Here is a 259,053-nt window from a genome sequence, read left to right on the forward strand (position 1 = left end):
GCTCGCCGCTCTCGGCAGCTCTGGGAGCAGGCTGCGCGCTGGTCCCTCCTCGCCCGGGGCCAGCTGGCAGCTTTCCTAACCCCCCGCCCCCCGGGACCTCCTGACAGGCTCTACTTACTCTTGCGCCGTGTTTTTCTCGGTCGCCGCGAAGCCTGTTCTTTGTAGCCGGGCAGCACCGAGTTCTTCCCCCCGCTCGAGGTTAATTATCTGCTTGCAATCGACCTGCGACCTCCCACGCCCTCGGAGCGCAGGGCAGTACTGCAGCTTTAACAGGGGCAGTAGGGGCGGGAGGAGAGTAGTGTGCAGCCGGCTCCTTACTGTTGCCCGCCGACCCCTCGCCATTGCCCGCCATGGGGAGCCTTCGCTTCCTTCTTGCCGCAGCTCTCGCCGTCCTCCTGCTGGCCCCCGCCGCCCCCTCGGCCCACCGCAAGCTCTTGGTGTTCTTGCTCGATGGCTTTCGCTTCGACTACATCGACGACAGCGAGCTGGAGGGTCTGCCGGGCTTTCGGGACATCGTGAACATGGGGGTGAAGGTGGATTACATGACTCCAGACTTCCCCAGCCTTTCCTACCCAAATTACTACACACTGATGACGGGTGAGTTCTTGTGTTTCTGTGCCGCGATGCTCTGCAGAGCTGTCAGCACCCAGCGCCAAAAGTGGAGGGCAGCTGCCCGTGACGTCTTCTTCTAAAGATGATGTAAAAATAACACAACTTGTGCTTTTAGCTGGGAATTTAAAACTGTGGCATTACAGTTCAGTATTGCTTTCTTAAAAACTGCTTTGAACTTGGACGTGCTGCTTGGAGATGATTTTTGAAGTTTCCCTTTGTTTTCTCACTGTGCTACCCAGTCCTTGTGTCCTGCCACCAGCTTGGCCATCCAGGGCACTCTGGTTGGAAGCCCTGAGGGGGTTACTGCATATAGAACAGAAAAACAAGTGGGAAATGTGCAGAAGATGAATACGGAGCCTGCTCAAGGCCTTTCCAGTTAATAAGAAGACTTGTAAACTGAGGGTGTATAAGATGCAAACTTATTTTTAGTCAGCAGGTTTGTGTTGGCAAGTTCAGTATTAAATTTCTTCTCAAATTTAAACTTTCTACTTTGATAGCTCCCTGTCTTAACTTTGTCCTAAGTCTTCATATCTGTAATAATATGAAATAGCCAAATACAAGAATATTGAGGGGTTTTACTTTTGCTCCCCTTAAGTTTTCTGATTGCTAGCTTTCATTATACTGTTTGGCTTTTAATCTATGTGGAACAATGATGATTACAGTGATACTAGGAAGGTCCAGAGAGTACAGCTGGGTCATTACCATCAGAGACCACACCCTGGAAATAACAGCTAAGTTATAAAAACCCAAACCAAACATATAGATATAGATATATAGATAGATATAGATATAACAAACAAGACCATCCCATCTAGTGAGGAGGAGTGGGAAAAAATCTCTCCTAGGGTATGTAGCATCTTCTGCTGTCCTCAGAACAATACAGTGTCCATTGGCTTGCTGGGAAAGCAAAGAGATGCCATTGTAAGACAAAAATCTGGCATCTGTTGTACTCAGCTTGTTATGAAACAGCTTAACTCTTTCCTCCCTCTCAAAAGAAATGCCTTTCTCTTGCTCATCTCTGAACAGAAAAGAGTACAAGACCACCATAAGTTTTTTTGCATGACTTGGTGCAAATGCATGAGTGCAAAGCAAATGTCATGACTGAAAACAGAGGTGTTTAATCACTCCAGACCGTATTCTTTATGTGTGCAAACTGGATTAATGCTTCATGCCTGCAAACCCCCTTTGGATGGTGGTATTAAAGAGCAGGAAACTGCTTTTGCTCCTTACCATATTTAATCATCATTCCTATTAACTGCATATACTTTGAGTGAAGTCTATAATTGGTCTTTTGAGGAGTTTTGAAAACATCCCATTTTTCACTCACACAGGAGTTTTGTTTAGGATGATGAAATGTCACTTCTGCACTCATCACAATTTTTAGGGTACCAGATTTCAGGTCGGAGTAATGAGACAATCTATGAGACCAAACTCAACTCTTCTTGCAAGATTCCTGGCCTTCATTATGAGGATCTCAAGCCAATTACAGCTAAAATGCAAACATCAATTCAGCTTCATATCATGAGTCACAGCAGTCTTCAACAAGTCAAGAACAAACTAAGAACAAAGTTTAGGTGCTAAACACATCCAAGGGAAGATCCAACACTGCACTTCAGCCCTTTGGGTGTTAGTTTACCCCATGACAGCAGGGTAAATCCTGCACCTGTGTTGATCTTGCTACCAATGCCATGGTTGTAGTCTCCATGGAAAAGAGGTGCTACATTTTAGGCAGTGGTGGGATTAGGAGTCTGGATCATCCAGAAGACATTAGCATTACCTGTGTTCAGTCTGTGCATGTTCAATTTGGAAAGCTGGGACAGCTTTTGGGAAAAAATATGGCATGGCAGTGTGACAGAAGCATCACACTTTAGCAACCTGCTAGGAACAAGCAAGCTACTGTCTGTGTCTCCATCATTGCTGTATGGGCATGGGAAAGCTTGCATCACATCTCACCATCCATGTACCTCCACTGTATCCTAAGGCACCATCACCACTGGGATGAGTCAGTCCTCTCAAGTCTGAACTTGCTTCCTCCTGTCCAGAGCTGCAGACAGAGGTTATGGAGGTCAGGAGCATCTGCCTTGCTGCTTCTCAGTGCAGGTGTTAATCTGTATCCATCAACCCTGCCAGAAGGTAGCTGTCCTCTGCAGCAAGCAACTAACAAGCAGTAGCACATAGTGCAGCTGCCTGGTTATCTGCAGGATCTTTTCAAGAAGGCAGCCTAACTGAATTAATATTTACGAGAAATAGCAAGTTTACTGAGGTTTTCAAAGCTATGCTCCAATAGGCAGAACCTTAACTGATTGCTATAGGTGAGTGGTTTAGATCACTTAAGTACTTACTGCCAGGTATTAGCAAAAGTGATTTTAATGTGAACTTCTAAAAGTGTGACTTAAAGCTCTGTAGCAATGTTAATTCTATTATTTGCTACGTGGAAGAAGCATACAAAGGAAAATTAAGTTCGAACAGAGCTAGAATCTCAAATCTTGAGAAGTGTCCCTGCTCAGTGCAAGAGTCATCTGGTAGGCAGACAAGTTGTAATTCAGGGAGCACTCAAATTATGCTCATCCAATGATCTGTTGTGGATAAAAGGCCTCATTGCCTAAAGAGGCATCTCAGTTCAAGGGGAGATCACTGCCATGCAGTTGCACTGCTTAGCTGGGAGATCTCAAAGGAGGCTCACTTAGACAAAGTGCTTGGGGTGTAGTCAAATAGGGAAGGTATGTATGAGACCCCTCGTGCTCAAAACTTTCTTTGCTCCTTGATTCTTGGAGGAGCCACCCTACTATTCATATGTAATAGCATGATCAGTGTTCTAAACTCATGCCCACTGGGTCATTCTGATTATTTGTGGGTTGGCTAGAGGAGTCCTTGGTCTGGTTATGGCTCAGTTCTTTATCTCTCCTGAAGCCTATCTGAAAATGCTGCAAGTTTGGTTAAGGGGGTCAAGTGCATCTGTCACACTGATAATCAAGACCCATGGATCTAAACCAAACTAATGAAATGTATGCAAATGTGAAGCATACCCCATTTTGCTGAGACTCAGTGGTAGGCAAAGCACAGACACAGTGGAGGAATAGGGCCCAGCCCAGGTAACCTAGAAGGTAAATTTTGGTAGGGAAGCAGTAGGAGGGAAATTACTTGCCCGAGGTCCTGCATTGCTGCAGGGTGATGATGGTAGAGCTTTCGACAGCAGAGCCACCTCTTGCTTAAATCTGCTACTGCTGTTAGCCTATGAGAAAATATTTGCTGGAGCTTCCCAGACTGACACAGAGAGCCTCAGCCCAAAGCCTGGGGCCTGCCTTGATTGTTTGTGGTTGGTTGGTTTGTTTGTTTTCTCCTTTCTCCCCATCTGTAGCAATTATGGGAAAGAAAAAATAGAAACAAGAGGAATGTGAATGGTTTTCTTCATGTAAAGTCATGGAGTGACTCAGAATATGGGGAAAACCTCTCATCTCCCTGAAAGCCAAGGCACCAAATCACAACCTTTGACCCCAGGACATCCCCCTGCTGCACCCACCATGTGGTATTGGGTCACATTGCTCTCCTCCAGTTCCCCTCACTCAGCAGTGGTAACACCCACTGTAAAGACACTGAGTGTTGCAGCTGCACACTGCAGAGTCTTCCACCAGGGATGGGCTAGGGTGGCCCTCACAGCTCAACAGGATGGCAATGCACTGCTCTGAATTAGCTGGAAGACGATGCTACTTGCATGAAGCGGCACCAAACACTATCCAAGTCATTACTGGAGGAAAGGGATCTCATTGACACTCAACTGGAAAAGTTTTGTTATAAAAGTCTGCTGGTGTGCAAGGTAGCTCAAAGCTGTAACATTTTAAACCACCACTCTTTGAAAAGCAGTCTGCTCTAACAACTTCATTTGTGCCACTTTTCTCAATTTCAGCTTCCACAGTGGTGTAAAGACTGGTTCTTGAGTGGTTGGTTTGTTTTCTGAGTTGCTAGGCTGAATCTTCTCTTGTCCTAGCTGTCCCTGTTCTGGTTAGGATATTTCAGTTGTTGACCTGAAAGGTGTGACCTAAAGTCACTGTTGCTGCTGACACATGTGATTGAGCTCTGTGGGACTCAACGTGGGCTTGGCAAGCAGAGGGAAGAATGAATCCAAGTATGTATCCCCAAAGGCTCACTGCATCACACCTCATGCTGCTTGTTTTGCAAAGAAAGCAGTTAAGGCCACAAGCCACTTTGAGGTTTTTATCCTGTGGGGTGTTTTTAACTTTTCCTTTTGTGATGAATGGGCAGCACAAGAAAATTTCTAAGTTTCTTGGGAGAGTTGTTGTATTAAAAAAAATAGAAGCAAGCAAGGAGGGATGTGCCAGGCTGCAGAGACTCCCCCTCAAAGCCACCTCCACTCTCTGCCAAAAAGCCCCTTACAATTACCATCCTTTCTTTATATAGCTACATCATCTACATATGCATGCTTATGTTTAATAGAAGGCAGGGATATGATAATGAGCTCTAGCAAATTCCTGGGCTGCTTTGAGCATGTGTCTTCCTTGTGGTAGGGGTCCTTCTGAGTGGGTCATAGATGAAGTAGGAGAGGTCTTTCTCATGTGTCCTTTGAACGACTCATCTTCTCACACAGGCACAGCTGCTCAGGACTTATCTAAGGTAAACATTCCGCAGTCTCGAGAAAGTTGGCATTTATTTATCATCTCAGGCTCTCCTTCAAACCAAAACAGTCCAAACATTTTACCCTCTGTTCTCAAAACAAGTCAACTGTCCTACCACCCTGAATATTGTATTTTGTAATGCAAATCACAAACCACTATTGCATTTATAACACCTTTTCCCTGCTATGACCTAGCTCTGCAAGGAGCTCTCATGCCAAGCAAGCATGAGTTATTGCTTCAGAGCCCCTTCTGCCACATCTCTCATGGAAAATCTGCTCATGCTGAGGGGTTTAGGTCTCCCTCACCTGCCAACCTGCAGGTGTTGGGAGTGTGCTGCAGGGACACCCTGCATCTCAGCTACCCTGAAGCCCTCCCAGCTCAGAGCATGGAGGGGCCCTTCATGTTTCCAGCCCCAGCCAGCATAAACACCAGCGTATGGTATCCCATCTGATCTGGAAGCCCAGGAAGGATTTATTTTCCAAGATCCTAACAACAAATGAGGTCTTTTCTGGCAGGTCCTCCACAAGTGCCTGCAGCCAGGTCAGCTGTGCAGCCCTATGTCCAAAAGTTGTATTTCTCTTGGCCTCAGTGGAAGCTGGGAGAGACTCTGCTCACAGAGGTGGGTGGGGAGCTGCTGGCAAGGTGCACCCATGTCCCTCTTTGGGCAGAACCTGAACCTAAATACTTGGCAGAGAGGCTGAGAGGTCCCATGAAGCTTGTGGGATGGAGAAGAATGTTGAACAGTGGATGTTTCAGTTTTGTGTACCTAGGGTGAGTGTTGTGGTCTCTGCAGGACTGTCCCATGGTTGCCATAACTCAGTGATGGCATGTTTGGGGCTTCTCTAAAATACAGGGGTGGTGCATGATGTCTTCATAGCCACTGCAGTTTAGCCCTGCATGTGCCATTGCCTTCCCTGCATAGCAGGAGGAAGAGTGGCAACATGGCACATGTCCCAGGGGTGGGTGGCAGCCAAGGTCTGCTCTGCCAGACTGAAAGTTTCGCTTATGTTCTGTGTTTCTCCTGCCCTTCCCTCACTTCTCACCCTCAACGCTGGCACACTTGACTGCTGAGGAGAGGTATTGGTGGATGCTGCTGCGGTCCAATGCGTACCTGTGCTGGGCTTGGCACGGGTACAAGGGACCACCCACACTCCTGTGCCCCAGTGTATGCTGCAACCCATTCATTCCATGTTTTCTAGGAGCAAATGGAGTCCTCTGAAGTCTGACTGATATGCATGTGTACATTTATTGTTGGCTGTGAGAGACCTCCTGGTTTACAGCACAGCACCTCCACTCTGCTTCTGCTTGGTACCCAGAGGAAGCCTCACCTGGTGATGGCTCTAGCAGATGCCTCTCTTCTGCTTCCTGGTTACCAGTATTCAGACTCCAGCCTGGTCCAGGAAAGGATGCTTAAAATTTATGTTTAGCAAATAAGCAAGTCTTTAACTAGATAAACAGTACCTGTGTATTGTCTGAGGCATCAAACTGGAAGGATAGGAGTACAACAGGGAAACTTATAGGTACACATGAATGGAAACTCTCCCAGCTTCACTGTCCCAGCTAGGAAAAAAAAAGAAAGAAAAAAAAACCCAGCCAGGACACAAAGAACATGATGAGTGACAAGGGAATATGATTTTTGATTCTTGCTCCTCTTTCAGCCACCACATATGCCAGCAACAGCAAAGATTGGAAGGATTCTGTTTATGACATACAATTTTGAACTCAATGTTCCTTTCTTTTCTTGAATTCTGTAGCTTTTCAGTTCTAAAATTCTGTGTTGAGAAGCAAAAGAGAAGAACAAAGTCTATGCTAATAGTGTTAACTGGCAGGGAAGGGGTAGTCTCCTAGCAAGGACAGGCTGGGGAAGAGAGTGGGAACGTGGAGAGTTTTTAATTTTCACATTCTTTGTCGTGCTTTGTTCATTTGCTGCTTCCAGAAAGGCTGCAGTGCCAAGATTTTTCTCTTTCACACATACACAAAATGCTGTAAAAATCTGTGTGTGCTTTCTACCAGTTAAAAAAATGAAAATACTTTTGAAGTGGGGAACAGAAAGTTTTCTCTAGCACAAATGCTGCAAACTGAAGCACAATTTTTTCCTTCTTACTAGCTGACAAGTAGTGACACCAGAAGGTTGTATCCTCTCTAGTGGTGCGGGAGGCACCTTTGCCCATTGTTTTGTTCAGCCCTTTTGCAGTGCTTAGTTCTGCAGTGCCCTTGAGCTGTACCCAGCTGTAGGTGGCAAGGGGTCCCAGTGTGGTCCTTCAGCTCAATGCTGCTACTCATTTCAGGACACCAGCTGACAGCTTGGAGCACCTGCTTTCCAGGGACATGGTCTGCCTTCCTGCACAAGCAAGCATCTGTAAAGCCTAAGCAGGATGCTTAGGAAGCAATTTTCATGCATCCCAGCCCTGCCCCATTATGAAAGCATTGAGTGAAGACTTTCACACTCTTATTAAGTGAATCTTCTTCAGGAAAAATAAAAATAAATTGCTGTATACAGCAGAGACTTTTCTGTGCCTTTGGATGTGATCCTACTTGGATTGCAAATCATGATCTGTCTGGTATTTGAGGTCATAGAAATTTGGAAAGACTTTGCCAGCAAGATCTTCTGGGAACACAAATTTTCTGTGCATGCATTGCAGGTACACTTTTGCTTGGGACCACGTTGCCCAGAGCAGCAATCTCTCTCTGATGTCTCATGAGCCCTGGTCTTTGCCAGGTCCCTTAAGATGTAGCACACATGTTTTGTTTTTTTTCCCCCTGAAGTCTTTCTTTTCAAAGCAGGGCAGATGAGACCCAGCAGGTGAAGAGCAGAGCAGGGCATATATCAAAGCAGGCAGAGTTGGCCCTTCAGGATGTTCTGCTTACAGCAGGCTGCATTCAGTCTTTGGTGATAGTCTTTGGAGTGGGAATGTGGTGCTGGCGACTTTGAAGCCTTTCTGTCTTCCTCTGCAAGAGCAGAGCTTTTCCCTCAGCAAGTCATCTGGCAGGTATCCAGGGGAGTTGGAAGTGGGCTGAAGAGCTGATGAATGAGCAGGTCTGGGTCAGCGTTTAGATGGCTCTTCAAACATGGGAATAGCAGAGGAAAGATACTGTGGGGAGGGAAGGAAGGGGAGAGAGGAAACCGTGTGTTTCATGTGGGCTCTTAAAACCTACCTATGTTATGTGTATGCAGGTGTGTCTGTGGAATAACTCAGCTATTCCTTAGCTTACATAGCCCTGCAGCAGCCTATACTTGTATCTACCCTCCTGACTCGTGTCACAAAGTGGTGACGTCGTGGTGGGATGTGGGAAGAAAGGCCTCCCCATAGTGGGAAAGAATGCACACAGTATTACATAGTGCAGTACATTTAGCTAAATGTGTGTGCTTACATTTGTCATCAAGCAGATACCGTGTGGGCAGGTCACAGAACCTTCACTGCATTGGCTAATAAACACACCACGGGTTCTCTGATAAGCCTGGTTTGCTCAGTGCAGAGATGTTTTACCTCTGCTTTGTTGCCTGATGCACCAGACATGGCATTGCACATCTGCCACACGCTTCCTGTCTTTCAAAAAAAGATTGAGTGTCTCAGAAGGGCATTTTCTCTTGCAGACAGGTACGGATGGTCCCTGAATGATACATCATGCCTACTGGTGATCCTACATGCTATCTCTGCAGCCAGTGAAAGACCACAAAGGAAAGGTCATTCCTGTAGCAAATACTACAGGAGCACACACTGGTTGCATGTATGCAATTCAGGGTGCAGAGTGTTACTGTGCTGTTGGGGTGTGTGGCCAAGCCATTGTGTGTTTCATTGGTGGTTTTTCTTTTTTCATTTTTTTTCTCTCCAGTCTTTAACGTTGCTTTGCATTGATTTATTTGAGTACTGATATAAGCACCTGGAAATGTGGGAATGTGCTTTAGACAAAGCCAGTGCTGCAAGAAGTGTAGTGTCCAAGAAAGTTGTGGCACACAGACCTGCAAATGCTTTTGCTGGCTCTTTTCCAGATGGATACAGCAGTTATCATCTTCCTGGGAACTATGCCCTCTTTCTTTTCCTCTGTTGCTTGAGGAAGGGGGGGGGTGCTTTTTACTACAATTGCAGTGAGTTTAAATAATGACTTCTGTATGCTGAAATTGCTTTTTGCCTAGGTTCTACTTTTGAAATTCCTAAGATAACATTTGATTACACAGGAAAGCTGCAGTAATGGAAGCAATGAGAAATTCAGTGTGTTATGGTAACTGCCTAACACCATGTTGCTATTTTGATAATCATTAAAAAGGAGATTACCAAAGGTCATTTTCTCAGACTTAAGAAAATAAGCTACAAGAAGGGATGTAAATAACTGGGACTGTACAGGTATCACAGTATCACAGTATCACTTAGGTTGGAAAGGACCTCGAGGATCATCGAGTCCAACCTGACACCACAGACCCCATGACTAGACCATGGCACCAAGTGCCACGTCCAATCTCCCCTTGAACGCCTCCAGGGTCGATGACTCAACCACCTCCCTGGGCAACCCGTTCCAATGCCGAATGACTCGCTAGGTGAAGAACTTCCTCCTCACCTCGAGTCTGAACCTCCCCTGGCGCAGCTTGAGACTGTGTCCCCTTGTTCTGGTGCTGGTTGCCTGGGAGAAGAGGCCAACTCCCTCCTGGCTACAACCACCCTTCAGGTAGTTGTAGAGGGCAATAAGGTCACCCCTGAGCCTCCTCTTCTCCAGGCTAAACAATCCCAGCTCCCTCAGCCTCTCCTCATAGGGCTTGTGTTCAAGGCCTCTCACCAGCCTTGTTGCCCTTCTCTGGACACGCTCAAGTGTCTCAATGTCCTTCTTAAACTGAGGAGCCCAGAACTGGACACAGTACTCAAGGTGCGGCCTAACCAGAGCAGAGTACAGGGGCACTATGACCTCCCTGCTCCTGCTGGCCACACCATTCCTAATGCAGGCCAGAATGCTATTGGCCCTCCTGGCCACCTGAGCACACTGCTGGCTCATATTCAGGTGGCTGTCAATCAGCACACCCAGGTCCCTCTCTGTCTGGGAGCTCTCCAGCCACTCCGACCCCAGCCTGTAGCTCTGCATGGGGTTGCCGTAGCCAAAGTGCAGCACTCAGCACTTGGACTTGTTGAATGCCATCCTGTTGGACTCTGCCCATCTGTCCAGTCGGTCGAGGTCCCTCTGCAGAGCCTTTCTACCCTCTAATTGACTAACATCTGCCCCTAACTTTGTGTCATCTGCAAACTTGCTGATGACTGACTCTACCCCTTCATCCAGATCATCAACGAATATGTTGAAGAGTACAGGGCCCAGCACTGATCCCTGGGGGACACCACTGGTGACTGGCCTCCAGCTGGATGTGGCACCGTTCATGACCACTCTCTGGGTCCGGCCCTCCAGCCAGTTCCCAACCCAGCACAGAGTGTAGTGGTCCAATCCACAGGCTGACAGCTTAGTCAGCAGTTTGCTGTGGGGGACGGTGTCAAAGGCCTTGCTGAAGTCTAGGTAGACCACATCCACAGGCCTCCCCACATCCACCAGGCGGGTCACCTGATCATAGAAGGAGATCAGGTTGTAGAGGCAGGACCTGCCCTTCCTAAATCCATGTTGGCTGGACCTGAGCCCTTGGCCATCCTTCAGGTGCGCAGTTATTGCTGCCAGGATAATCTGCTCCATCACTTTCCCTGGCACTGAGGTCAGGCTGACTGGCCTGTAGTTTCCAGGTTCCTCCATCCGACCCTTCTTGTGGATGGGGACCACGTTGGCCAGTTTCCAGTCATCTGGGACCTCACCAGTGAGCCAGGACTGGAGGAAAATGATGGAGAGTGGCCTAGCTAGCACATCCGCCAGCTCTCTCAGCACCCTAGGATGGATCCCATCTGGTCCCATGGACTTGTGGATATCCAAGTGGCTCAGCAGGTCCCGAACTAACTCCTCATGGATTTCCAGGGTATTACTCTGCTCCCCGACCCCAACGCCCAGCTCCGGAGACCACTTGTCCTGAACTCCTGCCTTGCTGTTAAACATTGAGACAAAGAAGGTGTTCAGGACCTCAGCTTTATCCTCATCCTCAGTAACTGTGTTCCCCTCCAGGTCCACTAGGGAGTGCAGGTTCTTCCTGCCCTTCTTCTTATTGTTAATATATTTATAAAAATGCTTTTTATTATCTTTGACTGAGGTGGCCAGCTTCAGTTCCAGCTGGGCCTTTGCCTCCCTAATTTTATTCCTACATAATCTAACAGCTTCCTTGAACATACCTCGAGAAGCCTTCCCCTCCTTCCAAAGGTGATACAGCCTCCTCTTCCCCCTTAAATCCTCCAGGAGCTGCTTGCTCATCCAGGCTGGTCGCCTTCCCCGCCGGCTTGCCTTCCGGCACGTGGGAACCGCCAATTCCTGTGCCTTCAAGAGCTCCTGTTTGAAGTAGGTCCAACCCTCCTGAACCCCTTGGTTCATGAGGGCTGGTACCCAGGGGACTTTGCAGACAAGTTTTTTAAATAGGCTGAAGTTCGCCCTTCGGAAGTCCAAGGTGGAGGTTCTGTTGGTGCTCCTCCCAATCTCCCTGCATATTGAAAACTTCACTATCTCGTGGTCACTGCACCCTAGGCAGCCTCCCACGATCACATCTCCCACCAGCCCTTCCCTATTGGAGAACAGCAGGTCAAGCAGAGCCTGTCCCCTGGTAGGCTTGCTTAACAGCTGTGTCAGGAAGCAGTCCTCCATTCGCTCCAGGAATCTTCTGGACTGCCTCCTCCCTGCTGAATTAAGTTCCCAGCAGATATCTGGGAGGTTGAAGTCACCAACAAGGACAAGATCAGATGATCTTGAGACAGCCTCCAGTTGCTTGTAGAACAAAAAGAAATTTGAGAAGTGATCTTGATTCTGCATATGAATGTCTTTTAGGGGCAGAAACACCAGCTAGTGTAGGGCTGTTTAATTGGTGAGCAAGGCACAGAATAGCCATGACTGAAGATTAACAAAGGTAAAAAAAAAAATACTAAAATTAGATATGAGGCATATTTTTTTGAGTAGTGTTTACTGGGATGAACAAACCCAGGAAGAGATTGTCTCCTAAGGAGGTTCAAGGTCTTTCTGGGTCATTTCAGGCAAGCAGAAATTAAGGGCTCTAGGCAGCATTAAATGGTCCTGTCTTTTGGCCTGTCTGTTCATCTTATCTTCCCTTCTGTCCCTGGGAACCAGGGATATCTGCAAAGAAAATGGATCCCTTATAGTTTTCTAGATCTCTTTTTCAATATAAAAAGAATGAGTTGGAGTTCATAGAAGAATGAACTTGTCTCACGTGGAGATCAGAAGAATACCATTCTCTGTATCACTGTACATAGTTAATTAAACCTCCCAACAACACTACAAAGAACCTTCTCCATTCTGTTCCTTGAGGAGGTGGGCACACTGATAGTAGACCTTAAATCCTATGTGGAGCTTACACTAGTAGCAGTTAGAGCTCATTGTTTCACACTGTGCATCCTACAAACAGGTGACTTAACAGGTTCAGCACCAACCTCTGTTTTCCAGGCTGGCACCAGTGGCCTGCCTGCAGTTTAGCAGGTTGATGTATGCTCAGGAGTTTTCCTGGTTTTAACTCAGATGGAAGCTGAGTCCCAGCAGTCCAGTTATAACAGAGGGCTTTTCTCATTCCCCCACCCCTCCGTGGGTGGGTGAAGAGGAAAGAAGCCTGGAAAGCAAAATGATAGTTGAGGTAGGGACAATTTACTGTTGTAGGTGTATCAGATTACACAAAGGGAAAACAAACAGGACAGGAGAAGAGGTAGCAGCGTACACAGCAGACGAAACCGCTGCCACTGTGAGCAGACCAAAACTGAAACAAAAAGGATAAACCCCAGGCTGAAACTGGGGAAGGAGGGAATGTTTTGCATCATTGAAATACTTCTCAGCAGGGAAGGAGAGTTCAAAATCCATTCCAAGATCACTTCTACCTAAATTATAGAGAGTCCTCTTCTGATCACCATGCTCAATCTCACAATAACCAAAGCCTGTTATCTGGATCCTTGCAATATTGTGACTCGCCAGACAACAATGACAGTGTGACACACATGCACCACTTAGTACTTTTTAAGATATGGAAATTGTGAACTCCCAGTACAACTTAATCTTCAATTTATCTTTTCCCATTTTTATTCATTCACCTGCAGATTAACACTTAAAATGCAGAATCTTCTCTTCTGGCAATGACAAGAAGTGAGAGCCATCTCTTGGTTATTGCATACTAGTTTCTTGTAATATAAAGAAGGGCCCAAGGGTCCCCAAGATGCAGTAAGAGGACTGAAAATGTCTGAGGAAATGATTGTTGCCTCTACAACCCAGCACGAATTGTGTTTGTAAAAACAATCAAAAAAGCTAGCAGGAACAATAAGGTAAAATTAGTAAAATAAAGACTAAACCAAACTGCCACCACTGTGGTGTCTGTGTGTGGACTGGGCACAGGATGTTGAGCAGGCCACAGGGTGTAAGATTCACTTCTTCTGGCTTCAGCTATTTGAAGCCTGTCTGACTGAAGCTGAGTGAATGATGTGATCTTTCTCTGCAATCAACAGAAAGCAATATGCCTCTCCAGAGGAGAACTCCTCCTAGATACTTTAGATACTTAGGATGGCATGAATTGCTTTCTGGAGGGGCCTCTTCTCCATTGACTCTGAAGGGAACACAAGTAACTGACAAGATTCAGTAACTAGATGGCTGAACTGGGAGAGGAATGGAGAGCTGCCTAGAGGATCTCATTAAAAGGTAACAGTCAGGAAGATCATAGGAGCAGTTGCAAGGTAAGAGGTCCCAGAGTTCAAGTCAAGGTTTTTCAGCTGATTTGCTGGATGTTGCAGTGGTAGCAGTGGTGCTGCTGGTGTAATTTTGTTTGTTTGTTTTCTCTGCTTCTGAAGGTCGCCACTGTGAGGTTCACCAGATGATTGGAAACTACATGTGGGATGAAAAGACAAATGTGTCTTTTGATATCGGAGTGAATAAAGAAAGCCTGCTGCCTCTCTGGTGGAATGGATCAGAGCCTTTGTGGGTTACAATGATGAAAATGAAAAAGAATGTTTCCATGTACTACTGGCCAGGTTAGTATGTCAAAAACTGCTACCCTCTTAATAGTGTGTCTTTGCATCTAACCACTCCATATACTGTAGGATGGCTTTTTGATACAATTATGAAATACATACAAGAATTATGAGTACATTACTAGCCACTCATAGAAGTGAATTATGTTTTCTTAGGCCATGACAATTTGCATATGCTTAGAAAGGAAAACACTGAAGTGTCACTGCAGGGAGCGGGGTGCTGGCTTGCAGAGCATCCTCTCCTCCACCAACTGCTTGGCGCTTGTGCCTACCTGCAGCTTCTGCTGCACTCAATGTTTGCACCATGAATGGTTCTTAGTCACTTATCAATGTTAAACTGTAACCATCGTCCCCAAATTCTTGTTTGGTTTTAACTTGGAAATTAATAGCTGAGAGTCGAAGATCTGGTTTATGGGTACAGCAAAATTCAGCTGAAAGCAAAGCATCTTTTGGTGAGCACTGTTGTCCTCCGTCTTTAACTGTGCTGAGGTCCCAGTTGCTCAGAGTCTGAGCTATTCATTTGGAGGGGCTTGGTCTTTGGCAGATATTGAACCACTGAAACTGTTAGCAACATATAATAATGTGTCTTTGTTAGCAAATAGGAGTAGACCCTTAGGCTGTCCATTTAGGGACCCACATGGAAATAAATGTTCCAGCTGTGCAGCCAGACAAAATCCCTTGTAAGGTACTCAGTTTCTCAGTCTTCTGACCTTTTAACTCTGCTACCTGAACAGTATGCAGATATCATCCTACGTATAGCTGCAGACTAGAGGACCACATGATAGCAAAACTATACTGAATACAGCCAGTGTCAGTGACAGCTGACTCATGCCATGGGCTCCCAGCCAGCTCATCTGCATCCCAACACACATATGCCTGGCCATGAAATGTGGCTAATGGCATCCCAGAAAAAAGGCCACAGTTCTCAGGAAAGGGAAGAAAGAGTGAACCAAGATGAAAAAATATTGAAAAGCCATCCAGAGTATTTCTACAGTACTGAAGGGAGAAGAGATCTGGAGGTGACAGAATTCAAGGGACTGGCATTTCAGTTTAGATATAATGGTTTGGATCAGCCCTCCAGAAAAAAGCCACCTTCTTACTGGAGATCACCCAAGTGACCTGAGAGCAATAGTAGGATAGAGAAAATACAGAAGAATATTGAAAGTCTTCTAAAGATTTGCAAAAAACCCTCCCACACCTGTTTCTATAGACTATTAATTTTTAACTACTAATGTAACTGCATTGCATAGGTATAGTTATTTATTGAATAGATGTAATAGAGAGATACTGCAATCCAAAAGAACAAATTCACTTTCCATTAAATGCCTTTGGCCTTCACCTAGCCCTTTCCTGTTGCCCTTTGAGTGTTGTCCCCCAGGAAGAAGACACATGAGGGCTGTCCATGTCTCCCTGCATACATACTTATACCCTTCATGCTTACCTACTTCCAGTGGAGTATTGCAAGGAGCAATAGAGCCTCCCTATTCCCAGTGCCTATGCTGCCAAGTTGATACATTCACTCTCCTGGGAAACAGAGAGGGAATATTTTGCATGGATCTGGCATTTTAGCTGTGGACTGTGATGTGTACATCTGTCTGTCATTAATTATTTATCTGTGACAGACAACCTTTGGCAAAGTTGTCAGTGCCTCAGTTCAGCAAACGCTTAAGCACATGCTTATTTTAAGGGTGGTCATGGTCTCAAAGGACACATTGGCCATACAGGGTCAGGGACAGGGCAGGAAATGGGGTGAAACGAGGAACTACTGAACTAAAACACAGGGCAGTTGTAACTCCAGATGTAACTGAAGTAAACAGAAGTCTCCCCAAATGCAATAATAATTATCCCATTTTCCCCTATGTGATCTTTTAAAACAGTTTTCTAGTTCCACAGAATGGTTATCATCCTTTCTTAAACATCTAGTCCTGTTGTTTTAAAGCTTTAATGCTTAACAAGGCATTTGACTGGGGAGTGATATCAAACAAAATTAAATTAAAAATGAGGATTTAATAACCAAGGTGGATAGAGGTCACACAGGCATTTGAACTGCATAGGATCCACTAGTAGTGATTAACATTCCAGCCTGAGGATACACTGCTGCTTAGTAATGGAATCTTCAAATCTGGTAAGGATCCAAACGGGAAAAATGGGAAAACACTTCATAGGAGCAGCAACATACAGCCAAATTCTCACACCTTGTTCTAGAAGGTGCTATTTCATCTCTAGCCAGTGATGAAGACAAACAGGACCGATCCAACTTAGTAGAAAAGCATTGTGAATATCAGAGAGCTGATTCCCAGGGTTGACTTACACCAGTGCCATTTTCTCCTCAGAGCCAGTTCTAAGTTTACTGAAGTCTGAACCGAAAATCTGCCACTTCATATTGTTCCTTATGTCCCTCTCTCATGCATAGTCAATGCTTAAAGGGAGAAATTCCAGACCCCAGCAAACAGGGACACAAAGCAGGAGGACTGTCAGATGGGAACACATCCATCACAGCTTAATCTGTGAGCCAACAAGTACAGCAAAAGCAATTCATGATCATCTGGACTTTCTTGCTTCTACAAGTGGTGTCATCAAAATGCCACCATGTCAAGGGTCCCAACCACTGCTTCTGCCAAAATATATGCACGTAGCATGAAAGGACATTTTACTTCTTTCTTCACTATGTTTATTAAGCAGTTTCTGCTCTTCAGGGCATTCCTGGGGAAAATGTCATATACTCTCTGACTGATTGCTGACTAAAACACAACAGCTGACACCACACGTAAGGTGAATTGCACAACCTTATGTCTAGGTTGCCTGTCTGAAACACTGCTGCTGCAGTGAATGCAGAAGCCTCAGGGGAGTGTGAAAGCATCTTGTTGGTACCATCAAAGCCAAAGCTTTCCAGTGCTCCTTATGCTCAGCCCAGAGGGCAATGTCACCCCCGACCCTTAAACTCCTTCATTTTCTGGCAGCTGATACAACTGCTTCAGCTGAAGTGCAGTGACATCTTTTCTAAACACTGAAATGAGAGAAGGGGGCAGGGCAGGATACTCTAAACCAAACTTCTTCCTATCTAAACACATTTAGCAGGCCATGGAGCTAATCTGGAAACTTTTCAAAACCTTCTGTTATGACATGAAGTGTCCAACTGTTAAATCAGTGTTTAGAAATGCAATTTAAAGTTGGCAGGGGTTCAGGTCTCCATGTCAGATAGACAAAGAGGAACCTATATATCACTGTGAAAGAAGTCCTTATTCCTGCTCCAGGAGTTCAAGTTTTTAAATAAAGGTTTAGTGTCATGCAAAACTGTTCAGAGAGATATCCATCAGTACATCTTAACAAGTACAGCCCATCTATTTATAGTTTAACACAGAAAAGTCTTAACATTCCCTTTGTCTGCCTCCAAGTCAGATGGAGAGAGAAACACTGAAGTATCTCCATACAGAAAGTAGAGAATTAAGTCTCATAAATTTGAGGCAACAGGGGAAGAATGAAAAGTGAGCACACGTTCTCACAATTGTTTTCACACTCCCATAATAATGGCTAGAGGTTCAAAACTGTGTAAAAGTGGTGTTTACAGAAAATCAAATGTTGACTACACTTTCTGCCTATTATTGCAAATAATTAACTATTACAAACAATCAAAATAGATGGGGTCCCTTGAAACAAACAAAGGATGTAGAGACCTGGGAGATGCTACCATGGACCATAGGGTGAAATCTATCATGTGTGCTAGGGCTCTTCAGCTTTCAGAAAGGGTAATACCTCCATCTGATTTATCTGACTGTTGGCCACTTAGTGAAGATTTTTTTGAAATTTGCTGAGCTTAACTATTTCAACTTTTCTAACCTCTCATGGTACTCCTGAGAAATCACACTTGGAAGTCCCCTAGCTTAGCCTGTGTCCCAGTACTGCATCTCTGTGATGTAAGCTCATGCTGGCTGAGATGCAAGACACTGACAGATTCTCTTTACTGAGTGTCCAGGTTAGCAAGCCACTGTAAAGCCCCTCAGAAAGTAGCTCAGCTTGCTCTAGTGCCCTCTCTGTGTTTATACCCCCTGTGCTACTTTTTTACCCTGCAAGACGCAAATCAACTTATGACAGTCCTTGATGCCTGTTTCTTTAATCGCAAAGGAGAAGCAAAGGGACCCACACGCTGGCAGACTGAGGCTGTGGCTCAGAGCTGGGTTTGTGACTTGACTGTATTCCTGCAGACAGACACAAGTTTGCAAAAGATGCCTTTTGTTGCTTGGGGGTTTTCAGTCGGTTGGTTGGGTTGGGGTTTTTTGGTTGGTTGGTTCCTTTGTTTCTTTGTGTTGATTGTTGTGGTGATGGTGGTGTTTAGTTGGTTGGTGTTGTGGGGTCTTTTTGTTTGTTGAGGGTTTGGGGATGTGTTTTTTAGGGTGGTTTTTGTTGTTGTGGTGGTTTTGTTTGTTTGTTTGGTAGGGGTTTTGTTGTTGGGTTGGTTTGGTTTTCCCCAGGAGTACATCAGAAAATGCCTAACTGTGATGGGAGGACTCTGGGGCTCTTGAAAGATAATTTGCATGAATTCAGCATTTTGGAAAGCACACTTCTTTTAGATATTCTTATTAATTGGCATAGGAACCAGAGAGCAAAAGGGCAAAAAATCCCACAAAACCAAGGCTTTGTGTGTTCAGGGCCATGTTCTCCTGTAGGATTTGTTGCCATAAATTTCTGGTCCACAAAACAGACTGTATTTTGCAAGGCTGTATGTTACCAAGAAAGTTAATTGATTTATATTGTTTTAATAAGACCTCCTGGGAAACAGATTTAATAGTGGAATGCTACTATCACATAATAAAATAAGTTTATAGAGGATATTACCCCATAAGATACAGCATGTCTTCTAGATGGAAAGTATTTGCTGAACTTCCAGGGAACGATATCTAAATCTGTTATGTTTGAAGCCTAGAAATGAGGCTATGTGGCCACAGTCGTTAAAATGAAAACAAGCTAGTGGTTTAGGTGGAAACTGTCTGCCATAAAGGAATCAAGAGTTTTACTGGGGGAAGGTCACACAGAAACCTTCCTTTTAGAGAGGGAAATAAAAAGACCTAATGTATGACTTGCTACAGGCACTTGTCAAACCAACCACTTTCCCCTTTTCATTTTCCAACCACAAACTTTCCTGCAGGGAAGGTGTAAGGTAAGTAATGTCACAGGGAATTTACAAACCTGAACTTGAACACACACGGTGTGGGGTCCATGGTCAAGGTGAAACAGCAGAGCTCACCTTGCTTTTTGCTTGTAGGTTGTGAGGTCGAAATTCTTGGCGTCAGACCAAGTTATTGCCGTGAGTACTTCAGTGTCCCGACAGACAAAAACTTTCTGGATGCCATCAACGATGCTCTCGAGTCTTTGGGGTATGTCAGTAGATTTCTGCAGTGTGGGGTTTCCTTTCCCAAGGATGAGTATTTGGGTTTACTATCAGCCCTCCTCTAGAGAAACTGTGAGAACTGGCTCCCAGTTAGGAAGGTAGGGAACAAAGACTGCTTTATGGCACTGTCACAGAGACATGACCATAACAGGGATGGGCACTTATGCTACGACCAGAGGGAAAGATGTTCTTGCCTTTTCATGTGGATGGTGCCACACAGAAGATACATTCTAACTTACTATTTTAAATGTGCTGTTTCAAACAATTTCAGGATTAGTCTGTGACTGTGTGTTCACTGACATATAAGAGCAGACTTTGAAATGGTTGGATTTAGAGAGTGCCCCAGGAAATGTGGAAATTATGAATTTTGTGGGGAAGGAGAGAAGAGAGGGGAGGCAGAGAGTTGGATGAGACCTACAATGATCATCTATCCTGAATGATGGGAATATATCTTTCAACCAGCTTCTAGGAAAATCATACACTCCACCTCCAGCTTTCTAGTTCCACCATGTCTCATACAAATGTTAACAAGGGACAACTCCGTGTACCTTGTAAAATCAGAGAAGACTGCACTGCCACATGCAGGGCTGGTGCCTTACCTGAGCTATAACTAAGCTTCCTCTTAAAACCTTGTTCGATCCAATCCTAGGAACTTCTAATTTGCTACTTGCAAACTGCCATAGTGATTTGCATCTGGAGAGTTTCATATTCAAATGCTGAGTGTTGCTCCTCCTTGAAATGAAGGCTCCAAAATGATTAAAGGGTTGCTGGAGATATTGCTCCCAGTTGCACACTGGGTCCTGCTGCACAGATGCTCACAGATCAGTGTTGTGTACATCACAGGGCTGAGAAAGAAACTATATCCAAACAGATGAGACATTTGATCCTGAAATGATTTAGCTTATATTTTAAGAAGGTTATCTGCATGTGACATGAGGCATACATATGTGCCATAGGAGGCTTTCTGAAGCTTCTGCAGCACTTTTAGTTCAGTGAATAAAGGAGTGGAAAACTGAATACAGACACCAGCTGTGACTTCTTGTGAAAACACAGAATTACCAGTGAGAAGATTTTTGGTTGGATATTATTTGGGGATGGGTCAGGATATGCTTGAAGCTCCCTATCTGGTTTCTATGAAGCAAGGTTGCTCAGGATGCGTTGCAGCTTTGTAATTGTGAACATGATTAAAAAAGCAAGGCACAAACTGTTAAAGCTTCAAGCTGCACTTTTGGGAGCTGGAGCCTACTGAAAAAGTTTCAATAGCTAATTCAGCCCAAGTCACCGGGCTCTTTGCTGTTGCCTTCAGTGGAAGAAAAGGACAGGGACACAAGTGTTGGTGGGGCAGCGCACAGAAGGTGAAAGCTGCTGATCTCAGAAAAAGTCTAGGGGTTAACTGGAGTTTGGACACTGGAATGTCCTGACCCATCTTAACCTCAGGAGGGTTGAGGGAGTTTTGTAACTGCATCCTACAGTAGTGGGAGTACCTAACTCATCAGGGAGCCACTGAGGTCCCCATGCAACCAAAGAAAGCCATTCTTCAGGAATACTCTCCAGTCTCTTCAAACAGATGCTTTGCAATCATTATATAGAAAATATTCAAAACTAAATCATGCACTGATTTTTGGCAAGTAAAACTAAAACTTCCCTTATGTCTTTTCCACAACTATAATGTAAGGGCTAATGTCATCTACCTACCTTGCTGGACAGGGGTTGTGAAGTTTGCACAGTACTTACAAAGTGCATTGATAAAACAATAAATCCCTTTTTGACATTGCCATCGATGCAGTCCAGCTTTCCTCAGCAAGTCTTCCATAGCCATTTCTTCTGAAAGTTACTGGTGATGGGAGAAGACAGGACTAGTACACAGTTAGAAAGACAGATTACTACTCCCATGCAAGGCACAGTCAGAGAAATCCAGTTTTCTTAGGAAAAAAGGCAAAACATGGAGACAAAGTCAAACTTGAGCTTACAGGCTCTAGATGTGGTGTGCCCAGTCCTGTAAACTCCTAAGCATGCTGCATAACTGAGGTTTGTCCCATTGAAGTCATGTACAAAGTTAAATGTTCATCCTGACAGCACTGAGCCTTCACTGAGAAATCTGACCATAGCTTAAGAAAGACCGTTTGTTTTATGCAGTAAATCTCTTTCTTAGCTTCTATCTTGATCAAAACGATCGTTTAGTTACAGGTAAGAAGACAGGAAACAGTCTAAGCAGCTAATTAATACAGGCATTGCAGCAGCAGAACGCTGTTTCCATGGGTTAATTGAGCATCCGTGTGAGAGAAATTACAAGGTTAAATTTTAGACATTAATTGATGTATAATACAGATGGAAAGTGATGCTTAAAATTAATCTGGGGGAGGGAAGAGCTGCTTTATTTGAATGATTCTAAAATCATGAAGAGTGAGAAAGAACACTGCTCTGCAGGGATAGCTGTGGAGAAACTCCCATTACAGCAAAGACCTTCAGCTTTCTACAGGACTGCTTCTGGGAGGCCTTCAGCAAATTTCCAAAGGAAAATGACAGACTCGCAGTCAGTCAGTCTGTCCCTCACCTCTGATTTTTTCTCTTCTCTCTCATTCATGGCACCAGACTACTGAGGTGTCTTTAACTAAAGAAGCTGGACCTGTCAGGACATCACACAGTCTTTTTGTAGAGATCTTGATCCGAATGAGAGCATGTATTATGGATACAATACCCTGTCCTAATTAAGTACAGTAGAAAAAAGCTGGGTCTGAATGTCAGTGATTATAGATTTGTGATTTTACCCACACAACTTCTCTCAGGGAGCTTGTCAGAGAACTGTGCAGTGGTCATAAAAATGTATAATTAAGCACTGATGTATGTATGGTCCTCACCAATTAGGCTGAAGATATTCAGTGCAGAACTGTATGATCAGCTAAACTTAGGCAACTAGGAGATTAGTTTCTTTTTGTCATATTCCTGAATAAAATCCCCATCTAAAACCTCACCCCAGTTCCTACCACTCACGATTTGGCAAGGTCATGGAAGAGCCTGTTCTAAGTTGATCTTGGAGGTTTGGAAGACCTCACACAGGAAAAAGCCAGGAGTGACAAACTTTTATTAAAGCACATTTGACTGATAATTCCCACAATCCTTTTAATAAGAGCGTTTAGCACAGAAATCAGTATTTCTTCTGGGCCATTCTTTGTCATAAAAGGGAAAGCCACCTTCCTAATTCAAAGAAGTAGCAGAAGGCTACCATCTCAAGCCTGGGTTTGCACATGGCATTCTCTACCTGGCACCTCTCAAGCAAACCCAAGTGACCGAGGGGATGAATAACAAGCCCAGCTATGCAGCAGTGGGCAGGAAAGCCCAGGCTGAAAGCAGAAAATGCCCCTCTGGGGTTTCGTGGTGATGACAACAGTAATGGCAGCAGTCAGGAGGGGAAGGCGCCTGGGTGGTCCTCATGTGCACCAGCCTCTTACTCCCTCCTTTCCTCCCCCCTCCAGCAATGGCAGTGCCGAGATGGCTGCAGTGTACTATGAGCGCATTGATGTAGAAGGCCACCACTATGGCCCTTCGTCCCAGCAGCGGAAGAACGCTCTGAAGGAGGTGGACAAAGCCTTGAGCAAAATGATCACTCTCATCAAGGTGAGCGGTGTCCAAAACCCCAGCTCCTGGGTGCATTTGGAAAAGGCTTTTCAAACTGCTCTTTGTGGCACTGCAGAGAGCCTTGTTTAATGCCTGCTAATGGGATGTGTTGGCTGTAAACTTTTATTTCCAAGAAACAGAGGCTACCAAGGTCACATGGAAGTCAAGGCACCATTCCCCCGCTTCTTATTTTGGTCAATGTCATTATAATCCTCCTTGTGGATTATTACACTGCCCCAGGAAGCTGTAAACCATCATACATGTTGCTCTCTTTATAACTCAAGTTACTGGCTGGGCATTATAGTAGGTGAACAAATGAAAACTGCTTGCTTCCTAAGGTTTGTGGAGTCAGATGATTAACATTTACAGCCTTTTAACTTACAGCATTTTACAGCCTATGGCACCATTCAGGACTCTCTACTTTTAACTCTGTTTTAAAAAGCATAAACTAAATGATTTTGCATTAAGAAAAGGAGTATACCAAGCTCTTGGGTAAATGTCAGTTCTATGAATATTTATAACAATGACAAATGCACAATGGAGGTTTTTATGTTTCAGTGGGGAGAGGAACATGTATATCCAATTTCACTTAATTATAAAAGCTCTAATGCAAAGTGCTTGTGTTTGGGAGGGGAAGAGAGAAACACTCCTGACACAGGTTGCACCATGACAAAGTTGCTCTTCCCCAGACATTCTGGCCTACTGATGAAGAACAGTTGGATAAAATCCTATCTAAGACCAACTGTGACAACTGTTTTGTAAGACTGGTCATTTAGCAGGGGGGTGGATTTATTTTGGAGAATCTGTCTTTGGTGCTAACCTCTCAGATTCTTCTAGAGCAGCAAGTGAGTGGATGTCCAGCATTAGTGGTGGTGGCAAATATGTTGCAGGGCATTTGCACCCATGACTTCTTCTGAACAACTTCCACTAATCAATAGAGGTGAAACAGGGATTAATATTTTCCAGACAACGTGAAGCTCTTACCCTGCTGTAACAGCTGTCACGCACTTACTTCACAGAACAAGGGCCTTCAGGATGATCTCAATGTCCTCCTCTTCTCTGATCATGGGATGACAGACATTTCTTGGGATAACAAAGTGATTGAGCTGAAAAAATACATCAATATGAGTGATACCATACAAATGAAGGACAGAGGTCCTGTTGTCAGCCTCTGGCCAGCTCCAGAGAAGCATGCAGAGGTAAGCACAGCTTATTTGTATTTACTTTGCTTTGTGTTTCTTTGGTTTTTATGACCAATGTCTCTTTTCTTTCTTTGTAATACCCAAATCCCAGCCTCAGACATGTGTAAAAATCAGCCTGAGGCTCTTATCAGGAGTCAGACTTGGATCATGTGACACTCTTGTGAGTCTGATTTCTGAAGGAAAGTCACAGCAGGCAAATTTAAAAGTATGAACTTCCACTGTTTCTGGCACAGACACACACTTTCAAATCCCACCACTGTGTTTCTGATAAAGAGCTGAGACATTTTAGCTCAAAATCCACTTTTAGGATTTTCTATATATTAGTTAATTTATTGACACTCTAGCTGGGATTTTCAAATTGTCGGGAGCAGGCATTTATATGGCAGTAAACTCCCTCAGAGTTTGAGGAATTAAATCCACTAGATTAGGATTACAGAAGAATAGCATTTTTTTAAACAAAATGCTCCTTTGAAGAATTGCGATGAAGCAGCATGTTGGATTGAATCAACCATAAAAGCCCAAGGCTACAACCACAGCATTTTGAGGGACAAATTAAAACAATACAGGGGGAAAAAAAAAATAGAAACCACTTGAAAAGAATGAAAATGAAGCATCTGTAACTAATAGACTATTACCCTGTGACATAACCAGAAACCAATGCTGTCCTCAGAAAATAGATGAGATGATGTACAAAATGTGCAGTCCGCGGTCCAGAGGAGTAATTTTGTTTTCTGTGTTTTACCCAGTTCCAGTATATTGTAGCTTGTGCCATTTTTAAATTAGGGAATATTTGCTACTTTCTGCACCTAAACAGGCTCTCCAGGAACTGTGCACCTGTGATTTGCAAGCATTTAAAATTAGTGCCCGAATTAAAAGTTGTCTTAAGAGGCATGTTTAGGCAATTCACTCAGAGTCCTTGCAGGGAATCACAGCATGTGTAGATGCTCTCATTGGGCTTAACTCAGAGATGCCTATTTTTATAGGCTAAACCTCCAAGAAAGGGCAAGTGTAAGTTGTGACTTCAAGAAAACATGGTGCTTCATCTGACAAAACTCTTCAGCACTCTTCTTCTCTCTCATTAAACAATCTAATACCTCTAAGGAAATTAGGATCTCAGGTAGTGATAGGACTAGGGGGAATGGAATGAAGCTGGAGGTGGGGAGATTCAGGCTGGACGTGAGGAGGAAGTTCTTCACCATTAGAGTGGTGAAGCCCTGGAATGGGTTGTCCAGGGAGGTGGTTGAGGCCCTGTCCCTGGAGGTGTTTAAGCCCAGGCTGGATGAGGCTCTGGCCAGCCTGATCTAGTGTGGGGTGTCCCTGCCCATGGCAGGGGGGTTGGAACTAGATGATCCTTGTGGTCCCTTCCAACCCTGACTGATACTATGATACTATGATAAAATGAAGTATAATGCCTCACACTATGGTTTTGTTTACTTCCTTTCTTTTTAGGACTTCTTACTGGACTTCTTTTTTAAGCAAAATAAACTTGATTTTGTGTGTTCCCAATAGCCATATAATTCTATTCTTAAGTCACTTCAAAGAGTTTAGGAAGTAGATCGTATCAAAACATAGTGGTTATCACCTTTAGATCTATCCCATTTTGACACATGGGAAGTATTGGTGAAGCACCAGAACCCCTCTGTAGTCCATGTCATGGTGGGAGGGTCTGACTGAGTCACTTCATGACACCCTGGTGCCATCCTTATGCTGACTGTGTATCAGTGCAAATCTCTTGCATACACAGACACACAAGGGGGGCTTAGCTAAAAGGCTAGTGAAGGACCTCTCATTCTTTGCAGAATCAAGCTGTTTCTTTCTGGAGATTATTTACAGCTAAGCAGAGGAGTGAGACACATCCTGGGGACTCCAATAACCACCTTCTTTATGGCACATGAACATCTTCTTTAGGCATTTAAAACATTTTTAGGAACAATTTGAGTTTAACCACATTTGTGTGATTATACTCCATTGTTTTGTTAATGCTGGTGGGCCAAACATCCATACAGTATAATTGAGATTAATAAACCACTTGTATGGCATTGTGCGGCTTCAAAGCCACAGGCAATGGCTGATTAATCTCACAGCATCCCATTGAAACAGATAACTAAACACTATCGATCCTTTTGATAGGAATTGACTGGTTTACTGTGAGAAACAGAGGTGAAGTGACAAAAATTGCTCACTCAAGTGTACAAGGAGGGACTGAGTGGCAGAGGCCAAAGACAGGATCCCTTTTCTGCATCTACACCTGGTCCACTTAGCTCACTGTCTCCTGAGCTGGTTTGGTTTCTGCTGGTCTGCCTCTGTAGGCTGATAGACTCACATGCACACATTTGTGAGGGCCTGTATTACAAATACATGTAACACCTGAATTCATGCAGTCCTGTGTTTTTAAGAACCAAGATTTCAGAGCCTCCTAAACCACATAAGCAGGTTTTTCACAGCCATCATCTCTGGACCAGCAAAATCGCCGTTTGAACACGTTGATGATTAGTTGTTGAAAAGGACTAGCTAAATTATAAATGTAGGTGTTCCCATAGGTGCAAATATGCTCTTTACAGGCATATTGTGTCCTAACATTTCTTTTCTTTGCAGATATATAGAAAACTGAAAGCTGTGGAACACATGGAAGTTTATAACACACAGGATATCCCAAATAGGTTTTTCTACAAAAAAGGAAAATTTGTGTCTCCTTTAACTCTTGTGGCTGAGGAAGGATGGTTCATAGTAGAGGTAAAGTACAGAAGCAAAATACTTAGACATGAATGTGAAAAGATGCAATATATGAAAACAGCAAGAAAAATGTACAGTTCTGTGCTAGGCAATGAGTTAAAGTGTTACATCATTTACTTGGGCTGACTACAAAACTAATGTTAAATATTTCTGTGTGCTTAGAAGTGCCTAAAGTCACAGCAGCTGTGCTGAAGGCAGAGTTAACTAGTGCAGACTTCTTTTTTTTCAGTGTAATCATAAACCAGGAGTATTTCCCAGTATTTCCCATTCCAGTTCTGTTTCTTTACTTCTCCTTGCCCATCTAGCCTCATCTCAGATGCAAAAAGAATTTTGACATTTCAATACCTTATTATTCTTCCATTCAGCAGAATTTTATGGCAACTTTTCCTTCTGCTTGGCTTCCTGCCCACCAGGCTCTGTCCTAAAAATGCCCTCGAAAGGGTCAGACAGAGAGTTTGACCCTCAGAGATACTCAGTGGACACACTGAAATCTGAGAGCTTGTTAAGAAGTGAATTGATTAGACTTGCACATGAAAAGATTTTTCATACCAACTTATTTTGTTTCTAAGAATTATTATCATTGCTGCTGTTGATTAATTTGCACTTGTACTGCAGCTCAGAGGGTGAGGCAACTTATCTATCTCAGTGAGTAAACTGAGGAGCAGTATCATAGAATCATGTAATGGTCTGGCTTGCAAGGGACTTCCAAAGGTCATTTAGTCCAACCCCTTCTGCAGTAAGCAGGGACATCCTCAGCTAGATCAGGTTGTCCAGAGCCCTGTTGAGCCTCAAGGGATTTGCCCAAAACCACACATAAAGACAGTAAGTTCGTGGCAAAACCAAGGAATCCTCTTTTTGTTTTGTTTAGGTTGTTTGATTGTTTTTTGTGGGGTTAGTTTGTTTGTTTGTTTGGGGGTTTTTGTTTGGTTGGTTTGGGGTTGGGTTTGGTTTGGGGTTTGTGTATGTGTGGGTTTTGTTTGTTGTTTTGTTGTTGGTTTGGGGTTTTTTTTCCCAGTGGCCTGGCATAATCATTACCATGCAGATTATAGTAACTCAGCTGAGCATCATCTTTCGTGACCCTCAGAGCTATTGCTCACCAGGCCCTGCTTAACAGTCCACACCACCACATTTCTCACTAGCCAGCCTGATGTTAGGATAATAATTTCTACAGCTGAATAAAAATGCATCTCTAAAAAAAGACCTGATTGCTTTTAAGTATGGGTGGGTGAGCACCACATTTCTGATTAAGACAAAAAATAGCAGAAAGCCAGAGTTAAGATTCAGACACATAAAGTAGGAATCTGACACATTTTTGCCAAAGTGATTAAAAAAAAAAATACAATCAAGCTCTTCTGCACAGAAATTCAACACAGAATCTTTTCACATATTCTATTAAAAAAAGGCACTTAAGAAAAAAAAATCATTGAAACTCTGACAAACCTTAATAATAGTGCAGCAAACACTGCTGCTATGGTAATTATTTCTGTCTCTCTGCCCATTCCTTCCCATTGTTTCTGAGTTTCAAGAATGTCCTCTCATTAGTGCTGTCAGATTTTCCTTCTCTTTGGTACATTTTCATTAACTGTGAATGGGCTGTGAAAATGAAAGTTTCCTGTCATGTTTTAAAAGCAATAATTGATCCTTCTATTATACTTCCTGCCTAAACCACTGAAGAGAGAACGTTCAGCTCTTCCCTGTCATGGTCCTGGGGTGTTTTAACTCTCTGTCAGCTAGTGGATAGCTATAAACTGTTTGAAAAAAGGGTTTGATTTTTTTATGTGTGGTTTAGTTTGGCTGTTTTTTTCTGTGGGTTTTGTTTGTTAGAGAGAGAGACAGAGGCAATGTATCTGAAAAGTTGGGTGGGGGGGTGTTGTTGTTTTGTTTTGTTTGTTATTCCCATCAAGGAGCACAGGAACAAAAGCCTCCCCATATTTCAGTTAAACCAGGATGAGGAGGGATTTCAAGCACCTCACAGCACCACAGATACAACTTGACCAGCAGGCACTAACTGCACTCTGCTTTTGTCACCAAGAGCAGGGACAAGCTGCCCTTCTGGGAGAATGGGACAGGGTGGAAGGAAGCCTGGCAGAATGGCTGGCATGGCTATGACAACGAGCTCATGGACATGAGAGGCTTCTTCCTCGCGTATGGGCCAGGTACGGTGCTATGCCTAATGTCCCATTCCCCCTGCAGCCCCTGCCCCAGCATCTCTGCAGCCCCTGGCACTTCAGGACCTTGATGTGGCACTCTGTGACACCCAGAAAGAACATATAGATGGCAGGATTTCCTCATTATGGCTCCATGCCAGGAAGGTTTCTAGCTCTGTATTTGTATTACATAGCTGGAGAAACAGGGCAGAAGGTGTGACATCCCAGTGCAATAACTCTATCCCTTTGCCCTAAATTTTGGCCTAAATTTTAAATTCTATTTGAATCACATGAATTTTCCTTTTATTGGTGGATCTGAACTCAGCTTCTTTGGGAAGGTTGCAGCATACCTTGCCTGTCTGTCTGCAGGGTGATGCAAAATCCCTGGTTTCCACTTCATCAGGCCCTTTAAACACCGCTGGACACAAGGCTGCAACTGCAGACAGGAGCAAAAGCAAAGCAGAATGTGTAATACAGTTACTGCAGGCTATTAAATCTACCAAAAAACCCACAGTAAAGTAGCTCCTGTACCTAATTTTAATGATTTTTTTTCAATTGAAAATGAAAAAAAAAAAAATGGACTAGAAGTAAAAATAGTTAATTTTAAACTTTTTTAATGTTTTTGCTGAGCTATGTTGTAAATTGTACAGCGTGCCACATCCCATCCTGCTGGTTAGGTCCTGGGAAAGGCAAAGAAGTCCTTGCCCCACAGTGCCCTGTGTTTCAGGAGCTGAGCCCCAAGCCACACCATACCAACTCCTCTCTTTCTCCTGTTTTCCCTGCAGATTTCCGATCCAACTTCCGAGCGCCTCCCATCAGATCTGTGGATGTTTACAACATCATGTGCAGCCTGGCAGGAGTGCAGCCGCTGCCCAACAATGGCTCCTGGTCCAGGGTGGAGTGCATGCTCCGAAACACAGCTCCCTTGGCACCGCTCCTCACAGGCAGCAGCTGTGCCCTGGCACTAGCTCTGCTCTCCCTCCTGGCTGAGCAGATCTCCTTGCTGTGATCTTGAACAATGTCAGTCAGTGTCACCAGCAGCTCCATCCTGCTCTTTTTTTTTTTAAGTTCTTAATTTGAATAATAGAATCATTTATAGAGTGCATTCCCCCCACTCCTCTGTCATGCTCCACCAGGCATGAATCTGACCCATTCTGCATTTACAGCAGTTACAATATGAAACCAAGTTTTGTGCTGCTTCAGGCCTGGCCAGGAAAGCCACTTTCCTACACTTTCACAGCACTGGCAATGAAAGCAGAATCCTGGCCAGCTATCTGCAACATTTTTTGGTTGGTACACTTGGAGATCTCTGAGCATCAAATGCATCTTACCCTGGCATCTTTAACTGAGAGACTTACCCTGGCTCCCAGTGCTGAGAAACTCGGAGTTTGAGACAGACCTCTGCGCATTTAGCTGGGTTCTTTCTGATTCACTCTTGCCTCTGCAGCTCCATCACCAGCGGAGCCCCACTTTCTCCTTACAGTTCCAGCCAAGCCCCATTCCTCGAAGAGCTGAGTCCTTAACTGAGCAATCATAATGCTGAGAGAGTAGACCAGCAGGAGAGCAGTGAGAGCATCCTACTTCTTGCAGCCTTCCTTCATCTGGCCTTGCATGCCTCCATGAGCAGGATTTCCTCACGTTCTACTGCAGTCAGGGGAGGGCTGGGGTAGGGGAGATTGATAAAAATCCTCCACTTCAAAACGAGGAGGAAAGTGAAAAGGCATCTGTACAGGAGAAAGTAGGATGAGGAAGCCTGGCATTTAACAGCCTCTGATTTTCCTGCTGAAGATAATATCATCTGCCCAGGTCTGGAGTTTTCACGTGCATTTGAATTTCTGAAGGGTTTTCAGCACTTAATGCTTTTCTACCTGCTCTTGCTCTCTACACCTCTGCCCAGTGAGCAGCACATTCCCCTTTATTTTGCAACAGGGAGAGAGGACTACACTGATGGATCTCCCATCCTTATGGTTAATCCTTGCTAGTATTTCCACCACAGAGTATCAAGCCAAAACAAAACTGTACTGGTAAAGCCAACAGCAGGAGAGGATAGGGCTGTTGTGGGAGGTGCCTTCGGGAGTGCTCAGCACTTCTTCTGATATACCTCTGAGCTAGGAGTTTTCAGTGACAAACTGCCTTTGGAAGGATTTAAGTCCCTCCCCCATGCACAAATAAGCCTCTAGGACTTAGTATTCACGTGCATACAGAGTCAAGCATGATCCAGGTATGTGCATTCAACAGTGAATGATTACACTGTGGTAAAACCCCCAAACAAACGCCAAATTAAACCTGACAAAAGACTTCTGTAATAGCAATAAAGATTTATGTAACGTGTTTTTAAAGCTCAAGTGAACCATCAAATCAATTGGGAAAAAAGGGAGAAAATCAGTCTTTGTTATTAGACTGTTGAGTATAAAAGGCAATTTAGTGCTTTCGAAGCATTTGCAGTAGCTGTAAAACAAGCACCTATTGTTCAGTGTTGCCCGTAGCTCTTTAATGGACCAGGCTCGATGAATCCACTGGAGCACATTTGTAAAGCAAAAAAAATTATCAGTATACAAGATCACCAAATGACTGAATTACCAAGTTTGGTTTGAAAATCAACGGGATAGATACAGTTCAATGCCTGCTAAACCCTCCACAGCCTGAAGGTTTAACTCTTAAAGTGAACACAACCAAAGAAGAGTATAAGGTATAAGGGTATATTCACATTCTCAGTTACACAAGTGGAAACCAGGTCCGTTGAGTTGTTCCAGGGATGTGCCATCGTGCATGAAACCAGCAGTGATCCTTGTGAGTACTTTGTGTAATTCATTTATATCAGCATCCACACACAAGTACTGCAGAGTAAATCTTCAAATTGCAGTATGATGTTTTACCTTAATAGAAGCATTGTGTGTACAGCAATACACCTCAAAAGACTATAAAAGGGAACTTGGACAGCAGACCTACTTCAGGAAGCTCATTTGCTTCTGAACTACAGCTGTGGGTTTTTTTTTGTTTTGGGGTTGTTGTGGGTTTTTTGAGAAGTGAATCTTTCTTCCTCAGAAATGTTGTACCTCTGAATCAGCTCACATCTCGTTCAAAAATCGTGTCTTGACTCTTGCCTTCTTTTTCCTGTGATACTATGCAATGAAGGTGGGTGTATTTAAAAACCTATTTCTGAACTATGTTTTTATACAATGACTGATTGTGAGTGAGTGAATAATTCTAAGAATGTGTCAGAAGATTTTAAAAAAGGCATCTTCTTGTAAATACTGTTAAGATTTAAGGGAAAAAAAAGAGACAAAAAAAACAGCCCACCACCTCTCTAATACCTTGCCTTTCTTGTTTGATTGATGCATCAAAGTGTGATAAACAGTGTTTGAAGCTTGTGCTGATTAATCATCAGAAAGATGAATGATAACATTGTTTGGAAATGGCAAAGTTGTCAGCATGTAAATTAGGGACATTAAATACTTCACACGAGATGCTGTAGCTTGTGTAGGCAGTCAGTTTTTTTCTCTACAGGTATTTCAGCTTTGAACTGGCACACGTAATTCACAGCAGCAAATGGACATGACCAACCTGTGTGCTCTTGAGCCCTGGATGCTCTCTCTAGGCTTACTTCTCCAAGCCCACTGTGTTGCCATCACATCAGCTGCTTGCACAGAAGCCAGATGTGTTATCACTGGTACCAGGGTTCTCTTGGTTCAGGCTTTCCAGAGCCCTCATGGTACACCCCACTTCCCAGCACAGGATGGTGTAAATGGCAATGAGACCTCAAGAAACACCACCAAGTGCCTCAAGGACATGGGGCTCTACTGCTTTAAGCTCCACAAGCTGAACAATGTTCATGGAAGAGACTGATTTAATAGAAATAAGTCTCCAAACATACTGACAGATTCACAGATTGCATCAAGTTGGGAGGGACCCTCAAAGGTCATCTTGTCCAACCCCCCTGCAGTCAGCAGGGACACCTCCAACTGGATCAGGCTGCCCAGGGCTACATCAAATCTGATCTTGAATGTCTCCAGGGATGGGGCCTCAACCACATCCCTGTGCAACCTGTTCCACCACTCTCATTGTGAAGAATTTCCTCTTTGTGTCCAACCTACATCTAGCCTGCTTCAGTTTAAAACCATTGCCCCTACAAGCCCTACAATTGTCACTACAAGCCCTTCTAAACAGTCCTTCCCCAGCCTTCCTGTAGGTGGCCGTCAAATAATGAAGGTCAGCTATCGGATCTCCCCAGAACCTTCTCTTTTCCAGAGTGCAGCCCCAACTCTCTCTGCCTGTCCTCATAGGAAACATGCTTCAGCCCTCTGATCATCTTCATGGCCTCCTCCGGACCTGCTCCAGCAGGTCCATGCCTCTCTTGTGTTGAGGACCTCAGAGCTGGACACAGTACTCCAGGTGAGGTCTCCCCAGAGCAGCACAGACTGGCAGAATCACCCTTCTCCATCTGCTGGCCATTCTTCTCCCTCTCCCAAAAGCTGTGTGTGACTACTTTGTCAGAAGAAAGGGATCCCACAGCAGAGGCAGTATTTGGGCAAGGCTATAGATTCTGCACAAAGGTCAGGCTGAAGACCACCAGGACCTTCTTGACTTCCATGTTGCTGGACTGGAGGTGTAGCAGAAGGACCTACACTGTTCTTGCCACATTCTCAGGAGAACTGATCTTGTTTTCCTTCCTTAACTGAGCACAGGGCTAGGGAGGGGATGCTGGTAGAGAAGCAGTGCTGATATACAAATGAGTAATTTATAGCGGAACTCCCTTTGAACTGACAGCACCGCTAAGGTCTGCCCAGTGATGCTCCTCTCATGTCCCATCAGCATGTGTCCTGCAAACAGGAGGGTGCTGAGGGACTGCCTGCACAAGGACAGCACAAGAATCACTCTCAGTCACCTGAGATAGCCATTTCCCACCTAAATAAGCTGAGCCTTTTTCAATGAGCTTGGCACAGCCAGACAGGGCTCTGCAGATGAGACATCCAGCACCCCTTGGGATGCAGCTCACATTCCCCTCAGACTGTAGCCTCACAAGGATGCTTCCCATTGGCCTGGGCACTGCCCAGAGCCCTCCACAGGTACTGAGACATCACAACTAAGATTTGTGGTGCTGGCCACTTTCCTTGTCTCCTAACTGCTCAGTAGATGTCAAAACATCTGTCAGATATTAAACGCCACACCTCAGGGGGAGACGCAGGCAGAATGTACTCTGGGCACTTGGAAGTGAAAGGTTTTGGAAAAGCTCCAGGTAACATTCCCCCTCCTCCTTTTCCCTGTGAGGCTGTGGCAGAGAGGGCAGGCAGCTACAAACCCAACAGGAATTTCTTAAGAAAACAGCCTAATGAAGGGAAAAGTTTGAACCTCTTCATTTTAGCATAACGAGTCTTTAATATCTGTTTCAAAACACAATTTCACCTAGATGGAAGAATGTTTTTCATGTAGGTACTGAACAACATTTTTGTTAAAGGCAAGTTTTTGCAGAGTACTCAAAAATAAGAACATTTCAGAATTATGTTTGACTGGACACTAGTTCTCAAGCTTCATACAGATGTTTATGGCTGTATAGATTATTCTCATACAATTTCAAGTAGATGCAAACTGGTGTAACGTTATCCTGAACCTGACAAGTCTGTTTCCACTCTACCAGCCTGGCAGCTCCTCCAGTACAACGACACCAAGCCACACCTTCACACTGCAAGGCTGCCTTTTCCCCACTGTTTCTACTGGTTTCCTGGCGGGCTGGGACGTGTCACCCACTGGAGGTTCTAGATAAACTTCAAGGTGGAAGGCATTCAGCAGCAGCACCATTGAAATAACAGTATTTGCACCACCAGCGTGAGTTTCGCACAGGACCACTTGCCCAGGTCGTTCTTTCCGGTCTCGTTTGGCCGATTCCCACCTGCAGCAGCGAGGGGGCGCCCCACAGGGGCTGCCTCCTCAGCGCGCAGGGCCTCGGTGGGCAGTCGGCACGAGCCCCGCCGCCACGCGGCCGCCACCGCGGGGCGACTCCGGGCCGGCAGCGCCGCCTGCCGGACGGCGGGTGCCACACAGCATGAGGGCCGGAGTTCTAAGCGGCCCCCTCCGCCGCTTCCGGGGGGAGACCGCAGTCCACGGGCGAGAGCCGTGCTGGCTGGACTAGGCGCGGTTGGGGTGGAAGAAACTGGTGAATTTTAGGAGGGAGAGTTATAGCGAGCAAAGTCACGATTAGAACTTTTCTTTCATTCCGTTTCTCAATGCAGTTGTTTCAGTTTCTTCTGTTACCCTTTACGGCTGAGTCCTCGCTCCGCACCACTAATGCCCCTCCACAAACCTGCTGCTTTCGTGTAATCTCCTGAGTGAGCCTACGGAGATTTCTGCCCTGCTTCCTGCTCTTAACGAGCCTTGACAGGAGTTAGCTGGATAGACTCCAAATACGAAGGATTTGGGCTGCATCTGGAGCTGCTTTTGTTGTTACTAAAGCGTGATCCCACTAGTGGGAAACAAAACACGTATGCAGAAGAGGCGAGCAAAAGGATGAGCAATGAGACTCCTTGTCCTGTTCTCACAGCTTTGCTTTCAGTTGCATGTAGCACCGCTTGGTTAGGCAGCCCCAGCTCAGGAGGACTCTCAGCCTTCATCATCTCAGGGGACTTCGATTAAAGCAATAAAAGACAGCAAGGAAACGCTAAGAAGGTTGGAGGAGTGTGGGCTCATGTGAGGAGGATGTGGAACCTATTCCCATGACAGCACAGGTCAGGGCTTAGATGAGCTCTGCGGAGCTTGTTTCATTCCTCCCCTGGACACAGTAAATTAGTTATTTTAATATCAGGATTGTAGCAGCCTTCATGAGCAAGGGGCATCAACATGTGCACAGGAGCTGCCCCTGTGTCCTGTGCTGCGGTGTGGCAGGCAGCCAGCCCCCAGCGTCAGCATCCTCTGCTGGGACTGAGTGGGCACCTCCCTCACGACTGATTTTCTGTGATTGCAGGAGTGGGCATTGATGGCTCCTGAGCAGCCTTCTGCTGTTCTCGAAGAGTTGATAATAAGTGAAAACATTACTCAGCATTTATATATATCGCTTGATGAATATTAATTAAGCCTTAAAACTGGCTGCAGACACTAGCATTGCTTCTTTGCTAAATAGAAAAAGGGAGGACAGGGCATTACCAGCTGTTGTAAAGGCTGCAGAGTGCAGGCAGGGCTTGTGGGGGATCAGCTGCAATCCCTGCTGAATGCCTGGCTCACCTGCCTCTCACACTGGCTGCCTCCATGCCAGTGCTCCTGGCCATGAAAATGTATATAACCGAACCACATGTCCATAACAGGCAGTTTTAGCCTTTCTACAGTGCTACTCATCCTATGGCATTAAAACAAGCAGTGCACTGGCAAACACTGCTTTCTGCTCCCCTCTTCAGGTCTCACTGGCAAGATTATATTTAATATCTATGATGTGGGGAGCTTTCCAGCAAAGGATTCTGGTTTATGCATAAATAGCAAAATGCAGCCTGTAAGGGCCCAACAATTAATCATACGTTTGAAGAAACAGTCATAGAGGCTGAATTTTAAATGCTTGCTTCTTCAGTTTGGACAGTGACAAATTAAGACCCATTACAAAAGCAGGTGTGACTCTTGAAGAAGGCCTCTGAGGGCAATTAAAAATGGGAAATCAGCTGGTAAGTGTGCAGATGTGACAGCTAGAGCAGCTTAAGGAATGAATACAAAGGAGGTTGGAGGAATTAATGTTGTAAGAGCTGAGGCAAATGAAGCAGCACTTTCTCTCCAAAGGGGGTTGCTCTGTGGTGGGTGAAGAGCCTTGTCATATGGGATGGGAACAGCTGGGACAGCCACATGTCCCCTCTGCCCTGGAGAGCTGCCCTACACCTGCCACAGACAAGCTTCAGATGAAGCCTCCATGAAAGGACCCTACAAAGTGCGGCAGCTGCTACCCTCCTGCACATCCCACAGCTTCACCAGTGGTGAGCTCTGTTTAGTGGTCTGGAGCCAATGGCCTGGGCACCTCCAAAAATACCTGCAGAACCTCTTGAACGAAAAGGCAAGGTGCTGAGATCAAGGGAGGATTTTCCCAAATCAGCTCCAATAAGAGCCAGATCTGCTCCAGTCCAAGAGGCAATATTCTGACAGGTTTCAAACACAGTGCTCCATCAGTCCCCATCAGTTTACTGTTGACTGTTCTGAATCAGTCAAGAAAACAGTTCTTCTTCCCATTGAAAACACAAAAAGTAATGTAACTACATGGCAAATTCTGAAGTGTTTGCAGTGTGGCGCCAGGATTGCCATTTAGAAAGTGTTAGCAGATGTATAAATAGTTCCATGAGAATGAACTATGAATCAGTACAAGCTAGAGCTCCTTATCCTAGTGGTGGGAAAGTATACCACCATGACTCTTAGCACAATTTCTCTGTGCTGTTCCTCTCATGCACTCCTATTCTGCCTCTCTCCACACATTCAGTGGGTGTGAGGCATCCCTGGAACAGCATTTTGTAGAAATTACTGTCTACCAAAGTGCAGGCTGGAGGACTGGTCCCATTTGCCTCATCAAAGTCTGTTCCTCCAGAGCAATTTGTTGATAAGTTGATTCAAATGTCTTTCCCTCTGTGAATTATATGGACTATTTCCAGGGAAAGCTGTTGGCATAGATTTCTGTAGATGACTTGTTTGGTTTTTTCTCCCCTCCTTGTTCATATGAAAGGATTGCTTGCACTAACATTAAGTTTTGGCATACAATAATCCTTCCAGAAAGCTGAGCACAACCACTTTTCATTTGAGACTGCTGATAGCATGGCAGAATGGACAAGGTTTTTACCAGTTTCAAACTCTACAAGGAAAAAATCTCTATTGAAGAGCTGTTCAGCCCCTTGCCTGTCTTTGTGAAGCTATTTAAGCCATTTATTTCTTGATAAAAAACCCTTGCTTTCACTGGCCCTATTTCCAGCACTGTGTTGATAAAGCATGGGAAATTTTCTATGTACAGTTCTCTTACTGTGTTTACCTCCCCACTAGCCTTGCTGTTTGTCACCACTGTGGGTAGTGGCAGCCCTAACAATGCTATCCTAGCCAGCATGCCAAACAATACAGCAGGTGGGCAGTGTCACAGTAGGAAATAGCTAGTCAGAGTGCCCCTGTGCTTGGGCATAAGTAGTCATTATAGCATAGTGATCCTGCTTGGCCTAACAGCTTCCATGTAAGAAACTGCATCTTAAAAGTGAGTAATTTCTCTTATAAGGAGCTTGGTATTCAGGGCCTTGGCCAGAGAGGAGGGCCCCAGCAGGCCTGTAACAACGTGGCTTCAAAAAGCTGTCCTTGCCAAAAATCCTGCAAGAGTGGGAAAATGAGGCAACCAGAGAGAGCCATGAACACAGCCTGAGGCTGCCCTGAGCATCTGAACAGCAGCTGCAGTACAGAGAATTTCTCAGCCAGTGCTTTTCTTCTGTTTGATGGGACAGGAATGGACTAGTTCAGAGCCAGTGGTAGGTAACCAAAGACTAAGACCATCGAATCATAGAATGGTCTGAGTTGGAAGGGACCTCCAAAGGTCATCCGGCCCAACCCCCTCTGCAGTCAGCAGGGGCATCCTCAACTAGATCAGGCTGACCAGAGCCCTGTTGAGCCCCACTTTGATTATCTACAAGGATGGGGCCCAAACCACCTCCCTGAGCAACTGTTCCAGTGTTCCACCACCTTCCTAGTAAAGAACCATCACCATCAACCTGCTCCTAATATCCAGTCTAAGTCTGCTCTTCTCTAGTTTGAAGCCATTGTCTCTCATCCTGTCACTGCAGGCTTTTGTAAACAGCCTCTCTCCATCCTTCTTGTAGAGTCTTACATAATGATGGGAGACTGTTCTGCATCCCTCTTCCAGTTCCCTATGACGAACACACCTAGAAACACAGATGCCTCTGAGTGACATTTTAAAAGGTTTCATGTACTAGTATGGTAAATAGAGCCAGTGTCAAAACTTCTTTGCCTCTGAGAAGGGGCATAAAGAGAAGCAATTGCTCATTGCTTATGCGCCTTCCTCATATAATCTGTTGTTTCTGGAGACAGCTGCCACTTGCAAACATCTGGGATGCATCTCAGACCTTGTCTTGCTAGAGAGGGGAGGTGGTGGGGTTTTTTTTTTGGACAAAAAAGAAGCTTGGAGGCACTCTGCAGCCTTTGCAAGGGAACAAACAGCAAGTTATTGCATGCACAACAGGAATGGAGAGAAAGAAGAGAGATTTTATTCCAAGACAAAAATGGGAGCCTTTGGAATGAGCAAAACTTTCATGAGCAGAAACCTCCTGTGCACTTGGGGAAGGGGAAGGCTGATGGGTTGAGACAAGCATTTTAAGAGGCTGCTTGAGTAGAAGAGAATACTGCCAGGAGTGCCAAACCTCTTGCCAGTTTGTTAAGTTGTGCCTACTTCCTTCCTAGAAGGTGAAGGACAGCAAATTTTCATTCATGCCAGGAGTTAACCAGGAGCAAGGAGAGCCATTGCACTTGGGCAGCAGAGAGGATGAACACTCACGGCACTGCTGCCAGGAAGGCCCTGCCAGAATTCCTCTCCATCCTTTCCTGCAGGGCTTCTTCCAGGATCCCACTCTGCCTACAAATGGGGCACCTCCAGGGGACCCAGCCCTGACTACCCTCAGCAGCTGCACTGTGAGCCGGCTCCTGGCTGGGCATTGTTCAGGGACACCACATCCTTACAGCAAACCACAAACAGATGCCAGAATATTCCAGTATCAGCTGAAGTCCATTAGGCACATGCAGCTCCCTGCCTCAGCTGGCTTTAGGGAGCCCAGGATCCTTCAACTTCTGTGTAATCCAAAACTTTTTTCTTCTGTCTGGAGCTGACAGTTTTCTTCCCTAACTTCTGCTCCCAACAGTGACTCCTCTGCTAGTGAAGTACACCCCCATGTTCTTCTGCCTTGTTTTCTTTTGTTTTAGTGAAATCTCTGGAGTTTTAAAACCATGCTGCTTGGATTCCTTCATTCTCTTTCTGGGGAAAAGCATCTTTTCCCCTCAAATTGCAAAGACTCCAGCCTGGAGGAAATCTTGGCAGAAGGTGGTTGCCTGCTGACCTATCTATGTTCATGGAGACCCACACCAGGGTTGTACCACTATCTGCATTAGCCATGGCACAAGGCAGTTGTCATGAGACTCTGAATTCACATGCTACATGTCAGTATAGTACAGAGATGATTTTCTTACTTTTTACCAAAAAATAAATAAATGCCCACAGCCTTCTTTTTAGCCTGACATGTAGGACTAACTCCATCACCCTGCTTTGTCTTGAGACTGAATCTGGTAGTCTTAACTGGCTGGACCTGAAGATAAGTAAGCCCTTCTACTAATCCAGTGTCCAAAAGGCAGCTTCTTCCTCAGCAACATCCTAAGCAGCTCATTTTTAGAAAGACAAACAGTTCTGAAATCTGCAGAGGTCCAAAAATTTGAAGGCAACAGTCTTTTATTAGTTCCTGATTCAAGGAAAGTTGACTCTTCTCCAGGTGAGTGTTTTAAACACAGAGAAAGAGCTTTTCACAACTGGTTGTCATTCTGTAAACCTTTAGTTTTCTAGGACATGTTGGTTTGTTGGTTTGTTTTTTTCCTTCTGTCTTCAAAAATAAATGGATTTCTCATCTTGTATTTTTTCTGCATGAGCTGTGATTTGGCAAGACTGTTACCTGCTGCCTAACAGCAAAGCATGAGAAATACTGTCTCTCCAAACTGGTGTATAGGTAATAAAATGGTCATAGGCAGGAAAAGGGTCTGCCTTTAAGGAGGAACAACAAATACATTGACTGCCTTAGCTCTGAGGACTCCTGAGTTTCTTCATCATGAATGTATAATAAATCTTCAAGGTCTGCTGGTGACTACTTACAAACAAAACTTTATGGTTGGAAGACAAAATTACTTTCTTCAGAAGTAAGTGGGGAAGAGAAGATAGGATGTAACACCAGCACTGCCTGTACTGCTGTGGAGGGCTCCTGGGGGGCTGCCAGCCTGCCAGGTGCTGAAGCTAAATGACAGCACAGCAATGACAAAACTGAAGAGCTTTTGGGGTTTCCTCTCCTACTGTGTGTTCTGGCCATGTCCTTCCTCTCTGCAGGACAAGATAGGTGGCCTGGGATCTGACTGGGGTCCCTCTGTGGCCTTTGAACCTTTGTTCTTTGGTCTGGGCACAGGGCTGCTGTCATGCATTTGCACCATGATGGACAAAGTCGCCCCTGCCCCTCTCCTCTTCATACAGCCTCCCCTGACTGAGGTGTCTGCTGAAGATTTTGTCTGAGGTACCTGGCTCAACCCGAAGTTTCAGGCAAGGCACCTCTGCACTGCTTTAGAAGACAAAAAAAAAAGCACCATCTAGGTTTACAAAAGGAGGGAGGGGAAGTGGTTACTGTTTTACTGAGCTTTGCCAAGGCCATGACTTAGGCAAGCATTACAGCTGGCCCAGCTACAAGCATCTGAAAACCATCACCAGCTTGTGTCCAGCAGAAGCATGTTCAACTGCAGCAGCGGGTGCTAAACAGGACTTCTCTGGCAGGTTCACTCTGGGCTCAAGTCAGAGGCAAGCACTAAACTGGACATAAAATAGTTTCTCCTCCCACCACCTCCCAATGCTGGGGGTGAGCTGTGTGGGGCCCCACAGCTCAGCAGGGAGGTTAATGACACCGGTGGTTTGGTTCAAGGTGACTGGGTTGGGCTGGGCAACTGGCTGCAAGGAGCAGCAGTGTGGAAGGAGAGGGACCTCACTGCACAGGCAGGGGCAGCATTCACCTACCACAGCCAGAGAGGCAAATGCCCTTCTCTGCTATCCCCGTCTCAGTCACTGCCCACAGTCCTAAGGTATACCCAGCTCTGAGGTTTGCAATTCTGAGTCCTCAAGTTTGCAGCCCTAATGGGCTGCTCCTGGCCAATGGTACATGTGTAGTGGTGTGACCATGGGAGACTACAGCTATGTAGGGATGGCAGACTCTAGGTACGTGGGCCATGGGATGTGGTTTGCATTCAAATCCCTCAAGGCACAAGCTGAGCTGCAAAATTAATTCTCTAGGTCCTCAAACCCAGGTGACAGGACTCAAAAGGGCTGCATTTCTCTGGCTATGCTCCTGATATGCATCCTCTAGAGCAGAAGTTTCATCAGCAAGAGGTGCAGCTCATCTGCACTGAGATAGCTCTGCAATAGGAACTGTAGCACAGAGAGTGTGGGCAACTAGGAGAGCCCTTGCTGGAGCATGGTCCTTCCCAGAGCTGGTGCACCCTTTCAATTCTGCATGAGGAAAGCCTGCACACATGGAGAGGCCATTGGCTCCTGCTTGTTTTCTTAGTTTTGGTGCCAACTCTGAATGCATTGACAGCTGCTACTTCTGCAGCACCCTGTCAGACCAACCCTCTTTGACACTTACTAGACAAGTAGTTTGATTTTACCAGCAACAAATACAGGGACAAGAGGAGAGAGATATAAAAACATCAAAACAAAAGGCTCCTGGTTTCCCTAAACAAGCAAGCAAGTGAACAGGGTACATGACCATTCCAGTGTATGCAGACATGCTGGTAGATTTATCTACTGGCAATGTAGGGTTGGGTTTTCTGTACTTACTAGGGCAATAGAGAAGAAAAAAGATGTAAGAAAAAAGTACTTGGGTGGGATTTCCCATTCCCAGTCCCCATTCATCACTTCTATGACAGTTGGGATAAAAATACTTTGTTGAACATAAGGACCTAAAGGCATAGAAGGAAGTTGCTTACAAATGCTAGCTCAGCCATCTCAGCACAAGTATGCTGGTGGCTCTGGAAATCCCAGCATCTTTGACTCTGCTGCAAAACCTGCCTCCCTTCACGCACCAGCTGTGAACAGCAGTGTTGGAACAGTAGGCTCCCTCGGTTTAGGAATGGTTTAGTCAGATGAGGCCATTTTCCACATAGATGTTCTGAGAAGCACAGCTGGGCATTTTAAGAATTGCTTTTCTAAGCATTTACCTGGGGCCTTGCTCGGTGCCCTGAGACAAACGTGATGTGGGGTTTTTTTAGGATTGTTTGAGGTTTTGAGTCTCCTCTTTGAGCCCTCAAAACACAGAGATGCTGGGCAGAAAAGCATATAATCAAAATAGGAGCTTCTGTCATCAGGAGGAAGAGAACAGAAGGGACTAAATTCAGGGGCATACTTATACTGCTAAACTTTTTTAAAACCACAAACCTGCACAGCATGGCTTGAAGGCAAGTGCTGTCATGAGTGTCTGTCCTGAAGGAGCTGATGACCTTTTCTTCACTGAGGTCTTCCTGATGAGTGGGAAAGAACAAAAGAGAAAGTAGGGGAAATAGGTTGTAGGATTAGGATGACATTTTGGGAGGAGAAAGGAAGAAAAGGGGCAGAAGATATCTTATGTCAAGTAATGTGTAGAAAAAAACCCTAACTTGAAGGAGGATAAATGTCAAAAAGGAGCAGAAGAGGAGAGGATTCAGAAAGATGGGGGGGGGAAGAACAGAAGCAGTGCATGATAGAAAATAAGTTGGGAGGAGAAAGATGCAAGGGAAGTCTGGAGAGAGGGAAAAGCTTTCAAAAATGTTATCTCATAGGTGTATGATATCTGTGGATAACAGAGATGGAGATCTGCTCTTCTGACTCATTGCTCTTGGCAGAAAGACTCAATCCAATAGCAAGAGAATACTCCTCAGCCCAGCAGTGGCCCTACATGTTTTGAGTATGTTAGTTGGCCTTGCTTCACCAAAAAGATGTCACTTGCTTAAGAACTTCAGCTTACCTGTCAGCAGAATAAGTACAAAGAGAATTCAAGCAAGGTTCCTAAGCAAGTTTTACAGTGCAAGGTGTGATGGGTTTGGACAACAGTATTTTCCTCTAGATAACAATCAGCCCAATCTGTTGCCCAAAGTACAAGCCTACTGGTGTAGGACAGAAACTGAAGCAAAGCTCTCTGTGAGGGAGAAATGGTAACTGCAGTCTTCTCTGGCAATACTGAAAAGGGATGGAAATTCTGACTCTCAGCACCACCCAAAACTGGCTTTACCTGTGCAAAACACTAGGTCAGAGCCAACACAAAGGCCTAACCAAACACTGCCTGGCTTTGCTGTTTTGGTTCCCCCCTCCCCGTCCCCCCTGTAACTCAGGATGCACCATTTCAAGGAGATGGATTACAAAGGGAGATGAATGAGCCAGCAAAGACTGCAAATAGCATGGTCGCAGGCGACAAGCCAAGCTGCTTCTGACAGCATCTACTTTGAACAGATGCTGCTTTGCTTTTTATGTTGTAATAGCCAAACTTGGCAAACAGCTGTTCTTAGGTAAAACTCTGACAAAGCTCTCTGAAGACTGAACCTCCTCAAAACTTTCTTCCAGGTGGTGACAGAAGGCAGGAAAATGGCACCTTCGTGTTGCCCACGCAGGGCTTTCCAGTTTACACTGCTGTCGTGGTGTAGAAAAAAAATGGAATTTTTTTTTTGAAGTATGTGAAAATATCCCTCCCTGCTGGGGATCTTTCTCTTGGGTGTGTGCACCATGACCTCTTTTGTCTGATGAGGACAGAGAGGAGTGAAAAAGAAGAACCTTACACATGCTGCTTTTGGCATCAGGACACCCTAATGGACTTCCCATCTTCTGGACTGCAGGTGCATCTCAGCTGGGCATTCAGGCATTCACTCCCCCTGCACCCATCACTTTCACGTTCAGTCCAAACAGGGGATGATTCATAACTGGTAAATGTTATCCCTTGTACTCATACATGAATGGCTCAGAACCCTTTTTACCCTTTTTTTAAAGCATATGTGAACACACCAAGTTGTTAGGAGATTTTTCTGAGATTTCTTGCTTGCTGTGGAAGATTTCCTAGGCAAGGGAAACAGCACATAAAATGGAAATGTAAGCATTTCCTCTAAACCCCACCCTCTATGGGTGCAAAGAATCCACTTAAAACATATAACCAAATGTTATTTAATATCTTAAAAAGTAACACAATCCAAAATGGATATTTCACACAACACTACATAAACAACATGAACACAATATTACCATATGGAGGGACTTTCAAATATAGACTTACAAAAATCCCTGTCCTTTTTTTTTCTTTTTTCCCTTTAAATTATTATACTAAGCATGACAAGTAATCATCATTTACAATATGGTACACTGACACGATAAAAACCATGTTACAAATGTGCTGTTATAAATCAGTAACGTTAGGGAAGACATTTCATGAACTGCAATTATTTCATATGAAATACTATACAATATAAACAGAACATCCATCTTGGATGACCTTTACAGCAACCAGAGACCAAGTACTTTATTTATTTTTTTTTTTCAGTGCAAACACATTTATACAAGGCAGTCTTGGCTGCAAAACTCCCTTCTAACATACAGTAAGTCCCACTTGCATTTATTAACTCATTTAAACCTAATGCAACAGCCACATTCAGTCACTCACAGAAAATTACCTGCAGGATTACGATCCCTTTAAACTTAAGTCTCCTCCACATATAAAAGTAACATCCGTGCCAATTACTCCAAGGGCCCTTTCATACTTCTGGGTGGGAATCCTTTGGGTGTCTCTAACCACTATACAACACGAGGGCAGCGCACTGCGTGGAAAATCGCCCTTCCAAGGTGGGAAACACACGGTGGCTGTTGGAGCACCCTGGATGGGCAGCTCTGCAGCTCACTGGGGGTTCAACCCAGGCTGCCCCTCCAGAGCCAGGTGTGCGCATGGACTTGTGCTCCTTCTCTGCATTTAGCATCTTGGGGCAGGGGCGGGGGAGGAACACGGAAACCCTCAGCTCGATACTGAGCTTCAATGGAGTTAACGACCCATTCCCATCTCCATCAGATCCACGGGAGATCAGGGGAGTTACGCCAGACTTGCATCTGCGTAACTGAAACCAAGGTTTAGAACGCCACGATAAAAGAAGCGTGACAGTCCCATTTTCTTCTAGCACCAATGTGGCATTTGGTGGCTCCACTGCATGTTTCTCATGCAGCAACGATGCACTTTACGTATGCTGGGGGGAATTTTTTAGATATATACTTTTTTAAAAAGAATTTTGTAAAAAATAGAACTTTTCTCTCTAATACTGTACAGTTTTCTCCCAAAGAGCAAAGAGAATTGTAAACTGTGGGTGCGACACCAGATAGATTAGGAGTGCTACTTGCTTTCTCAGCACAACACTCTGCGTTGGGGAAAGCTCTGTGAAATGTTTTGGAAAAACAAATTTTTAATTGAAGTAACCATTTCTAAAACCACTGCCCGCAGCACTCTTATAACTGGAGACTTGGTTGGTTTTGGCACTGCTAATCCAGGAGTCTCTGCAGGACTGCAAAGCAGTTTCGCTCTTACTGAATGCACCAAAAGAGTAACTTCACAGAGTATAAATATGGAACATTTTGGATAAGTACTAAAATTATTCCAGTAACTTTAAGAAAGTAACCGGTTAATAATCCGGTCCGTAGACTCTTAGCCTTTGCTTTTCCCAAGGTGCCTGGGCATAAAGCAGGGTCAGCAAACTCTGCCTACCTCCTAGGCTCCCGAGGCTTAGCTGGTACAACTGCTTTGAGGGCCTCAGGCAAAAAGGCATGATTTAAGTGTAAAGTATTATCCATATTTGTGATGGCCTCTGAATACTGGTGTGCTTGTTCTCTCTCCTAAAAATGACTACTACTGGCAAGCACTTAGGCCACAGTTTTCATTAAAATATTTGTTTTCCAATACATTTTAAAGTTGAGTGAATGTTGTTTCGCATATAACAGACATTTTACAATGGTGCAAGAAGTCAAATGGCTAACGATGGATAGTTAAAAACGGCAAAATTGGCTCAAGCGCTGAGTGCGGGTGAGTTTGTATCAGGATAATGGTACTAGGTTTGCTGAAAGAGGGGTTTGTAAATCTGGATTTGTATATAAATGTGATCTGCTTAGGTTCAACTGCCACTTTCCTCCTTTGGTTTTTTTGAAAAATCTTTCTTTCTTCCCTCTTGAAAGATGGCTTGTTGCAGCTGGCTACTTTTCAAAAGCCAGTGTTGTTTTTCTTGGAAACCTGCCCATGTTCTTTGAACAATAGGCACACACCTCGAGTAGGGACCCTAATACTGCTCCCACTGAAGTTAATTAAAGGCTGTTGGTAATTTCCATAGGAGCAAATGTTTCAGATGCACACAACCTAGAGAACAGAGTGCATGTCATTAAAGGAAGAGCTGTTTTAGCACCCTTGCCAGTTCAGAGAAACCATGACCCGATATGTTGACAAAATGGAGGCAGAACAGGGCCCAAAATATTTGAAGGCTGCCAAGAAAATACCCAGAGTGTCTTCTGTTAAACCCCCAATTGTCAATTGTATTTCACAGAAGGCAGATGTTCCTAATTTGCTAAATTACAAATACATTTTCAAGTTCTACCAGGCAGAAATTTTAGCAGTAACTGGGGACAGGATGGAAGGTTTGAGCCTCCCCTTCACTTTTATCCTAATTATGCAGCCTTGTCAAGGTCTAAGTGACTCATCTGAAAGCCAGATTTTTAATATTGTAAAAGGAAATTGTGGCAATGGAAACACGATGACTTCATACGCAAGCATTGACACAAAAGAGAATGCCATGACCTAATGCTTCAAAGTTTTTAACCTTGCTTTGTACAATACACTTTTCACGTTGCTGCATTTCATCAAATTCATGGAGGTAGTTATATGTGTAAAAAAAATTACCATAAAAGTAACATGTTGTATTATAATAATACATATTAAGTGTGCAAAATGCCGACAGATTTGTGTTGACCCTTTACAGTTGAACACAACACAGATTCAACCTAATCTAACTCTGTAAACCTTTAAAGTCATACATTAGAAGAACGAAAGACAAGCAACCATGTAATACAAGGCTATGATTTCATCAAAGGATTAGGGTGACATAAAGCACTCAGGCTCCACTCTTGTGGTTTTGTTACCAGAACCTCAAGATGGATTTTCTTTATATTCCATTGTTGATTTTAAAAGGAAAAAAAAAATTAAAATAAAATTCAAGATTAGAACGTTTCTACTTGAAACTTCTGTTTACATTCCATATTCCAAGAGTCACATTAATATTGGTACAATGCCATGTCAACATTAATATGACATTTATGTTGCCTGCTGGTCTCTGGGAACTTTAGGAACTAACATAGGACACAGTTTATAGGTAGGTACTACTGCATTTCATCAGAATTATGTCTCCTGTACAACCGGCTGCCTGCATAAATTCTGACTAGTTTATGACAAACAAGTGTTTTCCTCAAAGGTGAAACTCGCTGTTCACCACTCACATTTTAATACTGCTGTTAGTACTGTCAGATCATCACTGTAAATATTTTTTTTATCGTTTTGACTCTTTTATTTACTGAAGTGATACATACTACTGGTGTCAGAGTTCATCTCAGAAACAACATCACAGTCGGCCACTGCATAGTATATGACATTTCCCCACAAAAACTCTGACTCTAGAGTTCGCATGGAATAAGTACGGCTGGAGTTACATACTGAATAATAAGAGGCGTCATGCAAAGCATTATATGGTAATTAGAGTACATCTTGGAAGGTATGATAAGGCAGAAGGCTAAAGGCCAAGTGACTTTGATAACCAACCAAAAGCACAATAATTTCCTTTATATGCACTGAAAGGTCTTATTGCTCCTACGAAACGGGAATCATACACCAAAACCAAAGAAACCAGACCTGTGCATCGACTGGCTGTTGTTGACAGAACTGGAAACTGATTGTGTCCAGAGCTAGAAAGCTGTTGGTAAGTACATAAACTATATCCAACTGTGTAACATAAGGCTGAATCTTCAGTAAAAACTTCTGATGACGACAGAGAACATGAGTGAAGTTCAAATGACTTTGTGTACAGAGTAATACAGGTCACCAGAACCTGATGAAAATACTGGGTTTTAATATGTACAATTGGTTTTCAGACCTGTGTACTACAAAAGCTAGACAACATAAACATCCTTTTCCTATGCAAGTTTGGGCTGTTGAACATTTTCTTATGTTTGTTGTTCTTCCACCAATTCATCCATTTGATCAAAAAAAAAATAAAAATAAAAAAGAGAGAGAAGTTAAATTTGAAGTCATTTTGTTGCACTACCAGGTTGCACGAGTAACAGAGCAGAATGTGACTTTATTCCTAAAAATTACTCTTGGACTTTAACTATCCTTAGAAGTTACTCTGCAGTAATTAGCATGGTACTAATTGCTTTAGAGTAACAGTTTAGGGGAGAGCAATTAGGATATACCATACCTACAGAATTCAGGTTTCTACTGCCAACCATGTGGACACATTTAATTTCTAGAAATTAGACATGTCTGTAAAATGCTAAATTGCAAAGAACATCCACTGAATAAAAAGGCCAGAAGTTTATAGTTCTCTAAATTTTGTTCTCTGATAATCACTACAATGTATGCTATTTTTAATAGCCTAATTTAGGCACTCTATTTAATAAGCTACATAAAATAGATTTATGTCCTTCCACTAGAAAGAAATCAGTTCTTCAGGCCATACTTGTCATTTATATCATAAAGAATATTTTTGTTCTAAGAAATTAGTTATCCTGATTCATATATTAATGGCAAGTTGCAATACCAGAAGTGACACAAGAATTAGATTATCTTTTTAAAATACTTTATAACTGAAGACATTTGTTATATTTCGTGTCACTCCACATTGTGGCTCCATGACAGTTATAACTCTCCCTTCCCTCCCCACTCCCCCCTCTACTGAAGGCCCACCTCCTCATTTTTGACTATGGAAGGTCAAGTAGCAAGTCTCAGTAAGTAAATGTCTCTCATACTTTTGAAACACAAAAGGAGAAGCCATCTCCCTTCCCACCCTCCATACTTAATAAAAACCCAAACCAAAACAAGCCCCACACCTTTTTACTTGCCGATACAGGTATTTGCAAACTTGTGTCACAAAAACGCACAGTGAAAATAACTGATTAGGATTAATAATTCACAGATAGAGCTGAGGTCATCACTTGTCATGTTTGGCATTGTTTTCCTCATCGTGGTTCCTGGCTGGTTATTTTCAGCAGTGGCTCAGTTTTTGAAGTAAGAAACAATCAACTCTGCAGCAGAGTTTAGCCTCTGACCAGGGGCATCACATATCTGTGGCATTTTTTGTTTAAATGAAATTGGCAACTGCATGGACATTGAAAATGCAGATTACACTTACAGTGTCTAGACTTTTATCTATGTGCTCAGTTACAATTAAGTGAAGCAAAAAGTGTACATATTATCCCTACTGCTATTTCTGTTGCTACAGAGCCGCAAATGTGAAAAGCAATACCTTGAAATAAAGATATCTCTGTTGCCCCTAGTCTACATAGCAGCACAGTTTAAGTAAACACTAAAACTGTGGTTGAGATGCTCTCTTAATTTTTCCCCAAAGATGTAAACATCAGTCCCAGTGTCGTAAACTTTGCTATACAGGATGAGACAGAAGATCTGAGGCAGGATGACTATCAGACACTAGTGACAGAAGCTTGCAGGCAGTTAGCAGGTTTCTGCAGTTTCTCAGCTTCACTTGTTGGTGGGTCTGCAGTGGCTCGGAAGGTGAATGTTGGGCCTGCGCCACCATGTGCAGGGCTCAGAGCAGGGTTCTGACGTCTGTTGCTTTCAACAATACTTGAAGTGTTGGATGCCAGGCTCTCGCGAGTACTAGAATGGAAAAGAAATATATATACACACTCATATATGACATGCCTATATATCCATTGCCCAGAAAGGAAAGGAGAATAGAGTGTTTTATAATAGGCTTCCTGTGTTTGTATGGAATGTCACATCAATGAACCATCTCATTTTGATGGTACACATATGTTCCTCCAAAATGGGTTCCAGAGGTACTCAGCAGTCACCATATTGTAACAAAGGTATAGCACTAAGCAGAGCTGAAGCTGCCACACAGACTGTAAACTGAACCCATATCAAGCATCTGGATTTTTCACTCGGGGAAATAGCTTCCATCTTGCACGTGGAACATATTAATTTTCTTTCCTGAATGGTGCATTTTTGCACAAACTAGCTTCATCAAATCAGATAAGTGACCAGGGAAAGCTGGGAGAGCAATCATGTAACAGAGTTTCCTCTGTCATCTCCTCTTCTACCTATGTCTTTGTGCACAAAATAGTAACTAAAAATGCTACTTTACATTAAACCTACAATGCTTCTAAACACAACACTTCAATTTTGCTTTGCAGCTAAGATAACTGCAACTTACAAGATTCTGAGAAATCTTAACTGCCTGGTCTGTGATTATGCTCTGAACAAGAACCAGTGCTGCTATTTCATTCCTAAAATGGACAACGCTCCTGTAAGTTCCAACATACTGTTTAGCCATGGGAGTGACAGGATACTTCGCATTTTTAAAGACTAAGCCTTTCAGTGATACATTATGAACACAGAAGAGCCTGTATTTGTGTCTGTTCAGCTTTTAAAAACTCAACCAAGGTATGCTAAAGCTGGTTTTACCACTACTACTCTGTCTCTTCTCTTTCTGCTCTCAGTTTTTGATCTCCCGTGTAGAGACATTTGGTTTTCAAACAGCCAGGTGGCCCCCAGTTCTCTATATTTCACTTTGCAAAATGACATCATAATTTGCTATGGAGATGTTCACAGAGTACATTTAGAGGACTGAATTGGTTTGTGGAGTAAGCACTAAAAAGAAAGATACTAATGACAGAGCTTCATAGTCAGTTTAAAGTCCACCTAAATTTACCTGCTACTGAAAAGTGGCAGCTCTTGCCTGCCTTTTGTGGACCTGACCCTGCCACATGTTCCTGCTGTTTCCCTGATGCTGAGCCTTGCAGCCAGCCAGAACAGGGCCACTCTCAGTTAAGTACTAGCCCTAAGAAGGGGAACAAAAAAAAAAAAGAGAAAGAAAAAAAAGGGAAAAACAAAAGGAAAAAAAAGGTTAGTGCTAACACCAGGGGAAGAGTAGGACTCTGGATGTGGCAGAGCAGACATGCCAGTGCATGGCACAAGGGAGGAAAGAAACACCTTGTTCAGTTGTAGGGCAGATTTAAATCATCTTAAATTGACTGAATCTGGAAAACCTTTGATGCTTTTTGGGAAAACTTCCACAGGTCTTTTAAATGGATCAGAAAGGTACTGATCACGTTCTGCCAGCTATCATTATTGTCAGTGGTTCCAAATGCACAGAGTAAAAGATCTCTGCAAGCTGCAGTGATGTATGGTGCATTTCTCTTACTTATTTTTTGATTCTGCTTCCTCTGCCTTTTAATTAAAACAGATGCAATCTTCCTTTATTTGGTTAAGACTATTTAGTATTTTATCATTCTTTATGGGATGGCCAATTCTGGATCTTCAAACATTTCCTATTCTGGTTATTACAAACTAACCATTACAACACGTTTACACAAAGATTGTTGTGAGAGTTTGGCATGCAGAGTGCCAAAATGAGCTTTCTTCAGGTGACGAAAGAGCAGCAGAATTATATAAGCTCAAAAAATTAAGGAATTAAATTGACAGCTGGCATTTGCTATATACAACTTGCATAAAAGCAATGAACAAAATACTGTAAAGCTTCTTTCCCCAGTAGTGATAAACTGCTCACACAATGACTTTTGAAGTCAAATGACCATTGCAAATCTCTGTAAACTACATCCTTTTTTCCATCCCCCACATCTCTTCTTTTTCCAATTTGTCATGCTTTAAAAATACAGTCTTCTTCCACAGTTTGGAACTGGTAATTTTGATTTCCTAAGCAACATTGTACACTTCAGTTTAAATGAAAAGATATGACCACACCTTGGAAGTCAACAATTACACCATCAGTGGAGGCTAGCTAGGGAACATCACCACATGCATGTCCTGTTCTTAATACTCTTCCCTAGGCATCTGCTAATGGATGCTGTCAGATCTGGATGAATCTAGGTGATGGATGCTGGATAGCTTCTTTTGTATTTCCTGGATAAAGGGCTGTGGAATGTATTTTTTCTTCTAAGGAAATAACAGCATGGCAATTCTAGCCAAAGGCCTGAATTCACCCTCATCTCAATTTATTTCTATAGACCTATACCAAGGAGTGACCAAAACTCAGCAAAATCATTCAATTTAATCATCTTCATGCAATGCTCATGAAAAAGCCCCTGAAATAGCTGGACTACATGCTGGTCTTACAAAACAACCCTACAGAACCTAGGTTTAAATTTCACTTTATGTGACCTTGCCAAAAAAAACCAAACAAACAAAACAATGACATTTGTTAATAAGTAAACAGTGAAAAAAAAGAGAGATGTGTGGAACACAATCATTATTAAAAGCTGCTTATCTGTTTCCCTTTTGATCTAAACAAAGTGGTATAGCAGCACTAAATTCAGTATGCTCACCACATTCTGTTCTCTTGCTAGCTGAGATTAAGATCCACAAGAACTTTAGTTTTTGTGTAAATAATTAGGGAAGGAAATGTCTGCCTTTGCATTAACCAGAAACACAAGCCTGATATTTGGCCAGCATACAGCATACATTTGGCTAGCAGTAGGCTAAAAGCAGATTTTTATTCGGTTGACTGACACCCTGTCCTGGAAATGAAATGCACTCTGGAGTAGGGCAAGCTTAGCAAGAAGCAAACACCACTGCATACTCCCCCACAAAAACTGACTGCAAATACAGCAAGAAGAGGTTACATTTAAGAACCCCAACAATACAAATACCCTCATACAACAGCTGGATGCGAGAAAGATGTCAAGCATCTGCAGAACAATCAAGAACAGGAACAAACTCAAGACCTTAAGTTTCTTTCTTGAGCTGGACTCAGTGTAAGTGGTACAATTTACTCCAATTATTTTTCAAATATTTTACTCAGAAAAATTATACATATGTTAAAAAGTCTGCTCTAGTCTGATGATCACTGCATGCTTCAGCAGGCCCAGTAATTACTGTCTTGTCATTAACATCAAGTGGGAGTAGCCATCAAATATGAAGGAAGTTATTGCAGTGACATGACTAACTGAAAATGAAGTTTAGTCCTGTGCAGAAGCAGTAAATCCTCCCCAGGTCTGAGAGCTTTTGCTATAGATTTTTTAAAAAATGTATTTCTGAGGAATAAAAACAGCCCCCTCATTTTCTTTCACTTAAAACATATCCAGACTTCGAGGTTTTGTTTTTAAAACATAGACAACAAGTAATTTAAACTGAAATTAGACACCGTAAAAGAACTACTACAGTAAATAATTTCTGTGCTCTTAGAGTTACTGCTCTGAACTCTGATGGGTTGCCATCCCTAGCAAACAAAACCAGTGAAGTTCCATTCCAGCAGGGACTTAGGACTGTTGAAGGCCAGACAGAGAATAAAGAAGGCTCAAGTGAAGGATTCTTAACCTGGAAATGAGCTTGTGAAATCTCCAGGATATAGAACATATCAGCAACTCTCTCCTCCCTAGACCTATAAGACTCCTAGCACCCTGAGACTTCCATGATGTCTGAGCTCCCTGCAATGGAAATGACTTACCAGCACCACCACATGCAAACATCTGGAATCTTTTCCCAAGTATCTTAGACAAAGTGCCCCCCCCCCCCCCGCTGATGCAGCACTGGGTCACCTCTGAAGTTTAAATATGCTGAGCACTTTCAGTCTCATGGGGGGAGCAGCTGCTCCAGTCCCACCAGTTTGCAATGGTGATAGATACACTTCCAAATCTTTTGAAGAAAACAAACAAAATAGCCCAAACCCAAAGTAATAGCCATGCTTTAGTTTTGCTTTGTTGCTTTGATTTTTTTTGGTTATGCCACCTAGTCATGTCTAGTCTTCTGACTAGTCCTGTTGATTATATCTAAGAGGGAAAAGGAAGGGGAGAATATGCAGGAGCTCATCCCTTCTATTCTAAGTGCAAACACAAGTTTAATACAGGGGGGGAAAAAATTACACAGGGAGGTTTTCAGCAAACAGAAGATGAACTAATACAGAGTCAATGCTGCAAATGGTCATTGGTATGGTAGGAAAGCCACACACCTCAATAGCAGATTGCAGTTGTAGAAAACACTGTCTGAAAATGTGTGCAACGGCTTAAAATAGCCCTATATTCTGTCACTAGTACCACACACATATAACTATAAATGGAACTTTCTAGTCTGTAAAGCTGCAATGAATGTGACAGTCCTACCGTGGAGAGTTGAACCCGCTGTCCACAGTAATGCTGCTGCTGTCCATGCTGTCCAGGCGGGCTGAGTGGGTGGCTCTCTGGTTGTTGCTATTTTCTGTTTCCTTTGGGGTGAGAAGAGTAAGATTCTTCTCAAACTTTCGCTGCAGATCCCTCTCCTTTTCTCTCTCTAGAAGCCACTGCATTGTACCAACATCATCCCTGTTCTTTTCTTCCTCAGCATTTTTGTTGTTCCCTTCCTCCGAGTCGTCATCATCAGATACGTTGTAGTAGTCGAAGGAGGCCTCCTGGTTGCCAGCTGTCTCTTGCTGTCTCTGTGAAACAGGCGTGACTTGTGTGACTGAGGTTACTATCGCTTGTTCAAGTTTCTCACATCTGACTGGCAATGTGTCAGAGGGGGTCTTTTGATGAGGCTTTAGCAGGGGTGTGCTAGACTTATGATAACTATTCACAGAAAGGGTGTTGTGCAGAGGTTTAAAGAGTGTATCCTTGCTAAATATTTCTTTCCTTTTATCAAGGCTGCTTGATTCAGCACTATGGTGTTGAACCAGCCGCCCATTTGCAATCACCTCTGAAGTTTGGCCAGCAACTGCTGTACCACTACTTGGGCCCTTTGGGGACTCGTCTTTGTGCACCCCAGGATCCCTAGCAATATGTTGAGACTGTCTTTCTGCAGGAGTAATTTTTTTGAGCCCATCTGTTCCTGTCAGCGTATCATGGTCCTCTTTATTCTTACCCAGTGGTGAAGGAGCAGTAAGCACAGTCTCACTGGATGTGTTGCACTGAAAATAGTCATCAACTGCAGATTTTGTAGTGCAGGAGTTGAGCTCACTGTATGGTGGCAAATTCTCTGTAGGCTTGCTTTGTTCCAATAGGCTACAAGAACTAGGGGTTTCTACACTGCCACTAGCTATTTCAGGGATGCAAGTCTCTTTGTAGCTTGCAGAGGAAATCAGAGCCCTTTGATGACTAAGTGACTGAGATGGCCTTAAGGTACTATCATCAATGAAGGTTTGGCTAGTTGTTTGGTCGTCTGGGCTGCAGCCTTCACCTATATCTTCAGGTGTGCCTAAAGTAGCTGAGCCCAGAGGTCCCTTGGAGTTATCCATGGATCTAGACCTTTCCTTAGCCTTACTTGACCGCTCATTCCTTGATCTTCTATCCTGTGTATGGCTGTGGCTCCGATGGACCTTGGAGTGAGAGCTTCCCCTGGAAGGTTCAGGGAAAGGCATTTCAGTTCTTCTTTTGGCCAGCTCACCAGATACATCCCACTCTGGTGTCATGGGAAAATGAGATTCAATCATGCTAGGATTGCTGTGCATTATAAAATTATCTCCCTTGTGTTCTATTATAAAACAGCCTTCCCGTGGGGATCGAGTCAAGGGATCATAGAACTCATACTCCCTTTCAGCAGGTATGTCCAAATGAGAGCCATCTGATGGGTCTCCTTTGGACACCCGGGTCTTGCTGTGTGACCTCGATTTCCCATGAGATTTTCTGTGATTCCTGCTCTTTTTACTTCGTCCACTGTGGTGAGCTGAAGATCCTGCTTTGCTTCGTTGAGCTTTTTCTTCTTCAAGTTTCTTCATTAGTGCAGTGTGCCTCATGACATTTTCCACAGTCAAATCTGGGTTAATGCGCCTGATAATCTCCATTTCTACCTCTCTAGGTATAGTGGTGGGGGTGTCCTCATCCCTTAGTGGCCACTCCTCTGGAGGAAACTGGGCAGAGAAGTTTGCCAACTGTTTTGTCTTGTCCTTCTTAAAACTTAATCGGAATAATTTGAGTCCAAATTTCTTAGACTGCTTTTCTACATCCTTAGGCTTTGTGAGTGTCTCTGCTTTGTAAGAAAAATTGACAGTACTTTTACTTTTCTCAGTAGGTGGGACCTGACACAATGAAGGAGGACAGTAAGAGTCTTTACAGTCTTTTGCTGATTTCCTCTGTAGGGTAGATGCATGCATGCTGTGCATGTCTTCTCTGCAACAATGGCAGGAGTCGCAGTGGTTTTTGGGTAGTGTTCGGTCCCTGACGCATCCCGAGGTGGAAGGAGTTATAGTTCCTTGTTGTGGAGAGGTACATTGAGACCTGTCAGGTATCCTCTCATCCAAATGGTACCATTTGCTGTTAGTTCTTATGAGAGATGGTGTTATAAAGTAAGTCTGCGGGGTTACAATGAAATAGCCATCCGGAGTTGGGTATATTTTCCTCTCCCGTACAAGCATATTCAAGGTATGTCGAAGGATTTCTGGACTGGGTGTTGGAACTCCTAGAAATGACAGCAAACACATATCATGGAGTGCATAAAAACCACAAGGGACTTTCTGGATTCCTCCCTCCCCACCAAAAATCTGTTTTACCAATATGCAAGCTGGAATATGCTGAACAAACAACTCCAGTGAAGCACTTTGTTAGGCATTCTCTTGTCTGTTTGTTTTTCCACTTAGCTTCTACACTTCAGACCTATCAATTATTAATTAAATAGAAAGAAGGCCATTAATGGAGTGTTAAGGTAAAAAAAAAAAAGAAAAACCAAACAGGAGGTAACTTCTAGTCATTTCCATTGTGCAGGTGACATTAAGCTAAAAGATGAAATTACTGGAAATCCAAGGGTGTCAGGGGAAACGTTTCAGTTCTACTCTTCTTCAATTCTCAAGCTCTACTCTATTTCAATTCACCAGAGCTCGCCATTACAATGCCCGGTCACATATAAAACAGTGTTTATTTGTTACTTTGGATGCTTAAATTATTTTTACACAGAAAAATACTACACAGAAAAACCCCACAACGTTGCCCCACACTACCTTTTTATTACAAACTTGATAGAACTCACCTGCTCCCCCATTAAAACATTTCAACTACATCACAGCTGCTCCAAAAAAAGACACACCTTGAATGACACAGTTCCTCTTACCTAAACAGACTTTTACACTATGCTGGAAGTTACAGATCTAGCTCCTAAAAATCTGCTTCTCTGAGTTCCCTGTCTTCATTATGAAATATGAAGGACACTATCTTAATCATGTATCACACACTGATAGAGGGGCAAGTATAACAACCCTGCAGCAATGCCACACCAGCCACATGGTAGACTTGGCATTGTAAGCCTTGTCCTTCCCACTACCAGTCCTCTTGCTGGGTTCAGTGGCAGAGAACAATATTGTGTAAGATTAAATACTATGTTAATATGCTGTGCATAGGAGTAAGTTCCAGCTGGAGCCAAGGAAACAAGAAATGTAGTTTACAACTAGTTAAAAAAAAAACCCCAACCAAACAAAAAAACCCACACAAACACTGGTTTATGGTGCATAAGAAAAAAAATCCTTCAAAATGTTCAGTGTAAAATAGCTGTCTTCAATCAATACATTTTGTTCAACTAAAACACACTTCTGTTTTAACTTAATGCTGGGCCCTGACCTGGTTTACATTGCGAGAGTGACAGAAATTTTTTTCAGAAGTTTTGATAGTCTATTCTGACCTAAAAATGTATTATTTATTCTGGGTCTTCATTAAAATACAAAAATAAAAGAAATCAGAGAGTAACTTAGGTTGGACCTCATGAAATCATCTGGTCAAGACCCCTACTCATAGCCAGGCCAACTAAGATTAGGTTGGTAAGGGCCTTGTTGAGCCAAACTGACTGTCTTCAAGATAAAAATTCAGTGGAATCATGCATGTAAATACATTTCAAGTATGTGTCTTTTGCAAAAATGCTTCATGGAAAAAAAATCTCAGGCAGGTGTACCTGCCACAAACACAGTATCTTCAGTAGCAATAAAGTCACATGGAATGCTACACAGGAGATGCACCATGGTAATGCCAAGATGAGAACCAAACCATGACAGGTAGGAAAGGTGGAATGGGCTGCCCAGGGAGGTGGAGGAGCCACCATCACTGGAGGTGTTTAGGAAGAGACTGGATGGGGTGCTTGGTGCCATGGTTTAGTTGACTAGATAGTGTTGGATGATAGGTTGGACTCAATGATCTCAAAGGTCTTTTCCAACCTGGTTAATTGTATTCTATTCTACAATGTCTGGTCACCAACTCCTCTCCCACACGTCAAAGCCTGGAGCCTGCAATTCACTGACCTCCTTTTGTTAGCAAACATGAGGATGACAACAAGAGCTCTGACACTATGGCCAACACCTCATCATAAAATAAGCAATGAGAAGTAGAGAAGTTGTACTAATTCCTTAACTCACCCTCTTCTGTGCTACAGGGTTGCAGACAACATAGTAAATATTCTTACATCTGGCTTTGAATGTTGTTTGAATTTAGGGACATGACCATACTGCTTACATCCAATCATATCTGTAACTAACAATCTTACAATGGAAGAGCAAAGGGTTAGGAATAACATGGACGCAGTTACAGAGAATGCACCAGGGCAAGTAAATATATTTCATGCCCGTGAGTTGAAAGATTGGGGCTGATCCAGACACAGGAATGAAGAGGCAAAAAATGGATGTAATTTGAGAAAATAAATTAGGCTGAAAACTGGAAAGAATATGCAAATAAAATGGAGAATCAGGAACATTTCTCCTCTTTTCATGTGAGTGTCCACAATTCATGTGATAATCCTTGAGAGAGTAAGACCTCTAGAACTGCTGGATGAGCAAACATGGCAGAAATAGTAACGGATGGCAAAACCTAAAATCCAAAGAGCCAGGGGAAAAAAAGATTTACCCATCCCTAGTCCTATCTCTCTGGACTGAAGTAAACAACATGCTGAATTTCCACTGGATTGTGAGGCAGTAGCAACCCAAGAGCAGGCTGCTTTCTGCATAAGCTTTCAGTAAAGCAGAGCAACATAGAGTGATTTCAATTCCCATAACAACCAGCAGTCATCTAACCTCTTCTTTCCTGTGATGGAGCTGCTATGCCTACATGAGTAACATTGCCCCTTTTAAATTATACCTTGCATCACCACAAAAAGTGGATGACCCCAAAGTCAACCTCATGTTCTCTATCCTGTGGTGAAAATGCACTCCAGGGTCCAATCCTGGTCCAACTGAGATACAGTTGCTGTGCAGGAGCCAAGCTCTTCCTGCTTCTATATAACTAGCTTGGCTGATCCACTGCATGTTTCAAGAGCTCACATGTAAATACCTCAACAAGTACCTGCCTTTGTCTGTGAGAATTTGGTTCTTCATCCTTACTTTACTTAAAAGACTTTTCTTAATAGACTGTTTCAAAAATGTTGGATAAAAATAGGAGAGAGGAAAGCAACTCTCCTGGGAGTTTGAGCTGGAGACTATCACTTTTATCACTTTCAGCATACAGTACATCCCTATGGTTCCCTAAGCCAGCAGTGACAATGGCAGATGCAGATCTTTGGAGTTCAGCATCGCCCTAACGCTGCCTATGGGTTTTTTTCAGATCTCTTTCGGATACTTAGGAAAAACAGAAATAGACCCAAACTTGAATTAGACTTTCCTGCATTGTGAGAAGGAGCACGACATTACTCTGACTCCCATTGTTGCTAATTTTAATACAGATTTCCTAGCTCTGTCAAAAGTTTTCTGTTTATAGCAACCTGCCCACATCATGTCTATACATAACCGACCCTGCTACATTCAGAAGCCTCCTTATGGTCTCCCTTCCTCCATTAAACAGCATCAAGAGGAAAAAAACCTAGTAGTCTAGAGACTCTAGCATATAAAATATGACATGACAGCAGTGGTGTTATTTAAGATTATGTAGTAGTTTAATAATTCAAAAGCAGAAACTGTCTGGACACTGAATCATCAGACATGTACATTTTCTGCATCTCAAGAGAGTCTGCTTTGCCATCCACGGAGCTTCCAGACAGAAGATTATGTCTTGTTTGCTGCTCACAAAGAACACTGACCTAGGGTGAACTCAGCTAATGTAAGACACTTACTTTAAGTGCTACATATACATTTCCCTTATTTAAAGGGTGAACAGTTATGAAGGTGAACATCAGAGGAATTTGCCAGCTTTCAGAAAAACATTCACTTCAAAAGCAACCTAGTCCACTACACATGGATTTTCTACACTGAGATTCTGAACACCTCAAAACAATTTTAATAAATACATGAACAAAATTGAACAAAACAATAGTTTGAGAATTAAAAAATTCTTACTAAAGGAAGCACAGACAAAGGCATGATGCTTTGCTCAGACAGGTTCATACAGATAAGAGGGTCTGGCTGCCAAACACAGGAACAGAGGTTACAGTCTTAGCTCCTTATACTGGATTTCAAAGATTTACATTTAATGTGTGGGATTTAAACCATGGTCAATAAATTATAAAGTAGGGCTGTACAAACATCTCATTGTTTTAATTCTAAGTTAGAATAATGGGAGCATGTGCAGCAGAGGCCCTCTTCCTTTTTATAAAAACCTGACAAATAACAAAAGCCACAAATAAGATATGCATTATCATTACAAACTTTCTCAATAAATTCATGAAAAATACATCTGAAGTAGTATTTAAATGGTGTTAAATCTGCTAAAATTATTTTCTCCTGAGCTGATGCTAAGGCTTAACAAGGGATAAAAGAAATACTCTGATTGGCTCATGGAATACTAGTTAAGGATATGGAGTGGTTGCTATGTGATGTTATAAATAATTAGCATACCTTATTTCAGATAGAGCCATGGCCCAGATTTATGCCTGCACAATGGCTCAGCAAACTAGAGGGCTAGACTGCAAGTGTAAGATCTTGCACTGAGGCAAGAGGCTTATTATTCTTAGGCAGTTTGAGAATAGCATCTGGGGTCTTAGGAAATTTATACACACTATGAAACGCAGTGAAGCATCTGTTCATTAAAATACAAACAATACAGGCAGACAAATGCTGCTACAGGGTGAGATACAGAAAGGTTATGTGACAATGACAGATACATTTACACTGGTAAATGGTGTCTCAGTTTCTCTTTCCTAATTCTATGCTGAACCTATCAGAATATGGGAGGACATCAGATATTTTAAAATATCCACAAAGAATACAAGGGCTCAAAGAGCCACAACTGCAAACCCCACTTGGATGTGCTCCTGGGTGACCTACTCTAGGTGATCCTGCTCTGGCTTGGGGGGTTGGACTAGATGACTTTTTGAGCTCCCTTCCAACCCCTGAAGTTCTGTGTGACCTGTGTAATTTATGAGAGAGTTTGGGCAAACAAGTGGAAAAAATATCACTCAGCACAAGAAGAGGCTGTGTTTATTGGAAAAGACAACATTTTGGAGTAATCTTGTAATCATCCTGAGATAACACCTATGTTATGTCTGGGAGAGAAAGGTATTTCTCTAGAGAGGGGAATAAAGTTGGACAAAGGGTAGATTTTTTTCTTTTTTTTTCTCCCAAATAATTTTCCTTGTGTTTTGTGAAGGTAGAAAAACAAGGCTCTCGTGTTTTTAATCTCAGACTTGAGAAATGCATATGTTCATGGCTAGTGGGAAAAAAAAAAAAAGAGGCAGCAAGAGACTGTTTGCTAACTTGCCTCAGGCTTCTTCTGAGCAGAGTCTACAAAATAATCCAGCCTGTTGAATTATTTTTGATGTATGGTTCTGTCTAGCAAGAACAGTGCAACACACCAAGTGTGTTACAGATAATCAGGCTCCCAGGAAACCAGTAAGTTATCATTTCCAGCATGCAATGATGTTTCCTTAAAAATATTGATACAAGCACTGGGAAAATACTTGCAATCTATGGAACTCTTCTAGTACCTAGGTATGTAGAACATTACTTGGAAAAATAGAATCCAAAATACATTAAACTGGAATTATAATTGTGAACTCTGCCTTCTTTGCATTCTATCCCTTATAACTTTTATCTGTGCTTTCAAAATCAGCCAAGCATACTGAAAAACCCCAAACCAATAAAACCCACCACAAATTCAGACAGAAAGCCAGTATTTATGAAATGTACTCATGGTAATTTTCCCCAAAGTGCAATTATTAAATGTCAAAGAGAACTGTTTGTGTCAAACACAGCTCCCAATCCAGAACTGTATTTTAAAATACCAGAATTTATTATCAGATAAGCAAAATCCATGTAAGACTCAAGTAACTCTTGCTTTGAGATGTAAACAAAAAAATTCAAGACATGAAAACCTGGCTACAGTTAGGCTGCCTAGATGAGGTAGATGCATCAGTAGTTTTCCCACTGAAGCAATTTTAATTAGCTACTTTTTACAGCTGTAAAAGAGGCACAATAGAGTTTCTCAGTTTAGAGAAATGTAAATCCAGGCACAGAACAGTGTGCTCTCTTGAGCAGTAAACCTCTGCACAATGCTTTTACATCACTGTTCTAGATGCCTCTACAAGATGATGTTTTCATGATTTACCAACTCCAGATACAGACTTCCAGCAGGGAAGTGTATGCAAGACACATTCTTAACCCAGGTTTCCTTTTTTGATATTACAGTGTATTTAATACAAGACACATTGTCATTTTCCTGTTTAATAAATCTTACCAATTGCTGTCAAGAATATCTTAACAGCATTTACGAATTCGTAAGTGTATAGCTCTCTAAACCTTTCAGTCAGAGATAGTTGCCAATTAAAATAAATAAATACAAGAATTAAAAGATGTTTTAAGCAAGGGCAGTAGAGAAGTAAAAGCCAGAACTGTGTCTAAGAATGCTCTGAAAATCCTTGGAAACCAGGTTGACAACCTCCTTTCAGTTTAAATAAAATCCCTCCCTGAAGCAGGTGCATCATTGCCACTGGACTCTTATCACTTGCATCAGGTCACACCAATTTTGAGAGCCTGTCCTAGATGGAGAAAGACATGCACTATATGGGAAACATGCTCTTTAAGAGAGAATGCTTTACACAGAGTGGTTGTATCTATGGAGATTGGACAGTGACACATGAACTGATGCCAACAGAGCTCTTAAAAGCTATCTCACAACTGGCTTGAAAGTCACAAGCTGGAATAAGCCTGCTCTGTCTATGACACAAGCTTCGTCCTCTGTAACCACTGAAGTTGTGCTAAACTCTTCTGACTATGATAATAAAGAAGGTTATTTTCCAAGAAAAAAAACACAAGCAAGTTATTCTGATATTAGTCTGAAAAAAAGAAACAATTAAACAAAGTTTGCTGTTTGGTACCTCAAGTAATTTTTTTATATTTACAGAAAGTCAGGAATTAAACCTGCAAAAAGCATCAAGTGTGAATAGCTCTGGTCAAAGAGAGTTCAATTTTCTGTATATTTAAGAATAAAGAAAAGGTTAGAATTCTAAAGCCTCCTTCTGCTTTTGTGTAGCAGGTTGGGATTCATCAATAATCCCATCCAGAAAAGTAAAGAAAAACAGACTGCCTTCTTTAAAGGAAGCCAAAAGAGATAAGCAACCTGTTGGGTAGGGAATAGGGATTCTTTAACTGCCCTTTTACAGACATGCACCCATCTCACCAATGATTTATTCATGTCCAGTTACCTGGGAAGCAGGTTGTTAGGTGCTCCATTAGTGCTTCTTGGGTCACTTGCTTTCGGGCAGAGTTCATTGCTGAGATGGCCAGGCAAAGGATTTCCCCAAGTGGAATAAACTGTGACTGACTGATGGGAGACATGCTGATGGGTGATACATCACCTATAAAAAGACAACAGATGTGCAGTGAGGCATTTTGTTTAAAAAATCTGCTCATAGAACAAGAATGTAGAGATACAATTGGAGGAGATGCATACGGCTCCGTAGCGTTCGTACTCAGCTGGGGATAAAACTCTTACAATGGAGAATCATCCAACAGCTTATTTCAAAACTTACACACAGTAAACTCTGGGAAGTTGGAGATGAACACTATGAAGATACAGTTCTTCAAAGGAGGCAATAGATAAATTACCACTTACAGTTACAAAACCTTGTGCCTGATTAACTTAACCAGGTAACTGCACAAACAATATGTATTTGTCTGGACATAAAAGGGGAGATTTCACTTCCCTTTCAATGGCTACTGGTGTGGATGATGCACCATTTCCACTTGATAGAATATTTTTTTCTTAGTAGTGACAAAAATCAGGAAAAAAAAAATGTTGCTCAGTTAACAAATAACATTTTCACTCATCTGATAAAGTGCAGATCACCTTTTAGAGGCACAAAAAGCATCAAACATCTGAAGACTGATACCCTGAATACGTATTTCCTGGATCTACACATCAAATGCCTTTGTATAGACTACATATTTTCAGAAGTTTTAATGGTCTAGGATGACCTGAAAACTAACTTTGCTGTAACTTTTCACGTTGTCTTTAAACATAATTAACCCATATTTAAAAGTCAATTCAAAATGAAAGTTATAGGAGGAAGTACAATTTGATAATACTTGCATGACTATACAAATGCACACATACATCTTATATAAATACAGAAAGGCTTTCAGATTCTGCTCTGTACCTCCCCTTGAAGTCGTGGTAACCATTCCCCAGTGATCTCAGAGGGAAAACAGCAAGCTAGACTTCCTTTGCCAGCATAAGAAGAGTAACACAGAGTAACAAACACAACAAAGGATGTTTGACTACAAATGCTTTCCTGACCACAGGTCAGTCAGTGGCCAAGTATTAATTTTTACCTAAATGCCTTTGAAATCTCAGGGAAAATCACCCTATTTCTGCTATGACGGAGCAATACCTTGCGATCAAACCACTTTGAACTTTTCTCCACAATTCAGAGGATCTCATATTTACCCTATTAATTCTATATTCCTATTAATATACTAAACAGCACCAGTACTTTGTAAAACTGATTATTAAAGTGTATTTAATCTTGCATTATACTCAGCACTTTGGGAAAAATAATAAAATAAAAAGGAAAGATTTGTTGGGAGTAGCGAATTGCGTAACTGCTTCAGTGAGACTTACAAGCAGTATTTTTCAACACATCAGCAGTGCAATCTGTTGTACAACAGTGATATGCATTACCCAAGACATGACAGTGGTTTAAAATACACATTTGTGTTATGCTGTGTCCTGCCTGCTTCTCCTTAATCAGGCCTGACCAGAGCAGTGCCACAATCCCAACACAGGAGCATTCCTCCAGCTTCAACACAGTGCACCCCATGGTTGTCATCATTTTTACTTGACCACAGAATGATGATCTTGAAATACAACCTTTTCTGGGTGTTTTTTTATTCATATACACCTGAAAGGTTCCTGCCACATGCTTTACAGTCAGTGGCAAAAAAAGTTACAGGAAACATGAGGGATATACCTGCACATGACTAGGAAGCAAACACTATTTGTCTCCTCATCATTTGAGAATGGATGAAGAATATCACAGTTATAAAATTACTATTCACTAAAAACTGTAACTGCTGCCAGCTGAAAGTTTCTCATAGATGAAGTCTTTGTATTTAGCCAGACATGTAACTACTGTAAGTTCAGTTCAGTGCCATGTCAAATAGACTGGCATACAATGCCCTGAGTTGAGTTTTAACCTTATCAGGTTTACTGGGGACTCAAATAGGCTCCCTGGGTAGCTTTAAGGGCATCCAGGTGATGGACCATAACTTCCTGAATTGTTTCATCTGGACCATCAAAAATCTGCAATTCCTTAAACCAAAGCACCACAGCAAGAGCATCCCTGTGCCTACTCTCAGCCATGCACTCACACTGTTGCCTCCTCAGGCACGACAGGACAGTGGGAAGAAGGCTTCTTTCTTTCCCTTGCAAGTGGTACACTCAAAGCTACCCAGGATGATAGTTTTAGGATGTGAGAAGTGGGCCTCAATACCACAGCCAGCTTCCTGAAGTGGGGAAGGAACTCAAGCAAGGGTATACAAGAAGCATAGCAAGTGCTGCTAATTTGTGGAAGTTTGCTCTGCAGCCTCTCAGCTGCCCGCAAAAAAGGATGCTTGGACAAGAACTCAAACCAGTTACTCCAGAGCAGCCCATCCCTATCCCCTCACCACCAATAGCCTGCAAAGATCCACCTGTGGGATTAACAAATCCTGACTGGGAATAATGTAAAACTGGCTAAATTAAGAAATAATAAAGTTCTCCAGTATTTTAGTAATCTTGCACTTTGCACAATCTTTCCTTTCAAAGAAAGCCTCTGGCATTGCTTTTCTACGTTAGTGTGCAGAAAACATTGACTGCACATTTGAGCCCTGCCATCTGGGCTCTCATCAAAAGGAACAAACCAAGAGTTTCCTCTGAAATATTTACTATATTTCATGTAACTCATCAATGTATAAGATTCAGTATCAGTTCCTTAATGTTAACATAATCTCTAGCAAAGCATGCTGCAGTTAGTATGCCAGGGTAACAAACATCCCACTTGCAAATATTTGGGAGGTTAGCAACCATTTCATTAACTATAAAGAGGATTACAACTGTCCATAAAATCGTAGACAGTTTTGAATGCAACAGAAATGTACAACAAATATTGGTTTAAGTGAGAATCTTTGTTTCTGTTTTGTAAGGGACTATCAGCAGTTACGCCTTATTCTTTTCCACTGAACGCTCCTCGACCTTCCTTATTAGGAGAAGGGAACTATCGTTTCACCTCTATTGTGGCAGAATTACCTCCACAGCTGGTTGTCCATAACTGTCTGTTGGAGATCATCACTGGCACTTGGTTTAAAATGGCTAACACACATGTGTAAAACTTTCAGGAACTCTAGTGATAGAAAGCAAACCCCTCTCAACTCAGGGAGGCTCTAATTTGCCCAGTTTTAACTATCAGGTGGCTCTGGGAAATTAAAAGCACTCAGCACTCTGGACAAACATCTTTGATGCACAACAACAGAAAGTATCTTCTGTCTATGACTTAATTCAATATATTAACATGAAGTACATGCATACTGTTTAGCCTGTTGAACAGAAGGTTTACTACAGTATCACAGTATAACTTAGGTTGGAAAGGACCTCGAGGATCATCAAGTCCAACCTATCAACACAGACCCCATGACTAGACCATGGCACCAAGTGCCACGTCCAAGCTCCTCTTGAACACCTCCAGGGATGGCAACTCAACCACCTCCCTGGGCAACCCGTTCCAATGACGGATGACTCGCTTGGTGAAAAACTTCCTCCTCACCTCGAGTCTAAACTTCCCCTGACGCAGCTTGAGACTGTGTCCCCTTGTTCTGGTGCTGGTTGCCTGGGAGAAGAGAACAAACCCTTCCCGGCCACAACCACCTTTCAGGTAGTTGTAGAGGGCAATGAGGTCACCCCTGAGCCTCCTCTTCTCCAGACTAAACAATCCCAGCTCCCTCAGCCTCTCCTCACAGGGCTTGTGCTCAAGGCCTCTCACCAGCCTTGTTGCCCTTCTCTGGACACGTTCAAGTGTTTTGATGTCCTTCTTAAACTGAGGGGCCCAGAACTGGACACAGTACTCAAGGTGCGGCCTAACCAAAGCAGAGTACAGGGGCACAATGACTTCCCTGCTCCTGCTGGCCACACCATTCCTAATGCAAGCCAGGATGCCATTGGCCCTCTTGGCCACCTGGGCACACTGCTGGCTCATATTCAGGTGGCTGTCGATCAGCACCCCCAGGTCCCTCTCTGTTTGGGAGCTCTCCAGCCACTCCGACCCCAGCCTGTAGCTCTGCATGGGATTGCCGTAGCCAAAGTGCAGCACTCGGCACTTGGACTTGTTGAACGCCATCTCATTGGACTCTGCCCATCTGTCCAGTCGGTCAAGGTCCCTCTGCAACTTATTCAGGAAAGATCTGCTTTAAAAAAAAATTAAAATCAAATATGCTTTTCCTAATTTTTTTTTAAAGGCCACATCACTTATATAAAACACCTAGCATATGGTTCCTGTTAGCTCTGACTGATGCTTGTCTCAAGGAGCTTTCATTGAAATCAAATTGCTATCCTTGACTTTCACATTTATGTTTCAAATTAAATGAAAACTGGAGCTCAGAATGCAGTTGTCATCATCTAATGGTACATTTTGCATAAACATTTGATATATATGCTTATATATAAATTGTATCAGTTTAACTCTGTTTCTGCAGTGTCTTTTCAAACTTTTCTCTAAAAAACTTCACAAAAAGTAAGTTTTCTAGACTTCAAGTGGCACCTAATTGTCAAAAACATCTATGCATGTAACAATCAACAAATGGGATTTCTCCTCATTGATGCCTTGGGGACTTGTGGCAGTGCCCTGTGGAAAAAAAAATAATTATTGTTACTTGCAACAAAAGATTATGTAGCACACAAAAGAAACATTCAGCTCAGAGCTGCAATGGAAATTCACACATCTTCAACCAACACCAGTAAGAACCCTTCCTGTGCCAAGTTATCTAGTATCTCTGTTCTCTGAAACTCTGGGAGAAAATGGGGTAGACTACATTCTGCACCATGTACCAGCAATTAAACTATCAACTACATACAGATGACTGAATTTTTTGTAATGATTCTGCTGCTGGAAGAAGTAACCTGGATGTCAAACTCCCTGTCTCATAAAGATTGTTTGAAACATCACCTCTTGACTTATAAATGAAAGCAATCCGATACAACCATCGTGAAGGAAAATCAAAGAAATTACACTGCAAAAATCACACTATAGTGCAATTTATCTACAGTATGTCCCTAAAACAGGAAAGAACCCCTCTGATTTCACTCTCCATCATATAAAATATAGGAAGGCAAAGCCCTATTTCTCTTCTCCGTCTCTCAACACTTTTTTAATCTTTTGTTTCCTACAGATCAAGACAAAGTTTAAACACAGTTTTTAGCCTGGTTTCCACAGGAAATGAGGCTTGCACAGTCACAGTCTGTGCACATGGATGTGACAGCGAGAATGAGCCTCACTAGACAACCCAGACTCTAAAACAGAGTGTTTGCTATGCATGCCCCATCTGCACAGACCTTCAAGCTTAGCCATCTCACACTAGATGGGACAGAATCCAGACAAAAAAGCACTTGTCAAAGTAAATTTGGCTTCATTGCTTTAGCTGCTTACAGAACTATGTTATTAATCAGAAAACATCAAATTAGACTACAGTAACTTCATGGCACCTCGTGATTATAGCAGTGGTTACAACAGAAATCCCCTACAAAACGATTTCTTGCTAACAGCCTGTTCTGGTCAACACTATTCTATGATCGCACTCTGGAAAGAACTACAGAAAGGTCCTTTTCAAACAAAAGGTAGCTAACAAAGCCAAAATTAGTAGTAATGTGCAAAAAGAGAGCTCTTCAGGCTAGAATATTCTAACTACTTTCCAGGAATACAGTGAAAGTCTTTTCTAGAAAAAAAAATCAAAATTTCAGATTTACATAGAAAAAAACCCAAACACATATGCTGAAGAAGTTATGTCTGGCCTGAATTACACATTATCCCAGTTTTCCCCCAAACTCTAAAGTGATTGAATCCCTCAGCTTACAGAATACTTACATAAATGTAGCAAATAAAACCCTTCTTATGTGAACTCACAACAATGATTATGTAATTGCCATTTTAAGACAGACATTTCCATCTGATTAAACAACAGGAGGGAACAGAAAGAATACGTAGATTTTGGTGGTATTACTCAAATTATTCTGAAATATGCCTTGGATCTGCACTAACACACTAAAACAGGAAAGAACACATTTTAACAGCAAAATATGTAAAGAAGCAAATTAGAAGGTGTGTTGCTTGCACTGTTCTCAGCCATAGCTACATCTTCTTAAATCACTTTACCTGGAGTATTTTATGAAGAAAGCTGCAGGTTGCATTTACTACAGTTACATATGTCAGAGGACTGATAATATTAAGGAAAAAAAAACCCCAAAACATTGAAGATTTCTCCATTTATTCCTGTTCAAAAGCAGCTTAAACAAGGGCTCAACAAATGCAGTAACATATATTCACTAACCAACAGGCTCCTTCTGCACCGCTGAAACGCACACACCCCAAAACATACCTTCCCTTGCAGGCACAGATCATGAACGTTTCAAGAATGTGACCTGGCAATGTGGCTTCAATTCTAACCAGCCTGAAGAAAACAAAGCAACCAACCTTATGATAAACACTTGCCTCTAAATAAAGCTCTAGTCCCTTGCCAGTTACTAACTTCAACTATGTAAACTGATCTTTCTAATCACTCAGATCAAGCTAAAACCATGATCTCAAAGTGGCACTAACTTTCAGAAACAGGTGTCAAATTGCCTGCAGTCAGTAGTCTTGTCTTACATGCATCCATCCTGTGCATTTCCTGTCATTTAAACGTCCTTTTCTTTGTTCATGTCCTGTGGCCTACTGCATCTTGATCCAAAGTGATAACCCAGCACATGTTACAACTATCATCATAGAAGTTTCTGCTGGAGCACGGAACTTTCCCAGAGGATTCAGTTGAGAAAATTTTGGTGGTACTGCTTACCCTGGGAAGGAGGAGGGTGGGACTGTGTTTTTTAATATATTGTGTGCTTCAGAATGTGTTTCCTCAAGCAATGTTTTTCAAATGTATTTTTTAAATAAATTTCCATGTCTATACTTCTGGCACACAATATGTTAAAAAAGGGGGACTTACCTGAACCCCTATGGTCTGGTTCCATGCTCCAGTACAGTATCCAGAGTAGCTGTGATGTAAAAACAATGTGCATATTGGGGCTTTATATCACTGTGGAAGCTGGCTGGCTGCAGCATAGACAGTACCACAGGACCTGAAAGAAGAAAAACAAAGCATGCTTTTAGGCAGTAATATGCTGAACACATACCTCTTAAATCAGAGAATAAGGGCTTTCAGAAAAGAAAAAATAATGCAGTATCTATGCAGGTCCACTGAAAGCAATGCTATTTCACACAATTCTCACATAAGCATGAGAAACAAATGCTTACGGAATGATAGGGGAGGTGGAAGCAGAGAATCTAAAAGGGACTACAAATATAACTCCCACACAGTGTTTTGAAAACATCTCTCTCCTTTTGCCCTATTTCCATGGAATGGCTGGAATCACAGTCTGACACCACCCCCTATTCTCAAGGCACTCACAGTCTTCGCAAAGCACCTCTCCACTGCAGTGCCTCAGGATTCTGCAGTGTCACTCCTCTTCTCCCTGGCTCTCTGCAAAGTGAAGTCATAGGAATGGATCAGCCAACCTGACTTCTCACTACCCTGCCCAGAATCCTTTGTGAACTGAAATGAGTCATCGCTCTGAAAAAATCCACCGCGCAACATTCCAGGTTTCTCCCTACGTCTGTGCTGGCTTCTTTGTCTTTGAAATGAAGTGCCTCTGCTTTTGGAACAGTGCCCAGCTGCACAGTAGAGGATAACAAGCCAGCCTCCTCATTAAGTGGACAAGAAAGCTATTTACATGCATTAGCAAAGACAAGTTAAAGCTTTAACTCTTTAGTTAAGACAAAAAATTTACCCCGATGTAATACACGAATCCTCACTACATAAACCCACAAATGCACAGCAATATTTGCATACACACAGTTACATGGAGCAGTATTTTCTTAAATTATTCATTATTTAACATGACACTTACCAGTTTCTACGCTACTGATTAAAAAGAAAGATTTACTCTCCTTTGTCAGTCCTGAAGAATGCTGCAGACCTGCATGTAACAAACAGCTTTGCTGCACACTGGATCAAAGTTAAGCTGCTGCAAACTGTTTATCAAAAGCAGTGGACAAGTTCTTGCAAGCTCATTTTCGGTCGTCCCATGCACCATTTGGACTCACAACAAAGTGAGCCCTGAAACCATGCCAGACAGAAAATGTCCAACTGCTCCAAGTGCCAAGAGCCAGCAGAGCTGCTTCAGCTTCTGCTGCTACTGACAAAGGAGGTAATGCTCAGAACGAGGTCACTATGTCAGGATCTCACTCCCAGTGCTAGATTTTCCTTTGCCTGGTGAGCATATGCTAAGCTAAAGCATCAGGAAAACATAGAAGAGGCAGAAATAGTGTGATGAGAGACAAGGTACTACTGTTTAGTAGAAATACTTTTTAGTTGCTTGGAGATTTTCCTTTAAGAAAAGGAAACAAGTAAAATTGCTTCAAAAGAACTATCTCTAATTGTGACCTAATCATTAAAAATAGGAGATTGATATACAGAAACAGAGGGGCAAAAAAAATGAGCGTTGCCATGAGGCACATCTTTAAAGGTTCCTGTATCCGAAGTACTCTGAAATAGTTTGAGGGATAGTAGGCACATAATCCATAAAATCCTGAAATACAGCACTTTGGGACTCACCTGTGCTGTGCTGGAACAAGGAGTTCTCTTCTAAATGAACAGACCAGGTGTTCAGGACTGAATGAAATACGAAGGTCATCACCTCCTTATGCTGTCTTACCCTGGCAGGTCTATGTGAGCGCTTTAAGAGGACAAGAGCTGGGTTACACAATTTACAAACACCACTTTTGTTTCACAGGTCCATGGTGATAGTTATGTAGCAAAGCTGTATTTTAAACAGGCTAATTCACAAGTGTAAAGTAAGCTGGGTGCTTTGCTACACGTACAACTACAAAGTAGCCAAGATTTCAACATTAAAAGTTGGACGACTTCTATACACACAGTTCATCAATTTCTGTGTTAACTGAAAGGCCTCATTCCAGGAAATTTTCCTACAACTTTACAGGAGTTTTGCTTTCCCTGGGGTTGCAGGATCAGCTGCAAAACCTCTAATGAATCCAGCTTGGCCTTTACAATGTTTGGGTCCCCCAGGATCATCCCGCAGAAATTCTGGTTGTTTGTCTGCTAAGCCCACTTTACAGCAACAAGACTCATTCCAAGGTGAAAAAATTCCCTGGGCTTAAAAGAAAATTACAACAGGCATCTAGTGAAAGAAAAAGCAAGAGCTCTAATCTGCGTTTTCTTTACACCAGACAACATTCATATAAAGCTAAACAGCTGCTTGTGTGTGCAGCACTCTTTTCACAAGTATCACAAGTTCTTGCAGCAGCAGTCACACTACTGTCACAAAGTTAAAATACTGGTGCAAAAAAAGAGGAAGGTAATATCACAACCCAAATATCCTTTTGTCTTAATAGATTTCTCTAGCACTTGAACTCAAATTATATTCTCAGGACTGGCTTGACTACTCTCAACAAACTAATACTACTGGAAGCTCTTTGAGTGAGACAATTCATCTTGCATGTGTGGTGCCCTCAAAGACACCCAGAGAGCACTGGGCATACACATGAATCTTGTGTGTACACACACCTAGGCATGCCCTTACTCAAATTCATCAGCTCACAGCACCATTACACAGCGCTTTGGTCGGTATTATGAATAGCAAGAAGCGTCTGACACTTCAAGCATGGCAGAGAGCAAAAGTGAAGGGAGAGACTAACAGTGGGGAAAACGTAAATGAGAATGTTTAGAAGAGCTGAAGCTGATGGATAAACCAGTGCTGCCAACAACACTGATGTTACTGCAGCATAACTGCACAGGAGGAAGGCCTGGCCAAAATAGCACATGCATTTCCCCATCACCTACTTCTGTTCCTCAATCCCACATCTCCCCCTCAGCACATGACAGTAGCTGGTACAGAAACAAAAGGTGCCTTATTGACAGTGTATGGCACAAATACACTGTATAATTTTCTCTGTACAATTCCATGCATACCCATGCATCCATACGGAATACATAGTAGCCTGAGATCCATCTCCATCATACACTGAGAAAGCAGATGATGTAAAGATCCCATTTTCTTCCTTTGCACAGGCACTGTGTTGGAGTTGAACACAGACTCCTTTGTCAAACTCTGCATTCACTTGCATACATCCCTGAGCCCTCCCAAGCCAGAGCCTGGGATTTCCTTCCTTCGCCACAGGCCTCTCACCACAGGAAAAATCAAAAGCAGAAAAGCAATATGCTCAAATGGAAGGCAAAAAGAACAAAAATATTAAAAAAAAAGAACACTGCCAAAAGATGCCAAGAAGGTTATCAAGAGTGTGAGAAAATTCAGACTAGGCTGTACCAATTGGAGTCCAGACACAGAGCCTATGGTCATCTAGTATCATGATTATATCTACAAGAACCAACTTCACAACACAGGAAGCACCCAAACCCCAACTGGGAACCCTGTGGCCCCAGAAAAAAAACAGACTAAGAAACATCAATAAGATATATAGTTACATTTCTTCAGGAAATCTCTTCATACCAAAAATTCTGACATACTAGTACTATACTAACTACAACTTACTTGCACTATGCCACTAAATTTCATTTAGCTTACCTGAACAAATCTTCTGGTTCTTTAAGAAATCACTTAAGAAAACACAAGAGGGAACATGATCAGGGTATTAAATTCAGCAATATCCCAATAAGTAGGTCCATCTGGTTTTGTGCTAAGGTTATGTAGGTTATCCACCGCTTAGACCCCAAATGTACCTGCAGACAAAATACCTCCCCATCCTTTGGATCTCATTCCACGGGCTCTAAGAAAAACATACCCTTTCAGAGTTCTTGCAATGTCTGCCCCTCCTGTCCCTTTAATCTTTCTAGGGGACTCTTCTACATTTACTGATAACTTGCATCATTTTTCTTTAAAAAGTGACGACCAGAATTCTGCACCATATTCTAGTGCTCCAGCTAACCTCCCACCTATATCAGGTACAAGGAAATTGAAATGTCCTATTTTTAGTAGAAATTTGCTTTTCTTCCCAGCTGTACTACATTGGTGATTCACTGTCACCCCACAACTGAACAAATGGTTCAAGACAGCTTTTTCTGCTGCCTGCAACTGATGAGTTTGAAGTAAGTACACTGAAGTTTCACACCCATTATACTTCAACAGTTCGCCCTGTGGATATGATTAAGAACCTCTGACCCTGCAATTCTTCTTATTTATTATCTACTTTTTAAGAAGCTCCACTTTACCATTTCCTAAAAAGTCACAAAAAATAGAATTAGAAACACCCCCCCATATCATATTTCATAATACAACAGGCAGTAAACAGCATCAGAATGAACCCATCAAGCCTTAATATGGAAAAGGGAAGGAAAAAAAAAATGTAAAAAAAAAAAAATCAATCCATAAAACTCCCACCCCAAAAAGCCCAGTAGGAAAAACAACTGTCCTATCAGAATTCAACTAAAAGGCTTCTTTAAATTATAATTCACTTAAAAATATGTGGCAATTTAAACCACACAGAGGAGCCCTCTAACAGATTTTATAGCTAGGACAAGGGATGAGAGGGAAGAAGGTTTGAGGGGGGTTTTATGCATAGAAACCTGTTAGTATTAGTTTAATCAATGTTAAATCTATATTGTCATTGACCACACCACCACCACAACCACTCAAAATCAAAGCCTGACTCTTTTCTGGCAAGAAACAGTAAACACAAGGAAAGACAGAAGCGCTAGGGGAATTTGGCAAGAGAGAGTGAGCATGTGAGAAACAAAACCCCTAACCGAACTAACAATGGTAAACCTGTATGTTTTCTTTTAGGGTGGAAATTTTATAAAGACAGTGAAAAACTTTCCTTTACAAATGCTGCTGAAAGCATAGAATATGGCTGCTGAAACGTAACAATCAAACCTGTCTTAGCCACATGTTCTTCTTCACTATCCTCTTCAGCTTAGCCAGAACACATTTTCAGTGTGGCTGAGGATGCTGCAGCAAATATTCAGCAGGAGCCTAGTCAGCAGCTAAAATGCTTGAAAGGTTGAGGGATGATTAGTGATACAACCCAATGACACAGTGCAACCTCTCATTGACTGCTGTAACCATGGAAGGATTTTCATCCCCAAAAAATGATACTGCGGTGGTTACAGCTTTTCAAACAAATAGTGATGACTGGCAGATAACTTCAAGTTAAAATAAGAACCTGCAACACTGAACACAAGTCCCATGGTACTGCAGCAGCCTCTAACAGCCCAGTTTTTCCTGGCTAGGAGAGAAGTGATGAAAAGGCCAGGTATGGAATCAATTAAAATAGTGCCAAAGTGGTTTTAAAAAGAAAAGGTTAGACACTCCAAAGACACAGCAGTTGAGAGTTTACAGGGTCACTTTCTTCCCTGTGGTAGAAAGCAGTGTTCACTATGGCTAGAGTACATTTAAGATGTACTTTAGTGCTTATGAAATCAAAATATTTTGCACCCTAATAGAAAAAATAGCTATACTAGGATGTTGTGCCCCTATGCTCTACATGTGTGGGGTAGATGCAGTGGCTCCTGCTTCCCACAGTGGCTCAAAATACTTTCAAATTGTGTTCTTTGGTCTCCTGTGTGGGGATCAGCTGTAAAGATGGGAACTCTGCAAATGGCATTGCACAAAAGCTCAGCAAATTGCCGAATATGCTTCATCTCTCCTGTTGGTCAAGCATCATAGAGGAAGTTGGAAAACCGACTGCATACATTGCCACTAGCATCAACTGCATCTTAAGTGGAAATGCCCTTGTTCCACACAGAGTTCTTCTGAGATCCTCAAGGACTGGCAGATTTTAATTTTCTTCTCCCAATTAGTACAACTAGCAGTAAATGCAGCAATCAGAACCTATCTCCCTCAAAAAATGACAGTACCTGGAACCAGGTTAAACAACTCACTAGATTAAATGTTTCTTCCTGTCCACTTCACATGTTTTTTTGCCTCTTATTGAGCACTTGTTTTACTACAGGAAAAAGTAACCCAAAACCTACCACAGGCTTATTACTACCATAATAGTAACATATTCCTACCTCATGCTTTTTCCAATGAAATTTCAGGACTCTCAAAATCTCCCTGTATGAGAGCCATAAGACTGAAGGTGGTATCCAAAACACAGATGAGATTGTGAGTTTTACAGAGAGAGCTGTCTGACATGACCTCATATATGTCTCCTAATTTACCAGTCCTATGCTTAGACTTTCAATTACTATCCCCCCACTCATCTGACATATTCATCACTGACTCCAGCAACATGCAGAACATGCTCAAAAAAATTATGAAATCTAACATACTAGATTCTTTTCAGTGTTCACTATATTGCCATAACTTATGTTGCTGATGTCACTATTTTACAGAATTGCTCAGCTGTTTTTCTCAGCTGCTGCTAGTGCCTTCTGAAGTCCTCAGCAGTCCTAATGAACCTGAACAACTGTGATCTGACAGATAGGATTACCATACATTATCCATTCCACCCTTAAGATTTTCTACTACAGCTATTAATCCCTAAATATTTGGTATAGATCCCTGCTTTACAGAACACTGATAACCCTTCCCAGGGACCAGAACTGGCTGTTCTTTGCTTTTTTGTGTTCTGTTCTCTAAATTGAGCTTCACAAGACTTCTCTTGGACTTTCAGCAAGCATTCATAAAGTATGAAAGCACGGAAGAGTCCTTGTGCTCCCCAAGTGTCACTGTGACCCACTTTTCTGAAAGATGAGAGCACATAAAAATAGCTGTGTCTTTGCCCTCTTGTGCAGTATAGACAGACCTAAACTAGGATGGCAAGACTGTATTCCTCAGGAGCTGCAATGATCTCAACTTACATCGAACTAAACCAAACAGCAAGCAAGAGGAGAGATTTGGGTAAATTTATCGAACAAAGTTGGCAAGTAACCATTGGACACAAACAGGAAATAACCCATAAAAAATTTCCAAGATCAAAGCATAGCAAATGTGTAAATCCAAGCTCTGAATGACTACATTCTATGCCATAGCAACACATTTTCTTAAAATACATTAAAAAAACCCAACCAAAAAAGTCATTCCTTATCTTGTCATTTCTTATTCTGGACCATAAGAAAAAAAGGTTTATAGTTACTGCCATAGTCTTTCAACAAACTACCCCCACAGGCAGCACTTTAACGCACCCAGACCTTAGGGGCCCTAGGGCTCATGACTCCTATTTAGAAGGGTAAAAAGTGTTTCTGTCAGAGACAGAGCTTGAGAAGGTTCTCAGCTTCAAAAGCATCTCTGATCATCAGTAAATGCTGCAATGAACATGGCAAAGTGAATGGTGCATGCCCCTCTCCTCACCTGGTCACCTCCCTTTGGAAGTCTGGAACTGCTGCGCACACCAGCCCTTGGAAATGCCTATGGGGATGCAAGCATCTCTAAAAGCAGCTTTTCTGAAACCTCTTATTGTTACTTCTGCCTGTTTGGTAGCTGCAAATTTTAGTCTTGGAGAGCTGATACAGAGGCTATTTAAAGAGGCTATAAAGACTGAATTAGCAGCATCAGGAGACTGGAGAGAAAAATCAATAAACAGTATAAGTAAGTAAAAACACGGGAAAGGTTAAAAGTGTGAGAAAACAGATTATTTTTGATTCCTGAAGCAGACAATGCAGCATATGTGATGTTTATAATGAAAAAAAAAAGACTTGTTAAAAAAAATCCAAATGCTTAGCGAGGCTAAACGGAAGCAGGAATAATATCCAAAGGGTAAGGAATAAAATTAGTACCTCCAGCTGTAGGAAGGCTGGGAAAATACAAGTCTACAGGATTGCTGGAATAAGCTAAAGTGGAAACTGCTGAATGTATCACTGAAGACGGACGTGAACAAAAGGACAGTTGTTTTGTGAAGCCAAATCTGCATGTGCTCTGCATCCACTGGGTGCTCGCCTTTGTTTTGTTTTCCAAGCCGACCTTCACCCCATGCCACACAAAGGATTCAATGAAAGCCTCCGTTCAAAGTCTCCATTAAAAGCCCGAGAGAACAAATGTATCTGGCACTGCAGCCCAAAGCCAGAGCCCAGGACCAATGACCTGACAGAGAGAGCACCCCAATCAGCTCAGACTTGAGCCAGAGTGCCTGGCTCTGGCAGAGGGAACCTCTATCCTACAGTGACTTTGAATGAGCCCTCAGTGTTTGGAATGGGCAGAATATCCAAAAATAAACATTCAGCTTGCTCTCCCAAAGGGTGCCTCTGAAGCTTCAATGACAGATCAAAGCTAGGGGAAAGTTGGGAGCTTACAGGAGAGCAAAGAAAGTTGAGATAAAAATGAGTAGTACAAATGCTAGTAAGACATGCATGTAACATCACTCCACTGAGGCAGCATGGTAATGGTTTGGGTGGTTTGAACTGAAACATACGAAAGCAGTTAAGCATGTCATCACCAATAATTCATTAGAAGGGTTCTGCTGCTTTATGGGAAGCTCTTCAAAACACACATGCACATGTAGTTTTATAGAAAGGTGTAATCCACAAGAACTTGAAAATGTAAGGTTGCTCAAAGCACATCCTACATACCATGCATGGTCTTCAAAGCCTCTGCATAAGGCATGTTGTTTGTTGTTGTTGTTGTTGTTTTCCCTTTATAGTGCAACATTTAAATTCTGGTACTACATTTAATTGAAATATTAAACCACAGATTTGTTCCATAGCATCCAGTTTGGTACACTAGATTTGAACACAATTTGGGAAACAGCTGTTTAATAGGGATAAGATGGACGCTGACCTCAGGACTTTGGTCTAAATGATTTATTTACTGACAGAATTATATTGGTATAACTATACCTATGTAAATCCCCATTTATTCTGTAATACGAGTTTTGGTGGTTTATTTTAAACCTGATTTATATAACTTCCATAAGTTTTATCAATGGGGCCATTTGTACATGCAGAAACCTGCTAAATTCCTATGTACAACCTTTCATCTTACATATAAAAAGTGAAAATTAAAAATGGAATAATCAATAGTAAAAGTAGAATTCTAATTTTATCAGAGGCAAGAATGGTTGGGGATTTTTTTGCTGTTCAATCATATGCTAATGTATGAAAAAAAAAAGTGTTTAAAAAAAGTAATTAGCCTTTTCTCTTGCTAATATTTTTTCCTAGGTTCTGATAGCTTCAATCTTGAAGAGTAGATAATCATTGACATTTAGAGTTGCAAGTACTATTTTCCTAAAAACTTCCTGTTGCTGTCAAAGGCAGAGATGTTCAAGGAGCCAAATTTGGTTCCTATTGCCATATGTTGTTTCTAATAGTCACAGCTTGAGTTTCAAAACTGATGTAGATTTGCACTTCCCTTTATCTCTGTTGAGTGCTGCTATATTCTCAGTACTTTTGAAAATCAGGACAGTCACTTAGAAGACTAATTTTAGGCACTCATTTCTGGAACCGAGCATAAAAGTTCAGACTGTAACAAGGAAAGAATCCATGCATACAAGATGCTTGGGAATATCTGAAAGTCTCGAACAATAACGCCTGAAGTTACACATCTCTTTCATACTTCCATTTATAAATAAGAACCTAAAAGTCTACTTCAGGGCACAAAAGGTTTACATATGATTTACATGTCTTGCTCCTGAAAAACTTTTTTTGATTGAAGTTTTGATGTAATTAGTGTTTGCAATAAAAGTTTAGGTTTGCAAAATGATACTGAGATGAAGACGACAGGGATATAGCATAAGGATTTCTTGGCTTTATAGAAAGTAATTCTGGTATTCAGTCAGATGGATGCAAAAGCATTGCCTAACTTCTCAGTGACATGTTCTTCATGATAACTTCTTTCAAGGGCAGGAATAACCTTGCCAAGCCTAATCAACACAAATTTTCGCCTCAAATGCAGTCTCTGACATCACCTACACAGACAGATATTATGCATGTCTGCTTGCCAGATACTGCTGTTTAGGAGGTGCCTGCAGAACACCAAAAGCAGATAAACTGTTCCTCAGGCCTCCAGAGTGAGAAATCTCCAACTATGGCTTTCACCAACAGTGAAATCACAGTGCTGGCTTTGTGATATCACGGCATTCTCCATAGTAACAGTCTATGAAGTCACAAACAAAGGATTATCACTTTGTAAAAGGATTAAGGGAACTAAGAAGCTGGTCTGTCAGGAAGATGAGTTTTACTTCAAAGAAAGGGAATCAGAAGAATGCTGAAAATAAGTGGCTTGTAAATTGTCTTTGTCTGGCATGCACTCTTTTCCCAGTAGTAACAAAAAAACCAAACCAAACCAAAAAACAACAACAACAAAAAAAAGAGTACTGGTTTCTTTGACAGCTCCCAAGTAGAAGAGTGAACTACAGGCTGCCTCTTGAGCTATTGCATGGGAGATGAATCCTGAAACAATTTACTTATCTTTTGACTCCTCAGTCATTTGGTTTTGCAAATGTAGACAGCAGTCAGGCCACCTTCCTGAAATTTGTCTGCTGGTTAGTTTATTCACAGGTGTTCAAAGCTGCCAGCAACTTTCAGAAAGTGGAGAGGGAAAACAAACACACACACAAATCCAAGCCCAACCAAAAACCCCAAATGAGCAAGTATTGCCTTAGCCTATCTTCTGCTTAGGCAAGGAATACAAGAACATTTATTATTTAGGGAGAACATTCCCTGATAAAAAAATGTACCCACAGTAACCTTTATGGCAAACACAGTATTTGTAGTAATAATTTTATTACACTTGGTAGTTCACTTTTTTTCCAAAAATATCTTGTTTACTCCCCAGTGAGTATCCTGTTTAAAAATTCTGTAAAATAAGGAATTCCTGACACTGTTTGAAACAATTCCAAAAGCTTTATCTGCCCACTTCCCCAGCATGAGGCAAATCAAGAATAGCAAAAAAATTGCCTGACAAACGTTTCCTGGCTTCCATGCAACTGTCCAGAGCACAAATTAAAAGTTCATTTGATTTCAGCTTTTAGACGAAGTTACATCGAAGGAAGGGGAAAAGGACTGATAACACCAGGTGAGAACAGGCTACGTTACTCACAGAAATCCTATGCCCCCTGTATGCTTGCACACAAAAACGTTTTTCCCATAGTTTTAAAGTAATTGCTTACTTTTCTAGATACCTAGCAACTCAGGCTGACTGCATGCATATAGATTCATCTCACATGTGCAACAGGTCCAACACGAGGTGTACTATGCATGCATAATTAATGCCAGGGACTGTCCCAGGCTTTCAGATTAAGATCTCCACATCCTAAACCAGCCTGGTTTGTAATTTGCAACCATAAAGCAGCCGTACCGTGAGAGAGCATCTTGCACCTTCTGGAAAATTTTGAGGAAGGGCCTGCTTACACCTTACTGGAGCTGGAAGGAGAAACTTCCAGCATTATGAGCACTGACACCAACATCAATTTCCATTCTAGGACTGGAAGGAAACAGTAGACAACTTTGCAGTAGCTGATCAATACTTCATCTAGAGTCTCACCTGCCTGTTTGGAAAATTCAGATCTTTATTTTGCAGTTGGAAAACGGCTGAAACCACAAATAAATAGCATAGACCGAAGTTTCAAACCACTTTAAATATGCATTGAGATTTTGTAACCTATTTGAAAACGTTATTTGTTTCTTTGGCCTCCAGCACCAGCAATAAAGAATCTGATTTACTCACTTTGCTACTAACCTCCACAGCTTTCTAGGTCTGTAAACCAGGGCCGAATTCAGCCGGGCCGTAAGGCTGCTGCCTTCAAAGGCACTGGGCTCGGCCCGTCTCTCCAGACCTCGCTGCAGAAAAGAAGGGGCCTCTACCAGAACGGCAATTCTCCAGCGGCCCGCTACAGCACAACGGATGCTCAACCGCCCACACACCCCGCGCTAATCCCGAATACAAAGGGCAAGGCACAATCCACGCTTCCCTAGAGGGAAAGCAGTCCCGCCGGTACGACCGGCCCGCCCGGGTCCGCCCACCCGCCGCACCGAGAAACACTCGTGCGCCAACCAGAGGGGGCGAGCAGCGCAGTCACCCACCGCCCCACGCTGCCGCGGCTTTACTGTGCAGCAAAGCGGGGAATCGCCTGGAACGGGGGGGAAAGGCTGCGTTGCCCGCCCCGGCGCGGCGGCTCCGAGCGACGCGGTCCCTCACCAGAGACGCCTCCCGGCGGAGCTGAGGCGCGGCCGCCCCGCCCGCCGCCGTCCCGGCATGCCCCGCGGGAGGGCACGGCAGCCTGTCGCCACGGCAACACGTGGCGGCAACGTGAGGGGCCTGGCCCCAGCAGCTCCCTTCCACGTCTTGAAACGTTTCAGGACCCCCAAACCGAGAAGACGAGCAATATCTACCTAGTTCGAAGATGTGACCTTACCCGCACCTTTGCGCTACACGGTTTCACATTTTCAACCAAAAGCGACGGCTACCCACGCGACCACCATTTTGGGTGCACGAGTAGCTCCCACAGGACACGCATGCCTGTGTGCTGTGGCTGCCTCACCAGCCTCCCGGGCTCCAGACAGGTGGAGCTCAGAAACAAACACAAAAAGTCTTCTGTTGATGGTTTTCTCTATGCTTGGAGTTGTGGGATTTCCTTGTGTTTTCACTTGGGGTTAGAAATTTTACATGGTAAAGCAGATTACCATCCCATTGCTGTATCAGCACTCAGTACTTGTAAGAAATTTTCCCACCTGAAGCAAGGTGCAGTGGGGGCTTGGTACTCCAAAACAAAGCAGTAAAGGCACAAAATCCCCTTTGCTTTCCCAAGGGCAGCAGCATGACAGGACATGTGCAGCTGATGTCTGCAGTAAATCTGAAGAGTTAACCACAACCAAATCCACTCCCTTCTGCAAAAGTCTAAATCCTTCAAGTATTTCATGCAAATTCTTAATGCAGCTTCGTAACTGATCCAAGGTTTTTAAAGTTCAAGAAAGTAAAACAAAAGACCACATCAAAATACTCCCAAAATATTCTGCTGAGGGAGAATCTACACTTGTACAGAAACTTGGGTCAATTGTCCACCTGTTTTAAAAATACAACCATGAAGGAAATGCTTTTGCACAAGAAGGGTAGGAAGACCTGCTACCTCTCTATCTTGGATGGATGCAGGAAGATCTATGGCCCACACACGCTTTGTAAAAGTAGTGACCACACATACTGAAAACCAAACCTGCAGACCAAATGAGAAAGCCAAAAGAAAACATATTCTCCATCTCTCTTGGCTCTGCTCATAAAATGATGTCTGACTAGATAGTCTTTTAATAAATAAATAAATAAATAAATAAAATCAAAAGCAACCTGGAGCATTAATGTACAAAGGCAAATCACAGGGTAATAAAAGCTGCCCACTGTAGATCCTGAGGATGAATTTGGACTTTGCTGTTCAGGTGTGTAAACAGCCATCTTGATTTTTAGGGCTGGTGTGTCTCATGGCCCATGGGCGTGAGAAACATATACAGCCTAATCACACCATGGACATTTAGGAGAAAGCTAAAGCAGCATTTGTGTCACTAACTCAGTGTCTGGGATGCAGCTGATGCAAGCCCTTGTAAGACATGGAAGGTCTGCAGAATGCTGTGGTCAAGAATCAGCATCATGACCTCATCCTCCTCTATCATTCAGGCACAAGGGAAGCTGCAATGAGACTAGCAGCAAATTAACCACTGATTCAGTCTTAATTTCAATGTTCTTCCCCTTATGAGATCACTTTTAAAAATTACTTAAGGAAGCTGCACAAATGCTTTTTATTCCACACTTGGACATGCAACCCATTACTGGAGCTGCCTGACTTGAAAGAAATGGAAACTTTCTGCTTGAGAAGTGAAAAAAAAAAATATCAAGAAGGTAATGCAGAGGAGTAAATTTTGAAAGGCAAATATCACTCTAAGCAAGATTGAGAACTGCTGCATGGTGACACAAGTGCTAGGATCTCCTTCACCCTCTAACTACACACTGGAAATGCACATAAGATCACTGACACAACCCTTTCATACAGAACAAACAGCTGAAAGTGAAAACAAACAAACCCCAAACAATGACAATAACAACAAAACCAGCAGGCAATTCCAGTGTAACCTCTGGCATACAGGAAACCCCAGGCTAAGGTTCATCACAGAAGCTGCAAGCCGAGGCAGTGCCAAGGGTTTCAAATAGGACTACCACCATGTTGTATCCAAAACATTTAGTTGCCTGCACATCAATTTCTAATAGCATTGCTTTAGTTTCTGCTGTTTGACAGCAATCTTTGAGACTTTTCAATGCTGGCAACTATCTCTTCTTGAATGCTACTGAAACCCATCACTTCCTTTTCAAGTCAGGTATGAGGAAATGGTTCTTTACTGGGTGACATCAGTAGCGTCTGGTATTTTAGAGTATCTGGAAGAAGACCAGCCCTGCCCCAAGGAGTTCACAACCTAGTTCAGAGCCAGCATGGTTTCAGATACAATCTATGAGGCTATGGAAGCATAAGATCACATCCTTCTTGTGATCTTCAGCTTTACATACTTATCAATTACATTTTAAAGGTTTCTTTGAAAAGGAAAAAAATCTGAAAGAAAACTCAATGTTAAAAAGTGCTCATAGTGATTTTACCAGTTTTGGTATTTGGCTTTGGGGTGAACCATGTACCTTTAATTACTTAATATTCATGATTTTCCTCAAGTAAAGGAGAAAGAACCTGGCAAACAACCAGGGAGGACAAGATGACTGACAATGGCTTACAGCTAAACTAGCAACTGCTCAACCCATAGAAGTGCCGCAATTACTAGCTCAAAAATTATGAGCTTACAATCCAAAGCCATCATTTCTATTAGCATCTCTTGTTTGTATTTAAAGAAATAAGGAAATATCTGGTGCTTACATACTTCTGCAGTATCTGAAAACAAGTTTCCTTAGCTTTCTCTACATAGTTTCTGTCAACTGAAGGCCTGGAATGATCTAAGTACTATACCTCTACTTACGGGATTTGCCCCGATACTGAAATTCAGGATTTTTGTTGGAACCTTAGAGAAGTTTTTCTCTTTTCTCCTTCACAGCTAAAAAGGAAAGAACATAGCAAAGATTAAACTAGGCTATGCACTCAACTTGTTTAACTTTCCACCTGTCAGATGTGGGTTCATAAATGTCAACCTGAACTGAACTAACAGATTATCATCAAGAAAATGAATTATAGCAAGAACCAAATTTGAGGCCCCGCACTGACCAGTAAGAACTCCAGGAGGTGATCTTCAAAACAGCACACCTTGATTCTTCTAGTCACCCAGAAAAGATCCAGGACAGGTCTAGCACACCTAATATCTAGAGGCTAATTGCCAGGATTCCCTAAATGGCACCAGGAAATTTGCTTTCATTCAAAAGCAAGGAGTGGCCAAGAAAGCTACCCGACACATTTGTAGTGCATTCAGTGCTGTGACTGTAACTGATGGAAATATGCCTGGCTCAGTCTCATGCTACCCATGTCAGGTAACTCCCTGACCATTCAAAAAAATCCCCAGTTTGTGTTGAACACTGGGGTGCAGCAATTACACTGCTTATGTTAATAGGGTTGACTAGGTCAGAGTTAGCTCTGGCCTGCCTATACAAAATCATGCTTACAAAGTCATGCTTACAGCCCTTGGTACTTAGCAAATCCTAGACATATGTGTGGACCTTTTAGAATTTTTTTTTCTTTTTAAGTATCTGGCAAACTTTACTGGATAGTTTATGCAAAATTATCTTCCCCATAGCAGAAATCTTCCATTTACAACAGAGAAATCAGGCTAAAGAGGCATAAAACCCATACTGCTCTTGATACACTCATGTCAGATGCATACATTAGAAATTACATGCCCTTTTCTGTGCTTAAAACCTTACAAGCAAATCAAGTGCTTTTAATAGGCAAAAGACCTAAGTTAGCAGTAGAACCAGAACCAAACTCTTTTCATCAGCTCTGGAGAAGCCAAGCTGAGCTTCATGCTCAAAATCAGTTCACAGCACTCCATCAGAACAGTTGAGAGAGCCACAAAAAGTATCAAAATCATTCCAGCCTGAACTATAGCAGAAAACTAAGCCTGGATTCATACAGAAAATGCTGTTAACTGGATGTCATCACTGCCATTTCAGATGGCATGAGGAATCCATCACCATGCTGGTGGTATTTAGTTGTACTTCTCTTTTGTTCATAGGAAACTGAAAGCCCTTACACAAATAAGTCATCATTAAAGCATCCATAGACACCTAAGTGCACAACATAGCCAAACAAACTGAAGGCTAATCATTGCTCTCCTCACCTAACCCAGTACAGCCAGCATCTATGGCTGACTCTTACCCATGAATCATTTTAACATGAGCCTGCAGTGTGCCCAGGCAGCCAAGAGGGCCAATGGCATCCTGGCCTGCATCAAGAACAGTGTGGCCAGCAGGAGCAGGGAGGTCATTCTGCCCCTGTACACTGCACTGGTTAGGCCACACCTCGAGTACTGTGTCCAGTTCTGGGCCCCTCAGTTTAGGAAGGATGTTGACTTGCTGGAACGAGTCCAGAGAAGAGCAACAAAGTTGGTGAGGGGTTTGGAACACAAGCCCTATGAGGAGAGACTGAGGGAGCTGGGGCTGCTTAGCCTGGAGAAGAGGAGACTCAGGGGTGACCTTATCACTCTCTACAACTACCTGAAGGGAGGTTGTAGACAGGCTGATGATGGTCTCTTCTCCCAGGCACCCAGTACCAGAACAAGAGGACACAGTCTCAGGCTGCGCCAGGGGAGGTTCAGGTTGGATGTCAGGAAGAAGTTCTATACAGAAAGAGTGATTGCGCTATGGAATGGGTTGCCCGGGGAGGTGGTGGAGTCGCCGTCATTGAAGGTGTTCAGAAGGAGACTTGATGGGGTGCTTGGTGCCATGGGTTAGCTGTTTGGGTGGGTTGGATTGGTTGATGGGTTGGACACGATGATCTTGAAGGTCTCTTCCAACCTGGTTTGGTTTATTCTAATAAAGGTTTATTTTAGAGAGCTAACCCAGCAGAAAGCTAGTTCTGCCAAAAAAAAATAAATATCTTTGAGTATTTTATGCCAAATCCTGACTATTAGGACAGAGGAGCCACTGTCTTACAGCAAAGTAGGATGCAGTTGCCAAACAGGCAACACAGGTATGGAGAAACAGGGCCTCTTGGTCTGGGGACCACAAGTTACATGTAAGAACTGTTTCAGTTATCATGAAACTGAATACAGCAACTCACTACAAAAATGACTGACACTATCACCACAGTGACAGCAAATCCACGTGACAGCTGCATTTTTCAAAGAGTTTATGAAATGCTGCCTGTTTTAATGGCATCTGGATTCAGGTCTATCAGCACCGGTTCTATCAATAAAGGGCAATTTTTGCAAAAGTAAGAATAGTCCGTCACATCTGACAGACCATCAAGACTTCATCAGAGTAAGGACACATAGCTGGAGTAAACAGGAATATAAGCAGCAAGCTCACATTGCAAGAATGTGTTTTACAATTATGCCGCTCTGACAGAGGCAGTAAGTACCCATTTTCATTAGCAGTATCACGGGCCTGTTGAAAATCACCACCAGCAGCAACTGAGTTTCCCAAAGAACACAGTCTGTTAGACATCAGATACCAACCACTCCAGTGGAAAATAACATGCAGGAGAAGATGGGTAGAACACTGCATTGCTCCACCCATTGCTAGAGTATCTCCCCAAAACACAGGTGACAGTCAAAGAATGGCTTCACATGGACGACATCCTACTTTGTAGAATACAATTCTGCTAATTTTAAAATGTATCACAAAGCCATACATCGACTGTGAAATACTAATTTTGGGGAGAGGGAGAAATATTTTGACAAACATCATTCTCTCCCTTCAAATTAGTTTGTTTAAACATTTTTAGACATTACCTAATACCTTTCAGAACAATCGATTTGAAACAATACTGTCTGATCCTGCTGGAATTAAGTATTTCATCTGATCTGAAAATAGTGGCTTTAGGATTTTCTTCCACATGAAATTTGCCTACTTTGGAGCTCTGTTTCATTCATTCTGCCCCTGTACTCAGCACAGGTTAGGCCACACCTTGAGTACTGTGTCTAGTTCTGGGCCTCTCAGTTTAGGAAAGATGTTGACTTGTTGCCCTTCTCTGGACACATTCCAGCAAAACTGGTGAGGGGTTTGGAGCACAAGCCCTATGAGGAGAGGCTGAGGGAGCTGGGATTGCTTAGCCTGGAGAAGAGGAGGCTCAGGGCAGACCATATTGCTGTCTACAACTACCTGAAGGGAGGTTGTAGACAGGTGGGGGCTGGTCTCTTCTCCCAGGCAACCAGCACCAGTACAAGAAGACACAGTCTCAAGCTGCACCAGGGGAGGTTTGGACTAGATGTTAGGAAGAAGTTCTCCACAGAAAGAGTGATTGGCCATTGGAGTGGGCTGCCCAGGGAGGTGGCAGAGTCACCATCACTGGAGGTGTTTAGGAAGAGACTGGATGGGGTGCTTGGTGCCATGGTTTAGTTGATTAGATAGTGTTGGATGATAGGTTGGACTCGATATCAAAGGTCTCTCCAACCTGGTTAATTCTATTCTAAATCAGAAAACAATTTCCTTAGAATCCAAAAACCTCTGCAATATAGAGCTGCTGTCCACTAGTCCACCACATGTAAGCCTCACGTTTTACAACACGAGTTTCAACATATGTCCTTACAAGAATATCTGGTATTGTGTACTTCCGCATCTGAAGCTTGAGAAACTTACACACTAGTTTCAAATGAAAACTTTCATTCAGTCTTAGCAGGATTGGAGCTTGAAGTGGTTTTGCCTTTTTCTGCATTTTTTTTAACCTATCTTGTGAATGCAACACTTGATTGATTTGCATGTCTTCACAGATATGTATGTACAACTCGGAACAGGAAAGTAGCAACACCATCATGTAAGCCTCAACACCTGCACCACACTGACTGAAGCAGAGAAGACTGCCTGTTGTTTCTCTTTCTTCTTCCAAGTCTAACCTCCCAGCCTTAAAAACTCTTTACTTCTCTGCCAGTAATAGAAAGTATGCTGACTCTAGCTGATTTGCAATTTCCACTGTAACTGGAGAGGCAGGTCTTGAAGGAATAAAAACTGAAAACAAATAAATTATATAAACACCAAACAAACAAACTACACCAAAACCCAGTGACAACAAGTAGTATTTTTACAATTTTTATAATGACATTTGCCCCAAGTGCCCATTTGTGTGGAAAATGTTTAAATTGTTCCATTTAAAAGTCTGCAGTCCTAAGGGAGCTTTTAGTTATATACAAAACATTTTCATGCAGATTGAGGGCATTAAGCATTTCATGCATGCAAAGAGAAGAAGGAAAATAAGAGAGCTTGAAGAAATATGTCAAAAAGAAAACAGGAAGCAGGCATGTAAGTCTGAAACAGAAATTTTGTCCATCACACTCACAGAGAAAACAAACTGAAAAGAAAACAAAAGGAAAGAGGTGATAAATTACAAAACAGATTATCTTCAAAGACTTAGTCAGCACTTAACGTAAATTACTATCACAATAATAGTTCTCATCTAAAACATAAACCTTAAAAACCCATCTCATTTTGCAGCACAGGAGGTTAACACCCTTTATGCTAAATTATGCATTTAGGCAGAACAGACATGACAGGATCCAGGACAGTCAGCACTGATGGAGACACCTGGCATCACCCAGAAAATAACATTGCTTCAGAAAATAGAAAATTCAGACAAACTGAGATCCAGATTGCTACTCGTGACAGTGGAACAGCAGCACAGCCTTTTAACAGGAACAACAGGGGCAAAAACCTGGTTTTAAAATGGATCTTGAGCCATTTGTGAAAAGGTTTAACAGTCACCTGCAGCAGTAGCAAAGAGAGAGAATTCAAAGACCTATCTGAATCTGTCTTCAGATTTAGGCCTCTACCAAAGGCAGCTGTGGGAACTGTTATAGCTGGGAAAGCATCTGAATACCTGGAAGACAGGCTACAAAGGAGCAAGCATTAAGACAAACCCCTGCAGGGCAGCAGGACTGCTTTTGAAATGTTTGGTTTTAATTTCAAATCTTGATTCTGAAGTGATAAAGACAAGCCCCAAGCAAAGGAACCTGAATGCTGATGCTGTCTACAGCATGATTTCATCCTTCCCACCATGTAGAGTTGCTTATTAGCTCAGAAGGGTACCATCAAGCTTAGCAGTCCAGGCTTGCTGCTGGAAGACTCTGGGGCTAGTAGAGGTTTCAGGTCATCTGGGGACCTGGTACCGGGCTGTGGATTAAGCAATTTAAGATTGAGTGAGGTAGGAGTCTCAGACAATCTGCTTCTGGAAATAATATGTGGAGCACCTAACCAAGCATTTCTGTATGAAGGGACTGTCAGTCCTCAGTTTCTTCCTACTTAGGTAGATCAGAGAGGGCAACCTTTCGGTAAGTGAACAAATCATACTAAGAAAATATTCTGTGCCACCAATTTCTAATGCATACAAAAATGCTACGGAAAAATGAATTGTGGTTGCTGCATGCAAAAGCACCAGTATTGTTTTAAAGATCTGCTGTGGTCTTGCCTTAAAGCTGATCAACACTCAAAGCCCATGAAAAACTGGTGTTTTCTCATTGCTAGTGCACATATTGAATAGCAATAATGAATAACCATTGTGAAAACAAGATCTAATTGGTGGGCAGGTTCTTGAAACATAGGAAAAACATTCAGGCATTTGTCTGACATCTCTATGTTCTTAAGTGTGACCTCTGTGGTCAAGAATATAGATTATTTGCAATTCTTTCTATCATCTCTTATTGGAGCCCAGATCCTGAATAGCATCATTTAATATTAACTATCTATTACCAAGATGCAAATAAGAAAGTTCTGTGATGTTATTATTGCCTCTCACAAAGACAAGCACCTAACATCAGCAGTTTTAAATGGAAATTTAATGATGCAGAGAGTGCCGTAAATCAAGGTAGACATACCACTAGGCATGTCCCCACGCCTCTCTTGTACTGGATGCATCGTTCTTGTTAGTCAGGGCTACTCATTACTCAGCTATTAGCTAAAAAACCCCAAGATGTCCATTATGAAGTACTTCTTGGAAGTGCAGTAAATGAAGACAAGGCTAAATTTCAAGAGGCAAAAAATGTATTTTAGTTAGAAACTTCTCCCTAAACTTCTACTCTAGTTAACTGGGTCTCACACCTTTGTAGAGAGATGCCTCAAAAATCCAGGCAGATGCTGAGCATATGTAAAGAAGAAAAACAAATTAGATCTTTCAGGAGTATCATGGATGAAGCCATGTAGCCTCTTCAGATGAGAATCTCTCATTTTGGGAGTTAATTTTGTTCTGCCTTCTATTACAAACCCAAAAGATGCACACAGAACCGTATGGATGGAAGTGATTTAAAATGCGTTTCCAATTAAGATTGAATGAGAAGCATCCTGGGGAGTGATTCACACGAACTATTTCCCTTTGTTAAACCCGTTATCCTGATTCTCTGCCTGCTATCTCCTTACCCCCCATAAAAGAAAAAAAAATAACCAACACACACAAACAATAAAACAACCAAATAAAACCCAAACAAGAATAAAACAGAAAAAAAAACAAAAGACAGAGAACATTTTAAATGTTTGATGTGACAAATGCCAGACTCCAAAACACCTAAATGTCCTTGAACAAATGCACTTAAACTCTCATTCCCGTACCTTACCTCTTCAAACAGACCTCCTGAATTCATTCAAATGCAAGCAGCACTTTAAATGTACAAACACAGAAAGAGCTTTCTAGGTCCTCCTAAGAACATAACGAATCACAAAGTTAACTTTTTGCTTTAAAGATGAGTCTCAGTTGTTGCTCAGTGATTTTGCTTTCAGCATCACCCTGTCCCAATCCTGGCTTGTTCTGTTCCAGAACACACACAGAGATCAGAAAGACTTTGCCTAAGATCCAGAAAGAAGATAAAAAGTATGGGTGATTAGAAGCGTACTCTATCCCACCTGAAAGGATGAGGTGGAGGGCTGATGGTGAGGGGGGAGAGCAAAAGAGCACACATGATATAATGAGAAAGGAGAAATGCTCTTCCAGGATGAGAAATGCGATAGAAGATGAAATCAAGAAAACAGACAGATAGATTAAAAAAACAAAACAAAACAAAACAGAGGAGAGACAGATCTAAAGAGTTATGAAGGGGGGGAAAAAAGGAACAAAACTGGCAGATTTTCAGTTCCTGGAGGAAAAAAAAGTCTGCAGCATTAGGGAAATTGAAATTGATGTTGGTTTTTGTGGGTTTTTTTGTTGTCCCCCCCCCCAATTTAAGCTGGAAGAAAAAAAGAAACCCAAAAGTTTTAAGGAGAATGTGAGATAAATACTTATCCTGATGGGGTTCTCAGTAGATGCTGCCACCATCCATTATGAAGCCTTATCTTAAAGGGCTTCAATATTTTTCCTCTAAAAAAAAGCCCCAAACTGAACAAGTCTAAGATCAGGGGAGACCTATAAGCAAGCAAACAACATAAGCACAGTGGTGCCACTGGCTACCCAGACCAAACAGACAAGCTCTTTACTTGACCATAGGAAATGAAGGGATGGCCCTGTGGGGATAATGTGAAAATCACAGCAAGCCCTAGGCTGGCCCGCGCCACTAGAGGCTGACCATCCCGAACACATTTTCCAAGCATCTACTCAGATATAGGCCAGGGCTGCTGGCCTGGGAGATGGCAGGACTGGAAGCAGGGCAGAATCCAGAGCCTCCAAATGCTGCTCATCACGGTCCCATCATGGGGCACTTTGGCACAGACAAAGGATTTCTACCCAGGTTACTGCAGAATACCTTCCAGCCAGCAGCACCTTCACTTCATCCCTATGACCTGCTTTCCAAAATCAATTTCCAAGACTCTTGTTTTGAGTTGGACTTTTTTTTTGGTGGTTTGGTTTTTCAGGCTGTTTTTCTTTCTTTCTTGGTTCACTCTTCATTCTCAGGATGTAATTAAGGTTCAAAGTGAAGAAAGAAGGGGAACCAGCTCTGTGTCAGCAATTAGCTCAACATCCTGTTAATATCTACCCATAATCTCTCCCAGTCCAGGCATGTATTACCTGAGAACTCTTCATTAAGAAGAAGCTCAAGACAGTTTATGAGACCCCTGGTAGATTAATTTTCCAGTGGTTGCCTCCATGGGTTACCAATCTCCATTTCTTGTTATCTATTTAGTTACAAAGGAAACAAAGAACATCTTCTGTGAATACATAACCAAGTATCATGAACTCTATCCTCATACCAGGGCCTGTACCTACCACAAGGAACATAAGCTCAGTTAGAAATGAGAAGCCTTGTCTTCCCATGAACTATGACATCCACTGTTTTACTTATTTAAAGCACAACAAAACTGAATATAAACTAGGATGACCTCAAAAGTTGTTCACTTTTTTCCTTCTAGTTCTTTTGCTTGTTAAGAAACTGGGTTAGTTTCACAGTTTATGAGTGTGGTGCTCAGAAAAGAAAGAAAAGATCAGCAAGTTAAAGTCATAGCTTTTAAGGAGTTCTTAAAGTTCCCTAAAATTCTGTAAAACAAGTATCACTTACATCCCCATCACTTATCACAGTGGTCCACACTGAATGTGTGCCACAACAGCATATCCATTTTCCTTACAGTACTGCTCAGCCAAGTCACACTGACGTGTGAGAATATTGCACCCCGTTTTTTTCCCTTTCCCCAGCCTCAGTGATGATAGTCAGCAGGTCTGTAACCCAGCTTTGGCTTCAACATCCCCCAGGCAAACACTACTGAGTGTAGCCTTGTGGACATCATAGAGGACTTCACTAGCCACTGTGGTAAGACAGTTCTAGCTGTTCTGATAACCACAATGATTTGGAGACAGGCCAGCAATTCCTGATTTTGCCTTCTGCTTTCCTAATGCCTTAGGAGAACAGAGTTTAACACCACACCACTAGAGGGAGGTGACCAAAATGCTACAAAAACCCAAACTACATCTTCAATGCAGACAGGACTATTCATTTAAAAATGGATAGTCTCTGTCTCACCAACAGTTTTTTCTCCATTTATATACATATTCCCTAATACACACACACACACAGAGGTTCCCATCACCAGATAGTGGCAGAATGATAGAATGTGGAATGTTACGCATCACTCCTATCTCTTTTTTTTTGCTTGACAGTATTTTTTATACAGAAATCAATTCAGCTTATGCATCATTTATGTAGGTTGTTTTTAACTCAGCTGTTCTGCACATAACTACAAGGATAGGAAAGGAAATGGCCATGCTACAAAAGAGAATAAAAGCTCCCGAAGGATGATTTATTCCACACTCCCCAAATTCCAAAGTGAGGTCTCTCTTGCAAGCTGTAGTTCATAATCTGCAAATTCTTCTTGCTGCATTGTTGTTTCACTAACAGAATTTATTTGCAGTATAAAATATAGAATATTTTAACCTGTGTATATTCTACATCTCCATCTCTTGCATCTTACTCCTCTTTGAGTACATTGTTGAGAGCCTAGGGCTTCAAGGCAATTATAATCCTATTATTTTTTCTGCCCAGAACAACAGGTGCCCCCTCACAACAGAAATAAATAATTAAAAGAAGAATAAATCAGCATTTTCTCTTCAGCTGCACACTAGGCATGCAAAGTTTGATGAAGTCTCTGTGCTTGCAGAGCCAACACTTGACTTTTCAGTCATAAGTAGGTGATTGTCAACAGAAAGGCAGAGTTGAGTTGGGTTGGGTTAGGATAGAGAGGAAGGGTCAAATCCAAGACTTACCCAGCAGAGGTCAGGCTAAACCAAAATTTCACTGCCATTATGGGTCCTAAGAAACTGTCTCCTTAGGTCCTTCTCACTGTTAGCCCTCAGAATCAACTACCAAGCATTTCTGAAATGTGTATCTATGAGTTACTGTAAGAATTTATTTAGAAGGCTGAAGTTGGTCAAAATACTCTTGAAAAAGACTTGAGACAAAAGTATCTGATACTAAATATTTGAAGACTTCAATATTATTGCTGGGGAAAAATGATTAAATGAGATAATTATAAAACATCAGAAAAACATTGTACTTAATCTCCAAGAGTATTTCAACTGATTTTTGCTTGTAAAAATGTGTATTTGTATGAGGGATATTGCAAAGGGTCTTGGAGTTTAGGAGTCAATTGTGCACAGGACCAAAACAAGAGCATCACGTATGTGATTCAACCTGTAGCACAAAAAAGCTGAAGATAGAAAACACTTAAAACAAAGCTCATGGAGATAAAACAAAGAGATAGTCTGTTCATACATATCACAAAGATTCTATAGAGGCCCCCATACCCTTCACTTAAAAGCATAAAAACACAACAAAAAACTAACAAAGCAGATGCAGACAGTGATCAGTACACTGCATTGGAATAAACAACTGGTACAGAACAAAAGGAGCACAGGTAAGTTTTTAAAAGTGCAGAATCAAATAGATCTGTGTATTTGTGATACATATATATACTTACATGCAAGCATGCAGTACTCAAACTTTTCTTCTACAGGTGAAAAAGACACTAGCACAGCTAAGATTTTTCTTATGACAGCTAATACTAGAGTATTGCAGACAAAGCTAATTACTCCCTCCTGACCAGTGTTTAAATCAAGGAGTTCGACATATCATCCAACATGAAGTACAGCAAGCTGCACTACTGCATTTCACTGGGGAAGATGTCAGAGCTGCTATGCAGTCACTTGACCTTAGGTATGTAAGGAAGTTAAAGCTCCTTAAGTTTGACTTAGGCAGAGTTGGTTGTGGGCAGGGGGTTGTTTCATTGATGATTAAAATGTCTAAATTTACAACTAAAGGCACTTTTCTTGTTGCAGCACTAACATCTAGCACCGCAGGTTACACTGCAGTCTCATCCCATTGCTGACCACCAGAGAATGTCAAGCCTGGTGAAAGAAACATTCAATATTCTCTGAGCTTCCCTCCCTTGCACTGGCTGCTCTGTGATCTCAGGGTCTGATTACAGCTGTCTTCTTGAAGCTCCACACCATGCAGAAGTCTTATCCAGGAACATATCTTCTTTCCCCGCACCCCTCCCCCTAGCAGTCACCCTGCTTAGGGTTTGTGCACTGATGTCTGAAGAGATCCCTCTAGAATGCTATCCAGTCTCTGCACTGAGGATAGTTTTTCTCTGGGCATATCACAGGCTTAAAGGGCTGCCCTTCCACTCCTCCAGCTCCATAATAAGGGTATGTGTGCAGTCTAAATGTTCTCAGTGACTACATTTAAAGCACAACTAGATCTGGCTTGCAACCTACCTGTATGAATATTTACACTTTGACGGAGGGCTGCTTTCAAGTCTTAGCTGTGCAGAAAGTTGAAAAGAAAACTAACCACTTCAAGGGAAATGTATCATGGAACACAAAGTTCCAAAATCCCTGCTGCATTATGGTAGGGCACACAAATAGTTGTATCCACATAACACACGCACAAACCTTTCAGCTCTGAGTAAGAAACAAAAACACCATCATGTAAAAGATACTGCAGGGATGCCAGAAATAGCTCTTTTCTAAACAGAACCCACACTGTACACAGCTTCTTTAGCATGCCACTCTTGCAAGGACAGAAATGACTACGTGTGAAATCCTAGACAAGTAACTCACAAACTGTTGTATTTATTAATCTAGTGAGTTTCAATTGAGGATGAAATGAAACACAAAGTGCACCGTGGAATGACTAGCAAATACTCCTGTTAGCCTTCAAATACCTCTTCTGCAAAGCAAGAATCTACTACAGCGGCTGCAAATACTGAAGTAGTCTTCCTTATAAGATGAAAACCTCGTAAGATGAAAACTACTGGAGCTTGGCATGAAGTCAAAAGGGAGACAATTCATGACATTAAAAACAAGACAGACACCACCACTGCTCCTCCAGACACAGCCCTTTCATTTGGGCATCCAGCAGACAATTTTGTTCCTGCCTGCTATGCCAGCCTCTCTTGTTCCATCTCCTGGCTCGTCATTAATCGTTCTTTAGTGCGGCAATTCATGCAAGGCAAACCTTGGAAGGAGAAGGATACTGGGATACTTATCCTTCATTTTTTAAGCGCTTTCTTCTACCAGTGAAATTGGAAGTGGTAAAGTCAAATGGTATCATAAGATGGTATTTCTGACTGCTGAAAGATATCTGAGACCTTGTGGTAGACAGAAAAAGAATATGAAGATGCAGAATGGGTTGGGATTTTAACTACCTAGTTGCCACTAAATATTTATCACTTCATATACATAGTTCAGTTGAATTTCTTCAATGGAAGAGAAACACTTTTCAAAACCAAATTTAAACATGTTGTACAAGCAACATTCTGTTCTGCAATGATGAGCGCTAATACCCCAGCTCAGCCCTGTTTGTTCTTTGCCAACCACGGAGCTGCCTTCTTATTTTATGCTCTTCCAGTGTAGAATTCATTGCACTGCTGCTATCACCACTTTGTCATTTTCTTCAATGCTCTTTTTGACAGCTCGTATTAAAAACTAGCCAAAATGTAAGTTTGGTTTAGACAGGGAAATTACCTCACTTGTATAAAGGCAATCACTAAGTCTGCCTCAGTAAACTGAATTTACAATAATAAAATAATAAGAACCATTCACATGGGCACATTTGAGAGCTAGTGCTAGCTATGAGATGCAGCCCTGGCTAACTCTTAGCACAGGTCTACCTTCAGGTGGCAATACGCACAGGACTTGAGAACACATAATTTTACCTTCTGGTTTGTTTATTCTTGATAATGTCACTATGTACTTTCTTGGGTTATTCCATCAACTGGACACAAAACTGCACAAAAAAATGAGAACAATGATTCAGAAGTATTATGTAATCAACAAAACCAGTATTTTTGCAGTTAAATTAAGAAATGGCATAAACCAGGCCTAGGTTAACAAAATACACATCTACGTAAGACAAAATGACTAAAAAGAGTAGTCCCTGAATTGGAGGCACTGTGTATTTTAGCATGGGCTTCAAGCTTTTGCTTACGGCCACTGTGATTTGTGTGTTCCATTCCCCAAATAAATTAACAGAATTTACTTGAGTTTAAAAAGCATTGTTTGTGCACAAGCATTCAACTCCACTTGAGAGGAACGGCTTGGATTTATGAGGAAGAGGCTGCAATACAAACACCTGAGAGCTCTTCCAAGCTGAATTTTCCTCATTTACGTGTTCCATCAGACACCAGCTTGTACAGGCTACTGGGATGGCTGGTAACAGGGTCTGGAATCCAAGACCTGCATACTCCCACTGAAAAAATGTATCAGTTCTCATGCTAAACTTCTGATACATGTCATGCAACAGTCAACATCAATCAACATTGTGTCTCAAATTTGCAAATTGATATGCCTGTATCCTGTGTCTGGTACCATCACCTCGGATGCATTAGTAAGAGCAGTTCAGTTACTGAAAAGTGCAGAATTTGGGCCTTAATGCTATCAACTTATGCATAATTTGAAAATAATATGAAAATTCAACAATCAAATCTATGCAGAGCTCTTGTTATTTTTCCTAACACATCTTTAGGGTTGGATAATGATGATACGAGTTTTGTGCATATTCGGGATTTTCTCCTTTGTTTTGCTGGCAGGACCAGAGAAGTCCCAGGGCTGAGACTAGTGTAGAGGGAGCATTCCCAAGGACTGTACAATAGAGCAGTGTTTCCTAAAGTAGGTTATGTGAATGACAAGTAGAAAGGCACAAGAGGGAGGGGTAACTGTGGAAAATATGGATGATGTCATCCCTAGGATGAGTAGATCTTTAAAAATATATGGCAGAGATTTATTTTCCTAATGAGTTCTATGCTTCAAAAGTTGGAGAAAATGCAGTCCTATCCCAATGTTTCTTTGCTTAACTGAATCCTTCTAAACAACTGGTTTGGAAATGTGGACAACCCGGTTATAAATGGCCATGTGCTTGGCCTTTGTCTTGAGCCTATGCCCAGATGACCCATTTTGCACATTTCAACCAAGAATAAAGTGACCTCATTTTCAAAAGTGCTGAGCACCAGCTGTTCCTATTGTGTTCACAAGCTACACTATAAGTTCCTGTTTTCAAATTCTTGACCTCAAAAGAATTTTGAGGCAGCAGGGTGATTATATGTTCTTCCACTTACCATATGCCAATTTATTTTAGTTCAAACCTAAAAGTCTGACTAAACTACTTTTAAATCCTGAATGCTTTGAATTAGCACAAGTACTCTTGCCACTGCAACATTTAAGTGCAGTATGTGAGACATTTTTTCTTTGCACAGAATGACTTGATTGAAGGTCAGAGTATTTCACCCTTAACCTTTAGTTTTTGTTTTCTTTTCCTTTTTACTAATGAATGGCTTAAGAATGTGGGGAAGGTAGCATCCCAGATAATTTAACACCCAAGTTTAGATTTCCGGGATGAAGTTTCTTTGCTACCTGCCATATAAACTTAGGTCAATGAATTCAAGATCATTTTACAACAGTTGTCAGCTAGTGACTTTTACACAACAAGCATACATTTATCTCCAAATAGTTTTAAACTGTTACTTCAACATACCACTGTCATCTCTGAAGCCAAAATATCACATTGCTCATGCAAAAAAATTAAACACGATTATATCTCAACACCTCCCCAAACCGTGACGCTTCAGATCAGCAAAGCCAACAAAAACCAAAACAACCTACCCACAAATAACAAAATGAGCCATGTCCATGATCAGTGCACAATATTTCCTTCAGATCATTAAATTAAGCTGGTTTTTAATAAAAAGGCAGCAATAAAAACTCAAAATGTATCTGATTTGCTATGACTTTTTGTTGCATCTGTACTGAGAAGATGCTGCATTAAGCTTGGCCTGAGTGCACTTACAGATCCCAGAACAATATCTGCACTAGGCATGAGTGAAGTACCACTACTTTTGAGTGCAAGTAAACATTTCCTTATAGAGACAAAACATATACACCCCCTAGCAAGGAAAAATCCAAACACATAAATATTATCTCTCCAATTACAGTACTTTAATATTCACAGTAAGTGAGCCCGAAGAGCAATTGCTTGTGTCCCACAATCCAATAGGTCTTGATATCTTGCTTCTGTTCACTACTCAGAACTCTGTTTTGATTCCTCTGCAAAAGAAAACTTGGTCTTGCTTCCCGAAACCTTCAAAGCCTTGTACTGTAAGCTCTGCCTACATGATATGAGAGCAGAAAGCAAAGCTGTGGGAAGGGATCTTTCCTGAAAGTAAGGTCATTGTTTGGGGGCAGAGAGCCCAGCAGACCTAAGGGTGAAATAAAGGCAGGAGTGTCTCAGGGTAAAGGCCAGGAGCAAAAATGTCTTGCACAGACTCGCATCTGAGAGAACCAGAGGTATAGCACATGTGCTGATAACATAGAATCAGTGGCTTAATCTGATTTTGAAATATTCTCCTCATACTTGCTGATATTTTATAGGTCAAACTCCCTACAAACATCACACAAAACTATCTGAAAGCTGCTGACGAAGTGCAGAGGAATCAGGAAAAGCCTTATTTTGGAAACAACCTGGAATAGAGCCATTCACTGTCAGGACATCCACAGTCCTGAGATGTCTGAAGGTGTTTCAGAGGATACCTTGAGATAGCAATAAAGGAAACAAATAAAAACATAGTCTGTTTCTCTTGATGACACAAAACTATAACTTATTTCCTTGGTATGAAGATTTGCAAATGATATTTGGAGAAAAAAAAAATTACTATAAATTCTGAAAAAAACTATCTTGTATATCCCTTGATACGTTTGTACCTTTGGCTTCAGGGCTCCTGAGCTATTTCTCTAGTGCCATTTGTCTGGCTGTTCCTCTAAGCACCGCAATTCAGCTTCTACCAGACTCAACTGCCCTTGGTAAAACTGATGCTAAGCCATTTCTCTCAAGAGCCAAAGGCATATCAAAATTTCTAAAATGTTGTATTAGACTGGAGGTCCACTTGACCAACGCCTGTAGAGGCAAGGCAAGAAAGGTATTCAAGTATCACAACATGGAAAATGGCAAAGTACTGCCAACTATGGAAGGCCCCACCGAGAAACTACCAACTAGCACTTAAAATACCACCACGCTGATGTGTTCCCAGTCTCTTTGGCTACAAAGAAGTACCTGCTTCTGCGGCTTCACTGGTTCCAATACAGAATAAAATTACCTCTTCCCAACTGCAATGTGGGGAATGAAATGGAAGAGTGAAGAGGCTGAAAAGAAAGGGAAAGGCAAAAAAAAAACCAACAACATTAGCCTCTGATTACTGAAGATGAGAAGCACAGGAAGTTCAGGAGTGCTAGATCTGAAATAAAAAAGAAATCACTTCAAAGCACGTGTGTTTACGACCAACGCCACAAAAAAAGACATCTCCACTGATGTCATGCTGCTGATGCTTTGAGAACCACTAGAAAGCACATCCCACCTTTGACCTCCAAAGTCTTACCAAGGTTTGCTTTAGTGGTGAGCCACAGACCATTTCCTTATGTCATATGAAAATCTGGCTGTTCTTGTTCGATGAACTATCCTAATAAAAGCTATAAATCCAATATTAATTTGCTGCCTAATGTTATCCCTCCATGTAAACTACAGCTGCAATCACAACGCAGACATCACCGCAAAAAAGATGAGAGTCTTCTACCATCACAAAAACGAGGACAAGCACCGTAAGATCTCAATTTTAGTGGTTCACACTACAAGAAAAATCTCTCTTCCATTTTGAACTATACAAGAAACATGAACTCACTGAATGCAAGCTACAAAAGCAGGTTATGCCTCCTGTTTTTCACAGGACAAAACCAAAACGATGAACCCATGTGTACTAAGAAAGATCTGAGCATAACTATGATTTCTGGATCTCTAGAAAAAAAGTCATGTCTTGATATATTCTTACTGCTGTTCTGAGATGGTTCCAGGCAGCTCTTACAAGTGTACAACACAGCAGGAGCCACAACACATCCAATATACATTAGTACACAGTATTCCCAACATTCATGAACACTTGGTCACACAGGTTTGGTGACAGGCCATCCAACTCCCATCATTTTGCTCCTGACCATGGAAATAGCAACCTCACTTTAATAGCTGTGAAAGAGGGTAATGTAGGATTTACTCTCTCATATCATAAGTATTTTTATACAAAAGACTTTTAAAAACCAAGTTGAGCTGCAAATGCTAAGGAGCATCCACAAACATCAGCTCTTTGCAATTAAACTCATTAGACTTTGGCCTTTTCCTTCTGACTACATGAGTTTTGTGTCTTCAAAGATAAAATGTAGTCAGGCAAAAAAAATACTCCAAATGCTCACACATAAACCCAAGCTGTTTAGCATATTTCATTAACATACTAACTTCAAAAATACTGAGCAATTTCAACCTGCAAGCCACTTGGCTTTAGCTAGAGATACGTGCCTGAGATAAGGATAAGAGAGGTACAACTGTTCCATGTAATACCCTAGCATGCTTTATATAAACATTTACTAACACTGCACTTCATGTACTCCATTTCAGAGTTGTGAAATACTGCTGAATGTTCCAACTTTATTTGTGACCCATTCCTTTAACATTCACACATCCAGGGCTCCCCTGGCTGCAGAATTAAATACATTCTCCTAGACCATACATAGAAAGGAGCACTTATGCTTTGAGGCAGAGTACAGCCTACAGGTTTCTAGCAGTTAACCGTCTTACTCCTCTCCACTGCTGAAAAGGCAGGGGAAAATCTAAGAAGAATTTGCTAGTGAAGAGCCCTGAAACTGAGATTAACAAGACAAACCTTTTGCACTTAATAACATGCTCTGAGTTTAACCACAGTTTTTCTATGATCTAACTACTAAGTAAATTAAATACTTTGACATTAGGGCCCCCATATATTTCTAACCAACCTGTTTGTAGACACTGGGGGTGGGGGAGTGGAGGTGGAACTGGTTTCATGGTGGAACATGTGGTGCGACACCGTGGTCTCTCTTAGCCCTGCACTGTCAATTCTTCCACGTATTAACTCTTGGACATTATCAAGCAAATTTGACAGAGGAAGAACAGTCTCAAAGGTCATATATCCCCACAAGTTTTGGTGACCCACCACAAGGTGTACTGAGGAAAGACTGAAGCCAAAGCTCACCCATACAAAGATACATCAGAGTACCCACAAGAGAGAGAAGTTCTATGAAAGAAAACAATGGGAAAACCCAGCTCACATAAACTTCCTGGCTTTCTTTGCCAGTCATGAATAACCACTGGGGAAAGGCCTGTATCCTCCACTCAGAGAAATCTCCTGTTGAAAACTTGAGTTTTATGCCTGTTTACTCTTGCTTCACTTAAGTATCAGTCTCTGGCCCACTTCTCTGTCCTTCAAACTACTGGTAAAACCAAAGGGAGGGACTGCCATATTGCAAGGACAGCAAGGTGCAGCTCAGGATCAACAGAGGGAAAAGTAAACTCTCTGTTGTCACACCATAGCACATTTCAGCAAGGCATGACATCTTACCACAAAACAGGGCACTTTGCCCAAATTTTAGGATTGTGCATAAGTAATACTCAGTAATAACCACTTTAGGTTCCAGTTCTTCCCCTTCCCTTACCTACAACGTTTTGACATGAAAGTGTCTCAGGGTCGTCTTTGTGTGTACATGCAAGATCTATCTCCCCTTTTGTTGCTCATGCAGGCAGGGGTTCACCAGCTTACACGATGTGGAAGACCACACTGAAACCAATGCAGTCACAGTAGTAACACTTAATTTCAATGATGCTATTTCAAAGACATGGTGTTACTCAATGTGAGCATGGATATCTCCCTTGAAATCAAGCCATTAGGAATAAACCAACACCACTAATGAATGGAGGACTAGAGCATGCCAGTTTTCAAACTGCAAATGATCCTTGGTCTTCCCTGACCACCACCAAGTGAATTCCAATTCTGTCCAGAGAAACTATTCTACTTCTGCCAGCAATAGACTCAAAGGTCTTACTTTTGCTCTCACATTACAATAAACTAGCAATAACTCACTTAAAAATCAATAGCATTGCGCTGGTATACAAAGAAGAATCTGACCCCATGGTCTCTCAATAATCCTACAATTACAGAAGCCAAATTAAATATTTAACATTTGACCTTTGCTGATGCTTCTAGATTAGCTTATACAGCTTAAAAGCACGGACTTTTTTCAAGAGTTCACAAAATAAAGGTTTTAGATCCTGTGAGGAACCCTTGATGTGTTCTTATTTTGTGCTAGAATTTAAAATGCTGAATTGTTTAACATGTAACTTCAGACTCTAAAATCATCTACTTTGGAGTTACCCTGATAAGCACACACTAGATCGACTGTGGACCAAATAAAAAAATCAGTCTCCTGTGATAAACTTGATGCTACAGCAGTGGTTAACAACACTTCTACAGACCAAAGAAGGGCCATTCAAAGACTGCTGGGAGAGAATTCCTACTGCTTTTTTTAACTGAAGTCTATTACTAAAATGCCATCACTATTTTATCATTTTTACTGTTTTAATCCTATGCTTTCTACCATTTGCAGTTTTTTCCCAATGCTTATATTTTAGTCTTGCCAGGAAACATATCTGCAACATCAACTACCAACAGCAGGCACATCTAAATTAAACACCTGTGGAAATACATAAAGCATAAACAAAATACACTCATAGGTATATAATACAGTCTCCTCAAACACAACATATGAAATTAATGTGCTCTAATGCTATATTAAGTAAAATATTAAAATTTGAGGAGAAGGATGGAGCTTAAGAGAGGGCAGTTTTAAAAAGAATGTAAGTATAGGGTTAAATGATACATAACCTGTATCAATATATTATGCCACTCAGCACAAATTGTTATTTAGCGCACCCACAGCAAAAAGATGTGTAAAAAGATATGCAGCTGTCTCCTTCCACACTTGCACAACACTCCTGAAATCCATCTCAGAAAACATTTCTGTGACGCTGGTTTACCAATTAATGCGGCTTGGGGACATGAGTTTGATGGCAGCTCCACAGAGAGATTACGGTGATGAGACAGGTATTCATCTCCACACTCCATCCCCATTTTCAAAGGCAGCCTATTTTCTCAGCACATGGATGGGGTCAGTTAAGGCCCAGATGTAAATCCACACGTGTGGATTTTGAAATCTCCACAGCCCAATTTAGCAGCCTTCAGACATGTTGATGTTTGGCTCCTACAAAAAACAGCACTTTCACTGAGACACCCCATGTGTCACAAGCTCAGGAAGCCAATTGGGAAAATTATGGCCTTCAGCTATTAGCTGAACAATTACCTCTCAAACAAGATTAATCTTATGAGCCTCCAAAATAAAGAAACAGGATACCCTCAAAACATGAAACATTAGATCTACTTCTGCAGTATTTTCTCAGGACAACTCTGTCTTGAAACAGCAGTTCTGCCTTGTTAATAAGCAGAAGACTTGGAAATTACTTACATTTTGGCACCAGATCCTGCTTGCAATATGAATCAGGAGTTGACATTTTTGAATGTCAAGAATTGATATAACAAGAAACTCCTGCTTAATGCAAGCCTTTCATCTAGGCATGTGTCACCTTCAAGATGAGATGGCTCATGATGCCCAGATTTCTGAGAGGAAGGAAAGGGAGGAACTAAGGGAATAAAACTAAGTGAAAGAAGGAGTAAGTGGAATTACAGAAATAATTTTAAAATGTTTCTTTCTTGCCTTTAGAAAAGAATGTGGGATGACATGAATACTATTAATATCCTTAAGAACTGATCTGCACTGCCTTTCCACTACCAAAAATACTAGGAGCCTCAGAATCTTCTTCACATGAGCATATATTGCTCATTAGTGAGAAATGCTGCAAAGGAGGACAGGATGAGACCTGATGCAAATTTAGCACTGATAATGCACACACAGGTACCACAGAGTGTACCTGTGAGAGAAACCTACTGAGAATTGTTAAATAAACCATACTGCCAGAACCAGCTGGAGCTGGGGAAGTCCCACATGCACTTGTTTTCTTCTTCCATTGCCCTGGGCACCAGTTTGTGGTCACAGCCAGACACAGCAGAATGGGCAAGACAGACCTGGGTCTTAACTGGCACAATCACTCTTAGCTTCTCACTTGTGGTAGAAAAAAAAAGAAAATTTTTCCACACTCCTTTCAGCCTGGAAAACTATCACCCAAAACTGTCATGGCATAGCAGTGTATACTAGAGCAGGTTTTAGATTACTTTTTTATTCCTTGCTGGGCCACCATTACAAAACAGCCCTCCCAACATTACGCACACGAGCACACACATGCACCCACTTAGGACTGCAAAACACAGGTTAAATGCTGTGATTTGAAAAAGTGAGTTTGAAGCAGACTTGCTACTGGAAATAAAAAGATAATTCCTGAGGGCAGCTGCACCACCACGTAATTTTACCACATCTAGTATTGACAGAGCTTAGTTTAATAACAAACCATGAGTAAAATCCAACATCATCAGCTTTCTCATTGCTCAAAACGCACCATCTTGTTCAACTGCTCCATTAACTAGTGAATGAATGTCAGTAACACAGGCAGGTAAAGCTTTTTTCCTCAATGTTTTTAACTTAACCTTTTCATGACTTAAATGCAAGCTACAGCGAAACACTTCATTTTACTTTAGTACATTTCTGGAAGATGTGAAAAATGGAAGACTTTTAGGATAAACAAAGGACAACCATTAAAAATTACATGCACTGTACTGCTGCATGCTTATGGCTCTATTTGGAACAATCAGCACTAAAATGAAAAATGAATGAGATTATCATCTGATAGGCAGAAAAAAAGTTGTATCAGTTACTAGCCTTTGGAATGAGCTCAGAGACACGCAAGTGAAGGAGCAATACTCGTGATTTAAATCCAGCAAGTTAAAATTACTTAAATCATAGCATCATGGAATGGCTTAGGCTGGAAGAGACCTTAGAGATCATCTAATGCAACCTCTCTGCCATGGGCAGGGATGCCTCTTAAGCAGACCAGGTCACTTAAGGCCCCATCCAACCTGGCCCTGAACATCTCCAACCGACACCTAAGAGTGAGCTGGGTAAGCGTACTTCTCGTGGCCAGGATTCAAGAACACAGAGCTGAGCAGCAGCTCTGCCCACAACTCCTCTTTTTGTTCTCTTCTGTCACATGCACCCTTATTTCTGGCAGCCTGCCCCAGTTTCTCTAACTGGCCAGTCTGTGGCCCTTACTCAAAGGCAGTCTTCAATTAAAAGTGAGCATTACACAGCAGTTACTGCTGTGCCCTCCCCAGCCTTTCTAAATCTCTGATGTAGACAAAGAAAACATGTAATAGAGACAGGTACCTCTATCATTCAGGGAAATAGTGCCCCTGGGAGTTAAAGTTTCTTACCTGAACAGTCCAACAAAAACTTGTGCACTTTTCCCACAACAGGACAGAGCTTGACCCTTGAGGATCTAGCATGCATTCTCATGTATAACTATTAGCACACATGCACAGAGCAGAGGTTTGCAACATATAATTTAATGAACTCATACAAACTATGCTCTACTGTGCAGCACAGAGCAATACAGCAGACCACATATCTGATGAAAAGCCACTGCACATGGCTCTAAAATAAACAATACCTTACAGAGCTGTTTCACCCTCTTGTGAAAAGCAGTAAAGAAGGTAGGTTTTAAAACGAGGCTTCCAAAAGATGCTTTAGTATATACGCAGTTACAGAGGAATACTTCTGCAATTAAAGTAATGATACAGACTGACCCTAAGGAAAGTGCCTCGTGATTTTAGAAAAAAACAAAACAAACAAACAAAACCAATCACCCAAACAAAAAAAACCTGCAAAATATTTGGGTATAGAGGCTGTATCTCTGCCCAGAGAAATTCTAATATAGAATCACAGAATCAATTGGAAAAGACCTCAAAGATCATCAAGTTCAACCTGTCACCACAGACCTCATGACTCAACCATGGCACCAAATGCCATGTCCAATCCCCTCTTGAACACCTCCAGGGACGGTGCTGGTTACATGAATACCTAAAAAGGTATTCCAAAACTAGGGGGATGGGGGAGGGGGAGAAAGAAAGAAAACCATTTTTTGCTTCTGTTTGACACTTGTCCCATACATAAGCCATAAAGATTTTCACTGAATCCTGGTCTCTAGTACTTTCAATGCAATGATCCTATTGACTATGTATATATACACACCACTCCTCATAACTTCCTGAAGAATTCATGATTTCCATCACAAACCAATGTAACACAACTGCAAAATATTTGTATCTAAAGGGCAAGAAAGTAGCTACATCCATACACAACGAAAGCAGAGACTAAAGGCCTAGGAACGCAATACAAACTTGTAAATACTCCCCAAAGTTGGATTTCCTTTGTTCATAATTTTGGACTAGACTAGTGCAAAGGAAGGGAGTCAGCACGTGGACTAACAGCAGCAAGCCACTTGTGATACACCTCTGTGTCAGCAAACTTGCCCTGAAGTTAACAGTAGAGGCTGAGGAACTACTTGGGCTATAGGTGAACTTTCCATGGCCAGTGGTATACACCCTTTCTGTCTCAAAAGAGAAGCGCTGCAGATACGCCCAGTTTACGCATGGGGGTTGCAACTGTTTCAAACTTAATGCGAAAGCAAATAAACCTTTTCTTCTGAATTTTTTGTTCCTTCTATTCACCCAGCCAGCCTTGGGGCATTTACACCTAAAAGCACAAAAATCTTAAGAAAACCTTGGAAAAAATATTTCCGTTTCATGTTGTTTCAAAAAATATTTAGAGTACGGCTTATGTGTAGTAAAACAAGGTCACTGTATGATCCAAGAATGTAAATTCTCAGAAGGGCAGGAAAATAAGGAATGGTACTTTGGTCTAAAACACAGAGAATATTTAAGAGGCAAAGTTAAGCACCACAATGAAATTTAGTACATCATCTTTACTGGCTGATAAGATAAACGGTCCAATTTATGGCATTTAAAATGTTATCACACATGGTCAGAAGTTCATCTTCTGAAACTAGGTCACAGGTCATCAACAGGAAATTCATAGGAAATTATGGAGGAAATTAAAAGAACACAAATGGGCAAGAAAACTAGTTTATATAATCTAGGTTCTCCAGCACAGCTTCCTGTGTTTTGATGAACTCAGCTTTCGTACTGAACTTTCGTTTTTCCAGGCCACATTAATTATTTCTGAATTGTCTATTATATACTTTGGGTCTCAAAATGCTGAGGTCAAATTCACTACAAAGGGGTTGGGTTTTTTTTTCTTTAACAATGCAGTTGGAAAAGAAAATAATAGCTGGAAAAGGTGTTCGGACATCACTAAATGTACATTTTTACTCATTAGTAAAACACTTCAAGCACAGGTGGAGTGTGTGTCCTCAGTGTGGCATGTATATCCATGAAGCAATACCCAGACAAAAGAAGATAACATCCCAGACAAACTGTAGCTGCATTATCCATCATGCTTGGAAACACAGTAATTAGTGTCCAGGAGTCTGTTCTACTCTAATGTTAGATATACTTCTAAAAATAAAACCTCTGGTCAGTCAGGCATAGGGAAAAGCGAAGACTACAGTTCATCCAGAGTACCTGGACAAATCTTGTAAAGAAAAACTGTTAAACGGAAGAAGTTGCTGCCCAATCATTCTGGCTGAAAGCTAATGCATACAAGTAGCTGCCTAGTCACCAATACCTCTAATGGATCACAGAGAAACTAAGGTATAACTTCTGATGACAGATAGAAAATGGAAGACTCGTAAAATTCCTCTGCTGTCTCCTTGCTACCTTCACCACATAAAAAGACCTAGTATAAATACAATCACATTTTCAATTCTTTTTTTTTTTTCACAATATCCAAAATCCACGTGCAATAAGTAGGCCATTCCTACCCTCAAGAAGCAAAGGTCTACGCTTAAGTCCATAAATTAAAAGCAGCTCCTCAAATAATTTTTTCATTCTTCCTTTTTTGTCTTCTTTCCACACCTTATCAGATCCAATAAAATGCCTGAGATGTGTTTTTTCAACGCCACAACCTGAAATTTCTAACAGCACATTTGCAGCTATCTTCTGCAGATAGCACCTCCCACTGAAGTAATGAGAACCACCCCTGTATTTTAAAATTACAGGAATCAGAGCGTCTACAATTTGATGAAAAACAGAACCATTTTTGGGTTGTGAGGAGCTGGTTCACGTGGTAGAAGCAACATAATACTGAATAACAATCACTTCACATCATTTACTGCTAGTATTATAAGCAGGCCTTCTTTGTCAGCTTGCAGGAAAATTCTTACAAACAGCGGCATCCAAAGGTTGAACCAAATGCAGGATTTCATCTTGCAGAATGAGGACTGCTCTGTTTACACACAATACACCTATTACTGGATGTTCATTCTTACCCACCATTATCAATTCACGGCTTGCATTGAGATAGGAGCTTTTCTGTAACAACACGCAGGGAATACAATTTTGTTCTGTGGCAATATATACAGACTACAATTTTATTCTGTTCCTACTGAGCAGGATACAATCGAAGTGTCGGGAACTATAGAAGCAGGTAAAATTCCCAGGAAAACAAACATGACCACTGACAACATGGCAATACCTCCCTCACCTCCTGACTTTCAAACCCCGTGATTTTGATCTCTTTGGGAAAAAATTAGGGAAAGTTGCTATTCTTTTTATAATTAATTCAAGCCAGTTGAAAATAATTTTTTGTTTTGTTTTGGTTACCTTTTGCAGACTGTTCAGAAGCTGCCAACAGAGCCCAGGACTCTATCCAAAATACACTTCTCTACCAATTCCACCATTCTGTATGCCCAAATACACTTCCTGTAAAGCCAGGCCCTTCCCCCACACACCCTCCACAGTCTATTTGAGCAAGACAGTTCCAGCACCTATTTGTTATCCACGAGTGAGACACAAAACAGCATCAGTAAATCAGCAAACTCGATATATGCACTGAAAAAGAAAGCAAATAGCTATAAACAACTTTCATAATCCCATCATAGCTACAGGCAGTCACTTGGGAGCAACAAGTTGGCCTGGGAGAGCTGTGTACCTCAAATATACAAGCATCTTGCCTAGGAGTACTCTGGTTGCCAGTGGCCTTGATATCAAAAAGTACCTGAAGGACAAGAAGCATACAGTAATTTCCTGAAACTTTTAGAAAAGCTTTCAGTCCTCATTTCTGCATCCTGTCCTCATATTTAACCTACCTACTACTCCTTTTCCTTGTTTTGTGGTGAAAATTAAACCAAACAGTTAGGCAGTACTGCATGAAGTACTTCTTAAAAAGAAATATCTCACTTCTGATGTATTTCTGGCCACAGATTTACATGTACTCAACCAAAACCATTAAATATCCAGTTTGGATAATTTAAAGGTAGCTTTATAATTTGGGATAGTATAATGTATCATGCTTTTCAAGGAAAATTAAACCACAATTAATACTGCATTATTTAATAATTCTTAGGCAAGCTCTAAAAGCTGACAATTTTTTATCATGCCTTTAATACAGTAAAACTGGCCTCTTCCAACCAGGCAAAAGCATGCTCAGGAGGAATTGAGTAAATTTATCTGAAGATTCTTTTCAGGCCTGCTGTACTTGAATCACAGCCCAAAGTTTAGGTGATAGGATGCTGATTCAGTTTTAATGATAGTCACAGAGATATTCTACAACCTGCTAAAGCAGCTTCTCAGAACATAGAAAGGAAACTACTTTTGAGGACTTCTACAATGTACTTAAAATATCAACTTTCTAGTCTTCATACTTGATTGTACTTGCACCTCTTTAAACTGTGCAATAATGTTACAAAGATGGTAGTTTACATTGGGATGAACTCTCCTGCATACAAATGAAGGTCTACTGTTGTTCACAAGTGACCAGGTCACTGGACTAATCCAAGGTGATCTGCAAAATCCTCACACTTCAGCCTTCTCCAAGTAATGCATTTAGCAAAGATGTGGATGCTATTCAATTCCAAAATGGCAAGATATTTAACACCCTTCAGGTTTATCAAATGTTGCTAACAAAGAGCAGAATTTCTACATCTGTGAAAGAGCTATTTGTGATGAATCAGTACTGCGTTTGTTCTGAACTCTTGTCTATTCTTGAAAGAAGAGCTTCCTGTTATTGTCAGTAGGTTATCATCATGTCTAGCGTGCATGGAACAAATTACTTCAATCACAGGACTACTGGAAAACACACTGAGAAATTAATTCAAATTTAGACTGACAGCTCTGTCCAAATGCCAATGAGAAGACACTCTCTGGTGACCTGATCCTGGAGCACCTCCGTGCTTGGCCAAAGGTCCAAGCAAACCCACAGAGAGAACACAGAGACTGAATCCTAGCAGCGACAGAGGCTGAGGGAGGAAAAACAACCTGAAACCTAGCCCTCTGGGGATGAGTGCTTTAACCTGAGATAGAAACCTGAACGCATCTAGGTAAGATAGCCACAGACAGACTCTGTTTCTTTCTTATATTCATTCCTCTTTGATTTTACTTTTAATGTCATGAACAAAAAAGCTACTCTAGATCCCCTTGCTCATAGGTCACGGCAGCCAGGAAGAACAAAAGGTACTCAATTGCAGTTCGGTCAAATAAATGCATGGATACACAGGACACTGTCCACAGCTTGGTCTAAAAGTGAAGTCAAGGATATGCAGAAAATATCTTAGTATCTGGTAGAAAAGGGCTCGGCATTGAGACAGTGGCATAATTCACAGGCACAGTGCTGTACATGAATCAACACTGCACAGGCAACTGGGGGAGTGAAAAACAGGGTTCTACAGAAAAAGGAGAGGGAAGATTTTCTGTTACATATTTTCAGGCAGGAAACCAGAGGGGGGAAAAAATGAATTAGAAAGGGCAAAAATGACTGGTCCATGAACTTGGATCAAGTTTGTTCAAGTTAGACTCGCTTAGACCTCTTCCTCTGATTAGGATGTGCTGAAAGCTCCTATTTCTCTGTCAAAGTTAGTAGATGTTTCGAAGGCCAAAAGGGATTGGGAAGCTCAACAAGCCCAGAAACAATTTCCCAAAAAATAAAGCAAGCATAGGCCCTGAAGTAAATGAATGAAGTGACCCACTTGGGGTTCATCATATCAGCAAAGGCTGAAGCAAAGGAGATGGAGCAGGAGCCGAGAGGCAAAGCTAGCCCTGCCAGTCAGTGACACCTACAGGCTCTCAGATTTTTCTATTGCAGTAATGGGTCTGTGAGGACAGCCTAAAACTACTCAGAATTCAAGGAGATAACAATCGCATCACTGTTAAACAGATGAAGTAGAAGGTGTTTCTTAATACCACACTCAGAGAAAAAGAAGGTGATGCAATACTGATTATTCCATTAAATATTAATTACAATACGGCTACTTTCAAGTTAGAACATATTTCTTTAAGTAACTGAATAAAGGACAGAAAAACTGAATGAGCTCCAAGGCTTATGTATCTATCACTTCTCAATTACACTAAACTGAGTTCTTTAGATCATGGATAATTATTTCCAAATATTACTTTTTATTAGATGTTCAAGCTTAAAAAAACATAAAATTCTCAGTATGCTCACATTTGCTTAAATGACTCACAAGTTTCTTCTTAGTGTTCAAGGAGGCTGCAGAGGCAGTCCTAGAGCTTCCATCAAACATCCTTGGAACAGAGAATGAGGATATTTTCCCTCCCTTCCAATATTAATTTGCACACAGATACCATCAGTTGGATTGCAGTGTCACCTACTTCTCTTCTTTCCCTTCTGTTCAACTTGGTAATGAGACTCCAGTAATAGCAGGGCAACACTGAGATGGAATGTTACCCTTCATCTTTGCAGCACCAAAACCAAAAGAAAATTTTATAGCAATAAAATAATTGTGAACATTTTAGAAGATAATCTTCAAATAAGTGTGCTTTGGAATCAGTTTTTTGCTCTTGTATAAAACTCTTCAGACATTCCTTCGTGTTACCTGTGCTAGACTGTTACCCTACACCACACAATCTCAAGCTGACACATTATGTCCAACACCAAGATCTTCAATTAAAGTAGACCAAGGAAGTCTATAGAAGAAATTACTCCTTTCCAGAGCACTACTCAGTTCTGCTAACATGTAATGGCTGGGTCAACCACAGAGTGAAGTTCCTCTCTCCACTAAAACAAAACCCAGGATTTGCCTTTCTTATTTAGGAGGAGAAATAGGCAGGGAGGGAAAGGCAAGAAGATTCCAGCATTTCAGAAGCTATATATGTTATGTGACTGTTTGAAGCCCTCCGAAATTTCAGTAAGTTTTATCCTGTTTGGCAGTTTCATACAAATTCTTTATTTTTCCTTCATTAAAGCAGCAATCTATCAAAAATTTCAATCGTATTTCCCCCTTTTCAGTAAGGCATATACATTTTATTGGATTCAAACTTTTCAACATCTCTTTTTACACAAGGTCAAAGCTCTATATTGTTGTCATTTTCTTTTTTAGTGTTTTTTCACCAAGTCAGTCCTCCACTGGGAAATTAATATTCCACATGAACAATGAACTCCTTGCATGGCCTTTGAACCTAGTGGTTGCTAGGAGGCCTAAAGAAACCTTGGAGTACAGCCAATTTAATAGCACGTATCAAGAGATTATTCAGCAGTAAAAATGTGTGATTTTCAAAATTACCTGCTTTTTTCACTCCCCACTTCCATCTCCCTTCATCTGTCAAACAATTCTTGAATTTCAGGTGAGTTACATCTGTATCAATTTCCAACAATTATGGGCAGCTTGTTCCCCAATGTTGCTTCTAATCAATAAAATATCAAACCAGTCCTTACTCAGTTTTACTGAAAAGGCTGCTTAAGATTGGGTGTGCTTTATACCAAGCCTGGCATGATGTCTGTACTTGTACTGCAAACATGGTTCTGCTTAGAGACTCTATTTTCCCCAAATAAAACACCTCACCATTGACTGCAACACCATTACTCAGTATTTCTGTACTGAAGGAATATATATATACACAATTCTCCATGCCCCACATTCAGCCATGCTCGAATATTAACATGTCAAGCTTTTTAGCAAATTACTGAAGGCTGTTTGACTGTCTTGCTTTTTCATATACTCTAAGCAGAGTAATTGAGGCAAAACTCCAAGGTTTCTTTCCCACCCTTCACCCCCATCCTAAACAATGCAGCATTTAATTAAAAGAGAACCACAACAATGCTAATGGTGATGAGGTTAAATGGTTGGATAAACAGAATTCAGCCCTTCCAAAAGCCCAAGTGCTTCGGGATGCTTTCTCCCCTATAACTTTCCGGGTGACAAAGACTGTATTTGTATTCCTGATCCTCACAACTTTTATGCCAGAGGACTTCCTATAGATTTCCTGTGAGGAAGGAGAGCTTCCTTCAAATAATGAGAATGTTTATATACAGTAGCCATTCCTCCCAAAACTAACATTTAGAAAGGCAATGAACAACGATCCTTTAAAAATAAATGTGAATAGAAACTATCCATCAAGAGAGAACTATCCATCAAGAGAGAACAATTGTATTTCCAGCTAAAAGCCTACAAGTTGTTGTTTAATTAAAACAAACAAACAACAAAACAAAAACCATCCAAAAACATTTGCTGATTTTAATTTTCAATGCATTCTCCCTCCTACGACTTTAGCAAATTACTCAAACTAAACATATCATTTGTCCTTCTTCAGCTGTTGCAATTGAAATCAATGCACTGTATTTTCATAAACAAGGAATTCTGCAGGTCTGGAGATTACTTTAAAGCATTCATAGCAGATTACAGATCTGTACCTCCCACCGTGGAGGGTATCTGCCAAAAAAATGCAGGGTGACACCTCTAATTCTGCAGATTGCTGGTGTTTGACTGTCTGGTTGGATTGTACCAATCTTGCCAAGATAAAGCTTCTGCAGAGCCAGACTGCTTCCCCAAAGAATTAAAAACAAGCAAAAAACCACACCGCATGGCACAAAATGCTCACGTGAGCTCTTCTAAATATGGGCTTCCACACTGAAAGAAAGGCCTTAAAGTACCAACTTCAACAAAACCAACACAGTGTATCTTGCAGTGGGAATATCAGGGTATTTACATAGAACAACAAAAATCTTCACAGTATGGACAGCTTCGACTTTCCAGCTGCTTTCAGGTCCTGCAGCACCAATGAAACAAAACAACCCCTCCACCACCATTCTCCTCTTCTTCAGCTGTCCAAGCATAAATTATCCTTGTCATTTCCTCTCAATGTGTGGCTTCCCAGGACAGGGAAGAATCAAAGTGGCTATTGCCAGAACAGCATGATATTCTTACACAGGCAGATTTTTCAGTAAAATGCACATTATATCCCTTGTGCTCTGGCGTTAAAGAAAGAACAGTCACAAGACATTTTTAAAATACGAGAAACCAATCCTGACTAAAAGAGGTATTAGAGCCAGGCATAGGAAAGTGAGCATAGAACAGACAACCACAATCTTTGGCTCAACCTTTGCATCAGAAATGGTGGGGGGGGACAGGGCACAGGGCTGGAAACATTTTCAGTAATGCATAATAAATACCTTCACCTTCTCCCTCTCCCTGCTTTTTCTCTTTTAAAGGAAATCTGCCAACTCAACCTAAATTGAGCCTCAGAGGGAAAACGTGCCTTCATGATAAATTGGAATTTGCCATCATAGTAATGAAATGTTATGTCTGATCATCACAATAAGCAAGCAGCTGAACAACAAAGGAGGTTTCCAGGATTTTCTGCCCCCAGTCCCCTCCTTATCAGCATTTTCCCAAGTCTTCTTTCAGGTGTTTATGAAATATCTGAATTCCAAGGCCATTAAAATACATTTCATGATGGAGCAGCTTTCATTAACGGTACTGAAGCTTTCCAAAATTGCACCAGCACTCGGTGGAGGCCAAGCCTCTCCCCAGTGCCTGGCTTCCCCTGCGCTGTTTTTTGTTTTGTTTTGCACTCTCCCGTGTTGGTGCAGTGTCTGTTATTTCCCTATGGCCTCCCTTTAAAAGCCATCAACAAACGAACATACCTGCACGTGTATGTTCTACCACACACCCAGGTCTGGTCTCCTTCTACACCTCAAATAACAAATGCAAATGTGTTTACAGTCATTTTCACCAAAGCCTGCTTTGCCATTGCGGAAACATGCAGCTGAAACCCGAAGAGCCTGTAACTAGGCAAGAGCGTTCGCAGTCACAGGTGACCCTTTTCCTTTCCAAAATGGAAAAACACGAAAGCCCACTGAGTTAACTGCAGTAAACTGCATTTAAAGAGGAATGTGCGGGGCAGCTGTAGATATCCAGCACATGCTTTTAAGAACAGAAGGAGCAAAGGGCTCCACGCTCTGCGCATTCAGTCATTTTTAACTGCCTTTCCACGACAGAGAGACGCGACTGTCTCTCTCATATATTGATTTCACTCGACTAATAGATTTTAAACACCATATTGCGAGGACCCTGCTATGAATCTTGCAGAGGTACAAAATGGTGGATGTATGCCTTTTTTTTTTTTTTTCGTTATTCATAACAACTTAGGCTCCAGGTCGCAGGCTCCCTTCAGTACCCACCAACACAGCCTTCTCGGCCAGACACACATTCCGCAGCAGTCTCGCAATAAAGCTCTCCCGTACACGCCAAATTATGTTACAAACCTGATGTCATGTAGCCCCGTGATGCCTGGGAAATAAACGCTGGTGGGAAGTGTTTGTGCAGCCGGTAGTCCTTCTCGCTGCGGGACCTCATGCGGTCTGAGGCCCGGTCAGAGAAGTCGGAGCTAGGCCAGGCCCGCCGCAAGGTCGTACTCCGCGTCTTCTTCATCCTGAGGATGCCCGAGCCTAATCCTCCCGCCGCAGCATGGGTCAGGCCTCGCAGCTCGCTGGATGCGCGCTGCTGGGCATCAGCCTAGCACGGGTACCGCCGGGGCACAGCCTGCGCGCATCTCGCCGCTACCTCTTCTAGGCAGCCAGCCGCAGGTTCCGTCCTTTTTTTTTTTTTTTCCCCTCGAATGATCCAATTTTACACACGTCCCACAATGCATTACACTTCATTTGCAATCGGTCCGGCTTACAGCTCCCAGACTCGCGTGGAGGAAAGGCACGTTATGTGATTTCTCAGGCAAAAAACCGAGGGGGATTGGGGGGGAGGGAAGGGGGGAAGGGGACGAGAGATGTGCAGCGTGGGAGCAAGGGGGGTCCCGAACAATGGCCCGATTCAGCCCGGCCGTGCTTAGCCAACTGTGAGGCGAGACACAAAAGGCCCAAACAAACGATGAAAACCCCGCGCCGCCGGCTGCGACCCCGATCGCGGCGCGCCCGGCGCTAGGGAGGCGGTGGCAGCTCCCGGCCCGGCGGGAGGAGCAGCTGGAGGAGGAGGGAGAGGAGGAGGAGAAAGCAAGGGGAGGGAGGGCCTGCAGGCGCCTCTCACGCCGCGGGACCGGCGGAAGCAGCCGCAACGCGCCCCCCTTCCCCCCGCCGCCGCCCCCCTCAAGCCTGCAGTGCACGAGCAGCCAGCAGCGGCCCGCGGTCCCCGTCAACGTCGCATCTCGCCATGGCCGACCCGTGCCCGCCTGTCTCTGGGGCCGGACCACCGCCGGCTCTGCGCTAGGGGCGGCCGGCGCGGGGGGCGAGGCCACCGGAGAGACCGCTGGCCACACCGCCCGCCTGCCCGGCCCGCCCGCCGCCCCCCCTCCGCCCCGCCGCGCCTCGAGCAGCTGCTGCTGGAGCGCCAGGCGCCGCGCCGCCGCCCGGGCTCATGCTAGTCCAGGCGCGGCCTGCGCGTACTGCCGGGCTCCGCGCTCCCCTGTGCGGGGCTCCGGCCGCTTCGCAGGCACCCGCGTACAATGCCTCGTGTCCCACGGGGGATCCCGGCTCCCGCTCCGCCTCTTTTCTGTCCGTCCTTCCTTCCTGTCCGGCGGTGACTCTTGTAGGAGAGCGCTAGGGCCGGCCCGGGGGTCGCCGAGTGTAGCGTCGAGCACTCGGCACCGTCGGGCTCCGGGTACCGCCGGCGGCAGCCAGTGAGGACAGGGCAGCGCCACGTACCGCCCCGAGCGGCGGCGAAGGGCGACAGGATGCGACGACCACGGCGGCGAGGCGCGCTGGGCTCGCACTCCCGCGTCCTTCGCGCACCACTCCTGCCCCAGGGCGAACGGGTACAGCAGAGGGAAGGGGGCTGGGAGCCTTTTGTATCAGCGGGGCACCCCTGCGTCGAGCCGGCTGGGTTCACCTACGTGTCCTTCCTCAGCGGCATCTTCTTTCCCTCTCTGCGCCCAAAGAGCTGCTGCTGCTGCTCCAGGAGGGCCTGGTCAGTCACACCATCACCTTCAAAAACCTGGACTTCACAAGGATATCCAGGACACCTGGCTGCCTTTAACTTCCTGGTAGGGTGGGGGTTGCCCCCCACCCCAATGGTACAGACACCTGTGCCCATGTTGCCATCTTTGGCTGGGCCAGGCCATCAGGGAACCAGGGCTTTAAAAACTCCAGTTAACCAAAACGGTGTGAAGAGACATTTATGAGTACACTTGACATCAGGTGGTGCCATCTTCATCAGTGGAAACAACTGCAATGCAGGGATTTGAAAATGTTGCCAGTAAATTACTTACATTTTTATAATTGGTTAACTTTTCTTACAGTGGGTTGTGTCACACTTTTAAGAGCATGGAGAGTAAGAGGACTGTAATTTTGTCAATAGTAGTGAACCAGTAAAAGGATGACCATCAGCGAAATAATTGAACATGAATGCCAACAGACCGTGAGACATCCCTTTGCTGCCTTGCTACATAGCTTTGGGTTAATCAGTACCCACCTCAGCTTACCTGGCTCTACTGCTGTGGGCAGAACACATACCAAAGAAGGATTCAAGACTTTATACGCAGACATCCCTTTCACATAAGGTAAAATTGTGAATGAAACCCAGCAAAACTGCTGAAATTTACATGCTGTGGGGACCTTTCTCAGCCTCATCTCTTTAAAACACCCTAAAAAGCCATTAAGCATGACATTTCCATTGACACTTTGTATACTGACAGCAACAGCAAAAAGTAAGATGAGCAAAAAAACACAAGCCTAGAGCTCCACTAATATATTTTCCATTATGCAACTTACTCATCTAGCAATTTACTCATAAACCTACGCAAAGCTTATAATAGAGCATGTTTTCACCCTCAGACTAGAAAAAACGTATGGAGGACTTCTAGAATTGTTCAACTTTCCATCAGAAAAGCTCGGGGGTAGATTGGATATAGCACTACCTAGCCAAGTCAAACCTAAACCTATTTTACCTAATGTAAAGCAAATCAAATTCTATCCAGAAGTGTAAATTCTTACTCCACTGTCTGAAAGTTGAATGAACTATGTATTTGCAGCTTCCAAGAAGTAGCTGAGAATAGCTGGGCAGCTAACTTCAATCTATAGCTGAACTAAACTCAGTCTTTCTCCTAGTCTAGACATTGCCCTAGACATCAATCTGTTCCATTAAAAAAAGACATGAGACAAGAGACAAATAGGAATAAGCAATGAGGAGGAAAAATGAGGTCAAGAAGTAGAAAGACAGAACAAAGCGGAAAGGGGGGAAACAAGACCACAGTGAACCTTACATTGGCTTTCTGCATTGTTTCCAACGGAAAGTATTTGAGTTTAGGTTCAGAGCTATTCTAACAAGTATCAAATAAAAAACCAGGGGATGCTGGGATAGCTCTGCAACTATCAGATAAAGCACAGATACCCCAATTCTTTTTGAGCAATTGCTGTGCGCTAATGAACCACTAACAGTGCAGAGACGACTTTCAAGTAGTTTTGATTGATTTAATTTGTACACTTGCAGGAACTGCCATGAGAGTAATACAGTACATACAATTAACAGATGACACCGTCTGCTTCTTGATTGTTGGGATCAGACTGGCTCATAGTTTTGAGCACAAATACCAGGATCGATTTTCACTGTGTGATAATTTCAACTGAATAAAAATTTGCTCCTACAGCTACAAAAAAGTTACTTTCATATTAAAATGGGACTGGGGCAGGGAGAGAATGAGAGGAGTAAGCAGTCCATCTAGCAAGGTCAACTTTCCCTTCACAAATGTGGGAAGATTTGTTTAAAAAGTAGTTTTGGAGGCCTCCTCTCAGTACTGAGACATTACTCCTGTGGTCAGCTAGAAGTCCTTGTATTCAGTCTTCTCATAGTTATCTTGTTTGGTTTCTGCTCAAAAGTTTTCCAATATGGTATCTGAAAGAGTGCTTCTCTTTGAAAAGAGGAATTCTGAGCAAGTTTCCTCCTGCTTTTGCAGTGTCTGAAGTCAAGTGTTGTTACTGGGATGAATGAAATATATAATTAAACCCCAGGTTTAAGCCTTGGCTGTTTTCTTTGGAAAAACAGCTAGAACCGTGAGTGCAATTTATTTTTTGCTTCAGTGGCTAAACTGAAAGAAAATAATTTTCTTCATATAAACTGGAAGCCAAAATTTGAGAGCTTAAAAAGGAAACCCACAACATTTCATTCTGAGACATTTTAAATTACTTTTGTTTGTGGGTGGGGGGGTGTTAAATGAAAGACAATACATATCTGGATTCATACAGCTGTATTAAAGCAGGGTAGGGAAAGAAGAGTTACAGCTACAAATGGCTGTCCTCCTTGGTGAACAGTACAGCAGCCTTATGAACACAGTCTGACGTAAATAAAAATATGCTGTTTAGTGTGTGTAATCCAACAGTTCTGACAGGGAGGATCAATTTTCTTTGTCTGAAACCACTGGGAAATGTTGCTTCAATTTACAAATTTTTTTGCCTACCTGTTAGTCACTGGTAAAGTTTTGCCTAATTGTTAAGAAGTATGGAATGCTTTTTCAAAGCAGAAATTGAACTGATGGGAATCTGATCACTTACTGTCATAATGAAGAAGAAAAGGAGATGGGGTTTGCTGTCTTCTTTTATATTCACACCCAGCTCTTTTTCTCTTTTCTTTTTTTCCCCTCCCAGTAAGGCAAAGCATTGATTCAGAAGCTTTTTGCTGAGAATCAGATAAGGCATTTATTTATATCATTTGGTATTTACAGTCCAACATGTACCATCTCTTGAATTACTCAAGGGAGAGGTGAGGCTTGGATGAACAGACCATAGAGGTCCTGGGGAAAAAGTCTGAACTCAACCAAAAATGGACATCCTGCTTCCCTCTTAACCTAAGAATTCCTTATCAGGAATAGGCAACACAATAGTAGCCAATTCAAAGGCACTGATTTAACATGAATTTCAAAAAAGAAGCTTAGGTACATGTAAGATATTGCAAAGAATTATTACGTGTTCAAATCTTCAATCACAACCCTGCTTTGGTCCAAATTCATAGGCAACCTGAGGGCTTCTGGAGAAGCAATTCAAAATCCTAGCTTCTGAAAACCTTTTAAAAATGAGAAAACAAATATTACTAAAGATATCCATTGCCTTTGATCTTCATAAACATTCACTTATTTGTTACTGTGCAGGTCTGTTCCAATTTTATAGATGGAAAACAGCAAAAGACATAACTGACCCAGAAAAGTGTAGAAAATCAGTGGCAAATACAGTTAAAATTCAAGGGTCCCAGCTTCAATTTCACAGGCTGTTTTTCTCAATTGAAGAATAGCAATTATGTAGCAGAGTACAATTTGATGAGCTGTGTATATATACATATATGTATGTATATATAAAATATAATGTTACTTATGTGTATTGTGTATATTTTATATATATGCACATGTGTGCTTGTGCACCTGTGCATATATGGTAATTGCTCTCATGCAGCACAGTGTTTCAAGTTTCAGTTAGGGCTACTTCAGTTTTCCTCCCCATGACAAACAAGTTTCCATAGGGAAGAGTGGCAGATTCAGTTGCGGAGTGGGCTGGTTTTAGCACCTCAAGCTTGACTAGCATGAGGTTTTCAAATGAAATAAACATGCAATCCAAATGCTAAAATAAAAATGGCAAAATAATAGGACATGCAAGGAGGAAAGCAGTTCCCCTCCCCCCTTTACTAAGACAAGGTACAACTCCATAGCAATTGTCTCTCAAGTTACATATTCAAAGCTTGGGTTCTCCCTTACCCTGTCACTACCTTGCTTGTTGTCATACAACATAGTCAACAGGCGGCCTTGCAGTAAAGAAATTGAAAGGGCTTCATTTTATTACTGTCAGCTGAGCTGGTGTCTGACAAGCACCCAACACTACCAGGAGAACCAACACTGTCAAGGTGCCAAATGCTTGGCACACAGCCTTGTGGCCTCACTCTCTGCAGGTCTATAAGGGTCCTTTCGTGGCCCCCAGCTTCAGAAGCAAAGGCTACAAATTATGTTGGCGATACTGGGGCACAGGAGAGACTTTGCCCCAATGAAGGCCATAGTCACTGGCAGCCAGGTAAAACAAGGAGCAGAGGGTAATTTTGTGGCATATGAACACAAACACAGCAAATTCTGCAAGTTTTTGAGAGGTGGAGGTAGGATGCTGTGAGATGCTGAAAAGGAAATGCAGGGCTTATGAAAGTGGACAAGGGAGAGCAGAAAGGAATAAATTGATAGAAATGGGAGGGAGAAGGTAGAGAGGGAGAGAAGGGGTAACCCACAGTACAAACAGTTGAAAAGCAGTAAAACAGAGGAGGGAGAAGGAAAGTTGAGTGTGAGAAGGGGTAGAAAAATGGTAATTAAGAACCTGGCAAAACCACCGAACTTGGGTATTATCTCACAGGCCCTGACAATATATAGCTTTACCAGGTCTACAGCTCTGCTTTCTTGCTGAGAAAATATTTGCATTTCTAACATTGATAAATCCATGAAGGAAGTTGACCACTGGATAAACTCACCATCTTCATGCATGGATTCTTGCATCTCTGTATTAACAAGTGTGTGGAACTTAGACCCTAGAAAAGACTGGTTTGTGAAATCTCTTACTGGTTAAGGAGATCTGGCAACAGACTGCAAACTGCCCTTGGTTGCAGAAAGCTCTAGTTTTCTCTTCCAGGTCTTTGTAATTAGATATAGTGGCAAGAATAAACCAGAAAACTCAGGATGCAGCACATGCTCTTTCACAGCAGCCCTCCAACTTTTGACACTATTAATTTGTCACCCCTCACTAGTACTTCTTGTTACTCAAATATGCAAGAAGCCAAGAATTTATAATTTATCCTTGTGGTCCAGGTCACAAAATAAGGAAGCATCTCTTGATGGATTTATTGGCATGGAAAAACTTGGCATTAGAGAAACTCTATCAAAAAGTGAAAGGAAAAAATCTCGAGGGCAAAGATGTAAATGAAAAACCTTCCAAATAAAAGGAAAATGAGCTTATCACAAGCAAGTCTTCACTCTTAACTCTGGAATGATATCAAGTTGTGTTATACTATGGTAGAAATACTGGCTTAACTACAGCTCCTCCTAAACTAGTTTTGGATCATATTTCTCTCACTGTTATGCTTGGGGAATGTGTGATGACAGGAATGCAGTACTGCTGCTGCACACATGCCCTAGCTCACCAATTCATTTTTCTGTGTGCTGGCTTATGCACTGTGGTATTTATTTTAACTTCCATGACTTTTAGGAAAAGCCTACCTCTGTTACAAGAAGAAAGGCTCCCCTGTTTTTTTCCTTTGCATGCCAGGCCTTCTGATTGCATTTGTGCTTCCTCTGCACAGGAGACAATTGATACAAAAGCATTTTAAATCTGGATACCCAAGACTACCTAAAAATGTACCAGCATACTAAAAGGATCACACAGGCTGCAGTGCACAGCCTTTGCTCTGATGCATGCTTTTTCTCTCCTGCTACCACCAACTCAAAGCCAGTTAGTTAAAATGGATGGAAGCTGGGCTTTTAACACCTTGGTGTACAAAACTAACTAGAGAGGGAGGCAAGCCATGAGTCCTGCACAGCTTTTCACAGAGGCAAGCATTTATTAAACCTCTCACATACTACAGAATTCAAAAACTTGGGAAAAGTGGAGCTACAGCAGCTCAATTCATTCACTGGCTACTCTTCCAAAGGATATAGTAGTACGAGATGTGCCAAAAATGTTGGCTTCAAATTTCTTATTTTCCATTGGTATCACATATCATTAGTATCCTGGTATTTAAGTAACATACTGATATATGGGGGCCAGCTGTACTGTAAGTTAGAAAGACAGCCTACTCTTCTGCTTTGGGAGTTGGAAAATAGAGAGTGAGAAGTAAGTAGCCAATGTAGATCCACCAGCAGCAAAAGCCATTGTGGGTGCTTCTGAAGAATAATTCACATATCTCTGCATCTCTTCCTGTTCCTCCATTGAGCCTATGTTTCTGGTTTATGCTGGTGTAACACCTCACAAGACTGCAAAGATGGCACCAACTATGAGCAGGCCTTGGGGTCTGGTGAAGCTCCTGGGTGCTACAGCCACACAAACAATAAGCAGATTCTTCATGTCAGGTAGGTACCTCTAACAGAAAAATCCACCAAGGAAGAAAAGAAAGTCCTTGGCTATAGCAAGTGGGCATTTTTTTGTATGTTGCATGGCATTATTATTTATTAGTTTTAGTAGTAGTATTTATTAGTTTTAAACTCTAAATTCTTGTCTAGAATAATTACTCACAATACACAAGACCAAAGAAAGCACTGCAGGCATGTCTGCAAACAGGACAATGAACATATTTGATGGGCAGTCCTAAAAACCAAAGCGGCATACCAAGGGAGCTAAACCCCAGCAGCTGCTATAACTCCACAGAGCATTTGCTGAACGACACAGTACTAAGCACTCTCTCAAAATTCTTGCTTATACAGCTGTACAATATAGTGAGTATATTTTATAGATGTATATATATATACATATATATAGCATTTATAACAGGCAGAGATCTCAACCTTAGAAATATTGGGAGGCCTGAAAATAGCCTACTCCACCCTTTGAAAACAACCTCCTGTCATGAATTTACTTCCATATGTGCAAGAAGCTCTGTGTTACACAGGCTTTCAAAATAGTGGTTCAGCACTGAAAATGTATGCTTCCCACCCATCAGTTTGAAGAGAATGCAAGCAAGAGACAAAACCAGGAGTGAAAAAACCCACTGATTCATCACCTCACAGAACAGTAATTTAATTGCTTCTTGGCTATTTTATTACAGTCTTAGATTAAGAAGTTGTCTCATTGGCATCTACTAGTATTTGGGCAAGAAAAAAACTCTAGAGGAGTTGGAAACAGAGCCAGAATTTATGCAACTCAATACATGCCCGACCCAAAGGAAAATCAATGCAAAACTATCAGCCTGCATGTTCTCTGTACCAGGTTGCAGTGTTGCTGAGTCAGTTGGTTCTCATGAAGGAGGTACTTTATAGTCATGCTTTTCAGTAGGACCCTGGAGCTTCTCTTTTCTCTCCTGATGCTACAGTAGTGCCTGTCAGAAGGAAGATCCCACTCCTGGGAAAGCTACCCTGATTATTCCTTGTTGCCACAGCTGGCTGCCACCTTTTGCTTGGATTTCAAAGTTCTGACACTACCCAGAGACAATTTCCCATGGACCTGCTCAGATGAAAGTTTATGCAGGCACCACTTACTCTTGCCCCTCTGCAGAGGGGCTGTTCTGAGCATTTCTCCTGAGTGCAGGGATTTTCGTATTCTAGTAAAACACCACAAAAATAAAACATGTTATAAGAGTGGGTCTCAAAGTTCTCCCATGACTTTGTAAGAAAGTTAAACAAAATAATTTTTGTCTTACTAAGTGATGCCCTACATAACAGCACAATCCATTAAAGCAAATATATACAAAAATGTAATAGAGCTCCCTGTGGTTGATACATCTTTCTATATTACTGGGTGGCTGTTGATTGCTTTGTTATTAATTAATTTGAATACAAGGAGGGACTTAAATCCAGCAGTGCACTGTTGCCTTCTACATATTCCGAAGGTCAGCGTAAGACCTTTAATTCCTCAGTGGAGCTATGCAGAAGGTGGCAACACCCAAAGCCTCACCTTAGTGAAATGATTCTAACAGAGCACTTGAGTGTCACACTGGGTATAAGAGCAGTCTCTGGTGTGAATTTTGTAACCTACAACTTTCCTACCAGAGTCAAAGCTGAGAACAAGTGAAACATGTAGAGAGGCTAGAAGAAAAATGTCCTTTATTACAAAGGATTGTAATTGCAATAGCCAAATGGAAATAATGAAATTAAGAAAACTAAACTACAATCAAATTAGAAAAATAAAGAAAATATCTCCTCTCCAATTCAGAAGAGCATACTCCTCAACTTCCACCATAAAAGCCTACTAACATCCTTTAAAGTAAGTGAAGAGCACTGGCATAGGATAAGACTTCTTTCAAAGTGTTTTTCATGTCATAATGAATTTTTGCAAGGCACAGAGAACCACTTATACTTAATATTTCTGGAAATCTAAAAAGGATCTTTTTCAAAAGAAGCAAACATCTTAAGTGAAACAATTTACATGAAAGTGAATTTCCAACCATTAGAATTCTATCTGAAAAAAATCATGTACAAAATGAAAAGCCAGAATAAGTCTTTAGTCTTCATTAAAACTGATGACTATTGAGCTGAACTCAATATCTACACAAGCCAACTGTGGCAAATCTTATTAGTTATGGTGCTCATCTCAAACTCTTGAAAAGAGTCCTCACATTTCTGTACATAAAAATTCCTAGTGCTCTTCACCCCCAGCTATTCCAGGAATTAACAATTATTCAGGACAAACATTTCTCGAGTTTTAACACAAAGTAAAAACAACTCCATATGCAAGTGCTGAGCAACTTGCCTTTGATCTTTTTCTTGATGGGGAAGATGTTTGAAAACCTTTCCATCTTTCAGACAGCGTAAGGTAGATTGGGCAATCTGCCTTCACAACTGGCAGATTTCAGATTTGTCAGAGCATGAGGCTAGTATCAAGTTGTTTTTGTCTCCCTTCCTCTCCAAGGATGGATCTTACTACTACTCTAGCTGATGGAACCACAACAAAGTAAACACAGACATCCAGGACTGTAGCAATAATAGACTATATGAGAAGGAATTTAAATGCTCTTAATTGTCCAAGGAGCACTTGCTTTTATTGCCCACATCTCTGTGTCATTGCTGTAGTACATAAAACCCACAAACTCTATGGATTTCTACCCACCACATAGTAATTACTGAAATAACAAATAAATGGAAAAAAGTATTTCCAAAGCCTTATGCTATTACTGAGCTGCCAATGAAAAAACTCTCAGTAACACCCCTTAAGTCCATCCTCCCGCACTCTTAATCTGAACACAAAAGGTTGAGTTTAAGCACTCAGCCCTTCCACCCCGAGATTAAAACCACCTGCAGTTTTCAGCTTCAGTCCAGTGATGACAATACTTTAAATCCTTGGCTACTGGCTTCATGAAGACACAGCCTACAGACAGTCCCACAAAGTTCTTTGAAATGTTAAATAAAAAGCAGGAGGAGGTCATGAAGGAAATATTCCTTATGAAAGGAATGGATATCATATGCAGTCTTTTCAAATACATTTCTCAGTTGCTTTGCTTTCAGCCACCATACTCCCAATCCTGCATAGTCTGAAGCTTTTGAAATAAAATTCAGGAATGAAACGAAACACACAAATTAGTGCTGTAAATGGCTGCCAATGTATGCATGCATTACCTTTTAGCTCTCATAAATCTCTCCAATGTATATTGTACTTCTTATCTAGAAAGACTAATTATATACCTAATAAACAGTCCTACAGCAATTATCAAAACCCCAGCCACTCAAAAGTAATATAGAGGTTTTATTGCATAATCTCCTGTAGCATCTGCCCAATTCTTTCAGCGTGGTTCCCTGCTGCACTGGAAATCCAGCTATCTTTCTGCCAAGAGCCTGCCAGTGAATACAAAAGGAACTAGCAGTGTGAGACCTGTTTTATACCCTCTTAGCCCATACACTAACAAGCCTTTTCTACACTGCACTTTTTCTCAACAGATGCAGAGTTACACAGGAGGATGAGATTTTCAAGATAAGTGAAAAAAAAAAAAAAAAGTTTAGCATACCATGTTTGCCAAGAAATATTGTCACCTTAACTTTGAGAGGGCTGCTTGCAGGGCAGGGCAGCAGGCAAAAACAACAGTGTTCTGCCACTGACACAGAAGTGATGAGCCATCTGGTTGAAAACTGTTGCTTGCTGGTCAAGTTCTTCTATTCACTTGCATTCCCCAGGATGTAAACAGGGCTGTAGGAGTTTTACTTCTGACCCCTGCCCCACGCTGAACACTCAGTGAATCTCCTTCCTCACTTGGGTAGCTTAAACTCAATGAAAAAAAATAGTTTTACATTCACTTTGAAGAACTTGTGTTTGGTTTGCTCATCTTGTAAGGTCTCATAAGCACAGTTCATACTAGCTTCTGGCTAGATGCTCCACCACACACCCACAGAAACAACCCTGTCCAGATTGTGCAGTTGAAAAGAAATGCAACCAGTTGCCACAGTGATGTCTGCAGTCTGAAGAGTCTGACTTCAGTCTCATGAAAAGTACCAGGAGTTAAACCAACTCTTTAATTAGATGGAGTGGTTAATAGAAGCAAGTGCTCCAGACAGCAGCAAATGCATGGTTATATCACTGGTGATCCTGAAGAACCAGGCTTCTGCAGTTTGAAGTTATTCAAGCTGTTTAATGTTGGGTTATTTGCAAGCTAGTTTAGCCCAACCCACAGAAACTGCCATTACTGCGCGTGTTTGACAAACTGCTGTCCTCTGCTTCTAGATATATCATTTCAGTACCTTCACAGGAGGCATATCCTGTTCACAGAAATATTTCAGCTACAGAAAAGGACTGAAAGGTTACAGCAAGCTCAAGGAACATCACATGCTTTTGACAAGGTGGCACAGAGTGGGATGAAAGGCAAAAGAGGGTAAACAGAAGAATTATTGTTCCTTGATGATTAAACAAGCACAGAAACTATGATTACAGATCACAGACATCTTTTATAACATACCAAACCAGCACACAGAAGAACATGGCTCAATTACTCAGTTTCACAGGCAGTATTGGCTCTCCACAGTTAGAAAGATGAGGGTCTTCTGAAACAGAAGCCCTACCCTGACTCACTGCTTTAGGCCAGGGAAGTACAACAGAGTGCAGGGACTGCTGGACATAGCCTGGCAGATAAATATTTTCCTCATATTTAGTCATGGCAGGATGCAATGGTACATAGAGATGTCTGTTTGTTAGACTTCTTAGCCCTATAAAACAAGCAAGAACAAAATCCAGGTAATTGTAACCTGCTCCTAGACGTCACCAAATTGTGCAGCTTAAAAAGTGTCCCTAGAGGAACCCTCATAGTTTATCATTAGAGGGGATCAGGTCCACAGAATTTCCCAGGAGTCAGAGGCAATGATTCACAGACACAGTTCAGGCTTGCCTTAACTCACACTGCATGCAATATCAACTACAGTCAGCCAGCCTGGTTTGTACCACAGAAGAAAAATCAGTAAGAAACAAAACTACTAGCACCCTCTGTCCTCAATTGAACGCAGAAGAGTGCTAATGATTCACTACTAATATTTTTTAAAATCACATATTTCCTGTCAAATTTAATGAGACATATACCATTAACATTATAAAAGTATGATTTTTTATTTTCATAACTGTATTGTATCAACAACTCATTTAAATACTTAGTTCTACTTCTTGTTTCAGTGTAAGCAGAGACATTTCCAACACATTTTTATGCTTTGCTAAAACAAACAAACAAACCACCAAATAAAAAAGAACACTGATCTTTGAGCACATGTCTGCAACAACACAGATTCTTCTTTCAGCAAATTGAGGTGTTGAGCATGCTACTTCAAAAGTGGTAAGATCTTGATTCAGAGGGTATCTGAACAGATTCCTATTTTATCTCTAGCACTTCAGAAAGCTGCATTCTCCCTGATTGCTACGCCTTGAAAATCAGCGCAAAGATTGATTTCAGAACAAACAGACCAAGAGAAGACACGGATAGAAACGTAAATTTCACCAGATCCATCTTCTGATAACAATATTCCACCACCCCTGGAATAATTAGGTAGGAAACCATGGAAAAAAATAATAAAAATCAGTGGTGAAAACCAATAATATTTTTTTTAAATGGTCAGACTGTCTTTGCCCTCTCAAAGAAAACAAAGCCGAAACATTTCTACCACACACCTTTAATGGAAAGACCTGCACAAATGCTTTTCAAAACAGAATGCATAGTTTTAGAGTCAGTTGTACAGATGTATGCAGCAACATGAAAACACATTACTACAGGTACTGCAAGCAGGAACACCTCCCAGGTCGTGGAGGCCAGTTACAGGGTACTGAATGCTCCCAAAGAAACCTAAAATTGTTTACCCATGTGTGAACCTATTCCTGCACAAACTATGGTTCAACATTTACCCAAAAAGGTAATTACTGGGTTTAGATTAAAAATAAATATCCAGTAACAAAACAGTTATTCTGGCAGATTAGGTAAATCATGTTCATAGCTCATGTATGAGTTCATCATGGTTTGACTGACTTCTTTGGAAGTCAACTTTGTCTTGGATATGATGATTTTCATGGTCAGAAACAAAACACAATTGCTCATCGTTCCCAGAGATGACTATGACAACTGAATTATCTGAAGATGGCAAACTGAAGCTCTCTGTGATACATTTTTGTTTCCAAAAAGCAGGCATGGAAAACAATGTCGCAGTTAGAAGCAGATGGCCAGTGAGTTATCACTCTTGGTCTGCTGACTTACGTGGGCTAAAGTTGTTTATTTACTCACATATTTGCAAAAAATAAACTGTCCTTGTGTTAGTGGCAGCTATATTATATATTATGTATGTATTATATACACAGTACACACCACTACCTACACACAACATCAAGGGATCAAGTTATACCCTCAAATTATCATGTGTTCTCCTGTAATGACAAAGTCACAGCTGACACTTCCTGGAGCCAGGGAGTTAAGTGACTGGTGTCTAACACTGCAGCTCAAGAAAGGGCTGAAAGGGGATGGTAAAGTTAGCTACTCTGCTCATTGGCTTGGAGATCTGGATCCTCCAGGGCAGGGAAGTGAGCCTGTAAGTACTTGCACTACCTAGGAACTGCTGCATCTGCCTGTTCACTACCCACACTTGATACAATCTCTGCGCTAACTCTGTATCATGCTCGATGAAGCCACTGTCATATGGTCCTGAAGCAACAGGCACTATTTCTGTGTCATTGAGCCCTGTCATATGAACTATCCTTGAAAGTACAAATTCTTCTTAGATCATCCCACCCTCTCTTAGAATTGTTCTCATTATCTTTTGGGCACAGAAAGAAACCGCAGCCTTTCCAAGCATATAAAATCCAATTATATATAAATACAGTGTTGGGAAAATAATTAAAATACTTCAGCTGACAAGCTAGCTGCTGAAGTTGGGAAAGAAAGGTCAGTGTGTGACCATATAGCCCCCTGAAAATCACCAGAAATTATTTTCTGTCTGTAATTACAGTAATGCTACTGCCTTCAGCTGAAGTTAATCAGCTTTACAATTGTAAAGGCTATTGGTAGCCACCTCTTAGCCCATGTTTTCTGGACAAAGAGCTTTACACCGTTTTCCCACCAGCAAAAGTTTCACTGTGATCTTGTATGGCAAGTAAAGTGAATCAAAGATTAAAAGTAGTCATTGTAATTTTAAGTACTGGCAAGAGTCCTCAAAGTAGAGCAAGACATTTTTGGTAGATTCTCTGAATTGCCACAATTTAAATGTGATGCAGGAGGTGCTTATCAGTGCCCTTACAGACTGGTATATGCTGAAAAGATCCCTGCATGAATCAGCCTGCTACAAATGAAACCTTTTTCACCTTTGCACATCCATAGGTATCTTACTGTGGGGATGAACAAAGCAGCCTCTCTGAATAAACTACTGAGCTCCAAATAACTCCTCTTGCAACAAATATTCTTGCAGTCCCAAGGACTTCAGTGGGACCATGGGCACAGCAGATCCCACAGGAGCAGTCCAGAGACTGGAGTCTGAAAGATGGAAACAGGTAGGTGCAGGAAAGCAGGGCTCTGAGCAGGAATGCTCACAACTGGTGCCAGACAGCCTGATGCTGTACCTGGTTCAGCCTTTGAGCCAGTGTAGAAAAGTCTACTCCCATCCCTCCACCCACTCAGTGGTGTAGGAAGTGTTACACAGACAGACTCATGAACACCATCTGCTTAACTGTATCATTTGACTCCCTCCTTCCATCATTTAATAGTCTAAGATGGTCTCAGAGCACTAACACAATCCTACATTTTCCCTCTCTGTAAGTAATGAAGAAAAAAACAACACACTTTTCATCACCTACGACACTGTTCTTCATTTTCTAACTGAATTTGCTTGCAGTGTTTCTTTAAAGAAATTAGTAATTAATAAACACATGTGTAGGAGCATGATGTTTAACTAGAAGGAACACTTATTTCAATAAAAATTAAAGTCTACAGAGGAAAAGACTTTTTATGGTGGACTCTCTATAGAACTAAAGAATCATTTTGGTTGGAAAAGACCTTTAAAAGTCAACTCAAGTTCACCTATTAACCCAAACCCACCATGGTCATTAAACTGAAAGAACTCTAAATTTTGTACATCAGTGTAAATACAATGAAAATGTCAATTCAGATCATGAAAGAATCCCTTCTTTCTAAACGTGAGAAGTTACTGGCCATCTTTTTCCTATTCACAAACACATTTTTACAAGAAAAGAAAAAAATCCAAGTACTTAGGTTGTTAAATCAGAAGGGCTTATTAATCCCACACAACAGTGTGGCCTATTAATTATATAATATATTATTTACAGGATTTCTTTAGCTTGGAATACAAGTAACTGAAATAACCCCCCAGCATTCTGGGAGATATGGCAGTTAGTTAGACACACAATCTAGTACTTTCCTTTTGTTAAAAGCTGTCCAGTCATTTCACTTGCCTCACCTTTCAGATTGAAGGGGATGTTGGTTTTAACTTTATTTTTCACCAAAGTCCCAGAACTGCAAATGTGGCCACTAGGCTTTCACTGGGCTTCAGCATCCCAGAAAGAAGCAAAGAGAAAATCAGTTCCCAGCAGAGTTCAACTGAGAGTCCTACAGGAGAACGTGCCAGTGCACCACTTGTGCTCCAGAGCACCCTAGGGAGCTTTGCCCAGCACCAGAAAGGGAGCAGCGTGTTTGCATTTTCTACTGCCAACCATGCAACCTAACAAGAGATCAAAAAGATGTTCCTCATGCATACATTATCTGTGGGCAGAGAAGGACATAGGAGCTTTTGAGAAACACAGAAATAAATTACCCCAGTCTTTCATTGATGAACTATCTGTATGATGCCCTCTGACAAAATAATTTACAGGATTTTCTTTTTTCTTGACTTTATGATAAAAGTTTTGTTTGATATGGAGAAAAATGGCATAAGAAAAAAAGAATGTACTTTTAATGTAGCAGTGATTTAAGGTAGGAAGAAGAATGGAGAATGCTCACAGGGCTCATTACCACACAAAAACCTTTCACCTGTAAGAGGAAGCCTCACCAGCCCCAGGCTCATGCTGGGATCAGCTTACATCAGAAAACTTGTTCTGCCCGACCTCAGCTCAATTCCCAGCAGGCATGCCTGCATGCCTCTAGACCATCCCACTACCAGTACTTTCTGCTCAGACCTGGAAAAAAGGAAAAAGCAGAAGGATTTGAAATATTGATGATTACCTGAAACTATATATGCAAAGAGGCAAAAGGGCCAGTTTGAAGCAAGGGGGTTGTTTCTGATTGTCAGAAAACCATGAAACTGTTAAATGAAATGCAGAAGGATGACACAGTTTGACACTTACTGACTATCTGCATGTGGACAGGACTGGCTTGGTTGGGATGATTAAAGAAATGCAGATCAACTCTGGGAGTGTGCACTTCATAGATTCATGGAATGATTTCAGTTGGAAGGGACCTTAAAGATCATCTAGTTCCAATGCCCCCCGCCATGGGCAGGGCTACCTTCCCAGGCTGCTCAAGGCCTCATCAACCTGGCCTTGAACACTTCCATGAAGGGGGCATCCACGGCATCCCTGGGCAACCTCACCACCCTCACTGTAAAGAATTTCTTCCTAATATCTAAATCTACCACTTTGGAGCACTCACCCAATTATGGGCAGACTGGCTGGCCACAGCAAATCTCAGCCAAGAGAAAAGTTATTCCTCCAGTACCTGTCAAAAATACAGTGTGCACCACTCACCAAACGCTAGTGTCTGCTTGCTCCAGAATCCACAGCATCTTGGTACCCCCTAGCATTCCCACACCCTGCTGTGCACCCAGCTCTCTTTGGCAGACAAGCCCTGCTCAGGGAGGGGAACATCCCACCCAGTAGGCTGGTGTGTCTCATTTTCCTGCAGAATCCCTGCATGAGCTGCAGCTGTGATGAGACAGGCTCCCTCCGCTCAGTAAAACCCATCGATGCAGGGCTAGGATTGCACTGCAACTAAATGACAGACTCTCTTCAAAAGACATCAAGCCATGCCTTTGATGCTGGTGGTACTCTGCTGCATAGAGATGCAGGGAGTGATAGACCTGCAGCCACAATTCCCTGCCAGGAGTGGCTGCATTTATGCTAGAAGACAGGACTGGACTTACTGCTGTGCCACAGGACTCTTCCAACGAATGCACATTAATTTAGTCCAGAATTCTACATTTTGGTCATCTGAATAGCAGATAGCATTTGTAACATGCTCAAATACTTTGACTCTCAGGAGAACACATTAGAAAAGGCAACTATTCAAATTACTGTTCTAATATTCTACAAACTGGAGAACTATTAGCAGAACCAACAGAATATAGGAGCTTGGGGGGAGGAAATATATCATAATTGTTCAGTTCATGCCATTTTGGTTATCTATTCAATGACAACAAAAATATATATGAGAAGGTAGCACTTGAAAACGTTGAAGGAAGCACAGTCTAAGTGAAGCTTGAAAGCCATCTGAATAAAAACATCAGAAATCTTCCATGGGCCTGGGTTTATAACTATGATTTATAATGCAGTTTGTCAGGCACCTGAAATCGCTATACATTTATGATTCATTTGCACAGGAACTGCTTTCAACAGCTTCATTTCTAAAATTTGAATTAAAAGACCATTGGGGGGAAGTAAAAAGAAAAAAGGCACTAGCAATCCCCAATATACATCTAACCCAATATTCAGCCTCCTAAAGAGGCTCAGAACTGCACAGCCATGGAAGAATAAGTCAGCATTCATACCTCCCCCAGTCATCAGAGTCATTAAGGTTGAAAGAGACCTCTAAGATCATCAAATCCAACCATCAACCCAACACCACCATGCCCACTAAACCATGTCCCAATGTGCCATGTCTATATGCTTTCTGAACAACTCCAAGGATGGTGACTCCACCACCTCCTGTTCCAATGTCTGATCAGTCTTTTAGTAAAGAAATTTCCCAAATATCCAATCTAAACCTCCCTTGGTGTAACTTAAGGCCATTTCCTCTCATTGTATTGCTAGTTACTTAGGAGAAGGGAGTGACCCACACCTCAAAACAACTTCCTTTCAGGTAGCTGTAGAGGGCAATAAGGGTTCTCCTCAGCCTCCTCTTCTCCAGATTAAATAATGCAAATTCCTTCAGTTGCTCCTCATAAGACTTATTCTCTAGACCCTTCACCAGCTGTGTTGCCCTTCTCTAGACACGCTCCAACAGCTTAATGTCCTTCTTGTAGTGAGGAGTCCAAACCTGAACACAGTATTTGAGGTGCAGCCTCACCAGTGCCAAGTACACACAATCACTTTACTACTCCTGCTGGCCACACTATTCCTGATACAGGCCAGGATGCTGTTGGCCTTCTTGGCCACCTGAGCATGCTGCTGGCTCATGTTTAAGCCCACTGTCAGACAGCACTTCTAGATCTTTCTCTGACAGGAAACTTTCCAGCCACTAGCCCCCATGCATGCACTAGCCCCACTAGCACTGCATGCAAATGTTGGGACCCAAGTGCAGGAACCAGCACTTGACCTCATACAACTGACCTCAGCCCACCAGTCCAGCCTGTCCAAGCCTCTTTCTCTCCCCGTTTTCAGCCCAAGGGATTTGCTGTTCCTGTTGTAATTATTCCATCAAGCTGTCTCCATGGGACCTCTCTGCCAAAGCTTGCCCAGCGTCCAACATTAGCCTGCATAAAATTCTTACTCCCACAGAATTGTCCATCCAGAAGTCCTGCAGGTTACTCCCTCTGGCATAAAAAAAATATATCACCTTCTCTTTATTTTGAGCCCAGACCCTTTCCCTTTAATTTGGGCCATGACAAACAGTACCCAGATGAGCAACAAGTTTAAAGTGTATTGCATGATGTATTATGGCCAGAAGCTGAAGCATTGTGTCACTGCATCTCATGGTTTTGTCATCTTTATGTACTAGCGTGGATTTATACGTTATGGACCTTACCTGATTTGATGTGATAGTGGCTGCTAGGGCACTCCAAGTGGTTTTTGGTGGGGTTTTTTTGAGGATAGCATCATTCTCAATATAGAAAAAATTCAGCAGAGGCATTACTGAATACTGGAATATATAACCAAGGTTGCATGTGCTAACATATGTGATAAAGGCTGACCACAATATGCTCTTTTTTCAGAGAAGGAAGATTTCACTTCCTCATCCCTTACCCTGAAGAATATTTCCACCTCTGATGTGTTGTATTTAAATACAAGGAGCTCTCATTTGAATTTATTTTTGAACCAGGCAAGCTGAATGTACTCAAGATAGGGTAGTGATAAAAACTACTTTTTAGTGTATGCTTATGAAACTTGTAATGAACCATCTCACAGAACTTTTTATATCAGACAGCTTCCAGAAAATTTATTTTCCTGTTAAAACGTGGTTCTGGCATTCTGAAAAATATCCTGCCTGTAGAAATCAAAGTACTTCAGTCTCCAGACTTGCAGTAGTTGCTCTGGGTTGGCAAGTTCTTCAAAGGCTAACCCTGTTTTCCTAGAAGTTCACCTATATCATACTTAAGGGATGAAAGATCTGACTAGGTCTTCCCCAGTTTCATCATGACTGTGGCTAGAAACTTACAAGGAGTCAAAGTGACAAGGATGACTGCAGATGAACTAAGAAAATGAGTATTACATTCAATTATTACTATTTTTTTCAAACCATGCAAAACTGCAGGCAGGCTGCTTTTGGATGGGCCACCTCCCTCGATTTCGTGAATACACAGTGAAAACAATCCGGTAAAGGCACACAAAAAGTATTAGTTAGTAACTGAGACACACAAGAGGTATCCCTAAGACAGCTCTCTGGGTAAAGATACAAAAAGAGATGCGGAATTTCGCCGTACTTCAAAAGCTGAGCACCACATAGCGCCCTCTGCTGCACACATCGGTAATAGGCGAAGCACCTCTGAATGATGACATCATCTGAAATTAAACAATACGGCATGTTGCATGTACGACAAATATTTCCTTAATGATGCTTGTTTTCTAAAAATACGGATAAATCATGCAAATATCTTCGGTACCAGCTTAGAGCAGATGCGGTTTTTTACATTCTCTCTTCCCATCTAGTATCCTGTGTTCTGTCTGAGCAAGCTGTCAACTTGCCTCCCACATCTACATAGTGGGAAATTCATGCTAAGAGTGAGCTGAGACACCGGGGAGCTGGCTGGGGGGAGCATACAGCACCCTCAGCACGAGACTCGATCACAAGACACTCGTGACTGCTCAACAGCCCAATGGGACGTGGGCTACACGCTGCTCGCGCTGCTCATCCTAAATCCAAGTGAACTGGAAGTGCCGACTTCTCCCTACTCCCAGGTAAAAGAAACAAAACAGACAAGCATAAGGGAAGGTCTACACCTCTGAGGTAAATTTCAACTTCCAAATAGATGTGCATTAACAGGCTATAAAAGGTCCTTCACACACAACATGAAAGAGGCAAATGGAGGAACTGCAAGCCTGAAGAGGATTTATTGATTGTCAGGCAGACCCAAAGAGGTCTTCTAACATGGAATACAAACATTTAATCTGATCCTGAAATCTCATCTTGTGCCTTTAAATGGATTAATAGAAATTCCCTTGCAGCAGACTATGAATTCTGAACCACTTCATGAGCTGGGAATATTTTCAAAAAGCAAAGCTTGTGCATTTTAAATAGTTTATTAGCATTCTACTCAAAAATCAAATTCAACAAAGTTGATCAAGATTAAAATCTGTTCAAGGAAGTTAAATATTTTTTTTAAAAAATATATATTTGCATGCTTACATATTGCAGGAAACAGGCATGTCACAGACATGAAAACATAAAGGTATCTTATTTTACATGAGACATGAAACATTCAATATCTCCACACTGTGCCTGGCATAAAAAGGGGTATTCTGGAGAAGAGGGAAGAATTCATACACATATCCTTTGTTCTCTCTTACACAGATTTTGTACAGTGCATATAGCTAATGGCATTGGTGTCCTCACATAAAGTAGCAAGGAAAGGAAAGTACAGGCAGCCAGCTTGCTGCAGCTGGCTTCCCTCCCCCAGAAGACAGCAAAGGAGCCAACCTTCCCATTTCTTTCATTTCTGCCCATAAGCTAAGCTGGCACTGTGCCAGATATCCCAGTTCAAAGTTTTCCCAATTACTTCTCTTAGAATGCTGTAGCATCCAGTATGGTTGGTCTGAAGTAAGAAGAGCATGGCAAGCACTACAATGGAGGAAGGGGAAGGCCTCTCCCATCTCTACCTCTTGCTACAAGTACCCCTTGATGATCCAGAGTGAGATGAACTGCTTGGGGCTCTGCTTCATGGTCATGAGCCATCCCAGCGAGCTCATCCTGCAGCCCTACTGAACACACATTATCTCTCCTGGGCTATGGGAATAACACAACAGTGATGCCAAATATCCATTTAAAGCAGAGCTGAGAAGCATCACACGTTAAGCAACCCTCAAGCATTTGGCAGATTTGCTTAGATCTGTATTGGCTGGTTGAATTCAGCCTGTTCCTGTTTAAAATGAGCTAACTTGCATTTCAAAATCAAGTAAGGCTTCATCTGGGAGTGGTCAGTGGGATAAAACCAACCCAGCAGGATATATACTGACACTCCTGCTTCTTTTCCCTCAGTAGTTCACTTTGTAATGAAACTACCAGGCATCAGCTGAACATTATCTCCATGCTATTAGCCCCAGGGCATTTACCTGAGATGTAAAATAAACCAAATAGTCTTGCATTTGTCATGAGCAAAGTGTATGCACACAGTTGCAGCACCTCACCTAACAACTTGAACCTTTAATCTAGACAAGACCTTGATGCAAGAGCAACCCAAATCAGTCCTCAAGTAGTGTTGCGTGAGCTCCTGCTTGCTACCTGAGAAGGTAATGTAAGGCACCACTTTTAGGTGTGAATGCCTGCATCTTTCCTGTAGTCAATTAAACTTTTTTAATAGATTTTCATTATTAAGTCCATTAAGTTTCATTATTAAGTCCAAGGGACACTGCTATTTTAAAGCTCTATGTTAATTCTTTATATTATCTAGAGCAGAAATAAACTCTCACACAGAATGGTCATGAAGACATGAGAACCCCACGCACCAGAACTATCTTCTTCATCAGGGCACAAGTAGTTTGCAACCATTATTTTTGCACATAGTAACCATAGTCACAAAATAAGTCTTTCCTTACAGAAAAAAAAGGGGAAAAAAAGTTTTAACAAGAAATTTTGCACAATTTCAGGTAAATTATGTTAGTTTCCAGTTCTCCCTGTAAATTCTTAGTAAGACATCCAGTTGTTGAGATGTATGAACACCTGAGGTGATACAATAATGCCACAAGTGTGTTGCCATAGAACATGCTTCCTAGTACAACAGCCCAGATTCAAATGGCTCTCACTGTATTTTCCCCTATAAACCTAATGTGTAGCTAGAATGAAGCAAAAGTCCTGAGGAAAAACATGGGGTGTGCTCTCAGCTATTAAATGACAACATAACACATCCTTCCTTAAAGGGCTTATTTGATCACAGAGAAACTCATCAGGTATGATTTACTACAGAGGTAGTAAGATCTCTACACATACCCAAAAGAATCTCTATCCATCTTCTCTCAGAGGCAAGAGAGTGTCAGAATTTAAGGTAGTACCAGAAATTATACATCTTTCATTTCTTAAGCTGAGAAATTTGCCTTCCGAGCTTTCAACTTCAGGTTTCAACACATAAATTCTTAAGTTAAACAGAGAAAAATAGAAAGGCTGCTAATTACATGCATATGAATAATTTATTTAGAATAAACCATTTATTTAGAATAGACCATTTATTTAGAATAAACCAAACCAGGTTGGAAGAGACCTTCAAGATCATCACGTCCAACCCATCAACCAATCCAACCCACCTAAACAACTAACCCATGGCACCAAGCACCCCATGAAAACCTCCAATGACAGCGACTCCACCACCTCCCCGGGCAGCCCATTCCATAGTGCAATCACTCTTTCTGTATAGAACTTCTTCCTAACATCCAACCTGAACCTCCCCTAGCGCAGCCTGAGACTGTGTCCTCTTGTTCTGGTACTGGTTGCCTGGGAGAAGAGACCATCATCCGCCTGTCTACAACCTCCCTTCAGGTAGTTGTAGAGAGTAATAAGGTCGCCCCTGAGTCTCCTCCTCTCCAGGCTAAGCAATCCCAGCTCCCTCAGCCTCTCCTCATAGGGCTTGTGTTCCAAACCCCTCACCAACTTCATTGCCCTTCTCTGGACACGTTCCAGCAAGTCAACGTCCTTCCTAAACTGAGGGGCCCAGAACTGGACACAGTACTCGAGGTGTGGCCTAACCAGTGCAGTGTACAGGGGCAGAATGACCTCCCTGCTCCTGCTGGCCACACTGTTCCTGATGCAGGCCAGGATGCCATTGGCCCTTTTGGCTGCCTGGGCACACTGCAGGCTCATGTTCAGCTTACCATCGACCAGTACCTCCAGGTCCCTCTCCACCTGGCTGCTCTCCAGCCACTCTGACCCCAGCCTGTATCTCTGCATGGGGTTGTTGTGGCCAATGTGCAGAACCCTCCTGTGCTATATACATACAACCCTAAATATTTGCTTTTTTACATTTTAATGACATTATTCCAGAACACACTGCCCTGATGGACCTCATTCCTGAAGCCTAATCTTGTGCTTCCTCTACCACTGCTGCCACCAAGACTACTTTCTGCCAGGTTTACAAATTTTAGAAGTTATTCTTTTTTTGTTATTTAAGCCAAAACACTACTATTCCATGCAATATACTTGGTAATATATATGCAACTACTACACAATACTCATCAAAAGCTTAAACTGTATCTTCCCCCCTCCAAAAAAAAAAACCCAAACACTTCAGATTAGACAGGTTACATTGCATGTTGCCTGTTGAACTTGATCCTGAGCTTCAGCACATATACTCTCTTCTTGAGCAACCTGAGATGATAGGGAAAGGCAGTGGTTACCCTTAGAGGAAACAGGAACAAGAGAGAGCTGCATCCCCAGCACTAAATGGAGGGCCTGGAGGGTGCTCCTGGGCAACTCCCAGCTGGAAGATGAGTAACTCTTTTATCACCTGGTGCCCTTCAGCAAGGTACTCAGCTGGGTTCTGAGAATCTCTCCTTCATCTCACAATTTTGTAGGCTGCAGCTGCTGCTGCTTTGAAGGCTGTGTGGTCAGACAGAGTACATATTTTCAGGCACACCTAAAGTTTTCTCAAGGTATGTAGGCCATGGTAAGAAGATTTTCACTTTCTAGCTTTCTCTTGGTAAGAGCAGAACTTCCCAAATCAAAGTAATGATGCTGCGTTAAGCCAAAGGCAAGTTAAATGCTGCTGCTAACAAAGCCACTTTTAGAGCTCCTCTCCCCAACACCCTGCTTTCCCTAAAAAAAGAAAAGGATTTAAAAAAAAAAAAAAAAAAAGTTCATGATGCAGTGCATTTGGTGGCCTAAATTTGGGTGTTACAGATTTCCTACTGACGCAAAGAGGTCAGAATTTGAGAAGGTGAGAAGATGACTTAAGCTTCCATAAGAAAAAATCAGCCTGGAACAATTAAGCTGAGAATGGTACCAGAATGATGTCCCAAAAAGCTCATTTCCAAGACAAGTTTCTAACAGGACAAATTTAGCAGTACAGGACAACCAAGAGTAAGTTCTCAGATTTACACCAGGCACACTGAATTCATTTGGACATGCAATAATCTCAGAACCCGCCTGAAAAAATAACTGCTGCTTTTTGCTATGGCGTTCTTAGATCATTTCCTAACCTCCTTATAGAGATGCTAGGAGTAGCATGGTACCATATCCAGTACTATTGACATCTGCCTTGAGAACAGAGAAATGAAAGCTTTGTACATGTGCCTGCAAAACCACTGAGCTCTTCTGAGAAACATCCTTGTCTTTCAGGATGTTACCTGCTTCTCACGCTGATACCTAATTACCTCATAAGTTTCTGACAGACTTAAAACTACTAACTACAATCAGTGTTTTAAACACTTTGATTTTTCCTCAAATGTAAGATGTAAAACACCACACTGTGTTTGGTCCTTCAATAAAACATAAACACTTACTTTTGACCTAAGAGTGCTTGTTCTCCCTCCCACTTTTCTTTGCACCCCTTTCTCCCCCTGCAAGACAAACTCAGGTTAAGTGATTTTTATTTTTTCTTCCTAAGTTTGTTAGCCATCTGCTGGACCTGTAGTAGTGTAAATAAACATGTTAAAAAGTTTCAAACAGAAGAAAGAGAGGCATATAAGTGGTCTTTCACTAACCTTTTGCCAGAGTGGGGAAGCGAAATGGCCTGCAAAGGTCCAGCCAAAGGGGACTAAACTAGGCAGCAAATTTGCTCCTGTCAGCTGGTAAGCAAGCTGGGAAAGCTGGTGGCTGGGAGGGGAGGAGGAGCATACCAGGGCAGATGAGTGGTTAGCTGCTAAATTAGAGAATAAGCAGCTAGGAATTGCAAATAACTGTATGCTGTCTGGGAAGTGAAGGGGAAGAGGAATTTTCTGCCAAACTGCCCTGAACGGTAAAACATCTGCATTTCTCACTCTGTGAGTGTCTCAGCCCCTCCTCCTCCTCCACCAACCTCTCCTGTGTGCCAGCAGAAGGCTTCTCTGCAGCACCTGCAGAGTTTTTCACTGAGAACACCATCTCAGTCAGTAGGAAAGCACAGGGAGCTGGTGTGTGCATGCACACCTGCAAAGGAGTGTGAGAGAGCTGCAGTTGCTCCTGGGCACCACTCACTCCTGCAAACCTTCCTCTGTGGGGATTGCTCTCTGTGCCAGCTTCAAGTCTTTTTATAGTCAAGGTAGTTGCAATGTTGCCAAAATCCTGAGATTGTCAAAGCTGCTTTGATGGCCTAAGAAGGCCTCCAAAAGCCTGGAGCAAGGGAGACAGGATTAGCCCTCCATAATACAACTTCCAAATACTTCTTTGCTGAGGAAAAGTCAACAAATAGAAAACAAACACAACCTCTGACCTACACCATTGCTACTCAGCTTTCTGTTAGAACACATCCCTGATGACTGCAACACTCTAAAACTTATCATTATGAAGCTGTACATGCTTTCATCGTGGATGAATGGCTGTGGGTAAAATCACTTCCAAAAGCAAAACTAGAGACTTTTCACAACCAGAATTTGAGATGTCATTTGAAAAGCCAAAAGGATTCATATTCACACACAATGAATTGAAACATTGCCATTTCTCTTTAGACACCTAGAGCACCAGAAAAACTCAAATTTATTTCCACACCCCATTCAGACCACTTTTTGATGGCAGAAACATTGCACACAGTCTGGGACGCCTTCAGTCTGCAGTATATCTATTCTCCAGATATTAAGGGATACTTTGCTTTCCAGTTCAAACCAAAACATTTAAATGAGTAAAGGGAAGACAAGAATAAAAGGGGGAAAAGGAGGACTAGTTCTATAACATAATTGCATACTTAAAAATAGCATGTTTTCCATGTGTGTCAGATATCAAACAGCTTAATGACAACTGATAACTGGCTGATTTCTGCAATCTGACATCAGCTTCTATTTCCAAGAGAACACAAGCTATTCCTAATACCATGATACAACTCTTCTTAGTTGTGTAGGAAGCTTACATATTTCAACCAGATGGCAGGTATATACTATTTTAACCAAAATCCTGTTTTAAGCACAGCGGTTGATATAATGACAGTGCTTGACAAGCCAACATGCATATGAAAGTAGATAACTACATAATACCATTTAGTACTGCCCTTTAGAAAAACAACATACTTATGAACTGCAACAGATGGGACAGGCAATCAGGCTACATGACCTCATTTACTGGGGGGGGGGGGGAAGTGGTTTGTTTGTTTTCTTCATTAAACTTCTGCCTTTATTTCCAATATACACTTTCTATAACTTGGATGTGAGTTTTCTCATGCATGTTTCAAGCCAAAAAGCCTCTGCTCCCTGAGTCAAGCAGCGACAAGAGCTGTTCGGCTCATTACTGTGTGATTAATCCACACAGCTGCATTAAGACCCAACAGAGGGGAAAAGCCACCTCTAGAATACAGGGTTTACATGATACAAATAACTTGTTAAAGATCTATGTCATTTCATTAGAGCAATGCCTACCGATCAGCAAATAAATTCTTTACACTGGCTTTTCTATTGCAGCAGAAGACATTTTCCTCTTCTGTTTTGCTGCCATCTCTTAAATAACAACAGCAAACAGCAGCTGTGAAATCCAGTTTACATCTCACAGGAGCAAAATAGCTCCAGGTTTTTAACAGGCAGGAATTTAGAGTTGCCTTAGCCCAAACACATTTTCTCTTTTTTTTTTCCCCACCCTGTTAACAAACATCAGCCCTTTTTCAGACCTGACCCACTGCAGCCTCATACTGCTGCCTCTATCACAGGAGATGGTTTTCCCCTCCATACTTACATTACATCTGGGGTCCTCTCTTCAAACCCAAATGAAGAATCAAGAGGAGAAGAAAACTCTGGGTGACCGTGCAGCACAACTGAAACACCCCAGGTGATCACCGCGTCCTCTCCTCTCGTCTCTGTCAGAGAGTTCCATTGTATTCAAAGCTAATTCAAGTGGAGAAGATCCAGTGTCCTACCAGTCAAACATGCTGAACCTTTGGATCTTCTAAAGCCCTACCAAAGCATTTGGGAATAGCTGTCTGTATATTTACTTCTGCCTTTTTTGGGATGTATGTTCATGCAAGCAGGAAGCAAATTCTCTTTATATTTCACATCCATTCACACTGCATTTTGTTCAGGGTGTTGCTAAGAGAAAAAAAAAATCCCAAGCTTATTCAGCTTCACATGGCCAACCACACAATCCTTTATTTTCCCCTGGTTATACTGACTGGATTATTTTCTGACACGCTCCTGATGTGGTGAATGACTTGTCTGAGCAAGCAAGATAATACTTTAGGCAGCAGAATAGAACTTGCAAATGTGTGGGGAGTCCTGGGCTGCGTCCTGCCCAGTGAGGCTTGGATTTCCACCCCTAGCTGAGGCTTCAGGAGGTGCCCATCTCTCTGAAAGATTATACTGATATCTTGGGCACTGTGTGATGTGCTACACTGTCCCCATACTGCAGCCCTGTGGTCCCGAGGGCAAACAGTAAGAATGACTTCTGCTAAGTTCTCAGTCTAGCAATTAACTGTAGTAACAGCTACCACATCACCAACTCAGGGCAGACTACTTCAGCCAGGACAGAGAAGTACAGCTTACCAGGGGAAAAGGATGACAGCCTGGGAGCATGGCAGTCCCAACTCCATCACTTAGATGGCAAAAAGGTCAGGGAAAACACTGTAGTAGATGAAGCTGGGCTGGTTCTCACTCCCCTGATTGGCAGGATGGCTTTGCATACCCCACCAACTACCCCCAAAAGAGGACACATCCACCTTTTCATGACAGTGAACACCAAGTGTTTCAGGCTTATGGGATCTTATACTGCCTCCTAAATAGAAAAAAAGAGTCTCAGGAATATCTGTAGAGTGAGAGAATGACAGCATACATTTACCTGTGACTACTCTGAGTGCCATGTAATAATAAACAGCAAATTACCAAGTGCATTCTTGGAACAGTTTTCCCAGCAGGCCTTTGCTATCCAGGTCCCTGGAGGCTTTCTAAGACCCACCTGGATCAAGCCCTGATCAACCTCATCTTATCTCATAGCTAGTTCTGCCGTGAGCAGGAGGTTGGGCCAGAGACCTCCTGATGTCCCTTCCTACCCAGCTTCTCCCAGGATTGTCTTCTGTTTGATCTTCTCACTCAAACTAATGCCCTGCTGACCATTTACTCTCCAGGCCAGCAAGTCCTCATAAGCCCAAGACCCTTGCAAGGATTTTGAGACCAACTCACTGCAAAGGTACAGCAAGGTACCCTCCTCCAGCCATAAAAGTCTCCCAACCAAGGTTCTCCTAATGGTCACTACTGATGAGCTCCTAACACATACAGGGTTAAGAGTCCAGAAATGCAAACATAAACAATGTCTCAGCTATAAAGAAGGATTTTCTAGATTTCTCTTTAAGTTTATACTTTTACTACTTTCTCTGTAAGCTTTTACTGCTCAGTTTATTTCTTTTGCATTAAAAAAGAATCTGTATGGATCAAGCAAGAAAAAAGACACCACATTTTTAATGTGTTGAAGACCTGAAAATGTGTAGCATGTAAAACATCTTAACTGGAATAAGGACTAAATTTTATAAGTGGCAATAATGAAACAATGCTGAGAAGGAGCACACTGACACCTCTTTTCACAGGCTTTTCAGTTAGAATTCCCATTATAGTGATCCAGGTAAAAAGACAATTCTGACTTAAAAAAAGAAAATAAAAAGTTGCTGTAATGAAAGAAAACATTGCTTTTAGTTTGCAGGGAGATCCTGAATCACAGGTATGCCTGAACCACAGAGTACACCCAGCAGCTGGCAGGACAGGTCTGTCAGCTGCACAGCACAGCTTTCTCCAGGCTACTGCCTCATGCAATACTCGAGCACAACCGAGATGCCCAGGGCCACATCCCACCACTCAATGTAGAATGGTTTGATATCTTCTCCTGGGAAAGAGCATGGTGAGACATGCTGGTGAGGTAGGAACAAAAGCTAGTCCTGCTGCAAAGGCATCCCAAAAGCTGCATCATCTCACAATGCCAAGTCAGTCTGGCTTCCTTCCATCTGACACATGCCCACGTACCAATGCAGCTGGTGCATGGCTGTGCAGGGAAGAAAGCCACAATTCTCCTCTAAGGGAAAGCTTGATTCATGGCAAAAGGTATACCAGCCTGGATCTCAGGAGAGGTATCTGCCCATTCTCACTGACATCAAAGCTGTTTAGCTGCCTCCCAGTGCCCAACCCAATAACCTCAGTGGTTTGGGCACAACACACCTGAGAACTGGTGGTTCCACACCAGGCAGAGGAATTTATGGACAGAGTAACATACATCAGATGTTCAAAGTCCCCAGATCCCATTTAAAGTTTCACAGCAGGAGAGAAAAGGGAAAAAGAGAAGACAAATAAATAAAACAAGATAGATGTGTCCACAGAAAACTGACACACAGACAGTAGCCCTGTTATCATTGCTGCAGCTCATTTAAAGACAGTACTTTTCCATGCTGCAGTCACATTTCCAGTTCCTTCACAGACCTACCTAGAGGGACCAAATAATTTGCATCTATCTTTTCTCAACATTCCACATATTATTTGCATTTATCGTGAAAGGGTGGAGAATAATAGTGCTTAGTGCAAGAAATAAATACATTTAAAAAACAAATCAGTCAGTGCTGCCAGTCAGATGCAAAAGTTGACAAAATACAGCCTTTCATTATTTTTTTCATTCCAACCAATGCACAAAAATACACTAAATACAAAAGAGTGCCTCACATAGATTTTTTTTCCAGCTGAATGGAGCTTTGACAGTCAAAAATACTGCATTTTTCACATAATAAAATGTGATTTTCCATCAATTGTACCAGTAATGAAAATGTGGCATACAGCACAATCCCTTGAAAGCCAAGAAGTTGAAGCCAAGGGTGAGGCTGGAAGTTGCAAAACTGGGAGGCCTCATGGGAAGAGAAGTGGGGCATAGAGGAGAAGAAGTCCTTTACCATTCATTTACTTTTCTATCAATGCCCCCCAAAATAAGGCTCCCCCTCCTCCCCTTCCTGCTGTTCAATGGGAAGGGCAGCTAGAGCAAAACCATCCATCTGGTTCCCATCACAGGAAAGACTGCCTAGGCTAGCTCTTGCCAAACCTTGTCATTAGCAATCAGCATGAGAGAGAGCATGAGAAAACACAGCACAGCTAAGACAACAAACCTAATACTTTTAATACACTAATCATAACAGCAGTACTCAATTTTGTTCTTTATAAAAACATCACAGGAGTCAGATGGGTCATCCTGGTAGTCTCATTTTATCATAGAAATTAATGTAACAGGCAACACAAATGTTATTTTCTTCTGCCACAGTATATCCATCAGCACCTATTAGAAGCATCTACAGGAGTGAAATCTGGCAAGGAAGGGTAATTTGATCAAGTGGGTGCAGAACCTTGCTACCCATTAATATACTTTGTCTCCTTTTAGCTACAGCACTACAGACAAGGAATTTAAATCCTGTTGCAGCCACTATAATCCAAGATCTAGTATTTTATGAAAACTTGGGTTATCCAGCTGCCCATGTGCTCTTGCCACTGAAAGTTCAGCTCAACCCTCCCCACCTCCCCTACCCTTAACAGCCAGGCCAGCATTTCCACAAAGAAATTGCCCTTCTTGCATATCATCCTTTAAATTCTATGTTATCCCTCTTTCATTTCAGGTAGCCAGGTGGGAAAAAAAATATCCCAAGCCCACATCCAAGCAGCCTACAGTGACACCCTCTGCAGCTGCTGCCACAGGGAGTGAAAACCTGCAGGGGTATTAGGACCTTGTACTGCTAGATGCTGCATGCAGATGAAAGCAACACTGCCAGTTGGACTTTTCAACCACAACTTTTCCCCTCTCTTGGGAATATAATCACACACACCCCTAATTACTGAATAAGAGTCTGTTAGTTACCTGTCCAATGTAATTAAATGTGACTGGTGTCAACAGTGATCTGCCAGAAGGGAGGGAAGAGGTGGGAAGCTCTAATCCTTTGTTATTCTCCAATCCTGCCTCAAGCCTTAAACCAGACCTTGCAGAAGCTCGTTCTCCTCCCCAGAGTCAACATGGACTCCTTGTTTGGAGCATTTTTCCAGCCACGTATGAGCCACATTTTCCCCTGTCACTTTGACATTGGCTGTCTCTGCTTCACTGGCTCCATCACACCTTACTGGAAGAGCACACAGGAGCAGATGGACACTTTGGGATCTCCAGGAAAGCAATTGGAGATCAGCTCTGCATCACAATGCCTCCCTTGAGCTCCTCACACCCAAGTAACAGCAACAACACAAATGACACCTGCACAGCAGCAGTCAATGCTGCCAAGTTTCTTTTCAGAAACCTCTTCTCTCTCCAGTCCCCTGTAGAGCAGAGGACAGAGATGGGGAATAGGGAAAAAACCTCCACTGGGAAGAATTACCATGTCTCAGCCTAAGGCTGACATGGCTCAAACTCCCTCAGGACTGTCCCTGTGCACATCACTGTCACCTGGCTTGCCCCTCTCAGCTCCCTCCTTTTGTTAGGCTGTTCCCACGCAGATCTAGGAATATCCTGAACAGATGAGCGAATACGAATAACAGCTTTTTCTTCCTCCTTTCAGGAAACTATTTCCCCATTTGTTTCTCTCATCTCCCTGCTGCACTATATAGCTCCAAATGTTAATGACCCATTTAAGAAGGGGAAAACTACTTCTGGGATTGACACCCTGAGCAACTCTACGGGCTGCTCAGAAGTGATCTCATCATTTATACCCTCTTCAGTTGAAGAACATTCCCAGGACCAAAGGAAAGCTCAGCTAGATACAGAAATGGAAAGGGAAGGGAAGTTTTCTTTGCCTCTTTCTCTCCCACATTTTGCTGTGTTTATTACCTTAGTGCTCTGGAAAGTAAACATCACTGGGAGATCATTGCTGAGCTCCAGCCCAAATCTGCTTTGACTTGCTGCCAGATAATCAGTAAGAAACTTTTCAAAATTACTTTTTTCTTCCCCTTTGTGAAATGGACATTCACATCTCAGCCCACTAAACTGAAGCATACACAAGCTTCTGAAGTGTCAGACAGGCATTTCTGCCACAGCTTAGGGTAGGACCACAGGAGAGGGCAAGGAAGCAGTACTGCTGCAGGAACCTGGCCAGCATCAGTCCTTAACCCCGATCTGGCTGTGCTCCTTAACACCTATGTCCTTCATTAGTGCTGTCTTGGCTTGACACTGTATGCTCACCTGCAGGTTGGCTTAACTCCTTCAGGTTGTTTGATGGATCCTGGGGACCATTCCAGGAACAAGGTGCACCACTATGGAACACATGTAGAAACCAGCCACAAGGTACTGCATGTCTGAGAGAACTAAAGAACAGGACAGGATAGAGTATGAGGACAGATAGCTCTGTGAAAAGCCAGAGGTGCAACTTTGAAGAAGAGATATGGTAGAATCAGGCTGACCATTAAAAAAAGGAAAAGGACATAAAAGGATATGGAAGAGCAACCTAGCTGGTGAAGACCAAGCAGACAGGATGGGGGAAGAAACTAGAGTTCTGTTGATGGATGAGAGTTCAATTTCACTCCTAGATCTTCCATCATGAGGATATGGAAAAGGGTGCATCAAAACACTCAGTAGAAATGTATCTTTCTTTAATCCCTTAAAAGTTGTGGGTCAAGAAGACTTTGTCTCACTTTCACCATTCTCATATCTGAAACATTTTCCTGCTGTCTTTCTACTCTGTAAACTTTCACTTTAAAATAGAAGACGACATTGTGTATTGGAAGCCAGTCTTTTGTTTAGACACAGTCGTTCAGACCTAAACAGTGTAAGAGGAAAAAATCAGAGGAGACAGGCAGATGGTGGTGAGCTGTGCAGACAGGCATTGAAGCCCAAGTGTTATTGCAACATGCTGAAGCATGGTTTGCCAGCACTTCCAACTCCTGAGTTTTTACAAGCTTAAAAATGCAAATACAAAGTCTCACTGTGAAGCAGAAAGTTGGGAGCTCAAGTTTCAGTTCAAAACTACGTTCCTAGTGCTGTTAAAATTATAAAAATAATGCATCTATATTGCAAAATAATTTGGGGTGCTTCTAAACTGTTTTGGAAAGGTAAAACAGGGGAAAATCGTATAAAATACGTTTTTCATCACTTGATTGTGTATGTTTGTGTGGAAGCAATTACACGCATGGTATTTTCAAAAAGGTGCTCACCAAGAATTTAATATAGCTTCTGAATGTGAAGCTGTTGGGTTACCCTACATTTGAAAATCAGCTTTGGGCAGTTTTTAAATCCATAGTGCTTGCTATTATATATATTATACACACTATACTTGACAAGATAGTGCCCAGCAACTGTAAACATATATCTAGAAAAAAGGTATATCTCTTCCCTTTCTCTTGAAACTACTGCAAGCCTCAATGGGCCAGATGGATCAGACTGCAAGGAGAAGGCAAGCACCCAGCAACACCTTCCCCAAACATGCTGAGCATCCAGGCTCCGCTCCATGCCCTTCCCAGAGCTCGGTGGCCACCCCAGAATCTCTATGTCAGGGCAGTGGAGCTGTGATGAACTGTTCTCATTAACAGTGAACTTCTTTGTTTTGATGAGGTAAATGAATAACTATGTTTGCAGACTAAGTGGGCTATAAATCACCAAGGCATTTAGCCACTTAGCTTAGCACTGTCAAATACACTTCACAATGGCCAAACATAATCCATATGACAAATGTATGCAGCTGAAGTTTTCAGACCCGCAGTAATTTGTGCCTCAAATTATTAGGGATGAGAACAAAGAAGGGGGGGGGAGGGGGGAGTATTAAAAAAAAAAAAAAAATTAAAAATCAAATAAAATGAGAAAAAAAATGAAAAAAAAGGAATAATGTAAGTACCAGTGTCCTAAAGCGGCACAAACTTCCCACAGAACATGACGAGTAGCAACAGAATAAAACATTAAAAAAATGAGTAGATGAGGCACTTCAGGACACGGTCTGGTGGTCTTGAAAGTGCTAGATAGAAGGTTGGACGTGATTTTAGAGGCTTCTAACTTTAATGATTCTATGATCTAGAGCTGAAAAAGTCGGGGGGGTACTTTTAGCTTGGCGTTCCTGGGACCTTGCATTGCGTGTCAGCCGAAAGCCCAACGCTCACAGAAAATGGTGAAAAACAGGGCACATAGCGAGGCAGAGCCGCAGATCATATTGGTAAAGGGATCTGCCTCGGCCCCCGCCGGGGCGGTACACGCACCAATCGCCGCTGGGTCGGGTCAGCTCAGCTCAGCTCGACTGCCGCGGGGACCGTTCCCACGAAAACAGAGAGATGATCCAGCATGCCTCCCTTTTCGGCTCGGCGGAGACGATTATCAGCCTTAACAAAACGCGGATCTAACGGCGGGACACTTAGTGCTCCGCCTGCCCGGGAGGAGCTGGAGGAGCCCAGGCCACCGCCGCGCCTGGAGGGGCCTCTAGCGGCATCGGCGGCCACTCGCCGCCGGCACCGCCCCCCCCCCCCCGCCCCAACAGCCGCGGATCCACTCTGTTCCAGCTTTCCAAGCAGTGCCGCTTTCAGCCGTCAGCGGCGCCGCAGGCTTTACCCGGGGGCCGAGGATGTACGAGCTACCGATGGCCCTGTCTGAGCTACGCCATCCAGCCGTGTTCGCCCAGCCGGGAACTCGTTCGGAAGGTCTCCACGCACTCCACAGGCCGCCTTCCCAAGTAATCCAGGGCTTGGTGAAAGCACAGCCGCAAAGACAGTCGGTGCTGGCGATGATGCAGCTCAAGCCACGGCTGCCAGCACTGGCCCCAGGACCACCAGTTTTGCTTCCACATCTTTCTCGACGAGGGATTGCTCTCACCCTGCTCCATCCATGGCCCAAGGCATGGACTCTCGCAGAAGCGCCTGGAGAGCCAGCATGCAGCATGCGTCTGTGCCAGCACATAGGACTTATCTTTTACCTCATTTTAATGTTTTTATCAGTTTCTTGTACCGAAATCTGGATTTGCATCACCACTGCAGTCAAGACATGCAATCTATCAATGTTCACCCATCACTTTAGAAAAGGAGAGGGGGATAAAGGCGAGGCTAAAGGCCAGGATGACTTCAGGGCTGTATTTGCTGCATCACAGGTAACCATGGCACACACCCTCCCAGGGCTCCCCCTTGAGGGTGTAATCAGGCAGCAGCGAATCCCTTACGGAATCGTCGGCTGCAATAGAATTTCCCACTAAGCACAAGTTTACCACAATCACAGTGGAGTCGCATTTAGAAGTGGAATACCGAAGGGAATACAATCTCAAGGAATGCGGTATTTTGCACACCTCCAAAGCCTGTGTTTATCGTAATGTCACTAAATAACGTTGTTCAAGTGGGAAGGGACCTTGAGAAGTCTCCAGCCTCCTGCTCAAAGTAGGGCCAACCCTGACTTCACATGAGGTTGAACAGGGCTTGGTTCTACTGGGCCCTGAAAACCTGAGAACAGAGCTCGTAGAGTCTCTTTGGTCAATTTGTCAGTGCTCAATGACCCTCATGGAGATTTTGTAAAAAAGCTGTCAGAAAATCCCATTCCAGTTTGCGACTATTGCCCCTTGAAGCCTGCCTGGCACCATCTTCCAATTAACTTCACCACAGGCAGGGGTAGGTTACTATTAGATCTCCCCCAAAGCTATCTCCTTTCCAGGCTGAACAAGGCCCTGTCCCTCAGCCTCTTCCAGAACACATGCTCAAGGCCTCTGGCCACCAGATAATCCAGTAATTTGATTGTTTTACATGGTATGCTGTTCATATTTTATAGAAATTAACACGAATCATATAATGTGTGAGAAGTCATAGGTGAGAGATTCAGTAGTTCCGTTACAAAACGGCAATAAACTTACTTAGCAGCTGCATTTGTTTAAAGGGGAAACAGACAGCAGAGACCATCTATGGTTTAGAAAAGGGGTAAGCCTCCTTTCAAGGCAGCAGAGGGAACATACCATTTTTTCACATGCCTCACTGTGAAATATGAGTATACTTAACACCTTGAAAACTTAATACCTTCATTACAAGTCATGCTCCAAAATGCTGGTGTGCTTTATACCAAAAGAGTCCTCCAATTCACATAACAAACAGGAGCATAAAGATCATTTGATACAGGTCAATTATTTGTAGCAAGACAGATGCCGTATTAGAAGAATACATGCTGTGGTTCAAAAGACCATGCTCGATGCCCAGCACCTGGGGAAAACTAGAAGAATGACGATTACCTTTCTATAGGTTGATCAGAATGGCAATAATTAAATATTATGAGGCCTGAATAAAAATCCCAGATGAAGGAAACACAGTAGGCATATTTGATCATCTTGGGAGGTTACTCTGTCAGCAGCCCTTCTACTCCCCCACAACCAGATTAACCAATCTGGCTTCTCTGCTGCCCTGCACTGAAATCAGGATTTCCAACTTGCTCCCCAAGCAAGCTGGAAAGATGAGTTGTCACCATTTCAAAGCTGCACCAAGACATGATGAAATCACCGGCAAGGCTCCCATTGACTTCAGGTAAACTCAATTGCACACCACAACAGGCTCCAAAGAAACTTGATGGAGACAAAAAATTAACACCCCTACTATTTTGGATGGGAAAAAAAAAAAAGTGATTTCTTGTTTGTTTTCTTTACATTTCTGCAGACAACATTTGGAAGCTTATCTTCAGCTAGCAGCTTAACGCTTCCCCTACCCCCCCTAGATTACATTTCAAAGCTAAAAGCATCACACTAACTCAGGACAAGGAGATATAAGAACAGCCATCAAGCCCTGCAGGCTGTCCGTGCGTTAGCTGCTGATCTGAAAGACACACGTCTTCTTTCAGCTGCAATCAAATCGCTATTTTTCAAACTAACCGACACAGAAAACGTCTCCATTGCCACTCAGCATGCCAAAGCATACTCAAACTGCTCCAACACGTTATGCTGGAATTAAAACAAAGAATCACTTCTGGTTTGTTTTCTTTCCTTGATAATGTGGTGACTGGTTTAGGATCTTTGGCCAAGAGCAGCTACCATTCCTGAGAGCTAATAAAGTTAACATCAAAAGCAGTTGTGTTCTGGACCAGACCAATGGCAGGGATCAAGTGGAAGCTGCAACTGGGCAGTTCAGTGCACTGTGTCCAGCACTGACATGCTTTTGGGGAAGATGCTACAGACTTGGTACTAACCAGCAGTGAATGAAAACTGTTGATCCATTTCAGGGGGTGAGGGGATGTTGTGTTGCTCATTGAACAAAACAGGCTTCCCCAGGTTTCAAAGCCTGCTTGTTAGCTACTTTCTGCTTGGTGTGTTGTATAGAGATTGACAGCTACGCATATTGGTGGCAGGTCACTGCTAAACTAGTGTTAACCACTGCCTATCTATCTGTGCCTTCTGGCAGAAGTCAGCTAAGCCTAAAGCAAGCGCATGAGAAGGATACTGAAGCTGTGTCCTGGGACCGCAGCAGGGGCGAGCTCCAGTGCTGAGGACCAGCAGAGAGCCATCCTCCTGCTGGCTCTCGCTAAGGTGGTTTCTGCAGCCAAGCACTACACAGGCTGGACAGCAAATACACTTCACTAATCCTCTGCCACCCTTGTAGCTCTACACATCTTGGGGTGCTTTGGGAAAGAGGGTCTGAGGCCTCTGTAAGCAAGAAATAAGGAATTCCATGTCAAGGGCATCAGCAGGGATGGAGTGGGCAAAGATGAGTCCTACCCTGTGTGCAAGAGACTACCAAAAGGCTTTGAGAACAGCCCACTGCACCATAGCAGTCTGGACATGAGTGCCATGGTTCAGTGGAAGGACTTCTGCTGGCTCAAGTACATGCACAGCATGGGAGGTGTCACAGCACCCTGCTGGAGCAGGGACTTAGCTACAAAGGGCTGGCAACCAGGGTGCTAATTTGTGATGCATCTGTAAACACCTTTATTTTTCTGGAGCTACATCAAGGTCTGGAAGCAGAAAAAACAATTTCTCCAAACCAAAACTTGGCACATTGGCTCCACTTGTGATTGTTTAAGAGTCAGCACATTCTCAGGACAGTTAATAGCTCTGTGATTAGTTTAGAAAGTAGGACTCCACAGAAACAAAAGTGAAATAAACAGGAGGACAGCAGTACCACCAAAACACCAAAGTTACAGTTACAGAGGTCAATGGCACACAGCTTTTGCAACGCCACCAAAGCCCAGACACAGAGGATATCATAGGCACAGCTTGAGAGGCAGCTATTTCTCTTGACTTAGCAGCTGTGAGGCTTCACATGGAGACTTTGCCCAGTCTGGCAGACACCTCTTTCAGAAAAAGGCAGGCATCTTTGAGACAGAGTCCAAGAAGCATGCAATGAGAGCCACAAGGTGTTTGAAATATGATTTATAGGTAAAATCTCAGAAAATTGAAATAAGGCTACAGAGTAACAAAACCATCCTGAGAACATGCAGCCTTGAGTGCAGATTATGGTACAAAAAGGACCATCATCAGTTATTCTACTGCACAAAAAAACAAACAAACAAACCCCAAAACCCTGCTCTATGCCTAGCAAGTTTTCAGGGTATTATGAAAACTCTGACTACAGAAAGAGTAAAGTCCTGGCACAGGATTTGTTGGCAGGTTGTGAAATCACCCTCATCAGCGGTTTTGAAGATAAAGATCTATCTTTCTTGGGGGCAAGGAGATGGATTACAAGATATCTCAAAGTCCCTTCTGGTCCTGAATTTCTACAAGTACTCCAGTTCTACTGATACAGCTCTTTCTTGTCATGAGGCTGTGATTATTAGCCTTAAAAACAAACAAACAGTAAAAAACTCCAGAACAACAAAACTTTCTCCTTAATTTAGTTCTGTGATGCCAATTCTTATTTTATCCCTTATTTTTTTTGTTATTTTAGTGAGTCATCAGGCCATACCTCTGTATCAAACCTCCATGAACAGAACTTGTTGCGTTAATACATGTAATGAACACGGTGGATCCCGAAAGCCCTGCCAGCTTTGTAACAAAACACATTGAGTTACTCTATGGCAGCACGTCCTTGAGTCTTGCACAATATCCAGATGCTGTCTTATCAAAAAATAAATAAAGAATTTCACTGAACAGCGGAAAGAAAGTCAGAGGTGAGGGGCAACAGTGGATAACTGAAAGATTTAAAACAAATACGTAATAGCAGATCTGATTCCTGTTTCCAGAGGTAAAGGAATTTCCTGTTTCCAGAACTGGCTATTTAAAGAAAATCCTGACAACACAGAGTTTGGGGCTGTTTTTTTTCTTCTAATAATGCCAAATAAAATAAATTAATAGGGCCAGTGTTCCTGAGCACATTCCTTGGAGAGGAGTGGCTGCTTGTTTGCGAGCCACAAAGATTACCATGTCACTGGGTGCCCTGGCAGCCAGGCTCAGCTGCAGCACCCAGTACTGGAGGAGAAAGAGGAAGAAGAGGAGGGAGAAGGATTAGTAAGCACCTGCTGGCTCTGTATGAGGGAGGGCTCTGCCTCTTCTTTCAGCCCATGTCATAAATGCTGAGGTCAATCCAGACTAACTAGTAGGTACATAGGAAGAGCAAAGAGGCCCTAGAGCCAACTCCAAATCTCAGCTGCTGCAATTACTCCGTGAAATATCCAAAGGCTTTTTTTTTCTTCCTCCAAGCACGAAGCTGGATGCTTTTCATTCCAACTGTTTTTACAGATTAGTCAGTCAAGGAGGGGAAAAAAAAAAAAGAGAAAGGCAGAAATCCTAGATTGCTCACTTGTGCAGTGCTTCTGTCATGGTGTCCTTTTCAGAATTTTTCATCTCTGCTCCAGGGCAGATCAAGCAAGTTAAAAAAAAAAGGTCTGGGGGGAGAAATCTCTTCAGTTAACAATAGCAATTGAATGTATGCAAACTGCTTTAGCAAGGCACTATAGAGACAGAATTGTTTGCTCACTTTCAAAGCAAGTGAAAGGTACAGCACTGTTGGTAACTGCAGGAAAGCTCTGATCTCCTCACTGTATAGTAAAAGGTTTGAAATTGGAAGTATACCTCTGTTGTACACTGTGCTGTTGTGAGCTGGATGCTCACCACTCTGCTCAGCTCACACCTCCACAGACTTGCAGGCAGGAACCCTTCCAGAGTGGTAAAAGGAAAAACACACAATCCACTCTTTCCAGTGATGAAAGCAAAGCAGCCTGTGAACAGCCTTCTTTCTGCTTTCCAGGGGCCTGCTTTATTCTTCCATACTTAAAATGACATGGGGCTCGTAGCTGCACAGTCCTTGGTCAAGGAGCCTTAAGCAAAAGTGTTAGTGCTCTGCAATCATCCTGATGTAGAAGTAGAGCAGAGCTGGAGAGGTTCCACCAGTCTTCATAATGCAAGAGCTTCCTGATGCTCCTCTTATTCCTAGCTCCACGGGAACACAGACTTACCCATCTGCCAGCTGCACAAAGCACATTCACACAGGCACAAATTTGAGGCAAGGGGAAGGGAGCTGGAGAGGATTGCCACAAACCACCCTTCAGCTCCCTTCCATCACTCCCATGATTAAGGGAACTGGGAACATTTGTTATGGGGAAATGTGAAGGGTGTCCAAACACCAACAGGGGAGCAGGAGGCAAAGACAAAAAAGTAGAGGAGAGGGACTAACACTTTCTCTAGCTACTAATTCACATGATACAGGGATACACCTAGTGCTGATTTGGCAATGGTTGCTTTGGAGGGGAGCAATATTCAAAAGGTGTTGCTTCAGATTTTTGCAACACTGAAATTAAACTTTTTTTTCCCCAACTGATATTATCTTGGCTGCGAAATATTTAGGGCATTTGAGTTAAAGACCAGATTTCCTGCCATTTCGCACAGAGAAACATGCTGAATGGAAACACGCCTGCTCACCCCAGCTGCCAAAACCCAAACTGCCAATTGCAAAAACCTTGTCCAGGAAAAATGGACCCTCTTTCCACCTGTTTCCTGGTAGGTAGTGACATCCAGCAGCATCAGGCAAACAGCAGTGTTTAAGGGTTATGATGATAGCACTACCCATACAAATCGGTGTAAAATCTGTACTCCAGATCCTTTCACATGGGGGATGCCTTTACCCCATCACACTCTCACTTGGGTTTTCTGTGCACTAATGAAACCTGTCCTTGGCACTAGCAGTCTGCAAGGGGTGGCCTTCTTGTGGCTGGCATGAAGGAGGGCTCACATGAAGGTCAAAAAAATTGTGGCAACGCTGGCTTGCTAAGCCTGCTCAGAGGTGGCCCATCCATCTAATGATCTACCCCATGCTGCCTAGGCAGCCCCAATTGTGGAAGCTCCTGGGCTGACTTAAAACCCTCTTTCTAACATACTCAGTGGCCCAGTGCTGGACTTTCCAGGCTAAGGAGACTCAGGGCAGTGCGCAAGAACTTTTTGGTGTGGCATTTGATTTTCTTTCTGCAAGTTAAGAGACGTTGCAGGCAGGAGCTCTCACAGGGCTTGGCCAAATTTGAAAGACATTGTGTCCATCCAATCTCAGAGGAGCTGCAAACATTGCATGCATTTCACAGAGGTTATGGTGTTTGCCCTGGTGTTATAGGACTCCCAGCGTGCAACTATGGCAGCATTCCTGGGATCTCAGGGCCTGAAAAGGCAGTGAGCCTGGGACTTGTTCAAACAACTCCAAACTATCAGAGATGCTATAAGGCAAATTTTCACCTCCTCAATCACTCTTTCTATGGAGGAATACCAAGCTGGCTGTAACAGCATCACCAAGAACCCTGTGAGACTTTCCTACCAGAGAAAGACTAAAGCTGCCTCCTGAGAAAGTGTCTCTCAGAAATGGAGTAGACATTGAAATGAGCCTGTGGAATCATGCCCCAAAGTCAGGATAATACATCACAAATAGCAGTAAGTTACTCGGTTACATGAAGCACCAAACCTCCAAGACCTGCAGTCATTAAGGAAGTTTATAAAAGGCAAAATTACTGTGCTGCTTTTGAAACCCGAGCTAAGCAGCACCCTGCAGCTTCTGACCTTCAGAAATTATTGGAAAAGGTGCCAAGCACAGGGGGAAAAAAAAGAAGAAAAAGTAAACACCATTTAAAAAAAAAAAAAATCTATTTTTTAAATAGAAAAACTAGATTTTTTTTTATTTAAACATTTTTAAAACTGGTACATGCCTAGACAGCCTCTACCCCACCATTCTACAGTTCACCGCTTCCCAATATACTTTTCCCATAAGGTAGAGGTGGCTAGCAGGGGCAAGAAAGAAAGGCTCGAGGCCAGCAGTAATGACCCAAGTGACATGACTAACGAGACCAGGAATCAGTAATCCTCCTCCTCCTCATGACCACTGCCAACACAAAGCATTTGCCAAGAAAAATCTGGGGTAGACCACAGCAAGGCATGGAGCTGCCTACCACCCGGGAATGCAGCAACAAGTGCTTCCTGTTCCATTTCCCACTTACTCCACCAGATTGCAACACCTTGCTTCACTGGGAGAAATGTATCCAGAGGAACCAGACATGATGCCTTCTTTTCAGTGTCTAAATAAGAAACAGGAACAAGTTTCCCCACTTCTTGGCCTGTAGACCGTGTCCCACACAATGCAAATGAAGACGTAAGGTATTAAACTGAGGGCTTGCAGAATGGGAGTTTTCAAGTGTGGGATGCTTCAGGGTTTTCCTCCCTTACCATGCACAACTAATGACCTGGATCCTGCATATTTCTGGCCTTCTGCACTGTAATTTAATGCTACAGTGACCTCAGCCTGACTTAGTAAGACAACTTGCACACCAATAAAACGTTTAACTAATATTTAAAAACAAGTTCTGGGTTTTGGTTTTAAACATAACAGAAAACAATAAAAATCATGGTGCCTGGGCTAGGTGCTTGGAAAAGTTACTGCAAAATATTCCAACACCATTCCTGTAAAAACTTTGTTATCATCATGAATTATTTGGTGCATAAACAATTCTCCAAAGCTAGGTATCTGCAGAGCATACATATTAGCAGACTCTAGATTGAAGTTATTCAGGACATTCAAGTAAACAAGCAATTGCTTATGGCAGCAAACCCAAGTACAGTGTTGCTTTCCCCTTATTCTTTCATAGCTAAACCAATGATGTTAGAGGTACTTGATGAGATATCATTTGCTTTTAATAACTTAACATTTCACATAGAAGCTGTGGAGGTCAGTCACCTGGAAGAAGCAATAACAGTGATATGGAGCAGGAGGAAGGAAGATGTCATTTTAATTTCTGCATGTGTAAGCTATCAGCACCATCTCCACACAACAGGAAAGCAAAACGGCAATGAAACTGGAAAAGAAGAAAAGCATGGGGGGAAAGCAAGTAATACTTCAGGTTGGTCACACTAGGCAGGAAAACGGCTAGACTGAAACTAGCAAACAGACATCACAACACTCTGATACTAAGACATTTTTCAGACCACATCAATGATTTTATATTTCACCTACATCAAAGAGAAATCAGAGCTCTCCATTTTATCTGAAGGACATAACTTTGCTGCTGGAAGATACTGTTATTGCCATAAACTGGATAAGCACAATGAAATTAAATGAGAGATGCAAGACAACAGAACAAAAGTATTAAAGAGAGATTTCATTAACTGCTGGATGGCAAAGCACCGTAGGGCTTTCAAAAGTTAAGGGCATTCTGAACAATTTATGCTTAATATTCACTTTACCTAACTGCGCTCTCATATTTATGTCTGTTGAAACCTTTTGGACCACTATCAGCTCCTCAAACTTTTTGTGGAGTAATGTGAGACTCAGCAATTGGAATTCTCCTTGAAGACATTATAAAAAAAATTGTATGACTTGAAAGATCAGCTCCAAATCCCTTAAAATTACCTCAGTCATTGTCTTTTGCTTTTAGGCCTAGCAGACTTAGAGTCAGGAAACTGAGGAATCACTTATAACAACAGGTCTTGCATCTGGAAACTGTCTGCATGCGGTTTCTACAGTGAGACCAGGACATGCCATATACTCCTTAAATCCAAGGCATAAGCCTTTGCCTATAGGCTTGGTACAGTTAGTGTAACACCAGAGCACAATACAATTCTTTGTATTATTGCTTCATATTGCATATTTTTCTGGTTTATTTGCATGAGTTAAGCATTTACTTTTAAATGGTATGACTTAAAATATACAATATGATATCTAATATACATACAACACCTATCCTCATAAGATCACAAATATTACTGTCAGTCCTTCAGGGGTTAGCTTAGTCTGCCCCCAAAATTTCCAAGTTCCTTCCACAGCAGATTCCTCCTGTGCTAAATTTAATCCTGTAAAGAAAACACAAAGCAAGCAAACAAACACACACTAGAAAAACACCAACACAAACAAAACCAAAGCCAAACACACACACACACACACACAAAAAATCCCCACCATGATTTCTGTGTTCACAGAGTGTGTTTTAGGACTGCTCAGTGACTCACTAGGGAAAGATAAATAAGTATTCCCATTCCCTGTGGCCCTGCTCCCATACCACTCTGGGAGATGGAAGATCCAATATGCCTTGACCCAACCCTACACAGCAACTTCTCAGGGCTGACAGACATGTATTTCACCACGTACCTATGACAACAGTTTACATGGATTAGCTGGTTTGACTCACTTTTCTTTTGAAATATTAATAAAGCTTCAAATTACCTGTGAAGCAGCACTGCCTGTGTATTCAGGGTCCCTTCCCAGAAGAGGAAAAATTTGCTTTATTCATGTTCAAAGCATGCTTTCTCCCCTGTTAAGTTTTCACTCCCTTCTCACACTCACCCTTTGAAGTGGACGGCTGGCTAATGCCAGCTCTATTTGCCAGCATTGTAGGTCATGGCCCAGCTAGGCAGGCTAGCACTACTGCCCTGGTGCTGCCTGGACAGACCTGGGAAGACTAGGTTTCCTAACCATGAACATTCCCATGGTCAGACAAATTGAGTACAAGCAATAGGCCAAATAATTAAATAGCTAGCTTTTCATCCATGTGCTCCAAACACATTAAAAGAGGAGTGTATTATTATTGCCATTTGCAGTATGGAGAAACTGAGGCACAGAGAGATGAATTACCCTACTAGATTCACGTAGTAGGTTGAAACAAAGCTTGGGAGTGGACCTGTTAGCACAGGTTTGAACCTAAATAGCAAAGAAAATGAAGTTATTATCTGCATTCCATCATCTGCTGTACCATGTGGTTAGTTGCGGGCATGAGTCCAAGCTAAGCACCCAAACGACTCCTTCAGCCCTAATGGAACAAACAAACCCCAAAACTCACATCCCCGTATTAACCAGACTAATCCTTTAAGCTTTGCCCACATTTCTGCTGACACTGTTATGAGGATCTATGCTGAAAATTTAAGGAGGGATAAACCCAGCAGATGAACACAGTCTCTCAAACTACACAGATCTGATCCCATCTTTCTAAACCTCTCAGCTTCTGAGAGGAGTGTTTTTAATATGATGACAGGCTCTTTCCATGCATAGTACGATGGTGTGCTTTAACAAAACTTTTGCTAAGAGCACCTTGGTTCCTGATTACATCTCCAGCACGTGTCAGGAAGATATTGCACACACTAATTACACTTCAGCAAAATCAGAGGCCTGAGATGTAATAATTTAGTGTCTGCAATACAAGAACTAGCAAGTCTTTTATTATTAAATATTGTACCACTTACCAAATAGAAGAAAATTAAAACCAGATATAAACTGTCTTTATTTCCTTTGAAAACTGCTTTGTTCTGCTGCCCCACTGCTTGAAATGGATGATCTCATGTACACCAAGAAACAGTGAAAAAGAACTAAGGGACAAAGAATAGGAGAGGGAAGCCTTCACCTGGGTGCCAAACAGGATTGCAAATTCTGCCCTCTGCCTTCAGTGACTAGAGTGCCTTCAAGGAGAAGAAGGAAAAAAAGAAAAGGTGGTACTATGATTACTCCAATGAGGCTGAAATCAGACAAGTGTGTTTAAGACAGAGCGAATGCAGCAATGCTGCTTCATGCCTCACACCCAGGAACCTTTCCTTCTCTGTATTTTAACAGTTCAGGCATTTAGCCCAAGAACAGTGGTGACAAAGTTCTCTCTGCATCTAGGGGTACATTGACAAAAGGCTTCTCCAAAAAAGCCTACTTTCTCTTTATGCCCTCCATAAATTCACAGACACTTCTGCAGTTAATTTCCAACTGCATTTTTTTTTATCCTAACAAAGGTCAGTATAAGAATTCAGCCTTACTGTCACACTAGGGATGAGTTCACCAGAATAGTTAATAAATATTTCAGTTCTGAGTAGGATACTGTGCACTGCCTAAGACAGACTGAAATCTAAAAGCACTCATATCTAGAAGAGTGCCTGCTTGCCTTTTCCAGAGAGCTAAAGGAACAACAAAAACAGAGCAGTTATTTTGAGGCTGGTTGTTAACAGCAGCTGGAAGATATTGAAGAAAAGGCACCTCCATGCAAAGGTTAAGGTATTCAAAGGAGACAACCACTAAGGGTATTTCAATATGGTAAAAGGCCTGGCCAACCCATAAAGATGCTGCAGATATGCATGAATGAGTCCTTCCTTGCCAGCTTCATTGGGAAGGAAAACATGGGGGACAATAGACAATACCTGGTTCAGCAGATAGGAAGAACATTAGAGCCCAGAGCAGCTGAAAGAGTTGTGCCAAGAGGTAGCCACAGCAGAGATCCAGCACAGGTGATCCGATGGCTGCACAGGCTAAAGACCTGGGTGAAACAGGGATGCTGTATATGTATGTGTGCGTGCCTGCGTGCCTGCCTCAGGTAAGCCAGCAGGAAGGAGGTCTCAGCAATGACAATGAGAGGTAATTACAGCCTACAAAAGTCTGAGCTCGTAAAGACTGAATCAGATTTCCTCGAAAGTTTGTAGCTGAAGATTGTGCAGGTAGTCTGAATGTGTGAGATGAGCATGAGGCAGAGACTGAAAGACTGCTTGCTACATGCTCAAATAGGACAGGCAAAAATTGGGGAGGAATTAGGAAAGGTGTTTGGGAGGAAGAGTAAGGAGGTGACCAGTAAGCCACACAGAGAGGTGTGGCACAAGAAAGGCAGGGAAAGGCTAAATGGAAAGAGATGAACAAGGGAGAGCAGGCAAGCAATACGGAAATGGTGGCTGAAACCCTGCAGGAAGCTGGTGTACAGCAGGCAATCTCTACCTAATCAGAGAGACAGTAGGTACATGCAGGACAGCCCAGAACAGGGGCAGCAAGAACTGAATCGAGGCGCTGGCAAGATGGCCAGGAAGGTCAAAGAAAATCAGGGGATAAGATGAGATTTGAAAGTAAAGCAGTCAAATATAGATGGTGAAAGGTACTAACCTGACTAAGAAAGGGTCTTGAGATAGAAAAGAGGTGAAAGTCAATCAGGGTTCAGGAAAAAAGATCTCAAGCCTAGGAGAAAGAATATAAGGAAAACAGGGGGGGGGAAGGGACGACACACCCAAAACAAACAAACAAACCAAAAAAACCCACAACTTTTGTATAGCATCAATACCAGAACCCTGAACACAGGTATCTTACAGGCTCAGGAAGACAGGTGTTAATATAGGTGCTTTGTCTTCTGCCTGACCCTGAAATACTTCAAACCATGCACATTTTGCAGGGTACATTTAAACTCTGCTCACCTTCCCACCTCTCCACTGAGGAAAACCACAGACTGCCAAGATCCCTTTTAATTCATTTTTCACTTCCTCATTACACCACAGGGTTGAACCATCACAGTGATGAGATTCAGAGAGAGCCATGTTTTTTTCTATGCACCCTGTAGGGCGCAGTCACGCCAGAACAACGACAATTGTTTCCTACAATTATTATCAGATTTCACACCCTTTCCTCTGGGTTATGAGAAGCAGCACCACCCCCCCACCACCCCTTTCCTCAGCAACAGCTACAGCCAGTTTCCTTCCTCATCAGAGACCAGCATCTTTCTAGGCTTGTCGCTACTGCCCCAGCCCCCTTCTCACTAAAAAAAGAGGTTTCATTTTCTACCAGAAACAACTCAGTCCACAATTTCATTTGAAGCTCAGGTCATGTTAAAATAATTTATATTTTTTAAAAAAATAAATTTAAATCTCATTTACATCATTATTACCTCATTCACAGGAAAACTTTTGATTCTTCTCTAAATGCTTACTAGTTTCTGGCAGAAAGCCACATCTTGCCCATCACAAGTAATCATAAGGTTAGTTGTTTGTCTGAAAATCAAAGGGCACTGTTCTGCATTCCTTCAGCAATGAAGGCTTTGGTTTGCTTCCTTGTCACTTCAGGACACTACAGCTTTTACCACTTCCTCGATGACACTGCCAGTTTTATGAAAGGGTGGTCATTTTACCCCTGCAAGTAAATTTCCATCGTTTCAAGTGTGCTAATTTTTCTCAGATGGGATTTCCCAAACTCTTAAAGCTATTTTGCACTTGATTAGCATCCTCTATCCATAGATCTCCCAAGAAAGTATGAGCATGAAGCCAGAGAGCACCAGCCATTTTCAAGAATTTTCCATCAATGTCCTGTCAAATTCACTCCAAGGGAAACCTGTAACAATAGAAGGGTACAAAAGAGAGACTTCTACTTTAATTCTGTAGATGAAAGAGGTTGAAACAAAGACATTGTTTGTTTTCCTAAGGCCTCAACAGTCAATCATGGCTCACAAGGAAAGCTGTGGATTGTGTAAGATGCTAAACCAAAAATACTTCTAACCAAGCAGGTCACATTTAAATTCCACACACCTTCTCACCTCTCTGTAGTGGAAAACAAATAGTTTTATAGGAGGACAATGCTTTATCTCAGACAGAAACACCGCATACACTGATGGCAGTGATTTGAGTAGAGCTACGCAGATATTTGCACCAAGTGGCAAAAAAAACCCAACCCTATTTCAAATAGCAGTGTAAAATAGGCATTCTGCAAACATAAATCTCCTTTTTCAGTATAAGGGTAGTCTGATAGCTAGCAGACATTTACAGGGACTGTCTTTGCCAGACACTTCCCATCCACATGCCCAAACACATCCTGTCTTGGACCTGGCTCCAGCTTCACCTTCCTGACCCACCTCCTCCAACTCTCTTCAAGGTTACACTCTTTTAATTATAACTCAGATAAAATAGCTGAACGGACAGTAGCAGGCTAATAATGACAACACACCTACATGCCTAATTTCAGACGATTACATCAAGCATTCTTCATCAAGCTGAAACTGCTTCATGACTGTGGGGGGGAAGGAGGAGGGAAGACAGCGGCAAGCTTAGCTGTTAACCAAAAGCTGTGTATTTTGCAGGAGAGAAAGAGGAGGAGGAGGAGGGAGGTCCTGTGTGAGTTGCAAATGAAGTCATGGGAGCAAAATATGGCCGTTTCTTAACTCTCTTTGTCTGTCAGATTTAAAAACCAGCCCAGCTTGACAACAGCACTTAAGCATCCTGCATTCTTCACCAAGATAATTACGCCCATAAGAGCTGAACCTCTGCTCTGCACTGTGTCAAAAGGTAAGGTAAATTTCAAGAAATGGCTTACAGCAAAATGAGTTGGGCTTTGCCAGTCTGCCAGCAAGGCACTTATGTCTTCACTTCCACAAGGCAACTAATAAGCTGGACAGAGAAGCAAGAAAGGGCAAAATCAGGATGCTGCTATAGGCTGATGCAAGTGAAGACACACTTTGCTGGACTGCTGCCCTGTAATTAAAAGAATCCTTACATAAAGCAAACAAAGGCCCTATTTTATAAGTGAATGGAGAGTACCTATGATACCAGCAGAACTACAGGGGGTGTAAAGCCTCCAAAATACTCAGCAGAGCAACCCTCTGCAATGGCAAGGAAAGCCACTGCATTCCACAGTAACACAAGTTACTTCATCTGAGGTTTTTAATGGGGAAGAAAAGTTTGGAGAGAAAAGAAACTGGGAATCTGAAATCCAGTAATAAAACCCAGCTACTCAAGAAAGCACTGCTTGCCTACTCTTCAAATTTTGATCATTAAATGTTCTATATTCAATATCACATTAAACTTACTAATTATTTCTACATCTTCAAGACAGCCTTTTTGAGATTCTGTCAAAGGGCTGAAACCCCAGCCACAACGGGGCACACAGCCACCACCACAGCACAATATACACACATATACATGCAAGACCTAGAGGGTGACTCAGATTGACTTTCCTCTCTGAAACAATGTATATTACAATTGTTCTTTTATTTTTTACTACATCTGTCCAATTCCTTTCTTTTCATTCTCTATTCCCTCTCTTCTCCATAACACTGAGTTAACACCAGACATGTCCATTACAGAGATGCTGTTTCTCTGTCTGTCTGGGCCACCTGAGACATTAGGATTTGCTTCTGAAAGTTTTAAAGTTAAAGGCTTGAGCCCTTGCATGTGGTTATGGCATAAATATTCCATACTATATAACTCCATTTGCTTTTGCAGGTATCAGTGCTGTAAATGCTTTGTCAAAATCTGGGTCTGTGCACTGCCCAGCAGACAAGCATAAGGGAATGGTTATTCCAAAGCACTCTCTGGGATTTAAAGCCGCCTTCTAGAATGTGGTATTTCACCAGGCACGTTGCTGCTGCAGGATGTGGTCTGGCTGAACCACACTAGCAGATGCAAGAAAAGAAACAAGGGGGTGATTTTGAAAGCAGTGTTTAATCACCTTGAAGCCACCTCAGCCAGGTGGCTATTTAGAAATTTCTTCTTTGTCCTCAGCCTGCTACACCAACATCACCAAGCCTTGTTGCTAACACTGTCATCAGCGTATCTTACATGCAAGCAGAAGGGCTAAGGGCACAGTCCCTAACATGCTCGGCTTTCCCTCTCACTACCCCAACAAACTGCCAACATCCTGTATGAGCTGAACCTTACACCTCAAGCTGTGGGAGTGAGTCCATCCTCCAACGCCACCACTCCTGGCATTTTTGCCATGTTAAGCATGTGGGTGTCTCAGATGTTTCTTTTGTTTAGGGCTGGCAAAGCAAAGCAACTCTTGGAAACACTCCATTATAATTTGTGTCAACACAAGGTAAGTAGCAGGAGCAAACTGACCACCTCTTCATTCAGCTCATTACCTCCTGTGAAACCATCTCTTAAACAGACCCGTGCAGAGAATGGTTTCCAACTACTCAAACTATCACATAAGATGGTGTAACAAAGGCCTCTCTCAAGTGAGTATCTTGCTTCTTGGTTACTTATGGAGGGCACAGCTACTGCTGTCCTTTCTACTACTTGTTAGATACAGCCCTGTATGATAAGCCATAATTGGGAAATTTTTATTGGCAGACCCAAACTCAAGGAATGATAAGCAGCAGAGAGAAAACCTACTACGACTGTCTCATGCCAGGTTATTTACCATGCTGAATTATTTCACAGGAACATTAAAAAAAAAAATCCCTAAGCAACAATCAGAAATGAGCAAAAATCCTAAATGAGACCACATTCCATGAGAGTTCATCAGGTATAGTTTCACTTGTTAAATAGTTCCATGTTGTACAGGCAGCACACGTGTGTTTTTTTAATTGAAGGTATTAATGAGCTAGGTAATCTTTTTTACTCATGATATTCAGAAGAGATGACAAAAGAATTTTCCCCACGTGTTATTCCAAATGTTTGTAATTTATGGCCATGCTATAGAAAATATTCACAAGTAGTCACATCCAAGTCATTGTAACTGTTCCTTTGAAGAAACCATTCATCGCCTCTTTAGACATTTGCACACATCAAGACCTCAAACCCACTAATGTGCTGCACTCGGTTCACACCAAGCTCAGCATTTTTAAGTAAAAATACAACTAATTTTTAAAATGATTACTGTAGTAAATATATGTAGGAGAAGGGTTGTAATAGAATAGAACAGAATAGAACAGAACAGATTGGAAGAGACCTTCAAGATCATCGCGTCCAACCTGTCATCCAACACCACCTAATCAACTAAACCATACAACCAAGCATCCTATCAATTCTCCTCCTGAACACCTCCAATGATGGTAACTCCACCACCTCCCCGGGCAGCCCATTCCAAAGGGCAGGCACTCTCTCTGTGTAGAACTTCTTCCTAACCTCCAGCCTAAACCTCCCCTAGCACAGCTTTGGAACAGCTATGTTTTGCCCTTGAGATAGGAATGCACACCTTATCAGTAATTGAGAGAATGAAAGAGGGAAAAGTAGGGGAAGATTTGCTCTTTCTTGAGTTAGAGAAGGCCATGTTTAATCTTTGACTTAGTAGAGAATGTAATCATCTTGTAACTGAGGAGAAGGACTTGGCAGAATTTGGTTGGATGTGTTGAAATATTGTTTTGTTATTTTAACCTATTGTATGTCTTAATTACACGCACGCCAGTAGAAAATAACCAATTAAGATGTGACACACATGCTTTCTGAAAGAGTATATAACTTTGCTGTGTAAGGTAATAAACGACTTTGCCTGGTAACATCTTGGCCTGGAAGCTGTGCTTGTAGTGACTCTAGGGTGATCGAACACCAAAACCATATTACTACAAATGGTGACCCCGATGTGCACCCTGAGCAACTACAGAGCATAACCAATAACAACTACTTGGCTTCACCTGGCTTGCAGAGACGGTGCTCACCGACATCATTAAATGGTTGCCTTGAAGTTGTTGGTCCCTATGGGACTCGCTAGATGCTGTTTTCCACTGGGAAAAGTGGCCAGTGGTGGTCCCCAATTTAGCTTAAATATAGGCATGGAAAGCATGAACGTCCGGACATAAAAACAAATAAAACAAAGAAAGAAAAATGAAAGGCACCTCTGGGGAAAAAAAGAAGAAAGTGAAACAAAAGAAGAGCCACAGGCTGCAGGGCAGAGGTGAGCAGTTGGGGTAATTATAGGGGGGGTGGTGTCTCTCCTTTTGACGAGCACATAATGGGGAATCAGACGTCAAAAGAAGAGAGAGTGAGATTCAGAGTCTTTACTCAGATCTTGGGGGGGGGGAAAAAAAGAGCCCTAACTCTCTTCAACATGTTTTAGTTGTGGACAAAAGGGACATTTTAAGCAAAAAAATATGACTTGGGAGAAGATAACTGTTCTAGAAGACTTTTCAGAAACTCTTTAAGCAACATGAGAAGTCTATCAGTACCTCTGCTTTTCAACAGATGCTCTTTGCAGCTGCTGACCACCACTCCTCTTTTAGTGAAAGAACAGCGTATGATCCAGGGATCTGGCATAAGATCAGAACTAAGTTTTGGGACTATGCTAAGAAGGAGAGTGAGATCAGAGAAATTAGAGCAATGCCTGATGCTGAACCTACCTTGGAGAAGCAAGTGAAAAACACTGATTACCAGAGACTTTTGTGTGCCTTAAGAAATCCTGCTGGAAGCGATATGCAAACAGCTTGCATGCATCAACATCCAGAAACTTTGGCAACAGAGGCTGTCGCAGCTTCTCCCCCAGCCTTTGATGTTTCAAACAGAATGGACAGTAGTATGGAGCAAGAGAGAAGCATATTACTACAAATATCTTTTGTAACAAGCCCTTGACACCAAACCCCCGGGTTTCATGTAGGTCCTTATAACTCTATAATAAGCTCTTGGGAGATCCCTAGGTTTTTCTTTCAGTGACAGGGCAAATTCCACAGACTCGCTTTTCTGCTCCTTGAAGCAAATTATCAGATGAAGAAAACAACATGTCTGTAAAAGTAGAAGGAAGATCGTGTAATAGGCAACATACCAGTGCACTGACCCACTTCAACCCACAATGAGGAATTCAAAAGCAGTATTGCCAGACTGGGATCTTCTGCTCAGTGCAACTTGGGCTTTGGCTCCCTGTCCCCAGTGCCTACTGTCCACTTTCTCATCCAGGTCAGACCATGGATGGCAAACTCTCATTGCTCTGAGACCACAGGCAGGTACTTTCCCTTGGACCTTGGGATTTGGCAACCACCATCACTGCATGAAGCAGCAAGGAAAGCATCGTCTGTGAGCCACCTGTGGCTACAGAAACCAGCTCCAGGTTAGCCAGGCAAGGTCTGGTGGAACACAAAAGTTTTTGTGTATGCTGGATTTTTCTCCTGTGAATGTATGCATTTACTTTAGAACAGAAAAACTACTAGGATTTGGGGAGAAAGGATTTTTTTCGGGGGGTGGGGTTGTCTTCTGTGTCTTTTTGTGTGTGTGTAAGAGAAATCTTTCATATAAAATCCAGAGGATGATAGAAGTTTAAAAATCTGTTTCCTGTAGCTTGCTTGTTTCAAACCTATCTCCTAATAATTTAATTTCATGCTCCCAAATCCTTACATCTACTCATTTTCTCCGCAAGACTCTATTTAGCCAGTTTCCACAACATAACTGCTCCATGATTTGAAGTTTCATAGTTTCATTCAGGGTTGGAAGGGACCACAAGGATCATCTAGTTCCAACCCCCCTACCATGGGCAGGGACACCCCACACTAGATCAGGCTGGACAGAGCCTCATCCAGCCTGCTCTTAAACACCCCCAGGGACGGGGCCTCGACCACGTCCCTGGACAACCCATTCCAGGGTTTCACCACTCTCATGGTGAAGAACCTCCTCCTCACATCCAGCCTGAATCTCCCCACCTCCAGCTTCATTCCATTCCCCCTAGTCCTATCACTACCTGATATCCTGAGAAGTCCTTCCCCAGCCTTCCTGTAGGCCCCCTTCAGATACTGGAAGGCCACAATTAGGTCTCCTCGGAGCCTTCTCTTCTGCAGACTGTACAGCCCCAACTCCTTCAGTCTGTCCTCATAGGAGAGGTGCTCCAGCCCTCTGATCATCCTTGTGGCCCTTCTCTGGACACGTTCCAGCACCTCCACATCCCTCTTGTAATAGGGGCTCCAGAACTGGACACAGTACTCCAGGTGGGGTCTCACCAGGGCTGAGTAGAGGGGGAGGATCACCTCCCTCGACCTGCTAGCCACACTTCTCCTGATGCAGCCCAGGATCTGATTGGCTTTGCGGGCTGCAAGTGCACACTGAGAGCTCTTGTTGAGCTTTTTATCCACCAGCACCCCCAAGTCTCTCTCTTCAGGGCTACTTTCCAGCCAGTCACTGCCCAGCCTGTATTTGTGCCTGGGATTGCCTCGACCCAGATGCAGGACCCTGCACTTGCTCTTATTGAACTTCATGAGGTTGGCTTGTGCCCACCTCTCCAGCCTGTCAAGGTCCCTCTGGATGGCCTCCCTTCCCTCCAGCGTGTCTGCTGCACCACACAGCTTGGTGTCATCAGCAAACTTGCTGAGGGTGCACTCAATGCCACTGTCCATGTCCCCCACAAAGATGTTGAATAAGACAGGTCCCAGGACTGATCCCTGAGGGACTCTGCTTGTCACTGGCCTCCACTGGGACATGGAGCCATTGACAGCCACTCTTTGGGTGCGGCCATCAAGCCAGTTCCTTATCCATCTAGTGGTCCACCCATCAAACCCATGTGTCACCAGTTTGGAGACCAGGATGTGGTGTGGGACAGTGTCGAAGGCTTTGCTCAGGTCCAGGTAAACGACATCAGTTGCTCTCCCCTCATCTATTAATTTTGCTCTCCCCTCATCTATTAATTTTGTCACCTGCTCAGGCTGTTACATTTCCTTGCATATTTTTCCAGTTCTCTGGGATTTTTTTCATGGGCTTTTTGGGTTCTGTTTGCTTGGAATTTTTTGTTTGTTTTGGGGTTTTGGGGGGGGATTTTGATGGGTTTTGCAGTTTGAAGAAACAAACTTCACAAAGTATTCAACATAATATGCACCACAACGGTTAGCCATTGGTATGCTATCATCTTCAGATTTGTTTTCTATTTCTTAAACCATAAGTTTACAGGAAAAAAAAAATAAAATCATACATTAAGTTTGAAAGAAATTGGTAAAACACTAAGTTAAAAAAAAATGAAATCAGAGAGTCAAAGACACTATATTCCTGACATTTTTTCTGCAGTCTCTATTTATCTTTTTGTTATCAACCTGAGTACATTTCTCAAATGTTTTTCTATCCTTTAGACAGAAAATATCTGAGTACTCAGGCTGCCTAAAGAAGGCTGAGCAAAAAGCTTTGGTCCAGTTGTCTTCTCAGCCAGAATAAATACAAAAGAACTGGATAAACTGCAATCTTCAAAAAAACCCCACTCAGCTGCAGCTAAGAAAGTAGTTCCCACCCTTGCATTTAAATATACCTAGCAAACATATTATTAAAAGGAACAAAGACATTTTGATTCTGTTTGTGGAGCATCTGCAGTCTCAGCATTGTCCAGTCATCAGCATGGACTCCTGGTCACAAGTGCCAAGAGCGTGGGGCGCCCAGCACTACCCCTGTAAACAATAACACACACACACACTGACATCCCTCACAAAGATGGGACAGGGAAGGAAGGGAGATTTCATTCAAATGGACTGAGGGAAGGAAACACAAACTGCACCAACAATAATCCTTTTCACACCACATATGTATTTTTCCTCTCCCTGTTTATGATGTACAATAATAAATGTCAGAAGCTTTCAAAGAAACATGATGATGCTTTTAGTTTCAAGAATTCAGGGGCTAACGTTGCAAGATACTTTATTCAGACACTGCTAGCTAGTCAGAAAGAAAGAAAGAAAAAAAAAGATAAGATATATAGGAGTCTACTCTCTGATCAAGTCAGTAAAGCTATCTAATGTTGTCAAAGAATCAATTGTCAAAAGAATCAACTCCTATCTAATAAAGTCAGGCATGCCATTACCAATGTATTAGTCAGACAGGCAGCTCTAGAGTCTGCATTTAGAAAAATCTTGTATATGATTGCCTGGGCTTGCAAATGCCACTATAACATATTTCTAGTGATGCTTTGGGCAGCATATTTTGTATGAGTTATACTATCAGGAAAGATATATAATCTTGCTCAACTGCCAATGAACTTTGCTTACACCCACCCTTCTGAACAGTTCAAACGTAAAGCAGAAAAACTGAAACATATGAGCAGAGAATTGTTTGATTTTATCCCACTGCATCTTCTATAATCTATTCAAAATCAATCACTTACAACACTACAAAGAAAGCTACAGTTTGTCCAGGAGATAATTTAGAAAATACTCACTCCTGCTAGCAACTAAATAACACAAATAACCAAGTCTATCAGCAGCCTTCTTTGCTAGCCAGGAAGAACAGTGAAAACTGTGACACCCCCCACTTTTTACTGATTCCAGGGTGAGTTTGGCTCCTGAACTTACAGGACAGTTGTACCCAACTGTTATTCATGCTATCTTCACAACCATGATGAAAGCTGTAAATTGTTTCTGAAAGGGCACCCTCATTCGCGGAGACTGAGAAAGTGTTTCCTGGCTGGACTCTCAGAAGCTGATCTCTTAGTAATTCAGCAGTAAAACTGGTTTTCTTGGGCAAGAAGAGAGGAAATGGATATTAGAAGAAAGAATAAGGTGAATCACAAAGTCTATGTTTTCATATATCCTTTCTCTCCCATGTTCACCTTAGTTTGAGGCGTCTCTAGTTGTTTCCCTAGAAATACAATCTAACTCTACTGTCACTGAAAAATGGGAATAAAAGTTGGATGTTTTATGTAAGATGGGAAGGGAAGCTCTAGTTACCAAGCTTGCCTCCTTCAGCAACCCACCAGTGTTTAGATAACAGGTTCTAAAAGCACAAGAGTCACCCATCTACTTAGCTCCTTCCTTTAACTTACCCTTTTCTAGATCTGCTACGGTATAGACATCCGAATCTGCTGACCAGCCACACTGAATGGAACCAGTTTTACCCTACAGCAGGACCTGCCGTATTGCAAATTGTAGTAGGTGGGCCAAAAAGCTTACAAACTTTGTATGCTTCCTGTGTTTCTATTGACATCACCACCTATGCAAAAATACATAACTAGAGGCTCGAGAGGTTTTTTTTTTAATCTTTTATTCCGAAGATGAATTCTCTCCAGGTCAATGAAGCAGGTATTTTCATTGCCCAGAGGCTATCCATCAGGCTGCAGAAAGACTGAAATTACAGTGTCAATGTCTCCTCCCCTCTATTCACTAAGACCAACTTCAAGGCCCATAGCCTCCATTAAGTGCTTTCCGTCAAAAGGTTGAGATAAGAATGAAAGGAAGGAGATAAGAAGGAAATGCTCACTAATAAGAGCAGTTTGTGAGTCTAAAGCCAGACTGAAAACTTGATTTAATGAGCTGAGTAAAAAGATTGGAAGTCAACTGCAGACAGAACAGTCACAAAAGAAGTGGGAAAATGAGGTTATGAGAGAAAGAAAGAGCATTTGGTTAATTTATTTTCCCTAACTTCCATTGACCAAGTCATTACAACCTGATTTCTCAGCATTTAAAATTAAATAAAAGGCAGGCTTATCCACCATTTCAAAACATCCACCACAATTGCTTAAAACAGCAATTTCTGACTTTTCTGGCAGAATAAAAATTAAACCATGCTGGCAAAACTCAAATCTTTCCCAAGAGCAAGCAGCATGTTAAGAAGAGATCCTCCTATCAAAAGCTGCTGGCAGCTAAGGGTCTATTGGTCACACAGAGCTGAGGCCAACCAACATTTTGTAGGGACTTCTGTGGGGCTTTTTAAAGAACAAGCACACTGCAACCAAAGACACCATCTGTTTAATCTTGTTCATTGTTGTGCATGCAAAGAGGTATTTAATTTGCCTCAAAAAAGTCAGTGTCCAAACAGAGTGGGTAGAAGCTCCATCCAGACACCACTGTGCGCTCCCAGGTCTCCCATTACACAGAGCAACAGGAGACAGGAGGACCAGGGAAACCTGTTATGCAGGAGCCAAGGTTACAAAAGGACCTGTCCACAGAAAAACACAGAGGAAATGTGGGAACTATTCACAAGACCCACCAGACATGCTGTAAGCTGTTGCTGTTTTCAGTGGGATGTTACAGGTTAAACGATGGAAGAAATATGGCCCAATGTCATGGCTGTGAGCAGGAGATTGTTGAAACAAAGACCTCTGGAAGTCCCTTCCCAGCCAAATGACCTTATGATTCTACAAATATCTGTTTGCAAATTGTAATGCAGAGAGAATAAGGCTACAGGTCCACAGGAATTTATTCTGGTCTCTCTTTTCCTCCTCCCTCACTCCAAGTTATGTTTTTGCCTTTGAGCTGGCACATTGAGGGCTCCTGTGTTGGAGAAAAAGTAAAGCAAAGGCTATATGGTGCTGACTCACACCATTTCAAACCATTGTGGCAGTCCAGATACAGAGGGAAGTTTGGTTCCTGCTGAAAACAATAAGGGGCTAGACTCTTGTAGCCAAACATCTGAAAATAGACCTGTGCCTTCCCCAACAGCAGCAGAACTAGAAAAAGCAAATTAGGGACAACAGTGGTAAAGATTGACTCAAGCACTATCCTAGCTCAAAGCAAACGGTTTCTTGTTTTGCCTTAACAATCTCATGTTTGTAAGGGTCAAAAGCATGCTGCCTACAAAACACGTGATCCAACTTCAAGCAAAATAGCACTGCATGCATTGCAAGAGCTAACTTTTGAAAGCTCAGGTGACCTTCCTGGATCCACCAGGAGAGACAAGATGTCTCTGAGGAACTTGTAGATTGTAGAAGCAGGCAGAGCAGAGCCTACAAAAGAAGAATGATGCCAGAAGCAGCAGGGTGGCACAAAGGCTGGGAAGAAACAGGCTGTTATCAAAACTTCCTCAGGCTGGCATGGTCCTGGCATGAAGCCACCGGTGGACAGGAAGACAAGAACTTGCATACTGGTGCAAGCTTTTAAGCAGAGAGATAGCATTTAGAAAAGGTCAGTCACTGATAAAGGCAAAAGCCACACTTGGTCACACACTAAGTTCACAGAAAAAGAAATTCAAAAGGCAGGAAGCAAAAAGCACAAAAAGGAATTCACTGCAACAGGCCAGTTTGTAAAGGAGGGTTACAGTATCACAGTGCCACAGCATAGACTAGGTAAACCTGAGCTAGCTTTAATCTAGATCTTAAGACAGTTACTGCAGCAGCTGAGGAGTCAGCTACTGCTGTAAACCCTAATTGTTGCTGGAGTTGAAGAATACAAACCATACCTGAGCTGGCTAGCTCAAAACTACCTCAGCTATATTTATATTCAGCTGCAACACATGCAAGAAAAATCAAGAAGCCTAACAATGAAATAAAGCTTGGTCATCTTGTGAAAGTGCTGAGACCTGTGGTTTCAGGAAGGGCAAAGAAGACTCCACAAGATACCAATTCCCTTTCCATCCTTGCTTTCCAGGGTGAGAGCAGGTCACTTCCTCAGATGTACTGCTGGGCGTTGTCACAGAGAAGAAACCAGACAGAATGTGCTTCAGCAGAAGACACAGATTTGCTTTGAGGTGCAAATCTCATCTTTTATACCATAATTAGGTAAGAGCAAGCCTATGAGAAGTCATATACATTACTAAAACCTAGAGGTAACATCACACAGGAATCACTATTTTGCAGTTTAGTAAAAGAAACACCATATCAACTATTACAGGTTGTCCAACACTGTGTAAGTACTGTCATTTTCATGGCATACACCAAGCATGCAAAACCACAGACCGAGACAGTATGACATGCCTGCTCTTACCCCTACTGACCCCATGGGCCCTGCACTTACTTAGTGACAACCAGAATAAATAAAATAAGGATCACTATTGGTGAAATATTATGAGTTTGTGGCTGCAGATTCAAGTTAAACATATCTAATTTGCTGTGACTGCAAACTCACCATAGTTCTACCAAAGCTTGCAAAAGACTTACGCATGCAACTCATTCATGAAGCAGGCTGAGGGGTGCCACAACAAGTAATTACTACAGCCAAGCAGTGAGAAAACAGGTAAAGCAAATCCAGGCAGGTTTTGAGCAAGAATTCTTTCCCCAGTTGCCTATTTACAGATTACCTCTTATTCACTAGTAACTCTGTGTGTGAGTATAATTATCCACTGTGAGAGAACCTATGAACTTCAGCTTTGGGTCAGCATTGCAGTGAACAGCACATGCTCGGGCTGACAGAATCACCAAGATCTCTGCTCCAAAGCACTTGTGCTGTCAAATAGAAGACCAGGAGCAATGTTTGGATCAAGTTTTCCAGCAGGTAGCCCTAGAAGCACCAGCCATCCTTGTATACAGTTAGGCAGGCTGCTCCAAAAGTTACCATCACAAGTGTCCTCTAAGTGGAGAGAGGAAAAGATGCACAGATGAGGTTCAGGGTAGCTGACATGGATGACAAAATGTGATCTATGAGACAGGAAGGTTTGATAGCATCTACAGCAAACTGGCATGGGAAGCACAAGCTTCAGGTGCACAGGCATCTGCACACTCAGGTGTTAGATGCTAGGCATGGCAAGGTCAATGGTTTTCAACTCTGAGTCCGCAGAACACCAAGTGACCTGTGAAATCCAATTCAAAAGGTAAGAAAAAAGTGAAAATCACCACTTGTATTTGCTGTATTTCCACAGGAAAGTATGCAAACTAAAGAAAGCTGAGGACCATAACACTAGCAGGTTATTGTTCAGTGGGACAGAAGACAATGCAAATGATTCAAAACAAAGGAAAAATCCTGAGCATGAGCTACTGAGCAAAAGTGTTTAACAGGATGAAAACAACAACAACAATTTGAAATAGCGTGTCCCAGTTGTGCAATATTTTCCTAGGTAGTGGGGGGAAAAAAGTTCTGTCAAACTTATTTCCTTTTTACCCCTCTCACTCATCACAAAAACCAACTCTGAAGTCTGTAGCTCACTTTTCTTCCATTTCACAAGATGACTGATATCTAGTAGCTCCCAACAGACCAAGAGGTTTTGGCCTCTCTCTCTCTCAACAGAAATATTGAAGCAATTTCAGAGATGGCACTGGGATTAAGTTAAGTAACCACTGAAACCTGAAGCCCAACAATTATCTGAGCAGAAAAAATAAAGATTCATGCGCTGGCACACAGGCAAATCTGCTTCCCCTCTTTAAGAGCAAATATGAGACTATTCGTTGACAGAGGAAAGCAGAACAATAATAGATGTAGTGATTCTGACACTAAAATATTCTACAACCATACTGCATTTGAAAGGTAGCCAAGAAGCAAGTCCCTACAGACCTTCCCAAAAACTATTCGGCATCAGTTTCACTGATGAGCTCTAGCCGTATGCTTCTAACAAAGACAAACTAAGAATCAGAAAATACCTTGGCAACAAAGCCAAAGAACTTGAATTAATAATTAAAAATTAATAATCTATAAACTGAAGGCTACCAGCTACTGCAATAAATAAAAAAATGGCAAGATGATAGCTGCTAATTCCTGCCCAAGGAAAGAAACTAGGATGATTGTAGGTCAAGTTGCCTACTTTCTGTGACTTCATCTTTATTGACAAAATGTTAATTAAGACTTCCCCGTCATACTTTATTGAAGTATTAATTAAGGCAAGGCTTCCTTTTCATACTTTCCTGAGGGCACCCAAAGACCCTGAATGAACTTTGTTTGATGTGTATTTTTCAGAGTATTGTTACACATCAAAAATTAAAATGCAGAAAAATAATAGTCCTGATTTTGCAGGATTAATTCTTAAAGGCATCCAATATTAGATGCAGATGAGTCATTCCGGGATTAAGCAGGAAGAGATTCCTCTGGCAACTCTCTTAACAATAGTCAAGCAAATACAAGAACATAAAACATGCCTATATTTAAAATCGTGAGTCCTCCCACCAAAGTCAGCTTCAGTTTCCTGTGTGCACATGTGGGCATCTGAATCTTGTTGAATCAAGACCACTCAAAGTAATGGAAAACCTTTGTTCATGAAGCACTTAAAACATTATATACACCCTCACACACATCTATAGGAAGGAACTTTGGCTGAAAATCACTAAGCTTCCACCGGGGAAAGTTAAACTACACAACATTTCTTTGAGAAACACTGTAAAAGTTCTCAGCGCTCTAAGTGCTATGTTCTTCCACCCCCACCTTGCAGGCACCTCCCAATCTGCTGAAAGATGGGGATAATACCATGCAGCTAGACCTCCTAAGAAAATGCATTAAGTCCTGTTGAAGTCTCTGCTTCAATAACAACAGACCAAATCTGACACATGAAGCACAACATGGAAGATTATTTTTGTAGTACTGTGATGGTTTAATCCACCCGCACCAACAAAAACTCAGCCAGGCACAGTCAGAGAAGCGAATGAAAGCTGTATTTTACAAGCAACAATGAAATGCAATGAATATATACAAAATATACAGTATTTACAATATTATACAAGAATTTACAGGAAGAAAACAAACACAGAAATTCTCCTCAGGAAGATTTCACTTTGGGTTCCCCCCAACCTCTCTCCTCCTCCCTTTTTTTTTTTTACTCTAGTTAACTGGAAGAAAAGAGAAGAGGAAGAAAATTTAAGAGAAAAACTAGTATGCTTATCTCAAAATTTGCAGTTAAGAGGTCTCCCTCTCTGTCCAGAGCAGCGCCATGCAAGCAGCAAGAGACAGAGTGCTGGAGTGGGCAAGAGAAAAGAATGGGAGAGATATTTGCTATGGTACATCTCACATCTGACCAATGAAATTTGTTTAGAATTCATCTTTGTTTTCCTTTTTTACACCCAAACATTCAGCTAGAGAATTTCACAGCTATCCTTTCTTAAAGGCACAGCCTAAACTGTCACAATTATCTGTTCTCATCACTAAAAATCTCACCAGCCTCTCTTTCAGTCTCCCACTCCTTCCAAATATTCATATAGGAAGCTTCTTTACAAGGCTGACATCTGGTCTGAAGATGCCTATTTGAAAAACATACTTGGTTCTAGATCATCTAAGTCTGCAGAGACTGTCCTGCTCCCTGCATACCCACAGGTCTTCATGTCCCTTCTTCACTGCAGCTTCTCACAAAACTGAAAAATCTATACAATAGAAGAGTAAAATGTTAATTAGAAACACCAAGAAGGTATTTCTTTGTAACCAAAAGGATAATTGTAACAAATGATCAGTGATGGCAGGAAAGCTCAGCGTCCTCTAAGCCTTTTTCAGCCCCACTTCAGAAACATTGGTTGAATGTACGCTTTTAAATTCTCCTTTCTCAAATTAAGCTAAGGAGAAAATTCCCACCCCTTTATTTGTTTTTTTAATAACCTCTCCTGCTAATAATGTCTACAATGTTGCTGGTTTTGCTTTAAAATACACCTTAAAATCCTGTTTTTCAACTGGTTAAACTGCCTTGGGAACATATGGACGTCCCTGCAGTCCAGGTGAGTTGCTGACTTCTCACAGTCAGACCAAAGCCACACACAATGCAACACTAGGCACCTGAAAAATCTCCTTTCAGGCTCATCCAAACGTCCACAATTTGCTCCTCCTTTGGCTTAAACAGCCAGATAAACACCAAGTATGTGACAGTCTACCTCCTTCCCCTACTCTCCTTCCCAGTGCTGTGGACACTTCATGCTCTTCTTCAGGCTTTTGAGACTGCCCACATCAGCCCAGACAGGAGCTACTTCCAAAGCCTCACCAGGAGGCTCCCATTAGCAGGCAGGATGAGCAGACAGAAATCTTCTTGTAGCTGCTGACCTAGTTCTGGCTTCAGAAGCTAGAGCATCTCGACAGCACCCTCAGATTAAGCAAGGTATACAGGCTTCCCTGAGTGGAGACAAAGGAGGCCCTTCAGGGAAACCCAAAGAAAACACTCAGCTTGCTCTTAATGCCAGCTATTGTTATTTCATCCGTCAAAGAAAAGGGAACTTGTCTGGGCACTAACCCTGCAATATGTACGAGCAGGAGAGCAAATATTTAATGCCAGTCTGCTGCGGCAGGAGGCAAGGGCAGAGCCCACTCCCACATTGTCTGAGGAGCAGTTGGAAGGCTTGAGGGCAGCCAAATAATGCACGAAGGAGCCTTTGAGTAAACAACCCCTCTAAAAGAAAAGGTAGGAAAACAGAGAAGGGAGGAAAATACAAAAAAGAAAAAAAAAAGGAAAGGACAAACAACAAAAGTAACAACCAAACACAGCAACCCCAAACAAAAAAACACCCAGCCACCACAAGTATAGATGTCTAGTGCAGCATCACATAGAGCTTACAGGACTTCAGTTACTTCTCTAGCATTTGAACAATAAATTAACAAGCAGTGATAAATCCCATTTATGCTGGGTTTATCTCTTTGGGGAGGGACATCGGTAATGAGCTCTGCGCATTGCTCTCAGCACAGTTGCCAGGCTCTATAAGGTCATATACTCAACAGGAAAACAAGGTAAGTAGGCACAATCTATTTGTTAGGCTATTAAGTCTTCACAATGACCTGGAGAAAGGCTGAGACATGCAGAAGCCTGTATTTCTTCCATATTCTCTGCATATAGAAACATAGTATCATACTATCATTCAGGGTTGGAAGGGACCACAAGGATCATCTAGTTCCAACCCCCCTGCCATGGGCAGGGACACCCCACACTAGATCAGGCTGGACAGAGCCTCATCCAGCTTGGTCTTAAACACCTCCAGGGATGGGGCCTCGACCACCTCCCTGGACAACCCATTCCAGGGTTTCACCACTCTCATGGTGAAGAACCTCCTCCTCACATCTAGCCTGAATCTCCCCACCTCCAGCTTCATTCCATTCCCCCTAGTCCTATCACTACCTGAGATCCTGAGAAGTCCTTCCCCAGCCTTCCTGTAGGCCCCTTTCAGATACTGGAAGGCCACAATTAGGTCACCTCGGAGCCTTCTCTTCTGCAGACTGAACAGCCCCAACTCCTTCAGTCTGTCCTCATAGGAGAGGTGCTCCAGCCCTCTGATCATCCTTGTGGCCCTTCTCTACATATCCATGGATATTATGACCAAAGTGGAAAATGCAACTACAGTCTGAAAGAGTGTGATATTAATTTGTCTTTCTTCTTAAGCCAGAAGTTTCAATACAGTTGGTACAGGCTTTTTTTTTTTTTTTTTTTTAAAGGACATAAACCCATTCCCATTTAAAAAAAAAAAAAAAAAACAACTCATTTTATAGCTCCACAATAATACCTAAGACACTGCTGCCAAATCTCAAACACATTGGCAGCACCCAGCTTCTTCTAATGCTGCTGATGATACTTTGAGTTCTGCAGCTCCAATGCTGAACACAGTCCCTGCAGTTTCACCCCTTGTGAGCCTCTGAATGCCCAGTGAACACATACACCGCTGCACATGCAACTTCAAGACTGCAGATACAAAGGAGGCACTGGAGCTGCAGCTGTTGGTGAGGATGAACAGTGATGCACTGTCCTCCTACCAATGGGGGGACCAAGCCACTGGACAGCCATAGTCTAGACCCAGGTCTTCACCTCCCAAAACACCAATTTCTTCCCTTTCTGCTGGCACCAGAGGGAGGAATCACCCTCCCCTATGGACAGCCTAACCCGGCTGGCCACTGCATTTTAGGCCATGTTATTGGGGAAGGCACTGGGATTTGTCACCTCTCCAGCCTTTTGGTGCAATTCCTCATACCATCCTCCTTCTTCTGAAGGTAAGCTTGTACTTTCTGAGGCACTAATAGCTAGCAAAACCAGCTTCAAAACTACAGCTGTGTTTGGCCAAACCAGGCCAAACACACACGCATAGATTTTGTACAGAACCATGCTTGGAGTAATTTCCTAGAGTTTAAATTAATTGCTTTGCCTTTCTAAAGAAGCAACTTTTGATACATCTGCATATCCCCCCATTAATCATCTGCTAGTGGAATTCAAGGATAAGCTAAAAGGATACTCTATTTTACTCAGACTTCTGCTGTTCTATCCTATCCTGTCTCCCCACAGAAGAACATACATGGGTTAGAACTGCATCCAGCTCATGAAAACACACTAGAGAAGTCATTACACTGTGCATGTTTAAGTGTACAGTATAGTAACTTTCTTCCATAAGAAAACCAAAGACAGGCTTAGTAAGTGCAGATATTACACCATTGATTTTCTGCTACAGAAAAAGACCACCTACTTCCCTGGGTATTTACTACCCTTTGGGTACTCTACTGCTGTTATGGCTTGGAACAGGAGCCTGATTTAAAAACAAATAAACAAACAAAAAACCCAAACTGTGAACACCTGCTTAAGTGCCAACAGGAAAGCACTTTGCTTCCTCAAAGTATACATATCTGTGCATCCTTAACATTCTGGTATTTCTCATCACAAGTCTCAGGTGAAATCTGAAGTCATGAACTGAGGGATCAAGTATACTGGAGAAAAAAAAGCAAGCATGTTTATATTTTAGGTAAAGGGAACTTATTCTAAGAACTACATAAAATGCTTTAAAATCTTGCCAGATCTGGCCCACCCAGGGAGCCCTTTCAATATTGGAACCTAGAGACTGCAGTAACATTCCCAGCAGTCAAGATCATTGGAAAATAATCACAACACATTCATGCTTTTTGTATTTATTTTTTTATTGAGAAGTTCCTCCCATCCTCACATTTCACAGCCACACTTTCTGCAGGGGAAACCACCATTTCTGCAGTTTCTATTTTCTCCAAACACTTCATTGTTCCTTTGAATAGCAAGAAAAGAGAAGCCTGGACACCGCATGTTTTCTGAAGCCTAGGGAAGGTGCGCTGTAGCTCAGAACACAGCTTTGTGTGCTAAGAGTCTTAGGGGACACCTGATCCACCTGAGTTGCAAGTTTTTTACTACTCTTTCTAAACAGATGTCTCAAATGCAGGCAAGAATGTGGTAAAGCTTTGTCATGCCTTATGTGGGGGACAATCTGTAACTCTCTTGGCCAGCAGAAAGGACAGGTTCAACATCTGGATGAATGTCCCAAGGCAATAGCATCAGAAGAGCTGGGAGAGAGCACCAACGTCATTGCCACCTGCTTTACAAAGGAGATGAATCAAAAAAATCTGCCACTCAAGGCCCAGATATGTTTTCATGCACATCTGCCTCTTCCTGTAGCATCTCTGCACTAAACATGTATTTCTCTAGGTATCAAAAAGAGCCCATCTGAAGATGAACTGTGGCAACACACCTCAGAGGTCTGAACTTAGTTCACTAAAATCATTACAACTTGATAAAATATTAATCAACATGCCTCCAGCTAACAAATTACAAAGTCAGTACAAAGTTCGGAAAGCATTACTGAGTTTTCATACTGTAAAACCATGGAGAGGGTGGGATGGATATGCCTGTGGCTGGCATGGCCATCCCTTTGCATGGCCCCCAGACACCGCACCTACCTCAGTCTTTTTAAATCCAAAACTGATCGTGTACAAAAGAGAAGCAGGACAAACAGAAAGGTGATTTAGCGAGCAGCCTGCTGGCATGTGATGCTGGCAGACTAACAGCCGATTTAAGCACTGGGAATAACACCTGACAAGGGCTTCATTCAGTGCACACCCACTGTGCTGCTCCCCAGAAAAGACAAGGACCCTTTGAGGAGGAAAATGAGGAGCACTTAATTAAAGACCAGATCCTCATGTGTAGACAAAGAGATGGAGAGTGCAAGGGCCCCGGTGCCATTTCCGCTTCAGCCACCACAGTTCCCTTACATCATGGCTGCTTCATACAGAGTGTACACTTAACTTGCAAGGCTACATGACTTATTTGCCACTGGGAAGGACTCTCTTCTATACAATGGTGTCCTTTGTGGGGGGAGACGAGGCAGGGAGATAGTACTAGCTGGCCATTAACCTTATAAATCCTTCACATGAGTTGCACAATGAGTATCATGCATGAGTGTATTTGACTTTGCTTCTTCAAGAGAAGCTGCTTTGAGTGTGGGGGGGAAACAAAACAAAACAAACCCATAAAATAAATGAAATTTAATAGGTCATATCTTTTTTTCCTGTGTGCTTTTTATTTTCACAATACATTTTAGACAATCTGTATTAGTCTTGCAGATCATCCACAACTTTCTTTAAAGAGCAAGAAACGTTTCTGGCTAAGATTTTGCACACAGGACACAAGTACAAACCACATACTGAGCAATCAGGCACTGTATATGCAGTCCATACTCATTCAGCTCTTGCTTCTCCCTACCAAGTCTCTAAAGATGGTTTTACAAAGTATATTAAAAGCCCAACCCAATACTTCTGATCAGCAAAGTTATTTACTCAAAGTTGGGAGCAAATTCACAAGCACCTCAGCCAGGCCATCAGCTTAAGTTTACCTTCTTTTTTTTTTCGAGGCTGTAACCACCACCTCACAGACAGAAGAAGTGCTCGGTGGATCTCTAAGTTGAGGTGGGATAGAAAAAGAAAAAAACCTGTAGTTTAAATCCCCTGAAGTTCCCATGGTAATATCACAACGCATACAAAAGGTGTGTGGTAAACTCCTCCATGGAGTTTTTATTACTACAAAACCTAATACTCACTCTCTCAAAAGAAACTTTCATGCAATAAAGGAGATAATTGGGAGGAAAAGAGACAATTCATGGGTTTTGACTGGCTACAGATGAACAACAGACTACACTGCACCATAATCATCCACTAATGACTGGAAAACTCACTGTGAAAATTACTGAACCTAAACTGGTGGGGTGTTAATTTAATTTTTGGAGGCAAGAAAGAACATAGCAGGGAGGGAAAAGAAAGGGAACACTTAGCTCCAGCTCCCAGCGTGGCAAAAAAAGTTTTCCCCCCCTATGCCTGGCTGAGCAGGAACAATGAACAACAGCCCAGCCCCGACGACTTTGCTGAATTATAGCCTCTGCTAGTTAGTTTAATTATTGCACATACGTTTCTTGAAAACTCCTTTTGAAACATCAGCTTCTAATTGGAGAAATTGCTCTGAGCATGGCCGAAGGGTTATTGTAAAGTTTGGTCACTTCTTTTCAAGCAATCATTACAAAAGGGCATGTCCCTTCCACAAAGCACATTGAAACTTCTCAAAGATGTCCATTGTCTAAGACACGGAAATCAAGTGCAAGAGACACAGAAGGAAGTCTCATCTGGGAACACAAAGGGCAATGAACACATGAAAACAAGGTGGAGCATCCTGCTACACCAGGAGCACCTTGCATAGAAGAGTTGTGGGGGGTCTGGGGGAGAGGGGGGTGGGGAAGGAAGAAGAGGGGGAAGAAGGAGATCATCTTCCAGGATGACAATTATTAGTGGGTGCAAATGGAAGGTGTGTCAAAGAAAAAATCTTATTAAAATAATAACACTCATTAAAGACTTAGGTTGCAAAATCTTGCAAAGTTACAAGAAAGCTTCAAATCACTCTTACCAAAGACAACTAACTTCATCACAGGACCTATAGGTTAAATAAGGTTTCCTTAATCCTCCAAATCAGCATATTTAGCACATACTGGTTTGGGGGGATGTTTATTGAAAGACTGCTTAGGCTTCGCAAAGGTTCCCCTTCAGCCAACTTAAAAACCTAGATACACCCATCAATTTCCTAATACCCAAGTAATTCTGATCACTGCTGAGCATAACCCTTTAGTTTAAGCAATGGCCAGAGAATTAAGTTTTCACAGAATATATTTGGTTGGAAGAGACCTCAAAGATCATCCAGTCCAACTCTCAACCCAGCTCTGAAGGGTCAACACTAAATCATGTCGCTAAGCACTAAGTTTACATGTCACTTGAACACCCCCAATGATGGTGACTCCACCACTGCCCTGGCAGATCATTCCAATGTTTGATAACTCTTTCAGTGAAGAAATATTTCCTAATACCCAGTCTAAACCACTCCTGGTGCAGCCTGAAACCATTTCCTCTATTTCTGTCATCTGTCATGAAGGAGAAGAAGCTGACCCCTCCTCGCTCCTATCTCCCTTCAGGTAGTTACAGAGAGTCACACATGAAACACTTCATCCCCTGTATCCTCAAGCCCTAAGCTGCCAGTGCTAATGCAATTTTCTGACTTGCTTCATTTGTATTCCTACTCTATTTTGTGGTAGGGCCTTATTTTACAATTCAAGGCTCAATGAAATCTCATGTGGATTTTAATCCATGTACTTTCTGGCTCAGATATACCTGTGCCAAGGACTGTCCAGTTTCTGTTGACTACAGATTACACTTTAATGAACTTTTCATTATCAAGCCAGAGTGACTAAAACATGGAAATACTATTCAGCAACAATCTCCTGGTTTACATTTTACAATCCCAGCAGCAGAACACATGCTACACATATTTAGTATTCCCCCCTCTTCACCAGCTACTTTTTCTTCCAGTTATTATCTCAGTAGCCATCACAACCCATTACTCATCAGACCAGCCAAAGCTCTGGACAACAAAGAAACATCAGCAACACCAGCAGAGGTTTGAAAGTCAAACTGTAGTAGTGATGAAGATAAAGAGAAGTATTGTCCAAGACTCTGTGGTAAATGGAGGTCATACAGCCAAGAAGAGGAAGCATTTCTGTCCCTTGCTCCCTGCTAGGCAGCAGTAGGAGCCCTCAACACTCCCCCCACACTTTTTTGGGACAGGCAGTTTGTCCTCCATCTGCCCTGTTGCAACTGGGTTCCACAGGCAGGTGAGACAGAAAGGCACCCCTACCTCTCTGGAAGCAGCCAGCCAAGAGGAAAGGCAAGAACCAACTCTATGCCCTGCCACAACATCGCCCAGGTACCCAAATGGCCTCTGGGGTGCAGAGAAAAGGTGTCCCCCCCACCTCCTCAAGTGAGACCCATGCACTCCCTCACTGCTACACCCAGCCATGGAAACCCCCTATTCCCACCACAGTGTGGGGGCTATGGGCTGGGCCAGAGCAGCAGCAAACAGCAGCATCAAAAATAACACGCCTTTTTTTGCCTTTTTTTTTTCCCCCTCTTGACCCTATCAGTTATTTATTAACAGTAGTAAAATACTACTTTTCTTCACTTCCCAGCCAGGCAGGTTTTCCTCTCAGCCCAAGATACTCTACCAGTTGGGGTTTTTTTGTTTTTTTCAAAGCTGAAAGAGGACTTTTTGTCTGTAGGTGGACTGTTCACTGGTGTAATGCTGCAAAGTGGAGAAGAAGGTGTGAGAGAGCTTTAAAATAAGTCATGGCTTTTTACACATTAGGTGCCTCATTATGCTGAAAACTAAATTACACACATTTAAGCAGATGCACATGCCCACAAGCCGGGCCCATTACTTTGGCTCTTCTTTAACTACCTAACTTTACAGTAAGTGCAAGCTGAATTTGATTAGATGCAAGACCTGAATTATCAGTCTGGGTGTGGGGGAAAAAAAAATACAGTGAAAAAAAAAATTAAAAATAAAAATTAAAAAAACCAAAACATTGTTCCCATCTCATTTGCCACAGCTAAGGACAGTACACAAGCAGTAAAACTCCAGAAGGTACCTGCTCTTCTTTCATAGCCTTTAATCAAACACCGAGAGGCATTTTCTATTTTTGAAGTCAAAACTTCTTGTCTCCAGTCTTTTCTAAATTCACAGCAAAGATAACCCCTCGAGGAATGAATATTATTTACACACCAGTGAGCTTACTTATTAACGTGAACTTCTAGCAAAAGCTGCATTTCCATATTTTAAAACAGGCCGCAAAGACCTGTTTACATTCCATGTCTGGCTTTAGTAACGTCAAGGTCAGAGCACAGCCTTCAATAGCTCTCCCACGCAGCAGGCTGAGGAATGTTGCCTGATGGGTAGGGTCCAGGGACACCCCAGAAATCAAACACTGACCCTTACACTCCATCAGGCAACAGCACCCATTCACGAGCTCATACTCCTTGTCTAGGCTTCTTGCCTAGCTAGAGCCAAAAAGCCCACAGAAGCTGCACTGAGCAGCTGGCACAAACCACTGCCCACATCTCTATGGTCAGCATCACGCTTTGTTCCAAAAGTAAAGGCACAAGTATTTAACAGCCATGGGTGGAAAGCACATGCAGATTTTTTCCCCTTGTTTGCTGGCCATGAACAGCAGTTCCAAACCTCAGCCACAGTAAACAGCCACTACCTATCAACTTCTAACACTTCTCAAAGTATTGGTGGAATGTTGAAAACTTTTCCATCACAAGAACAGGATTTACCACCTGCTCCCCAGCACTGGCTTCTTGTCAGAGGTTCAAAGGGAATTTCTCTGAGACGAGGTAAAAAAGGTTCCTCAACTCCTTTTTAAGTGGGCAACTTATCCTGCACTCCCCCTCAGCAAGAAGTGATAGTTGAATGAGTCAGATGGGGAAATAGTGACATGGACATTATCTGAAAAACTGAGCAAGAGACAAGGCAGTAGATGAACAGAAGTGACTGAATTCTGTATCATCTACTCCAGCAGGAGAGGGACAGCTAAAAAAACATTCAAAACTGAGATTGAAAATGGAACCAAGACACACCTCATGCTCCATACTTTGCATAAACTTTACTCAGATAATTTCTTAAAAGACATGCATGGCAGCATCCCATTTTAAGGATCTGAAACTCCCAGTGCAAGAGAGCATCTCTAGCTCTGTGGCCTGTTCCAGGTGCTTGCAGCACAAAACACAGATAACAGAAGTTGTACATAAAGAAAACACAGTTTGCCTCACCATCACCACTGCAGCAGCCATAGGAAGCAATAGCAAAAAAACACCCCTACAGTTTGTCTTCTCTCCATGAAAGGAGGAGTGCGTTTCAAGCTGTGAAGGCTGCAAGTTACCTTAAACCCTAAGGAAAACTTCACATCGGTTGCCCTTCATGACTCCCCAGTACGTATACCAAATAGCCACAGCTTTATTTCTTAGAGAGCTGTGTATGTGTGTAAAAGTAACTGTAGAAAACATTTTGGATGCACATGCTCTGATTTTATTTTTCCCTCCCTGAAGAAAATCCACGAAGAGGTGTGCCCCTTCCTAGGTCCCCACTGCATACAGGCTGGACTCCTGTGGGAGATCATACTGTAGCTTCAATCCTCAGCCTGCTGCAGCATGACAGACTTGCCATTTACTGCTCCAAAAGCCACCTGCTTTGCACCACAAAACCCCATACATTCCTCGTCTCCTCGTCATACTTTTTGCTGTAGAACACACCTTCACAGCAACACTGTAACACAAGTTCAAGCTACCAAGTAGATCCAAATATGAAGTGAAATAGTTTAGGAAGCATAGAGAGGCGAAAATTAACTTTTAAAAAAATTACTGTTAGAAATTCTTGCCTTTAATGAATTGATTATAACTGTAGTTACATGCCTGCACTCTCTGTCATGTTTAGCAGCTATTCCTATATGATAGGGGTCTCACAGCTCTGGACGGTGTGGGATCGTCCTGCAGCAGAGACCCGCAGGCCGCAGGAGCCGCTGGCCGGCAGGACGAGCCGGCATTTCACCCTGCAAGGGGAACATCCCAAAACTGGCAGCCTGTGGGTCTAACCTCTCCTGCTGAAGGCAACGGTTGAACGCACTCCTCCAACGCGGCTCCGGCTGCCGCTTGTAACTCTTCTGGTGAGCCCCAGGTACTCGCAGCGCATCTTTGTAAAGCCACCGGTCCCGCCCTGCTTACCCCTTCCCCCTACCCTCTTTTGGGGGCAGCGAGAAGAGGGAGAGAGAAGCTCCCCACAGCCCCTGGCACCGAGTGAAGAGCCGCCAGCACCTACCCAGGCACTTGATGTGGAAGCCGGTGGGGGGCTTAAGGGAGCGGCGCGCCCAGCCCTGCCGCAGCACCTCCAGGTGTTCCTCCTTGCCCTGCACCAGCAGCACCTGCTCGTCGATCCAGCCCAGGAAGAAGGTCTCCGCCACCGCCGCCGTGGCCCGCCGGTCCCAGAAGTGCTGCATGTTCTCCCTCTTGAAATCCGCGAAGATCTCGTAGCCGATGCGGTGGCGACCCAGCTCCGCCACCGGTCCCGCACCGCCGCCCCCACCGCCCCCGTGCCGCCCCTCGGCTCCGGCACCCAGGACGATGGCCAGGGAATGCGGGGCGATCTGCAGGCACCGCTCCGCCCTGCGCGGCATGGCCGCTCACCACCCGCCGCCGGGCATGGGCACAGGCACGGGCAGGAACATGCCTCCCCACAGCCGCGCTGCCTCCCGCGGCCGGCTGTCCGCGCTCCGCTCTGCGCCGCTCCGCCCCGGCCTGCTCTGGCCCGGCTCCGCCCCCGGCACGGCACGGCACGGCACACCGCCGGCACGGCGCGGGACCGCACGGCGGGCAAGGTGGGGTCTTATCCCGCTGTTGACTGACCTGCAGCGGGTAGCGCCGGACCGGGAAGACTGCACCTCGCCGCGCCCCACCTCCCGCCTCCCTGCCTCCGTTCCTAGCACGGGAACGGGAGCACCACCTCCAGTAATGAAACGAGTCCGCTGTGTGTCCCGACTGGTGTTGCAGCCTTCCCGGCAACCTCCGGTTTCGGGAAACCTCACCTTTTGCTCTCATGTGTGAAACACAGAGGCATCTCCCAGTCACCTCCAGCAAGTCTCATGGTCGTTATAGTTGTGCTTCTTCCAGTGGTAACACAGCTGTAGGTAAAATATCTAAGTGAACAGCACTGACCCAACTGTGTCCAAGCATCCCTAACTGCCTTCTTCACCTGTAATAATACTGCATCACTTTGCGTTGAAGGAGCATTGATGTACTGATGGAGGCAGAGCAAGGTTTACTCCTAACTTCTGTGGCTTTCTTCCAGCAGTTGAATATTTTGCTTCCCTTGTGCTCCAGGCCAGTGGCTACCTGTGAGGCTCGAGGGAGGAGTCAGCAAAAAGGGGCACAAAGCAAGCAGAAATCTAAGGGACTCAGGCCTTCCTGACAGAGCCGTGTCTGGGGCATGTGTAAATGACTGAGCTGTAGGCACTGGCAGCTATTTGCCAGCTACACTTGTCAGATTTAGGGACCTCACTGATGTCTTCCTAAAAAAAAAACAAACTTCACATTCACAGCTAAAACAAGCCCTCATTGATTAAATGGGCCTTGAGTTCCTGAGCTGGCTGTAGCTGTTGGACACCTCAGCACTGTGCAGGTGGTGCAGACTGTATGGGTAGGTCCAGCAGCACCCTTCCCTCACCCTGGGAAGTGGGGCACTGCCACACTGGGGATAAGGGCACCAATGTGTGGGGATGCACCAGAAAGGTGAAGGACACAAAGAAGAAAACTACCATAGAGAAGAGGGGCAAGAGTGGAGGCAAAGATGAGAGCAACTGGAGGGAAGCAGTAGAGACCACTCTGCCAAGTAGTCATTTAAGAGGTGCAATTGAGGAGGCTGCAGCCACCGCACCCTTGCACTATGCACAAGCTACAATATTTTATCTAGTGTTTCTGAATTCACTGACATCAGCATCCCTTGGCACTTTTGGCTCCCTTAAACTATCACCTGTTTGGTTTTAACTTCATTCCAATCCTGTGCCATTCTCCATCTGGTTTCATCCATTTCCTTCTCCAAAGCACAGTATAACATTCTGACTCTTCTGATATTCCCACTCCCTACTTTTTCAGCAGGTGCTGTCTAGGCACTGTGCAGAGTTAGGTGAAATTTACCAGCATCCCAAACAGTTTTGCAGGTAGGCAAACTGCACAAAGCCAACTATACCAAAGGGAAAATCAGAGATAAATCGTTCAAAATCACTGTGAGTCATTTTGAGCCAGGAGCAGAGCCTACTTACACCAGCTTGCAGGTGTCCAACCCCTTCCCAAATGTCCAACACAGCAAGATCTCATGAAGCCGCTTGCCCCAGCAAGTTTTGGTGGTGCTGCTCTCAGTATTTCAGAGGAGCATTTTCGCAATTTCATTTAGTTCCAGGCTTTCCAAGATGACCCCCTGGCATCCTCATTTTCCTCCAAACTGTTCCCAAAGTTCACCTGAGCCTCTGATTGCCTGCTAAAAGAGCTAGTCTTAATGTGTTGAAACTGCTGTCATGATCTTTTCATACTCATGTTATTCTTACCTTGTGCCTTCCTCCTCTCTGCATTATATCATGCTTTTATCTTGCCCATCATGCTTGCATTTCAGTTCTCCTGGGCAGGGCTCACCTTTGTGTTGCCTTTGTGTAGAGCACATCACATTGACATGTCAATCACTGATCAGAGTCACAAGGTAACTTAAGGGCTTGGATGGGTTTTCAGTTTTTATTCCTAACTGCAAAAACAAAGGCATCAAATTAAGCCTTCTTACTGTTGGGCCCTGCATTTCGCTTATGGCTCCCAAATCCCAAGTGCTAGCCAAACCAGTGATCCTTTTGCTGCCTCTGGAAACAGCATGTGTTCAGCTCAGCATGCTTGGCAGCCTTCAGTCATGGCATCAGTGTTGCCTCTCCATTAGCTGAGCTCCTTTTCCCTTCACTTCTAGTTCCTGAAGCAGCTGATGTGGTAAAACATGCCATGCAGTCATTTCCCTCCCCTTGTGAGGCATTTGCAGTAATGCTTGCAGGCTGTCAATATCTTCTCTACTCCTGGCTTGTTCTCCTGTGAAGGCTGGTCCTCAGCCTGTTAATCCTCTCCCACCCTGCTTTCATCACCTCTTCTTTCATGCCACTTCATTCCTCAACCCTGTGCTGGCAGGCTGGCCCTCCTTCTATACCACCTTCCTTCCCTCCCTCCCTCTATCGGCATGCTGCCCCTCTCCACAGATTGCACGCTCATAATGTCACACACAAGTGTAACAACAAGGTAATGAAAGAGGTTACACTATAATTCATCCAAAACTTTGTATGAAGCACAGTATTTGTGGCACAAATCAAAATGCAATACGTGCCAGGGTTTAGATGCCTTCCGTATAAAAGCCAGCACCAGGATTGCCTGAGCCAAACCTTGAGGCCTCAGTTAAGAGACTTCTCTTGTGTCAAGGGCCTGAGGAAAGACTGTGGACAAGTAAGTACTAAGTAAACTGTTCATTATTCATTATTCCTCTTTTTTTCCCCCATCTCATTACTGATTCAATCCATTTTGGGGTTTGTTTTTTTTTTTCTTCAGAATTTTGGGAGTTTTTGTTTATTTTGGTTAGTTTACTTTTTGTTGTTTGTTGGTTTGAGGTTGAACATCATCTCTTTCCTTTTCATTCACTCCAAGTGACTTCTTCCAAGCAATCAAGATCTATAGCCAGACTAAAGCTTATCTGTTTTTCCTGACAGAAATATATGAGAACACAGCCTACAACCTTCTTGTGGCCAGCTAATGAAAGCAAGTGAAGTGGAACTCCTAAGTGCTTCTGAAGTATTTGGAAATGCAGATGTTTATTTTGCTAGTGGGGTAAAACCCCTGAAGATTTAGGCACCTCTCTTTGAAATGCATCAGTGGTGGCAGGCGGTCTGAGAGCATGGCGTCAGTTATCCTAGGGAGGAGCAGAAAGCCAAACAAACCTGACAGAACTGTGTTCTCTGGGTGTCTGTACTGATCCAGACCTCAGGTGTGCTACCTCTCTCTTTGTTTTGTTAAAAACTCTCCAGGAAAAAATGTTCCCCCAGAATTCATCCAAGGCCACAGAACGGAAAAGAAAGTCTGAGGCAAAGTATATATATTTAGTGGTGGCTGTACTTCCCTGATTTGTACATAGTAAGGCAAGTTACACAATTTTGCAGCCTATGTACTATGTCAGCAAGTGATCTGCCCCAGATACAGCATTCAGGCAATAAGCCAGCAAGTGCCTTCCTCAAGGATTCTTCTGTGGGAGGTTTTCAAAGAGTATTTCCTACTGGAAAACTCTTTTTCTAATCTCTGTAGTGGTTTCATACAAGAAATTGCACTTTTCCTCCTTACTGCACACCCAGTGTTGTCACCTGGTGAGAGTCCTGCATGCTTCCCAATCAAGTCACTTCTTTCCTGGGAATGAGCTGCTCTTACCTTTGCGTGGGTTTTCAGGTGGTTAATGTGTGTTTGGCAAGAAACTATCAGCTATGGAATGGATTTTTAAGCTGTTTCTTTCAAGTCTGTTGTGGGTTTTTGTAACGTATCTGCATCTATTCCCATGTGGAAGGCTGACTGAAACTGGAGACTCACAGTGACACAGAGCTCAGTGTGACTACTGTCGTCAAATATGTAACTTACTGCAGCCCTAATGAGACTGGAGCTTATAGACCTTGGTAATACATTTTGAGAAGACTTTCCTCCTCCTCCTGTACCAGCTAAAAGCTACATAAATCCAACTAAACTGGCTTGGATATGGAGTCAACAGCTCTGGCTCTAGCTTCTATCTTTGTTGCTGTGGATGTGCAGGTAAGAGAAGGGCCAGGACCAGGTATATCTATAACACACTGGCCAGATGCTCTTCTTGTCTTTACCCTGAGAAAAACTAGGATTGATCTCAGAAGAGTGAATGCTCTAAAACAATGGAGATTATGAGTAGTAACGTGACTTGCATCTAAGAAAAGGAAGATGGCAGAAGGAGGAGTGTCAGTAGTTGTTCCTGAAAACTCTTTCCAGAAGTATGGCAGCCCTTGTAGGTAAATGCAGGTCTACATTTGCCTACATTTCATCACATAAAGACACTGATTTGCTACCAGGAGATCCTAGAACAGCAACTTGTTTACCTTTACCATTTTGTTTTGGTAACCATTTTTGTAATAGAGGGATAATACTTCTCAGGTTTGTAAAGTCCCTTGAGACCTGCTATTAAAGATCATCCTGGGAATAACTGTTTTAAAATCTCTACTCTGGTAGGACCCAAGTATTTCTGTGCTTGGTCCTGTCCTGCCATTCTCCATCAAGAAGCCCTGCTCAGAAATCCTTGTTCAGGCGAAGTTCCCAGTGAAGTCAATGGGAGTTGCCTGTGTGAGGAGTGACAAGCTAGGTCCAAACTAAACACCCAGCTAATAAGCAGCATAGGAAACAGCTGACTGCTTCATTTTTAAGCTCTGTGCTTTTACCTGACTCAGACTTGCTGGCATCAAGAAAGATCCCAGGGACAGGATGTGACCTGAGGGAGGAGGTCCCTGGCTATGGCAGGCGTGACCATTGTCCTCTTGAGGAAAATCTATGACAATGGTATTAAATCTTTGCAATAAGGTGACTACTATTTGGATAGGTGAGCCAGAAGGTAGACAATTATCTATTGTCTGCTTAACAACAGCCTACACAGGCTGGGGAAGTTATGCTGATCAGGAGAAAAATCACCTCCTAGCAGACATGGAAAAAAAAATTCCCACATTACTCACAGGATACATATAACATACATATAACACGGGGTACAGGTCTCTCAGATTCAAACTCAGGTCCCTACATTTAGGCAGGTAAATAACACTGCACTAAAAGCCTCAAATTGGAAAGCCCTTTAATTTTATTGGTTTATGAAGGTGTAAAGAGGGAAATAAGATTCACAGATGTTACAAAGCCAAAAAGCTGGTAAACATTGCAGTGGTGCAGGTAAATAGGGCCACAAAAGCTTCCCTGCATGGGAAATTCTTGACTGCAAATTAATAAGGAGGAAAGAGAAGGGTATATTTATATCTTAATCCTCTAAACATATTTCTCTAGAGGAGAGAAATTTTTATGTGCCTTCCAACCTATAATTGTCTCCTATCTGCTATGACATTGGTGGTTGCTTTTGTCCAGATTACAGACCGACACTGAGGCGTGAGCTTAGATGGATCTACTTTAGTGGAGCCATAAAGGACTCAGTATTTGCAGGCAAGATGCAATTTTAATTATGGAAATGGCACAGCACTTTGACTAAATTATCTGGTTGTGGCATTGCCTTGCAAGAACCACAGAAAACACATTCAGGCATCTCAGGCACTGATATGCCAAAAGAACTGTGGGGTTTTCTTATGGTTTCCTCTACCAGTAACAGAAAGAAATAGTAAATGAAATGGTCAGTAATTTTCATGAGCTCTCTGGGAGAAAGAGCAATAGAATCTAATTCTCTGCCTCTTTTCATATTTCCTCTCACAGCCCATGGTCTGAAGCGTGAGAGTTCTGCTCACTCCTGACCCAGCCAAGCAAAGGTGTGTGGCTGATCCCAAGTGCTTCTCATTTTGACAAGCTAATAACCCCAATGCCAGATTGAGCTGATCAGATCTCCACCAGCCTTGGCATTTTACTGTGAAATTTCTCTGCCTTGAATAGATGTGTTTTCCTCCTACTGCCCCTTCTTATGTAGTGCAAAGCAAAGCCTGTGAGTAAGTGCTGTGGGCCGTGCAAAGTTGCACTTAGGAGGACAAAATTACAGTGAAATACATGTATCTCTAAGACTATGCAAATGTAAATGGCATGCATAAGCAAAGCCTATTCTCATGAAAAATGCTTGTTCATGCAACATGAATAGCTGAGAGCTTCAACCTGTACTGGCTTGATTTTCCTGGGGGCACCCCATCAGACTGGGGACCAAAAGAAAAGTACAGTCACCCTGTACTTTCATTCTGCAAGGATGTCCTGAGCTAAAGCAAGGAGAATTAGACAGAGCTGACCACATCTAAATGAACAACTAAATAAACTCCTCCACTTTCTAGAGGAATTTCAGCAGGGCTGCTATTGCAAATATCTATCTAGTGGGGGGAAAAAAACAAAACAGATAAAAAAAAAAACAAACAGAAAGAAAAATTATTTTAAATAATTTTTTAAAATACTATTAACTGCAACAAGCCAGACTACAAATAGGATGATCAGTGTACAGAATGTGGGAACCAGTGCTAAACACAGGCTTTGTAAGCAGCCTTGGCTCTGTGCTAGCAGTGGGGCTGTGGGTGATGAGTGGGCATCAGTATAAGCTGAACAGCTCTGCTGTGAGCTTGAAAAGGGTACGAATAACACCAAAACTGGAGTTATAAAATGCTTAATTGATGGGAATCCCCCAGTCCATCTCTGCAGGCAGGGATGAGGGACATTCAGTGGTGTGCCCTGGCATGGGAGGAGCTGGTGCGGATTGCTGGAGGACTAGCTGATGCATGTTGACTTCTTGGAAACCCCCTTGGTGGCAAAGATCTGGGAAGGCTTTCCCAGAGCACAAGACAGGGAAGCTCCACAGGCAGTTGGCATGACATTTTTGGGTTGTGACACCTCCTTTTTCACTGGGGAAAGGGAAAGCAACTAGTGTTGCTGGTTTGGGGTAAAAACCCTCTGAGAATTTCCCGTGCCGTTCAGGTAGGCAGGCACCCACACTGATACAGTATAGCAAGGTACAAGGAGGCTCCACCCGTGCCAAGATATTCTTGTTTTTCTTGCTAGAAAGCAGAGGCCGGCCAGCAGGTTCAGTTCCAGCTTGTGACATCTTTCCACTGTGTTTCAATCCACTGACCACAACTCAGCTCAGAAAACACAAGTCAGGCCTTCCAGGCTTCCCTTAACCAGGGTTCTCTCTCCAACCCCCAGAGGTTTGCAGGAAGAGGATTTCGCGCTTAAGCAAGAAAAAAAATGCCTGTGGGAAATGGGACTGACTACTAATACTGTCTTTGTAGCTAGGGGAAAGCTGGATGTAGCAAAGGACCTTGAATAATGTGCTGGCTTCGGGTTTTAATTCACTGCTCTGGGTTGCTGCTTCTCCAGCTCCTAACATCCTACTAGCACGCATTTAACATATGTGCATCTGTTCTTGATCAGGATACCAGTTTCTGATTTCTTTGGTTGGCATAGGTGCTTCTGGAAAAGAATGATGTGGCTCTGAGAAAGAAATTCACATAATGGTGTTTTTTTCCCTCTCTTTTGCAGAAATGTCTTCTTCAGTTTGCTCTGTTCAATAATCTTCTCTTTTTTTCATATCACTCAGTCCTTAAGCTTTTTGCCCTCAAGGAGGTAGTTCTGTCAGAAGCCATGCTTGGTTTGACAAATATGAAAGTAACTTGCACCTTGCAGCTGCCTACAGTAAGTGGTTGTTGCTTTTAAACACAGTCTGATACCTGTTACGGTGTGATGCAAGTCACCCCCTTTCCCCTTTTATCTGTTGAGGGACAGTGGAATAGCCTAGTCAATGCTCATGTGTGTGGGGAGGAAGGTTACAGATACCTTCTCCAGTGGGGCTGGCTGCAGCTCTTCCACCACTGGTTTTGTACCTGTCAGGCAACTGCCAAGAAGTGGCACACATTAAGATTACAGTGTCTGCCAGCTATCAGCTAGCTTCTCTGCTCCTCCATCATTTTCATTGCACTCAGAGAAAAGAGAGAACTATGACAGTTGATAGGATAGATGATCACTTTCAGGTCCCCTCTGGCAAAGTGGAGTCAGTGAAAGGGTGCTGGGGTGGGTGTAGGAGAATTTGTTCCTGGTTTAATAGCCCTTCATTACAGGTAAGCTTTTTGCATAAATGGTAATTTGTCTCCCATCTCTTGAACACTGCTCCCTTGCATTATATTTTTATAGTAGCTGTAATTGCAGGTGGAAGCTCTGTTTTATTTTATGGGAGCCGAGGTAAACCTGCCCAATGTCACAGCTGGCAATCCTCAAGTAGAGCCAAGTACGTGAGGCAGCGTGTCCAAAAGGCGGGATTTGATGTGAGTCACAGCAAAGACCTGCTGGCCTCCTCACTAGCCCTGCCTATTCTTGGTACTGATCTCTCCTGCAGGTACTTGCAGCAGCCATCCTGCTGATCTCCAGCGTCTTCCCTTTGCCTCAGCTTGTCAGGATAGACAGTTTAACCAATGACCCCAGTTGTCATCAATCTCAATATTGAATGCACCAAAATAATACAGGCAATTCTCTGCTCTGTGAAGGACAGGCATTTATGAAGTATGTCTGAAACCATTTTAGCTAAAGAAGACAGACAGCTCTGTTTTGTGCTTAATATTGTCTGACAAGTGTGGACACACCCTGGGATAACCCTTGTCATCCTGACCAGAAGGTCAAGAGTCTATGTTAGCATGCCTTTGGCACTCCGACAGAAAAATGAAAACACAGCAGCATCCAGAAAAAAACCATCAACAAACCCCTTTGTAAACCAGATGTACCAGGTTTAACATTTCCCAGAGCTTACTTCCTTTGAAATTTTGTAGATCCTCTTTGAAGATTATCCATGGACCCAGCACTAGGCTAAACCAGAAAGTTTTGATTTTGTTCCTCTGTTATCCATTATTCGCTTATTGGTTTAAACATCATGGTTTACAGTGAGCACTGGCTATTAATCCCCACCCTTCCTTTCCTCTCTCCTCTTGTCTCCGAATCCCTCATCTGCTAACCTCTCCAAACCTCTCGTCTCCAAACTTCTCCTCTCTGAACCTCCCCTCTCCAAACCTCTCCTCTGTTTCCGTACAGATTTCCATGCAGAGCTCAGCTGGGACTAGTCCCAGTCATGGTAGCATCATGAGGGAAATTCCTTGAGGAAAATCCCTGCCATACCAGGGCACAGATGGAAAGTTCACCAAGAGCTCAAAAGCTTGGTGACAGGGCTGTAAAAACATAGTAGAGAATGAAGAGTCTGATCTCTCCTATGTTATTACTTGGGCTGGTGCAAATTCCAGCAGCTAATCTCATCCTGCTTCTTTGGCAAATGTCAGACCCAGGAGAAAACATAATTTCCAGCTAAGGTAGTAAAGACTACACTTACAACCAAATTTTGTCTTGAGTTCCATGGAAATGAGGTTGTCTATTTGTTTACAAAAAATTGACATATTGCTGCTTCATATTTGTGCAGGATAGTGGTATGATAACAGCCAAGAATCAGACAATTTCTTTGCAAAGAAGAGGTTTTATGGGAGGAGCTTTGCTTTGTGGTAGGTGTAGAAGAAGAACTACCCAAGCTTTTTCTTCTCTCTGCAGTGGGAAATGCTGCAAGTTACAAAACCTAACAGCCAGCATGTGTACCCCGTGCTGAAAGGACACATTCAGAGAGGCAGCAGCTATTGACAGTGGTCAGCCCATCCTTGACCTTGTGGCCCCAGACAAATCTGCTTTCAAAGTGTGGGTGGCTTCGGGTGTTTCATACTGACACAGACATGAAGGAAGCATGAGTCTATTGGAAGAATGGAGAAGGAGGGAACTGCTAGCTTTCCTTACCTTCTTTTCATATCACACTGCCTAATCATACAATGTGCTCAAGGCAGTGCACCTGGGAAGACCACTATGGAGATCAGAGCTGGAAGCAGTCCCACTCTGACTGAGCAGTGGCTGTGGCAATTCCGCTTCAGCTGGTCCCACCAGGCAGTGATGTACAGAGAGGAGCAGGAGCAGTTGGGCTGACTGCTGCTAACCTGAGCCTCAATGGCTTCTGTTTTCAAACTTGTGAACAATGAGGAATGTGCATGGAGTCCATGGGTACCTGCAGAGCTCCGGCAGCAGGTCTTGTGTCTTGCCCCACACCCTGAGGCATGGGCACCTTCAGGGGAAACCTGAAAGCACAGAGGAGTACAGTTGACAGTGGAGTACAAAGGGGTGCACCTGGCACTTACTAAAAACCAAGGGTAGAAGAAGTTTGGTTGACAGTGTTTGGGTAATGAGGGAACTAACAGACCTGCTGCTCCACCAGTGTTGGTTTAGATAGCCCTTGGAGCCTGGCCTCCATTCCAACATTTCCCCCTTCCTCAGAGGAAGAGGAGAAGAAGAAAGAGATGGCACCCAGGCTAAGATACAGAAGATATGGCTGGGTCATCCCTTTTTCTGAGAATCAAAGCCCTGAGCAGGAATTCTTCAGGCCCCAAAGTGGGCAGCAGTACTTCATAGACAATACTTCATAGACTTTCTCCCACTCTGCAATGCCTCAGGATACCCTGGCCCAGCCCACATCCCATCACCCATCAGGTTTTTCTCTCACACTATGTAACTAATGCAGCCCCAAGATTCACATTTTCCTACAGTGGTGCACTAATATTTCACAGTATCACACAGTATCACAGTATCACAGTATCACTTAGGTTGGAAAGGACCTCGAGGATCATCGAGTCCAACCTATCAACACAGACCCCATGACTAGACCATGGCACCAAGTGCCACGTCCAATCTCCCCTTGAACGCCTCCAGGGTCGATGACTCAACCACCTCCCTGGGCAACCGGTTCCAATGCCGAATGACTCGCTCGGTGAAGAATTTCCTCCTCACCTCGAGTCTGAACCTCCCCTGGCGCAGCTTGAGACTGTGTCCCCTTGTTCTGGTGCTGGTTGCCTGGGAGAAGAGGCCAACCCCCTCCTGGCTACAACCACCTTTCAGGTAGTTGTTGTAGAGGGCAATGAGGTCACCCCTGAGCCTCCTCTTCTCCAGGCTAAACAATCCCAGCTCCCTCAGCCTCTCCTCATAGGGCTTATGTTCAAGGCCTCTCACCAGCCTTGTTGCCCTTCTCTGGACACGCTCAAGTATTTCAATGTCCTTCTTAAACTGAGGAGCCCAGAACTGGACACAGTACTCAAGGTGCGGCCTAACCAGAGCAGAGTACAGGGGCACTATGACCTCCCTGCTCCTGCTGGCCACACCATTCCTAATGCAGGCCAGGATGCTATTGGCCCTCCTGGCCACCTGGGCACACTGCTGGCTCATATTCAGGTGGCTGTCGATCAGCACCCCCAGGTCCCTCTCTGTTTGGGAGCTCTCCAGCCACTCCGACCCTAGCCTATAGCTCTGCATGGGATTGCCGTAGCCAAAGTGCAGCACTCGGCACTTGGACTTGTTGAATGCCATCCCATTGGACTCTGCCCATCTGTCCAGTCGGTCGAGGTCCCTCTGCAGAGCCTTTCTACCCTCTAAGTGACTAACATCTGCAAGATGTCTAGTTCTTCATTTGCCATTTAAGAGAAGTTATTAACATTTTACTACTCTTATTTTACAACAATGCTCTTCTTTGCTCCAGCTGACCCGAGCTATGGTTATTTTCACTTGATCCCTGTGCAAACCTAAGAGAGAGGTCTCTATTTCTGCCTGGAGGCACAGCAAGCCTCCCCTTGCCAGCTTCCAGGGTGGCATGTCCATCAGATGTGGTTCAGCAGTAGTTTTTTCCCATGCACATTTTCTACCTTGCGTCCAGCCCTGGACTAGGCTGTAGCCATGGCTTGGTGCCTCATCAGTTCAGGTGTGCTCCTGATATGTGCAAAACCCTGCCATGGGCTGGTGGCGCAGAGCATCTTGCTCACAGGGACACTCTGGCAACTGCTTGATCCCAAGGGAGATATTCACATAGGCAAGTCCTGCTGGGCTAGTTGTTAGCAGCACCTGGTTCACCCCTTGTGCCAGTTAGCCTTTCTCAGTGCTACAGACTGTAGCACTCACACTCACACCCTATTGTGCCTCAGGTTGAGGAGCTCAGGTTCATCCCTGCCCCCAAGGGGCCTGGCATCTGCTGCAGGGGACATGAGGCTGTGCCAGGGTTTGGAGTGGCCAGATTGCAGCTGCTGGTGTGGGTTGACTGCAGGAGCCCCTACGCTTCCCTCATGCAATGCAAACAACTCAGAGCACACTGGAAACTAAAGATGATAGAGAAGCAGAAAAATCCCAGTTCAAGATTTATGTAAGTTGGGGGGTGTGATAGTTGTTCTTTGAGGAAGTAGGTATAGAAAATCAGTCACTGGTGTGTATAGACCATCAGGAGACATTAGAAGAGAGGCACCCCTGCAGTACACTCTCTCTTTCCAACAGCAGTGCAAACTGGCTCCAGGCCACAGCAAATGCAGAGCGTAGCCCACCATGCGGGACGTACATTGCTCAGCACAAGACCAGTTGTTCCTGTTCTTGGTGCTAGCCTTCCAAGGCAAGGGCAAGGGAAATATACAGATGATTTTGAAATACCAGGTGATCACTAAAATGTAAATTCATTATTTTGTGAATTATTGGCAGAACAGGTGAGTCAGTACAATGCCTGAGCAACAGCACAAGGTAGGGAGTCAGGACCATGCCCTAGCTCTGCAGGCTGCAGGTTGGCCTTACTTCAAATGCAAATTCAGAGCACAGACCAAATGTACTACTGGGAGAAAGAGCCTACAAGCAAGGAAATTAAGTTTGCATGAAGACCTCACTAAGTGTCATTAACCCAAAGATAACTGAGAGCTTCCTAGAAAATCGCTTCTCCAAGGCTTAGCGGAGTCCAAGTGGAAAAGCCCATCCATTACTTCAGTTCTTTTTTTTACCATGAAAAAAAATAAATTCAAAAACCTCACCATACTAAAGAAACTGCAGCATGGGCTGTAGTTGTCCCAGGAATGTGATGACCACCAACAGCTCATTCCTGAGCAGGCAAAAGCATAGTCTTACTTCCAGTCTGTGGGTATGGGTGGGGAAAACTTCAGGAGATCCAAGTCCCAATTTGCAAGAGACAGTCATTGGTTTTACATCCTAAGAAGGCAGGTTGGTTGCAGTAAAGCCACACAGCAGAGTTCAAACAGCCAAGCCTTTGTTGATCTCCTCATAGGGATAAATTAATAAAACATCAAATTAATTTACCTAGAAATATGACATCAATCACAAGCCAAAGTTTACCACAACAATTTGCATTACAGTAACAAACATGAAGCTTAATCATAGCTGTACATCTTTGTTTTCCTATAGAAAACACTACACCCTCTCCTCATCATGCATAGCTTCTAACTAGCAGTGCTTGTAGCCACCACAGTTTTCCTTTCGCAATGAAATCCCAGGTAAATCCCAGGTGCTCTGCTTGGCAGTGGCAGTTATCCCATGGGATAACCCCGGCACAAACAGCATCCTGCCAGGTGCTCCCAGGTGCAAATGGGCACAGCTCTTTCCAGTGGAGCAACATCAGGTTGCTCCTGCAAAAAGCAGTCTTTTGGGGATACACAGCTAACCCAGGAAACAGAAAAATGTTTCTGCCAAATTTGCTCCACGTACTCATTAGCACCTGGCTGAGGGGAATAAGAGCATTCCTCTCTCACTACCTAAAAACTCCTTCATTGAAACCATTAATCAATCTTATCAGCATCCTCTTCATTCCTGGGTGATACATGTATTTGAACTAAAAACTTCTCAAGTCCAAATACACTCCAAGTAATGACTATCTTCAAGGTCATACATTAACACAGGCAATCACTATGTTACCCATACAGAAGTCTCCAGAGAAGAAACAGTGACACAGAAACTTTATTAAAAGATAACATTTGTCTGACCTCTCTCTGCAACCTCCTAGCCAGGTAAATGTCTTATAAACATTCTGTTATGTAGCAGATAGGAGAAAATCTGTGGTTTCCTTGTTATAAAGAGACTGGTACTTGAAAACTGGACTAAAATATTTTTATTTTGCTTTTTGGCTTCCTAACGCTGGCCCACAGAAAAACCATCATAAGGAAAAACAACTAGTAAGCATGCCAATGTTTTTGAGTGCATTTCCAATCTCCTTCCCTCTATATACATTGATATTTATTATATACATTGATATTTATTACAGCTGCTTGCTTTGCCACTTGTGGGCTATCTTGATGAAGCACAGCTCTTGCAGTCAAGATGAACGTGTTACTGAGCACATGTGTCTGGGTACAAAGCTTCCAGAAGATGTTAAGGTAGGATTCCCTGATGTCACTAACAAACCAGAGGATGTACATGTCCGCATATACACACAAACACTCATGTGTTTGTGTCTTACATATATTTTTATGCCAGGCTTACAGCAGGTGACTCTAGGAAGGTAGGGGTAGTGGCGGCTGTGAAGCAGCTCCATGCTTTTGCTGGTTTTTCAGGGCTGGGCAAGATCTTAAAGATTGATCATGGATTAAAATCTTGTTCACTTTTCCTGAAGTAATGAGTTGCAATGTATTTAGTGATCAGAAGTAACAAAGAAGGGATAGAGTAACTTCCTTTGCTCCGTCTATCACTGTAGGGCAGAAGATCTGAGACAATGGGGCACATTCTTCCCCTCTCACACACTTGGTAGTACAAAATAGGAATAAAAAAAATATTGCTAGGGCTGTCTGCAGCTCAGCAGCAGTCTGAACATGCTGATCTTGAACCTTTCCCCCCTGAAAGCTATTTTTTAACTTCTCTAAAAGAAGCATCTCTTTTCTTTGATGCTTAATTAGCTCAAATGAAAATAGACTACATTTAAGTAGTATGCATTGAAGCTTGAATAGTGCTCATCAAAATACAGCAAACAAAACTCTGCACTGATAAATGTGCCCTTATCTCCTCAGGACTTCGAAAGGGATTTGGGTTGTGCATCACCAACATTCCCTTCAGCATGAGTCAGGAAAATAGTCATCATTAATCACTTCTCAAGCATTTTGAACAAGGTGGTTCCTGCTTGCTGCATGTTTTCATTCACAACAGTCATTTACATAGCATAAGAGGTGTGCCTAGCACTTTACAGAACCTGAGGGAAAAAACCCAAAATCCAAAAAACCTTCACTTTGTGGTGTTTACAGCAAGATCACATAGACCAAGAAAAGATTCTGTCTGAAACACACACACACAACACCAACCAAATTAACAAACCCACCCAAAGAAACCCAAACAACAAACCAAATTAGGGCAAGGTGTTTGCAATGCTGTTATTTCTATATTATTTTGATATACTCCTTACTTTCACTACTCACTATTTTAAGTAGAAACCTATTTACACAATTCATTTAAGATTTTAGTATCATTACAACTATGAAGGTGTTTCATGTTCGCCCCTTTCTCAACAGATTGCAAATCACTGTTTTGCTGTCAGACTGTTTCGGGGGGCAAGGGTAAGGCATCCCAGTTCTCCATTGAACCACTTGATAATTTCTTTTAAGAAGCCATAAGAGAGGTGCCAGAGTTGCTGTACCCTAAGTGGCTATTTAAAACTAAAACCTGAAAATTAAATACATTTTTCCACTCTTGAAAAAAAAAAAAAAAAAGAGGTAAAATATCTATTTCATGACTTCCATGACTGCCACTTAGCTCATATTTAAGCAAAGAGTATGGAGGGTTTCATTTGTTCTTCCCTGTATGGTTTGTCAGTCATCTTTTCCTTCTCTAGACACTGAAAAATCTCTCGTAACTACAACTGCACACCATGGGAAAGTTGCACATGCCCATGCATATTATTTCAGGACTACCAATTAGCCTACAGTCCTTTCAGTGGAAAGGAATGTTTACATGCTCCTCTAATGCTGTTCTCTAAGTACTACAGCTATTATTTTGGACTTGAGTGCCATAAATGAATGTACCAGCCCACAAAACAGGCCAGAGTTATGAAACAACAGCTGTGAAAACAATGCAACTAAAGACACAGTTGCAGAAATACTCTGTTACAAGCTGTTTATTAGAACTTCACTTTGACAATAAATAAGGTATTTTCCAAGCAATCAAAATGTAATTATTTAGAAAGTTAAACAACTGAAGTTTTCACAATGCCTGGGTTTTTATATACATGATTTAGATGATATATATGATTTAGATTTTAGACACCAGTTTATCTGGAGCTGTACAACAGTAGGATGTCCTTTAAGAAAAAAAAAAATAATCACACAGCAGGAGACTACCAACACACATCTTTAATCTGGAAGCTGTGCAGGTAGAACAATCCCAAACCCCTGTCAGCTTCAGGTGGATAGTCCAACTGTTACAAACAGATCTCTCTATTCATTATCAAATTTGGATGTATGGCTTACCCAGGAGAAACAGCGCCTTTTAAATTTGTGGTTTTAACAAACCAGTAAGCTTCTCAAGCCCACCAGCACAATGTAACCACTTGTAGTTTACTGTGCTACTGCACACCCTTCAACACAAGTGGCACAAACCAGAAACTTCTGTAAAGGATGGTCATTTTCAATGCTGTAATTCTCCAGTAAATACAAACTTGCACTTCAATTTACTGTTAATTATGAAAATGTCTTTCAGTTTTGGTCCAATGAATTAGCATTTCTTTACTTAAATACTCAAGACATTTAATATGCCTTAATAACACTTTTAAGGGTTTGACATTCAAAGCTGACTTCAAAAGAATGTTTCTGTTAAATAAAGTACCAACTTTTCTCCATGTTTATTCATTAAAGAAAGCCTATGAAAGACAAGAGTTGTTTTAAAAAACCCCAACACATTAGTTCTGCTAAGAGTTCCAATTTAAAAATAACATTTAATTCTTATGGTTTGATTGAAGCCATGTTTCCAAAGTGAGTTTTACACGTTCTGTGCAACATTCCATTTTCCTTGAGTGCAAAAGTACAGGTCTCAAAGTTAGGCAGCTGCAATCGAGTTATCTGCTTGACGACCTTGAGGCTTTAAGAAAAATCAAGACAGAATTAAAAACAATACAATAAACTCAAACCCACAGCCCACGCATGTAAGAGTAAGGGTTTTAGGAAACATTGTGTTGATCAATGTGACTCTACTAGACAAGTGTGACATTAACCATATCCTTACTTGTAATGGTTTCCAGTAGTAGCACAAACACAGAAGACACCCAACAAATTTCAACTTGGCTCACTGAGTACTTGGCAGAGGTCTCAGCTCCTTAACTGCCGTCTTAAATGCCAAGAGCACCATATTCATTTGGAGAGCTTAACACAAGGCCTAGTTGATCAGAGTTTTAAGTATTACCACAGCATAAAATGCTGATTGTTATCATTGCATAAAACAGGACTTAAACTGAGTTTCTTGGAGAAATGGTAAGCACAGTCACTAGAGACAGGGCAGAACAAGGAGGGAGTTTTAAAGAAAAGGTCTCCTTATAGGATGGGTTTGAGGTCCTGACAACTCCAAAGCCAACACTGAACTCTAAAGCCTCAGAGATTCTACAGGAGTGTTGAGAAACACCATGTTTTTGAAGGAGAAAAAAAAAATATCTTCTATACTGATTTAGGAGGAGGTCTTGACAACCAATCTGGAAGACCCATTGACTAATAGCATACGCAAAAAATTAAGTTCTACCTATCTCTTTTGGCCAAAACAAAACTGAAATAATGCCAGGCCTGTTTCCTGGAAACAGGATTACAGAGGTCTAAATGGTCTACCTCAAGTCATATAAACAAACTCTTCAGGCTCCTTGCTTGCTGAGAGTCTGACTGAAAAGTAAGGACAATATTTTGAACACAGCAGCAGTACAAGAAGAAAGCATTGTTTTGTGTAGCTGGATTTAAATGATTTTTAAAAAGTCAAAAGAAGGGTGTGACCTATATTTTATGACATGACTGAATTGTTTTCAGAGTTATACTACTTAAAAAAAAATGCATCTTGAGTGATTCACTTGAGAGGATTTGGTTTTGGAAGTTACTTAGGGAGGTGCCTGTTTCTGAACCTAGTCATATGGGTTAATCACACACTTCTTTTTCCAGAAGTGCTACAAATGATGGTATTACTTTTAACTCACTCCATTGTACCTAAAATACAGACAACTTTAAAACTGATTTTATAAGACACGGAATAACAGGAACAGACTATGCACATTCAGACAGTTTGTCTAAATGTGACCAAATGCATGTTGCACTTACACAGATTTCGGCTGGTAACACCAATGCACAACCCAAGAGTTTTCAGAGCAAATACCTACATTACCAGCTGGCCCTTTTATGCTGCTTAGAAACTCTCAGCTTTGAGCAAAGCTGGGTGGTAGTTCCCAAAAAGTGAGCAGCCCCATAGGCAGCCTTTCTACACAGGGCACTTCTCAGCGTCTTACCTTTACAAAAATGTGTGTTGGTATGAATCGTCTGAGCAACTGATTAGTGAAGTTTGGGAATCGCAGCAAGTTCACATGAAGAGATGGCAACTGCTGATACCCAGCCATCAGAGGATAGAAGTTATATAACATTTCCTGCTGTGTGCCAGGAAGGATTCTTAATCGGATCTTAAGAGAGAAAAGAAAAACACAAAAACCATAGATAAGTTCTGTGCCCAACAGCAGTCACAGAATCAGAGTGGTACAGGTTGGAAGGGACATCTAGAGATTATCGCATCCAACTGCCCAGCCAAAGCAAGATCACCTAGGGCAGGCTACACAGGAACAAACACCTGTTTACTTCTTATTTATACACTGTCTACCTTCTGAAGTTGGAAAAAGTTTTCCTGTTCTAGTTAAAACTTACTTCTACACTGAAATACCACATTAATCATAAACATGACAAATGTCTCTTAGTCAGGCTTCCATTTAGTCCTTCTTTAAATGGAGTCAGCATCCATGAGTTCTTCCAGACAATTCACCATACTCTAAACGTCTAAACCCAGCGAGTTTAACCTCTCTGCACATCAGCCTAATTAATGTATTTTTCACTACCAGATAATTTAGTAGGATCAGAAGATGTGACAGTTTTGTACCTGCTTAAGGCCAGAGAACATGAAAGCATCACTGGGTTCCACTGACACTTCCACATCCTGGACTAAATTGGTCTTATTTTGCAGGTGATATCTGACAGGTAGGGATTCTCGGACTCGACCAAATGATGGCAGATCTTTGGAAAGAAAATAAGTTATCTCAAAGACAAAAATTAATTTTAATGTCCCATATATTAACAAAAAAAAAAAAGTCTATCACAAAGAGCAGTGAAAAGTTTGGGGAAAACAAAACCAAACCAAACCCAAACAACAAAACAAGTAGGCATGTAAAGAATTTCTGAAAAGATTTTTCATGAAAAGAATCTAACTTCATTACAACTTCCCAGTAACATTTCTTCACATCTACTTACAAAGCTCCCAGTACTAACACTGTCCAGGAATGCTAAACAGCAAGTCACCTTGGTTGCTAATGGTTATTTTCAGCTTACTAAAACCTTATCAGATACTGTCAGGAAACTTAAAAATATACACCAGAAAAGGATGGTGGAAGAACTGCAGCACAAATGAAACCAAACTAAGAAAAAGCAAAGGAATTCTGTGTGCTCAGTGAACGGCTGCAATTCCATCCTGGTGCAGGTGAAGTGCTAGAAGAGAAACAGTTCACCTGGCCACAAGCACCTCCAAATCTGCAGGCTGTTTCTTTCCTGGGACAGAGCCAGGGTGTGGGTGGATGGAACAATGCTTGCCATAGGCATCTAGAAAAACCTACTAGAAAAGCAGCATCAGCAGAGGTAACTCTGGCTTCCATGCTACCACATAACACAGGTCAATATATTAACAGCTTTTAAGAGAATTCGTTTGTGTAACTATGGTCCAGCTTTTCCTTGAATTGCAGAGGGGCGATGGGGGCAAGGCTTCAGGCAGTCTAAGTGATGACAGTTTCTTTCACTAGCTCTGTAATAGCCAGCACCAATTTGCTGATTTTTACTACAGTAAATACAAACTCTGGATGCTATAAAACTTTGGCAATCCTAAAAAAAACCCAACCAAACAAAAAACCCCACCAACAACCAAACAAAAATATCTAATTCAGACATATGTGTTGCCAAATGAGTATTACCTGCATTAACATGGAGGGGAATGCTCTCTACAATCACATGTGGTAGAGTGATGACTGTACTAACAACAGGTACACTTTCCACAGCTGAACTTCTGCAGGAAAAAGTCAAATGCAGACCATGTTGAAAGTTATACAACACAAAGTATCAGGTGAGTACACAAAAAGAACATCATTTATAGGTGATCAAACTAGAATTACGGTAGTTTTAGTGGTGGAACGAAAACCCCAAATCCTTACACTAGAGTATCTGAAGTGAGGAAAAAAGCATCACAGCATGGAGATAAAATAGCAAAAAAAGGAAGAACACCAAACAGCTCTAAATAAAAACAAAAGTAGAAGAACGATATAGTTCAGTATTTGACTTTGACTTAGCTTCTCAAGTGAAGCATTTGATGACTGGAGAAAACTGAGTGGAAAGTGACAAAATAGCTTTGTAACTGACTTAAGATCTTACAAAGAAAACTTCGTGGAATGGTAAAATCCTAACCATCTAGTATTTAGCTCTTAAGAGATAGATGCATTTATTGAAAAGTCTATCAAGCTAAGCAGCAGTAAGATCTGAAGTCCAGACAGTGATTACTACAGGAAGATCCAAAACCCCAAAATACCATCCCCAACACTAAAACCCCCTGAAACTCAACTCACCATTACCCCTAAAACCAAACCAACTTATTTCCTCCCCTCATCCAAGCCAAGAATATTTACCTCTTCCAGGAAATGACATAAGATCCAGTTGCCACTCCACTAACATTAGTAACTGAAGGGCATCGAAGACAAAAGCACTCACTGGCACTCTCACCTGTCTGTAAAACAACTATCAGCAAGATTTTGTTTAAAACAAACACAGAATCACTATTGCAGAAGCCATCAAGTCTAAAAACACAATGACACAAACCCAAGTGTTCAGCCTGAAAGGCCTCTGAAGTGCTTTGCAACCTATACCTACATTATATATAAATTCAGCAAAGATTATGAAGTATGTAAAAGGGTGACATACACAAGTATGACAGTTTACTTTTTGAACATCATTATGAGGTCATCAAAAATTTAGTATCCATGCAAAAAAAGGCAAAATAACACAAATTCAAATTCTACACTTCTCTACAGTGAATTTCATAACATCAACATAAGATATCTCTCAAGTTCTAAAGCATTTCTTTTCTCCCACCCAAATGCATGAGAGGGGAGGGAAGGAGCTCAAGAAAAATCTAATGGCTTCGAGTTTCCACTTTCCCCCTTCCCTCTCACTTGAATGAAACTAAAAAGAAAAAACTACCTTTAAATTAAAAGAGTAATAAGAAAACAGGTGTTTCAGGCATTCAAAATCATAATCAATCTTTATTAAGTCTTACAAGTTCAAAATAAAACATAAGAAAATCAACCAAAAGGTGGACTGCTGAATAGCTGGTATCTGAGGAGCTTTGCACCTCCTGACAGTGAGCTCTCTGGGAGCAGCAACCAGAAGCTGTGAAGCACAAGGTGCCAGAACTAAAAATGAAATCTCATAGTCTGAAGACTAAAGAACCCAGGAAATAATGGCTCTTTGCCAGGTAACCCTTCAATCTACAGAGGAACCAGAGTCTTGCAAGTCCTTGATTACATGGGTGGGTAGTTAACCCACAATCATGCAGCAATCCAGACCACCTCACTTCATTCCAAGTTTGGCTAGAACACCAAGCTTTCACAGCTAACTCAAATGAAAGCAGGTTTCTGGAAGATTTTGGTCTACTGACAAGTACTCAATTTATTTGACTTTAAAGCTAACATAGTGCAGTTTTAAAGGCTGAGAACTGTAACTTTTTTTTTCTTTTGACACATTTAAGCAAAATTATTAACATCATTTAGTATTAAAAAAAATAAAGATGAGGCTTACTTGAACTGTTCTCTATAGCCTGCCCTGTCTAGCTTCACTGTTCAGTTTCATGACTGTAATTGTGGATCACTTCAATCTTTGGATGCTGCCTCTATCATGTGATAATGTTTGCATTCCAGAAAGTACATGAAGCCCATAAACACTGGAAATATTGAGTATCTTTTCATAAGGGTATTTAGGCTGCATATCAGAAGTACTTTCAGATGCTTTCCCTTATATCTGTTCTACATAGAATTTTTATTACCATCTGTCATTCAAGAGTGTTTACCTGATCCAGTGAAGTAGATCTGCATTTTCAAGTGTACTGCTGTCTAAGTTTATTTTGTCAAACAACTATAGCATTTCACAATTTTCTCCTGTTTAGGGGTCGATAAGCAAATGCTGTTTAAAATATACCCCTTTCTTACTCCCAACTTATGCAAAAGGTACCCTCCTGATAGAAAGCATGATCTAAGAAAACTTACTATTCTCCACATAGGATTCTAGTTGATCTACTGCAGTCATGGAAGCTGACAGCTGTAGCTGGCTGGTTACAATAGTGAGAGGCCAAGGAGAGGCACTCAGGATGTCTGTCATCAGCAAAAAAGGTATATCCGCAAACACTCTGTCCAAGTGCTCCAGCTGTCAAGACAGAGACAAGTTCTGGTTATTTCTAACTAAACAGAGTGTGACCATCGAAAGTGATTTTAAAATACCAACAACTTTTCAAACACATACCTTTGTGGAAACAAATTTGACTGCAACATCAAAAGGAAATACTGTTTCTATGGTTACAGTTTCATCCTGTATAGGTAAGAAAAGAGATGGGAAGAAATGGGAGGGGGGAAGTTATGATCAGGTTCAGACCTGGCTATTGATGTTAAAGGTTATTAGTGTAGTTACTTTTAATGATCATTTTAACCAAGTCCTCCCCAGTACAGAACATACCTTTAAGATATTTGAAAATAAATAGAGAACATTTTTCTTCTGACTATACTTATGAAATGGCTCACCCTCAACTGGGCTATCATACTGCTCATTTACCATTTTTTTTATCTACTACAAAGCCTTTTAAAAGACTTGAAATTAACAGCATTTAGATCAAGAACATTTCCTGCATTTCATTAAATTATCTCCAGCAACCAGTGCATTTTTATATCCTACCCGGTGACACTTGCAGAGGATTTCTTTCCCTTCAACGATAGTGTTGATTAGGTAAGAAACATAAACCAGAAACATTCTTGCACCAACTGTTCCACAACGAATATATATTGTTTTTTCCAGCTGCAAAATAAAACAGATAGTGAGCCAAGCTATACCTAAATTACAGCCTAGAGCTGTCCAAAACTTTTTGATCATCTTACTTGGCCCAAAAGGTCACGAGTAGAATAGGTATTATTTTGATCATAAAGAACCTCCTACAATGCATTATCTTAATCATGCAGTGAATTATTTTAATGAGAGCTATTACTTCTTCAGTTGTTTCACTAATTATTCTCATCTGTTACTTACCAATACAAAAGAACCCTTACTGTGTAATATATGAAATACTCAATTTCCCATTTTCTAGTGACAATTTCAGTTTGGTGCACCATCTACATATCTGATCTTCTACCATGCTGTCTCACACTTGATGACTATTATTATCAACTGCCTATTAGGCAGTGCATTTAATTAATAGTTGAGATTAGCCTCATTATTTTATTTCTTATCTCCCTGCTGTATCATGAATCCAAGAATGCACCTTATTCACATATTTAGTCTAAAAGGGGATCCAGCTAAAGAAATACTGAACTAGAAGTAAACAGTAGGTAAAATATGTCTTAAATATTTCATTTATCAGTTGATATATCTGAAAGTAAACATAGGTCCTTCTAAGAGATTCTTTCATCTGTTGATTGCCATTTTCTTAAGCGTGATACAGAAACAATGTTTTAAGCCTTCACCTTTTCCCCTGGCTGCAAGTCTCCTACAGGGATGTCAGGAAGCAGTGCAGGAAAGGAGTCATCACACACATCTGTTGCATGAAGAGTCACCTGAGTTTTCTGAGTCAGGTTGGCATCTTGCCCTAAGATTAAAAACAGTCTTCAGTTCCACTCAGACTTTCATCACTGAAGCATAAAAGCAGTAAGATATTAATGACAAAAAGCAGTGCATGAGGAATTAACATTGTTCATTTGATGGAACCTTTTGAAAGTACCAGGAGAGGGTGGATTTGACAACATCTTAATTTAAGTTGTAGGGTTCACGTGCTGCAAGGTTTGTTTTTCTCCAAATAGTTAGGCCAGAAACAAACAAATAAACCAACTCTCAAAAATCACTACCATACAGAAAACATGACATGATTATGTGCTCCAAGTTTTTCTTGGTACTCTATGTGAAGGAAAAAAGAAAGTTTAACTGTTCTGTGATTCCTCTGTTTTCAAAAGCATGGCTTAATGATTTAAAAAAAATAGTTCTTCTGTATTTATTATGTTGGGAATACATAAAACCAAATGTATAGATGTTAAATGAAACCATACTTCAGCCAGAGGTTGATTAGAATAATGGCATTACTACAATCATGTAGGATAACTTTCAAAGCAAAAAGGAGGCCACATCTTGCCAAAGAGTTGCAACTGTGGAAAATATATCACCAGCCTTATAAATGAAACGTCAAACTTCAATTGTTCTTTCAAGGTAATCAATAATCTCACACTGACCTTACCTATGTTAAGTCAAGATCAAGCAGGGAAAATAAAATTAGAAATCAAGGCCAACTATTAAACACTGCTTTAGGGGCCAAGACCAAATAAAAGACTTTAAAGAACACTCCACTGACTTTAATGAATCATACAACTGTGTAGGCAATGTGGTTCTATTTCAGAGTGCACAGGTCATATCACACCCTATACGCTAGTAGCTTAAAAATATTTTTGTCTTTTAGTGTAACTGCCACAAATAGGTGTACAAAGTGTAGCATTTGGACTTCACACATTGCAAACTGTCAGCAGTAACTACATGCAGCTAACTAGGACTTAGACATACAATATTTGCATTTTTCTCTTTTTATTCAAAGGAATAAAGGTCTGTGGTGACAGGCTGGACTTGAATCTTTGAGGTCTCTTCCAACCTTGGTGGTTCTGCGATTCTGTAAATACTTTCTCAGTCCTTCACTGCTCCCCAAAATTCAAGCTGTTTAAAAACCAAACTACCTTGTCCGTGGTAGGGATAAAAAGTAAGGGGAGAGAGTGTGGGAGAACACTCAAAGACTATACTTTAAAACATTTACCTAGCACTGTCCAATGCTTTCATCTCAGCAAGAAACAGACTTAGCTCTTGGGAAAAGAAAAGTTTAGTTATGAACAACTAAATAAAAAGATAGGATGGAACACAAAATTCCCATGTTTTCTTTCCAACTTGTAAAGACTTGTGCTTTGAAAATACCCATGGAAACAGCACTAACAAGCCGTGGTTAGCATAACCATAACTGAACGAGTCTGTTAGTTCTTGTTCTTACCACTACTAGTATCTCATCATTCACAACTTCCACTTTGGTTTAGCTCTTAATTATCGCAGGAGAGCCATTTACTGTATATTTCTCTGCATTGCAGCTAGAACAAAGAGTCAATTACTACACTTTGGGATTAAAAGAAAGAAACTCCAAATACCTGGCTTCAAACCAGCTGTAAGCTTAACATCTTTGGCCACTGTCTCCTCATGTGACTGGACTGTCACTACCAAACAATACATTTCATTAGTCAGGGCAGGAGGTTCATGATGGAGTTGAACAGAAATATTTGGCACTCTAGAAATAATCCTGAAAAGAAAAGACTCAGTTATTGTATGCTTTTTAAATAACAAGGTTTTAAGTCTAAAGGCGATTAAACCAGCCTATTGTTCAAGAGAGCTCTGAAAATAAGCGGCCTCCAACTAGGAGATGAGAGATTCCTGAAAAGCAACATCATGGGAACAACTCTTGGAATCCCAGTTACAAGCATTAATGGTTCAGATGTTCTGCCAGAAAGAAAAAAGCATCCCCACCAGCACACTCAGATTTTTTTCTGAGACAAGTAAATCAGTGTTACCCTATTTATTAATAATTATTTTCCAGCACAGTTTTTTAGGGATTCTTTGTTTGCATAATGGCTTTTTTACAAAAACAATAATGCTTCCTCATTTGCACAAATATCTGGGAAAAATCTGACCAGAGAAGTTAGGAGAAGGGGAGAACTAATGCATAATTCAAATGTTCAGAGATCTGTGCAAGCTTTATCTGTACTTCTAGCTATGTGGACCCTCAAAAGTCCTAAAGAGTTATGCAAAGACATATTCAAAAGACCATATTAAAGAAGTCTCCACAGGTCTGTCTTTGAGTCAAGGTGATGAGGACTTCACAGGAGATTCACAATGATACATATTTTATCTACACATATATATGTATACACACACACATTCAAGATTTTACTCACATAGTGCTTGCCTGAATAGCCAAACTGTCCCAGTGCACTTCATTATCTGGAAGTTTAGGTCTTCGCCTGAAGGAGCGTGCTGCCTGTAATGCTTCTTGAGATGAAGCAGCATCTCCACCTCCTCCACGCCAGTTCAGAATCACACATCGGCCAGACTCACTTCCCAGGATCAAATCCACAGAGGTGATCTGATAGACAAATGTAGACATAAATCTGTCTATAGATCACCTGCTGTTGAGAGTAAAGTTTTCCAACATAAACAAGCACAATAAAGATATGTATGTCCAAAACGCTCCTGCCAGCTTTGCAGACACCTCACCACTCCAGCACTTCAATTCATGAAAAGGTGGTGGGAAAATTACCTGTGCTCACGTGTGTAGTTTCCTACTCTCCTGTAAGTGCTATACCACCCTTCCCATCAGCATGTATTTTTTTTATAACTTATTGTATATACGAACAACAAAAAAACCCAAACCCTCCCAAAATGCCTTGAAATAATAGTTAAGCTTTTGTGACAATTTTTCTTCTTGTTTTTAGGTACTTAGTTTCAAGAATTAAAACATTTGGAACTGCAGTGCCATTAGTTAATGGCTGCCAGATTAGAAACAGCTGAAGTTTTTCAAGCATCAGTAAAAGAAGCTGTAAAATGAACTGACAAACCTCGATCTTCTTTCCTACATCTTCAGTTTTTGCAACAAATTTGAAAGTGAACTTTCTTGTTTTGCCAGGGACTAAGCACATTGTCCCTTGTGATGACTGTTCTAGAATATCACTCTTTTGATAGGCTTCTTCCACCACACAGTATTGGTTGTAATCCTACAGTGGAAAAGTGGGGGGAAACAACGTTGATAAATCTGGACTTAAGACTTCTTTAGAGAATAACAGCAGCACTGCAAATATTAGTGCTCTGTATTACTAGATCCAACCATAATGGTTCTTGCTACTTTTCATACTCTTGAGATTAGACTTAGCAAATAATTGCACAAGATATCCATTATACTAACATAATGCAAGAACACGGAGAGAAATAAAATCCTTCTGAAACTTTAGAGCGCTTCATAGAAAAACAAAGATATGATAGATGAAATAATCAAACTACATACAGAATTTTTTCCACAGTACCAATGTCATTGTTAAGAGTGATGGATAATGCAAAAAAGAAGAAACACCTCTCCAACTTAGTATTAGCATACTTTTTTGAAAAGAACTTTATGTTCAAATCCAGTCTTACAATAAGCTTCTATCAATAAGTCAGAGACAGGCATAACCTAGTTACCTGATTATTGAAACTGATGCAAAGCTTAGAAAATCTGATAGGATGCGGACAATCAGCTCTCAAGTGCACATCAAACTGTACAGGAACATCAACATGAAAGCTAGGAGCAAGAAATCTTGCTTTGCACTGCACTGGAATTAAAACAAAACAAACAAAAGAAATAAGCAGCAGGTGCTAAGCACAAACTACAGTACTAAATTCCAGAAGCACATACTTAAAATAATTGTGATGAAGACTGCTCTGTGTATACTCTTAAAACTTCTGTTTGTATCTTAAGTGGAAAAAAAATTGGCTACTGACACTTTACATAAAGCCACTTCTCAGTATTTGGCCAAAACCTTTGCATAGAGGAGAGGGAAATGTGCAGCAGAAAAAATCCTGTACATTTAGATACACTTCTTTATAGGTAAGCTCACTCATACCCCCTCTCTGTGGGGAGTATTTGCACACAGGGTGCCCCCTTTTCTCAGAACCCTACTTTAAAGCACACTGGAGTGGAGTCTTTCAAAAAACAAAGGATTCTTATTTAGTAATCCAGCTCAGGGATAAGATATCACTGGCTTCTCTCATGATTTCTCATCTCTCAGATTCAGATGCAGTGGGGAGCTGAAATAAGAGTTTCAGTGCTTCTGGCTTTAGTACACAATTTGTATTTTTCCCTAATTCATTATTTTCAAGATACAACTTCATGGAAACTTATGATCTATGTAAATTTGCTTGCTTTCTTACCAAATGGTATAAAATCTTGGACTTCTATTGTGAAAACATTAGTGCCTGCCAAGGAAACACGGTCAGCCCATAGTTTTTGTGATGCTTTCACAGCAGCAGCATCGCAGTCAGGTTCAGGATCAGGGCTTTCATTCTGCATGCAGACAGAGGATTGCAAACAACAATAAAGGGTTACCAAACACTGACCATTATTCATATTTAAAAAGAGCAATAGGACTTTTGCCACTTACCATTAGAACTTTTATTAAATTTTTTTCTATTTGAGACTTCTGATCTTCTTTAAGAGTAGATGCTGGCAAACAGAAAAAACCCAAAGATTACAAGACAGAAACAAGGCCTCTTGCCTTATTTTTTTGCACAGTGTGAAAATATTTTCCCTTTAGATTGTGTATTTCAAAAAAACCATGTTCTAGAAGGAAAAAAATAATCATCTTATATCCATCTTCTAGCAATGAAGAATTCAGTAGAAGTTTTCAGAACTTTTACCATTTTAAGCATCTCCTCTTACTTCCATTAGAACATGGCAAAAACATCTTGTTGGTTAGTCAAGCATTCATAATTTATTGGAGGAAAACTCCAAGAGAATAAAGCAGGTGCATGTTATTTATGCTTAAAACCAGAAGAAACAGTAGAAAAGTCTGAAACATGCAAAGATGTGAGCTCAAAAAAAAATTAGAAACAAGGACTAGAAAAGGCAAAAGAAGAAAAAAAGGACTAATGAAAATAAGCCTTCTGCTTGACTACAATATGGTTTATAAAACAAGAGAAAGGAAGTTCAACTTTCAGCATACAACAGAAGGGAGTAAAAATTCAGCACAGGTATACAGTTATTTTGTAGTAAAATAATTTGAAGTACTGAAAGATTTCCAGATACATGCACCTTAATTTTTATGTACTGGATGCATTTATTTCTTAAAAGAATACCTCTGCCCAGCAGCTCTAAGGAGTATGTTATATAATCTCTTAGCTGGGCCATTAGGTAAGAACACTTGAGAGCTGTTGTCAATATGGAAGTGAGAAGGGTCCACCATCCCTCACTGCGGTATTCACACATAACATAATCCAAGAGCCTGCAACAGTAAAATCAAGAGGAAAAACAAGTTACAAACAGCACTATTTTTAGAACCTTGCAATCATTTGGTATCATTAATACAAAATTCACCTCCATTAATACAAATGCTAGATTGAAGACAAACTTGCTGTTTACACATACAATGGTTTACTGAAAAGAGCAGTAAATTATTGTAAAAAAAACCATTTACCTCATGGATCTTCTGTTTCAGGCTAGAACAATTTTCACATGAGAACAACAGGAAAACTCATCTGTATGCAGATAAAGGACTAGCAAAACAGCAACTAGACAAAAGAGTCTTAGTCCAGCACTGCATTAAAAATATGCTGTACTACTGAACAAGTAGAAAGTTTTAAGAAAAACAAACCAAAACTCCACAATAAAGTCTCCTTCCAAGCTGAAGATTTTTCATGTTCCTTAAGCTGAGATGTTTCTCTTCCCTCCTACCTCCTATCCCCTGCTCCCTTCAAGGGTTTCAAAGAATATAAACAACACCTGCATCAGTCTGTATCAGGCAGAACTCTGCACCATAACATGGTTTTAATACTAAATAACATTTGCTAGTAGTGGTAAGGCAGAGAAGTGCTTTGTTTCATTGTTTGGCTGGGGGGTTTGTTTTGTTTTTAAACAGAAACAACCAATCAAACCCCAAACCACCAACTTTGTTCAACCACTCAAGAGTTCTGGCCTACTTCAGACTACCTAAACAAATAGGAAACGCTTGTTTGTACAAAATTAGGCCTGATGCAAATTGATCTGCTTATCTTAATCTGTTTTCACCTCCACATAGCTTCCTGTTAGCTAGCAAAAGTAAACACTCCTACTTCAAACATAGTCCCTTTACAACATGGGATCTTTGAAACCTAAGTAAAACATTATGAGACTTCTACTTAATATGACCTTGACTGTTTCCCCTTAAAAATATAAAGTTAAGCAACCAAGCATAAGGCATCTTTCAAAACAGGTGTTAGCTGCACCTCAGCACTAAGCTTTCCTAACTCTGTACTCATTCACAGTAGAAAACTACACCAATGACTAATTTTGCTAATTTCCTGGTATATAAACAAAATAAACTCAGCAACATTTCCATATGCTTTTAATTTTGTAACTACATCTGTAATTAAATGTAAATATAGTTACATCTGTAATAAAAATATAGTCTGAGAGTCAAAGAGAGACAGCATTTAGTGATTTAGAAATATTTGCCCAATAAGGCAAAGCTCCACAACAGCTTACAACAGAAAGTTTTTCTATTTCCATAACTGATTCATTGTATCTGCTTTGCTTTCTTTAGTAAAAGTGGAGTTCATGGATTCTGAAGTTTGTGCTTCCATCAAATCCAGGTACAAATCCAATCTTATTCCATAGCAGTAAGGTATGGAGTCTTAGTGATACAAACAGCACGTAAAAGAAGCAAACATGGATGGTACTCACTTCAAGGCTTTGGCATAATCTTGAGCATAGTAATATTCTTCTCCCATTTGAACCACTGAAAAATAAATAATGTTTCAGATTACTATAAAAAGTCTTTGCAAAATTAATTAAAAGAAAAAAAGGTAACTGTTTATCTATACTCACTCAAATGACTTTTCATTCTTGGACATTTGTATTTCTTGAACTGTGCCACAGCATTACTCAACAAAGTGATAATTAGCTCCTAAGAGATAAAACCATTGCTGAGATCATTACATATGCAAAAGGGGGGATAACATTAAAAAACTGGAGGGTTTTACAGAATAAAACTTACCGAGTGTAGGACATTTTTCTCTTTCAACTGTAGGGATAAAATCCCCATCTTCTCCTTTTCAGGATCAGAAAGATCAAAGCCTGCATGAGACAATGAGAAATCCCTGAAACAGGAACTTTGTCTCAGAAGGGAACTATTTCTGTGGTAACCTACATGCAATGCAAGCTCCAACTCAAGCATACTTAAACTTTTAAACACTCTTTAACCCAGGAGATGGATATAGTGCTTTAAGAAGTCATCCACCTGTTCCAGAAGAGAAATTTGGGAAGAAATATCTTGTCTTTGTTTAAAAGAAGTTATCTGAAGCTACCCAAAAATAGCAAACTACAGGAAAAGAACCCAGTCTTTACACTGTATCTATTAACATTTAATATGTGTCTCTTGAGGCAAATTTGTAGCCTTTCTCCTACCTGATCTCAAGTAAGGATTCAAGCTCATGATTCTCTAGCAGTAGACAATGTTAAAATACAAAGAACTGCATTATAGGAACAAAAAACTCCTGAATTTACTAACAGGTAAATTTCTCTTAATCTTAAATGGTTTAACCTTGACAATAGATTTTGAACTAATTTTATAACAGTAACACATGAAGATTAAAAAAAAATGAAATTAAACAGTACTGTATTTACAGTAAATAAAAGCTTTTAAAATAAGGCAATAATAAAGTGATAAAGCCCAAAGGATATGCTGAGAATAAAGAACAGGAGACTAAATGGAGATGGAGAAAGTGAAGTATAAATACAGTCAACAATAAAGCTCTCAGAAAGACATGTGTATTCATAAATAGCTCACAGCTGTACATTCAAAGTCTGAATTTCTGAGAAAGCATCCTCCTTAACATGAAAACCACAAATTCCAGCCCTGGATTATGTAAATACAGTCATTACATCCTCTCTTTTTAGAAAAAAAGCAGTCATGAGTTCTTGTCTGTAGTTGAAAAGATACAATATGGATGGCAGGATGTGTTTATACCAATTGCTCTCAGGAACAGATTACTTTTGCAGTGTCCAGTTCTGCAGCCTCTCTTCCCAGCAGTGCATTTCACTGCAGCACAATGATTACAGGTAGCTTTGGAAGCAATAGAAACAGAAGAGCAGCAGAGTTCCAGCACATCCTATGCAACTTTGCTGAAGACCTGACTCTGCATAAATCTTTTTTCTGTCTCCTTTTCTTCATTTTTTTTATGGAGATCAAACACTCCCTGCACTTCCAGGTGATGCCTGTTCAAATTGTACCACCAACTAACAAGAGAGAAAAGTCTGTATCACTGGAAAAGGGATTACATGCTGATGCCCACACTAAGTCACCTGGCAGGATCAGCAGCTAATGAGGTTTGTCCAAACTCAGATATAAGCCTCCAGAAACATACTTAGTATTCCCTGCCGCCATGGTCTTTGCCCGTAGAAGTCAAGCACTCCAGTTTGCGTTTCCAGAGGATCAGGATTGGGATATACCACAGAGGACTGCAAATTCAGCAGATACAGTCAATAAAAAAGGGTTCACAATTCACTTTAAAGCATTAAAAATTATTTGATGCTCCAAAACAAATACACACAAAGAAATTTACTTAAACACATATAACCTTTCCAGGTACCTGTATAAAAACTGTACTTCAGGAAACCCAAACATTTAAATATGTCTAATTTGGTCTGACATCCTGTTTCATTCACTGTTGTGCCTCAAATACTACTAAGGAATAATTGGGTAATATCTTTTTAAAACTAGCTGCTAACAAGATAATCCAAGAACAACACATATACAGCACCAATAGGAAGAAAGGCACTAAAAATAATTGGGATGTCATCTGGAGAGTAGCTACATGTGTTATCATGTATGTTCAATTGACTGCAGAGGTTGGTTTTCCATGCAACTCCTTCTACCAGCCAAGTGTCAAAATCCAACACACCCCCCCAAAACAACCACCACCACCACCTCCCCACCCCAAACACACACTTTATATATACTAATGCTCTAATTTCCTCTGCTTCTCTGCTTAATTTACTACCTGGTCACTCACAAAGCATTTTCTCCCTCTCAACTTACATCATGGTTACAAAGCATACTTGCTAGTTGTTTCCGTTCCTGTGCATAATAGGCTGCCTGCTGGTAATAGAAACCTGGATTCTGAGTTTGAATCGCTGTCAATCCCAGCTTAATTGCTTCATCAAACAAGTCACCAAAAGCCTGAAATCTATTTAAAAAAAACACAACCAAACCAATAAAAATCACAACCAAGATTATGTACAGAACAGCAATGTGAATTCAAAGGTACGCTTCAATTGAAAATTCTAGTTAAGTTTTAAGGTAAATGATATTTCCCTGGAGTTCTACAGCTGCATTTTTTTGTCATACCTTGTTCACGCCTACAGAAAAGTGGTCAATAATCAGAGCAAATCAGAAAACTGGGTACAGTTTTCACAGTGTAGCACATCTCTTTCTTAGAAAAAGAGCTCAGAATTTGTATCTAGCCTAGACAAGTAAAACAGTGAACTTCACAAGGTTATACAAGAACTAAACCAGATATACTATTACGCAAAAACATACTGTTTAGACATCCAGGCAGCATGCTCAAAAGCCAGTTCTGCACTTCCTATTTTTTTCTTGCACAAGTCAATATGTTTCCTGAACTGAGCAATTGCATCCAGTGGAGTATTATGCTGGAAGCAGAGGCGACAGATCTAGAAGAAAGCAAAGTAAGCGGAATAACTGTGCTGGCTGCTATGGAGGAGCTTTAACAAACCAACCAACCAACTTTACTTATTTTTTGATGAGCTCAAATAGCACAGAAACCAGAGGGAGAAAACCAGATGTAAACAATTATGTACTACACCTGAAACAATGTAGTCCTCTATTTCATCTAGCATTATTTTTCTTCCCCTTCTACCCCAAGACACCAATGGAAGAGTACATAACTCACAGCCAAATTCAAGATGGCACTGCAGAGCCAACTGGAAGACCATTATCTTCGAAATCTGCAGTCTGACATGGGGTAGTTTTGGTTTACCTAAAAAAAACCCAAAATACCACAGAAGCGTGGTCTGATCGCTAAAAAGCTACCTTCCTCCTCCTAACAAGCAGTAACTGTACTACAATTGGCTTAAGCTTTGCAAGATGACAAAAATATTGAAGGAACAAGCAACTCTTAGTTCATACCCACTGCACAGACTAAGAGCTACAGAGTGAACTCCAGTCCTTCAAGATATTCCCAAACCTCAGCTAAGGATCTTTCTTCTGTATGGAATTCAGGTCTTTGCAAGTCTGAGCATAATTGTATTCCACTGACACCTGTTGTTAATCCCTCTCTTTAAGCAACATTATTCTGTTAAAGTAAAGGTTGTCAAAGATTAGAAGTGCACTTGTTACCTTATAGTTTATAAATCCTGCCATGGTCTTGATTTCCAGTATGTTTGTCTCATGAGCCCTCAATTCATGCACAAGATTATAGGCAGTTCTGTAGTTTCTAAGTAGGAATACTTAAGTTAGTTTTAAATCATACAAGATAGTAAAATTTAAGGACAGGACTGCCAGCAGCAGAAAAAAAGTCCTCCAATCAGTGTGTTCTTTCCAATGAAGAACTCACCTCTTACACATTTAAACAATTTGTATACAGGAAAATATTTATCATAGTCTATGCCTTAGCAGTAATTTGGGCTAGAGAAGGTAGGGGGGAGATTACACAAGCCTTACTTGAGAGCATTCTGTGTATCCTGTTTCAGCTCACTGAAGAACGCTATTTTGAACTGGTGTCTAACAAACAAAAGCTGCAAAACACAACCAGTGTACATCACTCACAAACATCTGAACATGCCTGATACCTACAAAGCAGACAGCTGATCATGTAATACAGCAGCTGACTTGGAAAACTGACTATGCAACTGTTTCCTAACAATTCTCTCTGCCACCATGACACAGCAGTGACGCTTTCACAGATTGCATCTACTCCCTGGAACAGAAGAGAGGCTTTTTAACACCCCAAAAATCTCTATGCCAATAGTACTGACTACTGGTTTGGAGCTTAACACTTGGATCCCAGCTTCCAAGAGAGGGAAGCTAGTAATGGCAACAGAACGTTGTTTGCTTGAGCACATATTTAACAATTTGATAAGCCAAAGTTACAAGTTGCACTTGATTTGGCTTAAGTTCTCAATGTCTAAGAAAGCACTTCCCAGAACTTGCTAAGATACTACATTCAAATAGGTTAAACCATACAGGTAATTAGTAATTTTGTTTTAATTGGTAACTTCATTTTGGGGCTGCAGCTCTTCCTCTAAAAAAAGATGCAAGAAAGACAAATAAACCTAAGATCAAAACCAATCAAAATCAGAAAACAAAATCAGATTTGCTTTCTATACTCAGAGAAGGCATCTTAAGTTGGAAGAGGAAGGACAAAAACATTTAAGCACCCAAGAAGCCCTACTTTCATATTTTAACATGCAATGTAACTTGCACAGTATTTAAAAAAATAGGGCAACATTACCTGATGAGTGGTTTTGTTCAAGAACTCCTTATGAGATTTAACTCTTCGTATTTCTGTATAATAGTAAGTCTGTGCATGCTCATAGAAAGCGTTTTCCAACCTGAAACAAAGTCGCTAGTAAGTTCCACTAAGTTTCTCCCACATACTTTTCAGAATGAGTCACTTTTAATCATGCTTACATTAGGGTTGGCAAAGTAGCTTGAGGTATTACTAAACTGTTCTGTAAGTTACTGCACAGAGTAAGAGTCTGCAGACAAAAGCCTTTCACAACATAGAACAAGTAGGTTCAAGAGCTTTAATGTTGAATTTTCATACGACAATCTCTAGCATTTAACAGAAGAAACCCAGCAGGTAAGCCGTTCAGATTTTGCAAGGCAATAGAAAGTGGAGAGACTCCTCAGCTAAAGCAAGCAAATCTCACTGAGGCTCCTGGGTTAAATCTGAACAGGTTGTCACATTAAAAGCAGTTACCCCACAGAGGTCAAGAACTTATTTGCTGGGCTGTGGTGGGGGAGAAGTGGAAAGGAAAAATAGCAGTAAGTAAAATTTTGAGGGCACTGACAAGTTTTCATCAACTACTACTTGGGTTGCAGGGGTACAGTCAAACGAGCGCTTGCAAGATAAACAGGCAAGACAAAGTGATAAAAGAGAAAGACAAAGAGGCCCAGAACACTGAATACAGTGTGGAGCTGAGAAGCACCTAAGAAGCATGTGCTGTATCATCAAATTATAAGGAGTAAAATCAACTAGCACAAGAGCAGAATCTAGGAGAGGAACACATTTGATAGCACTGACACACAAAGGAAATAAAGGATGAAGTACCAGGTCTGTGATTTGGCTAAGGGATCACTCTTTTACTACTATGAAATCTTAATTACAGAAAAACAAATAAACCAACCAACCACAAAAACCCACAACAACAAAATCTATATACATATACACACATCCCCCTAGACTACCAGGAATTCTGACATAATTACATGCTTAAACTTTTTTCTTTAAGAATAGAAGAGCTATTAATCCCTAATGATACAGACTGATCTTCACAAACATGGAGACAGCTGCAAATCTCATATCAAAATGCAACTATATGCAGTTTGCAAAGGCTTATACCAGTTAACATGCAGTAACCATACCCTCTTTAGCACTGAGACATGAAAAACTAGAAGTAACAGTTGCTTTATTTTGATCAATCTTAGTAGGTGTTTGTGAGCAGCATAGTTATGATAACAGTGATTTATGTTGAGAACTGTTTATGTACGAGTAGGACTGTGAGAAGAGAAAAAATGAGTATGTAAGATCATGACCTCTCCTCTCCCTGACCATATCTGGAAAGTTTTAAATTAATTTTAAAACCCCATTATTTGCCTTAGTTTGAGTCCTTCTTTTTAAGTCTACAAATGACTGTCTTCCTTTCCCCATTCCATTTTTGAAAGGCTTTCATAATTTAATTGCAGCTGTACTCCTTGTAAAGCACAAGGCAGTAAAATCTGACAAAAACATAATATTTGCAACAAGACAAATGCCACTTAGTACAGAGATACAGAGTTGGGAAGGGAGAAAGGAGGAGAGCAAAGACTTGCAGAGTTACACCTAACAAAATACCTGTAGGGAAAGTTTAGAACCAGCAGGGCCAAAACCACTGCAAAGATAGAAAAGCCCACTGTGCTTCTACTTGACTTGAGAAAGGGAACATCTTGGGATATCTAATAATGATGTTTCTTCAAATGCAGTGTCTCTGACAGTCATTACTCAGTCTCACAGAGAAAGGGAAGCTGTGTGGGATTCATCAGGTTGCAGAATAATCTGAAGAATCCTGGCAAATATTCTTCTGCAACGGCAGCTGTGTCATAGTTTTCCTGCTGCATGTCTTCCAGCTCCTCCTGTTTGTTGCCCATGCTGTGTGCTTTAGTGTAGATGCACTTCAGCTGGGTTATTGATCCTTCCACCTTTTGTCAGGGGAAGAACCCCTAATTTCTATGTGACCACTCTCAGGCCCATCCATGGTTTCTAACACAACAGTAACTCTTGTGTCTTTGCTGGCACATGGTTCTCCACCCCCTACTTCCACTAAGACTGCAGACCAAAGGATCTCACTAGCACACTGTTCCTCAAACACTGGCATACTGCCCCCAGGCTTATCTCTAGCGAGTCTGGTTTTATCCCTTCTCTGCTTTCAAATCCTAGTTCAAAAGCATTTTCAATGGGCCCTGCTAACTCCAGTGCCTTTGAGACAAGCGTACCCCACCTGCTGCCACGTAGATCAACTGATCATCAGCAAACAGAGCTAAACAGTGTTTTACAGTCACTTACCTTATAATGTAACCAACAAGATGATCAGTGTGTGGAAGTACAAAAAGGGACTTTCCAGAAAGATCACAAGCGTTACATAAAGCTGCTGCCCTCTCTGATGCAATAACATCTTCCCCTAATGAAGACAAGGAAAGTACAAGTCAGCAGTATGCAGTGCTGTAATGCCAAACTGGCTCATAAAGCTTGACAAGTATAAAATCTGGGGAAAACAGATATAAATACATATAAAACTACGATCACATTCTTCATTACTTATTTCATGGCACTGTGTGCTTCATCCAGCAGAACACACTGCAGAAACTTTCTAGAATTGGCTTAGCTAGCAACAAGCATTACCTTTTTTTCAACTTGTTAGAGAATTAAGTATCCTGTGTCTTGAGAATCAGAATGGCATCCAGAGACAAACATAGAAGCTATAAGGCTTCTGTAGGTAGTAAATACCTTTTCTTTAAGTTCTCACTGCTTTCACAGCTTTTCTTGATACAAGCAACATTTCAAAGACAACTTGCTTACAAGGACACACATGATGTGGATTATGCTGGCAAATAATTTTTGCTAGTGTATCAAAAGATCAGCTTGGACTTAAGAAGAAGAAATTAAGGGTAGAAGTGTCAAATGTTTAGGGTCAACTATCCTAAGAATTCTTTCCACTTGCACACCCTCCTGCAGCCACAATGTGTTTAAGGTTTGTAGGTGATTGCAAATAATGGGACAAATGACAGTCAGCTTAATCCATCAGCCTTCTATGCAGAGTTTTCTAGTACCTGGAGGTAACGGTGTTTTTTTCTGAATCAAAACCACAGCAACTTTTGTGTTTCTTCCCTGTAAGCTTTGCCTAAAATAAAAATGAACAGGGCACAGCATTAAGGTTTCACTTCTTATTTCTGAACCACCAGAACAAAATGAGATTTTAGTCTAGATGCTTACCATCACCTTTGCAGTACATTATGAACAAATTGAAAAAAAAAGCTCTACCTGACAATTTCAACTCGAGTAGCACATTCTGACTGTTTTTCTTTCCATTGTGGCTCATCCCAGTCTAGTTCATAGAACACCACCACAAGTGCTGGAACCAAATTCAGGTGTTTGTTCATCCAACCAGTCTTCAGGATTCCTTTCGGAATATACCATTCATAGGATGTCCTCTGAAAATATTGGGATTATTAAAGTAAGGTACCAAATCCTCTTATGGATATTTACAGCAGGAGAAAGGGAATTGCCTCTGTATTCTTGTCACTTGAGAACACATTAATCATCTTTAACTCTCCTCCTCTCAAGCCTTTGTCTCCCATTGAGTAAGACTTCACTACCTGGCATCAGGGCCTGATGTCTGAGATATAAGCAAAGAATAGACTGCAGGTAGACTGGAGAGAACAGTCAAGTTTGGAATCATGTTTCACACATATTCATGAAAGATCAGGATCAATTTAAAACTGAGCTCTCTAACAGAGCCACAAGAAATCAGCTTGGATTCTTATTCTTTTCCAGTATCACAGAATTATGTTATTTTGCAGGGGTTAAACCCATTGACATTGCAAAGCAGAAAATAGAAATAGCCTTTATGCAGCATATCACTTAGTTTAGGCTTTATACTTTTTTCCAGAAGACTCATTTCAAATATCTTGAGTTTAAACATTAGTTGTCATTAAAGCTCCAATTTCACAAGTATACCTTAATGTTTAGCAAATGAACAGCAAATAGCTTAAAATGTAAATCATGCTGGCTTTCTCCCTTTCTGGCTTATGAGCTAAGGCACAGTGGTTTCCTATGTTTCTCAGGGTTCAGGCTCACTGGCTTCCTCTCTCAACAGTGAAGGAAGAGACAGCGTAAGTCCGAGTGGTAAGGGGTGCCAGTGCTGCAAACCTGGCAGATCAGCCCAAACTTTGCTATGGCCCTTTACCCCCGGGAGCTACCACCTTCGGCACCCCCCACCCCAGGTCGGGCGCTTGGCTTCTGCTGCATGGGCAGGCGCTTGGACACTGCGAGTGGCCGGACCCGCCAAGACGGGGAGCAGCCGGGGCACACGCCGCTCGCTACCTTCGTCCTGCACTTGGGGTACTCGTGGTCGCCGGGGAGCACTTTGAAGGAGATGGGGACGCGGTCGGCCCGCCGGTTGGCGCAGAAGGCATCCCACACGGCCCGGTGCACGGCGTTGTACACCACGTCCAAGCCGGTGAGGGTGACAAAGGCCATAGGCCGGCAGCACAACTCCACCGGGAAGTCCCATTGCGTCGGGGTCATCTTGCTCCTGGGCAGGCGGCCTGCGAGGAGGCAGGAGACAGACACTCAGCAAGGCGCCTTTGCGGCCCAAGCCGGCCGCTCCTTCTCTGCCCGCCTTGGCAGACGCTCCCAGCTTCCCCGTCGAACGCTGACACAAGGCCGGGCCACGCCCGTCCACCCCGGGGCGCTGGTAAGTACCGCGGGCTGGAGCTCAGCGCCGGGCAACGACAAGCGAGAGCAGTCGCGAGCCACTGGCAGTGTCGCGGACAGGGTGAGAGAGAGACGCCGCCTCAGGAAGCGAGCACCGGGCATCGGAAAGGCATCAGAAGCGACCAATCAGTGCCTTCACTCCACCACCGAGTCAGTCAGCAAGCGCCCGTATGAATACGTCACTGGCGAAGAAACCAGTAAGAAACCAAATGGAGAAGAGACGGGACTAGAGAAGCCAACCAATGGAAATACAGAATTGAGGTGACGACAGAAAGAGGGAACCAATAGCAGCGAGCAACCGGGTGACCCATGCTGCCCTGAGGGAAGGTGTGTCTAGTAGGCGGGGCCGCTCGGGCCTCCCCGTGCGACAGCGGCGGGGCTCTGCCGCGCCGCGCCACCGGGGCCCGCGTAACCCTGGCTGTGGTAGAGGCTGGGGGATCTCTGCGCATTGCTGCCCCCGTAGCGCCATGGCTGCCAACGAGGACCAGGAGGTGAGTTCCAGGCCCTGCCCACGCTGGGCGGGCGGGCCGTGAGCCGCCTCGCCTGGCGAAGAGCCGGTTCCGGAGACTTCCCCACCGTGTACCTAGGGTCAGGAGGGAGCCTCTGCGTGGGAAGAGGGGTATCAGAGGGGAAGCGGCCAGAGTGGCTGGGAGCAGGAGGGCAGAGCCAGCCGCTAAAGCGGACGAGGGGAGGAGGGAGACGAGCAGCGGCGGGGCCGGGGGAGGGCGGGAAACCGGCGGGGCCGTGCACAGGTTCGCAAATCGATCGCGGTTGGGTACGAACTTCGTTTTCAGGCTGAAATCGGTAACTTTCTTTACTCCTTGCTGCAGATGGAGCTTGAAGCGCTGCGATCTATCTACGAGGGAGATACGTGCTTCAGGGAGCTTAGCCCTGTTTCCTTCCAGTACAGGGTAAGGCAAGGTTTGCGACTCGCTGTAGCCCAGGTTTCGCCTTGAAGTGACGCTGCTGTCTCGTAGTTGACGTACCAAGTTTTTTCAGAACAAATAGGTATTCCATGTGCAGTGAAGGTTAGATCCGTAGGCTGTTGTTTTAGGATCTTTTCCGTAATGATGCTTGACAGCTTAATGCTGCATGTTTAGGAACCATCTCCCAGTGGGTTTTTTTTTAGCAAGGTATCCTACTTACATGACTTTGTACTGCATAGTTAGAACTGTCAAACGGGCTGAAGAAGCTAGCCTGCTGAGCAGTACTTAAACTGGCTGATCAGAAATGTCGCTCACAGAGGTGTTTAAAGCTTTGAGCCTTCCTTACTGCTCAGTTACAAGGTTTTAGTCTCTTGTCCAGAGGTAGTTAGCATACTTTATCTATCTGCTAAAGAGAGAGTCCACAAAATGCTTTGGGCACGTGCACCGATAGGATCAGCACCAGAGAAATATACAGGGGGTAATGAGCTTGAGATACGCAAGGAGATTCTGGTATGAAATGCTTGCCAGCTTTCTCAAATGTAAAAACCTGGAAGTTCTTCTGGGTATGGAGTAAGGCAGATCTTTGAATAGCCAGAGAACCTTCACTAATGAAAACTTAGGCACCCATGAGCCAAATATCTGAAAATATTATTTGCCTGTAGTGGGGAGGAAACATCTAAAATCACATTACCATGGTCTCAAAAATAATTTCAGAATCATATCAGTAATTGTAATGAGATACAGGTCAATTTAATTAATGGCACTTGCATCCCATCCATGGAAGTACAGCGATAGGACCATTCTTAGTAAATTTAATTTCCTCAATAAAGTAAATGTGACATGCCTACAAGTCTAGAGTATAGCATTCTACATTTTACTGGCTTTAGTAATTGCTAGTTTTAATAAGAAAAAATAATTTTTAAAATTAGGAGACATTAAATCCTGTAAAGCTTGGTGTCACAGGCAATAATATATCTTTCCCATGAAGAAGAATTTGTATTACAAGAAGGCATAATGCAGGTAAGCGCATGAGAACATAGAAGGAATTTGTATGCCATTTTTCTGAGCCTCCTCTCTGACATACAGAACACAGGTGTTTTGTAATCAGTGTGAGATTAAAGAATGGATTTTCAAATACTGAGAAAATGTAGCAGCAGCAGTATTCAAAGTAAGGCTTCCCAATTTTTGGGCTGCAGTGAGAAGGATTTCCTCAGTGGATTTTCTCTTATATGCTTGTATTATATTTGTCTTGCAGATGCACCAAACAATTAAAAAATACCATAAAGAGACCTTTGAGTGTTTCTGCTGCTTTTCCTAGGATGAAAACTGCAGGGCGTAGACATTAATATTGAAGCCAGAAATTTAGTATTTTCTCAATAACTTTATTTTCTAACTGATAACTTGAAAAAAAAGTTACCTCAAAGGATTTGGGTACTCTGAAAGAAGTGAAAGACTTGCATATTGGCATTGTCCTTTATAAGTGACTGGATATTGTTTTATGTAATTTTTCTTTTCACTCCAGATAGGTGAAAGTGGAGATCCCAAAGCCTTTCTAATAGAAGTTTCTTGGCCAGAAACATATCCACAGACAGCACCACTCATATCGATGGATGCTTTCTTCAACAACACAATGTAAGTATTTATAAAAACTTCCTACTCCCTAAGCTTGTTTCATAGTATCAGTCAGGGTTGGAAGGGACCACAGGGATCATCTAGTTCCAACCCCCCTGCCATGGGCAGGGACTGTTGAAGCGGGCTTTGTGGTTGACAAGGTTTTCTTCATCTGTCTGCATTACAGTTGAGTTCTATGATTTCTTTTAGATCTTCAGCTATTAAACAAAGTATATTGGATAAGTTAATGGTAGAAGTTGAGGCAAATCTTGGAACTGCTATGACATACACCCTTTTTGAATATGCCAAAGATAATAAAGAGGTGTTCATGGAAAATCAGCCTGTTAACACCGTGGTAAGTAAAGTCAGACCTTTTATCTCTTGCTCTTAATCTTTTTCTTTTAATTTTATTATAACTCTAAGTACTTCATAGCTGTGTCTATAAGTTGTTCATCAGTGTATTGGTGGGTAGACAGTGAGACAGAGTATGGGCCACAATGCTTTGTGTGGTCATAACTGTTATTTTGCAGCTAGACCAAAATCCTGTTGGGCTGCAGTTCTGTCCTACAGAGTAACATAAAAGTGGAGACTTGGAGCAGAAGTAAAAGTAAAGACAGCTGAAACAAAGATTAAATGCATCTGCTGGGGGCGTGGGTTTCCATGTTTGGGATGTTTGAATACTTTAAGATAAAATCAGGCTTTAGGATTAAATTTAGAAAGTGTAAGAGGTGCCCTTTGCACCTCTGAAAGGGAATAATTCTAGTTTCCAATGTGTGGTTTTGAAAACCTACAGTCATGATTATATATTAACAGCTGCAGACAACTGACAGTATTGCTTCTTTTTGAAAGTCAAGATATTCCAGTATGTCAAGTTCAGTAATCACAGACAAAGTTATCTGTGGAACTGATAGGCAAAACATTAATCACCATTTTTATCCTTCTCAGACTTCAGTAAGCAATAGTATTGCAATTGGAACACCTGATGTGCCAGCAAGTAAGAAAAAGGATAAAAAGGAGCAGTTATCCAAAACCCAGAAACGGAAACTAGCTGATAAAACAGGTTTGTTCATTATAATAGTGTTTTGTTTCAGCAGTATGAGAATCCAAATTTTATAGCCATAACATCTTCATGGAGTCAGAATCAGTAGTCATTTATTTAAGATTTACTACTTTAAGTCTGTGGTCTCTGTTTTGCCTGTTTTAGATTAATTATTCTTGCCTGAGATGTTAGTTCTGGTCAAAGCAGCTTTCTACAGAGGAGAGATTTCAAGATGCAATTGGTTTTGATTTGCCTTTACTTTTAATTTCATTTGTGACAAAAATGAAATGTAAAAAAAATTTGTGGGAAGAGAGCATTTGGGACTTCTGAAAATGCACTTTCTACAAAAGACATGGTTTGTTGATGTGCCTTCATAAATAACTCACGTTATTAAGAACGTAATTTCTAAATGAAGATAGTTTGGAGCCCAAAACAAAATGTTTAATATCATTTGTATCCTCAAAGTAGAGGTGCTTCTGCAGATACTTTGTGCTTTCAATGGTATTGTCAAGTTTTTGATTGATTAAAAATTATTTAATGTTTCAGCCAATCCTGCTGATGACTTTTATGTGTTCAGCATTAATTTTTCATGATGATGTGGGTAGTTACTATCCTATTTCATAGTTTCATTCAGGGTTGGAAGGGACCACAAGGATCATCTAGTTCCAACCCCCCTGCCATGGGCAGAGACACCCCACACTAGATCAGGCTGCCCAGAGCCTCATCCAGCCTGCTCTTAAACACCCCCAGGGACGGGGCCTTGACCACCTCCCTGGACAACACATTCCAGGGTTTCACCACTCTCATGGTGAAGAACCTACTCCTCACATCTAGCCTGAATCTCCCCACCTCCAGCTTCATTCCATTCCCCCTAGTCCTATCACTACCTGAGATCCTGAGAAGTCCTTCCCCAGCCTTCCTGTAGGCCCCCTTCAGATACTGGAAGGCCACAATTAGGTCACTTCTGCATATGATTCACTTAACCTAATTTGTAATTGGCAGATTAAACATTGACCATATAAAGGAAAAACTGTGTAAAATTTTGTTCCTTGGCAGAATGTGTCATTGCTGGTTAGCCCAGCTCATGTGGGAGCTGCCCTCTAAATTAAATGTAAGATGTACTGAGGTGTATTTATTTAAGCAGAAATACTTTGAAGAACAAGATGTGTTTAAAACATTAATATCTGTTTTTGCCCTTTTGGCTTTGTAGTGGAAAAACAAAGGGAGGGTTTATTTTTTAGAATTCTGTGTGTTCATTTAAAAAAAAAGAGATTTTCCTTAGGTTGTGTGTTGAAAATAAAGCCTTAATAAAACCTTGTTCTGCAGATAACAAAGGAGAGCTTCCACGAGGATGGAACTGGGTGGACGTAATTAAGGTAACAGGACTGTATTCTATGCAGCATTATGAAAATGCTGTGTGTGCACATTAAAAATATAATTATACTTTCACCTGAAGGAAACTAATCTGATTTTTTTTTTTCTTACCTCCTAACTTTGGATTTGACTGTGGTGTCTGATTCATTTCTGTATGTGTCCAGCATGTAAGTATCTTCAAGTTATCTTTTTTAATGTTAAGATTTGCAAGAAACAGTAGGAACTGTTGCTCAGCTTTGATTATAATTTGCATATTTCTCAAATGCTTTAAAATGTTTAGTCCTTTCAAATATTAGAGTCAGATAGACTTTGACTTCTCTTTTTAACAGTGGTTTAGTATTTCTTTTCTATTCATTGAGCAATTAAATTTTACTCTTATGATGAAAGAGCTTTGCAGTCTTCATGTGGAAACAAGATGTGAAATAAAGTTAGTGGTACTGCTAGGTTCTAGAAGGCAGTGGATAAATAAGCACAAAAGGGAGCTGTCCCAAGTAGGTGCATTTTGTTTGTCTCTTACAAGCCTGACCATTCTCTGCTGCAGCTCTCCAGTGAGCAGTTCTTTTCCATTTGCTCCCTAAGCTTTGATTCCTTTCACCGTCTTGTCTTAGGTGATGCAGTGGAAGTCAGTGTAGCTACTTGACAGTTTTGAAAGCAAACAGTAGTTTTAGAAAATAGAATTATTTTACACAGCTGTAATTAATGCTCCAGTGTAAGGCTTAACACTGGTTCCGTTAAGTAAGAGAAAGTAAATGGCAGTGGTGGCTCTTGGTAGTGGATGTCTTCCAGACAGATTTCACAATAGATGTGTTACATTTCATAATTGTAATTTCATTTTGAAAAGTGAGAAATAGTAAGTTTATGTCTCTTTTTTTGTGTTACTTTCTATGAGGGAATTCTCTCAGATGTGTGGAGGTACTTTTTCCATTACTTCGTCTTTTAGGGAGTTAGTAGCTGAGTCTTCTGATTAAGTAGAAACAGTGCCCCGAGGTTTTTCAGGGGTTTTGTAGTGGTGTTTCTTAAAAATCAACTTTTAACATCAATGAAATAAGCTCACTTAGTGTTTAAGCTTAAACAGGTTTTTTGGATGTTTTTCAGACAGTAGCATAATCAGTCTGTACTATTAATTAAATATATGTGTGTTCTGTGTAAGATGGATATAATGTTGCTCTTGTTTCCTAATAAATGGAATGGCAGTCTAAACTTTGAATACTTTCTTTTTGTGTCTCTTTTATAGTTAAGCAAAACTGGTTCTAAAGATGATGAATAAAGGACTTTGGTACAAGGAAACTCCACCTTTTAATACAGTGCAATTTTGGGTCACCATCTTTCTCTTAATAACTTTTCATATTTGTTGAAGTAAACATTTTATAAGGCTCAATTTCCTAACTGGCAAAGCTAGTTACACAAGTTTATCTAGAGACTATGTGCTCTTTGGGGGGGAAAAACAAAACAAAACAAAAAAACTTGCCTTAAATGAAGGTTAGAATGCAACAAAGGATATAGAGAGCCAGTGTGGTGAAGTGCATAATGCTATATACAATGTTCATTAATTTATATTTTAGTCTGTAGTAAAATCCTGTTATAGTGAACCCAGTTATACTGTAAACTTTTCCTGATGTTTTTACTCCAATTGAAGAAAAAATACCCCACTATAACAGTGATTGGTCACTTGACAGCATAATTCATCAAAATAAATTGTTCCATGGAAACAAGACCTTTGTCAATTATTTATGTAATATTAATGTAGAAGGAAAATGTAGCAGTTGTTACATTGCAATACTGACTAGAGCTTGTGGTCCTGTTTTCGCTGGTGACTGACTAAAATAGTAAACATTAGCAGCAGCAAGGTCAGATATTCTAGTCTGCTCAAAAATGAGCGGTTGTAGCAGGGGTATGTCTTTATTCTCTGCAATGACCATCCCTTAGTCTTTCTCCAGTATGCATCTTTACTGAAGGTTGGGTGTCTGAGGGGAGGGAAAAGTTTCTTGCACATGTTTCAATGAGTGCTGGGATTCTGTAGCTCTTCCATGGGAGAAATGGGCATTCCTTGGAGGGGCTTGTTAAGGGAGTGGTGGGACAGTGGATGTCAGCACTGCCAGATGTGTTGGGAGAGCTTTTTTTTTTGTCCTAATCTGATTTCTTGTATCAGAAAGAGAAGTTATCTTTACTCAATGCAAGATGCCTTAATGTTCTATATTTTTGTTTGTTCTGAGGTGAATTTTAATAAATGCTTATTTATCTGCTGTGGTACGTGTTTACTTTTTCCAATTGTTTATTGCCTACTGCATTTTCAGGCCAAGTTTCAACTTGCAAAGGATTTTCTATTGCAGATCAAGGATTCTTAGAAATTGGTGGAAGAATTCCATATTCTTTTGGTATGTATTTATGTGTTCTTCAGGGTGGCTGTGTTGGTTACTAATGTGAGGGTCAACCATCCCACTGAAAATACCCACTGTGTTCAGTGCACACAGCAGTCCAGTGTCTCTTTGAAGAGTACACCTCACTGCACACGCATTTGGTGAGTGGGCTGTTCTAGCTGCAGGCTGGATGCCCTTACCAGTGGTGCAAAGAGCAGGAGTGTCTGGCAGGGAGTAATGCTGCAGGAAGAAGTTGCTCTGGTAGTACAAGGTGATCCTGTAACACTGAGGATTATTTAGCTTTAGTGCCTGCCAGCATCAGAAAGGGCAAGACTTTTTCTATTCACAAGTTCTCCAAGAATAATGGGCTTGTCTTTTTTGCATACACCAAGCTGCCATACAAATCTATCTGAATAAAGAAGTTAGGGAGGGTGGGGGACAAATAAGAACCACATCTCTTGCTTTTATGATGTTTCTATGTGTAATGGCAAGCTTGCTATGAAATGCTTGAGTTTCCAACTGCAAGTCTGTCTATAGATCACCTGCTCTTGTGAAGATATTCCAGCAGTCTCCTCTGATTCTGTTAATAAAAGTGTTTGTTTGGAAGCCTATTTTCAAGGGAAATATTTTTCATTGAGAATTTTTGTATCAGTTCTTCACTTTATATGTAAATTTTTTAAAGTGTTCTGTGTTGTTAAAACTTGTGTGATGTGATGGTTGGAAGAGGGTCATTTCAGGAATCTAGGTACTTGTTGGCTGGGGTCAGAATGGCTGGAGAGCGGCCAGGCAGAGAGGGACCTGGGGGTACTGGTTACTGGTTGATGCTGAACATGGGCCTGCAGTGTGCCCAGGTGGCCAGGAGGGCCAATGGCATCCTGGCCTGTATCAGGAACAGTGTGGCCAGTTGGAGCAGGGAGGTCATTCTGCCCCTGTACACTACACTGGTTAGGCCACACCTTGAGTACTGTGTCCATTTCGGGGCTCTTCAGTTTAGGAAGGCTGTTGACTTGCTGGAACGTGTCCAGAGAAGGGCAACATAGTTGGTGAGGGTTTGGAACACAAGCCCCATGAGGAGAGACTGAGGGAGCTGGAGTTGCTTAGCGTGGAGAAGAGGAGGCTCAGGGGAGACCTTACTGCTCTCTACAACTACCTGAAGGGAGGTTGTAGACAAGCAGAGGTTGGTCTCTTCTCCCAGGCAACCAGCACCAGAACAAGAGGACACAGTCTCAAGCTGCACCAGGGGAGATTTAGGCTGGATGTTAGGAAGAAATTCTACACAGAGAGAGTGATTGCCCATTGGAACAGGCTGCCTGGGGAGGTGGTGGGGTCACCATCATTGGAGGTGTTCAGGAGGAGACTTGACAGGGTCCTTGGTTGCATGGTTTAGTTGATTAGGCGGTGTTGGATGATGATGATCTCATGTTGGACATGATGATCTCTAAGGTCTCTTCCAACCTGGTCTATCCTATCCTATCCTATCCTATCCTATCCTATCCTATCCTATCCTATCCTATCCTATCCTATCCTATCCTATCCTATCCTATCCTATCCTATCCTATCCTACTTTCTGTTACTATGGAGCGGGAAGGGAGAATAATTATTGAGAAAACACAACTGTAAGTAGAGGTCACAACTACTGGGGGAATTCTATACATTGTACCACCACCACCTATTTTTTTAGTGTAAAAACCCACTGACAGTGGAAAAGTGGTGGTTTGTGCTTTATTTCAGTAGGGCTACACCACCTATTTAAATTGCTAGGGTTTGGCTGGTCTGAAATGACAAGAATCAGTAATAGTGAACAGTGAAGTAAAAGTAGGAAGCATCCAAAATGCAGAATGATCAAAAAAGAGATTTATGTACCACACTTTCCATACTGCATGGATACTGTCTTACTGAAGCACTAGTTGAAAGGTTTTGGGGTTTTTATTCAAAAAATTGTTGCAGTTACAACTTGGAAATCTTGTCTGATCAAACATAGCTTTTTTTCCCTTTTTTGGATTTCTCTTTGAAAATCTTCCCTTGTGACAAATTTGGTGCAGAAAATTCCAATGCTAAAATGAAGTTCAGGATTTTTTAACTGAAATGTAACTTGAATATTTATTTTCTTCAGTCTTTTAGTACATACTTGAATTGGTTTGTATTCCTGACGCCTTTGAAAGTTAGTTTAATTTTAAGCTACGCATTTTATGTTCTCTCAAAACTTTACTTACCAGGTTAACATTTTGTGGTTGATTTGTTTGCTGTTAAGGAGGCAGGAATTCTTTATTTCCACCCCTCCCCTCTTTTTTTCACCCCTCTGTCAATCCTGATGATGCCCTGGAGCACATCTCTAGGCAGTGCACTTTCCAGCCTCAGCTTGCAGGAGCTGTTAGCATTGGATGTGTGCAGTTTTTGCTGTACAGTATTATCTCTAAAACACAGTGATGACTTCTCAAAAATCTGTCTGGCTCTTTCTGTTCTTGATATGAGTGTCTGAAGAATACAAAAAGAAAAGTACAGCAGGGGGACAAGAACTGTCACTATTGCATTAGTATTTTATGCTTCATTTCAGATGAAACTTCAAAGAAGTTTTTAGTTGTATTTGCATGATGTTAAATACAAATTCATTCAGTGCTGTCAGTACCAAGACCAAAGACACTCCATAGCACTGTAATTTATCAAATCCCAAGGAGTAATGCAGGCTGCCTTTAAGTAGGTTGAGTGGAGGGGTGACAGCAGTGAGAGTCAGCAGTGTGCACCTAGCATGTCCTCCTCTCCCCCTTGTTCAGCCTGACATAGAAATCAAAGCTGTTTAATTTGTCCAGTACTGCTGCAGCTGGTTCTAGGTGGGGTGGATAACTAAAGCTGCCCAACCAATGAGCCATTAGATTTTGGTGAGTGTATGTAGGAAAAAAGCCAGCATTTCTTCATGTAAGACCTTTGGTAGGAGTGCAAGCAGGGAGACTATGTGCCTTTCATCTGAGGCAATACATGTGGGTGTTACGGGGTACTCCAAACCCCCCTTCCCCCACCTCCATCAGTGGAGGTTTGAATGGGGGAAGACAAAGGAGTGAAATTGCCTTCCCCTGGGGACAGGTGAGAGGCACCCATTCTTTCCACTAGGGTGGAGATCCCTCACAGGTATTTGGAACTGTGATTGGCTGGGTTCTTCGCACCCAGTGTGTATTGGCATTGTCTAGGAGAGCCTTAAATAAGAGTGACCGGAAAGTGGTCGGCACTCTCATTTTTCCACTCTCATTTTGGCTCATCTTGGACTCGCTCTGGATTTGTGGCAAAATTGGAGAAACCAGTAAATCTGGCTCACTGGCATTTAAATTTCCAATGAAAGTGAGCAGAGTGTTTAAAATGTGATTTGCCAAACTCATGGTGTCAGAAGAGATCACCATTATGGTTTAGTATGTCTGGAAAAATTGAGGCATTGCGAAGAGATGAGATAACAAACATTTGTTGTAATGTTTTGGGGCTCTTCTTATTTAATTCTGGAATTCCATTAAGTTTATATTTTTAGGGTAAAATAAATGTATTACTGAATTTATTATATAAAGAAAGGGCAAATTGTAAACCGAGAATGCAAACCAAGAAGTGGTAGTCAGGCAAATTCCTGATTGATAAACATTCTAAGAAACCTGTTAGGCTGATTTTTGTGCTGTATGTGAATCAGAGTTGTGTTCGTCTCCTCTGTGCATGTGTTTCTTTTTCATTGCTTTCAGCTTTTTGTTGGGCAGAAGCCTGAGATCCTGTCATCCCAGGAAATACGAAAGAAAAAAACCTTAGAATTAATTAAAGGTGTAATGGGAGGAATGAAACTAACTGAAATCATGCGAAAGCAGAAAATGTTAAGCATTGCATCCCACAGGGAATCAAAAGAGACAGTTCTGACTGAAAAGGCTGCATATAGGGATGATACCTAGGCAGGTGTTAAACACCGAAAGAAAATACAACTGGAATTTACTCTGACACAGAATCAAGCTCAAATATTTCAGATGAGCATGATCTGTTTAACATATCATCTTCATTCCTCAAGCATAAACCTGCCATTAAATGATAAAACACTTGCAGCTTCTTAACCAGTGGTACAGAGAGCTAGGACAAATAGAATTGAACACACAGCAGCAGGTACTCTCCTTCTACCTTGAACCACCTGCACAATGACTTTCAGAACATTGTCATCACCCAGCTTTTGACGAGTTCCAGTGTTTGACAAGTGCCTTATCTGAGGGAAAGTATCAGAGATCAGAAGAGGCAGGAGCTGCAGACAAAAGATTGTGTTCCAAGTACTCTGAAAAGTTACAGTGAAGAAATACACTTGTATTTAAGTGAGTCTGAAAGTGGCCTTGAGACTAACAAAAACATGGGCAATTTACTCGATATGAAGTGAGATGTTTCTAGTCAGCTGACAGATAGCACACTGCTTAACACCTGAAGATAGTGGGTTTGTTTTATTAATGGACTATCTGAAGAATAATTAGAAAACCAGCCAGGTAGAGTTGAGGAAAATTAAATCCTTAAACTACATTTTACCTTTCCTATTAATTTTTATGTTCCTTTGTCTCCATGTGACCCTTAGTGTACAAGAATGGGTTTTTTGTTTGTTTGCAACTATACAAATCTATTGGGTTGTACACTAAATGTCATATGAGAAACTTTGACCACTATCTTTGAACATGCTTAGAGTTAACTAGGGCAGTTGAAAATAAGGGCATATTTTGTGTCTACTTCTAAAGAGCCTGTCTGCAATTTAATGAAGAATTTATAGATAGAGCAGCTGGTTTAGGAACATAGTTTGCATATTAGGTAACTTTAATGAGTACTTGCAATGTCATTATGAAATAATAATGTATTGATCTGCTGTTTGTTGGTCAGGAAGGATTATTTATTTACTTTTAAGACTGCTGGTAGTTTTGTAAATAAAGGGAAAACTGTTTAATGAAGAATTTTTTCCTGTTAAAAAAAATTATAAAGCTTTTCCCCAGAAATGCTACATGTCAGGAGGAAAAGGAAAGTGTTTACAAGGATGAGGAAATTTCAGCGCATGTTCAGCAGGGTCAGGTTCTGTGAGTTCAGCATATCTAGTCTAAATCTCCCCTTTTTTAGTTTAAAACCATTACCCCTTGTCCTTTTGCAACAGGCCCTGCTAAACAGATTGTCCACATCTTTCTTGTAAATCTTTTAAGTACTGAAGGGCCACAGTAAGGTCACAGTGGAGACTTGTCTTACCCAGGCTGAACCCCAACTCTCTCAGCCTGTCCACATAAGGGAGGTGTTACAACCCTCAGATCATTTTTTAGCCCTCCTGCAGACCCACTCCTACAGGTCCACATCTTTCTTGTGCTGAAGACTCAAGTTGGTCACAGTACTCCAGGTGAGGTCTCACCAAAGTGGAGTCAAAGTCACTCCCCTTGACCTGCTGGACATACTTCTTTTGAGGCAGCCCAGGATACAGTTGGTCTTCTGGGCTGCAAACACGCATTGCCAGCTTATGTCAGCTTTTTATCCACTGAGTCGTCTTTGAATATCATGTAACACCATAAGGAATTTATTGAATAGACTATACAGTTGTTGGTCCTGTGCCTAAACAACAGGGACATGGTCCACTGAATGAACATAAACTCTTATAACTGTTATTACCCAAAATGTTCTCACACTCAATTACTATTTTCTGTGGGAAACATTGTTATTTTTCTATCAAAATAGCTGTCAGTGTGTGCTTCAGATAAACAAACAAGCTTCTGAAGGGGGGAAAAAAAAATTAACACAGAGATGCAAGAGTTATAATTTGATTTATTCATGCCACTGGCAGGAGCAGAAAAGTATGATTAGTTCTAAGCCTCTATTATCAGGTTGCTGATATCTGCAAAATCTCTCTGCATTTTTCTGAGGTAATCAAAATGGCAGTGGTTTTGTAGTGCAGAGATTACTGGTGCATATTTCAGTATTGTAGTTACTACAAATTCCCATTATCATAACCAATGTATTTGCAATACAGTGTGCACATCATTCCTGTGGAAGGAATTAGACTTATGCCCAAGAAAAAAAAATACAAAATATTCTGTAATTTTCAGTTTTTTTCATCTGGTAAATGTGTGGGCTTGTATGGTTTGTAAGAAGATATCACAGATTTAAGAGCATGTTTTTCTTTTCTACTGGAACTAAATTCTTTGTAACAAATACAGAATCATTGGAGTGTGAAATATGTGAAATGATGAATATTTTGGGAATCCTGTGAACAAAATATTTTTGAGGAAGAAGATCAAATTTAGGCCTTGAAGTATCATCCAAGAACAGAAATCCAAGCAAATGTTCTTGTCAAAAAGAACAGTGTTTAATTAGTTCCTCATTTTAATTTAATCAACATTAGGTGCTGAAAATAGATTTCTGCCTGGACCAAAATGCCCATCTCTTTTCTTTTATGAATTTGAAGGGAGTTCAGTTCTGGCAGAAACATTGCATCTTCTTCTTTTCAGGACTAATGTGTCAAGCTGCAGTGGAAAGCTCTATTCTCAGTTACAATCATTAGTCAGCTGGTATATTTCTATATGTTTTAAGAAAAACGTTCACAACCTGCATGTTACTTTGTTTCATGGTTACCTTTACCAGTAGTTGTTCTTCGCTGGAGTGTGCATTACCCACCAGAGGGAGCCAAAGCCAAGAACTGACAGATTTTGGTGGCATCAAGGGAAGCGTTTAGATTGGAAAACACCAGTGAGATCGATTCCAACCATTAACCTAGCAGTGCCGAGTCCAGCATTAAACCATGTCTGTGAGCACCACATCTACTTTTAAATACCCCCAGGGATGGTGACTCAACCACTTCCCTGGGCAGCCTATGCCAATGCTTGACAGCCCTTTCGGTGAAGACATCTCTCTTAATATCTGATCTAAACCTCCCCTGGTGCAACTTGAGTTGACTTTCAACTCAAGCATGTTCCCGGGTGAAAACCCTCTCTTACGCTTAACAGGACTTTGGATTTGGGTCTCTGTCCTCAGGTTAGTTTGGAGACTGGACAGGAAATCAATGCACCTTCCTGCTGGCTTCTTTTGTGAACTGTCACTTCAGCAAGCAAAGCAGTACTCTGTGATGTGCATGTCATAGTGCTTTGGGGTTTATGTATGCTGTTCTTTATGACACGAATAAGGACACCAAAATTGCATGAAAGTAAAACAGCTTCAAGGGTAAAGTAATTATCCCTGAGAAAATTTAGGCCAGGTAGAAGCAAGGGTGAGTAGGCTATCTGTGCCTTTGAAAGGAAATCTCTCAAAATCCCTGAGTACAAACAGGCTGCAGGATCTTTCTACTACATATTAAACTGACATTTTCTTTATCAAGAAATAAACTGGCTGGAAAAGGCTAGAAGGTGTAGTTCATGCCTATTATATTCTGATTTTTTTTCAGCACGGAAATATGTGTCAAGTGCTGAAGTGTTTATTTAACTGAGCACTTTGGAACTAAATGTTTAAGTGTTTCCAAACTTACACATCTTCATTTTTCCTTAAGAATCTCTGTATTTTGACATACTCCAATTTATCCCAACTCATGATAATTTTTTAATTCAGCTTTTTTTTTTTCTTAATCCAGCTCAACTGCAGTGATGTCTTAAACATATATTGATAGAAGTTTGTGAAAATTCAAGCCAATTTTTAGTTATATCAAGCCACGTTTTCTTTATTGCATGTAAAAACCCCAGGCCTCTAAAATGATTTAAAATCAAGTCTTAGTGCTATGGTGAACAGGTTAGGAGCCTGACAGGACCCATAAAAAGTGATTTAAAAAGAATTCTTGAGAATGTTGATGAAGGTGATTTATTTATGAATAGACAAGAAGAGTTAACACATATCTCCTTGTCTTGTGTGTGCCAATACTATCATGGGCAATGAATTCCTTAGGGTTTCTTCTGTGGTAACCAACTGGTCAAGGTTAGAGGGGTTTTATTCTTCTTGTTCTTGGTTTTCATTCTCTTAGCTAAATCATGAGATCAATTTACATTTCATGAAGGTTTAATAAAAACCTTCCTGTGACTAAGAGGACAGGAGGGGTGTTGGTCCTTCTGGAAAAATGAACTTGCTGCTTTCTACGTTTCCTTCTTCACTTGGAATAAGTCATCCACAGAGTAATAAGTAGATGTTGAGACAGAGAGAGTAGCAGCTGAAAGGTGATAAGGAACAGCTTCTTGCATAATTTCTGAGTTGTAGCTGACCATATGAACAGAAACAGTCTTCAGGAATGAGGGAAGTTGTCTGCTTTGTACTACAACAGGCAGGAAAGCTCACACAGCTAATTAGAGCTGAACAATCATATACAAAGCTGTTTCTTATTGCCTCTACGCTGCTTGCTACTTCCTCAAGCATTTGTAATTTTCAGTGCTGTGGCATCCTTTGACTTCTCAGAAACTATTAATCTGTTAGTCATAAGAATTATAGCCAATGCAAGACATTGAAGTTCCCTAGGTAATAGTCAATTTTGCATTCTATAGCATGAATTATGGGTAAACAGCCTTGTTAGACCTCCAATAGGCCTTGCCTTGCCTTGCCTTTCTCCCCCTTTCCCTTTCTCCCCTTTCCCTTTCTTTTTTTTTTTCTTTCTAAATTCAAATCTTGTCATGCAAAAATGCTAACAGTCTCATTAAATAACTTCATTTTCACCTCGGGTTCTGTTCCTTGACAGTATTTTGTGATGTCCTTCAAAGGAAGTTTATATCAAATTACTGTCTAATGGACTTCACTTTATGGCTTCCTCAGTTAGGAACTGTCTTACACACTGCAACATGAGGTTTTAACAGATTTTTTTTAATATCTGGATCCTGTCTAACTTATGAAGGGCTCGTTTTCCATATTTCAGCATTTGAGAGAGGAGGACTTATTTCTGTATTTATTTGTCTGACAACTTATTTAAGTAATGGCAGAACTTGTTGAGGTTTTTTTTCCCCCCAACATTTCAGTGGGAATTAATCTGTCAAATGTAGTGAATAAAAAGTGAAATGTAAAACATTGGAAAAGAGTAGCAGGAGGCTCATAAATTTTAAAACTAAAACCAACCCTAAATTATTTGGTGTACAATTGCAGCTCCTTAGCAGTGGCTGTTGGATAAATTACATTGCATATGACACTTGAATGTGTACTTTATGATTTTCTTAAAGAAAATAGAAAGGGAGAAAATCTTACAACTTTTTTGGAAGAGGAGATGTATTATAATTACTTCCAGGTGCAGTTAACTAGCTATAAAATGACCTTTCAGTTCCCTTTTATAGTTTTCTTGTATTACTTTCCACACTCCTCCTAATTATTTCTGACACTTCAATCTCTGCTTCAATTCTGTCTCTTGTTTGGGTTTATTTTTCTCTGTTGCTTTCTGTGTGGGTGATACTTTCACATTCTCTGTTTTCACGTTCGACTTCCCCTCAGAATTTTATTGCTTCATACTTTATTCTGAGGTCAGGGAAGTGAAAGGAATAGGAATACATGCCAGCTGCAGACTCAGGAGATATACTCAGCTCTGTGTTTGAACTTGTACCTTTTTCTATCATTATTGCAGGGTTTTGATGTGATAGACTCATGCCAGTTGCTGCATGAAATACACATTTCTTCAGGGGATACTCCTATATACAAAGGGATAATTCCTTGCTTGTGTCAGAAACTCAGTGAAAGATTATATTGTATGTGCTTATAAAGCATCAGGAATTGCTTTTTGCCAGTGAGAATGTAGGACTAAAACATTCCTTCTTGTAACTCAGATGAATATCAGCCTTCAGGTCTCTTAATAATTTGTGTTTACTCTGTTGCTCTATAATTAGTGTATTGTCATTATATAATCCAAATCCAAGTGACATAAGGGATTCATGCAAAGAGTACATCTTGCAGGTACAAACTCCCTCATCCCTTCAACAGCCTACTGTATCTTCCACTAACAAACTCCTACTCAAATACTTCTTCCAAATGTAAGTCAAAGGGCATTCTTTCCTGGTTTGATATGCCAGTCCAGCATGCAGCTTTATGTGGTATTTGTTGAGATTGTCAGACTGAAATTTCTGAGAACAAGATTTATGCTAGTGCAGTGCAGGAGCCTTCTCTCAGTTGGTGACCTATTGTTATTACTTTTTTGCTCTGCAAAAATACTTTTTTATGTAGTCACATGAAAAAAATGATAGGTTTTCTAAGGGAGACTAGTCCTTTTATGTAGTACAGAATGGTAGGAAAGGATGCTCATAACTACTTATGCAGTGTGTTGGATAGTATTTGAATAATGTGGTTTAGAAATCCAGTGCCAACTATTCACTTTGGTTTGATTTTCAAATGGCACTGTCAATATTCTATATCAAAGGCAGAAACAGTTTACAAAGGCAAATGCAGCTGCAAGGAGTTAACGTGTTAGAAAGAACATTGATGAAAGAAAAAGGAATCAAGAGGCCATACATAAAAGAGAATATAAGGAGAATAATCCAAAGCGTATGTCATTGTTCTTATTCAGTCACTTATTTTTATCACTGGTATGTCTGAAGGATTTAAAAGCTAGATTTGCAGATGGAAATGATGTCGAGAGCAGAGAAAATGTATGCTGCATCCAGATTCAGTACAACCAGAGGTGGGGGCAAAGCATTTCAAAAGAAGCAAAATGGAACCACATTAAAAAATCCCAACTACTGTACAAGACAGTGTTTTATAGCATTAAAATGTGCAGTTAATTAGCATTAGTGTGTTTGGCAATCTGACAGGTTTTTATTTCCAAACTGCCACTGCCAGAACAGCAAGATTGCCCTTCCAGTCTTCCCTCTCCCAAGGCTGTCATAGTTTGTATAAAAAGTCCAAATTAGCCATTGTTTGTATAAAAAGTCCAAAGTAGGCTGCAGTAGAGCATCTGGGGTTTTATTCTGTACCCTGCTCATCTAGCTGATTCTGACAGTATAGGCCCAGTGTTGTCAGACAGCTCTTCCACTGGCTTGAGCGTACACATATGGGAAGAATTCAGTTCTCCTTGTACATGTGCTTAGGCTTTAGAGTTTATCTAGCAGTGTGACAGACTAAGGCTACAAATATGTTTTTCTGCTTTAATTGACTCTTCTTTTGTACAGCAGTAGAAAAGAAACCATGGTGCTCAGTGCTAGCAAAGGACACGTGGTTGTTAAGCTGATATGGCTGCTGTTCAGGGAGAAGCTGTAACAAATGTGTGCATCCTTGTGATCTCCAGGTAATGAATGTTTAGAAACTGTGTTCTTGCTTCTCCAGGAAAGGAAGTTACACCTAATAATTTAAACTATTTGGGTGGCTCATGAGCTCTTCAAAAGCATTTTTATAAATTCTTCTGGAGTTTTTGAAAATCACACTGGAAGCCTCCCAGCAACTTCAGGTGCCTAATTCTGCTTAAAAATCTGAGCCTTTTCACCTATCTGTGTTCAGTCTGGAGGCAGGATGTTTCAGCTCTCTCATACTTTCATTTACATTCATCAAGACTTCCAGATTCTGGTACCTGTATCCTATTAGGCCTGGTATCTGCTCCCAGAGCAAATTCTGTATTAGTCTATTACTTTCAGAAGGGTCAGGAGGGCTTCCCTTGCTTTGCACTAAAATAAGTTTGACCCTAAAACACTGTTGAGACAGCACATTTTCTTTTCAGATAGTGTTATAGATTTAAAAATAAATTCCCGTTTTAAAAATGCCAGTACTGGTGTAGTAGAAAGCTGCCTCTTGCTATGAACAGTTTTGCTGTTCCTTACAGGGTAGCAGGATATTATGTAAGCAGAACTTCTCAGCCTTAGCACATTTGCCTACTCTCACACTCTTCAGAGTTGCTGCAATGACTTTATTTGCACCTGCTTCACTAAGGTGCGAATAAATAGCATCTGGGCTATCATCTCATGGCGTTCAGCCATACTCCAGACACTAATATCACTGAGATAATACCCTGGAATCTGAAAACCACAGGCATGTGGCCAAGTTACCTCCAATTCATCTTGAAGGCAAGTGGCTTCATTTCTGTTACCATTACTTGAATAAAAGAGAATTGTTCATTTGGATTGATTCTTTTCTGAAATAATCAGTGAGCAAAGGGAAGTCTCAAACTTTCAATGTTGTCATCCCATATTCTATTTCTGTTACCTCTTCTGCTTTACCATGGTACTTCATTGAATTTCCTACAATTTCACATGAACGTCTGTAACAAGACTGCAATGAAAAAAAAGCGTGTCTTATGATTGAAGGAACTAATACCAAGTGACCTGAGTGCTCTGAAATCAGACATGTCACAAGGGAGATGGGGTTAAGCTATCAACAGGTGTATTCATTCTTGTGCAAATACAACAGATCTGAATCAAATGTCATGATAATGGTTTGGAATTCTAAGAGAATTCCAATTAAGTTCCAAAGGTTGTGATTGCTCCATATCACTGAAATACACTCTCTAATCATGAAAATCTCCATGATCTGGAAATCAGATACATTTTTCAGTGCTCAATTCAAGCTTTTGTTGCTATTGCTATACTTTATCAGTAAACTGAGTACTATTATCAAAGATCTGTAATTGAATATACAGATTCTGTCTTCTTGTAAATAATACAAGATTCAAATGTCATTAAACAATGGCTTATTCTAAAAAAAAGTCCAAGTCTTTAAATTTTGTGCAGCTTAGCTCAGACAAATGATTCCTGGTAACATTCCTTCTGAACAGTTACTGTGGTAAGACAGTTGCAGAGAGAAAATTGTGTTAATTTCTAAATTCTCTGTAAGCTAGGTTATAGATCACTTTATACAGTGATCAGCCCTCTGTATTTTACCTATAGGGTTAGATGATTACCAGTGCAGATGTTTGTGCATTTGGCCTTATACTCACCAAAAAGTTGGACAGCAAAATTCAGGTAGAATGTCCAAGCAACCTCACAAGATACTCCTAGCAGAACTACAGGCATATGTGTTAATTATGTTTTGGGGTTAGTTTTTTTTGTGTTGTTTTTATGTTTGGTTGGGGTTTTTGTTAGTTTGGTGTTCTTTTTAATGAAATATTGAATATGTTTGTACTGAACTTCTTTGTTTAGCCTTTTATGGTGGAGAGAATTACCTTCAAATGAAACTTGGCTGCAAAGATCAATAACCAGTTTTTGACCATTACTACAAACAAGGGAATAAAACAAATGGAATTTCAAACATTAGGGCAGGTAGCAGACAAGACAACATGACATGCACAATCTTGCATTTGAAAACGTTAATATAACTGTTAAAAGGAGGTTCTGTGTGTTGTGGCTGAATTGTCTTGCCTGTTTCTGAAGTAGCTTACACATTGCAGAGGGCTGAATTCAGAAATGGTGTAAATGAGCACAATGTAGAGCACTGCTAGAATCTCCAACTGAAAACAGCTTGAACATAAACAGTTAGCCAAAGGACTTTGCAACATGTTGATAGATGTTGGGGTTTTGTTTTGTTTTTTATTATGAAAGCTCTGAACTCCATAAGTGAAGTCCTGATTCCCACTGATTTGGTGAGGCCAGGATTTTAGCTTTGTGCAATTGGACACATATAAATCTGTGATGGGGAACTGGAGATCACTGTCAAGGCAGTGTTCAGAAAATTCATAATCCAAGTAATTTCAAGTTTTATAACACAACAGGGACAACTCTGTAGATAGAATAATTACTAGTCATATTTTGGTGATTATTTGGTTGATTTTTTTTTTTGTTTTGTCTCAGAGAGATGTTGTATGTAGGAATCTCAGTGATAGAGTGCTTACAGCGTGGAACACAGTAAAATCAGATGTCTGTGCTAGAATTGAAATGGGACTTGCAGAAAGCACCAAAATTACGCTGGTGAGGGATAACAAACTCTTTGTCATTACTTGCAAGGGACTGGCCTCTCTTCCAGATTCTCCTAATGCTCGTTTTGGCAGGTACTAAATGCAAAGTTATTCAGAAAGTAAGCTGGGAGGAGTGGGGTGCATGCTTATGGATTCTGTTTTACATTCTGTAAAACCTAATTAAACAAGATATTTACTTAGACAGTTACACAAAGCAGGCAAGGTTGGGGTTTTCTTATAGTTTTACTCGACTAACTCAAGACCTTTTGAAAAAGAAGTATGTGAAGAAACGGCTCCTTGCCAAAGAGTACAGAATTCTTGAGGGAGGGCTTATACCTGGCCTCTGTCAGAATAGGTAAGAGTTTGTTTCTGGCACTGACTGCATTATCAGCAAAGTTTTACACACAGAGTGTGAACATATGATTTGTTCCCTACAACTAACTGCAAAACTACTTTTAAATAGCATAGTTGTTCAGTCAAGCATCTTTTTTTTATTTATTATTTTATTGAGTCACAATAGTCATTAGCATAAAGGACATTCTCTTAAAATCCATCAGATACTCAGGGAATTGTCTCTAAATAAAGTTAAGATCCAGTAAGTTTTCTTTGGGGGTCTGTGCCTTAATATGCCATAAAGCAATTATGTATAGAATATTTTGTATTGGAACAGTCACATTATCTGGTTAAGGTCAGCTGTACTTTTTAGTTTCAAAAGTACTGTGAGACCTGAACTATGACTGAGCCTACTTTTTCCACAAATGGAGGAAGGGAAAAGTCACTTTCTGGGGATAAAACCCTTTAGCTGTAACAAAGACTTCACTGGTGCAGAAAGATGGAACTCTTCCCTGTGCCTGTTGGACTGAGTTGGTTTTCCCTAGTGTTTCTGAAGTCTGTGAGAAATGTTTGGATAAGATCTTTTGGTGCTGTTCCCAGAACATGGTTCATGTGATATCAAAGAATCCTGATGTTGAGCCAGGGACCTTTTTGTCATTGGGAATTTAGAGACTGGGTTTGTGAAAGGTTGGCTGAGCTGGAATACAAAGAAAACTCCTGAGCAACCTATCCTGGCAGGCCATCTAATGTCAAATGCCAGCAGGGACCTGTGCCAGGAGACTCCACCCAAAAGGAGAATGAGCAAGGGAGTGACAGGTGACAATTGAAACATTGGATGTCTAGGCCATAGATTTGTACTGAAATATGAGTTCCTGGAATAAATAAATGAGGTCATTGTAACCTTCCTTCAAGCAGTAGTATTCTGATCTTGGAACAGGGAGATCAAATAGATAAAGACTGCCAGACCAATGCACAATTATTATATTCCTTCAACTGCAAGAATTGGTGACCCTTGCTGCCTGGGAAGTAGGAATTGTGACTGTTCTCAAATACTATTTAAGTAGCATTACTATCTGTCAAGACATCTGTCTAAACCAGTGGTTTCCAGTCTTTTTTCTACTTGTAACCCTTAAGTTTTGTCCATTGGAATGGCAGTCCTGCATGAATGGAAAGTAAGCATACTCAGAGTTTTCCTTAACTTCCATTAACCTCTTAAAAGTCTGGAGTTGCAGACAGCCTATTTTGACTCCTGAGTAAACACAAGGAATTTATCTTGAATGTACCGTTGCTATTCACAATAGTCCTTTAAGGTGTAGCCTATCACCACTATACAGAAGATGACAAGGAAGCAGATTTTGCAGTAGTGATTGCCTATTAGGTAAATTGTGCATCCTTCCTTACAAGGAATTTTGCTTCGGTGAATGTAATCAAAAGGTTGTGTCAGGTGAAAAATGTAAATATTTAAATATTTTTTCAGAATTTTGGACCCTATGGGAAAGATAAGGAGATTAAGACAGGAAAAGGGACTGGAGAAGGTGGTAAAGCAAGAAATAGCAAAAATGGA

At 41.9% G+C, this 259,053-nt stretch overlaps 4 protein-coding genes across 18 annotated transcripts; 2 read left to right on the forward strand and 2 right to left on the reverse strand.

Annotated features, from left to right (window-relative positions):
* Positions 1-350: 350 nt before the first annotated feature.
* Positions 351-32,874, forward strand: ENPP6 (ectonucleotide pyrophosphatase/phosphodiesterase 6). The gene is made up of 8 exons (XM_068136985.1): positions 351-597; positions 14,138-14,317; positions 19,578-19,689; positions 23,177-23,318; positions 24,338-24,517; positions 27,116-27,253; positions 29,286-29,409; positions 30,186-32,874. The coding sequence occupies exons 1-8, from the start codon at positions 351-353 to the stop codon at positions 30,407-30,409; spliced, it is 1,347 nt and encodes a 448-aa protein (XP_067993086.1). The 3' UTR covers positions 30,410-32,874.
* A 12,428-nt stretch (positions 32,875-45,302) lies between these two features.
* On the reverse strand, positions 45,303-195,671 carry STOX2 (storkhead box 2). 13 transcript variants are annotated; one of them, XM_068136992.1, is made up of 5 exons: positions 195,260-195,277; positions 71,950-72,082; positions 64,926-65,078; positions 55,520-57,785; positions 45,303-51,056 (listed from the first exon to the last, which is right to left on the reverse strand). In XM_068136992.1, the coding sequence occupies exons 2-5, from the start codon at positions 72,020-72,022 to the stop codon at positions 50,861-50,863; spliced, it is 2,688 nt and encodes an 895-aa protein (XP_067993093.1). In that variant the 5' UTR covers positions 72,023-72,082; positions 195,260-195,277; the 3' UTR covers positions 45,303-50,860. The 13 variants fall into 13 exon arrangements, with proteins under 13 accessions (XP_067993093.1, XP_067993089.1, XP_067993094.1 ...); XM_068136988.1 differs by lacking the exon at positions 195,260-195,277 and adding an exon at positions 147,745-148,211; XM_068136993.1 differs by lacking the exon at positions 195,260-195,277 and adding an exon at positions 145,596-145,612.
* Positions 195,672-211,645: 15,974 nt separating this feature from the next.
* TRAPPC11 (trafficking protein particle complex subunit 11) lies at positions 211,646-236,205 on the reverse strand. 2 transcript variants are annotated; one of them, XM_068137021.1, is made up of 30 exons: positions 236,064-236,205; positions 235,683-235,906; positions 234,621-234,790; positions 234,410-234,480; positions 233,646-233,760; positions 231,333-231,432; positions 230,543-230,616; positions 230,219-230,315; positions 229,400-229,533; positions 228,899-229,046; positions 228,225-228,318; positions 226,856-226,935; positions 226,687-226,765; positions 226,543-226,597; positions 224,961-225,106; positions 224,267-224,328; positions 224,037-224,169; positions 223,308-223,438; positions 222,692-222,847; positions 222,032-222,219; positions 221,231-221,379; positions 219,527-219,648; positions 218,745-218,864; positions 218,319-218,384; positions 218,066-218,222; positions 216,434-216,542; positions 215,729-215,820; positions 214,651-214,784; positions 214,016-214,183; positions 211,646-212,619 (listed from the first exon to the last, which is right to left on the reverse strand). In XM_068137021.1, exons 2-30 carry the CDS (start codon positions 235,884-235,886, stop codon positions 212,578-212,580), a joined length of 3,396 nt encoding a protein of 1,131 aa, XP_067993122.1. In that variant the 5' UTR covers positions 235,887-235,906; positions 236,064-236,205; the 3' UTR covers positions 211,646-212,577. The 2 variants fall into 2 exon arrangements, with proteins under 2 accessions (XP_067993122.1, XP_067993121.1); XM_068137020.1 differs by having other exon boundaries at positions 235,683-236,205.
* Positions 236,206-236,384: 179 nt separating this feature from the next.
* RWDD4 (RWD domain containing 4) lies at positions 236,385-243,272 on the forward strand. Of its 2 annotated transcripts, none has more exons than XM_068137023.1 (7): positions 236,385-236,566; positions 236,906-236,986; positions 238,524-238,633; positions 238,823-238,967; positions 239,558-239,672; positions 240,978-241,027; positions 241,190-243,272. In XM_068137023.1, the coding sequence occupies exons 1-7, from the start codon at positions 236,543-236,545 to the stop codon at positions 241,319-241,321; spliced, it is 657 nt and encodes a 218-aa protein (XP_067993124.1). In that variant the 5' UTR covers positions 236,385-236,542; the 3' UTR covers positions 241,322-243,272. The 2 variants fall into 2 exon arrangements, with proteins under 2 accessions (XP_067993124.1, XP_067993126.1); XM_068137025.1 differs by lacking the exon at positions 241,190-243,272 and adding an exon at positions 241,108-241,161 and having other exon boundaries at positions 236,386-236,566.
* The last annotated feature ends 15,781 nt before the right edge of the window (positions 243,273-259,053 follow it).

Source organism: Melanerpes formicivorus, unplaced genomic scaffold (assembly GCF_026170545.1).
Source record: "Melanerpes formicivorus ecotype bairdi unplaced genomic scaffold, bMelFor1.0.p_v2 SCAF_4, whole genome shotgun sequence".
Classification (NCBI taxonomy): domain Eukaryota; kingdom Metazoa; phylum Chordata; class Aves; order Piciformes; family Picidae; genus Melanerpes; species Melanerpes formicivorus.

Coding starts and splice junctions, on each gene's coding strand:
- RWDD4 (XM_068137023.1), top strand. CDS start 236,543: ATGGCTGCCAACGAGGACCAGGAG. Junction 236,567..236,905: donor CTGCCAACGAGGACCAGGAG/GTGAGTTCCAGG, acceptor TCCTTGCTGCAG/ATGGAGCTTGAAGCGCTGCG. Junction 238,968..239,557: donor ATCAGCCTGTTAACACCGTG/GTAAGTAAAGTC, acceptor TATCCTTCTCAG/ACTTCAGTAAGCAATAGTAT.
- TRAPPC11 (XM_068137021.1), bottom strand. CDS start 235,886: ATGACCCCGACGCAATGGGACTTCCCGGTGGAGTTGTGCTGCCGGCCT. Junction 226,598..226,686: donor AAGAATGAAAAGTCATTTGA/GTGAGTATAGAT, acceptor TTTATTTTTCAG/TGGTTCAAATGGGAGAAGAA. Junction 214,184..214,650: donor TGTTCTCTGGCCTTAAGCAG/GTACAAAACTGT, acceptor TTCTCTCTTAAG/ATCCGATTAAGAATCCTTCC.
- STOX2 (XM_068136986.1), bottom strand. CDS start 195,614: ATGCCGCGCAGGGCGGAGCGGTGCCTGCAGATCGCCCCGCATTCCCTG. Junction 57,786..64,925: donor CCTAACAACCTGCTTCCCAG/GTAACTGGACAT, acceptor TGTCATTTCTAG/GAGTTCCAACACCCAGTCCA. Junction 51,057..55,519: donor AGCGGGTTCAACTCTCCACG/GTAGGACTGTCA, acceptor TTTCCATTCTAG/TACTCGCGAGAGCCTGGCAT.
- ENPP6 (XM_068136985.1), top strand. CDS start 351: ATGGGGAGCCTTCGCTTCCTTCTTGCCGCAGCTCTCGCCGTCCTCCTG. Junction 19,690..23,176: donor GATGCTCTCGAGTCTTTGGG/GTATGTCAGTAG, acceptor TCCCCCCTCCAG/CAATGGCAGTGCCGAGATGG. Junction 27,254..29,285: donor AAGGATGGTTCATAGTAGAG/GTAAAGTACAGA, acceptor TTTGTCACCAAG/AGCAGGGACAAGCTGCCCTT.